Source organism: Labrus bergylta, chromosome 7 (assembly GCF_963930695.1).
Source record: "Labrus bergylta chromosome 7, fLabBer1.1, whole genome shotgun sequence".
Taxonomy (NCBI): domain Eukaryota; kingdom Metazoa; phylum Chordata; class Actinopteri; order Labriformes; family Labridae; genus Labrus; species Labrus bergylta.
Genome location: NC_089201.1, coordinates 25,623,649 through 25,867,441, shown reverse-complemented (window position 1 = coordinate 25,867,441; position 243,793 = coordinate 25,623,649). Strand labels below are relative to the sequence as shown.

General features: G+C 40.6%; 13 protein-coding genes, 1 long non-coding RNA gene and 7 other non-coding genes across 30 annotated transcripts; 6 read left to right on the top strand and 15 right to left on the bottom strand.

The window, feature by feature from the left end:
- Positions 1-448: 448 nt before the first annotated feature.
- Positions 449-6,529, bottom strand: ppcdc (phosphopantothenoylcysteine decarboxylase). The gene is made up of 5 exons (XM_020631319.3): positions 6,298-6,529; positions 2,948-3,043; positions 2,401-2,529; positions 2,139-2,307; positions 449-656 (listed from the first exon to the last, which is right to left on the bottom strand). Exons 1-5 carry the CDS (start codon positions 6,421-6,423, stop codon positions 529-531), a joined length of 648 nt encoding a protein of 215 aa, XP_020486975.3. The 5' UTR covers positions 6,424-6,529; the 3' UTR covers positions 449-528.
- Positions 6,530-6,582: 53 nt separating this feature from the next.
- hacd3 (3-hydroxyacyl-CoA dehydratase 3) lies at positions 6,583-11,916 on the top strand. Its single transcript, XM_020631318.3, has 11 exons — positions 6,583-6,816; positions 7,411-7,453; positions 8,164-8,237; positions 8,347-8,511; positions 8,661-8,706; positions 8,839-8,949; positions 9,037-9,164; positions 9,309-9,421; positions 10,751-10,857; positions 10,941-11,072; positions 11,170-11,916. The coding sequence occupies exons 1-11, from the start codon at positions 6,739-6,741 to the stop codon at positions 11,241-11,243; spliced, it is 1,071 nt and encodes a 356-aa protein (XP_020486974.1). The 5' UTR covers positions 6,583-6,738; the 3' UTR covers positions 11,244-11,916.
- ints14 (integrator complex subunit 14) lies at positions 11,823-16,463 on the bottom strand. Its single transcript, XM_020631317.3, has 12 exons — positions 16,390-16,463; positions 15,378-15,661; positions 15,130-15,237; positions 14,851-15,006; positions 14,614-14,732; positions 14,374-14,516; positions 14,178-14,270; positions 13,714-13,864; positions 13,417-13,550; positions 12,928-13,046; positions 12,612-12,677; positions 11,823-12,333 (listed from the first exon to the last, which is right to left on the bottom strand). The coding sequence occupies exons 2-12, from the start codon at positions 15,597-15,599 to the stop codon at positions 12,100-12,102; spliced, it is 1,545 nt and encodes a 514-aa protein (XP_020486973.2). The 5' UTR covers positions 15,600-15,661; positions 16,390-16,463; the 3' UTR covers positions 11,823-12,099.
- A 253-nt stretch (positions 16,464-16,716) lies between these two features.
- Positions 16,717-21,282, top strand: LOC109982278 (sodium/potassium/calcium exchanger 1-like). Its single transcript, XM_020631427.3, has 6 exons — positions 16,717-16,733; positions 17,118-18,140; positions 18,746-19,015; positions 19,104-19,193; positions 19,465-19,625; positions 19,711-21,282. Exons 2-6 carry the CDS (start codon positions 17,145-17,147, stop codon positions 19,952-19,954), a joined length of 1,761 nt encoding a protein of 586 aa, XP_020487083.3. The 5' UTR covers positions 16,717-16,733; positions 17,118-17,144; the 3' UTR covers positions 19,955-21,282.
- An 860-nt stretch (positions 21,283-22,142) lies between these two features.
- On the top strand, positions 22,143-28,214 carry LOC109982239 (sodium/potassium/calcium exchanger 1-like). Of its 2 annotated transcripts, XM_065957181.1 has the most exons (10): positions 22,143-22,214; positions 22,526-23,718; positions 24,527-24,589; positions 24,687-24,795; positions 25,848-25,928; positions 26,444-26,532; positions 26,726-26,974; positions 27,070-27,159; positions 27,324-27,490; positions 27,614-28,214. In XM_065957181.1, the coding sequence occupies exons 2-10, from the start codon at positions 22,678-22,680 to the stop codon at positions 27,861-27,863; spliced, it is 2,139 nt and encodes a 712-aa protein (XP_065813253.1). In that variant the 5' UTR covers positions 22,143-22,214; positions 22,526-22,677; the 3' UTR covers positions 27,864-28,214. The 2 variants fall into 2 exon arrangements, with proteins under 2 accessions (XP_065813253.1, XP_065813255.1); XM_065957183.1 differs by lacking the exon at positions 25,848-25,928.
- A 204-nt stretch (positions 28,215-28,418) lies between these two features.
- On the bottom strand, positions 28,419-52,717 carry dennd4a (DENN/MADD domain containing 4A). 2 transcript variants are annotated; one of them, XM_020631329.2, is made up of 31 exons: positions 52,504-52,717; positions 48,095-48,426; positions 47,658-47,904; positions 47,484-47,553; positions 47,109-47,278; positions 46,156-46,394; positions 45,974-46,040; positions 45,759-45,817; positions 45,517-45,661; positions 44,691-44,866; positions 44,253-44,353; positions 43,122-43,340; positions 42,550-42,695; positions 42,039-42,059; positions 40,302-40,435; positions 39,843-39,975; positions 39,278-39,484; positions 39,033-39,161; positions 38,758-38,899; positions 37,408-37,530; positions 36,132-36,242; positions 35,435-35,509; positions 34,204-35,033; positions 33,900-34,116; positions 32,888-32,979; positions 32,621-32,796; positions 32,071-32,449; positions 31,540-31,657; positions 30,986-31,148; positions 30,825-30,889; positions 28,419-30,128 (listed from the first exon to the last, which is right to left on the bottom strand). In XM_020631329.2, the coding sequence occupies exons 2-31, from the start codon at positions 48,403-48,405 to the stop codon at positions 29,992-29,994; spliced, it is 5,202 nt and encodes a 1,733-aa protein (XP_020486985.2). In that variant the 5' UTR covers positions 48,406-48,426; positions 52,504-52,717; the 3' UTR covers positions 28,419-29,991. The 2 variants fall into 2 exon arrangements, with proteins under 2 accessions (XP_020486985.2, XP_065813252.1); XM_065957180.1 differs by lacking the exon at positions 42,039-42,059.
- Positions 52,718-56,682: 3,965 nt separating this feature from the next.
- megf11 (multiple EGF-like-domains 11) lies at positions 56,683-133,999 on the bottom strand. 4 transcript variants are annotated; one of them, XM_020631392.2, is made up of 26 exons: positions 133,787-133,999; positions 116,879-117,017; positions 114,799-114,913; positions 111,969-112,070; positions 111,444-111,544; positions 107,128-107,220; positions 83,218-83,464; positions 82,942-83,062; positions 81,981-82,117; positions 79,354-79,566; positions 78,718-78,892; positions 74,592-74,712; positions 73,437-73,600; positions 73,252-73,354; positions 70,379-70,525; positions 68,833-68,967; positions 66,327-66,455; positions 65,603-65,731; positions 64,868-64,996; positions 64,568-64,696; positions 64,233-64,463; positions 63,713-63,885; positions 63,554-63,617; positions 62,092-62,136; positions 61,072-61,278; positions 56,683-60,844 (listed from the first exon to the last, which is right to left on the bottom strand). In XM_020631392.2, exons 3-26 carry the CDS (start codon positions 114,903-114,905, stop codon positions 60,666-60,668), a joined length of 3,381 nt encoding a protein of 1,126 aa, XP_020487048.2. In that variant the 5' UTR covers positions 114,906-114,913; positions 116,879-117,017; positions 133,787-133,999; the 3' UTR covers positions 56,683-60,665. The 4 variants fall into 4 exon arrangements, with proteins under 4 accessions (XP_020487048.2, XP_065813249.1, XP_065813251.1 ...); XM_065957177.1 differs by having other exon boundaries at positions 64,233-64,460; XM_065957179.1 differs by lacking the exon at positions 61,072-61,278.
- trnaq-cug (transfer RNA glutamine (anticodon CUG)) lies at positions 56,863-56,934 on the bottom strand. Its single transcript has one exon. It is a non-coding gene; the product is annotated as a tRNA-Gln (tRNA).
- An 8,740-nt stretch (positions 134,000-142,739) lies between the features above and the next one.
- map2k1 (mitogen-activated protein kinase kinase 1) lies at positions 142,740-153,720 on the top strand. 2 transcript variants are annotated; one of them, XM_020631311.3, is made up of 11 exons: positions 142,740-142,992; positions 148,982-149,192; positions 149,816-149,962; positions 150,126-150,203; positions 150,389-150,440; positions 150,689-150,813; positions 151,895-152,066; positions 152,263-152,327; positions 152,951-153,009; positions 153,133-153,178; positions 153,259-153,720. In XM_020631311.3, exons 1-11 carry the CDS (start codon positions 142,910-142,912, stop codon positions 153,370-153,372), a joined length of 1,152 nt encoding a protein of 383 aa, XP_020486967.1. In that variant the 5' UTR covers positions 142,740-142,909; the 3' UTR covers positions 153,373-153,720. The 2 variants fall into 2 exon arrangements, with proteins under 2 accessions (XP_020486967.1, XP_020486966.1); XM_020631310.3 differs by having other exon boundaries at positions 142,742-142,992; positions 151,859-152,066.
- An 18-nt stretch (positions 153,721-153,738) lies between these two features.
- Positions 153,739-154,320, bottom strand: LOC136179717 (uncharacterized). Its single transcript, XR_010666701.1, has 2 exons — positions 154,063-154,320; positions 153,739-153,855 (listed from the first exon to the last, which is right to left on the bottom strand). It is a non-coding gene; the product is annotated as an uncharacterized lncRNA (long non-coding RNA).
- LOC114920201 (small nucleolar RNA SNORD18) lies at positions 153,930-153,996 on the bottom strand. Its single transcript, XR_003808509.1, has one exon. It is a non-coding gene; the product is annotated as a small nucleolar RNA SNORD18 (small nucleolar RNA).
- On the bottom strand, positions 154,219-154,288 carry LOC114920200 (small nucleolar RNA SNORD18). The gene has a single exon (XR_003808508.2). It is a non-coding gene; the product is annotated as a small nucleolar RNA SNORD18 (small nucleolar RNA).
- An 817-nt stretch (positions 154,321-155,137) lies between the features above and the next one.
- rpl4 (ribosomal protein L4) lies at positions 155,138-158,845 on the bottom strand. Its single transcript, XM_020631312.3, has 10 exons — positions 158,687-158,845; positions 157,732-157,903; positions 157,498-157,604; positions 157,101-157,239; positions 156,707-156,831; positions 156,324-156,453; positions 155,925-156,081; positions 155,652-155,735; positions 155,347-155,467; positions 155,138-155,261 (listed from the first exon to the last, which is right to left on the bottom strand). The coding sequence occupies exons 1-10, from the start codon at positions 158,687-158,689 to the stop codon at positions 155,190-155,192; spliced, it is 1,110 nt and encodes a 369-aa protein (XP_020486968.1). The 5' UTR covers positions 158,690-158,845; the 3' UTR covers positions 155,138-155,189.
- LOC114920195 (small nucleolar RNA SNORD18) lies at positions 155,541-155,607 on the bottom strand. Its single transcript, XR_003808503.1, has one exon. It is a non-coding gene; the product is annotated as a small nucleolar RNA SNORD18 (small nucleolar RNA).
- LOC114920202 (small nucleolar RNA SNORD18) lies at positions 155,813-155,882 on the bottom strand. Its single transcript, XR_003808510.1, has one exon. It is a non-coding gene; the product is annotated as a small nucleolar RNA SNORD18 (small nucleolar RNA).
- On the bottom strand, positions 156,905-157,004 carry LOC114920197 (small nucleolar RNA SNORD16). Its single transcript, XR_003808505.1, has one exon. It is a non-coding gene; the product is annotated as a small nucleolar RNA SNORD16 (small nucleolar RNA).
- On the bottom strand, positions 157,311-157,410 carry LOC114920196 (small nucleolar RNA SNORD16). The gene has a single exon (XR_003808504.1). It is a non-coding gene; the product is annotated as a small nucleolar RNA SNORD16 (small nucleolar RNA).
- A 362-nt stretch (positions 158,846-159,207) lies between the features above and the next one.
- Positions 159,208-164,659, top strand: zwilch (zwilch kinetochore protein). Its single transcript, XM_020631325.3, has 18 exons — positions 159,208-159,399; positions 159,555-159,597; positions 159,701-159,793; positions 160,421-160,557; positions 160,687-160,877; positions 161,004-161,083; positions 161,155-161,310; positions 161,472-161,543; positions 161,634-161,727; positions 161,824-161,876; positions 161,984-162,077; positions 162,458-162,537; positions 162,633-162,789; positions 162,942-162,970; positions 163,055-163,191; positions 163,292-163,387; positions 163,839-163,954; positions 164,077-164,659. The coding sequence occupies exons 1-18, from the start codon at positions 159,350-159,352 to the stop codon at positions 164,163-164,165; spliced, it is 1,767 nt and encodes a 588-aa protein (XP_020486981.2). The 5' UTR covers positions 159,208-159,349; the 3' UTR covers positions 164,166-164,659.
- Positions 164,660-164,687: 28 nt separating this feature from the next.
- On the bottom strand, positions 164,688-169,999 carry lctlb (lactase-like b). Of its 4 annotated transcripts, XR_010666700.1 has the most exons (16): positions 169,847-169,999; positions 168,835-169,021; positions 168,287-168,447; positions 168,103-168,190; positions 167,909-168,018; positions 167,689-167,817; positions 167,480-167,575; positions 167,326-167,380; positions 167,059-167,220; positions 166,699-166,976; positions 166,468-166,594; positions 166,178-166,377; positions 165,940-166,003; positions 165,628-165,701; positions 165,004-165,048; positions 164,733-164,827 (listed from the first exon to the last, which is right to left on the bottom strand). XR_010666700.1 is itself a non-coding variant. In XM_065957171.1 (15 exons), exons 2-15 carry the CDS (start codon positions 168,959-168,961, stop codon positions 164,712-164,714), a joined length of 1,758 nt encoding a protein of 585 aa, XP_065813243.1. In that variant the 5' UTR covers positions 168,962-169,021; positions 169,847-169,998; the 3' UTR covers positions 164,688-164,711. The 4 variants fall into 4 exon arrangements, 3 of the variants coding, with proteins under 3 accessions (XP_065813243.1, XP_065813245.1, XP_065813244.1); XM_065957171.1 differs by lacking the exon at positions 165,628-165,701 and having other exon boundaries at positions 164,688-164,827; positions 169,847-169,998; XM_065957173.1 differs by lacking the exon at positions 165,004-165,048 and having other exon boundaries at positions 164,690-164,827.
- Positions 170,000-170,286: 287 nt separating this feature from the next.
- On the bottom strand, positions 170,287-173,699 carry snapc5 (small nuclear RNA activating complex, polypeptide 5). Its single transcript, XM_020631327.3, has 4 exons — positions 173,523-173,699; positions 172,962-173,090; positions 172,771-172,851; positions 170,287-170,914 (listed from the first exon to the last, which is right to left on the bottom strand). The coding sequence occupies exons 2-4, from the start codon at positions 173,049-173,051 to the stop codon at positions 170,732-170,734; spliced, it is 354 nt and encodes a 117-aa protein (XP_020486983.1). The 5' UTR covers positions 173,052-173,090; positions 173,523-173,699; the 3' UTR covers positions 170,287-170,731.
- Positions 173,700-222,483: 48,784 nt separating this feature from the next.
- Positions 222,484-241,377, top strand: smad6b (SMAD family member 6b). Its single transcript, XM_020631326.3, has 4 exons — positions 222,484-224,027; positions 226,730-226,786; positions 227,306-227,383; positions 240,476-241,377. The coding sequence occupies exons 1-4, from the start codon at positions 223,229-223,231 to the stop codon at positions 241,015-241,017; spliced, it is 1,476 nt and encodes a 491-aa protein (XP_020486982.2). The 5' UTR covers positions 222,484-223,228; the 3' UTR covers positions 241,018-241,377.
- Positions 241,378-243,793: the final 2,416 nt, after the last annotated feature.

Sequence of the window (243,793 nt, the reverse complement as noted above, 5' to 3'; positions counted from 1 at the left end):
AATAAACATGTTTACAGCCTGGTTCACACATTAAAATTAGCATGGGGGAAAGGGGGGGTTATAGCCCATCCATTTAGGTTATAAGAATTATCCATACATTTGCAAGATTATGGCTGGGACTAAGTTGAGTGAGTGGTGAGGGCATTGTAGCTGCTTCCTGTGAGGATTAAGGTGAGCCTTGACTCTTATTTGCCTGTTGCCAAGACTGATGTAGAGTTAGATGGAGAAAGCATTTCTAGTAAGATTGATCGATTGTTGGGATTCATAATAGCTCTACAGAAAGCAATGGGTGAGGTGAGACTTCATCTTTTCTACAGTCTATTGTAATAACCCATATCTTGTATGAATGATAACACATGATGAGCAGTCTTTGCCTGAGACAATCCTCTGAGACTGGGTATAAGACGTATGTCTGCAGAGTCAAGAATGAAAACCCACAGAGACACTGTTTCATTAACAGTTTATCATTATAGCAGTTACATATAGGTGACAAATAGGTGTGTAGGGCTTTGAACGTTTCAACACAGTCTATTTGTCTTTGGTGCCAGGTGACTCTACAATAGGATGTGAAATGTCCTCAGGTGACTCATCTGGTTTCGGAAGATGCTGTTTGACAACACTTACAATAGTTGACACCTCTGCCATAGCCCCTTTACCTGCAGTAAAGCACAGACATACAGTTACAAAAACACCTTATGTATGGCATAATCTATCTAATTCAATCAATTGGAAACATTCATATAAAAAATATTTTTACAGTTCTTACTAACAGCTTGATGAACATGGTCTTTTGTTCACTCACGGGGTATGCATATCTAAATCTGCGCCCAAACCTTTAATCGGGTTGTTCAGCTAACTGGCTTGTACTTATCCTATTATGCTGTCACGGCAAAGTCAGCACCTCAAGCCGCCATTGATTCCAAGTAAAACATTTCAAGAATACATCTATTAGCCCTGACTGGAAGTCACTGCTAAAGACTCAATATTTCTAGTCTTAGGTAGCTGATCCATGGTTTGTTTAACCCCCAAAAAAGAACTTTCATTTATAAAGTTTTACTACTTTTGTTGGTGGATCAAAAATAGATTAAAAAAATAAAAAAATAAATTTGTGCTTGAATCTATGAACGATGTTCTTGAAAAAATAATGTACTCTAAAGTTTGACATTAGTTTGTGCAGGTACAAAAAGTCTAGAGTGGCATACCAAGATCTTAAAAAATACAATCAGTTGACTTGTGAAATTATTACGGTATTGATAATGGTCTTACAGTGGAGCAAATACTCTAACCGGAATTAGAAACTTCAATTAAAGTCCCAAGAATTGTGACAGACGTTCACAAGGTCAATGAAGTAAACAGAAAGTGTGCAACCTTGCATGAAGTGTGGAGAACCACGTGTACAGAAGTGTATTCTCCCCTGGGCATTATTCAGGACAGCAATTTAGCTTTTGCATAAACCTCACATCATTTTGAAAACCTAAAAATACTCTGAGTCCATGAATGAAACAATCATGTGAAGGGAAGTGTTGTTAGGACAAAACTTTTTTTCAATGAACCCTGGCTGAACTCGTTGATATTATTTTTTTCAACAGATTGAAAAATGACAGTACTTGCTGACTCTTCATGGAATTAGGATAACGGTTGAAGATCATTCATAGGGATTGTAAACCCCTGGGAATATTCAGTATTTACTGTACTTTATAGAGACATGCTGTCAAAAGATGTTTCATTTTATCATCATGTCACAGTGTGTTATGATAATGGGGGGGGGGGGGGGCAAAGCTTTAAGCAGGCAAAATTGCAGAAAAAAAAAAACCTGTCTAAAGCAAACAGAGTTGAATATTTTTCAGGTATCTTCTACGTATACAGGTTTACTAGGTTTGTCCTTTGCATGGTTCCAACATCTAGCAACTGAATAACATTTTAGATTTGGCATAAATATGGATTTAAATACTATTATGCAACAAGAATCTACAGAAAGACAGTTCTTTAACTGCTCCTGTATTGTCACATTTAATGTTTCCTTTTATTGTTATTGTGTTTGTCAAACTGACAGGGTCATGTAAATACTGGTAGATGCTTATCTTTTCTTGGTTGTTTTTTTTGTTGCTGTTTTTTTTTTAACTGGTATTGAAACACACCTTCATCTCCACACACTAGCTTCTTGGAAATGCAGGGGATTTCCACATATCCAAACTCTGTCAGCCTGGATACCTGCTGGGCAGTAACAGGATGCTGCCACATGGCCGTGTTCATGGCAGGGCAGAAGATAAGAGGGCGACTGGTATCCCATGCTCTGACCACACATGTCTGCCAATGAAAAGATTAATCAACAAGGAAATGATTTTAGATAATAATCCACAACACTTTCCAGGTAATTGATTACCAATTTAAAATCCTCACCAGTAGATTGTCACATATGCCATTAGAAATCTTTCCAAGAGTGTTTGCATCAAGAGGGGCGATGAGGAATAGATCTGCCCAGCGCCGTAGCTCAATGTGCAGCACAGGGTCAGATCTCTGAGTCCACAGCTAGAACAAAGAAATGCAATGAAGCATACATCCAAAGATTGCTCACTTCCTTTCTGGAATGCAGACACTTCAGACCAGAGTTTCTCAATCTTTTCTGGCACTTGAACATGTTTTAATGTTTCAAAATACGTGTGACCTCAGCAACTGGAACTTTTGATTACTTGGTAACTACTGCCACACATTTTTCATTCAGTGTATTTTGATTACAGCAGTCTTTATTTGTTTTATTTCTAAGGCACAAAAGGAGTGGCAGAAACACAGCATACAATGGAAAACACTGCAAATGTATTGTTCTTTTATATATAAAAAAGAAAATATAATTAATTCACACATCAGTGTTAGGATTATTTTACCACCCAATAATGTGTGACTGCAAATAATGGCTGTAATAGTATATTTGATTCATTTGTTCCATTACCTCCCACTCGTCCTTGTCACGGTAGGTTTTAACTGAAACCTCTTCAGAATTGTAGAAGTGTTGGGCATGCTCTGTGGTAACCACTTTCACATCCACCTAAACCATAAAACAAAACAGTCAAACTAACATTGTTATAGATATGCTGCAGTATTGAAAAGGTTAAGAAAGAAGATGATAATGCCTCAAAGGGTAAGCAACTGATCTTAGTTTTTTTTATTAAACAACTTATTTGTCCAAAACTTTCCCAAAATTCACAGAAAGGGGAGCTCACAATTGCATATCACTGGGCATGGAGTATTGACTTCATCAGGACCATATGACCTTTAACAAAGAGTCACATTTGAAACAAGGCCACTTCACTGTATAATCACAATCATAATAACTTTATTTATATAGCACCTTTTTACAGGTTTACAAACTGCTTTGACAAACAGCAAAAACAAGAACAAAGCAAGCTTAGCCAAACACAGCAGAACATAAATGGAACCCATAGTGCACAATACCCAACACACATACAGTTGCAAGAAAAAGTATGTGAACCCTTTGGAATTTCCTAGTTTTCTTATAATGGTCGGGTTTTATTTATATGTCTGTTGGGTATTGTGCAATATGGGTTCTTTTCTGTTGAATTGTATTTAATTATTTTGCATTTGTTTGTTCTTGCTGTTGTTTGTGTTCTTCTGTGTTTGGTTTAGTTTGCTTTGTTCTTGCCGTTTGTCAAAGCACTTTTTTTTTTTAAAAAGGTGCTATATAAATAAAGTAATTATTATTATAAATTGGCCATAAAATGTGTTCCGATCTTCATCTAAGTCACAACAATAGACAAACACAGTCTGCTTAAACTAATACCACACAAACAATTATATGTTTTCACTGAACACAAGATGTAAACAGTCACAGTGCAGGGTGGAAAAAGTATGTGAACCCTTGGATTTAATAACTGGTTGACCCTCCTTTGGCAGCAATAACCTCAACCAAACGTTTCCTGTAGTTGCAGATCAGACCTGCACAACGGTCAGGAGGAACTTTGGACCATTCCTCTTTACAAAACTTTTTCAGTTCAGCAATATTCTTGTGATGTCTGGTGTGAATCGCTCTCTTGAGGTTATGTCACAGCATCTCTATTGGGTTGCGGTCAAGACTCTGACTGGGCCACTCCAGAAGGCGTATTTTCTTCTGTTGTTGATTTACTTCTGTGCTTTGGGTCGTTGTCCTGTTGCATCACCCATCTTCTGTCGAGCTTCAATTGGTGGACAGATGGCCTTAAGTTTTCCTGCAAAATGTCTTGATAAACTTGGGAATTCATTTTTCCGCCGATGATAGCAATCTGTCCAGGCCCCGATGCAGCAAAGCAGACCCAAATCATGATGCCCCCTCCACCATACTTCACAGTTGGGATGAGGTTTTGATGTTGGTGTGCTGTGCCTTTCTTTCTCCACACGTAGTGTTTGTGTGTTCCTTCCCAAGAACTCACCTTTGGTTTCATCTGTCCACAGGATGTTTTGCCAGTAGTGCTGTGGAACATCCAGGTGCTCTTCTGCAAACATCAAGCGTGCAGCAATGTTTTTTTTAGACAGCAGCGGCTTTCTCTGTGGTGGCCTCACCATGAACTCCATTCTTGTTTAATGTTTTTATGTATCGTAGATTTGTCAACAGAGATGTTAGCTTGTGCCAGAGATTTGTATAAGTCTTTAGCTGACACTCTTGGATTCTTCATCACCTCATTGTGCATTCTGCGCTGTGCTCTTGCAGTCATCTTTACAGGACGGCCACTTCTAGGGAGAGTAGCTACAGTGCTGAACTTTCTCCATTTATAGACAATTTGTCTTACCGTGGACTGATGAACATCAAGGCTTTTAGAGATTCTTTTCTAACCCTTTCCAGCTTTATGCAAGTCAACAATTCTTAATCGTAGGGCTTCTGAGAGCACTTTTGTGCGAGGCATGGTTCACATCAGGCAATGCTTCTTGAGAGTAACAAACTCAAAACTGGAGTGTGTTTTTTATAGGGCAGGGCAGCTTTAACCAACACCTCCAATCTCGTCTCATTGATTGGACACCAGGTTGGCTGACTCCTGACTCCAATTAGCTCTGTGAGAAGTCATTAGCCTAGGGGTTCACATACTTTTTCCACCCTGCACTGTGAATGTTTACATGTTGTGTTCAATAAAAACATGAAAACATATCATTGTCTGTGTGGTATTAGTTTAAGAAGACTGTGTTTGTCTATTGTTGAGACTTAGATGAAGATCAGAACACATTTTATGACCAATTTCATCAGAAAACTAGGAAATTCCAAAGGGTTCACATACTTTCTCCTGCAACTGTATATAACCCGACCATCACAAGAACCATTATAAGAACCCAGGAAAAACAAGAACCCAACAACACAAGCTGAGACCAAGAGGAACAACGATTTGAAAAGATGTAAGAAACTAAAAGAGCTAAAAGCAAATAAAAAGAGAACAGCAATAAGAAGGTAAGAGCAGTAAAATAAATAGAAACAAGCGGTTAAAGGATAAAAAAAAACTACAATATTGATAAAAATAAAAAGTAAATATAAATATGAAACATAAATAGACAAAGTAAGTAAGATAAGAAACAACAAAGTTAAAACATAAGAGGAGTTAAGATAAGAGCATAAATAAAAGGACAGTAAGAAGTAAAAGAAGATAAAACAAGTAAAACCAGTAAGAAAAGACATTAAGAAGACGACATCACATAAAAGCAAGTCTGTAAAAGTATGTTTAAAGAAGGGATTTAAAAGAATTGAGGGAATCTGGAGACCCCCCCCACCTGAGGACGGCTCATATGGTGTCAGTAGCTCTGTTATGTAATCATAAGCCCCTTTGCAAATGTTTGACATTGTAACAGAACAAAAGCTCCTATACCAATCACTTTCAACAGAATAAAGTCACTTAAATAATCATTTCATAACTTCCTTTAACTTCTCTTTTAGCAGTACACTCCAGAAGAAACACTTTTCAAGCCAGAGGCACAACGTGCTGCTTCCCACAGACCAGGGATGGGCAACTTCTTTCACAGCAGGGGGCCACATTCATTTAAATCTCACTGCCAGGGGGCCAAATTCAACGATTACAGTCAATTATGTCTCAAATTTAACTCAACATATACCAGTGATCAAATATTATCATGGACATATTTCTGGTTTTCATGATTTCATGGCAGATTGTGTCATGTTTTTCTTCATGTTTCCAATTAATTGATGTGTAAAAATTGACCTGAGGGCCACGTTGAGGGTGGATGGGGGCCGTCCACCCCTGCCATAGACAATGTATGCAACAACAACAACAACAACAACAACAACAACAACAACTTGACGGAGCTCACCCCAGGAAGTTGGAGGAGTTGGGAAACCAATAGAGGCAGTTTCAAAGCTGCAACGCTTCCCGTCACGCCCACAAGTACACAAAATGTCCCGGCGGACTTCGACAAATCAGTTTTTAGAAAAGACATGATCCTCTGTCTGCATATTGACACATCACCGCTACAGGATCGAGGAGCAGTCGTGTCGCGCTGCTGTAATAAACGGCTTAAACCCAAGTGTACAATCACTTCCGTACACAGTAATCAGCCAGCCAATCAGAGGAGAGCACGATTGAGACGGCTCTTGCGTGAGCACGTCGCTCACGCTGACAGAATATTCTGGGTTAATGCTGAAGCCTGAAAAGGGGCTGCTAGCATGAAGCAAAGGGGCTTCATTCATTGTCTCCTCAGCGTGGTGCTTTTTTAAAAACAAACAAAGGTCTGAAAAAACAAACAAACTGTAAAATGCCGCTAACACCGCTGGTTTACTGGGCTCAACGCCATGAAGACGTTTACCTGCGAGTGGAGCTGACAGACGCTCAGGTGAGCTAACACAAGTATTACTGGGCAAACACCACCTGTTGAGAAGTGCTGAGCAAGCCGTGTGCCTTTTTATTTGTATCAAATAATGCAAATAACGCTGGTAGCACTTTGCATACTGAATGATTAACAGAGATCTTCGTGGTGCAGGTTTGACGACGAAGTGGACTCGTCATCATTATTACCCCTGTTAGAATACAGGCAGGTGCAGGAAAGGTGTTTCCATAACCAATAACGTCACTTTTCCCCCAAAAGTTGAAGTCACAAAACGGGCCCTTCTTTGCAGCACACTTTTAAACAGCATTACAGCCACATAGTTTGTGCTTTATATCAGACTAGTGTTCATTCTGTTGATAAGACAGTGAGCTGTACCTTGAACACGAGGTGATCTGAGAGATTGTGAAACACTTCCTCCAGTTTATTCCAATACAGATAGGACTCTAGCTGTTAATTCACTACTGAAGATGTTGTTTTTGTTTTTTTTGTTTTTTTTTAAATAGTGTCTTGTTTGCAGTTTTGCAGTGAGTATTAATTTCTCACCCTAAAGAGGAAGGAAGTAAGCTCATCATCTATCTTTTCCTGTCTTTTTTTTTGCAGAATATTGACGTCCATGTAAATGAAAAAGTGCTTCACTTTACAGGTGAGGAACATTTTCTGATCATTTATTTTTGTATTTATCCTTTATTTTAGCAGGGAGGACCCACTGAGACCGAGGGTCTCTTTTCCAGGGGGTTTGCCCTGCAGCAATACAAAAACAGAAGCAGCACAAATATAAACATATTAACAGTTAACAATAATAGCATCTGGACACTGAAACACATATTCACATTTGTAAACCATGTCCGTTTAAAATGAATTCACATTGTGAAACAGTTGCAGTTTCCTTCCTGAGGTAGTTTTGGACACGAGGTCTTTTTCGAAAACACTGTGTGAAACAAGAGAGGGCAACTTAGCTGTCCTCTGAAGGTCATTCCACATACTGGGTGCAGCAACACTAAAGGCAGTCTTTCCCCATTCAGTTCTAAACCTCGGTGTTTTCAAAGTTATCCAGTTTTGAGACCTTGTCGAATGGCTCGATATGTTTATGGACAGGAGAGTAGTAAGATGGTAAGAAGGGAGTTTACCTATGAGTGCCTTGTAAGTAAACAAAATACTGTGCTGCTTTCTTCGTCGACCCAACGAGGACCAGCCTACAGAACGATAAAGGTCACAATGATGAGTTTGAAATCTGTCGCCTGTGAGAAAGCGAAGAGCACTGTGGTATAAGACATCTAAAGGCTTCAATTTGACCATGAATATTATTATTATTTAAAGTTGATGATTTGTGACATTGTGATATTTCTTGTGTAGCTCAGGGTCACGGTGCAAAAGGACAAAATGAATATGAATTCAGCTTGGAGTTTCATTCACCAGTAAAGCCAGAGGTATGTCTGTTTTTTAAAAATAACTCTTTAATGATTATATATGATGCTTGTTTCTTACTTATGCCATTTCATCTTTCTGACTGCGTTCACTTATTGAACCTGGATTCAGGTGAGCTATAAGTCCACTCAGCGGCAGGTGAATATTACTGTGCGTAAAGAGCAGCGGGGCTGGTGGGAAAGACTGACCGCACAGGAGCGCAAACCAGTCTTCCTGTCACCTGACTTTGATCGCTGGTTGGACGAATCAGACGCTGAGATGGAGATCAGGGAAAAGGTGTGATGTTCAAACCTGTGCATTCAAAAGTTGTTGAATACTAAATAATGTCAATACTGTTGAATGTGCCAGAAGTCAAGTTTTACACTTTATATTAAAGACAAAAACTGAGCACAAAATGAATAAATGTTTTACTTTCCTTTGAAAAGGAGGAGAAAAGGAACAGGCTGAAGGCATCAAGGCATAAAGAAGAGGGTGAGTACAAATCCACCAAGAAGCAAGCATGCTCTTTCAAAGTCAAACTGTTTATTTTTTATTGAAAGACATTGTTTGGAGGCTACTTTTTGTCATTGCCTCAATCTTTATTTTTCTTCTGAAATGTTTCAGGGTTTGTCAGCCTAACAACTGGATTTTTGTTCATGTACAACCTGGTCCAGTTCCTTGGTTTTTCATGGATCTTTTTCAACATGACTGTTCGGCTCTTTATCTTCGGCGCAGGTAAGGACACTGCTGTGGCTTAAGTTTTCTCTTCATTGATCCGTTTCTTCAAAAATCCTTTCCTTTGAAACTCTACTTTCATTTCAGATTCTCTCTACGACACATTTCACACCATATCGGATGTAATGTTCTTCTGCCAGATCCTGGCAGCAGTAGAAGTCTTAAATGCTGCTTTTGGTGTGGTGCGGACAGCTGTCTTTCCAACTCTCATACAGGTATTTGCCAGGGTTTAGTTTTTTACCGACACCTGCACAGCAGCACAATTTAAAATATGCATGTAACCGATGTAATGAAATATAATAGAAGTGCTGTAACTAATGTATTATTGAGTGCTTTTGTGTGTTTTGTTTCTCTACAAGGTGGTTGGCAGAAACTTTATCCTGTTCATCATTTTTGGTAGTTTGGAGGAAATGCATAACAAGCCCGTGGTGTTCTTTGTTTTCTATCTGTGGAGCGCCATAGAGATTTTTAGGTAAGTTTGGTGTGCCTTGTCAGTGCTCATGGTGAACAGCTATGTAAATGAACTCTACAAAGATTGATTATCCATTCAAATTGTCAGCATAATCCTGTTGGGGCCTGATCAATATGCGATTTTTGGGGCCGATACCGATATTGATGAGGAAGAGAAAAACATGAGCGATATCGGCAGATATCTTCCTTAGATCTATCTTCGATCTGTAGAGATAGATATACCATTTTTTTGTGTTGATCCCCCAAATACAGTTATTAAACACTGGTGGAAAAATTATAATGAAGACAAGATGGTCACTCAACTGGGAAGGAACCATGCGTGTATGTGCATCACCCCTTGAAACTCTGGAGAGAGATTATGCTTTTGGTAATACATATAGTACCCTCTTCTGGTGAGAGCTAGAAAGAGAGCTGCTAGTTTAATACAACGATACTCAAAATTAAATGCGGTTTGACTGGTGAATAAATCTAGTAAAATCGGCGTACATCTGCTTTAAAAGGAGCTGATACCTACAGTCGATTGATAGGTTTCAGCTATCTGCCCATATTATCGGCTGGACGATTAATCTGTCGGGCTCTTAATCCTATGAATAGAGCCAATATTCTAAAAATCACATCAAAAGTTATCCAAATGGACAATTTTATTGTCCAAGGTTTACAAATTAAAATATTTTTTAACATATTTGTTGACCTTTTTGCATCAACCAATTAATTGAATTCAAAAAGTGAAGCAACAACTTTTAAAAAACAAGTCAGTATATCAAACTAAAGGCATACAATCTGAAACTGTCATACGTTTATCTGTCAAAGTTAGAAGAAGTTTAGAACCGAAGTTCCCAAATGTGAGAATTTTTTCCTTTTTTTTGGTTCGTCAGTAGAGTTAATCTAGTTTTGTTTATTTGATCAAAACATTTGATCCATTTAGTACGCAGTGATCGCCAAATAACATTTATTTATATTGTATAGATCAGGCCAACAAAACATTAGCACATTAACAGTCTACAAAAGGGTGTTTGCTGCATGGCATCTGCTGCATTAATTGTTTGCATGAAAAAGCACACTGTCAGTGAAGAGCATTGTTTCAATGAGCTCAGTCTGTCAGCATCACTTTCAGTCACTTCTAGTCGTGACTAACTCAACCTGACACAAGTCACAGGTGAACGTTTTCCAGGCAGCTGGTGCTGCACTCGATGTTACTAGAATCAGCATAGCGTTTGTTGTTTATGCTACATGGTTATGAAGATGGACTCTTGTTCATCCTGCCTTGTGTCAACTGATTAGTTGGAACTTTCCTTTGTTTTCTACTCTATACATTATCCTACAATTTCAGGTATCCGTTTTACATGCTGGGCTGTTTCAATACTGAGTGGAAAACTCTGACATGGCTGCGATACACAGTCTGGATTCCACTGTACCCATTAGGTGTTTTAGCTGAAGGTAAAGCGGTTCACTTATCAACTTAATTATTCTTCTTCTCTTAACATGTGCTTAAATTGATCAAATCTCTCCATCCCATGTAGCGGTTGCTGTGATACAATCCATCTCTTTGTTTGATGAGACCAAACTCTTCAGCATTCCTCTGCCAAAAGCTTTCGGTACCTCTGTGAGCTTCTCGTACTTCCTGCATATTTATCTTGTTCTCATGTTTCTGGGTAAGTCCCTAGATAGACAGTTCTTTTTTAAGTGTTAACACATTTGGTCTGATATCAGCCTTTACTAATAACCACCCTCCTCCCTATCTGCCTTCAGGGCTTGTTATCAACTTCCGTCATCTTTACAAGCAAAGGAAGAAGCGTTTCCGTATGAAGAGGAAGTCAAATTGAGGTCCATCTCTGATGACACTTCTGACACCTTTGCTGCCTGGAGAAGTCTTTGAAACGATTCTCATACGTCGTGTTCCAGTTAAATCATTTACAGCCGCATGTTTGTTTCCACTATAATAATTAAGTTTATGGATGAAAACCCCATGTACGATGCAATATTACATGTCATTGATAGACTGGTGATTGAGATCTCTTTCTCTGTTTCTTAAGGTTCTGTAGAAAGCCATAAAACTCCATATCCTATTTGACACTTATTCCCTTTTGTGGAGTTAGTATTCTCTGCTGTATGGATTGAAACATGCAAACTGCAGTTGTCATTTAAAAGCCAGTACTCCGTATAAAATAAGAACGCAACAACAGTTTGAACACCTACTGTATTTGTTATCATCCCAGATTTCTAAATGTTCCACAAACCTCAGGGGAAATGATCCAGGTGAATGCTAACTAACAGAGCATTATGTGTAACACATGCTTAAAAAAACCTGTAAAATGTTTTGCTTGTATTCCTTTCTTTTTTGTAATTTTGATATTTGTTACCTACCTTTTAAATGCCAGCATTTACTGTCTTTCCCGGGCAGATATGTGACACTGAAGTATTTTTAATGTGGTTATTTGTGAAAAGAACTTACAAAGAAACATGTATAAAATCTGTACACCTGAACATTTACAAACACATGATGTGTTACTTGTCATTTTTGAGCTGTTATGAATGTATGACTCATTAAGATTCCACGAACAGGTCCTCAAAGCCGCCAAATAACGACTTCTATGAACTAAATGCAATACACGCTTGTGAAATTTCCACATTGGTCCACACAGGCTGAGGCTGCCATATTTTCACCAGTTCCAACGTCTCTCAGGTTGAAAAGTCAGTGTGCATTGCAACAATGTTGTGATCAAACGCGGCATACTGGGAGTCACCAGTGCTGGCCAGTTTGAGCTGCTGTGCTGCGTGCGAGAGCTGAAAAGCGGCGTCGGGATGGGCAGAGTCCGGCAGCAGGGTGCACTCTCTCTCCAGCAGTTCAGCAACTCCCTTAAGGAGCTCCCAGAAACCGAAAGCCAGGGCAGCTTTCCGTAGACGGTTCAGCTCCTGATGAAAAGAAAATAACAACCGAAAAATGTGACTCACAGAGGAAACTTAATGACTTCCTTTTTTTATGCAAACACATAATGACATGCACATCTATGGAGACCCAGGGGCGAGGATTAGTCATGGAGAGGTTAAATTCTCACGGTTATTAAAGGGTCTCAAGTTATATCTTACGTTGGGAAATATCAGCATTATTTACCCTCCATGATCCCCAGAATAGGACTTTGAAGTAAGCATTGAATAACCTCAAAGTTCGGAGCAAATTCAGGTCAACTTACTTTATAGAAGGTTTGAGTTTTGTCCGGCAATTTCCTTGCATTCCTCAGGATCTTCTGCACATCAGTCTAGAGTCAATGAAGACTATTAATCACACTTCATATTGTCACACTCGTACAACTGGGTACAAATAGTTAAAGGGTCTTTGCTGCACTCCATTATGGGACATTACCTCTAATCTGTCTGAAACAACATGGCACATGCACTTCTGGGATGCAAAGTCTGAAGACACATTCTACAAAAATGACCCCACCAAGTACAGTTTCTTAAAAGTCCTAAACAAACAACTGAGCTTCAATGCTGGGAGCTCTAGAGTACCTGCAGTCCGCTGGCTTTAATCCACACAGTGACATTCTGTGCATAGCTTCGTTTGGCCGAGGGCTGCACGGGGAAAGGACTCTTACTATCATCCTCACCGTAGGGGTTTTCAGCAGCCTCTGAAATATAAGACATCAGAGTGAAGTCAACAGCATTATGAAGCATTCTTACATGATAATAAAACTGTAAATAATGAACTGCTGTACTATATACACATTCAGAGAGGCCTTTGCTCTTCAGTAATAAATGCTCATTTACATACTCATTGATTAGTTTGTCATAAGTTACACTAAATGGAAGGTATTTCAAAATCACAAATAGTTTATACTGTAATAAGATTATGTCTTCAAGAGTAAGGAAATAGCAAATATATAATACACATTATGCTTAACACAGCCTGTAGACTTGACATATAACTTGTGTTATTGAGAAAACATGCTGTTTTGTTTTTCAGACAGAACACATGTCGTGAAAGGGGAGAGGGGTTACCTGATATTGGTCCTAAATGTGAGATCTTGCCAAGCCAAGGCAGAGGATCTGGACCGGGCTCGAATAGGGACATCATCAGATTGGACTTCTTCTTGCTGTCTGCTTGGGAGTACAGCATGCCATACCACTCTGGCCTGTGAAAAAGTGAACAGGATTTAGGTCAAAGGCCCAAAATATCATACAATGTATTCAATATTTTCACCCTGCATGTGGCTGAATATTTAAATGTAATAAAACAGAAATCAGTTATCATGAAATCAAAAGGTATTAAATTGAATTAACGCTGATGTATCTCACCCCAGCTGGACCAGCGCCACCATGCCCTCAACTTTAAGACTGCCATGTAACAGAACACAAAAGTTTGGACTTTTGCCTGCCATCTGACTGGCAGAGGGTTCCTCCTCAAGCTCATCTGTGGCTCCGGTACCAACGTCATCCACCTCTGAAGCTAAGTTAAAAAAAACAAGCATATTAATAATATCATGCCTTTAAAACGTTCATGTTTTTCTGTTCACTATAATTTGTACTATTGAAAGCACAGTGTGAGATGTTCTTGTTTCAAAAGAGACACTGTTGACCTAAAAACACAGGGAACAGAGTCTTCTTGAAGTGGTGAAGAACACATTCAATGTTATATAAAGTGGGGACAAACAGTGCATGTGAAAATCAGTTCAAAACAACCATTAACAGAATCTGGATATTTTCTGTTACACCAAGCTATGAGCCCTAAACATGCTGCACAGCAAGTTTACAACACTAACCTTTGTTCACAGCAATAGGCAACACCAGGTGTCTGGATATAACAGGGGGGCTGGAAATGTCAGCAATTTCAATGAAGCCAAAAATTTCCAAATCTGAAATGAAATGAGCAGAATAAAGGTGTGATTAAAAAAAAATAAAAAGGGGAAAATGCAGAAATGATCACTTTCACTTATTTAACTGAAGCCAGTATCGTACCTGAATTGACAGCTCTGGGCATGGGATCAACCTCCTCATCCATTACAATAGGCTCAGGTCGAGGGAAAACCTGAACATCTGAGGATAAGTTCCCACAGTGCAAGACAGCATGGAAGGGGGAGTATGCATGATCTATCAGCCTCCTGGAGACAAAATAAGACATACAATATCAAAAGATAACGTAGTAAACAAAAAAGTATATCCCCCCCCTCGAGATTATTCACCAAGTTAGGGTCATACCCAAACATGGCCTGTACACTCTTCATGCAAAGTGGTCCGTCCATAGTGAAGATCTGTCCATCCCCTCCACTGAGCTGAAGTAGCTCCTCCAAGTTGTCCATGGCATCAGTCATCTGTAACTGCAATTACAAATGTAAGTTTACATTTTTAGATGACACAACAATATTTAGTCAGAATAGTTGTAGTGTCGCATTTATATTATTTGTCAGTAAAATGAACTGCGAAGTGATTTGGTACCTCCTCTGCATTGGCTACACACATGATGAAAAGCTTGGTAGGAAAAGGGAAAGGCAGTGGGAACTTCTTGTCGTCTCCACGCAGCTTCAGTGTTTGGAGGGAGTAACGAAGGGAACCCTTTCCAATACCCAGAGAGCCATCAGTGACCAGCACCACCTACAGGACGACGGAAGGAGATACACAAATAGAATCTTGTGTTGGATGGACGATTTGACCTACACAAACATGTAGTTTTATAAATTCAGAGTTAGGTTAACATTGTTTAAAGGACCAAATTACCTGACAGGGACAGGCACTGCCCCACTCCTGCTGTACCACGTTACTAACTCCCTGCATAGCTGATTCCACACAGGTCTTGTCATAGTCTTCCAGGTTGCTTAGAGCCTCCTGCACACACACACAAAAAAAAAATAATGCATGAAAGCGTTTTTCTCCATGTCACCTAAAACAAGAAAACTTTTCTCTGAGGCCACACTCAAAGTAGCGATTCAGAAACATGTTTGATTAAGTCAAGAAGCTCACTTTACCTGTAGTGCATTGTAATCTCTGGTGAAAGGCACCAAGAGCTCCCAGAGAGAAGAGAAGGCCATCAGTGAAGTGAACTCCAGGCGGTAGTTTGACGCCATGTGTTCAAACAACATGTTTAACCCGTGGACAGCCAGGTTCTTCCTCTGAAACTCCTCGCTGCCATCCACAGACACCGGCCGTGTCATGGACAGAGACACGTCCATCAACACCACGGTAGGCATGGCTCACTGCTTTGTGTTTCACAAATTCAGTAGATCCTAAATGATCCTCCGGTGCTCTCCCACTACATGAAAAGAAACAAGATCATATTTGTAATCACAACAGAGCAACGTTATCATGTCTTGGGGTAATAATATTTATTATATCGAGAATTAGTATGTCTTTATTTCACAATCAAAGATACAAAACATCTATTACGATTATAAAAAAAATAACATGAAATATGGCTATGAGCACATTTAGGAGAATTATAAAAGGATGTATGTGTGTATGATTTATAAAAAAAATAAAAAGTTACCGGTAAGTACAAAGTATTCAGTTTTTTCATATATATTTTTTTTGTATTTATTTAAGTATATTTTATTAAATATTTTGCTTTTCAAGAGTAACATTTTAACATCGTCACCATTTCTTATCGGAGTATTAAAGTAAGAATTTTTTTTTAAGGTCGTTTTTTCATTTTTTATTTTTTTATGGTTTTACATTTTGTCAAAGCGTCTTTGGGTTCCTAGAAAAGCGTTATAAAAAAATCAATATTATTATTATTATTATTATTATTATTGTTATTACAATGTTGACAGCTTTAAAGGAAGAACTCGTCACAGTGGAGGGCTAGAGTAGAGGCTAACGTGTTAGCTGCTCGGCTAACTAACGCCATTATTTTGTAGAGATTCGTCATAATAACAACCCAGGAGAAGTTCTACACACTGTCCCAAAACGTGACAAGATGACCGTCCTTAATTTGACGATGTAAAATGGCTAAATACCCCAAAACACTACATTCATACGTGCCTTTCAGGGTTTCACTGGCCATCCACAGTTTGTATTGTCATGTGCACCACCGGGAATGGTGTCCGGTTGAAAACAATGTACTTAGAATGAATAGTTCCCATGTGGCTATTTACATAATTGGACTTGAAAAAAATAAATTCAACAGGCTGATGCGCAATATACATTTAGGATTTTTTCTTGGTCTTATTAATCCTGCAATTAGTCACTATAATTCAAATTGCGACGCGAAAAAAAAAGAAGACCCTTGTTCTGAGGCCAAGGTTTGTGTCAACAGAAGTTGTTTTTGTCTTGTGCGCTGCTCAGATTATTACGGTAAGGGTTGGAAAAGACTCGACTTGTTGAGGGTAAAATCTCAACCACACTTCTGTAGTTTTATTTACATTAACCAGCTCTCAATGTAACAATTGCTGGAACCTCTTCTGTGCTGTTTGGTTTAAGTGTAGAACTGCAATAATTGCACGTAATCGTTTTAGATGACTTCAAGTATTCGAGATGCTTGAACAGGCTACTTTTTATTGTCTAAACAAAATTGGATGCGTGCATGTGTCAGTGCTGCATGCTCCATCTGCTGCTTAATTGTCACTTAATCCATTGTTATTGTTACTATCGTCCAAGAGATGTTATAAGATATAAGTTGTGGTATGTTTCCCTCCATTGTCTGAAACCAAATGAAGTTGAAACTGCTCTTACTATTATTATTAATATTATTATTATTTGCTTTCTTCTAGCTGATACCAAGCATCTTTAAGGAGAAAATGAAATGTGTAAGAAGGAAGTGCCTACAGCCGAGCCGGGTCCTGTTGCTCCTCTCTGTGATGTTTCTCTTTAACTTCTACCAGCCGACCATCAGTGCAAGTGTGCATGAGACTTTCCCCTCGCCTCAGGTTGGAGAAGGTTTTGGAGAGGATTCAGATGAAGGGGTTGGGGAAATGACAAAAGGGACTTCACAGGAGGAGACTCTAAGGACAGCCCATGGATTAGAGTCTGCAGGTCAAACAACAGCACAGATGCATACGGTATATCAGCCGGATACCTCAGATCACCAAGAATCCAACCTCACTGAATCTACTCCATGTCCAAAACACACTATTGTTCATTGCCCCTCTGCAACATCTGAGCCTGCGACCACCATCACTCCTGCTTTACCTGACCCAGTTCCATATGTTAGGAGTAAATACCCCACAGATTTATTTTCTGTTGAAGACCGCGGACGAGGTTGGGTGATCCTTCACATTATTGGGATGACGTACATGTTCATTTCACTTGCAATTGTTTGTGATGAGTTCTTTGTTCCTGCACTGCAAGTCATCACAGACAAGTTGGCCATCTCTGACGAGGTGACAGGAGCCACCTTCATGGCTGCAGGCAGTTCTGCTCCTAAGTTTTTTGCCACCATCATAGGTGTCTTCCTGGCCCACAACAATGTGGGTGTTGGTCAAATTGTTTTCTCGGCAGCTTTCAACCTTTTGTTTGTGATTGGAATGTGTGCTGTGTTTTCGCGAGAGGTTCTTCGTCTAACCTGGTGGCCACTTTTCCGAGATGTGTCCTTCTACATATTCGACCTCATCTTACTCATCATCTTCTTCTTGGATAATGTCATCACGTGGTGGGAGAGCATGATGCTGGTGACCAGTTACTCTCTCTACGTGATCTTCATGACGTTTAATGTGCAGATAGAGAGAGCCTTCAAGAGGAACCACCACAACCACAGGGACATTTTGATGGTTTTTGATGTGGAGGAACAGGAAAAGGTAAGTACAGCTATGACACATGTTCTTGTCTCACATCAAATGGATTTTAACCACAAAATTCATAAATCTGCAGTTGTTGCATCTTTTGCTTTTTTCTTTTAAGTTGGGTGAAATCCCATAAGAGCAGTGATCATGGAACATTTTGCAAGCATTCGACAAACATGGACTCAAAAAAATCCAATTATAGCTGCATTTTGTACTGTGTTAAAGCTTTCAGAACAACACTGATTTTTTTTTCTCCACTCAATAAGTTTGAATTAAAAGTTAAATGTGTATTATTTATATTTGTGGTAATATAGTCACCTGGTTTTATTTTCATGTCCTCAACAAATGCACATTTTAGTGCATAAAGTTGCACGCATGCATCATTTTTGTTTCTCTCTCAGTTAAACTAGTGACAGGAAACCCATGAACAATCCTCATAAAAGAGAAATCAAAATTCAACCCTCATCACATTTGTACTCACACCTTACCTTTAATAGCCCTTGTCTTTTTATAAACCAATTTACAGGGTTACCACGTCAGGCAAATAAAAATGTAGACTTTTATCATATATTTGTTCAACCTCGGCTTACATGATTAATACAAAACATTTATTTTCCTAGGAGTGTGTTCCTACAGGACAGGATGGGTCAGAAGACTCTAAAAGTGTTCTAGGTCCTGAAGATGATATTCATAAAGATGGGAGGGATTCTGTTAAAAATGATTGTGAAAATCTGGTAAAAGAAGAAAGAGAGGAGGAGAAAGAGAAAGGGACAACGGATAGGCCTCTGTCTTTAAACTGGCCTGATACACTTCTTAAACAAGCCACCTACCTCCTCCTGCTGCCCATAATCTTCCCTCTGTGGCTCACGATTCCAGATGTCCGCAACCAGGTAAAGACCCGCACACATCTTTGTGATCAGCTGAGGCCTCTAAATGCATCAACGCTGTCTTTTGCCTTTTCATACCTTTGACAAACAGAAATCCAGAAAACTCGTTGTGATCACCTTCCTGGGCTCGATTCTGTGGATTGCTGTTTTCTCCTACTTCATGGTGTGGTGGGCCCATCAGGTGAGTTCATGTAGTAAAATGGTGAATGTGAATAAAAAATGAGTTGCACTGTTTATTTTCTTTTGACAAGTTTCAGATTTTTAAATGGAGCACATCAACAGGAATTTGAGGGCAAAAAACACTGTGATTTTGGTATTAAAATAGTGTGTCGCATTTTCTTATATTCATTTCAATTCTTCTCAAAAACGTTGTTTATTAAAGGTTAAGGTTGTTATTTATCAGTTGATTTTAACATTTCTGAAGCTAATTCTGCAGCTTCTTCTCATTTTAGGTGGGTGAGACCATCGGCATACCAGATCACATTATGACCCCTCTGGCTGCAGAGTTGTCCATGCCCGACCTCATCACCAGTGTGATTGTGGCCCGTAAAGGCCGGGGGGACATGGCTGTGTCCAGCTCCATGGGCCGTAACATCTTTTGTATCACATTGGGGTGAGTTTTGATAACCTCTTGTGTCATAATTGAAAGAAAATTCTGTTGTTTACCTCTTTATTTTTCTGTCTTTACCTCTGAAAAGTCTTGCAGTCCCATGGCTCCTGCTTTCATCCTTCAGTGGTTTTGCTCCGGTGCCTGTGAGCAGCAGTGGGTTCTTCTGTATCGTGGTGCTGCTCCTTTTCCCGCTCCTCTCTGTTATCATCTCTGTTGCATCCTGTAAATGGAAGATGAGTAAGGTGCTAGGTTTCACCATGTTACTGTTCTACTTGATCTTCCAGGCGATAAGATTTATGTTCCATTATAGATTCATCGTTTGCCCTGTGTAATGAATTTGGGGTGTGCTAACATTTCTTAACATGTCCATTTATTCTAATGTTTCTGAAATTGCTTATGCTATTTTTAAATCTGTCTATCTATATACAGTATATATACTGTATATATATATATATATATATATATATATATATATATTTAGCAATTATTCTTGTGGTTTTATAGACTATTATCTGCTATGTAAATTCAAAATTCAAGCATAAACTGTAACTATTACGGTATATGCAAACAAGTAAACGGTTATGTTTTGGACCTGTATCACAAAAGCATTGCAATGCTAACCATGAGCCAATAGAAATGCTAGATGTGACTCTGCTGGTCAAAGTATCTAAAGGTTTCAGTAAGTAATTGTTGCAGAATTTAGAAAAAAAATACAAATTTCAGGGCCACATACAGGCTACTACCCCTCTCTCCCTCATACAGCTGTTTCAGTGCTGCAAGCTCCCAAAGGTTTCATGTATATAAACTGCAATGAAATGTTGGAAATATATGTAAGCAGCTCAAACAATAGGTTTTTGATTGCTTTCCACACAACTGATTTTATGACGTTAATGTCTCTGTTAGGGGGAAAATTGCATTTGAAATACAGATGCAGGAATAAGGACAGCCCACTTTAGAGGTTTACTCAGGCTCAATATTCATCCAGTGACTTAAACTTTTTCCACATAACAAGTCCCTAAAAAATAAGCTTGACACTAAATTGTTGGATATAAATATGTGAGTAGATGTCACATTCACATGTAAGTGGCCTAATGGACAAACATTTTTTTCCTCCAAATTTATAAAATTCATATTTTATATTAAAAAAAAATATATATGAAAAAACTGAATACTTTGTACTTACCGGTAACTATTAATTTTTTTGATAAATCATACACACATATACATCCTTTTATAATTCTCATAAAAGTGCTCATATCCATATTTCATGTTATTTTTTATAATCGTGATAGATTCTTTAAATGTTTTGTGTCTTTGAGTGGCAGTAGCTCAGTCTGTAGGGACTTGGGTTGGGAACCGGAGGGTCGCCTGTTCAAGTCCCGGCATGGACAAAAAATGGAAGTTGGTCTGGTAGCTGGAGAGGTGCCAGATCCCTGCCTGAGCACTGCCAAGGTACCCTTGAGCAAGGCACAAAACTCCCTCCCCACCATCAGCTCTGTCACTCTGACATCTCTCCATTAGTGCATGTCCATAGGATCCTGTTTGTGCATGTGTGTATATTTCAGCCTGTGTGTGTTGCATGACTTACAGAAACAGTATTTCCCCTTGTGGGGATCAATAAAAGTACATTTTAATCTTAAATAAAGACATACTAATACTCGATTTGTCTAATGTTCTGTGCATTAACAGTGTCACGTGAAGTGTGTAAAAAAACAGCAATGAACATGTACAGTTAAGCTTACAGAGGTTTTGGAACTATAACATGTCTTTCTTAAATGTACATACTTTATATTGGAAAACTGTGAAACAAATTTGTTTGACACATTAAAAATCAGCTATCTAAATTGTTTCCCTTTTCCTCTGGAAGCATTTGAACAGAAAAATAATAGAAAAAAAATCAATCAGAAAAAACAAGTAAACAAACAGGGAAACAGACAAACTTAAAAAATGGACCATTTAACCATACTTAACAGACATACACACAAAATAAAAAATATTGATTATGATGAATAAAAAGATATATCAGATAAATGCACAAATTAAGAGATAGGACTGGGAGGGAAGTACAAGGAGAAAAAAGAGGAAAACAATTATACACATACATACAAATACATCCACAGGCACAAATGCTTCTCAAGGAGCTTGCTTCAGAGAGTTAGTGTATTGGATATCAGTTTGGGTCTAGAGAAGTTAAATTATTTACACATGTAATAATAGGCTGCCATCTTTTTTAGAAACTAGGAGGTGAACCTCTTAAGGAGCATTTCATATTTTCAAACGACAGAAAAGAGATTAGGTCATTCAGACAGGAAGAACAATCAGTAACATAAACAGCATTTTCTTCCAAAATGTATGGCTTCATTCAAGTTTTTGTTATGCAACAGACCAAAGCTCAACTTTTATTTCAATGAAATATTCCTATGGTAGGCTCATGATGAAGTGAGAGTAAGACAATGCACATAATCCTCTTAGAAGACTTCAGGTATTATGCTGATCCATTGTGAACACTTGTCCGGTGTCCTACTTCACCCTTTGGCCATTGGCAACAGTTTGGACTTTAGCTTGTGCCACAATATCCAGCTGTGCATCCCTGTAAGTAAAATGCTTGGTTTTGTTTCGTTCCTTTTTGTAATGAATATAGATTTAGCCCCAACCCCCTACCACATTGTAGTTGTTATCTAGTTGTCTGTGCATTTATGTTATGCATGTGCTTGTGTTGGTCTACTAGGTTTTTACTGGGTGTACATAGATCATGACAGCTCTTAATTGGCAGTTAAATAACACCTGATGACTGAGAATTCAGATTGTCTGAATAGTTCAGATTTCTTCAAAAATTCATGACTATTGTGCCACCGGCTGTCTAAATGTCATGTTATCTCTGATGCTTCCTTTCATTATTATAGGCTGGGTTTTCCAAGAAGTTGAGGATGTAGGAGGAATCACCCTGAAGCTTTGGATCATGTCACCCGACTGTCTGCTGTGGACCTTCGCTCTACCAAAGACCATTCATTCTGCTTAATTCTGTGTAGCTGCTTGCATTACTGCTTTGGAGGAAATGTATATAAGAAGGAAGCGACTGCAGCTTAGGAGGGTTTTGTTTCTTCTCTCTGGGGTTTTTCTCTGTACCCTCTATCAGCTGACCGCCAGTGCCAGACTGCACAAACCTTTTCCCCTGCCTCAGGTTGGAGAGGATTTTGGAGAAGGTTCAACAGAGGAGGTTGAGGAGACTACAGCAGAGACTCGGGGGCGAGAGAAGGTTCTCACTGCAACACATGGATTGGAGAACGCAGATCAAACAACACCAGATATGCTTGTGGTTGATTCTTTTGTTACCACTTCAGATTTGAATGCATCCATCACCACTGAATCTCCGATATCCTCAACCACAAAACGGACTTTTGTGCATTGCATCTTTGTGGCCCCTGATCCTCCACTGGAGACCCCGGCACCAGCTCCAGCCCCTCCTGTGACAACCTCCACTCCTTCTCCTCCTGGTGAAGCTCCTCACATTAAGGGGGAGTACCCTGAAGATATATTTTCTGTTGAAGACCGCAGACGAGGTTGGGTGATCCTTCACGTTATTGGGATGATGTACATGTTCATGTCACTTGCGATCGTTTGTGATGAGTTCTTTGTTCCTGCTCTGGGAGTAATCACAGACAAGTTAGCCATCTCTGACGATGTGGCAGGAGCCACCTTCATGGCTGCTGGTGGCTCTGCTCCTGAGCTTTTCACCTCCTTGATTGGGGTCTTCATCGCCCACAGTAACGTGGGCATCGGCACCATTGTTGGCTCAGCAGTTTTCAACATTTTGTTTGTGATTGGAATGTGTGCTTTATTTTCGCGAGAGGTTCTTCGTCTAACCTGGTGGCCACTTTTCCGAGACGTGTCCTTCTACATATTCGACCTCATCTTACTCATCATCTTCTTCTTGGATAATGTGATAATGTGGTGGGAGAGCATGATGCTGGTGACCAGTTACTCTCTCTACGTGATCTTCATGAAGTTTAATGTGCAGATAGAGCGAGCCTTCAAGACCCAACTCCACAAACACAAGAACATTGTCAGAATTATAGCTGTGGAGGAATCTGAGAAGGTAAGCATGCCTGAGAAAGAACATGACCCTGGTCATAAATCGCCAACTTTGTCACAATCTTTTTTAATGCAAAAAAAAATAAAAAATCAAAGGACAACATTCACAGGCATTGTGCTACTTCGCAAAATATTCGATTTTAATTATTGGACGTTATTCTGTCAGATATGGCATCTGATGCACATTCTCCAATGCAATTATTTTGTCAAATTGATATTTTTTAAATCTTATTTTGTTATACTATCAAAAGCAGAGTGATTGGTTTTTAAAACAGACACTTACATTACTAATTTATGACATTTCTACTCTAACCTTCTTTCAGGGTTTTATGCAAATTGTAGCAAAAAGGTAAAATGACTGTGACTAAGGCCTTGAGGAACCAAAGCTGATCAGCCGCATCAAACTAATCCCTCAGGAGCTACAGCTCTTTACAAACTGTAGCATCAACATATACTGTATTAAACCCTGCAAGTGTGATTGAGGCTTCATTTATACAAAGTACATTCACAGTTGTTGTGCACACTCAGGGTATTTGCTACAGCTGGGTTCCTTAGGTGCAATGTTTAATTATTTCATCTGTTGATAATACTTAATAAATGACCACACTATAGTGTTATTCCACAAAATTACAATCCTGTAAATGGTCTGCAGTTTTTTCTTTTTACTAATATGCAAGTTTAACAAGACCCCAGGGTGAACGTTACCAATGCAACAGATGATAGCGTACAGTATTCTAACATTTAAGCTCTATAAATTAAACAACTTCTATCTCTGCCAATTATTGTAACTAAAAAAACATTGTTGCACACAGATAAATGGGAACGCAGACGATAATGCCCCTCCTCCTCCTCCAGATGACAAGAATCGATTAAAGGTAAGACAGAGATAGATTAAAGAATCAACCAACTATTGAACTGCAAATGAAAATAACACAAAAACAACATCATCATTATATACCTGTGTTTCCTCAGTTGAAGCCTTCCCTTCAGCGAGGGGGAAGTTCAGCTTCTTTACACAACAGCACCATGAGAAACACCATCTTCCAGCTCATGATCCACACATTAGACCCTCTGGGGGAGGGTAAGTACCATATCAACACAATGGTGGAGAAATGTCTGCCCTTACACTGGTCTACAATGGATTAGCCAAGTGTCCTAAACAAAGGCAGCACTTAGTCCAGACTAATAATAAGCAGATAAATACACATCTCAGTCTGTTGAGGGATCTATTTGAAGGGCCAGTGAAATGTAAAAAGACTCCCATTGATTTATGGTCTTTGCCAACATAAAGATTATTTTAATCCTAATTATCAATAAATTATCAATGACTATTAAACCTTGTAAACTCAGTTACAGGCATAACAAAATGAGTAAAATATGTAAGATAAGCTAAAAGTTGCAATTAAGGGCTGCCTGTTTAAACGATGGACTGGCCATTGGGCTTCCTGTACTGTACAGTGTCTCCCAGTAGTATTTCCTGGAGTTCTCCGCTTGTTTGCTTATGTCTTCTTAATGGTGCTTTTGTATCTAGCATTCCTTGAACCCATGTTCTTTTATGATGACTGGTGACATCAAGATATGGCAAAGCAAAAGAACACATATCTGTGTGTGGTACCCTCGACTTACCTAAAGAGAGAAGATAAGGTGCCAAGGAAAGTTTGACAGACCCTGAATGAAGCAGCAGAGTTGAAGTTTACTCTAATGCATGGTTTGTCAGTATTGACCTCTGCTATTGATTATTCTTGCTTGTGGTGTGTGCTTTTAAAGTGAGTCATTGGATCAAAAGGAAGAAAAAATATGCTTCCTAGATAAAATAGCCAATTCATGTGTAGTCTAGAATGATTTTGATTGAGAGCAAAAGTATTAATCTGCACAGTGACTCCTGTGCTTTTCCCTTTGATGAACTCTTGGTTTTGATGTCTTTGCTCTGTGGTGCAGTAAGAATGATGATGGTGTCGTCACTTTTGATGTGAAAGTGTCTGTGATTTACTCTATATTTACTCATTCAAAGTAAGACTTCTCATTTGCCCTCTAACTGTGAAAGTGTGAAGTTAATGCAACTTTTAAAACATGCCTGAGCTATTAATCACAGAGGTCTAAGATTATTTTCTTTGCTTGTTTGATTGTTCATAGGGAAATTTAAGGATAAGGCTGACACTCTGAATAATGTGGCTAGACGGACAGCAGAGAGAAAAATTCAGGACAAAAGTGAAGGTAAATTGGAGGATGTGATGGGAATCCACTAATCAGGTAGCTTTCATTGAGCCTTTAGAGTCTACCTATAAAGAGTCTGAAAAGTCTGGAAGCTGCTCATCATCTGGACTGATAAAAAATAAATGACTTCAGCATGTGAACAGAATGAGTCAAAACGGATCTGTGACAGAAGGAAGAAGAGCTATCCAGGTTAATTGTTCTTCATTTAATTGATACAAGATCACTAAAACTAAGTCGTGTCTCAACCATCAGTTTTCTGCTGTACTGGAGGTTTGTGACCTGTGTGTACAGGTAGGACAGATAAAACACAATTTCCCCACAGTTCCAGGCCACAGTTTAAAACAACTTCAAGCAATGCTTCATGATGAAAGTCAATAAAAAATAATTCCTACAACTCTCCATATTGTCGGTACTGAAGTCATCAAAATGGCAATGGAACTATTAGATATAGGTAGTTGAACTCGTAAGTTGCAGCATGAGGGAAGTGTGCACAATTCTGGAGGTTCTTTTTACAGATGCTGTGGGGAAAACAGAGCAGACAGAAGAGTCAGAGGCTGCCCCCGCTGCAGAAACGAAGAAGAAGGAGCAGCCAGAGGACAAGAAGGTACTCTCCAACCACATGCTGAAGGTTATCAAAAAGCCCAGAAGTCAGTCTTTGGTAGCTGTCTATGTAAGAGTCCATGATGGAGCTACAACATCAGGCAGGCAGATGACCTCTTCTCCTGTTTTTTTATATTGATATTTCTGTTCTGTTATTTCTCCTTTGCTTCTACTGTCGTCCACTGGGATGTCTTTAGGAGGATGTGTCAGGAGGAGGATGTGAGGATGGGTCAGGAGACTCAGGAGACTCTGACAGTGATGATGATGATGAAGACAGTGAAGAAGACAGCGATGAGTCCAGTGAAGATGAAAGTGAGGAGGAGGAGAAAGGAGAGGAGCCTCTGTCTTTAAACTGGCCTGACACACCACTGAAACAAGCCACCTACCTCCTCCTGCTGCCCATAATCTTCCCTCTGTGGCTCACTGTTCCAGATGTCCGCAACCAGGTAAAGGCCCGCACACACCTCATATGATCATCCATGGTGTCTTCAAGGCTGGAATGTTGTGTTTTGATTTTTACATCACTTTCTTTATCCAAAAGAAATCCAGAAAATTCTTTGCGTTCACTTTCCTGGGCTCCATTCTGTGGATTGGTGTTTTCTCCTACCTCATGGTGTGGTGGGCCCACCAGGTTAGTTGAAGTAACATCTCCATTTAGTCTCCAAGAGCCAGGGAATGCTTTAAAAAGAAAAAGAAGGAAAAAGTTGGTGTCGTTTTGAATCAGACATTTTTAAACTATGAGTAGTTTTCCGTTTCTGTAACTGTTGTACATTCTGAGCTTTGTTTCCCCCTGAGGTGGGTGAGACCATCGGCATCTCAGAGGAAATTATGGGTCTGACGATTCTGGCTGCAGGGACATCCATCCCCGACCTCATCACCAGTGTGATTGTGGCACGTAAAGGCCTGGGGGACATGGCTGTGTCCAGCTCTGTGGGCAGTAACATCTTTGACATAACTGTGGGGTGAGCTCTGATTGTTTGATGTGTCACGATGGGGGGAAAAAAAGGCCCAAGAATGATTAGTTGGTGAAATTCTTTTAAGTCCTATTTGTTTTTGTTTTTTTCTCTGTCCCTTTATTTGAACAGTCTTCCAGTCCCATGGCTCCTGTACTCGTCCTTTCACGACTTTGCTCCAGTGGCTGTCAGCAGCAATGGACTCTTCTGTGCTATTGTGCTTCTCTTCATCATGCTCCTCTTTGTCATCATCTCAATTGCATCCTGCAAGTGGAGTATGAATAAGGCTCTGGGTTTCACCATGTTCCTGCTCTACTTTATCTTCCTGGTTCTTAGTGTGATGCTGGAGGATCGCATCATTACCTGCCCTGTGTCCATCTGAGGGTGTGATCAGAAAGAGACTTTTAATTCCTACATGTGCTGATCTCATGAAGGATGGACAGCTACTGGAGGTGCTTTGCATTGCCGACAGTGGTCTGTTTGGTATGTCAGCAGAAATGAACACAACATTTTCTAATACTTCTTACTTCTAGTAAAAAGTGCAGCTTTAACATATTGTTATATAGATATAGATACATAGACATTGTTATATCAGATTATCCACATTTTTGTGTAATAAAGTTTGACAGAACGAACACTAGTGTATAAATATATTCCTCTTTTTAGAAAATAGAAGAGACATAATTTTTAGGTTATATAGAGTTTTTTGAAAAGCTATGAAGTTTGTAAATTTGATTTTTTTAAATTAAAATGCAAGTATACACTGGTGCAAATACTGATTTAAAATCAGCATAAGAATAACCTGAGCTCGCTTGAGCTCATCAGTTCATATAACGATGTCAGGCATAGCATAAGTACTCATCTTGGAAAATAATGTAAAGCGACATCCATAGAAGAAATGTGTTTATTCATAAATGTCAGCAAACTTTAGACTTAGTCAGGGAAGAAATCATTTTTTTAATATAAAAATCATACAAATAAGTATCTGTGTTACAAATGATAAATAATACTTCATTAACATTTTTTGAATTGATAAACTGAGTAACAACAAGTAGACATCAAGTTATGTATTTGTCATCAGTGCTTTTTTTTAAGTACCAACCTACAAGGTGAATATAATGCAAATGTACATGCTGTGAGTCTGGTGTTTGTTCCAGCATCGTTACTGTGAGGACGTTCAGGAATAAGCTGTGATACTTCAACACACCATGGCAGGTTTTTGTCAGTTCATAGTAAACACAGTGACCCATCACACGCATTTTGTTTGGAAGTTGTTTTAAATGAGGGCAGGGCAGAGCTTTTGTGTTTACTTAGCATGAAGTATACTCAGTGCAAACGGGTCTAAAAATGCCCTTTGCTGTCCTGTTTGTCACATTTTATAGTGCACCGCTGTCCAAATGTCTCAAAGTGACATCTAGACAATACAGTGAAGATCAAGAAGAATCACATACTCTGTACATAGTTATATGTCCATTAATGTGTCAATAATGTGAATTCTCTATTCATAAAAGTGTTGATATATCCAAAAGAAAACATTGTTATAAGTTTATATTCATCTACCATTAGTTTGATTGTACTGTTTCGAGGAAATCAATCCTTGGTGGTCCCATATAACGTATACATTAGTCACTTCTCAGTTTAAAAAAAAGTATTGCTTAAATAAAATGGAAATAAATCAAGCAAGTATTATTCCCTTTTTTTTTTTTTCTGATACAATGTAAAAAAGAAGATAAACAAAGATTGTGCATATGCATTAATTGAGAAGTGAAGCTTTCTAATTCTTTGATCGAGTTTAGTGTATTTAGTCAAACAAGTTCAACCCTGCTGGATGCGCAGGGTTCAGATGAGGAGGAGTGTCTTTGCTTTAGTTCAATGTGTGTTGTGGAATGTTTGACCGGACATTTAGTCCTGCAGCTGTCAAATAAAAAGTCACTTAAGCGTAGGCTGCTGGGCTGGGTTACGTAAATGAGAATGAATGGACAGAGCTCATCCTGCCAAAGTGCTTTGTAAAAAAACATGAAGGTCTGAAAGCAATTACTTCTTCTACACACACACACACACACACACACACACACACACACACACACACACACACACACACACACTCAACAACAGTCTTAACACGGTCACCAGGACCACATAGGAATTTTGACATGTGCAACACGCTGACTTTAGATACGTGACTCACAGCTTTGACAGAAACAAAGTCATAAAATAAACTGTAAAATAGCTGTACAAACATTTGACAATAGTTATACTGAAAATACAGTGTGCATTATAATATTTACAAAAACAAGGCCTGTCGCTTCATGCCCGCTCAGCTGTAACAGTATACAAGAAACTCATGGCAGTTGCTTAACGTTAAGTGGCATTTTCCCCATTGTGCTTCATAGCTGTGTGCTCCAGTCAGGTGAGCTGGTCCTGAGTGTTTGGAGTCTAAGTCCAGAAATCAAACGGAGACAGTGTCTGAAGGAAATACTTGGTGGAAAAGAAAAAGAGATTTTTTTTGTTCACAGACTGGGCTCTCCAAAAGTTCTCCTGCACTCCATGACCCCTGCTCCAGGGGGCCTGTCACAGTTGTGTGTCAATTTGACCAGATTGGGGGTGAGGCGATCATATGCAAGCTTGTACTCTCGGTCAAATGCATCTGCAAAAAAACAGAAGGAAAACAATATTTATGTAGTAGATGATAATTATGGTTCATGTGTAACCTCCAGCCCATTTCAGCTTTTTTTTTATTTTTATAATTGTATCTAATTCAACAGTCCTGAACAGCATGTCGTTGACAACTCAAGACAAAACCAGTTCTTTCATCTTCAAAACGAAGATTCAAGATTCAAGATTTGTATTTGTCACATGCTCAAACAGATGTTCAGTGAAATGTAAAGACTGTTACGCAAGGCCATGCAATAAATGCTAAAAAATGACTAATACACATATATACAGTAAATAAAGAAATGTAGAAATGTAAGATAAGACATGCAGCCATAGTGGTCAGATAGACGCTAACATCGCCCTGCCAACAGGCTCTGGAGACACATACTGTAATATTGGGCAATTCTGAAGTTTACCACATGCTTACAATTTGACTGCCTTATTAAAGCTTGTTAGCAGCCTAACATTTGCTGTCTAGCACTAAACAAAATGTACATATGATGCTGATGGGAATGCCATTACTTTTCAGGTATTTGTATTGAAAGCAAATATTGGACAAATTGAAACTTTGGCCGACTGACGGAGTCAAAGGAAATTCTTGCAATCATCAAATTGCATAAGGTTGAGGACTGACATGCCGACAAACAGCTATTACGATTCAAAAAACGGTTATTCTTCTTCTACTTACCGATATTAATGTTGTGTTTGCCCAAAGACACCAGAGCAAGGTTCAATAAATCTCTATACAGACTCCTTAAAAACAGAAAAGAAAGAAGAAAGTAAATCAAGACTTTTCACTTAATAATCATCTTTTACACCAGATTTACAATCATTTCTTTGGTTCCTCACCTCTGTCTTTTAAAACCTAGCTCTGGCCCCAGCAGCTGGATGATTTGACTCATGGGCTGATAGAGATCACTCTTTTTAATGCTCCTCACAAAGCCCTGCAGCAGCTCCACGGTGAAGAGCTGCCCTTCCTCACACAGCCCAGAGCGAACCAGTGAGTTGGCACCTGCAGAAAGCCAGAGATAAAAGTCTCACTGATCAAACACTCATTCATCTCCATCCCTGAAAAATGAACTCTGAGGGTTTCGCCTTGATAAGGGCTGCGTGACTAAAAGGAATCCTTGTTTGAATTATGCATGATCTTCTAGTTACTTCATATGCATTATTTAATTTGCATGTAAATATCTGACCTTCATCAAACTCACCAGTGTTACCAGCCGAGTTTTTTTTTTTTAAATGAAAGCAATTTCACTTTTTTATGCCTTTATTTGAGAGGACAGTGGATCGAGTAGGAAGCCAGGGAGAGAGTGGGTAATGACATGCGGGAAAAGAAATTTCACTTTTTGAACTCAACTACAAATCAAATCTGTAAACAGTAAACACATCCAAAAACTTACAGTGTGTGTTCCACAGGACATAGCAGGGTTGAACTTTGTCTTGGTGCAACTTTAGATTGTCCCACATGATCCTCACAAGAACCTGCTTACTGTCCTCGGAAGAGATGCTCTGAGGAGTCTGCAAGAAGAAAAACAAGCATATGATTTAGTCCTCACCCTGAGTTTTAAAGTCCAAATGTGTAGAATTTTAATGTTTTAATGCCTATATATCTCTTCAAATATTTACTTTCAGTCAGGTTAGGTTTTATCTGTGATGCTTTTGTGCATACAATGGTGTAGCAGTGTCTTTTTTTAAATGACCACTAGGAGTCACTAAAGTAATATTCTTTTAACTCTAGACACAGAAGGTTTACGGGAATAACCTTTATTTCCAGAAATACAAAGATGAACTTTCTTGTCTTAATATAGATGAGTAGATAAACTCTACTCTCCTGCCAAGAAGAAGTCCTGCTCATATGTAACAAATAAAACCAGGAGTGTATCATCTTTATGGTAAAAACAAGGCTTTATTGTTAGCAGGTGCATCTTTACCTGGTTTCCATGGTTAAAGTGCTGGGAGGCCAGGATCAGGGCTGGCAAGTTACTTGGCAGCTCCAGTCTTCTGAAGTACCACACGAGGTTCCAGAAGACTATTGGGTGTTGGTCAACGATACACGGGGACGAGATGGCCTGGTCGCCCTCGTTAACGAGGAGGCTCTCCAGCTCCTTCCACAGGACCAGAGGGCTCAGGTAGGGCACTGTCACTGGAGCAGAGGATGGATCAGCTGGCTCGGTGCTTCCACTGCCCTGCTGCTCCTGCAGACGCGCCGGAGATGGTTCGGCTGCACCGTCTGCTGCAGACGTTTCGGCCTCTGAATTGAGTGTCGCCGACGTGTTCTCCTCTGTAACAGGATTAGTTTCTTGAGAAGACCTGAGGGGAAACACAGAGTGGATCTCTTTAAACAGGCCACAGGGATTAAATATTTCCTTTGTGTGTGTTTGAATGTGTGTGTGTGTGTTTAGTATTTTGCACATTAAGTGTACGGCATGTGAATAAACACTTTGTTCATACTATACTGGACTGAGTAAAGGGAGCATTTACCTCCTCTGTGGTCTCAGGTCTTTGATTTCCACATTGAGGAAAGGCAGGAAGGCCGTGCCACAGAAAGGACAAGTGCTATTGAGGTTGGAGTCGTTTGCTGTCCAGCCAGCCATGATCTCCTCATCATACACCAGACAGTCACATGTTTTACAAAGTGAACAGCTTGACATCTGCACCTACAGCAGCAGGACGAGAAATGAGACATTTTAGTCGTGATGGTTTGATTCATATCTCCTCAAAAGTGACTTTTATGTATGAGTATCTTACCTCTATGGTGTAATTAGGAACAGGTTGGAAGCGTTTGTTGTCGGGGGAGGCATCAGGAGTGTGAGGAGTTTTTGAGGGAAGTGCCAAACCACCTGGGTCAGTGGAGGATTAGACAATTAAACACCCAAGCCTAAGCCAAGATTTAACACAAGTATCAAAGCTATGAATATCTGTACAATCAGCAGACATGTTTTTTTTTTGTTTTGCAGTGCAGGTGGTTGTGTCCTGGGAGTGTGCATGCACGCGTATGAGTGCGTGTTCACAAGTTTTATGTTTAGCACAAGGGCCTCTACGTGGCTGAGAGCAGAGAAGCCTACACACTGAATCAGCCCTCATGCCTGCTGGCCTAGTTTCACACAGAACAACACCGACTCCCTCCATCACCGAGCCCTTCTCTTCCTCTAAATTTAGACTGTCAAGAAGTGATTTGCTGGGAAATAAAAAACACTGCTGCAGTTAAAGCAGCGCTTTATTGAGCACAGCTGTAAGCCGCCGAGATGTTTTTTTCATAAAAAGATAGCAGACTACTTAAAAACAAATGTGTTGCTCTATTACAGCAAATAGGACAAGATTCCTCAAATAAACATGAAATAAAAAATCGAACTAAGAGCATTGTTTAATAGACTCGCTTTTATGTGATGTTGTCTTCTTATTGCCTTTTTTAAATCTTCTTTTTACTTTTTATCTTATCGTATTTCTATATATTCTTCCCATTTTTTGGTTGCCTTCACATCCTCAATTTATTTTTATTGCTTGCATTTCATTTCGACTCTGTTGTAATGTGTTTTATCTCTTTTACATTTTTTCTCTGCGATCCTCTCTTCTCGTGTTGCTTGGGTTTTTATGATGTTTGAGAAAATGATGTTCTTTTGTGTTTGTGTTCTTGTGCTTTTCTTCTTTCTTGTATTCCAGAGCACGTTGTAAACCCTTTTTTTTTTTGTTAAAGGTGTGATACATGAATATTGAAACAATGTTTGTGATACAGGACATGGATTAAAAAAATTCAACTGACCAGAGAAGGAGTTGTGTCTGAACACTCTGTTTGGGGTGCTTGGGCTGCCCAGGTTTGCGTGACCCACAACAGGGCTCTTCCTGAGCCGGGACACGCCGCCGTGCTGGGGGGAGGTGAAGCCGTCCGGGTCCAGACAGGAGTCGTTATCGAGCAGCGAGGAGCAGTCTGCCTCCCCTGAAGTCAGTGAGGATACACTGATGCGGTCACAGTTTGTATCCTGCACGAGAGGATGAACATATTAATTGTTTATTTTACCATCAGTTATGTTTACAAAGAGTAGGTAAGTGAGGAATTCTGCTCTAACCTGTGTTAATGAAGTCTGAGAAGACAGACGAGAGTATAGACGGCTGGCCTTTTCAGCTACGCCCTTTCCAGCGGACATGAAGCTGCTCTTAAAAATGTCCATAGTCGGAGTAAACAGAGAGTCCATGGAGAACGATGAGTTGGAGGGAGTCGGTGACGAGGGTGACACCAAGGAGGAAGGCCTTTCTCTGACTTTGGCAGAGACGCCGAGAGGAAGAGATGGTGATGGCCGCAGTCTCTCCTTGGATTTAACAGACAGAGGAAGGTGGGTGTTGGATCTGAGCAGGGTGGCAGGTCTTGGGGAGGTGTGAGGGGAAGAGGAGGTGCGAAACAAAGGGCTCGAGGGGTTCTGCAGGTCCATGCTCGGTGTACGGCTGCTCAGGGGGCTGCTGCCATTGTTCATGTACGTCTCGATCTCGTCTGCGAGGTTGCGGCGTGCCGTGGGAGTGCTGCTGTTCTCCTGATCACACTCTTTCACTGCACCGGTTGCCAGAAGCGACAAGGGATCAAACCCCCTCTCAATACCTGTCCTCCTCACAGTCCCAGCGCTGCAGCTGACACTCCTCTTTCTGGGCACAGAATGCCTCTCTGATTCACTATTGTCCTCCACCACACAATTCAGTTTGTCAGTCTCTGTGTCCTCTTCCTCCACCCCGTGAAGTCTGTCAGCAGTGAGGTGAGGGTGCTTTGTTGAGACAAGGTGAGGGACGGTCAGCCTCAGACTTCCAGGTCCACCAGACAAGTCCAGAGATTTTGGCCTCTCGGTCTTTGACTGAACTCCACATAGAATGGCATCACTGGGCGGACTGGAAACTGGCCTGTTCTCATTGCCTGTATCAAAACAAAAACAAATATGGCAAGACTGTCAGCTTCCTTACACTAAGAATGACATCTGTGGCCTTCAATGCAAAATTGTTATCAATTTTAAAATCACCTTTTTTAATATAGCCCATTTACATTACAGATGCACTTTATAAAATGTAACATTATATTATATATTATGTTTGCAAGGTATTGTGTCACGTTTATATGTGCCTTATTGAGCCTTACTCGTATTAGAGCAGCTGGTTGATAAAAGAAAAGTAATGTCATTGTGTTTGAACTTGCTGCAGCTGCATGTGACAATCAAGAACCTTGAACTTACTAACAAACTTCATTATAAATGAATAATTATGAATTTCCCCCAGGGGATGAATAAAGTATTTATCTATCCATCTAATAATAAAACTCACCTGCACTGTAATCAGTTGATTTGAAACTTCCGTTGGAAGGAGAGGTCCTGCTGATTGGACCCTCGATCTCGGGTGCTGAAGGTTTAAAGGACACAAATCGTTAAGAGGAAACTCAAATGTTTTGTTTGAGTATTTGTTGAGTCTATCAGAATCTCTCACAATAAATCCTTCATGCAAAATCGATGGACGGTTACAAAAAATACCAGATTTTGTTAATGCAAGGTGTTCTTCTGATTACATCTGGAAAAACTTTGAGAACAACATGAAACAGTTGCCGTGGTGCAGAGAAGTTGAAATTAGCAGTTGTGTGGTTTCTTAAGAGACATCTGTCAATCTAAAAATATGTCTGTGTTATAAAACAAGGAATTAAGGACTAGTTTAAATTACAGCAGGAAAGGGGATTGCTTCAGACATAGCATGTTGTTATATGCAACCCAATTTAAGACAAATCCGGTCGTGCAAACAACGACCTGCTTACATAACACATTCATCCATCAGCAGAATATGTTTATAAAAAACATCCAAATATAAAAGCAAATGGACGAATAGAGAACACAGTACAGCACACCCACACTGTGATATGATGCCCCAGCTTTTAAAGAGAGAGCGTTCACTTTGCTGCCCGTGAGCTGTGATTTACACTGAAAGAAGAAACTAGGTGTCAAAGATTAGAGAGAGAAGCCGATCTATAACTCACTGGACTGCCTAAGCCCTTTGTCCTCCACCAGTGGAGTGTTGTCACTCTCTCTACCGCACATCCTCTCCTCCTCTTTGGACAGAGAGTCGTAGCCTTGGTCTGACTGTCCACCTGAAAGAGATAAGAAGCTTTACTCTCCAGAAAAAAAAAGAGGGACTTGCTTTTTTTTTTCCCCTTTTCTTACATTCCTGTTCTCGAAAGAGCTGAGTGAATAAAAAATTAGTATTTATTTTAGTCTCCATGGATGCTTTGTAAGAAACAACTGATCTCAAGAGTTATTCTTCAGCAGAGCGTGGTGACATTCCCCTACAGCTTTTCAACACGCAATGCTCCCAGAATAGAAAAGCAGGAGTAGCAAGCAAGGAATGGAGTCTTTGAAATGCATCATATTCACAAGGTCACACTGCAGGAAGAAAAAAAAAAGTACAAAACTCCTCCACTGTGATTTATTTTAACCTCACGGAATTTCTGCTCTACTCAACGGTTAACTCCGCTCAGGGATAAAAGGAGCTGCGAGCCAGATCAAAATGTCTGATATCGATGGTGTGGAACCTGAAAGCGTTTGATGATAGCTATAAATCCCTGTAGATTTCACTTTCCCTGTGACTCTTTCAAAATGTGGGGCTAAAAAATAAAGTTTTATCACGGCAAATAGAACTTTCTTTTGTTAAAGCCTTCTGTTCAAATCTGCAAAAGTAAAAGAAAAGCTTGCATTGTTTCATCACTCACTGCTCCACTTTGTCTTCTATTTGTCTTAGACACAGGAGCATCTTTTTGTGCAGATTATTTCAACACCTGCAGATAATGTTTAAATATTTATATGGCTCCTTAAGATTGCCTTAATTACATTTCTCACAATCATGTTGTAAGCTTAGAGCATTTCCCTATATTATCCTTATCAGTTTGAATATCTTATAAATGGCTTATCTATACTTTTACTTTGACTTTCTAAAATGCTGAAATGAGCTGCTGTAACATTTGGACACAACAGTTATAAGATGACATGGCTATGAATCATTTAGAGTTTGATCAACAGGAAGCAGCATGCGTGGATCACAATAATGTCAAAACAAAACTTTTGTCTGCAGTGACATTTATGTAGGGAAATTTATACAAGCATGCTGTTTAGCCACTTTTCATTTGGAAATGTTATCAGACCAAACGTCAAATTAGATTTAAAAGAAAAAAAGCTGACAAAAGAGCAGCAATGGTGGCGAAGTGAAAGTAGGAGTGAAATAGTAGGAAGAACAAAGCAGCAGAGCTTTTGGCTCCTTACCTGTGCTTAATCCATCATCACTGGAGTCCATTTTAGTGAAGTCAGTGTCGATGGAGGCGCGCTCAGCAGAGTCATTAGCACTGTCCAAGCTACCGTGACTGACAGTGTCAAGATCACTGCCGTCTAAAGGGAGATAAAAGAGAGGGGAGAGGATGAGAGGTGAAAACAAAAGACGGAGTACAAACAGGATCATAGAGCCAGCTGGTATGAAATCACTACATAAACACCGGGAGCTGTGACTTTCATCGTAGTCTAAAAGCTGCTGGAATGAATTAGATGCTATGAACTGTACATAAAAGAAAGCCAGACATCAACATTTTACTTTTCTGTCTTATTTTTAACAGAAGGCAGAGCAGTTTGAGGGCTGAATGATAAATAATAACTGCACATTTAGATTTTTTTTAAATGGTACATTTCAAGAAGTGTTAATCACTGAAGAAAACTAAAGTTTCATGCTCTCCTTCACATTGTTTCCGCTTCTGGAGTTCTTTAAATAAGTCTCTTGGTTAAATTAACTCAATACAAACGTCCCAGTATATAGATCATGCTGCAAAGCATATCATGTTTTCCTCAGACCCCTTCAGGCATCTGCCATTATGGTAATGTAAGTCTCACTGGGCTGCTGTGGGAATTAGGGACAGACATCAAGAGCAACCTGTGTGCTGAGATTGCTGGGGCAGGAAAACCTCTTCACTCTATTTAATTAGTGTCTGTAAAGAAAAGCAGGCTGGGAGATGTGCTTTAGGAGGCTGGCGTCAGGATAAACCTTGTTGTGGGACCGGGAGAGAAACCCTGAAGAAGCAGCTGCTCCCACAGGGTCACACTCATCTCTATTTCTATTCATGAAGAAGCACATGAGGTTAGAAAAACCCCTTTACTTTCTGTCTATCAGCAATGAAAAGTAACTACAGCTAAAGAAATCATTTGAATAATTGAAAATAATTTAGGACCTAATAGTCTTCGGCTTTGTTTTGATGTGCAATTAAACAAATTATGTATCTGATTAAATAACACATTTATGTTTGGAAATATTTTGGCTGATGAATAGAATCAATGTTAAATATGGATGAGTCTTTTTTTTGTGTAGAAGAATGTGTTTTTAATTTCTGATGGTTTTAATCATTGTGATATATGATTGGAATATCATGAATAAATATGTGTGCATTCACGTCCAACTCTCTGCACAATCTACAACATTATATCACACATGACCCCTTTTGAGGCAACATTGTGACAGTCCAATTCAAATCATTGAAATGATGTTTGTGATGGTTTCACTGGTCAAATGAAAAACCTCAGTGTGGTTTCTAGCTGAACATTGACATGAAGTCAGAACTTTAGTTTTCTTACCTGAAAGCGGAGGATATTGGAGCGGAGTCGGTTTTCTCCCTGCCTGCTTGAACTGGAGAACTCCAAGGACCACGTTCCTCAGCTTTCCCCACAAAAAGTAGCCACCTCTGGTGGTGGAGGGCCAAGTACTCTCCAACACCGCCTGCACCAAAGAACAAACAGAGTTCATGTAATCACACATTGTCAGGATCAGCTTAACTTTCCAGATTTTAAGCCTGATTAGTTTTTTGGATTTCTGACTTAAATGAATGTAAGTACACACAAATAGCACCCACCTTGTTGTAGTAACCATAGGTGATGGCATTGGGGTGAACTCCAGCTTTCTTCATTTCAAACAACACTCTGACTGCCAGGACGGGCTGGCTGTATTGACCACACAGCTGCAGCAGCACACGGTAACACACCTTGGATGAAAAATCAAGATTTGAAAATCAAGAATTTGCACTGTGACAAATTGTATGGATAACATATATAAACATATGATAGAAAACAAATGTAGAAAATTGTGTGCATGTCTTACCTCATCTGGAGCCTGCAGCTTCTTGTCCTGCATCTTCCTCAGCACGTCGTAAGCTGTGCGCAGAGCCCGCACCTTAGAGTGGGAGCTGCCGACAAACCCTGACAGGCAGATGAACCACAGGCCGTAACAGTGACGCAGCAGGCACTTGGACCACATCTGAGGCATGGCTGAATGGGTTTTGGCCATTCTTTGAGCTGATTTGATCTCCTGTGTTGAAAGAGATGACATGTAAAGATGATTCAACATCCTCCAGAGAGCAGATTCTCATTTTGTATTCAAATGTAAAAATGTATTCAACACTAAGCGAAATGAATGCAGCATTGAAACGAGCGGAGGTTCTTAAAATCCAAATATAAACAGAGCTCAAGGAGGATAAAATGTGACATGAATTTAAACAATTTATTGTATAAAGTATATGGTTTTAAAACAGAAAAATGGTTGAAGACAAACAGCGAAAACGAGTCATTGTATAAAGTTTTTCTGAAACAATAAATTAGTAACTTCTAGAGTAAAAGTAATCGTGATAAGATACTTTTCAAATAATCTTATCACTCATACCACTGACCTGTTTCGAGCGTCTAAAGATCGCTGTCGGGCTGGCTGGGCTGCTGTGCCGTGCAGCAATGCCTGCTGACGAAGGATTTGGTCCCTCCAGTGGCTCCAGAAGCTCAGCATTCAACACAGGAAAGCCTGAGTAGCTGCAAAAAGACATATAGTCAGTCATCAACCAAAAATAGAAACCAACCCAACATAAGCATGAGTAAAAACAAAACAGACAAGAACAAATAGTCACCCTGGAAGTTTTAGTTCTGATATAAGAATTAAAAAAAAAAAGATGTGCTCTGGATTACAAATAAATCAGAAGTGACAAATTCTTTAACAATAGAGAGAATTTGTGCTGTTTAACACCTTTGGGAGCTCCACTGTGTTGTTTAGAGGTGCTCTTGAACAGTTTGTCTGTGTAAGGCACAGGGTAAAAGAATGAAACATCTTGTCTTTGAGAGATGGATGTGCAGTGTGGTACCTATAGCACAGAGGATGCTCCTCTCCTTGGGGCAGTGGAGGCAGCTCTGGAGGGTTGACATAGACTGTGTGCTCACTGCAGTGTGATTCATCCAGTTCGATCAGTCTGGTTTCCTCCGGGCGTTCACTCTCCATCTGGTTTGCAAGAGAATCACATACTGTTATCCTCCCTCTGTTTTTCCTTCTTTTTTTTTTTTTACTCTGAGCTTTGCTATACTGTACACATGTATCCATATGTGCTGATGGTGCCAGGAGGCTCATGGGCTTCTGATCTTATGTAAGGCCTCAGATCAGATCAGATATGAGGGTCATTGAGGACAAACAGATGTCGGTAATGAGTCCGTTTACATCAGAAAAACGACTGTGCCTTCACTCCAGTTATCTAAAGGGCAGCTTGATCCTATGAATCCTCCAGGACGACATAAATCTAGGCCGCAGTGACCTGGGCAAAATGAATGTCATGTTGCTCGAGGGACACGGCAAGCATTAAATAGTACCACTTGGGAGGCAATGCATTTCCTTTAACTCAGACATGCTGATTGATCTGACGTAGAAAACTGTAAAAGCGCTACAGCCCAATTTAAAACAACACACACAGAGGTATCACTCCTTTGTGTTGCATGGTTAAGCCCATGTTTTGGTTTTTTTTTCGCAGGAGGAAATCAGCGCTGAATAGCTTCCTGGGCTATCATTAAAACTAGAAATGCTGATGTGCAGTCACTCGGCTTATCTAAATCGATTACCAGCTTATCTCAGACTTGAGCTTCACTAAAACATTAATATTATGGCAGCGTCTGAATAGCTCCCCAAGGCTGAAGCGTTACAGGAGTTTGTTCCACTCAGTCGAGTGGATGATTCAGTCAACGGACTCCCTCTGACCTATTTGCCCCTGCTTCGATTCTGCTCAGTGTTTCGCCGCTTGCTGCCCTTCCTTTTACACCCACGAGGCATTTCTCAATCACGCACTTGTTGTCAACCTCAGCAGCAAAATGGATCAATGCTTCCACTTCCCGATAATAATGACCACAATGACCACTCATACAGGAGCCCTTACTGTTCTTGCAGGATGTGAATTTGACATCCTGATTTCACAAGTTTGCAAGCGCAGAGAGGTTTTTGTTTTTTTTGGGGTTTTTTTTTTGGAGGGGAGGAAGTTGTTTTGTGTGTTACAAAACGTGTAGGCGGGTTGTGTTAATAAAAGCTGTTTCAAAATGATTCACTCTAAATCATCAGGATTAGTCCACTTCAACAGGATTTCAATGACAAAACTCATTTGATTTCGACAAATATGGATTATCAACTCTTCCCGTGGCTTTCCTCGTCAGACCTTTATATAATACTTCACGGAATCTTTTCAAACCAGAAACGTGTACAGAGTCAGCGATGGGCAAGCAGAAATAATTAATCCCACTGTCTCCGTCTCACCTCAGAGTCTCTTACAGTTCTTACTTCTCTGTGTGTTTAATTTTAATGGCACCTGGTTCAATAATGCAGATTGCTGACACACACACCGACGGCTAATGCACGGCCTCACATTCAAGCCTTTTGCTGCCATGCACTTTTTTGTTTCAAAGTAATCCAGCTGAAGTCAGCACACTCATACTAAAAACTCTGAGCTGAGTCATGCTTGAATTACAAAGGAAAACACTTTGATCGAGATCAAACCTGATGCTACGACTGCTTTTTTTTAAAAAGGGGGGAAAAACAGAACACTACAACACAAGCTCTGGTATCTTACCTTTCCTCCAGTGGTGAATAGCTACCAGGCAGGGTGCATGATGACAAACAGAGGAGCAGAAAAGGGGGAAAAAAAGGCAGAAAATCAGAAGAAGAAGAAGAAGAAGAGGAAAGACCAAAAAGAGGACGAGAAAGAGAAGCACTTTTTAAAAAACACTGAAAGGAAAGAGGATATTTAGGAGGCTAAGAGCTTAGTGCCGACGTTGAAAGAGGCTCGAGGGAGATGTTGGAGTGTTAATTACACCTTGTTTATTTCTATTCAGCTCCTGTTATTTGCTTATTAGCTCTTTTAAATTAAACAAAGCCCTAAATAAGACATCGCGCTTGAGAGGACAGCATGTGATTAATCTTTCCCTTTTAGCTTTGTTGTTCTGCAGGCGGGTGGAGTTCAGACTAAAACATCGTTATTGGAGGAATTGTCTCGACACAGCATAATGGGGCATCTCTTCTGATAAATTGTCTCTGAGACAAAAAAAAAAAATCCATTCCAAAGATCAGCTTACAAACCTCACCTTTTCAACACACTCGTCGAAGAAAGCCAGGCTGGCGTCTTTGTCACTGACAAAGGAGCACTCCTCTATGAAGCGACTGAACATCTGAGTCTTGGTCATGAGGGAGTAAAACCTCTGATTGGAGCGGTCTCTGCTCTTTAGGAAGCCTGTGAAGCAAAACACATAATGTAATGACGAACATGACAAGTGGACATTAATAACATATAAAAGAAAAATTAACATTCACTCGTAAAGCGGTTTCATAATGCAGAATTTAAAGGAAATGGACACTATGACATGAAACAACTTGTTCTCCACTGCTCCACTTGCATAAGAGCACCCAGATGTGCTATTAATCATGGTGGTTTCGCTGACTTTTCATCCGAGCCTAATTTCCACTGAGGTTTGTTCTAAAATCACCAGAGTCATCACAAGCAGGGATTTAAGGCAATTTTATGATGTGGCAGAATTCAGACCGTAACCTCCTGACCAACTCCTGCACTAAATCACATAAAGGTGCTGCAACAACAACCATGTCCGTGTTTTTTGTGATGAAATACATCAAGAAGTTCTAGACTGAGGCTGGAGTGTACCTTGGATGTCAAAGAGGGAGCTGGCGTCAGTGGTCTTCTCAGAGGGGGCCTGTGTGATGGGCAGAAGGTAGGAGCGGTAGCCTCGGAGGATGGCGGCCATGAAGCGCAGAAAGGCCTCTTGGATCTCCAGCTCCAGAGTTTGGAGGCTCTTCCCACCATCCAGTTCGCTGTCAGTCACCGTGTGCTCCATCTGCACGTCTTCACGGTTCAGCTGACCACCTGAGAGCACACAAAAGGAACGCTTCAATTAAGGAAGAACTTGACTCAAAGAACTTGATTAGACAGACTTGTTGGGGTTGTAAAAACAGAAAATAGCAAAACAAATTATATGCAGAGGTGAAACTGAAACACTCACAAGAGAAACTAAATAGTTTGAATGTGACTCCTATGTAACCAGCACATAGTAAACTACACATTGGCTGAAGACAGCTGAACATCCTGTGACAAGTACATGTTCAATGTACATGGAAAACAACAAGAAAAGAGCTACTCCATATCAGAGCGTCTGCAAAGGTGTACTTAGAGGCTATCCAACAATTGTTCTTCATTTCTTGATGTATTGTTGTGTTTCAGGGTCCCTGGCCAAAAATAGACCACCTGATATTACATCATTATTTTTTCAGGTCAAGTGAAATGGATCATGATAGCAGAAAACATCAAAGGTAAATGTTATCTAATGCCTTTTCTAGGCTGCGATTGGTTTTGCTTTTGTTTTTAACCATTACAGAAAAAGTCCATGTTAGAAAGACAGATACTTCTTCTGTTGTTTATTCTGCAGATATACTTGAGTAAAGCCCAACACAAGAGGCCACATGAGGATGACATTTGAATTTAGGGGAACTCTGGGAATCATACATTTGTTTAGTAAATGTAGAGGTAGGTAGGTTGTAAAGGAGTGGATATAAGATAATATATCTTGGTCCCCAGAGGCGAAATTCGAGATAACACAGGACTAATTGACACGTCTTCCAGGAAATCTCCTGAGAAGCTCTCAACATTATCGGTTGGTTTAAAATAACATTGTAAGTATCCATTGAGTTTTCTTTAAAATGTCCCCGTACAGGCTGACTCAACAGACTCGACCTAAATTATTCATGAAAGCACAATGATACAGCATCAGACTGGACTCACCTTCGGTAAGCTGCTGATGAATTTTATTGAGAGTGTTCAGAAGATGTTTGCAGGCTCTCCTGGGCAAGATTTTCCATGTTAAAGCCTTCTTGTCGTCTTTTCTGAAAGCACACCATATGGTTTTCGTTACACAGGGAGGATAATCAAGAGACGCTGCGAACTGATATAAGAAGGAAGATGGATTCGTAGGAAAAAAGGTCTGACATTTTAATCTTCACAAAAAGCTTGTAAATGGATGTGGGACTCTAGCAGTACCCCAAATGTGAGTACTGTGTGAATAATTCACATTCCAGCTCCTATCGTTACATAAGAGACTCTCACTGGAAGATGCAGATAACATTGTAAAGAGCCTATAAAAGCCTTTACTGAGGAAAGATGATTTTAAACTGCTGAAGTTGGCCATCTATCACAGAGCTGTCGCGGTTAGAGGTCACTCACTGAGAGATTGTGTTGGTGTCCAGATCCACACAGCTTATGTCGGCTGGGGGCACGTAGAGGTCAAAGTATCTGGAGTCAACACCCACGATAAAGGGACACGGGGCACTGAGCACATCGGCCAGCGCCAGCGGGCACAGAGGGATGTAGGGGCACGGCCAGTGGAAGGGAAAGATCATCTGAAAGGAAGGAGACATGATTTAGCATCAAAACTGACCATATTCAAACAGTGGCCATTTAGCTGTTGCACGCCCAGAGCGGGAAGCTCAAATGATGTTATAACGCCATAGTGCTGTGTTCCAGGTTTTGAGTTAAATGATCGGATTTCTGACATATTATCTTCACTTTTTGATCTTATCAAGAATATTTAGGGACATCGTACAGAGAGCATTTTTAAACATCATACATAGAGGAAGAAAAAATAAGACTGCGCATGTACAAGTGCTTAAACTATACAGCTCTGACTACAGGACAGAGAGGGATGCTGACGTAGTTCTAATACCTGACAGGATCAGGGTCTTGGTGGCCAACAGTGGAGAGTGTCTGACCTTACATTTTCTTTTCAGTGGTTACCGCGATAACAATAAGATGCACCTTTAAGATCTTTGTGTATGAATGTGTGATGAATCTTGTAACCAAAGCAGATTGTTATTGTTAGTTTCTCTTCAATTTGAACGATTATTGCTGTTGAGCATACATCTGATTAGTATTCATTAAGCTCTGCTTGTAACCACATCCACTGTTGGAACTTTAATCCAATTAAAGACCACCCTCTTAAGAGTCATTATAAGAAAAATGTGTGAATAAAGAGAAAGAAGGGGAGACTTACGGACACAAGTGCCTCTGTAACACTGGTGAGAACAGCTGGACGAAGAGAATGAACCAGGATCTTGTGCTCTGTGACAGCCAGCACCAGCAGAGTGGCTGCATTCTTTGGGCCCAGATTTAACAGCAATGTGGAAAGGCTTCCACCACTACAGCACCAACACACACAATAATACACTTAATGGTTTGACATTAAGAACGCTGCGAAACAGTATGTCTTTTTGCTTTAATATTCCTTTTTGCTACCTGAGGGGCAGTGGGGAGGAGACAGGTTGGCTCAGTATCAGGCTGTCATGTGGAGACAGCTGTGGAAGACACACAGGAGTGCAACAGGGCATTAGAGGCTCAGTGGGTTTAGGATTAAGCTCATGACTATTAAGACATTCATGTCAAAACAACTTAAGAGAAGATGCAGATGTGACGCCATTACTTCACTCATCATATTTCACATTTTAAATCACCTGCACTAGGATGCGTGGTCTCTGCGTTGAAGGGAATGGCACCGTTTGCATGAAGTGAGAGATGTGCCTGCGAGGGAAAACATCATCACTTAATAAAGCAGGACTAAGAATAGACCAGAATCCTTAAAACGGAGTTCACTCTGGCTTTGGCGAGCAAAATGAATCCGTAATACATCGCTTACTTTTCAATTGGGAGGGCATGCGGTCCAGAGATGGAGTATCGGTAGAGGAAAGTGAGAAAGCTCCTGAAGGACTGGAAGAAGGGCCAGTGGGAAAGCAGACAGATGCTCTTGTTGTTGTAAACACTCCTGGTTCCATCAAGTCCCAGATCAGAGCTTGGCAGGCCGAGCTGTGAGCACTGACGCTCGGACAGGTTCTCCTCCGAGTAAGGCTCATAGAACTGGATGGCTGCTCCATATACCTGCAAGGTAAAGGTTCAATTTATCAGGAATTAAGAATATATTACTACATGCACAAATAGGCACACACAAGGAAATGTGAAAGTGATTTAAACTTCAAAAAGACACAAACTACAGTAGTCAGAGGTCCATTGATGAGCCTAATCATGCAAGATGCTGTGGGGGCTCCACTAGAGAATTTCCATCAGAATAAATAAGCTCAATCATTCTCGGCCCTTTGAAGCTGTTCCACCCAAATAAGTAAACAACTCATTCCAGATATGAAATGCCAGGAGACTGGTCGGCAGACTAGAGGTTGCAGAGAAGGGGAAGTGAGCACACAAGGCATTCAGCTTTTGAAACTTCTGCACCAGCCTGAGTGCTGCATGAGCTATCCATTATTCAAAAGATGAGCCGCAAAAAAATGTTTCATGCTGCATTGCTTTCAAAGACTAACAGCCATTTAGTATTCCTGCAACAGCCCATAGGCTATTTAGGATTCAAGTCGGAGTTAAGAAGTTGATTAAGATTGTCGCGTATTCTCAAAAATACATCTGCAGTTCATCAACAGACTAATCCACGAGGGACACCAAAGGCCAGGGAAGACAAAGGGGGGATAAAGATGGAGGGGACCGCTAAAAGAAAAAATATTTGTAGATTTCACGCACACAAAATAGTTAAAAGTTAATGAACATATTTTAAAGCAACATGTTTATTTGTAATGCTTTGGTAATTACCTTTTCTCCAGAGGCCCCTGTCAGTACGAATGTGGAAAAAACGGGCAAAGAGTGTTTGGTGTGTGCCGGCCAGCACTCGATAGTAGCCCCCATGGGCAAGCAGAACATAGGCACTGACTCGGGCAGTGGGAAGGATTCATAGTCCTCTTCCGGGTACCTACACAGAAGACCTGGACACATATACATACAGCAAAGTCAATCAATCAAACACAGAAATCATGACTTGTGTATATGTGGTTATATATCAAATAAAAAAAAAGGCTGATTGATTGATTTAAAGGCTTAATATGTTAAAAAAAAAAAACAACAGACATTGCATAAAACAAATTACTTGAGGATTCTGGAAAGGTTTACCCACTAATACAACTTCTTTACCTGCTTTATATGAGATGGTGTTTGCTTTAGCCAGAGACTTCTTGTAACAAAGGTAGACAGAGGATCCCCACTGGAACAAAAAGAAGAGACAAAGACCGTCACAGATCAATCACAACCTGCCTCAATATGTGCTGACGCTACAGATACAGATGTGTTCTCAGAGCTCTGTCCCACCATGCTGCTGTTGAGGTTCTTGTCCACCTTGCAGAAAGTGTGGGGGGGCGTCTCCCCCTTGCCGGGGATGATGATGCAGACATCAGTGACAGCCAGCGAAGTGTGGGGCTGGCTTTTCGGGGCGCGGCGGTAGGTGATGTAGATGCGTTGGGATGAGGAGCTGCTGATGTTCGCAGGGCGCCCTGAGGGTGTGGTCTGGACTATGTGACATCCAGGCTTCAGCTTCTCCTTCCACTCATACAGAATCCTAAAATACCAAGCAGTGAAAGAGTAACTACCTGTGTTTTTGTATCGTTTAACAAAATGAAAGATTTGATTCACTGCGAGATGTCATACAAGAGGATGTGTTTAAGAGCAGATTATTATATCCTCAAGTCAGAGGAGTGATTAGTGGAACTGGTTGAGTAAAGGGTCAGTGACTAAGGATTACTGCTTACCCAAGATCTGTCAGAGGAGGCTTATCTCTTCCTCGCTTGAAGCACAAGAAGATTTGCGGGCCCCTAAGGCTGGCTCCATTGAGCTCTGCAGACAGGCCTGAGGGGGTGCTTTCCACACAGGTGAAACCCGGGGGTATTTCCTCACCCAGGGAACGGATCACCACAGCTACGTCTGTGATGGGGGCTTTGGTTTTTACTGACTTGGGACCAGCGTCGTCAAAGTGTAGCTCTTCCTCCAGTGGCTTGGGCGAGTCGGTCAGACCGGCAACCACAAAGTAGTCCGCTACACGAGGCCCTTTATCCTCCATCATTGCCCATTCCCACACACTGTGCTGAAAGTAGAGAAGAGAAGGGTTACGCTAAAAAAAAAAAAAAAGTGTCAATTTTACATTTGCAATCAGGAAACAACCTTGCTGAGCAGACTAGGCTAGCTAAAAAAAAAAAATTAAACACATTGTAATTGTTGCATTCATCATAGGAAACACTGTACAATGTATGCTATAGTGAAGAAATAACAAAAATGTAATGAGAGCATCTGGAAGCATTCAGCATGCATTCCTGTCTGCAAAAACACCATATTTCACTATGAAATATGGGAGTGTTTAGGACCACTGACCTTGCTATATGCCATGACCAATCATGTAAAATAAAACACATGCCTTTGTAGGAATACAGAAAAAGTATGTGAGGTGGAAAAGTACCAGAACTATTTCTGAGAATTGGGAAATGCTGAGAGGATGCAATGCGGTGCAGCAAAAACAGCTTTTTCTGAGTTATTAGTGGAGGAAATATTCAGACGATGTATATTCTGAGCTCAACAATGTCATGGGAATGAAAAGAATAGAGGGAGCGCCTGTGAGTCAGCTTGTTATAGCTTGATCACAAAGCATGTAGCCCGACAAGCCCTCTCAGCACAGGGCCAGCTTTTTGTGCTTCAGCTGAAGAGCCTGTTTTATCTCTCTCAGCAGTTCCTCCACACTCACGGGCTAACTGATAAACAGTGGCCTATTATTTCCTCTACTGGGATGTGAAGGAGTTAGCATAAAGTTGTCTCCCTTTGTCCCAGCTGGATTTGTCAGCGACAGAAACCATGGCCCCAAAAAGTGGTGGCCATATCTCACCCACTTAGGACTTTGGCTTGCGGTGGTTTTGATCGTGTGAGACGCTGTTCCCTTATGTGGCCGAGTGAGTTGGAACAGCAAGCTAAGCACTGCTAACAGGCTTAGGCTGTGTTACTGACCGCTAACCAAAAAGAAAACCAAACCCAAAAACATGCACGTACAAAGTCATGCTAAGGGGATGAGTATGATTCAGACATCTGTATCCAGTCAGTCTGAGAAACCTTAATTTATTTATTTGATTTCTACGCCTACATCAAAAAACAATAACTTATTCAAATACATTTCCTGTTTCATAAGCTTGTTGTCCTTGCACATTTGGGAGAGTGGTCTTTTTAATGGTGACTCATCATCACAAGGTTGCTGGTTGACTTCGGGTGTTTCAGCCTGCGGGGGTTTATGAGTGTTTATGTCCAATGTTCCCTGATTAGCTGATGGCTGTTTTGATGGAGCGTTTTCATGCTCGACAGTGTTTGAGCCTAGTGGGTAAACCCAATGACTCAGCCTGCCAAACTGCAAAAACATTTCTGCCTCTTTTGATCTCTTTCAACGATGGATTGTATTAAATTGCCGAAAGTATGTCACAGTGCAGCAGCACTTTGTTTTGCTTTTCTTTTGCGTCTTTTGTTCCACCAACGTTTGATTCAAAATGAGTTATGAGTCAAGCAAGTTTTCCATGTTCATCAGAATCAGAATTGGTGTTTATTGCCAAGTACACGTACACACGCAAGGAATTTGACTTTGTGTTTTGGTGCATGTTGGAAGTGGTTTTGAGCATAGAGCTTAAATTAAAATATAGAAATAAATGTCTACAAACAATATTACATGAATGAATTACACTTTTGGATGGCAGATAATATTTTATCTGCAAACATAACGCTTTCTAAGACTGCTGTTCCATTACAATGCTCCATATATGTAAAAGTCAAGTTGATCTTTTAGGCACTTTTATCTTCTCGATGAGCTGATCATTTGTGTGTTGGAAGAGGGAAACATCTAAAACATGCAGAGCAGTGGATGATCACTGCATGAGTGATGCTATACGTCTGATGGCATGGCAGATGTGTCATGTAATAAAGTTCAAGATTAAATACAAAAATAATCTCCAGCTCCAACAGTCATTATATCTATTCCTCCCCCTCAGCAGGAAGCAGAGGCCTAAAAATCATATCTAATCCTCGCCATAGCAACAACATTAAAACTGGGTGCTGAAGTGAAGACTGAACATCGCTTTCTCTGAAGATAAAAGGAGCAGGGAACATTGTTCTTGTTAAATACAGGTCGACTAATAGGCTGTGTAGTTCACATATGTATTCTGTTGAAATTGGAGTCTCTGAAACAGCCCGAGGATGAAACGTTTTAAATATCAACAGATGTATCTGTAATGTAAAAGTTAACAGCTACATATTTTTGGCCTTTTCAGTGAATCTACATGGAAATACTATTTAAAAAAATCTCACTCCCTGCTCTGTTTTTAAATCCAAAAGAACTTGCCTTCAAAAATCCTTTGAGACCTGCTTTAGAGTCAGAAAACCTATAAATAGACATGATAGGACCAGACTTGATATTTTATCATCCACATGATTTTCTACAAGCTTCTAACTCTCTCACGTACTGCATGCAATCTTGTGTTAAGTTAAGACTGGAACTGAGTGACTCACGGTCTCCCCAGAAACTGCAATCTTTTCATTAACCACAGTTTTTCTTCATTAAACCTGCACAAATAAGGACATGGCGGATTTCCTCTTCTTTCCAGCTAACAAGTCAACTTCCCTTTTTTTCTAACCACGATGACTTTTTTTTTTTGTGAGTCACTTCCAACCGTCAGCTTGACAAATTTTCAGTAATTTGTTAACCACTGGTATAGTTCCATAATGTTGCAAACATTAAAAACATTTTTTTGAATGTCACTGTCAGAGAGCCGTAAACTTTACATTGTCCTCCCTCACTATCTGAGAACATCGCTCATCCCATTTCTGTACCTGCTGCTCTCACAGCATGCGCCGTCGATTTAAACTGAAAGTGTCTTAACTTTAAAGCCCTTTTCCTTGTAGAATGACTTTACATATCAAGGAAAACAATGGCGTCTTTCTTCTCAACACAACATTTGTTTTCAAATATGGAATTGCTTAAAGACAATAATATTAACAACTAAAAAGATGTCTTGTTTAAAGCTGGAACTGTGGAATAATAACTTCAAAGTGCTTTTTGCACAAGGCCTATATTCATATCAATATGAAAGTTAAACACAAGCTTTTCTCTTTCTACGCTATATTATTGATTATTAACATCCTGCACCTTTATATAACATGCAGGGAACATTTTGTTTCCCACATCTTTCCCCCCAGCAGTCTTACAGACTTTTGACAATCAAATCTAGAACTGTAACCCTCTCCATACACTGTATGCTGTGCAGTGGAATAAAAGCTTTGCAAACAACAGCGTTGGTGTAATGATGACCCAAGGGAGAGAGGCAGCCCTGCTGGACGGTCAGCCAGGCTATGCAGGGATTAAAGGGCTGTGTAACAACAGGGAGGGGGAGGGAGGCTGGGCAGCCTGATCTGGGGAGGCAACCACCACCACAACATTTCACTCAGCATCTGTTCCCTCTTAAACACGAACATAACCCTCATCAGCCATTTGCATTCCTTACGTTTGACAGGGGGTACCCCTTCTGTTTGATGAGGAAACCACACACGCCCATAAACACAGCAGAGAGATTAGGAAAACATACTCCATGCCAAACGAAATATGAAAGATAACTACATTATAAGCCTACAATGCCTGCATTCAGTGCATTTGGTTTGCTAAAAAAAAAAAAAAAGCTAGTATATAGTCCTTTTATATAAAATATAAAACAAATGACCACAGCGACCATAAAATACTACGAAGGGGTTTTCTCGTACCCACATCTCAAGAAGCCATCTTATGGAGCATCTACATGGGAGGCAATGAAATACGCCTTATGACTTTATTGTAGCCAATGGGCGAGCTGCAAATGTAAAAACAGATGCTCACTATAAAGCATTAAATCATTCTTATATTGCATGTAACAATAATATAGCCGGTCGTGTTCCGTGCTGTTTAATAATCGTTACAAACCATCATATAATTAAATCAGCCTCAGTCACAGAGATGTTTATATCGCTACAACCATCATCACAAAAAAACAAACAAATCTCCTGATTTATACAAAAAAAAGAATAAACTAAATAATAAAAAACAGGGTGATTTTACAGACTGGGTGTGCGTCTCTTGTTATCATTCACAATAAAAGAAGAATCTACTCACATCTCAGCACGATTCAAAGAGGATGTCGAATAATGAGCCCACGTCGAAAAGCAAGCTTTCAGCCGGTGATGTATTTTCCTCACTGCTTAGTTGTTCGTTTATCTCTGTGCTCATTTATATTTAAAAAATAAAAAAAAATCATAATTCACAGCGCAGTAAGACAAGTCCGAACCCGACACCGTACAGACCTGAGCAGCGCTTTATCCACAGACCTGTACCGCTGTTCACGTGACTGATTACAACCCTCACTGACGTCATTGATGACACTGCAGGCAGCCGTGACTGAAGACCGACGTCCGAAGGTGTGAAGAAACCATCGTTTGACATAGGCTGTAAACAAACATTAGGCAAATGTTAGGATGTACAAAGACTGCCACCACTCAGCTGCACAGAAGAGCAAACAACAGGTCAACATGTACAGGGACGCTTATTGTTATTTTTATTATTTCTTTTTTTACAGTTGGTGTGTAATTGTTTTAGATAATCCAGAGCCATGCATGTGATGGTGTTAACAACTGTAGAAGTAAGCCAACTAGAATATGTTTTAGTGGCTTATTTGTTTCATTTTGTTTCATAACATATAGGCTAACTTATCACTGCACACGGTAAAGGCTACTGCACAGTATTCATTCATTTTATTTGATAATGTCTACTTTTCGTGTTCCAGCTAAACTGGTTGTGTTGTTGTTTTAATTGCTGAAGAAATACAGATTCTCAGTTAACTTTCATGGAAGAGAGAGATCATTTTTAAATCCTCACATTTAAGAAGCTGGAAACCAAGAAGGCTGTTTGGCATTTTGGACATGAAAATTAATAAAATAAGCCTTCATAATTCACTCATCTAAATAGTTGGCAATAATGCCTACTGGCTTTTTTTTTTTGTCACTCACACTCTATCAGCTTTCTTCACATATGGTGGCCTAAAAACAGTTAAAGTTCTATCTACTGAGCCTAAAACTTACTGAAGTCAGCCTGTGTAACAACAGTTACCCTTTATTCTTTTCATTTGTATATATATATAATTTCATTAAAAAGGCACAAGACTTATTCTCTGTGAGAGTTTCAGAAATTCTTAATGTGAAATGATTTCACATGAAGGACAATACCTTTAATGATTTAGAGAGAATTAACCATTTCTCTCTGCTTTAGCAATGATATGTGCAAGTTCTGTAGTTATAAAATAATTGAAGTTAAAGTCAGTCTGCTGCAGAGAATGATCATTTGTCGTCAGGTTCAGATTTCAGAGGGGTAGAGAAGTACCTGTATGCAGATACAGCTCAGTTTCTGTCTTGCTCTCTAGCGCCCCTCTGTGGTGATTTCTAACACATACACTTCTCTTGATACTTACGAATGACTATATTAGAACACCGGAAGACTGCAGAAGGCTGGGGTGTATTTTGTTTTCATCCTTTTTGCTGAGTCATCTTTGAGGTTGTGGTTGCCTTTTTTAAGATGTCTTGAGAGTGCATCTTCCTGTTTTAATGTTTCAGTTGTCTACTAATATCAAATGATACATTTCCAGTATGTTTTAAACAATAGTTAAAAAGGAAAATGACTGCATTGCAGGCAATCCATATGGGCATTGAAACAAGTTTTGGGGTACTTGCAGCCATTTTCCTCTCTATTCATACTGGTAAGTCGATGTACTGTAGAGGCACCTACAGTGTTAGTGATTGGGGACACAGTCCTCATTCTTTGCAGAAATACATTAAAAGCTGTATGAGTCCTTTTCCGTCTTTGTTTCCCTGGGCAGTTTATCTGCGCTGTATGGCACTGGAGGGACGGTAACAAAAAGAGGGAATGTGGATCTACAAATTCTAATTTTAGAAGATAAATCCATCATTTGTCTGAGACAGAGTTAAAGTTTTGGGTCAACTTTAGAGTCCTATTTTGTACTAAATGAGAATGAATGAGGACCAATCCCTTGTTCTTGCATTGGGAACATGTTAATGAAGGATAGCTTAATGTTAAATACAACAGCAGGAATGATTACAGCATGATTACATCATTGCTTTTGGCTTTTGTCTGACATGCTGTAAGATTCCTCCATTGAGGTCAAAAACGATGTTAATGTATAAACATTGTGAAGGTTATTTTCTTTATTACATTCAGCTGTATCCATTTTCAATGTCTGTGCATCTTAATCCATTGATTTGTTTGACATAGCTCTTAATATCTTTAACATTTTCTTATATGACATCATATCTTTATTATATATATATATATTTTATTGATGGTGTTAGGTAATAGCTTACTCTCTTTACTGACTGGTGTGGGTATTTGATGAGGTCAGTGTAGCTCAAAGATGAAATGCATTTGTTGAGTAAATAAATAAACAAACTTTTTTTTACATGTGAGCTCTGGAGTTTTTTTTTGCTTAAATACTTTTTGATTTCAAGTGTTTAATCTGCAAAATAATTCAGATAGAAAATTAGATTATGTCGTAATGATCCCACATACTTTTTCCTTCACGATGGATCGATAGCTATTCACACGTCAGCGCTTAACTGACGAAAATGTTGTAAAGCTTCAGTTAAAACATGAATCCATGACACTGTCATCACATCTCAGAGAAAATCTCTGTATGTGAGCTATGGATCAAAAAACAGACAGCATCTGTAGGCGTTTCACTGCATCGCATAACAAGAAGAGGAGGATGAAGCCTGAAATCAAGGCCTGTCAAAAAAGAAAACAACAACACAGCTGTCAAACTGGGACTGACAGAAATCCACAGCAGCAGCAGCAAGATTGTCTTTGTGATGCTACCATTGCAAAAAGAAGAAGAAGATGTAAGACAACAAGGACATTTAAAAAGTGTGAATGATAATTATTTACAACAAGACACAGAAATCACTGAGCCTACCTTACTAAAAGGTAACACACAGAGAATGATGTGTTTTTAAACTCAGGACATTTCATGGGGATTCAAAGGAGACCACATATTAGGTGTTATATTGAGCTTAAAATAAGACAAATCACATGATAGTATGAACAATCTGTGAGACAGCAGTTCTAGTTAATTTGGGCAACATGGATTTTGCTATGGACAGAGATTCAGTCAATATACGTGCAGAAGAATCAAGAAAATCTTACCATAAAGCCCTTTGAGGATCTTTTGATGGTGTCGATTTTGGCGCCCCCTGTTGACAAAATGTTATACTTTCTGACAGAACAGCCTTCTTAATTAAAAATAATCAAACTTAATTGAAATGTTTAACATGAAACAGACAAGAAGTGAGTCTAGAAATGTTTTTTTTTAAAGCACCTATACCATTTGACAGGGATGACGGACATAAAATAATTATTTCAGAATAATCAATAGGCTACTCTCGCCGATGGGCTCAGATAGGTCAGACATCAGTTTTAATTTTAGGCTGTTTGGTAACAGGCTATTAAACTCCTCACAGGAGCTTTAAAATGAGTTTGAGCCAAACTTTTAGGTGCTATGTGTTCACGGTCAAGAGGAATAGATTTCTTTTAACTATAAAAAAAATTCAGTAAGGCTGGAAAACATTTATCCGAGCAAATTGTAACTGGTAGTCTGAAAGAAGGTTATAGGCTAGAAGTAAGTAGGCTAGAAAGCTAGATCAAAGCTGATAACCAATGACAAGACTGACAAGAAACCATCACGTATTGGTTAAGGAAGCTGCACTATGAGTGTACTTGGTTTAACTAAGATGGCTTGTCTTGGTTGTGACCCTGGACTTGTTGCAAAGAGGTCACCATTTCATAAACAAAACCAAGAACAGTAGCACAAATTCTTCAAACATTGTGAAGGTTATTTTCTTTATTACATTCAGCTGTATTCATTTTCAATGTCTGTGCATCTTAATCCATTGATTTGTTTGACATAGCTCTTAATATCTTTAACATTTTCTTATATGACATCATATCTTTATTATATATATATATATTTTATTGATGGTGTTAGGTAATAGCTTACTCTCTTTACTGACTGGTGTGGGTATTTGATGAGGTCAGTGTAGCTCAAAGATGAAATGCATTTGTTGAGTAAATAAATAAACAAACTTTTGGGAATCCATCATCATCAACAAACCATCACGTATTGGTTAAGGAACCTGCACTATGAGTGTACTTGGTTTAACTGAGATGGCTTGTCTTGGTTGTGACGCTGGACTTGTTGCAAAGAGGTCACCATTTCATAAACAAATCCAAGAACAGTAGCACAAATTCTTTTTATTCTTTTTAGCTGTTTATCTTCACTTTTACAAAACAATTTCAGATCACACAATTTAGAATTTATTTAAACTTTTTGTCAGTTGTATATAATTCATCTTACCCAACAACATTTTCTTCAATAACAACACTAATTGTGGTCTCCTGTACCTGCAAACAATTAGGTCCCACCGAGATTTGAACTCGGATCGCTGGATTCAGAGTCCAGAGTGCTAACCATTACACCATGGAACCGGGTACGCATGACAGAAATCTATAGAGGATTGACGGAAGCAGTTTAATCATATACATCATATTACGACGTTGATGTTCCCATTGACAGTATACAAGATGTTCCCTATCACCAATAGTTTGCCTCCTCACTTTTAAGCGGTGATCACTTCTTCCTCTTTCACACGTGGTCTTCTTGTCTGCCACCTGGTGGCGGATGGGGTGAATAGCGGTGTTCACATTCATTTTTCTCAATTCATTGCTTTTTCTCATGAATTTGCTGAGAAGGACCCCCTCGACCCTGCCAAGATTTTTGGCTTGAAAGACACCCCTAACCTATAGCTTTATGAAAGCTATACAGTATAATAAAAGTCTACAGCAGGCCACCATTGTGACTTAAAAACGTCTTCCCTATGGGTGAACATTTTAAACTCAAATATGCATATACTTAGATAAGCAAGCAAATTTTTAAATAAACAGTGAGTTTAAATAACCCTTTAATAAAAACGTGTTCAGCAAACAGTAGACTGTTGATAAATAGATCCTATGTTTATTCATTCATACATTTTACAGATTAAGATTTGATTCTATTTGTGTGGGGTTGATTTATGTGGCGCTACATGTGATTTAAGGAGCTTTTGTAGACACAGAGGAGGTGAAAATGATACGCCAGTCTGGGATGAATACTGATTATGCATTAAGAATGGCTAAGTAAAGATCTGGTCTCTGGTCTGATGGATTCTCACAGTTCCTGAAGCCGGACGTGACCACAATAAAGATCTGCAGCTGAGCTCTGCTCACCCACAGCACAGTGCAGTCAAATGATACATGCCTCAATAAAAGCACTTTAACTCTGAGAGCTGATTGAAGCCCTGATGACAGTGATTCATTGGGACAATACAATCTTTAACAGGTACTCAGTCATGTGTCACTTATTTTGAAGTTGTTTTTGGAAATGTTTTATGGTCACTTAATTTTTCCTCACCTCACAAACCCCCCTCCCAACCCCCCTCCCTGGCTGTGGTGTCAGACTGAATTAAAAGTGACAGGTATCCAGCAGCAGGTGGGGGTCAGCATCCAGGTCATGAGAATAAACCTGAGGTGCAGCTCTGTCAGAGCATTTTGAGTCCTTTCCCAGTGGGCTGAAAGAGTGAGCTGAAAGACAGAGCTGGCAGACTGAGTTTAGCAGACAGGATTATGCCTGAGGCCTGCATTATAACATGAAAGTCCCTACAGTTTCCCTCAGCATTATTCAACAGCATTTTAATAACCGGCCTATACAGACAGTCTTAATTCAAGTGAATACATTGCACTTCTCTATGTATGAACCCAAATCCTGTCCAGATATGATTACTACTAAGTTATGATGGACTACAGGTGTGGACAGATATGGATGTGTCAGTGAATCCATCATCTGTGAGGAAACCTTTCATTTAAACGACAAAACAAATGAAAATAGCTCCCAGCATTAAAAATACTCAAGTATGCCCAGAAAGTTTTGTAGTCATATACACTATTAATTCTCAGTTCACTGTTAATGCAACAATAGATCCTTTAAGTTAAAGTTTACACCTTAGTGTAGATATACCGCACCTAAAGTACAAGTCCTGTCTCACAAATTTATCAGCAGAAAATAATAAGACAAAACGATTTAAGAAAAGCAACAAGTTCTGATTTATGTAGGATCTATTCTTCCAGTAACATCTCAATATAATTTAATGATAATGACAAATTAAGGCAAATACTTCTACAGCTGCATGAAAGAAGTAAAGAGATGTGTATATCATATTTATATTCTTCATAAAGTAAACTAAAGTAAAATGGTCTGAAGCTCTGATAAACTTATACACTTTGAAACAAACACGTTCAAATCACAGGTTTTACAGAACTTGGACACCTGTGAGAATATTATGACGCCATTCTTTTTTTTATCCCCCGCAGACTCACGACAATTTCTGAACATTTTGTGTCATGAGAGCAGAAACAGGTCAGAGGATTGTGAGCACAACACACTGTAATAACATTTAGTATTTGTTAAAAGTAAAATCCTTCATTCTTGAATCAAACACTCGTGTTGTTTTTACGAGGGGCAGTAAGGGTATTGACGTGACCGAAACAGGTTTTTGATGGCAGAATAGGTTTTTAATTTATAACTTATTTACCAAAACAACAAGCAGCATTGATATGACAGCAAAACCTTCTTCAGAGGAAAAACAGTCACATAGAATATGATCCACTGTCACCACACTGGTCAAAGATGGCTAAATGTCCAGCACTAATGAAACATTGTTGTCTGGGCATCGATTGTCAACATGTTATTGCTTCTACAGAGGATGAAATGGAATTCACATAGTGAATGAATAACTTTTATTTTATATATAAATAAGTTAGCCTGGTACAAACAGAAACTATTTTAGAATTTGACTTTTTACATTATACTTAAATGCTTCACGGGGAATTTGTGGTGTTTGAACTGGTCAGATGAAACCTTATTTTCATTTTACAATCTGACAGCAAGAGTGAGAGAGGACATCTTAAATAACTTCAAAAATGGTTCACAAAATGACACTGATCATCTCACAAGAAGAGAAATTGTGTTATCTACATCAGTGGGTATCCATTATCTGATCATGCTTATCTTTTTTTTTTTATTATTCTAGTGTCACACTGATAGAAAAGTCACCGTCACTTATATAAATTAATAAATAAAGCTTTATAAATACCAAACATAAAAGGTCAAAGCAATCCCTTCTCAACACCCAGTACTTAAAAAACGTAAACTAAGACATTTTGCAAGATAAAAAGCTTTCACATAGAAAACAAACACAAGATTGATCACCTCATCAATGTGGGGAAAAGTCTTAAGACCTATACTGCTTGTGAGTGTCTCATAGTGATGCAATACTGCATGAACACTAGTGAACGGAAAGCATCTGCAGAAACATCGGGCCTTGTTCACACTTAAAAGAAGCTACACACAGGGATCAGCTAAGTAATTACTGTGTGTGATCATGACTGGATAACAGTGATTAAAGGACCATTACAATATTTTAAAACGTGTCCATGCTTTATCAGACTTCTTCCCTTTTTCCATGTTTAAGTTTTAGAGAAAGGTCGCCTATATTTGCGCGAACTTTCTGTTACTTCAGAGTAGAAGATCGGCGTCAGCTGCTTTGTGATCTGCCGCTGCTGCACACAGAGAAGATCCAAAGACACTGATGTCTTCCTGTGGTAAAAACCTCACTCGTTTGAAATGATCAAGGGTGCCATACAGTCCTCCCTGTGGAGAAAATCATTTCTGTGTAGGGGACATTATAAACAGTCGGTTGCCCTTGAATAGTGAACCGATATCATGAGCTAAAATTGAGCGTGATGATCGCTCTCTCCCTGTAAATAATCTGTCCAAACAATCCCTGTATGCTGCGCATTTGGAATAACCGTGTTCAACTTCAGGAGGTCCATAAAGAGTCCGGGCAGCAGTTTGAGTGATCAGTTTTTATAAGAAAATAAAAACAGATGAATGGTCGCTGGTGTGTGGGACACTCTTTCCTTCACCCTCCCTCCATCAGGACCACAGAAAAAGTGCGAGTGAGGGAGCCAAAGTGTGGAGGCTGTCCCTCCATGTTGACTTCCCAGTATCTAATTGAACACACACGGAGACGGAGGGTGGGCCGCCGCTTCAACGTTTTCTGAAAGTTGCCTTGATGCCGGCACGCTGTCTGAGCGAGGCGGAGAGAGAGGGTGTGTGTGCCCGTCTAGAGCAGGGAACTGGGGCTTTCTGGGGGTGGTGGAGGAGGTGTGTGTGTGGGGCTGTGACGCATTGGGAGGATGTCGTAATGACTGGGGAGGTGGCTGCTGCGGGGAAGGTCATAGGGGCTCTGCGAGAAGCCGGTGGCCATTCCATTGGGTCCCTGCAGGACACTTACCGCTGGCTCTGTGAGAGTTTTGGGAAAGGAGGGAAGGAGAAAAGTAGGAGAGGAAGGTGAGAACGTGGAGAGAAGGCCGGGTCAAAAGAAGAAAGGAGAGGTGCATGCAACAGTCAGGAAGCTCACATGTCCTCTCATCCAGCTTACACAGTCTGCACAAGCTCACGGTGGGAGGGCGTAACCAGAGCAGCAGGACCCTGCTGAGCTCCACACACCTGAACAACAACGCACTCACCCACATCATAGACATTCCTGCTGGCGCTGCCCAGGAGGGTGGCGGTGCCTCCAAAGGGCACCTCGCGGTGGGAGGGGGACTTCATTTCAACATAGCTGCTCTCTGTGTGCTTGCAGGCCAGCCCTGGTGGGTCTCTAATGGTAGCATACGGGTTCTCACTATTCAGGGAGCAGACACTGTTGCTGCACATGGAGGCCTTGGTGTAGTCTGTAGTAGCCATGAGACATGGACGGACAAGGATGATAATATGGTCACTTACAAAGCAGTGGTATTAACACTACAAGCTTTACTTTAAATTGGCACCAGAACCTGGTGGGACAGAGAGAGAGAGAGAGAGAGAGAGAGAGAGAGAGAGAGAGAGAGAGAGAGAGAGAGAGAGTGGGAAATGACATGCACCAAACAGCGTCAGGATTGGGAATCTCTGACCAGAGTAACCAGGAGTATAACCACTGTACATGAAGTGCCTGCTCTACCAACTGAGCTATACAAGCACCCCGACACTTGTACTTCTTTTGTATCTGACAGGTGACTAATGGAGGTGTATAGTAATCTGAGTACAAAGGGGAGAGAGTGGAAGGCTTATCTCATCCATAACCGTCTCATCAGTCTGATAAGAGGGCTCATTAGAGACCGCAGCAGAGCTCCTTCAGACCGCTCTTCACACCCTTGGGTCCCTCACATTCACCAGCGACTGCACAGTGTGGGAGACTAAATGACGTATTGGGCAACGAGCCACAGAGAACAATTACCGTTGGGAACAAAACCTCAACCCACCATGATCTTGTCCAAAGTATACAGATTTTTCACATAAATTCATGGAGAATATAAAGACATTTTTAGGTCAGAGAAATCCAAGTCTCAGAGGGGAAAAGAAACCAAGAGGGGAAATTGACACGTGGGTTGTTGAGCATAAAAGGATTTTTGGAATATCGACAGTGGTGAAGCTGAACAGGATTCTACATGCAGCATAAACACACACACATGCGCCAACACTGTTCAATAACAGCATCAGTTCTTTACCTTTTCTGGAGCCTCTCTGTGTCTGTGTCTCCCCCTGTTGAACATCTGTAACAAACATCAAAGTTGAACAACTCATATGAACCCTCTAATATGTAACGATTGACAAAAATATCTCATTGAAGTCAAACTCTGTGTTCATTTTTCTGAGATCCAATCAAAGCTTTCACATTCTGAGAGTCACAAGCTCAACTATATTCCTAATGGGACATTTACCAGACAACAACACAGGATGAGGAGAAGACGAGAAGATGAGGAGAAGAAGAGAAGAGCTTTCAAGGGTTCTTCAAGTCTATTTTGTCAGAACATCAGTCGTATTTTTATTTTATTTAACCAGGAAAAAAAAACTATTTCTCAAGAGTGTCCTGGCCGAGACAGGCAGCAGCACAATTAACAGAGTTTCACACAAACATAGAAATACACAAAACTACATTATTAGGCATTAAAAGACAGAAATAACACATTTACACAGCAAATGTTGGATGAATGCCTCAGACTTTCTTTTGAAAGGGACTTTTCACTAGACTTATCCGACTGTGCTTGTGAATTAGCAGTGATGAGAACAGAAGCCGAGCAGTTACTGTCTCTCTTAGTTTGCACAACATAAATTGAACCTCCATAAATACAGAATGATGTTTATATAACTAATAACATAATATGTAATCTCACTTGTCTAACCCTCCACACTCTGAAGACACAACATAAATATTAAATACACAAATTATAACGTAGTGACGCTGCCAGCAGACAGCGCTATTTGCAAGAAAGGACAAAAAAAGTTTATCATCAGTAAGAAAAACAAGAAAGAAAACCACACACACATTTGGGAGGGTATAAATCCAAGTATCAGTCAGTATTCCAGTAAAGGCAAAGTTTGCACAGAATAAGGACATAACTCAGCAGCAGAGGTCATGAGTTACACGGTCAAAGCGACGTCAAAAATGGTTTCCACCCCATATAGCTGTGAGAGTTGCACTGCTGAAGTACAACAGAAAGTATTTGGTTGAAACACCTCCTGAAACATGGTGGAGACTACAAGTTAAGTAATACTAATCATTTATGAGTAATATTTCTCTCACGCTTAATTTTCTATAATTCACGATCTAAGAGTGCAGTATCTGACCTAATGTAAGCTGTCTTAGAGCAAAGCACCACATGGGGAAATGAAAGAGGACTAATGAGCCCACAGTGACCACCCTTTCACCTCTGCACGGCTGCCTCCTCTGCACTCACACCCCCCAGCATATCTGATCACAATCGGAGCAAAGGTTATGTCTAACAAGAAACCCCGGGTTCATCTTCATTCACAGCATGGTGGCTTTGTCAGGGCCGGAGCCTATATGAGGTTTGAACTAACCACAAATGTGACTTTGCCCTTGATCTCACAGTTCCGCAAAGTCCAACAAAAAAAAAAAAAAAAAAGGGAAATATTTTGTGTGATGTGGTAGGACAGAGAAATACTGACCTATATCATTGAGGTTACAGTAGGCTCTCCAGTCTGAGCCGTTTCTGTTCTTCAGGGTGCTCGACTGTGAGAGAAAGAGCAGAATTTGGTGTTGCTTTTAAACTGATGTGTGTAATCTTTGATTCATGTAAAACACACATGGAGAGCAGCCAGCCATACTTTGAGGGTCAGAGTGCCGTCCAGGTTGCTGGAGATGGTTGAGACCACGTTGCACTGAGCCACAGTGTGATAACTGGGGTTGGAGAAGCACTGGCCGCTGCTGTTGCTCGTGCTGCCGGCGCTCTGATTGACCTCTGCAGCACTGGTCCTCATTGCTGCAGTGCTGCCACACTCTGAAGATTTAAACAAGTTATGTTAAAGAAGTATTTGAACTTTTTTTTCTAATAGCTTTAAAGCACAAATATGCAGAAATAGATTTATCCCTTTAGAAAATGTGGCATCGAAGAGCTTTATAATATAGAACATAAACTGACTCTCCTACTTTGTTTGGGACTGGAACTCAAATTTGTTGTACTGTTGCTTGAGAAATTCCTCTTTCATTGTTATCCATTCATTTTTTATTACATCGCTACATTTTTTATTGCAGAATTTAGCATTTTTTTTTACAGCAATTTCATTTGTCAACAAAGTTTGTAAGATTTGTCGATAGGAAGCTCATGTAGTCTCTAAAATATCTCACCTGACAGAGAGTAGTCGGTAATGTGCATGGCCTGTGTATAGGAAACACTGGGTTGGATCTCATGGCCTTTGTCCCTCTGCCTCTGTCTGTACCACACAAACAGACTGAGCATGGCCATGATGATGAGGAGGAGGAAGATGATGCCCATGACGGCCCCTGCAGACTGACGTTCTGAGCCTCGCGCTGGGCTAATCTTTGTGTACGGGTTCAGCTCCTCCATCATCAGAGCTGCTACAGAGAACACACACAGAGTGGGTTCGTTTAAACACAGTGTACACATCTGTAATGGAGTGATGATACAGAGGAGAGCCTCGATCATCCCGATCACCTCTCACCTTGATCGCAGCGGATGCCTTTGTATCCGGGGCTGCAGTAACATGTCCCGGTCACATAGTCACAGGTAGCATTGTTCAGGCACTCACACAGCTGCTGGCAGCCATATCCAAATGTACCAGCAGGACACTCTGCATGGGAGAGAGGTGCATTACTATATCCATCCAAATTAAAGCACTTAGAGAGCGGGAGCCAAAGTGTTTATACAACACACACACACACACACACACACACACACACACAAGCGCACTCATCCACTGGGTAATTTTGTTTAAAGCTAAAATGTGCCGGCCCTACTCAACTCTGCTCGCAGCTCGTCCCAATGAAGCCTGTTCGACAAGCGCACTGGCCACTGATGTGGTCACAGTCTGCACCGTTTTGGCAGCGACAGACTTCAGAGCAGTCCCTGCCGTAGAAGCCTGAAGGACAGCCTGGGACAGAGATGTATAAAATGTTGGGAAAGGAGGGGGGGAGACAACATAAAGAGTCAAGGTTGTATTGCAGGGGAACAGGAAAATCAATAGCATTCAATGTCTCTGCAGCATACTCAAGAAGGGAAAATGTGGAAGAATGGAAATGGAACATTTCCTGCTTCAGCAGAACATCTGGTAATGGTGTTAAAATAACATGGGGGGGGGGGGGGGGGGGAGATACAGAACACTGAAAATGGAAATAGTAAAAATAAATCTGTGAAAAGCTGCAAAGACAAGGGCCATTTTATGCAAAAGAGCATGACACCACAAAAAGGACTGAATGAACCCCTCGGGGTGAAAGATAATGGAATTCAAATTGGTGGACTGATGTTGATGAACTGCAGTATCCCTCGGTGAATGACTGGAATGTATAATAAGCAAATTAATGAAGTGACCATTTCTGTTATTTGGATGATGTTCCATCTAAAAAACTGTGAATGAAAAGCTGATACCACCCAGTTGTCTCTAAAAAAAAAAACATCTGCCACTCAATATCTGCTGCAGTTTTGCAGGCCAACCAGTAGATGTCACTGTGTGTCTGCTAACTGGATGGGAGAGACTCACGCTGTGTGCAGTAGAGTCCAGTCCAGCCGGGGCTGCACCTGCACTCCCCATCATAGGCACTGCACTGGGCTCCATTGTGACAGTTACACGAGTTGAGACAATCAGGGCCCCAGTGCCCTGAGGGACAGGCTGCAGACGCCAGAGACACAGTCAAACTCATCGTCACACACTTTCTAAACACATCATGTATGATTTGCATGCAAACATGGAGCTTTTAACACAGGAGGAAAGATGCATCCACACAAAATGAAGATCTCACTGTTTCCTGACACAGGTTCTTGCACAAAATCCAGAGTGATCCTTACGTGAAAAAGCCAAATTTCTGTCATTTCTGAGCAGACATTTGTGTCAGGTTGAATTAGAATAGCACTGTTAATGTTACATCCATCTGATCATAAGCTATTTATTCTTCAGGTAGTCAAGGCAATAGAAAACACATCAATATCCCGCGGCAGGGTGGATCAAATCTCTTCTAATGATCTTTAGCCAACATTGCTGTAAATCAATGAGCATAATGTATTACAACAATCATTTTAACAAGCTATCTGTTTTACATACGGCTGAGGGTGAGGGTAAGTATCTGAATGTGTAGGGTCATGAACATGATTAATGAGTATGAAAGTAAAAGTGGCAGAGAAATTAAGAGTAGAGACGGGCAATGAGAGGGTAGAATCTGAGAAAACAAGAGAATTAAACAAATGATAAAGTAGAGAAAAAAGTATACCGTGAGAGCAATCCTCTCCTATCCAACCGGGGAAGCACTGGCAGGAGCCATCGATGGGGTTGCAGGTGCCGTTGTTGGTACAGAGGCAGATCTCAGCACAGGCCCTCCCAAACCTGCCACTAGAACACACTGCAAACCCAGAAACACAAAACACACGATTTCACAGAACGACCCTAATCTGCATATTTTCACTTACATGCAAAGACGAGTAAAATCCATTAACATTATGACACCAAACTTGGACACATTAGAGTGAGTACACTCATACAAACAAACTCATTTCGTGAGAGGTCGTGTAAACACACTCCTCTAATGGATGATATTGTTCTATTTGAGTGGACATGAAGTGAACTGTTTAAACAAAGGGAGGAGTCAATCACTGCCTCCTGTGGCACAACTGCCCCATTTTCACTCACAAGGGTGGAATGAGTGATGTGCCACAGAATTAAAATAGACCATGTACACAGACCACTGTATACATTTTTTATGAAATTAATATTTAAATGCTCTCTGGCACTCTTCAATAAAAGATGTCATTTCCAATGAAACCTCCATTGTGTTTTCTTGTTGGGCTGCGAGACAAATTGAACCAAGGTGTTTCTAAGCACCAGAATCAGGGAGCTGCAGCAGCAGCAGATACATCAAAGACCCCACATAAAGAGAATAGCCCAGCGTCAGAAATATCAGATAAGGCGGCTGGCTGTGAAAGAGATGGGTCTGACTCATTTTCATGAGGAGTGATTTTAATGATTACATTTCAACTGGCTTTCCCCTCTTCTTGAGAGCTCTTTCAAGCTCCTTGAAGCAGGTTGTCATTAGGCCACGAGGTTGGCTCCCCCATACTGCCGCTTCTGGGGATTCAAGCCTCAGCACACCGGGAGAGCTTCATTAAGCCGGGACTTTGTGTGCTGGACAGAAGACAAGTGAGGACGCCAACGGGGCTCAACGAGAGGAGAATGTTCATGTTGTCGGCCACCTTCGTCCCCTGCGGCCTAACGCCTGCTCAACAGTAATTATAGTCTGACAAATTAGGACTGGCTCTGCTTTTTTCCCTTTTTCCTCTCCCTTCAGCTAACCTATTAAACTTTTATTTTGTAAGACATTGCTCAAAGCCATGAAAGAGAATTCAAAAATTCCCCACTGTGTTTCAGTAATTTATTTAAAAAAAAAAGGTAAATTATTAGAAGTAAAATCTACAGTTCATTTGTGTGTCTTCCTCAACACAGCGATGGAGCTACGCCGGCAACCACTGACAAGACCAATATGATCACATGACTGTCACACATGGGTCCATATATGACAATCTGTTGTAGGATAAGAGGACAGAAAACTAATTTACTCTTAAGAAATGTAACATTTCAATCCAAATAATTTATCGATGAGATTTAAGATGCAGTCCCTTTACAAGTCTTTTTTTGCATTTTCATGGTTATGGTAGACATGACATATAAAGACAGTTTATATTATGTTATATCTTTTATTTTTTTTTTTAACAAGTTGTGTTCAGTGATGGTGTCAACACATTATGTCTTAGTTAAGATTACTTTAGAACATAATCGCCGACATATATATCCATCTAAAATGTACATTATCTGAGAAAATTGACAGAAAATTGATTTCTAAAAGTGAAAACACCTTTAACAAACACATCTCGGCCTGAAATGAGGATCTATATGGAAGTTTCACACGGGCTGCAAACTTTGTTCCTGTCAGCAAGATCCTCCTGTGTGATTCAAACAACATCTTTGAAGTGAAGCACAAAGAAAAAGTTTCCTTGGTTGCCTTCAATTTAAATTTAACAAGAAAAAAAAAAGGCATGCTCATGTGTTGTTTCTTTGTGTGTTTGTAGAGAGGAATGTAAAAGCGGCTCTCTTTTAGGAGGAGGAAGAACACCAACAATTACTTGACATATTCTTTGTGTGAAAAAAAAATGGTCTCAGCAATATTCTGGATCCTGTTGAAGGTGGATTTTTTTTCCCCTACTTGGTCTGGAGTGGACTGATTACAGCTATTATTCAAAGTTTCAGGGCTGAGATGCCAGTGGGAGAGGCAGCGGGTCATCCGTTGATCCTATTAGAGCTACAGAGCACGGTGAGGACTGCACAGGTGACAATATACAATATATAAATATATAAATATAGTATATAGTGTCCTCTCAAAATGCTGTGACAGGACTTCTTTTTAGATATAAAGTAACCCTTAAGTTTTATTAGTAGGTGTACTTAAGGTATAAGCATATACTAACCATTTAACATGATGATTTTGCTCTAATGTACTGTCTTGCTTTTTTTATCTTCTAACTTCTCAAAAATAATTAATGCAATTTCAAAACATCTACAAACAGACTTTTCTTTTCTTTTTCCTGTCAATACAAAACGTTAGAAAGTTTTCAGATGTAAATTGTGCTTTCAATTTCGAGCAGCAATAACTAAAACTTCACAGTGAATAAATCTTGTTGTAAGTGAAACGGCATGAAAAGGTCAAAAAGGCCCGGAAGGCTACTTGCCTTGGTTGCACAGAGAGCCAGAGAAGCCGGACAGGCACTCGCAGTGGCCTGTGACGTGATGGCACGGCCCGGTGCTGTGCACACACTGCGGGCACGACTGGCTGCAGCGGTGCCCGTAGAACCCAGGGGAGCAGACTGCAGAGCATGATGGGTAGAGGACAGGGAATCATTCAATGGTGTTGGATGGCACAAGAGGTATAAAATAATGAGCATGACAAGAGTGATCAAGGGGGTACAGTAAAATTAAGACTGGGAGAATTAAAATGGCAGAGACAGCAGTGGGAGGGAGAAAGCTGAAAAGTCAGTCTTTATTGTAATCACTCCCATTTCATCTGCTGCCAGAGACTGAATAGTAAAAAAGTAGAGAGAATCATGAAATCTGTTTTATGTCGAGGCTTGAGAGCAGCTTGATGATCTATAAATGTCAGGAAACACACAACTGTGTGTTAATAATGCCGGTTTTATGGAAAGAATGGGGATCATAAAGAGGTATTCAAGGTGGTAGAAAGGTAATTATACTAATATTTTATACAAAGCGCACAATCTGTGCAACCCCGATAGGAGATTCCCACTTGTATAAAAACACTATCTTCCTTAGCTCTGGGAGAGCTTAAAAAAAGCAAAGATATGTTCCTATTTTCATAGCCAGTGATTTGGGATGATTCCTACTGAAATATCACAGCTCTCAGGGGAAAAACAGGTATTTCCAACATAAAAACCCTGAGAGGCTGGACAAAAAACAGCCTTGGTTGTTTTTGACAACCATGCAATGTTAAGTTTACCCAACTGGCTTTGAATGATAAAAAGCAGCAGGTGTGATACACCTTTATGAGCCTCTGGAGAAGCATAATCTTCTAATTAAAGTTTCCACATGCAGGGAAAAACAGCAAAACTGGAGTTATGAGGTTTTCACCTGACGAGAACATTATCTGTTTACACATTGAATTAGGAGGAGTAGTGATTTCCCCCCTCTCTCTCTCTCTCACACACACACACACACACACACACAAACACACACACTCACACTAACACACATGGACACAGAGCTTGTTTAGGTCTCTCAGCTTGCTCGCTCAAATTGATGTTTGCATGTTTGTGACTTTGAATTTCACTCCCAATCAGTGAGCTCATCACTCGAGAACAGCCACAGACAGACCACATTCAGAAGGCAGAGCTCACACTCCCAGCGAGCACACCCTCTGATGAGCCTCGGGCGAGGACTGCGAGTCTCCCACTGTGAGTTGGTTGTTGAGGACGGGCTAGTGGAGCTGAGGAGTGTGTGTGGTGTTAGTCTGAAGGGGCTGCTGTAGGGGTACAGACACTGTGATTAAGTGATAGCAGTGATGAAGGGTTCACACTTGAGCAGTTCTGACCGACAACCGAGTGCTTCCCCCCCTCAGCCAGCACAACCTTTCAACAAATCTTCAAACATCAAAGCAAGGTCAACACTGTGATGGAAAACCAGCGCAGTTCTAAGGCCTTGTGCTGTTATTCCGAAAGGGGTTTGGACTGAGAGGTTTGTAGGTGAAGGAAGAGGAGCACTCACTTCTTTTGCAGGAGGTCCCTCTGTATCCAGGTGCACACACACATGTGCCGTCCTCTGGAGAGCAGGAGCCGCCATTCTGACAGGAGCAGCTGACCGAACAGTTGGGTCCCCAGTAGCCTTGTGAGCACACGTTATCACAGTGGATTCCTGTAGAAACAGCACAATGACCTGTATTTACAGAAAGCACACTAAAAGGGAAAGGCTGTTATATTCTAAACATCCTGCTATTTGTAAAAATGAAGGAATCAAAGAACAGCGTACACAATGCCTGATCACGGTGGATCTGATGAGTTATTCACCCAGCAAGAATACTCAATTGATTTTAGTCCTAAATGAAGAAGCTGCAGTTTTGAGGTTCTTTTTTTTTTTTTTTTTCCTTAGTTCAGCCCATCTTTTCAGAGTCTATTTCTCCTTTCGAAAATGTATTTTATTTTTGATCAGACTGAGGCATCCTGCCAGTGCTCTGTGTTGATTAACAGGGTTGGGTCTCCAGAGGGGCCCAGCTTGTCTCCCATTCTCTTTCAGCAGAGTTTGGGTAGAGCACAGAGCCCAAAAAGAAGTGCGCAGGCTCCAACTATGTGGAAATGTGGCTGTGTGTTTAGGGCAGGTCAAAACCAAACCTATATAGAATAGAGAATATGTACAGGGGCCCTCGCTGTGCATTGTAAACACTTGGGAGCACATCTGACGAAGCGTTGCGTTTCTCTAAGCCATGCATTCAAAAACCATTGGCCAAAATCACTGCAAACACACACAGTTAAGAGTCACATACTCACAAACTCTGCAACCTCTCCGGCAGCAGCCCTTAGTTCGTAGCCTCATTTTAAATTTCCTTTGAGTGAGAATATCTAAGAATGGTGTGGCCATTAAAGCAGCACAAGAGCAGTACCTTTGAATTAAACCTGGACTAAACTCTGGGGACTAATGTTATACAGTAATCAGGCTGTCTAAGGGCTGGAATGGGAGGTAAGGAGAGGAAATGTTAGTGCTGATGAGAAGGGGGCATGGTAGCAGTGATTTAGTCAGAAGCCAAGCCATGGACTTCAAAAGGAGGGCAAGGCTTGTGCGAGTGTGTTTGAGGCTCTGCTAGGCCAGGAAGAAAAAACCCTGCGACTGCCTTTACTGTCAGAAAATGAATGCGGACAGAGCATCACATTTTTCAGTCTAATGGTGACAAACAGAGGGGCTTTGGGTGCCGAGTGAGCGAGGAGAAGAAAGAGTGAGATGAGCCCGAGTTGAAGTCTCTTCAAAGGACGCTTTTCGCGGAGAAGTGCCAGAGGTCTCACTATCCAATTTGTACAGAGCGAGCTGAGCAAAGAAAACCTCTCACTCCCTCTTTCTCTCCCAGTGCATGTAAACACACACTCACATTATCTGCTCTATGACATGGAACCTCTTCAGAAATAAAAGGTAAAGGCTTCTTTAAGAGGGACCAGCATCAGGTTTGTGGTCACATCTCTCCTTTTTTTACATCTTTGTTGGCTGATGTCAGGCTTACGACAGTTCAGCAACAACAGTGTGGGTCAAAGACGACTTAGCAACTTACATGCACACACTCCTCGAGTCAAGCTTCTTGAAAGTTTAAGCTAAACCCTGAGCAAGTTGAGAGCAAAGTAGGATGCCTTAGAAACTCTGGAGCTAGCATGCACAGATATGTGACAGTGTTTACAGCAGAAAACAGCTCCAGTGTTTCTGTAAATAAACATTTTGTTCCATCCTTGACTCCCTCCTGTGATAAATCCCACATCTTCCTCTCTCTGGGTGCTTCATCCTTCAGAAAGTCCATTGATAAGCCTCCACGAGTTCCAGTTTGTAAGTGTGTATGTGTGTTTGTCTGGCCCACTGGGCTGCACGTTGCCCCCAGCCATGCACCCCTGTGACTCAATTATGGCTGACAGATGGTCCCGACCTGTGCAGGATTCAGAGCATGAGAGGCCCGTTTTGCCGCCTACGTTCTTGCAGATAATAAAACCCACATTGTTTCCCAGAATAAATGCCCTGAGCTCAGGAGGCTGAATGGAGTGGGCTGCTGAGAGCCCACAGGCTTGACCTTTCCTGCTGAAATCTATTCCCTCCCTGACTGCACCTCTCCACCCGGGCTCAGAGAGCAGGTCCTCAGCTAGCCCCCCCATTTGACATTCAGATGCGACGCTTCATTTTTGGAGCATAATGATCCTCACCACTGCTGTGACATTCACACATTCCTACCTTCACGTCTTTCCCTGTAAGCAAATGTTTAAAATGACAAGAAACAAAAAGGCAAACATATGTCCAAGTTCAAACTAAGAATTTGAGTCGAGAGAGGATGGGAGTTCAATCGGAGACTCCGTACGTCTAAGATTGAATCCCTGATGAATAAATACAGCAGTTAGTTCAATCAGATTTTACAACAACCTGGAACTTAAAAAAAAAAATCAGAAGAGCCAAAATAAAAACATCATGGGCTGTGTTTAAGACTAATGAGACCATCCTGGGCCGATGATTTGATTCTGTCTCCAAATATTTATCTTGTGACTCACTTTGGATGTTGTGTATAACAAGTAATTGATGCAATATAAGCAGGATTGCATACCAGCATCCAGTGTGTTAGCCAGGAGAATTCATTTACACACATTTCTCATTCACACACCCCGCCGGCTCAGTAGCAAAACAAATTGAACATTTAATTAACAAAACACTGCTTAGACATTCTGTAAACATCCTGTAAAACACAAATCATGATCGCCACAGCATATTTTCCTGTTTTGGCATAAATAGAATGTCTGACTAGCATTTGATGTCTCTGATTTTTAGCTGTTGATGAACACATGCAGTTTCGATGTAAGTAGTTATTTCTTCCCCTAATGACAGCCTGCTGTTTTGTCAATACTGACCTGTCCAGCCGGGGTAGCAGCGGCAGTAGCCACTCACAGGATCACAGCCATCAGCATGGCTACAGTCACAGCGCTCACGACACTCCAAACCATAGGTGCCATCCTGACAAAGATAACAAAAAAATAACTGTTATACCCTTAAAACTTTAGTCTTTGTCCTCGCTCAGGGAAAAAGAAAGACTTACAAGGCAGGATTCACCACAGTGCTCTCCCCTCCACCCAGGAGAACATGTACAGGTGCCATCTACAGGGTCACATGCAGCACCATTGGCACACAAGCATGTCTGGTTGCAGCCCAGACCCCATGTGCCACTGGAGCAGAGGATGGAGCAGTCCACACCTTGCCAGCCTGGAAAGAGAGAAAAGAGAAACACTAAGCTTTTTTAAGTTTGAGCCATTAAGATATATACACAATAACCCTGTTGATTTGTAGTTCCTAGTACAGTATATATATTCCCATACAAAGAGCTCTAAGTATTTCAATATCTGTCTGCTGGTCTATCAGTGTGTTCTCCACTGTTATCCAGACTCAAACATCACAACAAAGACTGCATGGATGACATTTTCTGCAGAGATTCTTGTTTCCAAGACTAGAATAAATCTCTTTATTTTTATTTTTTTATATCCTTTTTCTTACAAGTATTAGATGGATTACAAATTAATTTTACTTTTTTCTTGGTTTTAAGACGATAGAGTCTAGGGACATGGTTGACATTTACAGTATGACATTGTATTTTAAGTGAAATATCCCAGAATGTATTTGTTTTACTTCAGATGTTCATGTGCTCTTCAGGAGAAGTTGTAAACAGCAATTATCCCTAAACGTTTCCCCCTTACATCATCAGGTCAACACTTTCTCTCTCTTTTTTTCATCAATATGGCGTACTTCAATGTCTTCAAGGCTTCTTAAACTAGTTCATACAACGATGCGTGAGGGTGAAATTAGTCTTAGGTTAAACTGCTCCAAATGAATGTACACACAAAGGTTAGAACCTGTTGTGATGTGTCTCAACATGTCACAAATACATACCGTATTGTACTTTATCTTTTTGATCTAGTTACCCTTAACTTTACAGAATTATGTTGTTTTTGAGCGCAATGAGTGCAGAGTAACTTTTCCATGTTTGTATGTTCCATACCTGGCAATATGTATTTAAAAACAATGTTGAAGTTTTATTCTTAAATTCTCAAGCACAGAATGCAAGAGAACTCAGACCATAAGTACATTAGTGTGTGTATGCAAAAGTGTGATTACATTGTACACAGAACAGTCAGAGTAGCACATTTAACAATGTTAAGGAGTTGCTATGGATCTTTACACGAGTCACTTAAAACCGTACCTTCCCTGCAGAAGCAGGAGCCGTCGACTGGGGAGCAGGACGCGTGATTGTGGCAGGAGCAGGTGGACATGCAGCTCGGTCCATGCAGACCAGGAGGACACATTGTAGCACAGTCCTCACCCTGACGTAGAGAGAGAGAAAAGCCATGAGGCAAAGGATGACCATTAAATAAACGCTGACACTGCTAGTCCTAAAATAGGAATAATATTATCTACAAAGATGTGGCTAGAAAGACAGGGAGGACACTGCACTGACCACTACTGTATCTTTGTACAGGATGGAGCAAAGAAACAAATAAATGATAGAAGCAGAAGTTATAGGTACAGTAGATACTTACACCTCATGGTGCTGCTGGTGTTACAGGACCCTTTAAGATGATAATCCCAGCTTCCTCCCATGAACTCCATGAAACAATGCTTCACTCATTTCTCCCTCTGGACTGACCTCATCAGCAGTCTCCACTTTTATACATGGAGATACTGGCAGGACTCGAAGGCCAGAGAGTCTGGACCCTTCCCTATCTGACTCTGGTCATCTTTCGGACTAGACAGCTTCACTAAATAATTCGACCAAATATAACTTGTTATTCCTGCTGCTAATGAATGGGGATGAAATCTGAAGAGAATATTGTAAATTTCCCAATGAAGCTCTGAGTGTATAGAACTGGCTATAAGATGCATATCGAGGATATCAGAGGAAGCACATGGCTGTCTGCACCCCCTTTAGGCCATCAGTGGGAGACTGCAGTACAAACAATGCAAATATGGAGAAAAAAAAAAGAGGGGAAAAAAAGGGAGTTTATGTAAAATCCAAAAAATAAACTCCATGGCGAACTGGGTCAACAGGGAAACAGCAGGTTCTCAGAGACATCCCTAACAGACTGCGGCAGACTCTCAATCTACTATTAATAAGCACACCAATGGGAGAAAAGCAGCCATGCTGCTGCAGTCTTTAGGCCCCTTACCTTTGCATTAGAGCGAACTATCTACTAAAGGACATGGAATATACCCCGTCTCTGTCCTCTACAGCCTGCGGTCATTAGAATCTCCCTGCTTTAAAGGCTGAGCACAGCCCACTTCCACTAGTCTCGTCCCTCTCTAAGCAGTAGATCACAGCTGGTCTGTGGATCCTCACAACCTCTCTTCCAAAGCCAGCATTGAGTGACAGGTGACACAATGATTTAGAGTTCCAATTAGCGGCCCAGAGGAGTCCTGAGTGGCTCTTGCTTCGCTCACCAGAGCACTGGGGGATGCTGGCTGCTCACTGCTCTCATTATCATTTTGAACCGAGTTTAAACAGGAGGCAGGAGGAGATGTGCCAATGGACGCCGGGGGCAGAACACACATCTTAAAACATCTCTCCTCCCCGTACACCACATGAAAGCGGCCGGCTGTGAATGAAATTTTTATCAATCGGTTGCAATAACCTTTGTTCTACTGAATATGACAGCATCAAGACTGCTAACAATAGCAGTTCAGTTACAGTTGTTAAGTGTGGAGAGAAGTTGGACCAGCCGGGGGGGGTGGATGGGTGATTGGGGGAGGGGGGGGGGGGGGGGGGGGGGGGGGTTCAGTCTGTCTTCAGAGCAAAGGCAATTTACTGGTGACTGGACTCACGGATAAAATGTCATGCAGCCACAAATGACCACATGGATTTTCGCTGCATCCTTGGCTGCGTCAGACTCCACTTGGTTTCACCCTCATGGTGCAGAGACCGGTGGTTGGTCTGATCTTGAGAGGGGAAAGGCAGCTCTCTCATTAGCCGACTGATTCATATTCCTTCTGAGCTGCTAAGGAAAGGAGTCTGTATGTGGAGAATCATTATTAATACACGGGCTGTCAGTCCATCGCACGAGAGCAGCAGGACCTTACATAACTACACAGCTGATGGAGGAAGCAACCAGACCTGAGCAGCAGAGAGGCAGCCAGGTCGTCCTTGGCTGAGGCACTAAATTCATACCTACTGGTATCTTAATGTAATTGGAGAGCTTTTTTTCCCCCCCACAAAGCCTCTAGCTGACACAACATTGATCAGCATGGCATCCATTGAGACTAGATGCAAATGGCATCACTAATTACCAATCAGTCCAACTCCTTAACAGTTCATCTAACTGCTGGATGAGTGACTGCAGTTTAAAATTCATGCAGCAAGACAGAAAATGAACCCCTGAACCTTTTGATGAAGGTGGAAAGCCCTGAGAGATGGGAAAATGATTTGTTTTCACCACCTACAAAGGCAGGCTGGAATCCATTTCGAATGCAGCATTATTTCAGATATAGCGGTATAAACAGAATCTGTAGAAATTGTACACAGAGAGGAAATGTGACTGTGAATGTGACTGCAGATCGAGCAGGACAATGCCTGAAAAGGTAACATGTAATCACTTTGTCCCTGTCAAAAGAGCATGTCCAATTACTAGAGCTAAATCAAGCGTGCAGGCTCCAGCACTTTGCTTGGTTTGCCCCCTGATGGGAGTCCTGAACAAAGATGCAGCGGGGAGGCTTAGTCCTATCAGCTGTATCCAGGGAAAATGACTTCACCAGCAATCACACTTGTCATTGCCATCAACAACCATGTTTTAAAAAGCCAAACTGTGTAATAAAACAAGTGAAAATAAGTTACACACTCGCAGGTAAGCGTCGTGATCCCAGTTCTACATTTCTGTTTTGTTTGCACAGCTTCTCAGTTAAAGTATCAAAAACTACAGCAAGCATTCCCCCCATCCCTCTCCCCTGCACACACAGACACACACACACACACACACACACACACACACACACACACACACACAAACACACACAAATCCACCATATGAGGTGAGTCTGCTCCCATCTGACTTCCTCCTTTTCTATCCAGCTCTTGCCCTCTAGGTCTGTTTAATGGATCTGGCAGCTCTTCCCAGCAGCCGCCAAAGAGAACAGGTGGAGCAAATTAAGACACAGTCTGCGGCCCCGCTCACTAGCTCAATTCACCACAGTGGCCCGCTGTAAGACACAGGCAATTTCCACAGAAATGTAATGTTGGCAGAGATGTACCCTCTTGGTCTCTGCTGCTCTGTAACTCCAGATTGTGAGACAAGAAATACAATAGATGAACTGATTGAAGTTGAACAACTAATTTGACAGTAGTGAAAGGGGACAATATGGCTGCACAAAATCTACTTGAACGGCAAAGTATATAGGTCAAAGATTACATTTCACCACAATTGGTCTTGGACTTTTAGTCTCACCTATGCAACAATTCATGGCATTATCATCTGCGTTAGAGATATACATAAAGCTGGTTATTAATGTCAGGAAAGTTTTGGACCAGAGAATGAATCTTTTTGGAAGAGGTTTCTTGTGGTGCACTCCAGAACATCCATAATAAGGCAATAATAAAATACCTCACCTTGCTTCTTCCTGCTTGTGTACAAAAAGCTTCTAAAGTATACTGGGACCACTTCCAAAACTTTACAACAACAATGACGCAAACTTTTGCTAGAGTCGCCAATAACATGAAGTATCAATCAATGCAACCACCTTCACAAGTAAAGCTTGTAACATAGAAGGATTGATTGTTCCCCAGCATGGGCTCTGAGTGATATATAGACACAATACTGAGGCCCTTATAAGAATCTGCGTTCTTGTTTTATGCAACTTCAGGTTTTTTTTTAAGGGTTACGGAGATTACAAGGAGCAAGGTTACAAAGACAATTAACCAATTAATGACAGCTTCATGGAAAAATTAAGGTTACCAAAAGCATAATTATGAGGTGGCACTCCGTAATTATAGCGGTGATTCAATTAAAATAGAGAGCAAAATGGAAACATGTTAAATGATGATGGAGGTTTTAATGCATTTTAAATGTGTTCAGTGATTTTTCCTCCATTTGTGTTTTCTTTGTCAATAAAGTTCCACATTTTTTCTTTTCTTTCCTGTTTGCAGATTTGTCTTCCTTCAGGGAATAAGGACTATGAATTGTTTTTGTTATGTATTATTATTTTTTTATCATGTTAGCTATTAAGGTTAAAAAATAAATAAAAAAAAAAGCACAAAATCTTTATAAAAAAATAAATATTAAGTCGCCATAAAGCATATACAAGCCAGTGATGTGTGCAGAAATAAAGCAGTTTCTGATGCTCACCATGAACCCAGGGGCACATATACAGGAACCTGTGATAGGATGGCAGTCAGCTCCATTGGTGCAGCTGCAAGACAGCATGCATCCCTCTCCATAGTATCCAGGCGGGCAGGTCTCATTACAGTAGAGCCCCGTCCATCCCGCAGCGCAGGTGCATTCACCAGAGAGCGGGTGGCAGCTACAACATAATGAGAAAAAAAGGGCAACAACAGGAAGAAAAGGAGTGAAGTTTTAGCTGAGAGAATCAACACTTCATTGGAGAGCAGGGTCAAAGTGGGAAGTCTGCGCCAACAGCAATTCATCCATCTGTGTGTCTACGTGCTTGTTTCAGATAGATGAGGTGTCTCTTTTCTCCTTCGCTCTGTAATGACTTCTACGGCCGGTACCCTACTCCAGCCGGAATCAGTGCATTAACATTGCATTAACTATGAATGCAGCTGAGAAATTATGAATGAAGCAAAGGTCGCGATTAAAAGCTAACTGGATGACATGGCGGTGGTGTCCAGACTAAGAATGAGAGCTGGCTTAGAGCAAAAAAAAAAACCAACTCAACTCTGGAAGACTATTCTTATGGAGCAACAGGGAGGTTTGCTTCAGAGCTGCAGACTGTGTGTGGTATATCACTGATGTCTCACTTACCTCACAGTGTTGCTGGTATTACACGGGCAGTACTTGTCACAGATGAGGCCGTAGAGGCCCGGAGGACAGAATCTCTCTTGGCAATTAGGGCCCTTAAAGCCTGTTTCACACAGACAGGCCCCATTGATGTGGTGACACTTGGCTCCATTCTGACACTCACACTTCTGGTTGCACTGAGGACCGAAGGTGCCCACAGGACAGTCATCCTGACACCTGGAGGAAAATTACACGTTCTTTTAAATTGGTGCTCGAAATATTTCAAGTATATTAGAAATGTTTTTAGCCTAGGACGGTAACATGAAGTTCAAATGTTACACAGTTTAAAGCAGCACTGTGAAACACCAAAACCATTAAAGCTCAATCAGTAAGACATTTCAACAATTATTTAAGCAACAGGAAATTAAAAAAAAACAAATCTTGATGCAAATTTTTTTTGTCAAGGAAAAATCTCAAATACTCTTATTGTAAAGGCTTACTTACTTTTTGTTTTAACTTTTTTGATTACTATATTATTTGTTTAATTCAAAACTTTTGGGTCATTTAAACAGTAAACTATTAATTGAATAAATAACATAATAAAACATGCTTTCAACATGTAATTATTGTTTTTGTTTTTAGTTATGTCATTTCTATCTCTGTTATTATACCAACACTACTGTTAGTGCACCCAAATATAAATCTTAAATTAAACAACAGAATTGAAACTATAGTTTTAATGAAAATACATATGTATTGTATATATTTATTTATTTTACAAACTGTCATTTTCATGACAGTTTCAAAAATGTGCTGTTTTTAGGAGGCATTGTTTTTTATTTGTTTCTGTTTTAAGATTTAAACGTACAAAGCCAGATAAAGTTACAGCTTGGCGCTGGCTTCTTACATCTTTCTGTATAGAACTTGCAAAATAGCATAATTTCTGTCTTTTAAACATTTTGAGACTGCTGTTGTCTGTGCAGTTCTTTCTATGTAAGAATCAGTCTTCTCTCACCTGCAGCTGTTTAAAAAAATGGAGCAGCCAGAATCCTCACAGGTGAAAACAGAGACCATATCTCACCTACAGTGAGTTCTCTTTACAGGACACCAGTGAGGCAAAGAATTTATTTCAACATTCCTTCCTTTTTTTCTACAGAATGGATTGTCTCCAGTTTATGTCAGAACTGCTCTTCACCTTTTACCAGTTCAGACATCTCCCGTGTCCGATAACTGCTTTTCATTCCTCCGACAGACAAACAATAGGGGATTTTTTTATTGTCTGTGTAATGTGGCTGGTGTTTAATATTTTCATCATAATTATTATTTTTTGTAGTTTTTTCAGATTTGATCATTTCTATGTTGATTTTTCTTTTCTTTTAAAGCATTTTGGTCAATGCTTGCACACACATTTGTCAAGATTCATCACAAAGCGAGGCCAGTGAAGGTTTCTTAAAGGAGCAGCTACTTTTCTTATTTTTGAATAAAACTCTTTAGCTGCTACTGTAATTTAAATCCAAATATTGTTATATTCATATTTTTTATATTCAATGATTTATATATTGAACTTGTCATTTGGTAAGATTAAAACAATTCCTAATTGAATGGTCAACTTTAAAGTAGTACATGACAGTGAGGCCTGAGAGCAGCTCACGACTCAAGTCTCTCTGCGAGGTTGACAAGATTTAGTGATCATCGTCAACCACAATCTAGAAAAGCACAACTTTGTCCACATGAAGCACTGAGGCAGATCAGAAAATAGATTTTTTTTTCTTCTCTTAAATATACTGACTTCACTATAGAATCAATCTCAAGAGTCTAACAAAGCTATTTCAAATAGCTCAATTAAATTATCAAATGGGCGAGTTATGTTTCATGTTTAAACTACCCGGCTTTAGTTTCATCAGGGGACATTGGCGTTATAATGGTAGACAGCAGAGAGTGCAGGCTAACACAATCTCAGATTATTCCTGGCAGGTTAATTCACCTGCCACTGACAAAATGAATGAGGGCAATTTTGCAAAATAATAAAGTAAAGGGAAGGTCTTGTTGAGGAAGTGTTTCTATCCAGAGACAATTGCTTTGGCTGAACTAATAAACCCGGTCGCTGTGGGCTGCTCTGGCAGGCACGGGGAACTAAAAAGATGTGTGGATTTCAATGAGACCTTAATATAAGCCCATTACTTATAATTAATGAGCAGATTCCAAACAGCATGTAGTCCATGGTGAGATCAATGGACAGGCTGGGAGAAGGCTGAAGACATGAAACCTAGCCGGCCAGCATGAAGTAAGAGATTAATTAAACATAAACACGACTATTAAAAGCTTCCAATCCACTGTCAGATGGACTAATGGGAAATTTTAAATGCTTATTTCTCTTGAGTGTGAGATGATTCTGATATTTTCTCTGAGAAGAAAAGCCATGTTTATGCCTAATTAGATGTCAACAAAGAGAATAGGTCAATGAGTTACTTTAGAACGTGTAACTGTCGGCATGAAACCTCACATTTGTATTTATATCAATAAATCATGTTTCTGTCTGACCTCGTTTTAAAAGAGGAATACAAGCATTTTCACAGAGTTCTTCACCAAATGCTTCGGTGTGTAATAAATGAGCAGTGTGTGCGTGTGTGTCAGAGGTGTGTCCTGTGTACCTGCGCCCACTGAAGCCAGCTGCACACTTGCACTGCCCGGTGACGTGGTCACACAGTCCGCCGTTACGACAGGAACAGTCCTTGCTGCAGTTGATACCGTACTTGCCAAGAGGGCACGGCTGGGCACAAACTGAACCCTTTGCGAAACAGCCAGCAGAGAACCAAATGAGAAACTTTGCTCACGACTACAACTCAACAGGACTGAAATGTATAAAATTGATACTAACAGAGACTTTTTTCCCCCTGTTGTTTAGACAATTAAGACAAACTCTTTTAGTTTTCCTGTCTGCTTCAGGTATATCTCTTATTCCCTACTATAGGATTTAAGCATAAATAAGTATCACATTCTAGAAACAACAATAAGACAACAGTTATCAAAAAAACAATTCTCATTGGACACTTTTTTACACATCATCTTTATCGAGCACATCCACCTCAAACTACATTTTTTCATTTCAAATAAGCAATGCTGCACTAGCAAAGAATAGTGCAGCTGTCATATTCAACAAGGGCAAAAAGGCCCTTAAACAAAACTTTAAAAAAAATAAAAATCAACTTTTTGATAGAGAGAGACAAATGGGGAGAGAACCAGAAGAGGACATGAAACAAGCTGTTATTCAACAATGATTGTTTTCTTGAAAACCTTTCCTACGGGGACATTGCAACAAAACCACTTTATATCATAGAGCATATATTCCCTGGACAATATAAAGAGTAAAGGGTTTAAAAAAAAAAGTGCAAAACTTTCCCAATTTAATGTTTTTCGTTTTTTTTACTTTGAAGAGAATCCTGGGTTTTCATTAATAATCAAACACAGCAAGTTGATGCTGGCGTCCATGTTCTCAGCGTGTCAGTCACTTCTGTAAAGATTGTACTGCAGATACAAACACTGTTTTCATGGGTTTCGACTATTTCTAACCTTCTCTCTTGTTTTCTTTCCACCTTTGCGTGTGTGACCTACCGTCCAACCTGCAGGGCAGGAACAATCTCCTGTGATGTGGTGGCATGTTCCTCCATTCTGACAGGGGCAGCGCTGCTCACACTGAGGCCCGTGACTCCCCGAGGGGCAGCGCTCTCCACAGCTGTCACCACACACGTCAAAGAGTCAAAAGTGACAGATACATAGCTTGAGTTTTGCCTGCAGTTCTTTGCATCAACGAAGAACAGACAAAGAACAAGTGGCACACAGACATAGACAAAAGTTGAAAAGGAATGAATTTGTTGCTGGTACACTCACAAAGCCCCTGAATACCCTGCTGCACAGATGCACTCTCCTGTCTCGTGGTGGCAGGTGGCACCATTGAGACACTGGCAGAGAAGCTGGCATGCTTTGCCGTAGTATCCGTGCTCGCAGGGCTCCTCACAACGCCATCCCTGGTACCCATCAGTGCAGACACAGGCACCTGTGATGGGGTTACACTTGGCCCCGTTCTGGCACTGGCAGCGATTACTGCAATGAGGTCCCCAGAAGTCGCTCTCACAGCCTGCAGGCACACATGGAAGAGGCATCAGATTGAGTTGAGAAACAATAGACATGAACATGCACCAGGTTTTAGCCTTGAAAACATCTGCAATCATATGTCTCATGAATGCAAACGTGACATAATTACCCATTAATGGATTCATGTAACACATGCAATCTTTCAACAAGAATATTGAACATCCCTGGAAATTACGACAATTTTTGTACACAATAAAAACTTTCCCACAGTGCTCCAAAACCTGGTATTGAAATTCCTCATCAGTACATGTCTTTATTAGTGATTCTCCATTGATTCATTTAAATATTATTGTTTCAAGGATGTCTGTCGATATTCTTTTTACTGTCAATGAATTCCAGAAAAAGTCTGTCCATGCAGCCAAAGCTTGATGTTTATTATTCCTTTGTACCATAGAGCTCTATTGTGGTCCAAAATCCATTAAAAATACATCAGTGATCAACACTGTTGCAGGCTGAACATAAGTCATTACCAGGAATATTGGCACCATAGTTCATTTTGAGTCATCCCACAACATTATGAGGTCCACAACCAAAAAAAAAGCAAATTCATCTGTTTGTGTGTGAGCACATGAACCTGTGTAAATATATACATATATATCTATACACACATATATATTATATATATGTATATAATGGTTTGATGGTAGCCGGTTTACATTTTCCATAGGAGAAAGGGGAGAGGGCTTAGATGAGTGAACAAATTGTTGGTTTTGGTCTTTTTGTGTTTTTTCCCCCAACAAAAATAAACCTTATACTGTATGGCAGCTTTCTCTTTTACATTCCTTTACTGTCTTTGCTTCAGCTGTGGGTCAGAGGCTGCAGACATGTATCCAAGCATGCCCCGAGCAGAGGAACACCCTCCACAAGTTTCTATCCATCACTGTGCTAACATTGTCAGACCATCAGCTGCACACATTTAGAGAAATGGACGTACAAACAGAAAAGGAGCATGCAAACACAACATAAAAAAAAAGGACCTGAGACAGAAATCAAAACAAAACTGTATGTGTGTCTCTGTTTCACACCTACAAAATCTCCTCGGATGTGAGTGAAGCTTCTGTAAGACAAACATGAAGCAAGCAACACGGCAGAAGAAAATTCATATCTCTTGTCAATTTGAGCTTTCCAAAACATTAATCAAACTGTAAGTGACTCAAGAAAACACAGCACATACCGAGCAGCAAAGCATCACCAGCTGCCTTACACAGCTGCTAAATCAAGATAACACCTTTTGGAATGACTTCCTTTAGGTCACTAAATTTGATGTATTGGACACAATGGACAAGTCTAAACAATGTAACAAGGAGGAGGTCTGTCACATAACCACTGAGTTTCTTTATCTTATTGACTTGTTTGGTCTCAGCATTGTTTGAGGGGATTTATTCCCTTACATCAACAAACATTATTTAATTGTGTGACATATGGCAGCTTAATATTTTTTATGTGTGTTTATCTGCTCATTTTATGTATAAGCAAAACATGTCCGACTGTGGTTGAAACAATGAATTGACCTTTCATTCAGATTTTTCTTTTTCTAGTCTCCACAATCGATCTTGGTCCTAACATATTTAGAAGCGAATTTTGATGCTATCCTAACTTAAGGTAACTTTGCCTTTCATTCAGTGGTTTGTTGTTGGTGCACAATCGGTTTGATCAAGTTTGTTTGCATCATAAAAACGTGTCAGGAATGTGGTAAATATATTTTATTTTTTTACACATCATCAGCTCATGTTTAAAGCTTTGCTTTAATTAATTGTTGGGGTCAGAGCAATGTGGGGTCAAGTGTCTTGCCCAAGGACACATCGGACATGTTGCTCAGCTGGGTATCTAACCCTTGAACTTCCGGCTGAGAGGCGACAACTCAACTGAGCCACAACCCCCCCCACCACACTGAAAGGAAGAAGAACAAGAGGCCAAACAGATTCTGCTGTGGTGTTAGCTAAGTGATTTAGGTGCTGTACAAGCAGTCTTTTTCACATTGCATTTAAAGTAATAACATCAGAAATATTTATGCAGATTTATTATATTTTCACACAAATTCAGGGGCACTCTCCTTGTTGTATTGTGACTCAAATCATGCATAAACCACGAGAAAAAAAAACTCAACCGATCAAGCAGGTGTGAAAAATATCTCGCTTCTGTCACTAAGAAACCGGTGAAAATATCATTCCAAACCAGAGTAAGTATACAGTATGAGATGATCATATACCACAAGCATCATAAAAAAAGGCCTTAACAACACCTTGAAATTAATCTGCACAGAGGGAAGCAAATGTGCAAGCTGTTCACACCTCTAAGGGACTGGAGGGAAGAGCAAAAGAGGAGAGAAAGATTAAAAACACAAGGAAGGGGAGATATTCCATTTTTAATTTTTTTTGTAAACTGTTATTTTCTTCTTTTAACACCTTTTTCAGGTGCAACTTCAGCGGTCAGCTGTCACACAAGCAGTGGGAAAAAAATTCTGTAGGCCCTGGAAGTATTTTAACTGTCGATGCGCTGACACTCATGACAAATGCTTACCTTTCAAACTTTGCAAAGTGTACTTTTAACTGACTAATTGTATTGAGTTTGGAGTAATAATGCAGAGAGGTTCAATTAGACGGAAAAAAAAAACACTTGAATGAAACAAAGCTAATCCTCTGTGACGACTCTGCAAATACAGAAACCCCAAAGGTGCCATCTCCTAACAAGGAGACAGGAAAATGAGCTTCCCCAGCTGTATTATAGTAACTTCAGACAATCAGTTCAGTTATACACATAGCTGCTCTACGTCGGTAAGTGTGAGGAGCTCAGTGGTATCAGGTGGTACCTAAGGGAATGATGTCAAACAAGCACATCCCACATTCCTCAGGGAATGACTGTGTGAAAAAAAACAACTATATGTCCCATAAACTACAAGCAAATAGGCTAATCCTTAAGGTTAAAAGAACAACTAGCTTTTATGTAAAGAACAATGGGTACTGAGCTGAGGTGGTTGTCTGTCTTCTCTCTCTCACCAGGGTAATTGTTCTTCGGAGGATATGGAGGTGATTTAAGCGATTGCTGTGGCCTTATGTCTCTTCAGCAGCAGCAGCAGCAGCTCTTGTATCGCCTCACATAAAAGCCCAGCTTGACGTCCAGGCTGAATATTCCAGTATTGATTCTCAAATCATCACAGGCTCAGTCCTGAATGTAAAGACACAATGCAGCCCCTCCTAGTATGCTCGCTTTGCCAGAGCCATGATCAGCCAGAGCGGGAGCTTAATGAAGCCTGTGTCATGGTCGGCACTGAGGTCTGTTTTTCCAGGTACGCAGCAGGAAGATGATCAGCCCTTCCCTGGTACGGACAGGTCTGCCCTGAAGGGGGTCTTGGAACACTTGGCCGGTGCAGTATTACTTCTGTGGTTGGACAGACTAGAGGCCACATTACAGGGCTCACATTGATTTGATCTAATCTGCTCCTGGCCTCCAGTCTGACATGAATGAGTTCCCTGAAGGTTGAGCCGCTGCCACGCAAACGACCCTGGCACATTAAATGTGAGGTGTGTGTGGGTAATGGATGAGCAGTTTAGCTGGAACTTGGTTTAGCACTCCTTAAGCACTCATCAGAGCTCGCTGTGCACAGAAAAACCTCAGCATAGTGCAAAAACAGGCACTGTGTGTGTTACTGAAGACATCATCACCACCTCTGCTTTCAGCTCTGTGAGCCGACCACACTATATTCAGAGTGCATTTTTGTTCAAATGTGATGTCAGTAAAAAATATAACAAATAAAACCAGCCCAGAAGAGGGAAACTGAAATAAACCAAAATATATCCAGCTCTTAATTTGCAGACTTTCCTGCTGCTTATAGGAGATTCACAAATGTTACTACTTGAAGTTTTAAACCTTCTTTAGCTTGCAGTTAGAGGCCTCAGCACATTGAGAGCAAAGCCCATTATCTTGCTGTCTCTCCTACACAGAGGTTTCTCAAACTTTACCCAGCAGTCTCTCACTTCCCCGCTCTGACAGCATTTAACCGTGATTAAGGAGTCAGAGTTCACGATGAGCTGTAGGCAAAAAACAGAAACAGCAGAAGAAAGTATATATCATGAAGGCTGCAGCTTCTGGTGTTTACAGCTAAATTGTACGAAATGATGAGGACCCCCAGTGGGTTGTGGTGTGTAGACAGTGGCGCTCGCACAAGTCTGAAGCCGAGATCCAGCCGATTAACTGGACTGGCCTAGGTCAGGGAGCCTAACCAGAGGACACATACACCAGCCAGCCTGGACTCTCGGAGCTCATAATGCATAACAGCTGCAATGAGGATAACCTCACACACAGGCAAAGGTCCAATCCCAAGGTGCTGAGTATAATCCCTTCGGCTAGAACAAAACAGATCACGTTGAGGGGGAAACTTCTGAAGGTGAAGTCCAAATGAACGGATATGAGAGTGGCGATGGTGGAGCTGAGCTTTGAAGTGTGCTCAGGAGTTTGCATGATTAGGGACAGGCTGCAACAGGATTAAACCCAAACAGCTTTCAGCAGCTGGCTACATTCAGAAGTTCTCCTGAACTTGGTCCTCTTCAGCAAAATGTTTTGTAACTGTTCTCTGTCAGTCTTTGCCACCGAAAGCTTTCAGAGCAAAAAATCAGAAGTGGAGCTCTTTAAAGAGAACATCCCTCCATAGTCAAAAAAAAACAAAAAAACAACAGAGTTTTGTACTTCTACTACTTTATTCAGGTGGATGCAATAAAAGAAAAAAAAAAAAAAGGGCTTCAATTGAGTCACGGCTGGATTGGTATAAACGCAGGCCACTTGGGGTGCTTCGTGCAGACAGACTCTTGCTTCTTTGCCAGCTCTTACTTTGAAAACCACATTACTGCAATTGGAATATTTGGCACGGAGCCCGACTTCACTCCCCAGTGCCCGAGTGGCTGGCTGTCACATAACTATTATTAACACACACTGTTGACACTTGAGGAATAACTTAACTCAGACAGAGGATTTTTTTTGTTTCTTATAATTTCTCTGTCTCCCAAGAGCCTTTTTACTCGTCGCTTACTCTTCAGCAGAGCTTGTGGCAAAGCAAAGCTGCGTGACTCATTGTCTTTACAAGTCTCCTGCATCGCCTCTCGAGAAAAGTGCACCTCAGAGTTTCATATTGTCTGATTCACACTTTGTACCAACATCTTTGTTCCTTCTTTTTTTTTTTTTTTTTTTGTGCCCTTTTTTGACACATCTGAATTTTTCAAATTACGCTCCATGACCAGAATTAATATCGGCAAGTCCCCATTTCAAACCGGGATAAAGAGGATGGCTTTAAAATTCTACAATGATTATTTTTAAAAGGAACAATGAAAGAATTCTGCCTACAATTTAGCTGACATGAGGCTCTGTAATATTCTGCTCTTCAGTCAAAATGAGCTATTTGAAAGAGGAGTTATTCAATAAAAGCCTCACTCAACATTCAGCTATTCATCACTGCTCCCTGACTCAATGACGCAGACTAATAGAGTGAAAAGCAGACAGGACTGGTACCCGGGTCTACAGGGAAAGTGATGATTGTTGTGTAAAGTGGTGAATTTGCATTGAGTGATAAATGTCTCTCAGCTTTGTGAAACTTGCAGCAGTAAAAGCTGCCAATATGCTACCAGACAGGCCCCGCTGTCCCCAACATGTTCTGCTGACACCTATTACACCGTTATTTATTCACCCGCAGAAAACCTCAGGCACGACAAGTAAACAGTTTAGATACATCCCTGTGCGCTTGACGAATGATTTTCTAAATATACAGAAGAATCTGCCAATAGTCATGGGGGCAGTTTTGCTGAAATGGAATAACAGCATGCTGCAGATGGTGTTGCTGGGCGTGTCGTTTGTCCTGCACTAATTCATCTTAGCTGAGCCTTTGTGTGTTCATATTTCCTCTGAGGGGGAAAAAAACAGCACAGGAACAAGCCCACAACACCACACAAGAGACAATTCACTATAACGCACGGCATGCTCCCTCCTGATACCACCATGCAGTCGGATAAGAAGTAACAAGAACTGACTGTTGCCTATTTGGAAGCACCAAACTAATGAGTGAATAACTTAATTCTTTTAGGACTATGCATTACAGATTAAAAAGACTGGCCTGGTTGTTTATCCGAGGGAGGATCTGATCATTTGTCTAACTTCTATTGAGGATGTGAACCTGGATCAATACTAGCCCTGCAGATGCCAGACGGCGGCTCCTGTGCAGTTCAACTCTAACCGGGTTAACAGGACTGGTGGTCGACCAAGACAGACAAGGCCAGGTCATCTCACGCTTTGGTCTAAACAAGCACTTAAGAGTGATGCCATGTATAAAGCGCGGCCCTCTCTTTCTAATAAAACAAGCTATGTGGAGCGGCTGTGAGCGATGCCTTTGCATCGGTGCAGTAAACCAGTCACTTGTTCAACAGAACCTGACACGGCTCATGAAAGCTTCTGGATCAGCAAATTGTTACACAGCCCACTGCTCCTTCCAATTAATAATTTACCCTTCACCCCGTCCTGCAGAAAACAGACCCTACGCTATGTAGCCACAGGACAGCAACACAAAAGCAATCAAAGCCAAAGAGGACATTTATCTACAATACACACTGATACACACTGATTTGAGTACACATAAAGCCATGGTTGAACTGCATCACAGGCGTACTCACACACACAACAGAAAAGTCACGTGCAACAACAAAGTAGCTCAAAAACAATGTCAACCCGATACAATCGAATGTAGCACACTTAATTTACACACATTGATTCCCTATTTTCAATTATTAATCTAATTAGGATGAAGTACAAAGTGCCATAGGGCAGCAGCAGTCAATGTGAGAGGGTGCAGAAACAGAGAGGAATACTGATGTTCATTCATAAAATAACAATAAGGGCAACCCCATCAGCATCGGGACAAAGTCAGAGAGTCCACTGGGCAATCTTTCATCAAAGTTTGCTGTTGAGTTGATGATGCAGCTGTGTGTCTGAAATATTCAGAATCTCTCTCCTCAGATGTTTTGAATTATAACCAGTGATGGATGATTCACACAGCTGTTGTATTACGATACAATTTTGAAATATTTGTTTAAATGTAACTTTATTATTTTATGATAATCACATTGATTAGATGTCACTTCTACATATCAGAGGCAAAGCTCTTTATCAAAGCTATAGTCAGGCTGAGACTCAGACCATTGTATTAGTTTCTAAATAAGATGCATTGTTATAAACATAACTGCAACGATATCAGTATATAAAGCAGTATAAGCCAAAACGCAACCATCTACAGTATTGTTTGTAATGCTTCAATTAGTTTCATCCATTAATGTCCCTTTGACAGAGGTCATTCGGCGTTATGAGTTCTTTAACCTTAAAGTCCCCATGAAACAGAACTTCAGGAGTATGTCGTGACGTATTACCTACTGAAACAGGATAGAACCAATCACAAGTTGGAAGGCGGGACATAACGCTGGGATGTATTTGATTGCATTGTTTACCTTTGAAAAAGCTTTATTATTGGTGTAAAATTTAGTAAGCACCCATGAGCAGCATGAGTCAGGAGACAGTTGAAACGTTTTACAGGAAGAGAAAAGTTCTTTTGATGAAAAAAAATAAACAATAATGCTTCAATGAAATATATCTGGCAGATAAATTAAAACTAACTAAAGAATCCCAGAATTAAAACCTGGAAATGTATTTGTCATTTCATGGGGACTTTGTACACTGAAATAAATGTTCTTTATCACATAATATTTCTAAAGCAGGACTCTTACTTGTAGGGGTGTATTAGTGAAGTGTGGTTTAACTACTTTGACTAGATTAAATGATCTGAATAATCCTGTTCAAGCATCTAAACTGGGTAGACATTTATACTTACAGGAGGAACATCCACTGACACTGAGAAAACCTGAGCCGATTTATATTTTAAATGGTTAAAAAAGGAATAAGAATACAAACATTAATTCTTCAGATTGAGATGAGACACTATGTAACAATCCGTCATCCCCCAGAGTTCAATTCAATGTGTGTTCTTTAACTTGCACTCTCTTGTTTCAGTGCTGCAGTGTGAGATGTTGTGATTGTTGTGCATCGAGTATCTAATCAAAGGACAGTGACTGATTCTGAAGTATGCTTTATTAATAAGACCCTAAACCAGAGAAATCTGCAGCCGTTACTTTATTCAACACGGTACCACTTTGTCCTCTGTTTGTATTTCCTTAACAGACAGGAGAGTTGCAGGAAACACTCAACCCAGCCGAATAAAAGAATCTGCGTAATCGTGAATATAACTGTATAACGAGTTTTTCATGCAACACTAAACATACAAGTTTGTTGCTCTCCAGACGGAGGAGGCAGAGGCAGTCACAGATGAATCTAGGACTCACTAGCAGGAATTGCGGACTTGAAACAGATTTTTTAAACCAGTTTGTTTTAACATCAACATGACATCAATTATCTATGTACGTGCCAGGGCTCCTGTGCTGAAAATAGCAGGTTACAAAAGCAGGTATTGTTTGGTGAATCACAAAACAAAACCACAAAAATTAAGTGCAGCATGTCACACTATACAGACAATAAAACAACAACCTGCAGCTGCAGAGCTCAATTCAGAGAAACACACTGCCCGATACATCCAATAGCACTTAAGATGAAAGCAGCTCATATTTCTTATACAGGTGACCATTGTGCATAAATTCTATTTTTGTTCAAAACCAGAACATAAAGGTTTTTAGATTTTTTTTTGAGTTTGAGTTCAATGATTCCCCCTGACCTGCCAGCAAACTGAATAAAGACACCAGCTTGTTTTAATAAACAAACAAACACTCACAAGAAGACTACATATTGAGTTAACAAACACAGAAATGTGATTTTGAGAATATGCGCCAGAACCATATACAACTAGAGAGAAGACTTGTGTTGTTGTTGTTGTTGTCTTTTGATATACGTACTGTAGGTTTGCAAATAATATTTCATTTTTTCTACTGTATTCTAACAATTACATTTTATTTATCATCTTTACTCACTTGCAAAATGCTAAATACAATTCATCCATCAATAACCCCTTCAATGTGGCATATACAGATCAGTCCTCAATGATCTCTAGGAAAAATGATTGCCCAGGTCAGTTCAAGAAAAAAAAAACAACCCTTATTGTCATGGCTCCATGTCCATGTTTTTCTTGACCTGAGCTTACCTCAGTATCAACTGTCTAAAGTCTTTCCAGTTTCAAACACTGTTAAACAATTAGGCTTGTAACACTGCTTTAAAAATGACCACTTTACTTACAGTGGACAGTTCAAATTCATGACAGGTAAATTGAGCTATAAGTGTGAATAGTTTTTAAGCAGGAAATTGTTTAAGGAGGGGAAAAACATGTGTCAAGAGCAATTTCTTAAATCCCTCCTGCAGCATAACTCGTGTCAAGCTGAATTCATCAGTTTGTTTCAGATGATTATTTCAGAACATTTTTGCTCACACGTTGAGCTGTTGATAGCCATTGCTTTGCTTTGCTGGCATAGCAAATGGAGCCAGTTGATTAAGCCATATTACAGCTTTTTAACATATACTGACTGTGACAGTTAAAACTGAAACAACACAGCTGGACTGAGCCGCTGATCTCTGTGAGGGAGTAAAATACAGACTCTCCACTTTTACCTCTGAAACAGGAAAGAGCAAGGGAGTTGTTATTAAGATTGGTGTGTCCAACTTTTATTTCTTAATAAAACTCCAACCGTCATAACTCAACGTGCAACATAAAGGGGGTAACTTTGAAGAATTAAGGGTACACACTGGATAATTATAATCCCCTTCATAATCCCTGGTTTGGTGGATTTGATTGAGAGTCACTTTGTTGTATAAGACAACTAATGACTTTCTTTAGATTTTGACAAACTACAAATAAAGAAACAATAAGGACTAGGGCTGGGAATCTTTGGGTGTCTCACGATTCGGTTTCAATTCTTGGGGTCACGATACGATTCAGAATCAATTTTCGATTCTAAACTATTCTGGATTAATGGATCCATGGATTCAAAGTCTATTTCTGAATTAGTACATACTTCAGGATCTACTCCTGTCTTCTGTGGGACTGGCAGAATTTCTTGTTGCTCTATTTGGCGTTCTTCTGAGTTAATGAGTTAGCCTAAGCACTTAGCAGGCAGTGACTGATTAGCCCAAAACAATAATAAGAATACAAATTAAAAATATGAATTGATTTTTGGAAGTCATGAATCTATTTTAAATCTTAGAAAAGAAGAATCTCGATTTTTTTCCCCCACCTCTAATAAGGACAGTATTACTAATAATGGGGAACAGATGGAGAAACTATATTTTAAGGGCACTAGGTGTATTTAGTAGAACCTGTTCTAAGGTAAATGTTAAATCCTAAAACAATTGTGGGATTTTAAAAGAAAAAATGTCATAATGTTTGACTGTTTGAATGATGAGTTTCTTTTTATACCAGGACCTGAAATACATCATGTTTCCATGTCACATTTTTCCACTGGATGTTCAAGAATACCAGTCACTAAATAAAAACAATCACAGTTGTATTTTCAGTCTCTCAATTTGATTATTGAATTACCTGAAGCTGTACCTGTGCAGTAACTAATAAAGGAATGAAATTGGAGTCAAAGACCAGAAGCACAGGGAGGTATATGAATGCTAATGCTGTGAAAGTTATTTTTCTGTTTGCATGTCTAGGTAAACACCGCTTGTCAGTTGTTTACTCAAACCAGTGATTTTATGTGTCAAACATGTCACAGGGTATTGATCCATCCCTCACTGTAATCACAAACATGATTTAGTGCAGATGGACAATCAGTGAGCCTATCCACCTACAAAATTAAGCCCAACAATACAGAAAGGTGTGTGTACACACAAACACGCGGATAATTGCTTTTTAATGATCTCACATTATGCAAATGTTCATCATGAAGCCATAAATCTTTGGATGACTTTCTACCTGCCTGACCACCACTAATACCAACAGACTGACGTGTTACTATTAACAAACTTAACTGTTTAAAAGTGAAGACTGGACTCTTGGTGATGTAAAAAAAAGCTTGAATCTGTCTGTTGAAATTATCGAACTGCAACCAAGAAGACAGCAATTTAAGAAATGTTCGTAAAACTCTAACTTAATCATTTCTCTAGACGTTGGCAAAGTGGGGTATAGCAGTGTGATTAATAAACTCATAGAATGGCACTGAATTCTGTGAAAGATTCAAATGTGTGAGAATAGGAAGTTTGAAAACCACAGCAGAGCGTAAAGCTCAATAAGGTAAGAAGAGCAGCAGCAACAGATAGACAGCCGCAGCAATATGAAAGGGCAGAAACGGCAAAACATCTCCAGCCTTTGATTAACACAGAGAAACTGTAGATTAAAGGTTTTTCCCTTTATACCGTCATCTCTCCAGGATAATGCAGATTCTTTGGAGACTTAAAAAGAGAGAGAGATAGGGCTGGAAAAAAAGGAAACAGGGAAATCCAGGGGTTCATCTCAAATGAACTGCTGGCTCTGAAAGCAGTGTTGTTCTTTCTCTCTCAGAAACTCGCTATAGGCCTATGAATTATTCCTCCCGATTCTCAAAGTCAAAGTGAAGCAGAAAGTATACAACAGCAACTTAGGGAGCATTGTGTGTGTTTGTGTGTGTGTGTGTGTGAGAGAGAGAGAGAGAGAGAGAGAGAGAAAGAAAGAGAGAGAGGGTGTCTAAAAGGGACACAGAGATAGAGATGCAGGGAGAGAGAGATACTGTAAAAGTAAAGAGGCAGCTAAGAAATGAATCGAGCCATCTGGGAGGAGCAGAAGGTTCTAGCACCTGCCAGCGTGGGGCATAAATCCTAAATCTTCCCTCCACATGACATTTACTATGAGTGACAGAACAGCGGGTTCAAATATTTAAAACATGCACAATGATAGATTGAATCACTGGTCCCTTTTGATTAAAGCTGAAGTTGTTTTGTTTTAAAGGACAAACCCAAACATTTCCATCCAAAATCTTATTTCTGATTAGAGGCAAGGACCAGTATTGATCCACAGACCTCTTTTTTTTTTTTTTTTGTTCTTTGGTGGAGGGCGATTTTGTCATTCATACTACAGTACACCTAACCTGAAATAGAAGTGAGTCCCAGGAACATGTCCCAGAATCATAATACAAGCCAATGTTCAAAGTGCGAGGCTGAGCGAATCACATGGTGTCAAGTTTCTTTGCAAATCTAATTTCTCAGGGGGGCGGGACTCATCACTTTGAGGATGCCTGAACCTGTACGTCAGCATTTTCCGTCTTTTATCCATCTAAACTCAACTGAAAGGTCTTAATGAAGCGTACGCTACAGGACATGATGAACTCCTATCGGTCTGCTGTTCTGCTCACACTTCAAATCTGTCGGCCGGCGACACGTGCTCGTCTGCGCCCAGCAAAAAGACAATTTCAGTGGCACTGACCTTGATCTTAGCAGAGTTACTTCAAATAATATATATCGTGCCACGCCGTTAAGTTATCATTTCATTGCATGTTCCTGCAACTGCATGTTGGCTGTGCACAGGGCACCATGTCGGTTGTTTATATTGGGTTATTTTTTAGTTGAACTACTCCTTTTGGATCAGTTTCTGCATAACACAGATTGGATCCTCATGAATGCACCTCTGTGTTTGGTCACGATTACATTCCCTCTAAAAATTTCCTCTGATCTTTATCGTCCGAATGCCCTTTTTGTCCATTTTAAGATCCCGAGCTACAGCTCTTTGTTCCACTTAGTGCGCCCGAGCTATGCGATAGCGTCTCTGTCTGTCTTGTCCTTTTCCCTTTTTTCCTCTGTGAAAAAAAGCCACCAATCTAATTGAATTTGTGGGCTTTTAATGTCTGCATTACCCTAATCAGAGAAAAAGAGAGTAAAGTTGTTTATCTCGACCTTGGTAGAATTAGCAGAGGGTATTTGTGGAGATGTTAATGCTTTGAAAGAAAGAAGCAGAAACTATTCTGCAAGATCTTAACCTGTGTTTATATTGATCAGCAAGTTAAAGATGCTTTCAGACACTGATGTGCACTCCGGCCTCGGGGAGAAGAAATGTTCTGGAGACAAAATGCTGTAAAGTCTCACTAAAGATACCCAACTCCCTCCTGTGATTCTCCTTCAAAGACCGAAGTTCTGTCTTCTAGATAAAACAATGCAACTGTGTGCAAATAAATTTTGTATGAGCTGACCTAGCTTCCAAGTCTTTTTCTGCTATTGTGACTGTATAATAGGGCTGCAGTTAAAGTAAAGTCCAAGCTAACGCACACAAACAACATGCAATATAACCTTCTGAGAGGGTGGCACTACTGCAGGCGAGGCAGAACACAGTGGAATGCAAAATACAACCCCAAATACCCTGGGGCCCGGAGGCAAATTTGATTAAAAGTTTGTTTTTCTTCACTCTCAACAAACGGAGGAGCTCGTCGATGCGGCACTGACAGTTAATTGGACTTGGCAGGGCCACGGGTTCATTCGTCAGCATTGTGTGGGGCTTGCCTAGGAGGAGCAGGACAATCGATGTCCCTCAGGACGGACTGTAATCACTGCAACACTCCAATGAAGTCCAGGGTTAAACATCAGGAGATTGCAGGTGCACCAGAGGATCTGAGAAAGACTGCTAATATGCTCCTGCTGCTCCCAAAGCAAGCCAAGGACACTGCAACAGAGCACCCAAAGGACTCTGATGATCCCTGTGAGCAGAGTTACATCTCGAGCTTATATTATGACCAAATGATCATGAGAGGCGATCCTGGTGTCAGTATAAATAAAAGATTATACGAAACTCTGCATGGCGTAGTCTAGATCAGTGTTTCTGAAGCTCACGACATGTTCGATTTTGAAGCAGAAAGATTAAGATTCAAAATATTCTGTTTGATCATTCTAAATGAAAGGGAAAAAAAATACACTTTTGTTGAACTCTACACGTGACTGGTTCATAACATGGACGTACGTTACGTTAATTTAATTCAGAGCACTAGCAGACTCAGGATGTTCATCAGCAGTGGTGAGCTGGCGGCCATTTTGGTTTGTTTGAAAATGCCTGATCAGCATGTATGTTTGTTTTACACTGTGGGGGGTGCATGTGTGCAGATGTTCTTATTTGGCTTCAGATTGGAGGTTTCACACAGAGTCGTTGGGGGCTCAGAAATAAGGTTGCAAAAGATGGTTTATAATAGGGGTCCTAAGACGCTAACTAGACTCTTCTCCTCTGTCGCCCCCCGGTGGTGGAACCAACTTCAAAACTCCATTTGATGGTTTTTATATTTTTTATATTATTATTATATTATTGATGATGATGATGATGATGATGATGATGATGATGATAGTAATGACAATGATTTGTTTAATAAGAACAATTTTAAGATGGTTTCTATACTGATCAGAGCTCTCAAGAACTGCCGTCAATGTTGTGCTTTGCCTCTGTGCAATGCCTGTCAGCACCTGTGTGTCCAATCGGACTCAAAGCTGACCGTTTGCTCTTAGTTTCCTCTTTTCTAGATCCTTGCTTGTGTTGTTCTTACTCTCTGATGTCCGTCACTTTGGATTAAAGTGTCTTCTAAGTGAATTGTAGAATTTTAATAGGGGTGGGACAAAATTTAGATACAGAAATATATCGTCATCCTGACTCGTGTGATACAATGTTCACACCACGTGTGTCTTATATTGTGTGTGAATAGAAAAAAAATGAGGCACTCTTCATAGATAGCTCTGCCTCTTTGACTATTTTTAGCACTACCTCATGAACCCTCACAGTGGCACTTATGACATTAATGAGGGTAACTCCTTGTTTAATTGGCCAGAGAAGGAGTTGACAGCAGGGTAATAGTAGAAAAGGACATCGGGGTAAAAAAAAACAAAGGATGAAGTGTGAAAAGAGGGGAAACTGACACTAACTTGCAGAGAATAAGTACATCAATCCAGCACTGCACTTTTCAGAGGCATTTTACATTCTTAGTCAACCAGATACTGTGATGTATCATTATATGGAATATTACAGAATCACTGTTTTGTGAAATTACCGTTACCCTGGGCCGCGTTATGCGCATCATATTGTATTGTGAGTTTCCTTGCAAATTCCAAGTCTAGTTAATGAAGGAAAAAAAAATGTCTTCAACACAAATAAGGTCTTTTGTTTCAGTCTCTCCGCTGTAAAATAATGAGTGGTTTTATCTCTTCAGGCCTCTAAAAAATGTTTAACAAGAAGACTACTTTAAAGGGTCACAAGCTCAAGAGGACATGCCATCAGTCAAAATAGATATATATTCATATGTAATACATTATATATGGTATAGGCATTACAGTGAAGACTGGAAGGAATGACTTGGCACTACTGGAGTTACACAACACTGATCGGTGTATTATCACACCCTGTCAGTCTAAATCATTGGTAAGAAATTCTGTTTTCCACGCACTGAACTCTAGAAAGGTCATCGAAAGCAATGATCGATAAAAGTCCAATGAAACAAACTTCATAAAAACAGCAATGGACCACAAAATCAAGTGCGACTTATAGACTGTGAAATGAGCCTTAAACAGCTTTGTTCTACATTAGTATTCAGGAGATATCTTATCTCTCTAAACTGTTATCATAGCATTTCAGCTATTTTAGACACAATGACCTTCTCTTAAGGACAGGAGATAAGGCTTTTTAATGTCCTTATTAAATCAAGCCATCTATGCAGACTCTCAGAGATGGGTGGTGTGTTCCGGTAGCTCGTAACTCCCTCTCTCTTCCTAACTAATAAGCATCATGGTGATAATGACCAAGGGGACCGGATGTTGTATCTGCTCTGTTCGAAATTACTCTATCACCCTAACCATCACCATGACATGTCGGGAAAATCCACCTGATTTTTTTCACTGAGGTTGTATGTAGGTAAAGAAAGCATAGAAAGTCACACACACATAGATTTTAGGCAGTCTCCCAAAGGTAATGGAGCAGGGAGCCCTTGGGGAACAATAAATCCTGCTTAATGGGATGGTACAAAAAATCGTCAGAGCCGGGCAAAGTCAATCTGCATACTTGGCCAATGAGGCTTATATGTACAGGAAATGTTAAAGGGACGTGTGTGGGAGAGGTTGTGTAATGTACAAATCTCTTCAAAAGGTTGTAGAGGTTGATTTCAGTGGGAATATTTGAATGATATTTAATTCATGATCAACATATCGTTATATGTGTATTTGAGTGTGTGACTACCTTCAGCTGCAGTGCCTGTACCACAATTCATTGGATGGACTTACCATCAGTCAGTCTCAGTCTCGGCACAGTGATTTACATCACACATAAGTCATTTGAGGAAACATGTGAGGAAAAATCTGAGGGGCAAGCTGCCACATTTTTAAACATCGTTGTCAGAGCCTGGATCATCCACACAGTTCAGTCTGTTCAGCAAACATCAGGGCACATTGCTAAACTGCATATATATATATATTTTAAGTGCATATAACCAGTCCTTTCCTAAGTTCTAATTTAATACTAGTCCAAGGGGGTTGCACCTTTAAAAATTTAATTGAGCCTATGTCAGGCTAATTTAAGCCCTTTAATTTGCACAGTGTGTTGCTATCACTGGGTATCTTTAGAGTAGTTAAATTGACATAAAGGGCAAAAACACAAAGAGAAGGTTAGTGGTTACTGATGATGAAACTTTAAATACTAGAGTGAATTCACTGAAAAAGAAGCTTGGCAGCCTGAAGCTGCGCTGTTCTCTGTTAGAGTGAAGTCCAAAAAACACACCTGCAATTAAAGGTGCTGCCAAAGAGAACAGAACTGAGATGACTTGTGTGAGTGCATTTTTTTAAAGCAGTGAATACTTGAGAAGACCATGAATGAGTTGCTAGAGATCTTATGTAGAGCAGTCCAGAAAAGAGATATCAACTGCATAATCAGGAAGTCATTGAGCGTAAAATAAATCAACTTTTGTGTTTGTTCGGCGCCAAACAAATAAACATTTTTTTTTTAGCTTTAGTTACCAAAATATGGCATCAATAATCTAGATGATGGATTGTTTGCATTCACATTTAAAATCCTGTCTATCTACTATTTCACTATTTTTGATGGCAAATGATTGCGTTTCTTAAGCCTGGGGACTGGAAAAGCTTAAAGCTGGTTTCCCAAGATTCAGACAGCTTTACATCCCAACCAGTTAAGGACAGATCAATCACAACCATTTGTTAATCATGGGGCAGGTTTAAGCACATTTGAGGCCTTTTCAGAGGCACACAAATTGGCTTCTGCTTATGTGGAACATTCTGTACCAACTTAAACCAATTGGAAGGTTGTTCAATTTACATACAATGGTTAGAGTTAGCTACTAAATCACGTCAGGACAAAGTTCTGGGTATATTGTTGAATTAAAGACCAAATATATTATAGAGATGCACCGATCCATTTTTTCTCAGTTCCAATTCCGATTCCAAATCACCGATACTGATTCCCATCTCTAAAAAATTATTTGATGGAAAACGCTACCTAGCCTAGCAGCTAACTGCTACTTCATACGTTTCTTGCTGCAAGTCTACAGGCATTTTGATCTGCTGAAAATAAACTGGCTAGGGAGTCATTTAAATTTGTGAACTTGCTGGGTGCAAGGTTAAAGTTTTGGTTTGGTTTGGTTAAACCAACTGTACATCAAACAACAGCAGCAGGAATTGCCTACATGTGTTGTCTGGGATCCTGTTTTGTTTTTCCGTGTAATGTCCAAAGAGCAATGCCGTATAGCACTACCAGAGGTCAAAAACGTAATTACACTTGTGAATCAGTCATTTAGTATTAGCGTAACATTTGCAGGTGTATGGTGTTGTTTGGGAGAATACCCAGTTAAAATTATCCTTTAGTCTATTCAGAAATTAAACCATTAAATCTTGTATTAAATTGTGTAAATATTTAATGAGAAATAAACTCTTATTAAAAATTCCTTTTTGTGATGAGACCTACTTTTAAGAGGTTATGTATGAAGCACAAGTTCAGACTTTACAACTGCATGGAAACTTTACCTTCTCCTTTGGGTCAATTAAACCAGCACAGTGTCTGATACCAACATTAAGCCTAGCTTGACTTTTGTTGGACTTCAGCAACTTGCCAGACGATGTTGCAATGACTGCTGCCAGCAAAAGCTCAGCCAGGCTCAACAACTTCAAACAAACCAGTCAGTTACGTTATAGCATGTGTTCTTTTTGGTATTTAAAAAAAATGAGAGATTTAAAATGACGTCACAGTGTATTTTAATGTGCAAGACATTGAAAAGCCTTCAGCTCATTAAGACTCTAAAATTCAAATAGGTCCCCTGAATCACTTTATTTGGTCCTTTGAAAACAACATAATCTCTTCAGACCATAAAGGTCTTAATAACTATTGTTTTTGGGATCCAACTATAAACACTAATAATTAAGTTTTAACTGAGGTAGACCTACTTAGTTTTATTTGAGTATGAAACTGTCTGAATTTAATAGTATGCTCTCTCTATGAGCTTCAAAAGCAAACCAGACCATCACCGAAATGATTGACTGCTCCTTTATAGTTATTTTTAATTCTTGTCACCACAGTCAGCAGGACGGATCCACACAAAGCCATTCATGGAACACTGTTGGAAAGCTTTTGCTTACATTTCCCGTTACAATAACTCACAGCAAGTAGTGATTCCATTGAAAAGGAAGAAGGAAGGGATTTTTTTTGGGAAGAATACTACACAATGTAAAGGCCATGATCAAGCATGAGGTAGAAGATAGAGAATATAATAAAGGGAAGAGAGGTGTGTATAGGCCTATGTGTATTTTATCCATGAAATGTGACGGGGGACGAGGCTGTGTACAGTCCATTAAGGACATTGTGGGCATTATTGCAAAACAAGTAACAACTGTGATCTTCTTACAGAGCTGCATCTTTCTGTTGCTGTATTATGATGAAGAAATGAGAAGCATTATTTTTGATTAGGCTGTGGTTACTAGAACAAATCAACCAAATCTGTTATTTGGAAAGATACAGAAAGTTTATCATTGTTACTTACAAAGTCAACTTACTTCTGTTCATCTTGCAAATGGCCGTGTCTAAAAAAGAAAATATTATCCATACAAATGAAAGTATTTATCCCCCTTCCAAAACAAATGCACTCAGTCACCAAATCAAGATCTTAACAACACCAGGCTTACAAGCCTTCGTCCTCCTGGGCTGCCAAACCCGAGGTAAAATGAAAGATCCTCTTAGATGCTCTAAGTTTGAACCGAAGAAAAACTAGCGCAACCAGCTTCACTTCATCAGGACGTTATGGAGTCAGACAAGACGTGATATCTCAATAAGAATGAACTCTGTGCTGTGGAGAAATAAATAACACTGTCACATACTTGGCAGTATCTAAACTGGCTGCAACACTCCCCGGGAGCCCAGTGAACTATACAAAAACAAAGCTCTGTCAAGGCAGGAGGGCGTCATGGATAAACACAAACAGACATACACATGCACACTTACAGCGTGCTAACTGTGTTGCACAAGGAGCCATGGATCGGTCCATCTCATGTCCCCTTGAGAAACACTGTTGCCTTGCTGCTTTGATCTTCCAAAATGAATGAGGCAGTTGGCATCGACTGTTACAAGAATCAAGGAACCCCTTTCAGAATAATAGAATATTTATAATTATCCAAAAATGTCTCTTTTACATGAAGGGGTAATGAGGAATTTAATGGATTAAGACTTTGTTTAAAGGGTGCCAGGCAGATCAAATCTAATTTTTCAGGTTTTTTTTCTTGCTGATATGTGGCAACAAATAGCATGACCTCACACTGATGTCGACCGTCAAAAAAGCACACAAACATGTTCTATACACCACAGGCACAAGTATTGAACTGTCCATCTGTAACAAGTGAAGGGTGTGAGGTTGTGACAAAAAAAGTGAAAAGGCAGAGTTATCTGTGTGTGCAGCTCTGTCCTGTTTAATGTACTTCACAGTCTCTTGGTCTTTGACAGCGATGCATGTCAATGTCCTGCTGCTGTGGGATTGGAGAGGAACCATCTGGCACAGATGCACTTTTGAGAATAATGTGTAAATACTGTCGACGGGTGCCAGAGGGAGTCCTCACCAGGGTGTTTTTCATGCCAAAATGAAGTCGAAACTTTTTAGTTCTGCTCTGGTTAAGCATTCATGTAGCATCAGGGCTGCTTGGTTGTAGCGTTATCTGCAATTAAATGAACTAACAAAACTTACCGTCTGCTTGACCCAGCCTCAATTCTTATTCTAATGCAATGAATTCAATATCTAATAAAACCATTACTAATTAAAAGCATTAATAATGAATAATCTTTCTGTTTTAGTTGATAATATACATAAAATAAGCAGCATGTGACCCCCTGTCTGGTGTAATATTCCATAAACAAGTGTTCATGGGCCACATTCATCAATTAACCATGTGTAAAGCACCCGCAGCAGTGGCTGCCTTCCCATTTGAATACATAAGGGCGGAATATGTTACCTCATGGACCGCAGCTGACCAACCACATTAGATTTGGCTATTAAGTGTGATAGATTTCTCCTTAGAACACAAAGGATGCTGCATGGTAAACAAAGCTAAACTACTCTTTGGACTTTTTAGATAAGGATCTGGGTAGCATTGACTTTAAGAAAGGTCTTCACAGGCATGTACACTTTATCACCACTATAGGGAAAAACAGACTCCAGTAAAAAGCAGAGAGGAGGAAGAGTCAAAGCTCTTTCTCAAAGCATATTTCTTCTTTCTGGGAACATATCATTATCTGACTGAAGCACATGAAATCGATGATAGTGCTTCAGTGCACCCAATATTTCAGCAGTGATGGCAGTCATGCTTAAAGACACCTTAAATAGACCTTGTACATACATCTATCTTTGAAATTCTCTGTCTTTGAAAGCTGTTATTACTGTAGCAATCAGAGACGCTGTATGTCAGACTCATATAGAGGGATTAAATCACAAGTGGTAAAAAGTAAGCAGCGATGAATGCAAAGACACTGGGTCATTTCTTTTCATTTGCAAAAGAAAAACAAACTTTTAAACCCAAGAAAATAATAATATTCTGCAAATAAAAGATTTCCAATACCATCTCCTGCTTCTTTTTACAGCAACAGACATTTGTTGCAAACTACACACACTAATATCACTACTTTGGCCGAACCTAGCATCTAACTTTAGTGACTGAAATGACTAAAGACAAACTGTTCAGTCCCATAAGCAGAGCCCGGTCCATCCTAACTGCTTATGAAAAAAAAATGCTCACTCTGTTTTATTAAGTCTAATGTTTGTTTACTTACACGGTGAAAATCAGACTGAGGGAAATATTTTCAAGACAACAAGTTCTGTTTAAAAAAAAGTATTCGCATTGGCAGAAAAAGAGAAGGAAACAGTTCATTTCCATATACAGAGAAAAGAAGACAAAGCAGCAGAAACACAAGCACAACAGAAGAAATAGACAAAAAAAAAAACACAAAGTTGAAGGTACAGGTCGTCTTAAAGCCCTGACCTTGGCATCATGAGATAAAATAATATCATTGCATGTGATCAGAGAAACATGTTCAACACCATGTTCACAAACACAACACACAAGCATTAGAGAGACATCACATCAACCAACATCAACAATTAATCATTCATCGCTCTTATGGGAAAACAAAGCCTCGCCTCAGAATGCTCCAAATCCACATGTGAAAGAAGGAGGACGAACAACATTTGCAAATAACTGTCAACAGCAAACATCCTGCTTTTCCCTGTTTTATCTGTTGTCCACGTCTACCAGTGTGTCCTTGAGATGAATCTTAGGCACCCCAGGACTGCAGATGGGTCACAGAGCAGGTCTGATCTCAGTGGGACCATCGCCTCAGGCCGGGGAAAAGGATGAAATGTTTTCTGGCTACAGCAGGTGGACACCAGCGGGGGGAAAAACAGACGATGTCTTCGCTGCATCCAACACTGAATCCCCTCCACACACCACCACAACCTTATCGCTTTCTCTTCTCTGGCCACAAACAGTCCAAATCTTTTATTTTCACCACCTGACCCATATACAAAACTGCTTCCTGGTGGGTGCTGCTCCAGAAACGAGGTCCAAGCCTTTGATCGAGCTCCAGATCGGTGTCTGAAAGGCTGTCACTTCAGCTTTAGGTTGCTCTGCAGCCCACAGCAGCTCCTCATCTCAGCGACACACTTTTTTCAAATCACATTCACATCCTTCATCATGTGACCAGCTCATTCTACCCTTCTCTGCAGCCATCGTGTCAGGGAATTAGCTTTTATATGCGAGAACAAATACTTCAACTCAAACAGGATGGCTGTAAAATTAGTAGCGAATAAACCATAGCAAAGATAGATAGATGTACCACAGTTAAGCCCATTATAATGACAGCAGCATCCACGTACAGAGAGACAAGTTCCCTTCACCTTTTTGAGCTGGTTGAAAGTTAAATTTACAGTAAAAGACAAAAAAACATGCTGAACCATTTACAAGAAGGAAAAAAAGGGGGCAGATTTAATTTAAAAATTGGCACGCATTCCTCATTTCTACAGATGAAAGCTCGTAAATGAAAAAGCCTGGAATCATGCCTGGTATGGAAATCTTAAGTTATGAATAATGCCTCTGTCTCAATCATCAAGTCTGTTTTAATAAGGTGGATCAGCCCAGCACCTGCAAGGCTGGTAGGCACACACGGCTGCACTTCTAACCAACCGGGAGTGGGACAAGAGTCCCTGAGGGCCCTGAACCTCACATCATCCATGTTAGACCCTCACCAGTTTTGAAGGAGTTTACAACAGCAAACAGCTCCTGTTTGTCATCTAAGCCCATGAATCCACCTCCACTGGGCCGACGCTGCACTGAGAGCAGCTGATTTACACACGGTTGCTAATCAGGGAATGGCTCTCTTGCTAATGAAAACTCATAGATCCATACAATAACACTACTGATATGATTTTAGCTCCCATTACTCATTCCTAAATGTGCAACAGGCAATAACAGTTAAATGCTACAGGGAGCAGACAGTGCAAGGTAAGAATTTGGTATCAGAAAGGTTGATGCAAAAAATAGTGAGTTGGTTAGTGTTTTATGGGAACAACAGCCTCCCATATGCACATTTTCTATTTCTCTGCGGACACAAATATCACAAAGGAGTAAATAGATTCCCTCCTCCTGTCTGGCTTTAGTAACGCTCCAGCATTTAGCTGATTGCGGGATGGATTTGTTCCCCTCCACCCTCCCATACCTCCTGGAGTCCAGCTTTGGGAGCTGCAGGGAAACCCTGGTAAACAGAGAGGCCAGCACAATGGTTTGTTTCAGCCTGGCATTGATTCCTCATTCCACTGAACAAGTCGTGGGCACCAGTCTAATCATGATTAAGATTATAACAGAAAGCTTGGTAGACAAAGAGGGGGGAGGGGGGTGCAACCATCCATCCATACGTTATATTCATCAAGCAAATCACTTCCACTTCCAGCAAATGAGAATGAATTCATTGTGACTTACCTGTTCCATTGGCTGTGTTTGCAAAGAAGAGAGGATACAAAGCTGAGCAGCTTTGAGATAGATGCACATTGAGGCAAAACAGGAAATTCTTATGGACTAACTGGCTGTGAAAGCCGTTTAGGAATAAATGAGTCTAAGACTAATTGTAGGCTTATAGAAAGGAAGTTCACTCACCACTGGAGCAGTCCAGTCCGCCCCATCCCGGCTCACACTGGCAGGTATCAGGAGACACACAGCGGCCATGGACACACTCCTCTGTACACAGAGCTGCAGCAAAGAAACCATCCCTCATTAGTGTGGTTTATAATTGAGTTAGCACGCACACAAGCAGAGTGTAAAACATCATTAAACCACCAATAAACAGCATAATGAAAACCACCCAGATAACAGCTGAAGGAAAATGGCCCATAAAATTGAACACTCAATATCTCCCTAATACCATCAGGGGACTAAATCTTAGCCGTGGCACTCATATTCAGTATCAATCTTGTCTACTTGACACAGGGCTGAATGATTTCTTAGCAGATTGGGTCTTTGGTCAACATCTCTATTTATAACATAGCTTTACTTTCCACAATGAGCCGTTATCAGCAGGCTGAGCAATGAAGGAACAAGTTGTAAATCCCTTCTAATTTGATCAGCCAGTGCTTTGTCATATAGTGATGCTTTAATGTAGCAGGTCCAGGCACCGCAGTGTTTACCAAGTGTGCAGTTTTCTTGATCATTCATATTGAGCAACACGGCACCCATTGATTGGGTCGACATCAGTATGCCTGTGAGTGCGCTTACAAGAGTCCGAGGTTCGGTTCAGCTGGATAATAAAGTGACCTACATGGAGTTTTCTCTTTTTTTTTTTACCCACAGTGCCATTTTTTTTTTTTGTGAAGCCAAAAAAGAAATGTATCACAAAAATAGTCGCTTAGCATGAATAAATCTGTGGTAGTCAAGGTCATCTGACCAGCAGGGTTAAGAAGTGCAGACTCTTATCTGAAGAATTAGACGGTCAGGGCAGTGAGAGAGAGAGAAACCCCGCCTGGTGGGGATCAGCAGTCTTCTAACGCAGCCTGTGGACGGATGATACACAATCCAAGGACAGCAGAACAGACAGACCATCGCCTTCACTGATCAAACTCATTAAACGCTTTAACCACAATTTGCTTTTTTTGTTCTTTGCTCTATGATCAAAGGTGAATAAGGAGCAGGAGGACAGCATATGTGTAACAAAAGCCCTGGGGTGGTTTTGTTGTTCTGTTTTCATGGTGCTCATCCTGCAGGCAGAGAGGTCAGCAGAGAGCTGGCTGCAAGCCTGAACAGTGCTGCTATAGATTATCACTCAATCAGGCTTCGATTAGGATCCACCGCCAGCAGGAGGGATGCAGCAGGAGAGTAGAAAGAGGAGTGAATCCCAAACACCCACAAGCTGGTGCTAATCGCGGAAATGCTCCCAAGGCAAAAATGGTAAACCAGAGATTGAAAGATAATTTAGGGCAGATTTCTGAGCTCCAGTACTGTGGCATAAAACTGTCTAATTACAGTAAGCCAGCAGAAAGAAAAGGGAGGGAAAGAGCTTCAAGATTTGTGCTGACGAAGGTGGGAGATTGACTACATGTGATCAATGAGTCCGCCGTATGCGGAGTATTCAAAGAGAAAAAGGAGACAAATTCAATGTCACCATGATGAGTTGATTTCGTTTACTTTCAATCAGCAAATTCTGATCGGTGCGAGAGAACAGGGAAATGCAAATGTGTCACATCCTTTAGAGAAAAAAAGAAATATGGAAATGAAGTTTTGAATATGGGAGAAAGGATGAAGCACACCCTTCTCCTGAGATCTGATCCGGTGTACTGAAGGGATGGCATAATAAAGTAGGAGGTAGGTCTTTCATTTTAATTGAAATTCATGAATCACTCTGCCTAACTCATGTCTAAGGAATCTGTTGGAAAATTGAGTCTTTCATCTAGATAAAAGGCTAATCTTACTCATTATGCAGAGGTGTTATCAGAACAGGGAACAATGGAGCTAATTGGTGATTGTCATGCAGTTTTAATACATTTAATATTCTTGCCCATTCAAACCACTATCTTTTAAAAAGGTTGGATGAAATACATTTGTATAGTCTTGAACTCTGTTTTTCTCCCCGTTTCAGAGGAGCTTTAAGGAAAACATAAACTACTGGTACACTCCTGTTTGTAATGTAGTAAATTTGTAAAACAACAGTAGAGAAAGTGAACTGGAAGAAAAGGCAGAACATTTTGATCAAGCTGATGGATCAATTGATGAAAGGGACGTGCCTATAAAAGATATCAAACAACTCCATTCATCCCCAATGCTCCCCATCTAGAGGAGAGATGATTTATTTTAAAAATGTGTCTTTGAAGCATTAAAAAATGCAACAAAGCCAAAAAAAATTAAAATGAAATCAAAGGCACCAAATCTCTTTCTGGAGGAAAAATATCATCTCCCCGATCATCAAAACCCAAATGTGCAATATGCATAGAGCATATCACCGTCTGCAGCAAAAACTTTCACACAACTCGACTGCTTCTGCCGCCAAAGTCATCTTTAAGAATTATGTTTCAATGTTGGACGCGCAAGAGTCATGCAGGACTCATCTGGCCTAAATACTCTGCTGAAGAGTGACTCACAGCCCTGCAGAGCCCGAGTGAGCTTCTGAAGATATTACGGACTGTTGTCATTAGCGAGTTCCCTCTCACTTCCTCGTCCACAACTGTAATAATCATGCTTATTAGGAGGGGAATGAGTTTCTCACATCCTCTTCACAAGCTAGTTACAGATTAAGGTAATGACTTACGGCAGATCAAAGGTCACAGAATTAATAAAGACCTCCAGTTGGAAACTTCAAGCGCCAATTGAAGCGAGACAGATCAAAGTTCAACTTGTGGTGTGGAGAGCTTTGAGAAAATTAACTTCCAAAAGACATGATGAAACAAATGAACAAATACGGAAAAACATCCTTACAGATAATGCTGCTGATTGAGTCTCAGAAGTATTCTCCTTTGTGTGTTTTTGTGATAATTTTGGTTCACACAGGGTCTTCACATCCCGAGATTCATTTACCCGCATCTCATTGGTGCTAATGCTACTGTTAATGTGGTGCTATATGACAAAAACAATTTTTAAAAAACACAGACTGAAGCATTTCTGTAATGCTACAGTAGACTTCCAATGCACAGAGGTGACCATTTTGCATTCAGTAAACAACGTGTCCAGAAATAGACTACTTGAGTAAATATTGGGTCGATTTACTCTTTAATGCCCCCTTTTGTCACTGCATGCAAAACAGCTTGGGGAGGGCAGATCTCTTAATCCATGTAGTGAGAGTGCAGGGATTAAAAGGGGTGGAACAGTTTGCAAAGGCAGCAGAAAGCAAAACTGCCCTCTCAACCCCGTCAACTCGGTCTCCCCACTTCACCTGAAAAAGGGTCAAAGAGGGGGCTGCTTCTTTAATGCTTTGCCAGACTTAATATCAAATAAAAACCTTTGTATGGGAGGCCAGAATTGAAAGGCACCTCCACATTTTGCAGATTCACCTGGTTAACACCCTGAAAAGCCTTAATGAACAAATAGTTCCATTGTCAGTCAAACGGTTAATGAATACATTATTGATCAAGCTGCACGCCCTCCTAGATAATCACACCGGCGTTTATTCTTTGCTGGCTGGCCTCCCGGGTTACTGCTGTGCCCCCCCCCCCCCTGAGGCTAGAGCAGCCTAAGCCCGACGTGGTCAAAGAGCAGACCCACACGGCTACAGTCGCTGTTTCAGTTACTCCCTCGTGAGGCAAAAAAGATCTAGGAAAATATTAAAGTGCGATTCTAATCTGACTTAAAGGGAATAAAACATAAGGTAAGGCGAAGATATCAAAAAGTTAACTCTCGGAAGCTATAAGTTCTGTCTTTATTTGGCCAACATGCAAAGATATTCAGTTTGAAGTGCATGAGCCAAAATAGAAGGCAATGCACAAATGAAGCCGTGGAAATGACAGTGAGGGATTGTTATCAGCATATTGCTACAGTCTCATTTTCACGGCTATGACTCGTTTTATGTTATTGAACTCCGCTGTGGTTTTATGGAGGGTGCTATACCAACTCAATCTGTAACCTGGGCCCTCTTGGCTCGTTAATTTTTCTCATTGTTATACAACTTCAATTAAATTACTCTGCCTGGAAGAGCACTGTGCGGTGTAAAATACTGTGCCTTCTTGTTAAATCATGCTCAATCATCTGAAACTTAGTAAATTCACAAGGGTGGCTGCATGCTGACTGAGGAGGAGGAGGAAGTGGTGGTGTATTATTGGGTGTTCATATAAAGAGGATCAGTATGGAGTAGGGATGGCAGAGGTGACGGGAGGGGGGAGAGCCACCCACAGCAATGATCAATCCTACTATTTCCTCCTTGTCTGCAGACATAGTCTGAAAATGTCATCATGGAGGACAAAGGAGTTTAAGAAGAAAAAAAAGGGAATACTCACGAACACACAAGTCTCCGCTCTCAAAGTAACCAGGGCAACACTGTGAGCGGCGCCTATACATGGTCCTCACTCCCCGCCGGTAAGCCGTCTTATAGCTGATCCTGGAAAAACAGACACACAGAGACAGCTACGTGAGGTAAAAAGTGACCATTTGTGAAGGTCAGGTATACATGTGGAGGGGTAAAAGTAAACTGCACCACAATTCCATCAGCCATCTTTCGAAGTAAAACAAGGAGAGAGAAAAGTACAAACTGTGTAAAAGTCAGTATTTGGGAGGTGACTCTGTGTACTTATTTAGTCTAGACTTATTTAGTCTGCCCACTATAAACCATAAATGGAGTAATTAAATATTTTACAATGAGATGATTAGAGTCAAAGGCATCCTGGCTTTGACCACTTCACTGTGAGTCACATTAACAAGGACAGTTACTGTGGCCTTCATAGACTTGGCTCAGGTTTTGGGGGAAAGTAAAGGGTGCTGATGACACAAATCTGGGGATATATAAGGAGACTCTTCAGATGTACCTGTGCCGTGTGCATTTAAACCAGTTGAGGATGTCGGTGCATCTGGTGTAATAGATCTGGTCAAAGGGGTGAGCATAGGACTCCTGGACCGTAACAGCGTAGCTGAAAGACAGGTGGAAAAAATCAACAGTGGATTAAGGTTGTCAACATTTTTCATATTAAAACTTTTTGAAACCACACATTTTAAAAAGATAAAGTCTCTGTCATTTTAACTATTGTTAGAATCAAAAAGGGACCAAAACGGAAACGACAGATCTTTAATGATATTTTTAAACCAAAGGATGAGAGCACTGTCCTGAGTGTACATATACATACATATACATACATATACATTGCTTCACATTGTTGTTAATATCAAAACAAGAAATTGCAATGATAACAGGTATTGAAATCATTTGATGGTTACTAGTATCAGAAGTATGGTATCAAAGTTAAGAAGTCTGTAATTCAGGTACCGTGACGACTCCCGAGTGGATGCAGTTGAGTTGCAACTTGATCCCTCTACTTCACCGCATGTCAGAGGGAAAATATACTTCCTGTTGAATTTACTTCTCTGACAGCTTTAATTACAAATCTGTATTCCGATAATCTTTTTGGGATATCTATCTTTTAATAATTCCTAAAGAAAATAAAATATTAAATGAAAATACACAGAGGTCATTATAATGCTACAGAACATGAGCAGTTTATCATAAGAGTTATTCAGTCAATAAGAAGAAACTAACTCTAATAACTAATAACAAAAAAAAACATTATAGAAAACTAATTTTTGTCCGATTAAATCTCCTGTAAGGAACTTTCAGTTTGTGTTGATGATTGCGCCCCCTGTGGAGTAAGTTGTGTTTCTGAAAGGAAAATCTTAACCTGCTTCTCCTTGACAGTCAAATATATCACTTTTGTGAATCTTTGCTGTGGAAAATATAAACAAAGGCTGTTTTAGCAGCAAGCTGCATCTCACTTCGTCTGACACTTACCCCTTGGCAGCCTTTGTCAGACAATACAAATAAAAACAGTCCTGTCTCTGATTGCTGATCTACTTTAAAAGGTCATATGAAAGACATCAGTACAAATTTAAGTCTGGTTTAAAACGTCTATTTGTTCGAAAGTGCTTCAGTCGACTGCCAGTCTCACAGTTGAACACAAGGATCATTCCACTACAGCTGTATGGGGGTGCTCAATGTCTAACTTGACATAGATGTGCCTGTCTTCTCCAAATATTTAATGACGTAATGTGTTTGGATTTAATCTTTCACAGGATTTTGTTGGACATTTATGATCAGTAGAGTACAGTAAATCTTTAAATGGTGAGTGAAAAGACAGTAGAAATTGTTGTTTGTCAGTTTTCTGACAGATGCGACAGATGTGGCTGTTGTGATGGTTGAATCCGCGCACACACTGACGGCCCGTCTGTATGGGAGATGGGCGAGACAAATGGATGGATCGTGTCCTAGAATAGAATAAATTGTTATTCCAAGTCAAGAAGACAAATAGTTTGATTGTGTGATTAATCTCTTACGTTGCAAATGAGAAAATGGATCAACAAGTGCAAAAAAAAAAAAAGGCGTTCAATGATCAATCGACGACAGGCAAAATCTAACGATCAAGGTTTGACTATGTAAATCTTTGGTCAGGGACCCCCTTTATCCGAAATCAGCTTAGATTCCTCCTTTTACTCTACTGGAGAGGCCGAGTCCATAGGATGAAAACCACTGGTCTCTAAACTATTCAACTGAACTAAACTGTATAAAAGTAGCTCAAGCTCTACCAGTTGCAATATCAAAGTTGTGCTACTAAAAAACATCGATTCATGAATAACCAATTCAATAAAATTATCCTGATCATGAACAAGATACTTTGCTTGGGAAGATGTTCTCAAAGTACTTTTAGAATGGCTACTTTTTGTACTTTTTAAAAATTATTTTAAAAAGTTTGTACTTTTGCCCTGTATCTGTTTCATTTTAAATGCAAGACATTTTCTTGCAGTGGTTTTTTATATATATATATATATATATATATATAGAGAGAGAGAGAGAGAGAGAGAGAGAGAGAGAGAGAGAGAGAGAGAGAGAGAGAGAGTAGATTTTCGCACTTACACTTTATTAATGAAAGTAGGATTCAGATCCTTTATTTCAGTAAAGAACACTGCTGATAACAGATTTTCATTTCCATGAGAAATAAAAGTAACAGCACACAGGTTGGGTCAGTGGATACAGTCCTGCTCAAAGTAATACAATAACTGTGGTATGCAAAGAGAAGAGTGGAAAGGAGCTTTTAGGTGATATATTCAGCCAGAGGCAGTGTGAGGATATTGGAGGACCTCAAAGCCATGAACACAGCTCAGCTAAAGGATTCATTTCGACGCCAACAAGGTGGAACCTCCATCCCTAAGTACCTTCACCTTGGTCAGGCAATAATCCAGATAATATATCTTCACAGCTTTCTTTCCTCCCTTCTGCATTGAGGGCAGAAATTATTCCTGCTTATTTCTCATAAGTGACAGTGCCCAGCACAACTAATAATTATTCAGGCTCCATGTTGTGATTGATTGGGATGAGAGCACACTGATCAATTTGCCTGCGTATTTCATTTGAGGCTACAGCTCCTCCCATCTCTCAGCTGCCTGCCGACCTGCGCCGTGTGGGATCGATACTGCTGTATGGACTTTGAAAATAGATCTGGAACTTTAGTTAAGAGCATTTGTAACAGGTACATCCCGAGCACCAGGATTGACAACGCCAGTGGAGGGAGCTGGTGCTGCTTATCCAGAGTGCTTTCTCTTCCAATAAAAGTTTATAATGTGCTGTGGTAAATACAAGAGGGTAATGCTCACCTCTCCCAGTGGCTGCAGACGTTGGGGTCATCTGGGTTCAGAGTCCATACATTAGCGGTCAAGCCAAGAACAAGCAGAAGGGCCGGCAGGGCAACAGATAACCCCATTCTTCACTCTGAGCAGGAGACAGGAGAGCAGAAAGAAAAGATACATGTTGTTGCTAATACTCATTTGAAGCCCACCTTTAGGAAGTACCTGGAGTAATGAAACAAACTTTGAAGTAGTTTCTGTGACAAGGCCAGACCGTTTGAGAAATGGGTTGGACTTTAAGTTTACTTTATGTTACTTTTGAAGGGACATGCACAAAATACACAAAATGACATCCCTGAAATTGTATCATGTCTTCTAAAGCTATACTGCACATTTCCGATGTTTGTTCTGGATGCACCTTTGAAGAAACAGACAAAAAAATTGGACACAGATAATTTGCTTTCTGGCCTTAGGGAGGAGGAGAAAACTGACACCACATACAGTATATGTGGAAAAAAAAATCTACAGCTAGCACCACGTTAACTTAGCATAATGCAAGTTGGAACAGCTAGAATCACAGTTCAAACATCAAAATCCACATACAAAACTGCTTATCAAATGTAATATGTAAAATACCACAACATCAAACTCTTGCTCAATTGAGTCAACTGAAAGAAGACGTAGGGGCAACTATACCCCAAACTGAGGCAAACTGTGATGCTGTCTCAAAACTTCTAACTTAAGTTAAAAACTCCTGAGAAGAGAGGAAGTAGAAGATAGATAGAGAAAGTTTCCACTGTGCTCTGGGATAATTTAGAGGATAGCTTTTTCTTTTTTTTACACTGAAGGCCCTTTAAGAGGAACTAGAAAGAGCTCTTGTGGGAGAGCAAGACAAGCTGCTTCCTCCCTGTTTCCAATCTTTATGCTAAGTAGAGCTAGCTGCAGTCAGTTTGAGCTTCATAGAAACAAGAAAAGGGCAGTAACAAACTTTATTGCCCACCCTGGCCACAAATGCAAGTACATGTTTTCAAACTTCTTAAGACATTTATTTATTTATTTATTTATTTTTTAAGCTATGCATTTGCTTCTTAAGCATTTGTTCTCCTTCAATAAGAGCTTCAAAAAGATGACACCTCCCTGTGACAGTGACAGAGACGCTGATTTGTAAAGACCAGCGGGATATTTCATTAGATGTACAGAGCCACAGGAAGAGCGCATATGATCAACAGACATGACAGTGATGTATTCAGAACATGTGCAGGTCTTACCTTAGCAAATACAAAAGATAAAGGATGTACAGTTGACTCATGTTTGACTGACATACAACATATCTCATAATGCTTGGATACCATTAGCGGTAACATAACTGTATCTTATGTAGAGTCTGAATATGACATTGAGAACAAACACACACACACACACACACACACACACACACACACTGTTTAGAAAAAAATAAACATGAAAATAAACATAAAGATGTGACCTGTATTTGCATTTATTTTTTACTCAATATGAAACGTCAGAGGCAAACATGATAGTATGTTTGCAGTAAACATTTGGTTGTGTGTGCTCTCCATATGCTTTGGTGTGTTAAAGAGTGTGTGTTCAATATTTCTGAGTGACTGTATCCAATAACACAGGCATTCACATGTTCAGCTAATCTTCTGCATTGATAGCAGCTTGTAGTTCACTCACATCTGAAGGGAAAATCAATCAGGCCTCCACTTCCTCTAAGTAGCAGTTCATCTGAACAGGCAGAGGTTACAGTCATGTTCATTTCCTTAACAGGATGATTAATCAAGACACACACGTGTTTTAAGGGCTAAGGGCTGCTTTCATATTCAGGCCCCTCCCTGCCACAATCCTGTTAAATACTAAAGGGACTCTGCTTGATTGACTTGAAAGCTTTTATTGCACCCGTGATTAGACCACCACCCTCAGTCCTCAGAACGGCAAAAAGGGAAAAGTGGAATACCTCAAAACTTGTCATGTCACATTTCTAAAATCAATTGTAAGCTTGAAACAGGAGGCCAAGAAGTGATAAAAAAAAAATGTTTTGAATATGTGGCCAGAGCAGGCAGCCAGAGGCTTGTGACCTTAAGCTCACCTAATCTTGCAGCCTGTGGTCCCCAGGGTTTTTTCTTCTGTGAGGCTGAGGGGGCTCTGGATGCACAAAGTGACAGAAGCGCCGCTGTGCCGCTGCACACATACACACTCCCTGTGAGAGGTGATGACAAGTCGCAGATCTGTGGGAGAGAGGAAAAATAATGAGCTTATGATGACACACAGAAGACACACGCTTCCATGCTTGCTCTGGCACGCATGCGCGCATACAAACTCATACATTTCTTATGGGATCAAGAATCTCAACAGGGGGAAAGTTCACAAAAGCTGCTCTTGAAAGACCAATTTACTCTGCACAGCCTCCGCATCCGACCACACAGTTTTCAGCCCATTTTTCAGCATCCCTCCTACCTGGTTTCCATGGACGCGCTGAAGTTACACACGGGAATAAAAGCCTACATTAACTCAAGAGGACTGGATATAATGAACTCTGTACACACTTCAAAATCTACAAGTAGCTTGTCCACAATGGGACAAGTTCACATTATCTGTACTCATTAACTAAGCCTACACAAGGGTTATCTCAATGATAATGCAGGCGTGAACAAAACATCGATGTGTTTGTCATCTCTCTCTTTCTCTACACTGCTCTTAATGATTCCTCCCAAAGGTCAGAGGGCGGGTTTGAGATTCTTCTGCCCTTCATCCATTGTGAATTCTGAATTAAGACGTAACACAGACACACAAAATAATGTGGCTGCTTTTGTTCTTTGCTTAATAAATTATTCAACGTTTCTTTTTTTTATTCTTTTGCATGTAAACTGTTACAAAGGCTCAGTCTGGTGGACAGGGCAACATAAGCCTGGAGGATTTCTCATTATGTTTATTGTGTTAACAAATACGATTATTCTGTTCCCTTTGTTTGTTGCAGAAACATTATAGGGAAATATATATATATTTTTTCCACAGAGCTAAAATGTCTTGTTGGAAGTTCCAACCTTTAACCTCCATGGGATTATTTTTAATATGACTTTTCCAATGAACCACCAACCACCAAAGAATATCTTAAAATGAATGGGATCCCTCAGATTTGCCTATTTATCGATGACATGATGCATTTGTTTGTAGTAATCAGGGAACAAGTTAAAAGATTAATTTACACAGATTTTTTTGTCTAACCCCACCAACCAGCAAGAGACTAATTCAAAAACACAGAGATTTAATAACCAGAGACCAAGTTGTGCTCGAAAACTTACATTTATGTTGTGATTTTCCGATTTTTCCGACATGATTTTATTTGGGCATGTTCGCTACATTGGTCCTCCCCGTCGTACTTCCTTAATGATGCAAATGCATACAAAACTCTTGTTCTTTAATATAATGGAATCAGTTTAAAAATACAATCATTCCTGTTCAGTTTTTCCCAATAAACAAAGAGCTATAGAGACCAAAACCATTTGTTGCACCAGGCTGTGAACATGTTTATTACTCTTTGCTCCTTCCCCAGCTAAAAACGGACATTTTAAACACGGGACTAAAAATCAACAAAATGTAAGAAGTTGGTTTGGTGTCCTTTGACCCCAATTGAAGATCTCAGAGTGCAACTGAGTCTGCACTGTTAAAAAACACAGTCTTGGTATGTCTCCCCACTACTCCCCATCTCAGAAATCACTCCTCTTCTTGCTAAGTCACATTCTTTTTCTCTTCTTGGCTTCATCCCTCACCGTCCTCTTTCGTCTCTTAGCCTCAGCCATTGTATCAAACAGTGCACTGATGGGCTAACTGGCTCGTGCTGCAAAGCCATATGCACTTAAAGTGGGAGAAGCGCGGCCCGCTGCCAACATCACATATTGCTATAAGCAGACAACCGGGGCGATCTGTGGACATAAGAGGGAAACTATTCTGCCTGTTGGAAGTTGTTGAACTATTACAAGATGGAAAAGTTTCACATTGTTGCTGTAAATCGAGGTCTTGGATTTTGGAGCCAGTCACAGGTGGACACTCAAGGAACTGGGTTACTTTTTCAACACTGATAGGTTTCCGTCTGAGGAAGACCCATGAGGAAGGAGATTTTATGTTATTTTGTTTTTCTTCATTGTTCTAGTCGTAATGAAATGGCTGTAAGTATAGTTGCCAATGGAGCTTACTTGATGATGTATACCTACATTCCTTCCCAAAAATAAACAAAAGTTAATCTCAAGAAAACATCAAGACTACACTTAGAACACGTAATCCTAATGGGTCGTGTTATCACAGATTCAATCTGAACTCCTACCCTGTTATATCTGGTCACACAGCACCTACACTCATATCTATGTGCAGCGCAGCACAGCATGTGTCAGTGGAACAGAGTTTAATGTCAAGGACACGAAACTCTTGATATTTGTCTTGCCTGAACAGATACCTGTCCTCTAGTAGCGTGGGTTTTAACATTTCAGTGTTGAAAAAAGGACAAAATGTAATACACTTTTTATGACGGTTCACTGGGTCTCAGAGACGTCCTGCTCATTGTTTATTCTGCATACAGCAAGTGTGAACAAAGAGCACTGTATAAGACTCACAAGTAGGATCAATATGAAGCTTATCACTTGGGTCTCTCCTGAACGCCTCCTCCCTTTATCTGCTGTGGTCAACAACAACAACAAAAAAAACAATTTGTTTCAATTTTGACTTCAAATGTGTTCATTTACACCAAACTAAATGTTCTTCAGAGACTGTTTTTTCTCTTTAATTAATTCATCTTTGTTCCTCACCACCTTGAATTCTGATGCTGTGAAACCCTCTAAATCGCTGCGATCCACAAAATGCTGAATTAGCAATAACTTCTTGGCTATTGATAGAGACAGAAGAGCAAAGGACAAGCCTCAGGGTTTAGTGTTCAGGTGTACGTGAGGATAAGGAGTTCTGAATCTTTGAATCCATTAAAATGAATCTCAAGTATCCGATAGAGACATTCGCATTAATGAGACACCCATGTCCCGAGTATTGGCCATCACTAGAAACATCTGCATGATTAAAGCCATGTGTCTTCAGTGTGTGACTTATTAAAGTGCAATGCAATTAAACACCTTGTCCCCTGGCTGACCAGCACCTGCACTCTGCCATGAATGATGCTCAGCATGCATGACTGACTGGCACAAGTCACAAGCTCACCTCCCATCTATGGATCCCAGCTGCCTCCCAGGCTCATCTCAGTGAACTATGTGCTCATTTATCACAATGCTCAGTTTGGTCTGGCTTGTGTTAATTTACATCTGCATAATGGAAACCAGTCAATGGAAACACGGCTTGCTGTTGCAATCTTGTCTGGAAGCGGCAGAGAGAATGCCTGATCAGATGTGGGCTCCTGTGTGCGACATGTCGTTGCACATTCAGCCCATTATCTCTCCTCTAAATTCAAGCAGAAGCCTCACATACAATTTTTTATGAGAATTCTGCTGGCCACTTGATCTGTTTTGTAATCACTACTGAAGGATTCCCGGAGCAGGCTAATTTGGAGTGATCTAAAGGTTACAGGTGTAACCGCGCAGCGCAGAGTGCCAATGTGATAAGCCCTGCTGCTGGCCGTCGCTGTCTGCTGCTGCGGGCTCTGAGTCATTAAGAGTCAGGCCTCATTAGAGAGGCCATGGTGCATCATAGACACTGCATCCCCCTGGCTTCAGCCACATACGTGAGAGTGTGATGTGTTAGAGGCCAGAAGGGGAAGAGGACAAGTCGGGGGACACGCTGATTTTTCGACAAAGTGCTGCTACCAGACGCTAAAACTGTATAGATGCAGCTCGTATTCAGGCACATTTCAACTGTGCTGAAGGGTCTCAAGTATTGTACCTAAGGACAACTATGTACCTATAGGTGTTTGATAGGGGTTGTAGGGTTACACTCATGATATGATACAATAAGCAGCCCATGATAATGTCAATAACCTGATAGAGCGATTCTGGGATAATTATTATATTGCAAGAATCATATAATGATACAACACAATATTTTTAAGGAATATAAATGTCCCTTAAAAGGGTAACTGCAAGATTAATATATTAAGTCACTACATTCACTGGTTGGAGTTTCCCCTCTTGTCATGTTTCATCCTTTATCTTCTTTTCTACCCCTGTCTGAAAATGATCCTGCCGTCACCTCCTTTGGCCAATTAACTTCCGTTTATGTTACCCTCATTCTAGTAATAAGCGCCGCCATGAGAATCATGTAGCAGTTACGCAGTGAGTAAAATTGGCAGGCAATCAGATTGTTTTTTTTATTATTATTTTTTATTAAAATGTCAATATTTGGTATTGATTCGATAATTGCATCACACCAGTCAGGGTGACAATTTATTGCAGTATCAACATTTAGTCCCATACCTGGTGTCAGTAAAAGTAATTTAGTATTTCTACTTTGTGCATCTTTATACCTAACCTTCATCACATTAAAGAGGAAAACAAACACATGTTTTGCACTGAAGTAAATGTATCTGAAAGTAGTTTCTTTGCATGTTGAGCTCAACCTTGACTAGTCAGAATATTAACGGGATGTGACATGCAGTGTAAAAATCATAGAGAACTTGGAATCAGACCTTTCTACACAAGAGGGTTTATTAATTTTACTTTAAGAAGGCTTGGTTTCTGGAGATCATTTGTATTGTAGCTTGAGTGAAGTTTTTTAATACCATAAAGTTATTTTCTTGTATATTTCAGTAAACATTTCCTCTAACTATTTAACATCAATTTTCTGTGTGCTGACCTTAAGGAATCTCGTCAATAGATTTGTCTTGGTTTCTGTTGATTTCTTGTTTCACTCCTCTCCACACATCACTTTAAGGGCACCAGACACATGAATTGGCACCGAGTGTATTGAAGTCATAAAGCCCCAGTGAGTGTTTGTCGCTGCATATATGAGAGTTTCACTAATGCTGACAGCATGAAGTGCAGCCAAGGCAGCAATGTCTCATACCTGGTTTTAGTGGAAATCCACTCCTGGGTACTTTACTTTTTATTACACTGGAATAATTTGAGAGGATCCTGCTTAAGGATTAACTTTCAAATCTCTCAATCTTAAGATTGGACACTGAGACTGTGACACTGCTCAGCTCTGGTTATGGACATCAGTAGTTCATTTCATTTCTATGGACAGAGGACATAGTGTGTTCACATTATTTTATATAAGACAGGAAGAGGACTCATCCTCCTTTAGCCCCGGGGCTTTTACTCCTGATTTTCAGGCAGAGAGTGAAGATGGAGTGGAAGGACTGAAGATTTAGGTGCAATAATAATTCATTAGTATTCAAAACATTTATATTTACAGGTTTGAGTTTTCCAGAAGTACTCAGTCACCACATCTCTTCATAATAAATAATACCTCTCACTATTTACTTTAGTAAAAGTTATGATGTAGATTCGTTATGTGAAGCTTCGATCTTGATTATTGCCGGTATGAACTAAAAATGAAACCAGTACATTTTTACAGTCAGTCTTGAAGTCAATGTCAAGAAATACAGTATCTTTGCAGGTTCAAACATGTAAAAAAAAGAAAAAAGAAACAGTGCCCAGGAAATTGGCTGTCCATTGATTGGTCAAACAAAAACTTGACAAGCAAGATCAATGGAAAAGTAGAGTTAAAGATTATACAATAAAGGTCAATCTGAAGTCCTCATGTCTGCCTTGAGAAACTTGTGATGATCATGTTTTTTTTATTTGTAAAAACAGACTTTACAGCGATGAGTAGATCCAGATCATTGAAACACTAATTTGCTGCAGCCCTAGATGTTCTTAAAAGGAGGACACTCTAAGACAAAACAATTAGATTATAACAAGCGATTGAGTTATTGAATAAATTATGGGATAGAAATACATAATTTAGTCAGACGGTTTCAACTTGGTTGTATTTAATTTGTTGTTGCTTGGAGTTAAGTTATTCTCTCACCATGAACTTGTAACACCCAACTGAAGCACGGCAAACATCATGGCAGTTATCAGTGATTAGGAAACCAAAATGACAAAGTCTGAAAAATTTACAAAGTTTGAGACAAATTTATATTTTGGAAAACATATTAATAATTTAGAAAACAAATTGAATATGCAAAACACTTTTACCAAAGAATAAAAAAACATTTTAGACAACTATTTTTTTGTACAAGCGCTGAGACAAATTTACAAACGACAGAATCTTCCAGAAAAGTAAATATACCAAAGTGAGCAGGAGGTGACTGAGTGAGCAGTCAAGTGGTTTGTTTAGACAGAAAGACTGCGTGTTAACTGTCTCAGCCGGGAGGGTCTCACAAAAATGGAGAAAACATCAGTCAGTCACATAGATAAACTTTCTGCCAAAACAAACTAGTTGAACGCTCACTCAATCACTTCCGGCATTTGATACATTCGTCGTTTGTAAATTTGTCTCAAGCTTCGTAAAACTGTTTCACACTTTGTCATTTTGTTTTGCACTTCCCAGCCACCTCAGTAAAGTCCTCAGAGAAGATGTAAAACTGGTATCTCCTCTACTTCATGAGATAGCTTTAACAACAACACAACTTTCCTGTCTGATTTCCACTCGGAGTTTAAGACACCTGGGAAAATGCTGTGCGTCGTTTAACAGGAGCTTAATTCTGGCCACATGGTTTATTCATGTGGCGACCGCTGATATCACGACTCTCATAAATCACACAGTGCGGCATGCTGGACGTTCACGCGTTGAGGCAGGGCTCACTAATCTCAACACCATCTTTCATCTGAATAACCTTGCCTTACCGCGGGGCAGGCCAACACCAGACACAGCTCATTGGAGGGAGCCTCCTCCTCATACTTTTATTCTTTTCACTCTGGGCACAAAGACTTTCTGCAGCCCAGCGAAGCAGACAAACACTGTCCTGTGCCGCTCCGAGGCAGCAGTCTACCCCCTCACAACCACAGGCAATAATAAGAACTCGCTTCACGGACATCAGAGGAACTAATCTAGTCTAACATTAGCTTTATGAATGTAGAATCAGACACAAGGGAGGAGAGCAGCAGAGCTGGCCGAGCCATCTGTTCAGAAGTGCTTCAAAGAAAGAGCAGGAAATTTAAAACTAATGTGAGTAAACATGATCATCAAATATAGATAATAGAAAAGGGCATTCAGCAGCTCTGCCCTCTTTTTATTATGAGCTGTCCTATGTGCAAAACATTATGACTTTTTTGTAACTAATTGGATTTGGATTTTCATCTACACAACAGAATCTACAGCCATAAACATGTCACCAATTACAAGCTTTAGGCCCACGTTTTCTGTAGGAAACTAATTAGTGAAACAACACCTCTTAATGAACCAAAATAACAATGTTCCTGATGTCACATGGCTCTTCTGCTTAGAACAGTCACTATGTTTCACAACATGCTTCTAATAACAAACCCTAGGCATCACAGAGATAGCCAAATGAGTTGTGATGCCCTCTGCGCTACGTCTGTCCTCTCTGCACGGCCCAGCTTTGGCCGCCTGCTGCTTCCAGGAGGAAGCTCCGGTCAGGCTCCTCCCCGCTCCTTCCCCACACAGACAATTAGCCACCCTGTGACTGATTGCGAGTAATGAGAACTGCTGGAGAGCAGTTGGACTTCTTAGGACAAATTAATGTGCGAATATTAGCCTGTAGAACCTTTTGCTCTCCCCCACCAGGGGGACTTAACTGCCTCTGTGGTCAAGGGAGCACATGCATGCATACCAAGCAGCTGAGATGGCTATTACAGTATTTTATGAAGTAACAGGGAGAGTGCAAAACTTAGCAGAGGCAGCGTTTGGACAGAAAACAAATGAAAAAAAGGTGGAGGGAAGAAGACACTGAGCAGGCAGGTATAGGGACGCTAGCAGAGCAGCTCTCCATGAAATGCTGAAACAACAGCACGGCTGCCAGGGCAATTTTACAGCCCAATAGTTTCACACCTCAGCCACCAACCCTTTCCAACTCTGAACCTTGTGTCTTCTTTGTGTCTTCATTTATTTTGTGTCAGTGTCCAAGATGTGAGAAGCCAAGCAGTGAGAAACTCGTCCCAAATGTCGCAGGGTAAGCGGTGTGTGAAGTAGACGGTGGGGGGGGGGGGGGGGCGGGGTTGATGAGAGAGAGAGAGCAGCCACCGTGCCTGGGTGCCCGTTGCTTTGCAGACAATCCTCTGAGATCTCACAGGCACTGAAGTTGACATTATTCATACACTCAAGAAAATGTAAAAGATACTTGTGTTCTGATCAGAATATGAAGAAGCACTCTTAATGCTAAAAGTTCAGAGGTATCATCAGCAAAAATATCTGAAAGAATAAAAAGGGAATTTCCCTGATTGTAAACAACCCCTGCACTGAAATATTACTGAATAACTGAAACAAACCTTGTTAGATTGTTGATACTATGGAATCGTGTGTAAATAAAGTAGTTATATGTAACTTCTACTCTATTCAAATCTAGTAAACCTGGTGGTTGGAGGACATTCAAAAGGTCTCATGATAAATCTGGTGACCTTTATATTAGGGTCTTTAGATGCTAAATGTGTGATAAAAAAGAAAACTTTTAACAAGTGTTATTGGTTCAAATGATTTAAAGTCAATAAAAAACATCTTAAAGTTTAGATAGGAAATGTATCCTAAGCATGGGCGGTTCTAGGAAGGGGCCAACAGGGGCTATAGTGCCTCTGTAACACTGAGCTTGGTCCCCCCCCTGTGGCCACCCCTCCAAAAGGAAGAGCCCCCATAATAACACAAACACAGTATTTGACAACTGGACTCACAATCTAGTATTAAATACTGTTACTGAAACAAATATAAATCATGGTATTTTATGTTGTGGTATTTAATGATGTGCGCTTTTATTTGGCATAATATATATTTGTATTTTAAAGCGATCATCTTTGTCTATTTTTCACCTGGGTTTAATGTTCCCCTCAGTTAAAGTGGTCTAGAACCGCCACTGATCCTAAGTGGACTTCCCAACATTTGACACTTAACCAAAAATAGAAAGACCTTTTATTATAAAAGTTCATCAGTGAAGCTGGAACCACAGTTTCATCTTTTGTACAATTGGTTGTGTTCATAAGATAAATACAGAGCAGAAAAATTAACTATTTTCCCATGGGAAGGATTCACTTAATAAGTTCCTAACAATAACAGTCCTTGAGTAAATTTACCCAGTAACCTTTCAACTATAATTGTTTCTTATATTATTAATCAATCCAGTGCAGGCCAATCCCCTACTGCTATTTTGCATGCACGCATAAAAGGCACTTCTTTTTCAATAAAACCAATTTAAAAAAAAAGATATTTTTAACTTTTCATTTTCAAATCAAAACTGCACATCTCTCATTCCTCTTTAGATCAATGGTTTCCTCACGGTGCTGGTGTAGCATATTAACCTTCTGGATTAAGTCTAGTCAATGACTGAAAGAGAAACGACTTATCATCATGATTATTTAATCTGAAAATGTGCTCCTGCAGCATGTTAAAGCGGACTTTGCTGCAGCCAGGTGATCCCAATTTAGTGAAACGAGAGCTCCCATCAACTGAATTTGCATTAAAGATGCATGCCCAATTTTTTTGCCACCATGACCTTTTAAATGTCCTTGAATCCACTTGAGCAAAATACGCCTACTTAGATAGAATGCATTAAAAAATAGGAACAAAAGAGAGGAGTGCTTGTACCTCTCCACAGCCTGCTTTATGAATAAACTTTCATCACTGACTGACTGGACAGACTAGGGCTAAAACCTTGCATTAAACACAAGAATCTACTCAAAGGCATTAGAAATTAGATGTACAATCATTACAATACTGAAGAGACTGGCTACAGTAACAATTCACAAAACTGATTCCATAGTTTTACAGTTAGAGGTTCCCACTGTTGAAGCTGAAACAGTATCCGGATCTCAGTGGTGTACTAGAATAGCACTAGAATAAACATTAAAATACACATAAACATAACAACATAAAGGTGCACACAATGTTGTTGCTCATCTCAACCTACAACCTTGTGCTGTATGGAAAAAAAACACCAACCAATCCACAGTTGAAATTTCTGTACTTTTAGCAACATTTCCTCAGCCTGTTACAATTTTACATGCTTAAATTCAGCCTCCATTATTCTCCTCCTTCTCCCATGTCAGCTGCAGCAATAGCAGGAAAGACTGCCGGATGCTGCTTCTGCTGCCGGGGGTGCCAAGTGCCCCGACCCCTCTACTCTCTGGACAGGTCTGAGTGCGAAAGCATCGCCAGTAAGGGGCCAAACGAGATGGGACACTCGGCAGGGACGTGTGTATTATTCATGAGTCGCCCCTGTTGAGTGGGCAGTTATTCAGCATCCAAATCCCAGATGTGGTTCAATCTGTGCGCCATTCACTGTCCTGACTGCTGGCCATTGATCACAAGCGAGGTACCCGGGTGCTGAATAAGCGCAGGGGCTTTATGTTATAGGGCTCAAAGCGCCTCACTGATAGCACAAAGATCCATCACTATAGACACTGGAAACAGGCCAGAGTTTGCTCGCTATGATCAGACAGGCTGAGATGCATCTACAACGTCTATTAAACAGGAGGAGCACAGCATGTGGTGGAGATGTGGCAGTAATACTTTATATGTCAGGTATCCATGCAACAGAGCAGAAGAGTGTACATTATGAAAGAAAGCAGCCGTTTCTGTATTTCTACACAAATCAGCAGCACTTACTTTATACACACTCGAATAGAAAAAAATACTATATGTAGCCACTCTCTGAAAGGTGCCAGAGGCAACGTAACACACTTATAGGTATCACATTGTTAATGGACAGTTGAGCACATTGACTCATTTGTCCACTTAAATCATCAATCAAATATAGGCAGCCAAATGTGGCACGACCACAACTCTCCCCCTGTCTGCATCTGTCAAGAGAGATGATCAGCACTCATTGATCATGTTCCTGAATGTGTTATACAAAATGTGAATAATAAACACCAGGTCACTCAGATAAAAGGACTCAGCGATGTTCTTATTCTAAAGATACCTGACAATTTTGTGGCCTCAAGTAAGTGTTTTTTAAGATTAGTTTTATACTAATAGAAATTAATTTTACGTTTAAAAAGAGCTCACACGCAGATGTTTCTTCGGTCACCACATGTCATTTCAAATATGCTTGAGAGTAAGGGGGGGGACGTTTCAACTAAGGCTGTACATTTTCAATACTTTTTGATACCACGTGTTAGGAAACAATACAAACTTTTAATGGTCGATAGTGTCAAAAAATACCAAAGCTTAAAAAAGAAAAACAGTTCTTGAGTTATATTTGTAACCAGAGGCTGCCACAAGTGAAACAGAGAGAAAGCATTGTCTAAATTGTACAATTCTGTTGGCAATGTTTTGGTACCAAAACGTTGCCAGGGTATTACTCAGGAGATTCCTGTAATTTGGGGTAATTAACATAAAATGTGCTTAATATTGGGTGGCTAGGTTTTATATTTTGTGGCAGTGGTATCAAAACAGGTATCCATACCGTTAGATTGTTTTCGAGGATCATATCGAAGTTTAAAATTCATGGTATCATGACAGCCCTATAGAACCAATGCAAAGTTTGAACCTTGAGATGCTGGAACATTCTGAGTTTTTTCACCTCAGTTGTACAGGAGTGTGTATTGAGAATTACATTTTACACATTTATTTTACGTAACAGGTGTATTTCATACGTGTTTGACTAAAAGGTAAGCTGTTTTACATACATGAAAATAATCCTCAAATGTCAAGAGACAAGAGTCCTCTTCTACATTTTTTAAGACTTTCACAAACTAAATAAAATCCATTTAACTGGTTTTCTTCACTACTTAAAACCAACACCCTTTTCGATGCTTTCAAATTAACATTAAATATTCATTTTCTGCATGTTTCTGAGAGAACAGCTTTTGCGAGAACCATGTTTCAACTCTGCATCTGCTCAACAACCTCAGTTCTCAGAAGAAAAAGATCAGCCTGAATTTAATATGCTCACTGAACACTTTTGGTTCCACTACAGTCCAAACAAGTGATTAAATCATTCTCAAACTCCACAGTAATTAGGAATAGAAGCTTGTACAACTCTTCAAATGTACAGCAGTGAGTAAACCGCTTAAAGAGTGTATGTCTGGGATGGAGAGCGGAGTTTTTGCTGTCTAAGGCATAATGATGAATAATAGCCTTATCAACAAAGCACAACACATCCCAACACGCTGAGATCTTATCACTGCTCATTTCCTCAGCTCATGTGTTTCCTGTATCTCCGCTGGAAAATGTGTCGTGTGGTTCCCTGCACCGTAACTGACAGCCTGCTCATGTCAAAAGACTCGGGCTTTATGGCAACGGTCCATACACAAGACAAGAGAGAGAGAAAAAAAGTGGCAGGTGTAAGCAGATGCATCAGCAGTATTTGCAAAAAGTCACTAGATTCCCACCAGGGACATGCTTGTCATTAAAACAAACAAGAAAAGAACTGATGAGTGCATTAATCAGAGAACAGCCAAGCATCGATGGGGAGCGGTTGTCCGTGGCGTTTCCTCCCCAGGAGCGCTTGCACCTGAGGGAGGGGGGATTAACGCAGCTCCACTCTGGCGCTCCTGTATCTGAAATCTGCCTGAGCTCATCGTTTCTGCTCCTTGCTAAGAGGCTGTGGCTGGATATCAGGCTCAGGAAATCTATTCCCCTGCAGAGCGCTGGCTGACCGACATCAATGCCGCGCATTGTCGAATTATTAATTAAATGCATGCAAGCATAATCAGATGCAGACATGGTCGGACCTTTGGGACGGCTCACATAGAATTGAAGCTGAATCTAAATTGCAGATTCTTAATTTTCAATGCCTGCCAGCTTTGCTGTTTTAGAAGCAAAAGCTTGTGGCCTTAAAAATTTAGCATCACTTTGCACTTTGTTGTGAAGCAAAACATGCGCGACCATGATTTGATTCCATAATGTAGACTCACAAGAAGAGTGAGAGCATGACAAAAAGGAGTTAAACAAGCCAGCCTTTGCAGTAAAAGAACACAGTATAGAATGAATCCTAAATTTGTTTACATGCAGGCAAAGGAGATAAGAGGTGGGTTTATTGCGAATGTTTTTATTGCCTCTCCAGAGCCAGGTAAAATGTAAATGCAACAGCTTTCAGAAGTAAAACTAAGTCCAGGTCCTGCCTCCATAGATTTCATTATGTTCTGTTAATGTAGTTGCTATGACTCCGGGGTATTTGCTCAATGCTCAGTGCACTTTTGCTGAAATAATAAGATCTATCAGTCAGCGTGGAGCAAAAACAGCTTAATTTGCAGAATAAAGGTCATTGGAGCTGTTACTTTTGAGGGGCTCTGACAGCGAACAGTGTTGGAAACAACCAACTCTGAAAGAAATTCTGCCCTGAAATATTACAGTACAGCGAGGTGTTGAAATGTAGTTGTAAAAGGTTCATAACTCTGAGCTGATTACGTTGATTTGGCCTTGTGAAGTGGACCAAATTCATTTATTTTGCTTCAATCATAGACTGGATATAAACATGGACGACATAGTCTCAGTCAAGTAACCCATTGGTGACTGAAGGGGACTTTGAAGCCTGACTATGGCGGTCACCATATTGGAAATGCTGTCTCAACCTAACTCTCCATCTTTCCACTCAGACTAAATTCACATCAATACCAGACTGTTTTATGTAAACATGTTCACTTCTGCTCTAAGAATGAGCAATTTCAATGGGTGTGTATGTGACTTCCAGAGCTTCTACAGTTTTGTTTTTTTCGACTTCCACATTGGCTTTATTTTTCAACACCAGAGGTTGCCGCAATTAATGAAAATGTTATCACGTTATGAGCGCGCACACATTGAAATAGTCACAATAAATATAAAAAATAATAACCCTAACCCTAAACAAGCGATGCTTTCTTATTCAGTACATGTACCTCTCAAATAAAGCCCTGGGTATAATGTCCATGCTTTCAAACCATGCTAACATACACTTTTTAAATTGGTTAATTATTGCATGTACAATATAATAACTGCAGTATAGAACAATGTTATAGCAAATTGAATCATTTTCTCATACCATGCAGGCAGGCCTAGCTTTACGTACTTCATATTTGAACTCAACCGCACATCTGCCCTGAGGGAGAAACTAGTTTAGCACATGTGATGATGCATCCTTCCAAATCTTTTCATTCACATGTGATTAAAAGATTATTGAACCTTCATGGGTGCAATGCAGCCGCTCATCAAGTGTCATTGCATTTATTGAATAGCTAAATTATGAATTAGTGTGTCCTCTAAATAAAAAAGAAATGTAAAGTGTACTGAACATTAATCTGATATATTCTTTCAGGGTGTGTAGTTTACATTGGGAATGGATAATTTAAATTCCTACCATGGAAAGTTGTTTTTTCTTTGCCAAAGAACGTGTCCTTGCGCAGTGAGAAAGCTGTCTTCCTTCCACAGCCACACTCTTCCATTAATCAGCTCTAATTAAACGTATTGACTGAGCCAAACATCAGGATTTCAACTTGAATGGTTTAACAAACTGTAAAGCGAACAAACACAACAACAAAAATGCCCAAGCCACTTATGTGTCCTTGAAGGATCTGTCGCTTGGGAAGAGCTCAGAAAATTAGGAAAAAAAAAATGTGTCTGCTCCTCAACGAACGTGAGAATTTGCAACATCGGAGTACCAAATGTCGCCTTTGAAGTGACTGGGTTGGAAGCCACTGAAGTTGAAATGAGTATCAATTTGTTTTCTAGCTGCATGACTGCTCATCGCTGGAAAAAAAAAAAGTTATATGAAATCACAGCTTGAACCAACCCTAAACCCTGGATGACCACCTAAAGTATACAACCACCACCTACAGATCACAAGTTTCAGTAAATGGACACTTTATAACAACTTTAGAGCCCACTAAACATGTAACAAGTGTATGCCATCCCCATGGCACATTGACACCACTGTATGTGTATATGAAGATGAACAGCCTTTTGACCACAGAAATAAATCTGAATGTGTACAGAAAATATATATATTATTAATTGTCATTATTCAGTGGAATAAAGAAACGTTCTGTAAACTTGATCAGGATCAAATCAACTCCTACAGGCTCATTAACTAGATGGTACTGTCCCAAGAGCACTTTAAAATCAACTAATTGAACAAATAAGAAAACTGAACAAAAAACAACACATCTGACTTCTTGAAATAAAAATAAAACACACTGGGCTATAAGCAACAACTTGTTACAAAAACACTTTTTCGATGCATGGGAAGACTTGACATTTTGAAGATGCAGATGTCCAGAGCCTACATTTCAGCAATAGGGAGCAGATAAACAAAAGAAAACAAGAAAGTGAGAAAAATGAGTCCACATTCTCTAACAAGCGGCCCATGGTCTGATTTCACAAATTGCCTTGTTTGATGCCACAGTTGATTAAAAAATAGTTGTGATTTTGAGACTAATCGTCAAACTTCTTTCCAGAAAGGAGAACGCTGATTGACAGTTTTTAACATGAGTTTGGATGAGTTCTTTTTTTGAAATTTTTGCATGAGGATGTGCTGTTTTTATTTTGGGGGGGAAAAGGGTAATACAATATAGCACATTAGGATTTGGAATTAAATAAAGACTTTAAATAGGTACGCCATTATGTATACCCAAAAGACAACACCTAAAGAAATTCATCAAAAGGCATTCAAATGCAAAAATCTTCATTTTGAAAACATGGTTTGACTGTAAACACAGCGTCAGGCTCTCAGGGTCAAAACAGAATCTGCTCTGCTGAAATGCCGAAGTACATTTATGATAAATGACTTTATGACAAATTGCTGTAATGCGGGGAAGCATGCAGGGCTTGGGCTACAATGTATGCAGCTCCAGCAGAGCAAGACAACAGCATCTACTGTAAGGCTCCAGCTGTTTCAAATAAGAGAGGGTGGGTGTGTGTGTGTGTGTGTGTGTGTGTGTGTGTGTGTGCGTGTGTGTGTGTGAGTGTCACCTAATGTATTTGCCAGTGATTTGATAATAATCATTGATTCTACAAAAGCATTCTCAGTCTGTTTATTTCTCCACAAAGGAAATCAACAGCAGTAATGATTTCATTAACAAGCCATGGTGCAGTTCTGCTCGTTGACTGATAGACTGATGCAAGTTTAATCAGATGCTTTAGCCTGCACTCTGTTGTCATCTAGTGGCTCAAAAATGAAATAACAGAGCTGTAAGTCATCTCGTGATTTTAAAGTCTGGACTGAATCGAAACGTCCATCACAGATGCTGGATTGTTTATCTTGTCCTGGACTTTGACACAAAACGATGAAAAATGACCATCAAGAAATTCAGACTGAGAAACATTTGATAACACTGCAGTAACATTCAGGCACCAAACCAATGTTAATGTCAAATGCTACATTTTATAAAAAAAGGACCCAATGATGATCGGGCTCGGCTGTCAAACTTATCACAAACAGGGAACCCACTGCTTGGCTATAAATATCTCAAACTTACACTGAAGCAGGTTAAGTGAAATGCATCCCTCAATAGTATTGTCATTGGCTGTTACAAGCCTTTAAATCTCTTAAAACAATAGTTTTCTAGGCACAACTTATAGGCTGAGAAGCATATAAAGCACAATAACATAGCTGCAGGGGATTATAAAACTCTCCAGATGATACAGCCCTTTTCTTTGGCACAGCACACACATTTCCACGGGATAGACTCGCCAATAGCCTAATTAAATAGAAAGCACAATTTGTCACATCAACCAGCCAACAGCTAGCTCTCCAAACGGCAGTAAGACTGCCTGCACCCTACTGCGGACCGCTTCCACAACACAACACAGCATAAAACATTTGAAAAAGCAGCTTTTGTCCTACGACAAACATCTGCAAAGCTGACAGTTTTTGGTGTGTAAGCTTCAGAATAAATTAGCATCCTCTGCCGAATAAATAAAGCCTAATTTGTCCCTTTTTACATATATAAAAAATATATATATATTTTGAACTCACCCTTCAGGAGACTTGAGATGTAAAGTTATCACCCTCAGGTAAACAGCGTTCAGCGGGTCCACTGTGCAACACGACGGTCTCCCATGTTCCAAGAACATGAAAAGTCAAAATTCAGTGAGGTAACGTCGCAGGTAGTTAGTGGAGTTCACAACCGGCGAGTTTTTAACACACAGCGAAGTCAGGTGTGAGTGAGAGGACCCGCCGTCTGCTTCCTCCCTCTTCTCTCTCCTCTACTTCACTGGGTGAAGCGCGGCCCACTTTAAACTCTGGTGACGTCATGAGCGCTGATGCTGAGGCTGCCCCCACCCACCCGGCCTGCAGCCCATCCTATCACCAATCCCTTACTCCAAACACAATGTTTACTTTTGAACAAAATCTTACAATAATCCTTGTGAATTATTAAAACACATTAAAGGGTGCACAACTTATAGGACACCTGAAAAAAATAAAACGTAGTTGTTTTTTTTCTACTTCTTTTAAAACTAACTGTCCACCTGCCATATGTAGCTGGAGCATATCAAATTAAAGTGGCTAAGTTGCCCTGGAACAGACTAATTATTGTAATTAGACCCTATATTTTTCTGCAAGAGTGAACACTTCAGTTCTCCTCGCAGGAAAACGATCAAGTCAGCTCAGGTGGAATGAGCTTTCCTTTTAGTATTCAGATGATTGCTGAAGTTCCACCTGTAGACTGCTGACATATTTTCTCATCTGCCAGCGAATGATTTATCCTCAAGTTTATAGAGACAGTTCATGTGATTGATGGCAGACAGTTCTTGCTATTCTTCATCTGGGCAACATTATGCCTTGCAATCTTCATATTTCCCTAATGGATAAGAGTCCCTTTTTTTCAGGATTTGAAACATGGTACTAAATCTAGTGTCTTACAGTAGATTAAAGCCGTATGTGTTAGACATAGACTGTTATAGGAAAAGGTTCCTTTTATTTTTCAGAATGATACCTGCTCCTTTCACAAACCAGCCAGACAATTCTCAATTATTTTTCTTGCTGCCAACAAATCCAGTGATAAAAAAAAACAATGATGTGAACTCAAAACAAATATCTACTTTATTTCTAAAATATGTTTATAAAAAGTGGATTAAGCTTTTTAATGAAAAAGGAAAGCTAATGTGTTAGTGCCTTAAACCTGTATTCTTTGTAATGGCCAGCAGGGGGTGATAACCCTGGTTCCAAAAAGAACTCAGATGTTATTGTAAATTTAACAGATAATGACTCGACTATTCGATTGATTTTGTCGACACCAACATTTCATTAATAAGTATATGGTCTCACATGCTAGTTTAAAAGTCTTCTTTACAGTCAGGGTATAAAGGTATAAATATGATCCCATCTCCTGGGTGATGGGTTATTAAATAATAAAGTCTATAACCAATGTCTCATGCAGCTTAACTCCTCCTTAGATCGCCAACATTATCTTAAAACAGTTTCAACGTGTTGCATGTCCCTCTGATCATGTGCACTATGTTGGTCAATCCAGCATAGACTGTGGTCCTGCTGTAAATACTGACATACCAAATCTGAATTCAACTGCTGCTAGGAAATAACTGCTAACATAAGACAAAAGACAACACAACACAAGCCAACAACGAAGCCAAACAAAACAAATCAGGGAATGTAACACATTTTGTGTCCTGCATCATTTACATTTTCAGAATCCGAGAACAGCACATATCCAACACAGCTTTCAGATTGTCACCAATGCACCAATCAACACCCCTGCAGCTACTCAATTTATTGTCTTTGGTAAACTCTGCTGAGCCACTAAACTGTTCAAAAGTTTGCTTTAAAAAAGTTTTCACCGCCAATTAGTTTCCAAGCTACCATAGAATAGAATGACACCCTGTGTCTGAATTCTTCAGACACTTTTGTGCAATGTCAAACACCAATAATTCCTGATATAAGAACCTTTTTTCTTTTTTATCTTTTTCTTTTTAAGATTTATTTTTGGTCTTTTTTGTGCCTTTAATGGAGAGCTAGGACTGTGGATAGAGTTGGAAATTAATTAGGGAGAGAGAGAGTGGGGAATGAAATGCGGGAAAGGAGCCACAGGTGGGATTTGAACCTGGGCTGCCCACTTGGAGGACCATAGCCTCCATACATGGGGGGCGCGCACTAACTACTGCGCCACCAGTGCCCCGATATAAGAACCTTTAATTAAAAAATTACGATCTATAAAAGAAACCCTTGAGAGGTCAAATATCTGATTTTACATTACACTGAACCTGGTACATTAAGAAGTAGAGAAGATGTAACTTATTCTATAAAATACTTCAAGCATGTATTATGTCTTGAATGCATATAATGACCACATCATAACAAAGTGCTCTTGTTGCAGATTATTGGCCTCTGCCACAGACTATCATTAGATTATTCTAACTGATGCATTCATATGAAGGCAACATTTATATTTTTAGTTGGTCATGGTGGAGCTGATTGTTTTATTGTGTTTTTTTTATTATCTAAATGTGGATTATTGCAGTTATTTTATCCAAATGAAGTAGTTATTTGGTCAGGAAAACACAAACCTTTTTTTCATAAATTCATTTCAACACAAATAACAAATAACAGTGAATGTGAAACATGTCAACATTGTGTTGTAGAGAAGTTTAAAGTAGAATTGAGGTAGAGCAGCTTAACTTATAGTTAAGTATTGTTGAGCAAGTGTAGGCCTACCTTACACAATTAAATATAAGAGGCTCTCTGGGGAATCCTGTCTGTGTAAGTTTGCCATAAATTTGTGCAGTTCTATAAAGTCTATCACCCTAAACCAGCCCGGCAGCACTTGCCTGTGTATGTTTCTGTCTCTTTTGTTTACAAGCACTTGTTCTGCATCAGTTCAGCTAAGCGTTGGACTTTAGTTTTCCACACTTTTATCAGAAATGTGTTTGCAGTCACATTCAGCGTTTGCGGTCCTCTGAGTGTCGTCTTTGGCCCGACTCCAGATGAACCACATCTGTCTAAAAGTTTGAAGACGACACAGCTCCCTTTGCCTCTGTATTAACGCACTGAGTTATCTTACCCAAACAGAAGGGCCCGGCTCCACCTTCCCTCTGCTGCTGGCTAGGGGACATTTTGTTTTGGGTGAAACATGAAAACTCTAACACACCACTCAAGAATCTGCACACAAACAAATGCTTTTTCTGGGGGAAGAATTCCTCTCCTCTAGTCATTTGTTTGCTGTTTTTTACTTCTTTTTTTTGTTTTTGATCCTCTTCATGCATGGTTTATTATCTTTTTTAAAGATTTGTTACCATTTATGTGAGTGATTATGCACCAAAAAAAAAAATCTGTACCTCAGCCAAATTTTAAACGTTTAATGGAATAAATTTTGTGGAAACCGTTTGCTTTATATTACACCTTCGGGGGACTCTTCAGGAATCGATGATGTGCATTTCAATCTGCAAAAATGACAAAATGGACCAACATTTGAAAATTAAGTCCATGTTTTGCAGGTGATTCTCTTGCCTGTGGCGTGAGGAGGGAACCTGAAATATTCAAAATGAGATTCAAACACTCAGTATTCCAAGAGCTTAAAGTACACACTTCCTACAATGTCTGTCCCTTCCTTTTGCTGAATTTCTTAGTCATTGGACAGATTTACAAGTTTGAACCCCAACTGTTGGCCTCTCTTCCCAGTCAGAGCGACCGGCTGCTGTTATCAGCTGCTTCAGAAGCTGCCTTTGTGGCCTGCTGTAATCCCTGACCACAAATCCCAAAGTCCCCAAACAAAGTGGTGGTGGATGAGGCAACAAATCCACAGCATCAAACAAGACATAGCGTGTTCTGTTTTTCGTTTCTTTTTTTTTGCTCAAGCCCGGCTGCTTGTCCTCCATCAGTGCATCTTAGCTTCTTTTCTTTTCATGTCTCATCTGTAGTGTCCTAATGGGATTCATCCTTAATACTGCAGAACTGAGACTGTGGAGGTGTTAGTTGGTGGCCTCTGTGACATCTTAAGTAATTCTCAGTTACCATCTACCCTATTGAGGAAGATGGCACTGCAATGATTTCTGACTACCAAAGACAAAGGAAGCTTGTGACATTCAAGAGACACTAGAAGGGCTTACAGCAATGATGAGCATCTAACTAGGCTCTTCTCTTCTGTCGCCCCCCCCGGTGGTGGAACAAACTAGCAAACTCCATTTAATCTGAGTCCCTTTGCACCTTTAAGAAAAAGCTAAAGACCCAGCTCTTTCATGAACACCTACGTACTTACAGTAATGATATTGATTTAGACAATGATGATTTTGATGGTAACGATGATGGTTTTGCTTTATAGATAATAAAGTCTATCTAACCAATGTCTAATGCAGCTTAACTCCTCCTTAGACCTCCAACATTATCTTAAAACAGTTTCAACGTGTTACATGTCCCTCTGATCATGTGCACTATGTTGGTCAATCCAGCATACTGCACAAGTTCTTTGCACTTACTGACGTTGTTCCCTCCTGTATAGATCTTTGTACTTACTCTCTGATGTATATTGCTTTGGATTAAAGCATCCGCTATGTGACATGTAGAATTGTAGAATTGCAGAATATCAATGATGTGCTTTTTGAAGTCAACGAGGATTACCAGATATGTACTCTGAGCAATGATTGAATGTGTTCCAACATTTAAGTACCTGACTTTGTCCTGTGTAAGAAAATGTGTTCTTTAAACATAATATTGAGTGTCTAACAACATAAATTGTGTCTTTAATTGAAACAAACACTGCTTTTCATTTGTTGCAAGAAGGAAACACGCTCAAATAGTATTTTATCAGGGATTGACTATGGTTGTAATCTTTTTTATCCATGCTACATCATCTTAACTGAAAATGTTGAACTCAGTGTACCATGCTCCATTGCAATTTGTCTCTGGTTTTGGTTTCAGCACACATCATTGCATCTTGTATGAGAAAGTAAGTAGGCTTGTCTTCCCGATAGATGGAACGTTAGTACATGTTTTTACAAGACCATACTACGTGAACCTTCCTTTTATTTATGTTCTTCTTGAAGTATCATTAGCTGTAATCTTCAGTCTTATGGGGACATCATGTTTGCCATTCACCAGGAGGTCTGGGCCAAATGAAAAATTATCTTTAATTTTCACTTCCGCACAATATATGTAACCAGGATTAAGGATTATTTGACCAGTGTATGCACATGTCCTACTGCTAAACGCTGCTAATGTAAGGTTTGGTGTCATGTCTGATTTTTATGGTCTGTTGTTTGTTCTTTGTGTGAAACTTTATGCTACTTTCTTGCTCAGGATTCCCTTTGAATGACATTCTGTATGTAGCTCAAGATAAATAAGGGTAAAATAAACAAATAAATAAATAAATGAATAGGTATATATAGAGCCACTGACTGACACATAAATATATTTATCACTAACCGCTTACAGAAAGTGAGGTCCGTTTTCACACAAAAGCACAACTCACCATTTCAGAAAATAAGTGTGTGTGTGTGTGTGTGTGTGTGTGTGTGTGTGTGTGTGTGTGTGTGGGTGTGTTCATTTCTACTTTAACAGTAACATGATTAGCTCACTGAGACTGAGGAAAAATCAGATTGAGTTTGAAGAAGATGGGAAAATGTATAAATAAAGAGAGTTCAATAAGTATGGTGGTGCTTTCATTGTCTCTCAGTTTTTATATGTGTGTCCGGGAGATTCTGCTACCACCACTATTAAAATGTAATTTCATTCATGGTGTTCCGAGCTTTGAAAAACCATCTCTAGAAGCAGTTTATTTGGAGCAAAAACAGAAGTCCATGTTTGCCTGGATAAACCACAAACCCTCACAGTCAACAGCTTCACTTTATAACAAAAATCACCATAAAACTGTCGACAGCGAGGTCTGCGGAGCATCACAGACACTGACTGCAAAAGAAAGGTTGCCACTGAAAAATTTAAAGATACCCTCCAGACATGTTAAGATGTATTAAAAACATTTTGCCTTGAATAACAGTTTGGGTCTGTCAGATGATTTTTTTTTTTTGTTCCACAAAAGAATATTCTGTTTAATTTAATTACTATAACTGAAACATTGCAGCTTCATCTTCTCCCTCATTAGTATTTATAGTATCTATCTTGTAGACCTACATGTCAAAGGTTTACACGGGATGTCACTTTCACGGGTGGTTTCAAGTTTCCATATCACACTTGTGTCAGTTGCATAATCTGACAACAAATGGTTTTCCGAAGTGGTAACGCCTGTGTACAACAACACAAACAGCTGTTTTTTTTTTTTTTATTTAACTTACAGGTTAAAGGAGAGGGATCGTACTTTTCAGTTTTCTAGACTCTCAGAATGGGGGCATTTCAGAGACAGAAAAGTGGGGGAAAAAAAACTGTGAAAATAAAACCAAAACCTGCTGCATGATGTAACAGCCAAGGTTACCATGGGAATTATAACCCTTTTTTCAGATAGCATTTGAATGACAATAACCACTTTAAAAGTCCATGGTGATACATTTTGTATGTTAAAATTTGTTAATATTTTACAATTACACAACTTGAGGCTGTATGGAGGGGGGGCTGGATGTGTTGGGGAGGGAAGATGGGTGTTTAAATGACATAACACTGAGCTGAATGAACATCAATATGATCTCCTCACATTTATTTGTTATGTCATTTATGTATGTATGTATGTATGTATGTATACATACATAAATGTATGTATTCATTTATGTATATTGTGATTCTTTTAATGATGTTGGAATTCTTTTAAAATCCCCGAGGCCATTCACCTCCAAACAAAACATAATAGTAGGCCTATCATTATTTTATGTGTGTGTGTGTGTGTGTGTGTGTGTGTGTGTGTGTGTGTGTGTGTGTGTGTGTGTGTGTGTGTGTGTGTGTGTGTGTGTGTGTGTGTGTGTGTGTGTGTGTGTGTGTGTGTTGCAACACCTCTCAATAACACCTCACACTCAAAGCAATTACCTCCAGGATACAGATGCATCTCTCAACCTTCTAAGACAAAGCATGCCATTTCAAGCTTTATGACAACTAAAACTTATAACCCCTGAGCTGATCTGGGTGCTTCACCCTAATGTTGGACTTTTTAGAGATGTTTTTTACGGTATCCTATTCTTACTAAGTTGCATTTTAAACTGCATTTTAAAGCTGCACATGTGTACTCTTTGTTTGTACTGTGTCCTGTTACATGTCCTGTTATGTGTCCTGAACCTTTACATCAATGAGGGTTCTAACAGATCAGAAGTTCTTCAAATTGAATTGAATTGGGTCTTACAGATCTCTTGCCTTTCAGGTTATTTGAGGCAAAATAATGTGAATCACTGATTTCCAGTCCTCTCTGCTTTTGAACCCTTGAGGTGAGGGAAAAATTCCACCTGTTACTTCAGAGTGTGATTATATGTGTGAGCAGTTGATTGAGTGATTTTAGATTTTTAACACATTTTTCCTCTATTTTCCATTAAAAAAAAAGCAAAGGTTAAAATAAAAGCATTAAATAAATATTGCAGCTTATTGATGGGGGCCAAACCCCAAAGAGGAAACCCACTTTTGTAGGTCCTTATGGTCCATATGGGAGACCCAGGCTGTAGTCAGGTCTGATGTACTCCAGTGCCCACAACCCAATTTGTCAAAACTTAGAATTCACGCGGTTCCTGTCCATGAGCTCCAGATAGGGCACAACCAATCTCTCCTCTCTGTCAGTCCTGCTTTGTGGAGAAAAAGAAAAAGATGATTTTGGCAGTGAGATGCTTTTGGTAAACCATGCACGGCTCAGTGGCCTTGTGTCTGTCAGGGCGGTGTGTAAAGACTTCGGAGCAGATTGAAAAAACGGCAGCTGGTTTGGAGTTGTGTCTCGTATCTAATCTTAGAGTGAGGCTGACAGCTGACACATCGTTCACTCAAGTAGGTGATGAACTCCTGACCAACAGGTAAGACCTTTCCCGGGTAGTCTGGTAACTATTTTCTTTAAGCAGAGCTCTGATTGATACAGTCTGCAAGCTGAGAAAATTATACATCAAAAGTTTTTATTTTTTTTAATTTTCACAACTATTAAAAGGAATAGTCAGAAAGTAAAGGGTTTAAAAGGAGACTGGAAATGTTTAAATCATTTTACTGTTCAAAATTGTATGCTACAATATTTAAATATTTATAGAATGTCTTTGTTTCATGCAAAAGCTATTGAAGATTTGATATTTCTGTAAGTGTATAATTGGTAAGCAGGCGCACAGATGGAAATGAGCAGGGAACTCGGGGACTACTGAGCATCAGTCTGAGCTCCTGTGAAAGCCTGAGCTCTTGTACAATTTCAAAAAGGACATCTTCTTTTTATCTTCTCAAAGGCCGCAGAGGCTGTTAAGAATAATTAAAGAAACCAAATGTTTGAAGGAAAGTATGGAAGACAGGAGAGTATTGCTGAGGATGAAATCAGACCCTGAATCCTCTGTGACTTGATGCTAAAATAAAACACAGAGGCAGAGCATGTCATGAAAATTTAACTGGATTCGAGGGAGGCTAATGATCTTTAAGGGATAACAATGGAATATGACTCTTAGGGCTCTACCCATTTTCATTAGAACAAAGACTTGCATGAAAGTAAACTAAAAATTGCAATTTTAGCTTATAGGCTATATGTTTTATATATATATATGAGACAGAAAATTGGAAGATCTTTTGACCATTTCATCTTTATAATTATGGATTGTAGGGGATGAATGGATTTAATTCGTTTTTTAGGAAGCATTTTTTCAATTTACTACTCGATTGTGTCATTTCCACTCATTCAAAACGGTGTTATTCATAATTTTATCATGTTGTTGTTTTTTTTTTCTCCATGAAGCTCTGCCGTTGCTTTGGTTACAGCGAAGAAGTACCACTCATCACCAGCAGAGGGGGCGCTGTCCCACGTTCAGCCATGCTGTCCGGAGGAAGACGAATGTAAATATTTTCGTGACGTCTCATCCTCAGAGTCATTCATATCCACCCATTAACAAGAATATATCAGAGCCTCCACCTCCAGCCTGCACCTGCTGTGTATGTGTGTGTTTTCTTCTGACAGTCAACCTGACATCGCCTGTTTGACACCTCGGCTCTTTTTCTGTGGTCTTAATTCAGACCGCAGCTCGTGCAAGGTTTTGTTCTGTGGGTATCATGCAGAAGAGAAGGAAGCCAGAGCCGATTCAACTCAACCCGATCCCCGATGGCAACACTATCAACGGTACCGGAGCCACGGAGTGAGTGTGTCATCATTCGTTTACTATTATTCTGAGTGGTGAATGAGAGATAGTGATTGGCTCTTTTAATTCAATCAATTCAAGATCCGTGTTAAATTTACTATAAGACTCATGACCACTGCAGCAGGTGCCCTACTAAATCTGAACAGCTCCTTTAGGCTGCAGTGTGTGTAAACTTATTTAATAGATCTCCAATATAGTGACGTGTGTGTGTGTGTGTGTGTGTGTGTGTGTGTTTGAGGTCATACTAAGGCTGTAACAAATCCTAATCCTCTTCAGAATAATGATAATTTGTAATTTTTGTAATTTATTTAAAGGATAGCCCCTTGAGATGCATCATCTCATTTTAAAGGGGGAGCTTACAAAACATAAATGAATCATCATAATACAAAATCAAAATAATAATAAAGTAAATCCAAAACATAATACCAAACATTTAAACGCAGAGACACCCACACCACAAACACACACACACACACATTCACTCACACTTAATGCTTCCCCCAAGCCTTGCCACCCACCATCCAGCCAATATTACACAATCAGAAAAAAATATATTAAAAAAATAATTGGCGATGATATGATGGTTGAGGCTAACTGTTATATTGAGATGAATCTTTCTATCAGAATCAACAAATAGATAGACAAGGATTAAAGAATAAAATCGAACAGACCAAAGATCCTGTTTTAGAAGATGGCTACAAGTGGCTACCGTTAGTCAATAATTTAATATTTGGTTTATTAATTATCTTAGTTTATTGTCTATGAACCTTTTTAAATTGATTAATGATGTGATAAATGAAAGAATTCGATTTAACTAAGCTGGCTACAGGGTTCTAATTTATCATGGTGTCATGGATGACCTGGATGACCTGGTCGTTTGGAGGACTAAAGCCTTTTGTACATAGGGCAGGATCTAACTACTAGACCATCAGCGCCCCAAGATTGTCATCAGTTAATGTCCTTAGGTAATTAAACTGTTTCACCACCTCAACAGCCTGGTCATGAATTAAGGTTCCTAAAGTCAATGATCACGTCTTTGGTTTTTAATGCATTCATGTCTAAAGAAGGAGCTCTTGCCCCACTCACTAAAGTCATCCACGACTAGATCCCTGGGAATAGAACAGTGGAGGCCCACTTTGTGTTCAAATATTTATAGCAGGTCAAATTGACCATATGTAAGCTCATTGAAGTACCATAAAGAAATATAGAAAAATATATGTAGAAACATGTTTCTGGTGTGTTAAAAGGAGTTTTGTGTTGACGTGTTATCGCCATGGTTTGATCAAACCCAGTAATGGAGATATTAAACTGTTCTGACACTGCATGCTCTCTTTCTAAGCTTGCAGACAAAAGCTCGGTCAGTCCGGCAACAAGCGGAATCAGTGCTGATGAGATTACATAACACGTCATCCCTCGTGATGCCTGGTTTTTTGTTTTTTTTTGTGTTGTAGAGGTTAAGTATTTCATTGTGTCACCTTTCAGTCATACTACTGAGAGCCATTTGTTTGTTTTTTGAAAGGAATTGCTAAATTCATTAGGCTGCAAACAAGTCTTTTTTTCTAACCATGTCGAGATGTAACAGCAGTCAGGAACTCTGAAACAGAGATTTGGAAACATGTTGGATTAGCGTTACCAACTCACACAGTGTATGTGTGTCTGTGTGTGTGTTTGGCATGTGTGTGTTTGTGTCCACTGACTTACACTATGTTGTGACAGAAAGCCATGAACCCTGGCAAATATCGGTCTTTCGTTTCCATAAAAAGCCCGTTTTACCTCTGAGAGAAAGCATATCCTGTTTCAGGCCAGGGATGGAAGATGACGTGTCTGCGAGCATACATCTGTCCTCCACACTCTGAAAACATTTTGTTCTTCAACACTACATAAACCCCAAACTCCTGCACACCCACATAAAAAAAAGGAACAGTGAAAAAACAGCATTGCAGGTAGAGTTGATTTATTGTAACTGTTGCCAGATGAATAGAGTGCCAATTGAAGTTTTCCTTTTTTTTCTAAAGATTGCACTGAATAGTTGGAGCTAGAGTTGAATCTGATAAACCCAGACTCCATTCAGACTAATTTGGCTTTGATTGTTCATTTATATAACAGACTTATCACATCAATGGCATGTTCTTCAGCGCTCCAATTAAAAGTAAATCCGGATTTCTGAGTTTTTGTAAGAGGTGAACAACAAGTGGACAAATACATCAGAGCACAGTCATCTCTAATAGTGCAGACTTTATGGGAAAAATATAGTCAAATTCATATATTACCTGTTTATATCTACAATGTCACCAGCCCAGTAAGGAAAGATAGGATAGGTGTATATATTTGGGCAGCCATAGTTGTGATGTTACAAGTTTTAGGTGGACCAGAGGGGGACTCTTTCCATGTGAAAGGCTGAAGGTGAATAACATTAGCGAGGACTCAGTCTATGGCCTTGTTCCTCTATAAGTATTATAGAACCAAATTGCCATTGATAAAGTCACAAAACTTTAATTGGTGACCATACAAACAGTTGAAGGTCCTACACATGGCTCATCGCCCTGGGGCTGCACAAGTGTTCACCATTTCATTGTCATCATGATATGAGAATTTATAACAAACACATCGCAAAAATGAACGAGGTCATTTTGCACATTCGCTGAAACTCTGAGTATACCTGCCATGCTTTCACATTATTATGATGCTGTCAGATGATGCTCAGGCTATCTGCCTGCTATTGTGATGTAGTGATGAAAAAAAATGCATTTTGAGTTCAGGAGAAACATGTTGAAGCCTTACAGTCTATGGTTGAAACACAGGTATTGTGAAAAAACAAGATTGACAAGGAAAACTTTGAGTTCTATCAAATATGAACAACATTTTTGTCTATCCAACTTGTGTTGTTCACACAGAATTGAAAAATGTTAGAGCACATTACAGTTCAGAGGGTTTTTATTTTGGCATTGTCATGTCTTCACACTTCGGTGTTACCATGATGTCACAAAATGGAAACTGTTAAGAAGATTTGTGATGAGATGGGTTTTTAATTGTTTGTTTTTGGGTTGTTGCTGCATTATGTAACTCCTTATACCCCTAAAGTATACCTATTGCTAAATTATAACTTTTCAAACTCATGTAGGTTATCCTACATGGAAAGCAACTTAATAATATAATACATACGACATGTGAGCATAAATGTGGGTGCAAAACATGAATTGATAAAATATTCACTTTTGTGTAATATAACTGCATCATTGAAAGAGGTGTACTTATATTCTCTTTGTCTTTTTTTTTAGTTTTTGTTCAGATGTAAGGGGAGTTTACCCCCACCTCTTTTTTTCATCAGAGGCAAACGTTTCAGATACCAAAGACACCAAATGGATGCAGCCTCACTTGTTGATATGGGTTTATCCAAAGGTTGTTTTTCCACAGCAGAGGTTTGACTTGTCGTTGTAGAAAACATGAAGGTGTAACTTAAACATTCATGAAGGCTCTGTACTGTAAGTGTTCCAGTAGGCAATAACTGTGTGACAGTGAGCAAGTATGCAGAAAACAATGACCCTGAGGCTGCTGCAGAGAAATGAGATTCAACCATCATTAATTGTGTTATCTACTCTTGTGCCTTTTCTATTGTGACATGTCATACGTACAATGAAGTAGTAGTAATCTTTCCAGATGACATGTTGTCTTAAAATCGTTAATAATGTTATAGTTGGAACAAAAAGAGGGAATAAAGGGGCAAAAAGGTTTCAAACCAAACAAAAAAAAAGATAGCACATTTCTGTGGTAATTAGGATCAGTATTGCTCTCACTGGCAGCGCAGGTGTTGGTATATTTGGTGCAGATGAGCCTAATGCAATCGAAGAGCCCCTCGCTGAAACCAGACTACTCCACTCTGGTTGAAAGGAATTGCCATCACTGTCCGCCAAATGCTTTCTCAGCATGAAATGGCCCGTAGCCATGGGAGAGCTGTACTGAGCGGCCAACATAATGCCAGCCAAGCATGTAATATTATCAGAGGAGATCTGAGAACAAATAAAAACAACCTGTTCCTGATCCACCCATGCAGGCAACAAGCCATATCTTTAAAAAGACAAAAGATCATACGAGCACATGCTGTATATCTAAACTCCGGGGGGAAAAAATCAAAGCTCTATTAGTCCTGAAAAAAGTTACTGTCTGTTTCATAATAATGTGAGAAAAAGGATTAACCCATGATTCATCTTCAGTTTGTGATACTGATTCTTTATTGTTTTGACAGTTGTGTTATACCATTGTTGAACTGATATTTGTTTTCTTTACTCAGAGATATGAACGCTAGGTTGCAAAATAAATAAAGTTTCTCTTAACTGTAAGTAAGATGTACTATTTATATGCATTTTGAGTTTAACTCTCCTTTTATTTTGGAAGTGAGATGAGGATTTAGGAGAAATCTGTATGTTAAAATTCTAAGTCATTAAAAAAAGGCAAGAACAATTGATCATCCAGTTCCTGTGGTTGTTAAGAAGGGAAGGGTATGACACGCAGCACATTATAATGATCTGACACACTGATTCATGTAAGCAGCAGATTAACTGCAGCGTTACATGAGATGCCATGCATGTGTGAGGGCCTGATAACTAAAGTCTTGTGTTAAAGGGCGAGAGTCGATCTGTTTTCATTAATATAAATGAGATCATTCATAATTTCATAGATGTTTTCTTAACTGTAATACCCCATTGGTTTTATGTTCTACAATTAAAGTAAAGGCCACCTGATCATAAAGAAAAACTCAAGATAGCTTTGAACGCAATTTCACGCAGAAGAAATGTCAGAATCTTTCCAGCTCTTTACAGCAAGCTGCGGCAATATTGGGTCTATTCTATTCATGTTCTACTGGATGTCCTTGGACATTGTGTGGATGGAGCACAAAAGGCCAGTATCATATTGTGTGGAGTGTGTTTCTGCTCCTCTTCCTTAGTACCTCCAGCCTCCTCCACCTCCAGCTCTTGTCGACAGAACGCCCACGCTGCCCACAGCCAGCTCAAACTCAGTACCTCGTCTCCATGGATATGCAAGGCCCACAAAAATAACACCACTTAACCCTCTCTTTGCCGTGTGCTGGAGAGCGGAGAAAGGAGGCCGAGTTATAAATGCACTCCACTGAATCAGGATTAAGTGCAGAAATAAAACAAAGCGTAATTGCCTCGGAGTTTGAAGTAAGCCTCCTTATCAGCATTATACGAGCATTTTGTAATGCAGAGGGAAAGTACTGGCCTTTGCTAGGTGAAGGTAAACCACAGCTTGTACACCACCAGGCATCTGAAATGTGCTGATCAAGCAGGGTTTTTTTTATATATCTGCAACTTTAATCTTTGCATTGAACACTATTTCTACTAAACTAATTTAATACAAAATCCCAATTTCTGCCTCGTTTTTTTTGTCTACCTGAACAGAAATCCACACTCGCTCGTGTTTATACATAATACAAAAACGTGTTGCAGAAAAGCCTTTTTGTCATCTACATATGACACCTCACTGCTTTTAACTTCCAGATCGAAGCTCAGACGGGCTTTATGTTGCTATATACGTGCTGTTTTTTGAGACATCGTGGTGGGAGGGGAAGAAGATGTCCAAGAGCAGCAGATCAGAAGAATTTGCTCCAATCCTGACTTGTCAAAGAAAGGCATCGCTATGACAACAGTGGCAGTGAAGCACAGTCCAAGGAAACTCCATGCTTCCTTCACTGGGATCTGTTACCTTCCTATCTTCATGTGTGGTTGCCATTGTTACTAGGAGCTCTTGGAAGCTTTTTTTCCCTCCAAGGATTTAATTGCATAATAAATACAGCAGATCTGGACTCTCGTTTGGGTTGTCTCCCCGAGGTAGCAGGTACCTCAGGAAAAAGAACATCTGCTAACATTCTGTCTGAATAGATCACAGGAGCTTTTATTGAGGGTACTATTCATTAATAATGCATCCATTACTCAGTCGTCTCTTTGTCTCCCATTATCGTCTTTCTAAGAACAAACTTGGAGGCGCTGCAGAAGAAGCTCGAGGAGCTCGAGTTGGACGAGCAGCAGAGGAAACGCCTGGAGGCCTTTCTAACACAGAAGCAGAAGGTGGGAGAGCTGAAAGACGATGACTTTGAGAAGATCTGTGAGCTCGGGGCGGGCAACGGAGGAGTTGTCTTCAAGGTCTCCCACAGACCCTCTGGTTTGATTATGGCGAGGAAGGTGAGCTGCGGCGTTGAGTTCTGGTTCTACTGTGGCTAAGGCTTTAGTGAAGACTGTGTCAAAAATGTGTTTAGAAGAGATTTGAGCACTGATAATGTATTAATATTTACATTTTTTTCCCCATCGTTTTCTTTTCAGCTGTTACAATCCTACATTTTTCTGACAGGTTACATTACTACTCTGAGAGTGAGAGTGGAGCCAGATGTGTCATTTATTCTATCCTTTTCTATTCCTTGTGGACAAACAGAAACCTAAATTTGTGGTTGACACTTTGTACAAACCACAAATGTAGGTTTCTGTTTGTCTACACATCCAAAAAGACTTTATGGTATTATCATTTGGCCCCTCTGACTGATTATGTTTAGTTGTGTATTTCAGTGTAACTCTGTTTCCTTGATTTATTTTTAGTTTCATTTTTCAATTTTAATGAAATGACTAAAATGTTCTAACCTTAACTTTATGTGCTCATATACATGTGTCTACACAATATTTTTCCTTACCGTCATTGCTAACTGTTGCATGTATGATAGCTGGTGGTCTTGCGTGTGTCAGCTGAAAAGGACGCTTAAATCTCCTGTTGTGCTATAGGACGTAAATAAACCCAGATGTGTGGTGTGTTCCAGCTGATCCACCTGGAGATCAAACCTGCCATCAGGAACCAGATCATTAGGGAGCTGCAGGTGCTACATGAGTGTAACTCCCCTTACATTGTGGGCTTCTACGGGGCGTTTTACAGTGATGGAGAAATCAGCATCTGTATGGAGCATATGGTACTTATCAGTAATATCAAGGAATTCTTCTGTTTTAAGCGCTGCTGTACAGTGTGTAAAAAGTGTCTGGCTTTATTCTCATTCATTGTACTACCTCACTGGTTTTATAAGAATACTTTTTTGTTTAATTATATTTGATTTTTTTTCTACATGCTGGCTGTAGGATGGCGGCTCCCTGGACCAGTCTCTGAAGAAGGCGGGCAAGATCCCAGAGCAGATCCTTGGCAAAGTCAGCATCGCTGTGAGTAGCTCTCACACCTCTCCTACCCGTTTCAGGCTCTTCTCATCACACTGCAGCTATATTTGTATTTTCTATTTGGACAACAAGGATTTTTTCACCGACGCATATTAATGTACATTGTCTTGATTGCCCTACCCAATTATCTGAATCCTTTCTGTGCTGATATTCAATATGTGTCTTTCCAGGTCATCAAAGGGCTGTCGTACCTAAGGGAAAAACACAAGATCATGCACAGAGGTTGATTCATTTTTTTGATATTTTACAGACGTTAAATACATACATACCAGCCGGTACTGCATACATTGTGTGTAAATGTTTGAACATTGTCTTACATATATGACAGGAAACATATGCATGTACCAAGCAGCACAACATGCACAGGGCCTTTGCAGCAGTTTTTTCTTGTTGTGCTGTTTTCCGCTTTCTGTTCCCAGTTGAACACTTGCCCAACGTGTCCTTCTAAATATTGGATGTCCCTCTTTCAGATGTCAAGCCCTCCAACATCCTGGTGAATTCCCGCGGTGAGATCAAGCTGTGTGACTTTGGAGTGAGCGGACAGCTCATCGACTCCATGGCTAACTCCTTTGTGGGCACTCGCTCTTACATGTCTGTGAGTGAAAATAGACACGCTCCTCCTTCCCTGCTGCTCTCATTCACACATTAGCCTTTGGGAATCTTGTTACAATAAAGTCTCAGATTTAGACATGCAAGGCAGCTAGAGTCTCCAGTTCAGGTCAAAATCCCAAATCAGATGACTCACAAAGCATCTGCAAGCTTGAAAATCCCCAATTTGCCGTAGTATGCATTGACTCAATAGTTATTGATTTGACAAATGTAGTGGATCTTTATTAGGTTGCTTTAGCCTGCAATTTAATTTAGTCTTGGAATTAAAAGGAATTTCAATTAGGGGTGCATCAATGGTTCAACATTGGTATCATCCGATATTTGTTTGTTGACAGACATTGGCACATCCACAAATAACCGGGAATGAACTGATGTCAGGAGCCGATGTTTATTTGTTGTGCCAAATCAATCTAATGCTGGCCTCCAGTACACCTTACTACTGATTCAGAGAAGAATTGTTTTATTGGACAGATGAAGTCACCAAGCTCTTGACTGTCTTTTCATTGTCAAACATGAGAGAAAACGATGGCATTGTGGGAGTCTTCACACCAAAAGAAGTCATGAAACAAACATCGCTATCAGAATCAGCAATCAGCTCAATTATTATTTCAAACATCGGTATCTGCATCAGCCCGGATTTTTTCAATCAGCACATCTCTAATTTTAATCTATTCAATCATCAATCGATCTATATTTGAATAGCGCCAGTTCATAACAAATGTTATCTCAAGACACTTTGTAAAAAGAGCAGTTCTAGACTTTACTCTTTCAATTATTCATGGTAGGGTTAGGAATCACTGGGTAACATGATACGGTACATGAGTAGCAACGTTGATATAGTGCAGAATACATTTTTTAGAAACCCACCTAAAGCCTAGTAAGTGAATTGAATTCCGATTCTGAATGTGCATGTAATGAAACCCAGATTTCCTTCAGCCTTATTTGTTAAGCTGTGTTACATGTATTTATTGTACTATCATAGAATGAAGTGTTTGACATAGTATTGATGTAAGTACATGTGTGTTTTGCAGCCGGAGCGTCTGCAAGGCACACATTACTCTGTTCAGTCAGACATCTGGAGTATGGGTCTGTCCCTGGTTGAAATGGCCATTGGACGCTTCCCCATCCCACCACCTGATGCTCACGAACTGGAACAAATATTTGGCTTCCCAATGGAAGGGGAGGCCGCCTCCAGTGAGTCCTCCCCGAAGCCCCGCCCCCCTGGGCGACCAGGCAGCTGTAAGTCAGTGACATTTTGTAATGGGAAGGAGTGGCTGACAGCGCCTCAAAATAATCTCATAACAATAAAATGGTTTAACACAAATAATAACAGAATTGTAATTTACGTGGCATATGTTGGTGACCTTTAATGATAATTAACACTGACAACAAAGAGAACTACGAGTATGACAGATGAATACTCTTATCCCCCTAGCATACGGACCTGACAGCAGACCACCGATGGCAATATTCGAGCTGCTTGATTATATTGTCAATGAGGTGAGTGTGATCACCTGTGCTGATATACACACATCTGTATACTAAAGCAATGTCACAAAAGAGTGATGTACACACTATCAGCACAGTTGTGATTTTGACAAAGAGACCTGCGTTGATATTGTGTACCACTTCTTCTTTAAATTTTACATTTAGTCTATACACGTTTTATAAGAGACATAAAGCAACAGATAATTAAAACTTTCACTGGATCCAGACTGAAGCAAAGAAACAGACACAGAATTCTGTTTTCTAGTTTACTTTGTCTTCATGTCTACATTTTCCCTCAGAGTTACATTTATCTGTTTCCATCTATCATACAACTAGTAACCGTGGGGGGTTGCTTGGGTATCAACTAATTCTACAGAGACAATGACCTTCTTTAATAGCCAAGATTGTCAGGATACTTTGGCAGAGTGATAGATGAAGTAAAAATTCAGTGATATTGTACAACTCTATATGCACTATTGTTGTATACTGGTGTACAGTAAGGTACAAAGCCCCTGAAGTTCCCAAAAAGGAACATGCTTATATTAAACAATATAAATCTTAACTTTTGGGGATTTCCGTTGTACCTTAGGAAGATAATGAATTAATATATGTTGAACTGGACTTTTATTTTTCAGCCTCCACCGAAGCTACCAGGACTATTTAGCCCTGAATTTCAAGACTTTGTGAATAAATGGTAAGGAGAAGTATTTCCCGGCAAGAAACACAGAAATATCAGTATCTTCCTCTTTGACCATATGCCACCTAGTGGTGATAAAATGCACTACATTTTTAAAGGTGCCATGTGTCTTTATTTCAGCCTGATCAAGAATCCTGCAGAGAGAGCAGACCTCAAACAGTTGATGGTGAGTGTTTATATTTACAAATATTAGTGTTGCATTCATTTCCCCCTTCCTTATGTATTCTAAACTTTCCATTTCTTCAGGTGCATGCTTTCATTAAACAGTCTGAGGCAGAGCAGGTTGACTTTGCTGGCTGGTTGTGCAGTACCATTGGACTCAATCAGCCCGTGACACCCACACATGGTACAGCGATGTGAGCCTTATCCCTGAAGAAAACCACATTCCAAGCTCCCTTGTATTTCTATTCAGAGTGAACTATTTATACTAAATCACTATATGTATTTAATATCTGTGCAATCAAAAGATAAATATAGTTTAAAAACCTAAATGCCAAGTAAAATTAAGACTTTATTGAACAACTCTTTGGGCCACATTGAAGGCCCGTCTAAAAAGCCATGTTTTCTAATGACTGAAGTATTTCATCATAAATGCTGCTAAACCTGTGTGCTTGATATTCCTCTTTGCCTTGTATCCTTGATGCGCCATATTCAGATCTTTGCTAGCTTTTGTGAAATAAATTGTCTTGTGAATTGAAATGTTGAAAAGCGAGTCTGAGTCATGTATTTGAAAGAAGTGATTTATTACTGATCTCCAAAAAGTAAGACATAGTGCATCTCATTGGCGTTATCCTCAAGCACTTCAGAGGACTCTTCTTCAGCACTCTGCGGTTGATCCCCTTGCTGTAATGACAAAATTTAACAAGTCTCAGTAAGATGAACCATTTACACACTGCAGGTCTATAATAGATTTCATGCGGCTCAGGACTTCCAAATAATCAGGGTTCAGAAACACGGACCTGAAGTGGAATATCATCATAGTCGGAAGGCTTAAACAAATTAGATACTTTATTGATCTCAGGGGGAAATGAAGAAGCGAGCTATGCTTACTTCAGGGGGTGTGAAGGACTTTCTGGATCTCCTCACTCCTCAGGAACCTGCTCAGGTCATCCTGTGCATGGGCAGGCTGGAATAATAAAAAGAAAAAAATGTGATTTAATTCCTGTTCTAAATTTTGAAGATTAACTGACGAGTCTTTGGATGGTTAAACTCAGAACTTCGTAAATATCACAGAGTTTCAAAAACACGGACCTGAAGTGGAAGCTCATCACTGATTAACATTTTATTTGTGCTGCTCTTGACAGTAAATACTCACTTTAAGCAATTTCCAGTTGAGCAGGCTTCTGCCAGCAGTCGTGCAACTCGAGGACCCCAAGGACAAGCCTAACCAGACTCAGTGTTTAGCGTCTGCAGAATGATACCCTTAAAAACAAATAAGTTTTACCAGTTAATATGCAGAAGTGCCTCTATTTGCTTGTTAAATTTACTTATTCAAGGCTATGATGCAACAAGATTGAGAAATACACTGAATTCAAAACATACACCTTAGGCAATGTTAAATGACTTTAGGTTAGCAGCATTTCTAATGTCATTTACATGTATAGCCCCAACTAATCAACCACACTTTCCAGGGAATTGAAACAAGACAATGCAGAACAGAAAAATATCACTTTATGTCAACGAACCTCAGATGTTTCTGAATTCCTTTGAGACAGCAGCATTTCTTTGTTGTTGATGAAGGTCCTCCAACTTCAGTCACCACAGCTCATTTTTAACCTTACCAGCAGCTTGTTCAGTCATGCTTACCTTTATTGTCCTTCATGTTTAACAATACCACGTGACATTCATCTGTGCAGAGGTGGGACATCTCAAAGCCACACGGTCTGTCACTGTACTATGGTTAAATGCATCTTTAGATCAAGTACTCAGATTTGCATATTTACTGTACAAACCTCACTGCCAATTGAAATAGGGTGCAAACTAAATAAAACATTTAAAAAAGTCCACTTTTTAATGACATGTTGCTGAACTGATATGCTCTATATTGCTCCTCACATTTCCCCCCTCAAAAACTGTTTGAAATTGGTTTTAGTTGAGATTTTGAATGATAGGCCTGACTCAAGTATTTGAAAGAACTGATTTATTAAATCACTGAACTCCAGTCTGTAAGTATCAATTTATGCCTTGGGTTTAGCAGGTGCTCCCTTCTTTCCAGGCTTCTTCTTGGGTTTCAGCATCTTGGCCTTGATCTACAGAAACAAAGTTCCAAAGTCACAACCAACGGTTTTAAGTGTAATTGTTCTGCAAGGAGCTAGGAATTGTTAAGGTTCTTACCGCAGGGTCATGCTTGAGGATGGCATGACGTCTTGCTGTCTTAGCGTAAGGGTTCAGTTTGAGCATTATCCTCAAGTTCTTCAGAGGATTCTTCTTCAGCACTCTGCGGTTGATCTTCTTGCTGTAATGACAAAAATACCAAGTCTTAGTAAGATGAACAACTTCCACACTACAAGTCTGTAAAAGATTTCATGGGACTCAGGACTTCCAAATAATCAGGGTTCAGAAACACGGACCTGAAGTGGAATATCATCATGGTTGACAAGATAATACAAGTTGAAGAACTTAAAGTGAGCTGCACTTACTTGGGTGTGCGAAGGGCTTTCTGGATCTCCTCACTCTTCAGGATCCTGCTCAGGTCTGTGTTGGTCATCTTGTGCATGGGCAGGCTGAAAAAACATGAAGGAATTCATGTTTTAATTTCTCATATTTCGAAAAAGTAATCAAACATGGCTTTTATTTGTTCAAACTCAGTACTTCGTTACTATCACAGGGTTTCAAAAACACGGACCTGAAGTGGAAGCTCATCATAGCAAAAAGATTATGTGTTGCAGCACACTTGCTCCTGAATTACTCACTTGTAGCCAACCTTAAGGGAAGAAGGTTTGCGCCCGGTGCCATACAGCTCGTCCAACTTGCGGAAAGCGCTCTCTGTCCAGATGCAGAAGCGGCCAACATGACCACCAGGGGCGAGCCTCAGGAGGTTCAGTTTGTTCACGTTCTGCAGAGTGATGCCTTCATAAACAGAGCAGGAGAATTAATATCACTTTAGGTTGAAACTTCTCATTTCCAAAAGCTATTTTGAGGTTACTTAATCAAGAACTCAACCACGAGCTATAACATGCAAGGCAGCCGTTATACATCACCCTAATACAGATTCAAGCATTTTACAATGTAACTGCCTGTATCTCTAATTTCTCTTTAGTTCAAGTTTGCATCTCTGTATATGACATGAATCATTTGAGTAAATAACACACCTGGGATGTTTCTAAAGGCTTTAGTGACACCAGCATCTTGGTTGTAGATGATACATGGCCCTCTGCGTTGGATCCGTCTGCGATTCCTCATCTTACCCTTACCAGCACGCATACGCTGAGAAGCATAGACCTGAGAACAGAAAGTTAAAAATATAACTGAAATGCCCCTGAAACATTAAGTTCTGCTTCATTATTTAAGTAGACCTAAGCATTAACCATCAGCAGAGAAAGTGTTCAATTAAAGCTAAAAGCATCTGGAACCACCTGGGGTTTTAATTCTGGACTTTAAATCTAATATGAATTCGACTAAGCATACTTCCCAGTCATGTTTTTTTCTGTTCTGGGTCAAGCCAAGAGAACATTTTATAACTTGTGTAGATTACCTTCTTGATGTCATTCCAGGCTTTCAGCTTCTTCAGCAGGAGGACGGCCTCCTTGGTCTTCTTGTAGCCCTCAACTTTGTCTTCTACCACCAGTGGGACCTCAGGGATTTCCTCAATACGATGACCTAATGAACAATATCATTAAGTCAACCAAAAACAACCTTCTGATTTGGGGGGGGAGATGAGGGGTTCTAATCTTGCTCAGAATTATACAAACATCAATACCATGTGACAGCTAAGAGACAGCAGGCAACTGTCACTGTTCACAGGATCAGACGCAAATTACACCATCATGGCAAGTCAACCACTAACTGGTTTTTATATTTCACCTATACTAGAAATACATTTTTTTATTTCTTTTTCACCAACAAGGACTATTTTCCCCAAAGCTTACCTTTGGCCATCACAAGTGCAGGAATGGCAGAGGCAGCCACAGCAGAGCAGATGGCATAGCGCTTCTGGGTTGTGTTAATTCTGCGGTGCCAACGGCGCCAGGTTTTGGTGGGGGCGAACATACGACCGCCGCGACACATCTAGACCCAAGTCAAGGAGGTTTAACAACAACTGAAGCAAACTAACAACTTCACAGTTATTATAGAATACCTGCTCAGACTCAAATGTTCATCAGCCATCTGTGACAGCATATGACAGTAGGCATTCTGTCACTGTTCACAGAGTCAGACGCAAATTACACCATCATGGCAAGTATTTGTGTTAGCTTTCATTTGCCACGGCCAATGCAGCAATGTTTGGAGACAAAAAGTGGAACTTGACTCAGATCAGAAGGATACATTTCCAAAAGCACCCTGGCCAGAGCGGTGGGTACCACCACCTCTCACACGAGGGATACGGGCCACAGCTCTTCCTGTACCCCAGGACTCTGCGCTGGTCTGGTGACCTGAAATCAAACGTAATTACACATCTTAAGTACAACAACAAACAACAAAATAATTTTGAACACCAAGGCTTAATTGCCTAACTCAATGTTGAACCGTGACGCCAGCTGAACAGAGACTTTTACTCACCTGCCAGTTCACTGACTGCGTAAGGCTGGCGGCTGTTCTTGCGCATGTTGGTGTGAACAAAATTCACAACATCAGGACGAATTGGAGCCTTGAACACAGCAGGCATGACCACATTCTTGCCTGCGGTTTCTCCTTTCTCGGAATAAACCGAGATCAGGGGTCGGGCACACGCCTAGGAAGCAAAAAATGTACAATAAAGATTATGCAAGATATTTTATATAGAGTGAGAAAGCTGTACACGATGTAAGGTGCAGAGGCATACAAGGGGGGGGGGGGGGGGGGGGATGATTTGCAGGTTAAAAAATGTTATTTTTTTCCTCAAAAGATGGCTTCATAAGGACACGCCACGTAATAATAATTAACAATAATAATACTTAGTTTTTTTTTTTTTTTTCACATGTGTAGTCAGTGAAAACTAATCAAAATCGCCAGTCTGCGCCCCGGTTAAACACGCAAGTCAGCTAATTAAATGCACATTACGCTTAACTTAATTGAAACATCGACTACTTACAGTCACTATTCAAACAAATTCATCTTAAAAATGTGCGGCCCTGACTTAGCAGGCTTGTTAGCTTTGACTTAGCAAGTCAGTCTTAAAAAGGTCCCAACATAATGTTTGGCGTTCACATGTTTGGGCAATGTAACAATGGTTACGCTACGACAAGGTCCCAGAGGATTGATGACATCTCAAGAAAGATCTGGGAACAGCTTTTTTAACAGTATGCCATGAGAAAGACAATCACACGTGTCACTGGGTGAAACTACGAACACTGATCGCCCAAAATGGCACCTCGTGTTAGCGTCGCTAGCCGGGAGCATTTCTACTCACTGCTCTATTAGGTCTCTTTAGCCTCAAAGAAGACACATAACGACTAGTTTGCCATTTACAAACACTGAGATAAGTCTTACGTATATTATAGCGCGTTGGTATAAATATAAATCCGTATTTTCTCACCATTTTCGGTTATTTCTTTTCGGCTCGCCGGGAACCACGCTCCACTCGCTATGGCGGCCACAGTAAAAAGGAAGTCGGTAATTCACCCCAAATGTTTTATGCCTCCGCCCCGAACACTATCACTTCCGTTGACTAGACATTTTTTTCTCCAGTGTTTTGCTGAACACAAATAATAACAGATTATCGTATATATATATATGAATGAAGCTTAAATTTGAGTTAGAATTTTGAATCAAATCGTCACGAATTAACAAACCAGCCTTCAAAATTGTTTCTACTACAGGAACTATTTTATTTTTTTTCGCCGTGATGTCTAGAACAAAACGTAAAGTCCGGACTACTTTCTTTGCAATTATTTAGGATTGAATTTGTTTTTATTTTTTTACTTTAAACTGTATTTTTTTTAAAACAAACATATAATCTGAAACACCCTGCTAATTTTTTGACGTTTTTTTTTTTTTTTAATTTTTAAAACACAGTACAATATAACGATAAAAAGTGATTTACCTCTGACCTCTTGACGTCACCGCCTGAGTGAGCGCGCCACCGTCAAAATATCAACAGTGGCAGCAGCACAAACTTTACAGCAGTCTAACTTCTGGTGTATTAACTTCGACTGTCTTTCAACGCTGTTTGCTCTTTAACAGTGAAACTCTTTTTGAAATGTGCTCAAAGGCGATATCTAGTGCGAAGGAGTTTCACGGTGCTCTTCGGTGAGTTTACATTTGAATGCCTAAAGTTACTATTTATTAACTATTTAGCTTTTACTATGACGTAAACGAGGCTATCTGATTACTTCATGAAATTACTTCAATGTTTACCTTGCATATTTCTCATGAGAGTGTTGTGTTTAACCCTTTTGGTACAGGTCTTTTCTGGATGCGGAAAGAAATGATCCTCGTTTATATGAGGTAATTTCATCTACAGATAAATCGTTTGCACCTATTTGTGTCTATCTATTTGTTTTTTTATTTTTTTAGTATTGATGGTAAAAATGTATCGATTGTGTTTCAGGAGGACATCCAAGTCTTAAAGATGAATGGAGACAGTGTCCCTGTCCTGAATATGTTCTGTGGAAACCATCCAGTCTTCATCTGTGAAAAAGCTGTGAGAAAAAAAAAATAATAATAATGTTACTAATTTTCATTCATTCTGGTTTCCTGAGACAAGTTTAAGGTCAAGGTTTCTTTATTCGTCTCCCTAGAGAGACATTTGTCTAGGATGCTGGGAAATTGCTGCATGGACAATACATCGAAAACAATATAAAAACAGTAATTACAAATTAGCTTAACCGTGCTACAGTTCACCCAAGCGTCTGCTAATACACACACACACACACACACACACACACACACACACACAGTCCTACAGTCACAGGAGCATGCACATGCACACTGTGCACATGTACACACAACAACAGACTGTTTCATACATGCATACATGTCTACAGTTATCGGTACATTGGGGGCCTCCTGGTTTTCCGTTCATCCTCTCTTTCTTTTGTTTTGGAAGTCTAGTGTTTCTTTTCAGAAATCACAAACAATATTTTTTGATCTGCTTCTTTTGGTTTTCAATGGGGCACATTGCTTTTTATTGCTTAGAATTTGATAGGATTTTAAATATTCCTCCAGCCTTGAATTTAAGTTTACTTGATATTGTGCATCACATTTTTCTTCCTAAGTCTCTCACTAACAGCAATCATTGAAACATATTTTTATTTCTTTATTTCACAAGGTTCCGAAAGTAACTGAATGTGATAATCAGCAAATGAACGTAACATCAAACAGCTCTGATGAAGATGCCGATGTGGACGACGCTGATACACTCCAGACAGAATTGGGACCGCAGCCACTCACAATCATGAAAGCGAGGTGACTAGTCACAAGAGGTTTCAGAATACTTTATCCAAATAAAGCTAATGCTTATAGTGTTCTATTAGCTAAACACCTTATAGACTGGATGGAAATTCAATGTCGTTCTACCATTTTTTTGTTTTACAGGCAGTTGCTGTCTTGGTATACATTATCTCAAAATGCTAATGTGTCAGCTCTGGACGACAACGCTGCCTTACTGCCTCTGTGGGTGCGATGTGACATGTCTGATCCAGCTGGAACAACGTGGTTTGGAGCTGAAACTGTGTGCACGGGCAATAAAGTGTCTGGTGTCAAACTATACTCTGTAACCTGCAAAGGTAGAGGTCAAAAGATTTAAATCGTTTTGAAAAAAAAAACACCCTTGACAAATGATCAGTACAGTGTATATTTGTTTCTGATCAAATCCTGTGATTTTAACGCTTCTTGCATTCCAATTTTGTTAGGCTCAACTGTGGACAAAGGCTCCCTCATAACCTTGGAAGAGCTTAAACGGGACCACAAGGAAAGGCATCACCCCTCCTCGGTAAGTGATTGTGCATACTCTTTTAAGTCAGTGTAAATATCATCCCTTTTTATATCTGTCCATGCTTCCAGATGACAGTTAAAGGCAGTGCCAGGTTCAGCTTGTTTGGCTCCACTGTTGTTGAAAACACCACAATTGAGTCGCAGAGCACTGTGACAGTGGATTTCAAATGGAGCCATGTGGAGAGTATCCTTGAGACCCCGCCCCTGTCATCCACAGCAAACCTGGTAAGCAGCATTTATCCACACTCAAAACATGATCTCTCTTTTTCATGAATGCTCAATTTTTGCATGTTTGAAGTATAATTGGAACGTTATAATACAGTTTAAAATCTATAATAAATTAGCATACTTAGTGTTTTGACGTGTCTACCTTTGCTCACGTGCAGAACATCAAAGTTGCCAGTGGTGACATGAGGAGCCCGATGTACGAGATGTACAAGGAGCTAGGGTTTCTTCAGGTTGGCATTCTGCAGTAATTTGAGAAGAATGACTATGAGATATCAGGCATCTGTTACATTTAGTTCTTTATTAGTATACTGTCATTTCAGACACTTGCTGATGGTTTGAGAAATGGTGAGACCGAATGGATGGAACCTTTGGAAAGCGTATCAGCTGTAAATCTAACCAAGGCTTTCCTAGAAGGTATCTGCTTTGTTAAGACAATGCGTCTTGACTATGATTTAAGAAAAACCATAGATAACCATAGATAATTGATTTCTTTGTTTACCGTCTATTCAGAGCTTCAGGGCACTGCCAAGACACTGCAAGAGAAGGCTGAAAAACCAGCCGAGGTATGATACCATTAAAAACAAAAGGATTTTTCACAAAATAATTCATTTTAGAACAAACATCTTAGCTGTCATGCTCTTTTATTGTTTTGTTTTTTTGTACCACAAAGGTGAAGACTGAGACAGACACTCCCATCTACAACTCCCTCTTGGAACGAGGGGATTTGGATTTTGTGGAGCAGCTTTGGGCACTAATGAGAAAGAGTGAGTCAACTCCTCTATAAAGAAGACAACTAACTATTTCATTAAGCATTACAAACAGGCCTTGACAACCTGTGGCTTAGTTGGTAGAGTCGGTTGTCTCTTAACCAGAAGGTTGGCGGTTAGATCCCCAGCTCCTGCAGCCACATCGCTGTCCAGCTTCGTCAGCTGCATGTGCATGTGTATGAATGGGATTAGTTACTTCTGATGGTCACTTTATGTAGCCGTCTCTGCCATCAGTGTGAGTATGGGTTGGTGTGACCTGTGGTGTAAAAGCGCTTTGAGTAGTCCAAAGACTAGAAAAGCACTATCCAAGCTCAAGTCCATTTACCATTTACCATTTACAACCACTTCCCCTCTACTCATTTTTATGTGAATTACAGGTGTGACTTCATATCAAGACATCGGTGACTGCCTGAAGCTGGTCATTGAAGCTCTCAAATACCATGACATCAAACCCTGGGTAAGACAAAATGCCCGTTCCACAAAAAAAGTATGCTCTTTAAGGATATGTGGTGGTGTGATAGTTTAATTTAATTTTTTCTTCACTTTGTCCAGATTCACAGAGACAGCAGCAGCTCCCTCAGCAAACTCATCCTACAGTCCTACCACCAACAGATCGATCATGTGTCTCTCACAGGGGTCACCCCGGTCCACATGCTGCTGGAGATGGGTCTGGACAAGATGAGAAAGGATTACATCAACTACCTCATTGGTAACCTCAAACATATTACCCCTTTTAATGTCATTATAACTCTATTTTTAGTACATTTGATTACATTTTTTTTATAGTTACATTTAACCTCTTTGTACATGAATCACTGAGCACAGACTTTGCCTAAATATTGAACTATTTTTTTTTGTTAGGTGAAGAATTGACAACTCTAAACCATTTGGTAAGCATAAAACTATTTTACTCACATCCTTTTTAAAAAGGGCAGTTAAAAAAACATCCTTAGTCTGAATATTTGCCTCCGTAGTGTTATTACCTGAGCACAGAAGTCGATCTGCAGGAGCAAGTGATCCGACTCAGGAAATTGCACCATCTGCTGGAAATAATACTGACCTGCAGTGCCTTCCTGGGTTTGCCCTATGATCGACTCTTCCTGCTGACACAGTTAGTAGATCCATTTCGCTATTTTTCAGGGATATGTTAGCGTTCAAAAATGAACTTTCTGGATGTTGACCCTAAATGAGACACTCTCCTTTTCTTTTAGATCATGTTTGCAGCACTACAAAGCACACCCGTATGATGAAGAGCATGAATTCAAACTGCAAATCAAACCGGCACTGATAGGTCATTTCTACCAGAAGTAAGAAAAGCAATCCTTTAAACACTGTCTCTTTCCTTTTCAAAGAAAATAATGGAAGAGGTTAAGATATTTGTCTTTTTCTTAATGTTTAAACTCAGACCTAATTTTTTGTTCCCTTTTGAAGAACTGTTTTTCAATCCTTTACATTGCATCAAATATGAAATAAAATAAAAAAACTTAATGTGACAGAAGAAAACCCTCTGTATTCAGATGTTTTCATGAGGCAGGTTGTTCTCTGCAGTAAGAGAAACACTTTTAGTCTTTCACTATTTTTTTTATGCGGTCACATGAATTCCCTGCCTGTTTTCAATTGCTACTTCAGTTATTCAAACCAATCGATCCTGCTTTTTTTAAGCATTTACAACAGTATTAAGAGTTTTCCCATATGATCGACAGCAAAGATTTAACTGGAGCTAATATCTCATCCTTCATGTTTGTGTGTATTTAACAGAGAGCACCCAGTAGTGTGGGGTGTTGAGGTGTCCAGTGGCCACGGTCTGCGTGAGGTCAGGACGTCCTTGCAGCTCAGTGACAGACCACTGGTTGATCATGTCATCTTTGACACAGGTGATTTAAAAAAAAAAAAAGCAAAACATCATATGCAGTATTTCATGTTGCTGACACAAGGGAGTTAAGAATGTCTCTAAAAGGCAGCTAACAGTTGTCTTGTTTGGCTGTTTTGTCTTTAGATTACCCAAATGAAACAGTGAATGGGGACAGTGAGGACCCTGCCTTCTTCTCCACCATGGTGTGCTGTAGCCTCGTCAACTTTGCATGAGTTTACACAGAGAACAGTTAACAACAAAGGAGGTGTTTATTTGGCATTTTTAGATATTCTCATTAGTATTCCAAATTGTATCAATGCCACAAGAAGAAGCTATATAGTCTTATTCTGCATCAGAAAGTGTACAAGGTAGTGTACACTAAGTGGTTTCTTGTTCATCCTCTGTAGTTTTGTCAAATATTTAAAGTGACCAACTTGTTTTATTTATGTACTGTATCGTCTTTGGCACTCTCAATCTAATCTTTGTTGTCATAGTTACAGAACTTCAGCAATAATTCAATAAGAAAATCCAGAATGTTGCGGGGCTGCCCACACAGTTTTACTGTCTCTTATTAAATTCATTATCATACAGTAGGTCTTTTTAATGTGTTACAGCACAAATTGTATGCACACCAAAATGAGAAAGTCACAGATTCTCTTGTAATTCAGTTCAAATAATGTACTTATAGTCACACCTGCTCAATTAAAGTAATAATGTATTTACATTATGAGTGTGGTAATGTTTGTGTTTGTAAACATGCACACTGTGACAGCTCCTTTTTAGTTCCGCCTTCGCAGCAGGAACATGAGGAAGATGGCGCTTAGCAGAATGGAGAGTGTGCACACAGTGGGAACAACAATCTCAGTAACCATCTCCATGTGGCTGGTCAGAGGGTCTGTAAAGCACACACACATACACACACGTTAACCACTCACCATTACTATGCAGTCTATAGACACTAGTTGTGAAGCGAGTTATGATGCTTAAGCACAGCACTCAAAGGGTTAATATTCTCTCCCTAGATCAAATCATCCTTTATCGTATTTAAAGTGAGCATGAGGGATTCCTTACCATGTATAAGTCTTAGAATATTGGCAGCAGTACTCCGCTGTTCCTCTAACAAAAAAAAAGCAACAAAAAAAGAAAGTACTCAGAGTTGATTAACAGCATTTTAACCCTTTGAGAACTGCACGCAGCGAATGGGGAATAGTTCAGAAAGCAGAATTTGCACTGTGGTCAAGTAACCTGACAATTGTATCATCCAGAATGTTTTTAACTTTCAAAAAGCTTCATGGATGATTGACAGATGTGGCTTTGGACAATCACAGGAAGTTGTCAGGTGTGTCTGGTCACATGAATGTCCTTCCTGAATGGCAGTTGTGCTATTTGGGAAAATGTAAAATCCTGCTTTTTGCAATACCCCATGGGCACAGATGAGCTTCATGCGAAATTAGTTCATGCTGAAGCTGTTGTAGAACAAGAAGGGCTCGTCTAAGTTGCAAAGCGGGCACACAAGTAAAACTTTACAAAGAAAGAAATTAGTTGCACACTGCACAGAGAGAGTTCAAGCTTATTTCAAAGGCTGGTCTTGGTGTTAAAGTGCAGAAGCTTGTTTTTGTTAGTCTCATTCAAATAAAAGAAGCTAATTTGAAAAGCAGCAGAAACAGAAATTTGGCATTAAAGACAGACATATACCCTCAAGTTCTAAACTTCATCATGCACTGGCCAAACCTTTGCCATTTCTGCATGTTCCTGGGATTTTCTTCTAGCTGGAGGGGCAAACAAAGAAGATATCTCTCTGTTAGAGAATTTGTTCATTAAGTTTTCCATCCTTCTTATTCAACTACTGATTTTGTCATTGGTTTTCTGGGGTGCTTGAAGTAAAGCAACACATATTCAAGTCAAATTATAATTTTTTTAGGTCATAATCTTTATTTGTTTACCCCAGCTAGTTATAAACCTCTGATGGCAGATAAATATGGCCAGGTATGTTGAAGACAAACTGACCTGCAGCGAGGAGCTGGTTGCTGGAAGAACAGGTCTCAATAGCCTTCCTCCTCCAGTTCTCAACCTGTGTGGGTTTACAATGCAATTACATATCATGACTGGATATGTACTGGATTTATTCACACAATTCTTCTGGTTTATTCAAATTCAAATATTTAAGTCTAGAAGGATGTTTGAAAAAGTCTGTCTGGAAAGTATTGGTATCAGAGCTTGTAAGTCACCGTATTGTGTGTCTTACCTCTCTTTGGTTGGGAAAGCCATTGGAGCTGATGACGCGTTTGTAAAACTGGACAGAAGCTTTTGGATAACGAGGCTTGTTTTTGTTCCTGAAGTCCACGTAGTACAGGCCAAACCTCTCAGAGTAGCCTTCATCCCACTCAAACTTGTCCAGCAGGGACCACGCGGTGTAGCCCTTCACATTGACTCCATCCTTAATAGCTGAGTGACAACACAAGGACCAGAAAAGGCTTGCATCAAATTTCCCCTCATTGCCAAACAAGCTGCGTTAATCTGTGTGAGTTAATTCACCTTTCAGCATCTCATTGATGTAGTCCTTAAAGTACTGTATCCTCCAGTCATCACACAACTCAGTGCACTGCATCTTCTCAGAGACTCCATTCTCGGTCACATAAACCATCGGGTTTCCATACTGAGTCTAGATGGGGAACAATAAAAACGTGTACTAAGAGGTTTAAAAAAAAAAAAAGTTTTCTAACTAGGGTTGTAGTATGCTAAGACCATATTTACACTATAAGGTACCTTGACAAAATTGAGTAGACGTCTGAAACCCCATGGCACAGAGTAGAGCCACTCAGACCCCGGGTCAGGCCACCGTGGGTCAACCAGCTCAGCCAGGTCGCGGTCCGTGAAGTAGCTGCTGCTGCTGCGACCTGACGGGTTGTTCTTTTGGGTGATGTAGCGGGTGGTGAAATGACCGATCCCGAGGAAGTCGCAGGTGCCTTTGATGTAGCTCTTTTCTTGGGGTGAAAATGTTGGCAGGCGAGATGTGCCAAGGCCCTGTTGGACACTTTTCCTTCCTGCAAATACAGTTACAATCAGAGTAGTTCAAACCTCGTCGACCCGTATAACCTCAAACTTACTGTTTGCAGTCTCACTTACCAATGAAGTCTTTCATCACCTGAGGGTAGTCTCCATGAAATATAGGTGTCGCAAACCAGCCTAGGTAGAACTGAACATATCTCTCAGCTGCTTCTATGTCTTTCTGGTTGCTGAGATCCACCGGCTCTCCCCAGTCTCCAGACAGAGAGATCCCAACCAGACCTACCAAAGTAAACAGAAGCGCTCATCACAAAGACAGACAGCACTGTTAAGAGGTAAATATTGAATTAATTATTTTTGCTACTCCAAGTATTTGACCTTGTTTACCTTTTTGTTTTGCCCTCCATTGGGTATCGTAAGTGTGCCAAACTCTAGCATGTGCCTGTGAAAAATGATGTTTTGAATATGACTCATATTTAAAGTCAAAGTGGAGCATAAATCGCCAAGTGTCCGATCACTGAATGTAAATTCATTTCCCTACCTTGATTATGTGATGGGCAGCTTTATACGCCCCTGTTCCTTTTAACCTCAGTCCAGGAGCATGCTCCCCTGTCTCATAGCCTTCAACAGCTATGGACTGGAGCAAAGAGCAAGTTATGGTGTTATCATGTTGATTGTAATGACAAGTTGATATATGTTCATACCAGCTGTATGATTAAATCTGTTTAGTATCTTTAAAAGCAGACCTACCCATGGGTTGTTGAAAGTGATCCAGTATTTGATTCTACTGCCAAATCTTTCAAAGCAAAGGTTGGCAAATTCATTAAAATGATTAACCATGCTTATATTCTGCCATCCACCATGCTTCTCTTGAAGAACCTAGAAAAAAACCAAAAAGTGAGGTAACTCAGTGAAGAAGAATAGAAATGGAGTGCAAAGCTAGGGATAATACGCATGTTTAGATGTCAACCTGTGGAAGATCCCAATGATACAGAGTGACAATGGGAGTGATCTTGTTCTCCAGCAGTTGGTCGATAAGTTCATCATAGTACTGTATTCCCTTTTCATTTATATGGTCAGCTGCAAATAATATCAAAGTATACATGAGTTATCAGCTGCAGCAAATATCAAAAGAAAAGGCTTGTATGACAAGCAGTTACTCACACTTGATGCCAGTGGGGATGAGTCTTGGCCAGGATATGGAGAAGCGATAGTGGTTGAGCTTCAGCTCCTTCATCAAAGAAACATCATCCTGAACAACACCCACACAATGAAATGAAAGATGTAGACTTTGGTTTTGCATTTTTTTCTCTTTCTATGTCTAAGAAACTTCACACCAATCACCCACCCTGACTTTGTGGTAGCCCTCACAGGATGAATCCCCAGTGTCATTTTGTTGGATTTTGCCTTTCTTATGACTGAACACGTCCCAGATGCTCAGTCCTTTTCCATCTTTGTCCCAGGCTCCTTCTGTTTGATAGGCTGAACTGCCGGCACCCCACGAAAATCCTGATTAAAACAACATTGTCATCAACCATTCGGCCTCATGTACTGAGTTCACACTGCAGTCAAAAGTGACCTGAATATGATTATTTTTGCTGCTATGTGAATGAGATCCATAGATTGTATATATCTAAATCTAATTTATTTGTAATGACAGTGTGAACAGCACAAGTCCTATTTAATCTGATATGTTCAAACAAGATTTTGGCCACTTTTATACGTGGATTCCCACAGGAGTCTGATACAGACCACATTTAAAAAGCAATGTGAACAGCCAAACAGAAAAATCAGATTTGTGCATTATGGCTTGCAGTGTTAACATAGTCTTAGATGGGAGAAAGAATATCAACAATTCATATATGCAGAAGAAACGCCGAAGAAAGTTGGGTTTACCAGCTGGAAAAGTGCCATAATAGAAGGAGCCGTGGTCGTTCTTTGTCCAGTCGAAGTCCTCAGCCGAAGACAGACACAGCACCAACATAAGCACATGACACACACTAAGTGCACAGCGGGGCAGCATGGTACTCCTGAGCCTGCAGCACAGTCACTGTCCGGTTCTGCTCCAGTCTCTCACTGATGTCTGCACACAGGTAGAGAACCTTCAGCACCTCTAGTCACACTTAAATGAAATACCCAACACACACTTACACCTCTTTCATTTTTAATTGACTAAATAAGTTGCAGGAAAAAAAATAGCATGAAAACAATAAACGGTCACTAGAGCAGTCTGAACATGTCTCCACTGCCATTGGCCACGGGGGGTCCCACATCCCTATTGCAGAGCCAAATTCCCTCTTTTCAAACTCAATGGTGTGTGTGCTTATCTTGCTGAGGCAGACAGATCCCATACAAACCCTGGTTTCACCTATGTAAGCAAAGTTAATGTCAGAGAGGATGATACATTTACCAGGCACAATTACATGACAATAGAGCAACCTGACATCCCATAAATGTAATAAAATTGACCTTTTCATTAACCCCAACATGAGATATTTGTTACCCTAACAGTTTAAGGACTCAATTTAATTAAAATATTCTCAGGGGGGAAATCTGGAGTTGTAAAGACTCGCAATACATTTTAGCACAATCTCTTCACTTTCCTGCAACCTGTGTGCTCCATTTGGACGTTTTATATAAGGAAAAATTGCAAAGATAACACTTTGTTGTGTGAGTTTCATATCATGTATGTGGTAACAGCTCATATGACTTTAAATTGTTCTTAAAAATAAATGATTGTGCTTTACAATCCCAACCGTGTTTAAATTGTTGTTGCCGTTCTCTCTTTTTAGCCATTCTCTTCTAATGAATTATAAACTGTGCAGTGTTCGTAACCAGCATTAAATTCACAAGTTCAATACCCCTTTCATTTAAAACGGTAAATAACTGTAAAAAGACTCTTACTTACCTTTTTAACTTATGGAGCATTCATTTGCAGCAGGTGTGTGTGCTAAGCCCTATTCCCCGGGTGAATGGCAGCTCTCCTGGAACAGCAGACCGTGTAGAAAGCTGTATCTATCTATTGGGGCGCTCACTATTGTACAATCCCTGTAGCACCACCCTCCTCCAGAGCTGTCCCTGCTGTCAGCGTGAAAGCTGGCCTTATTGTGAAGCTCACTGTATTGTTTTATCTGTTTAGAAAATGCTGAATGGTTTGTTGGTGGAAAGTGTTTGCACTGCATTACATATTTGCCTGGGTCAGGTTGGGACAATTTTAAATACGTGTTACCTTAACTCAATATCTAAGAAGGAAACCTTAAAAACATCCAAGAACACATGAGAAACAATAGTTTATGTTGGGAAGCAAGTGGGGGTGAAACTGGAAGTATACATGTAAGAATCAGTCAGTTGAACCTTATGCAAAACATTTTATTTTGTGCTTACGATTTGTATTTCTTACACAACTCACACATATCTTCACACATATCTTCACATATGGCCCAGCCATACATCTAAATGCTAACCCTCAAAATGCACAACATGTCTAGTTAGCTATAAGCACCTAATAACACTGTGTTACGGCATTTTGGTGAGACATTTCTCACTTAATTTGATACAAGTTGTAACATAAATTGAAATCCTGACCACATGTCTTAAACCAGGCAAAAAAGAAAAGAAAAAAGGATACCGCTAGCACCACACATCATACACTGCAACTGTTACTCACTCGGTCCAAATAAATTAAACTTCCTAAGTGAAAGTACAAAACAAGTTGTTAAATAAACAGACATCTGTTTACATGGGATTCTTATTTAGAGGTGCAAATATTTTAGCCCCGGTAACACTGAGACTCTCAGTAATCATCATCTTCATCCTCCTCAGGCACAAGCTCATTGTCATCTTCTATATCATCCTCATCGTCTTCCTCCTCCTCATCGTCTTCATCCTCCTCCTCCCCCATGTCATAATCTTCAGCGGCATTCAGTAGCAGTTTAGTCCGATTGATCTCGCTCTCATCATCAAGGTTAATATTAGCCTGAAACATGAAAACAAATGAACAACTGGGTCTGCTTTCTTCTTTTACTAAATAGAAAATGTCTTACTGGTCTAAGTTTATATTAGGACTACTCAATTGTGGCAAAATCACTATTATTTTGATTGAAACACTTAAAAGTAGTGGCCACAGGGTCCAAACTATGTGCCACAGCTCCCTCTGCTCCTCACTTAAATTAAAGCGAAGGCTGTTTGGTGGAAGGGTGCGCTCCATTTATCACACATGACCAAATGAGCGCAACACATCATGAGCTGCAATCAGATTAATCTCAATTATCTTGTTTTCATGATTCTGGGAAGTCAAAACCGTAAATTAAATTCAAACTCAATTAATTACCCAGCAATAGTTTATATCACGTCTCAAGTTTGATTAGAATATCTGGTACTGCCTTAAAGGAGCATCTATCAAACAGCAGGTTTATATCTCAGAGCAAAGTAATCATGACATGCTAGTGTTCAGTGCACTAGCTGCAGAAAGGAGAGTTTTCGATTAAGAGTTAGGAAAAAAAATACAACAGATCCTGTACAAGACAAACCATTTGTAAAAAGAGAGCAAAAGATTTTCAGTGCTATGAAGTTAGCGTTAAGTTAAAGATAGAATTTTCATCAAGCATTACCTTACATAAATATTTAAAGATGAATCACACAAGCTTCCTCACAAAGCTATTATGTTTGTGACTTACAGGAAGTCATATAATTAAAAAAAAACTCAAATGTGTAAGCTACTGCGTTGTAACAATGTGATAATATGTTTTGTACGATGGCCGACAAGGGGAGTCCAGTGAAGTGGAGGCGGGTTTCCCTGACAGAACCCCTGCTCAGCTGTTTCATCCACGGTGTGCAATTCCAGGCTGGGCTCGCTTTAAATGTCCTTCTTAAGCTCTGTGGTTAAACTACGCAGCTTTCCCATCTAAACCAAACATTCACTTCCTCATCTCACTCACTCTCTTCCGTCAATTTTAAACTGTTCGAATGAAAAAATGCTGAATACTGAAAAAGTGCTCAACTCAATCAAACCAACTTATATTTGAATTTTTCAATAAGAGGGAATATATTAACATAACATGCTGTGACATCTGTAAGCATCTACCATAGTTCACCATACTGCCATACAAAGGCAAAATTTTTTCAAAAATTAGTTTTTGTCATTTTTGGAACATTACAGATGTGTTTTATTATGTGGACAAATATCTTGAGTCAATTGTGTTGTTTTTTTGAGAAAATAGTAGGTTGTATTTGCCTTAACTTCCAAAAGCCCTGGAGAAACCAAGACAGAGTGCAGTAACTTCACTCATCAGGGTCTTTGAACTGCAGCATTCAGGAATACTCAAACTGAGTTAAGGTCTTCTGCCTTTGTTTTACGTGCAGATCAAAGTGAAGTTACTGTTTCACTGCAGTGGAGTTAAGGTGTTATGTCTTTGTTTTAATATCTGTCATCAAGCACTCTTTGACACACACAGTAGCTTGACTAAAGTGTAGCAAAGAAATAGTGTTTGGTTGTGTTATTTTAACAATGCAACAAAGTGAAATACAGCATCAAATGGAAGTTAATGCCTTTTGCCTTGGCATGACCCCGTTATTATTGTACAGGCAATGAAAAAGGCAGAGTACCTTAACTTCCCAAATAAGGGTCAAGGGTCATGTTTGAGCTAAAGATTTATATGAACATTAATAACCTCATTAAAAAGACAAAGAATTGCCACATTTCCAATATTCTGCCTGCAACTCATTTGGCTGCACAACAAAAAGACTTTAAAGTCATTTGTCTTAGTTCTACAACTCTTTTGCCTTTGTAGGGCAGCGTAGTTCCCTGCTGTCCTCTCAGCAACAACACATTACCTCTATTTCTGGGGACAATTGTGGAGAGGCTCCTTCTTCTGTTTGAGCATTAATGATGGATTTCAAGGCCCCTTCTTCAAACTGAAACAGAGTGAGCACAAACACAACATAAAAATCACACGCACCACTAAAAAAACAAAAAAAAGAGACACAAATCCAAACACAGACTGTAATCTCCCTAAAGTCCTTACCTTCAACCTGTTAAGCTGTTCTTGTAGCATGACTTTGATTTTAAGGAGAGTCTCCTCTTCCTTCTTCAACTCCTGCAGACGGCTGTGCATCTTTACTGGCGCTGCTGCAGTCGGACCATTTCCTAAATACTGATGGAGAAGATGCATGTGTAATCAAATAGGTTGTTAATAACAGGTAACATGGGTGGCTACGTTTACAACCTGTCAAAAATGTTCCTGGTCAAAACTTATGCTGGACAGCCTTTCTTATATAATACTGTCAACAAGAAGAAATTGTGCTGGGGCTTTTTTTTTTTTCATCCAACATCTGTCCCCAAGATTAGAATAAAGTATGAATTAAAACAATACATAAACAATATATATTAAAACACTATTATATTTTGCATTGATCACATTCAGTAATGAGCAGGTGTGTTTACGCTTAAGAGCAAACTGCCACAGGTAAGAGCGAGATTGAATTGTTAGTGCAGCATACAAACAAAACAATTTGGCTAAATAGCGACAATGTTACCCCCAAAATGACCCGAACCTGCAACGTAAAGCCCAGTTTGAGGCTATTACCTTTGTGTTCAATTTAGGCTAGAGCTCCATATCAGCGTATAAATGAGAGACACAGAAGAGAAAGTACTCCTGACAGCGTTAATTTTTTCGATAGACTTGTGTTATCTGTTGTGCTAAAAGCTCATGCTACCGCTAATAGCTAAAGTTTGTGTCCTGTGGTTATGCGGTCATTTCCGGGAATAGTGGCAGCCGACGACTGTAGGAATTTACCATTTTAGTCTCGAGAAGCAACGATGTGTAAAAATAAATAAATAAAAAGTACTCAGAGCGGAGGTATACACGTTTTAATCTCTAACTTGAAAGCAATGGTTCATCTTTTTTTTTTTTTTATTTCTTCCCAGTAAATTCGAAAAACATTATAATAATTTAAAGATAATTTGGTTGCATACATTTGTTCTGTGAGTTAAATGGAATATAATACCAAAGCATTGTAATTTTAATTTACTCTCATTTGATTTATTGTGAAAAATAATAATAATAAAAAACAAATCCCATACTTATCCAAACTGATTTTCAGAAACACGACCCTACCGTGAGCACTTGAATGCAGCACTTGACAGAAGGGGATGTTGAGTTTGGCGACATCTTGTGGCCAACCACGACAATGACCCTTTTAGAGGCATCTAGGTGCTTCACAGGTGAGACCAATAATTGATTATTTGAACATGTGTTCGGTTCGACTGAACGAAAACCAAGCTCTGGTTTGGCTTACCAAAAGTAAGTAAGTTAAAGAAGAAGATAAATTGGCGTCATAAGTCATTTAAATTGAGCAACTTTGTACTTATATAGGCTACTCACTTAGGCTACTTGTCACATCACCGTTAGTTTGAGACGGTGGACATGACAATTCAATTCAATTCAAAAAACTTAATTTGTCCCCGGGGAGCAATACAAAGGCACACAGAGCAGTAAATTAACAACAGTGCAAGTAAACAAAACAGAAACAATAGAAAGTGTCAATTTAAATACAACTTAAAGCTTAAACTTAACTTAAAAATACAAAATATAAAATATAAAAGAGTAGATATAAGTGGACAGTGATCGGACTAACAGATGTAAACAGATGTAACCATAACTATGTGCAGTAGTGACCAGATGTAAACAGATGTAAAGAGAACTATGTGCAGTAAACGAGAAATATATATATATATATACAGAGCTATGTACAAGTAGGCAAATACTAAATGATAAGTTATTAAGGTGCATGGTGAATAATGGAACAATTTGACATGAGCTAGTGCAGGGGTGGGCAACTGGCGGCCCGGGGGCCACATGCGGCCCCCATCCTTAACCTTAAATGTGGCCCTCAGGTTAATTTTTTACACATCAATTAATTGGAAACATGAAGAGAACATGATGAAATCTGCCATGAAATCATGAAAACCAGAGATATGTCCATAATAATATCTGATCACTGGTATATGTTGAGTTAATTTGAGACATAATCGACTGTAATCGTTTAATTTGGCCCCTCTGGCAGTGAGAATTAAATGAATGTGGCCCTTGCTGTGACCAAAGTTGCCCATCCCTGAGCTAGTGTTAGCCTAACGTTAACTTATTAACGCTAATTAATGCAGTTGAGCAAAGGGCAGTCCCATTTCTTTTCTAGTTTTCACTGTTCTTCCTGCTTTCTTAAAAGTGTTTGATGTGGCAGGTGTCAACTTAACGGCTCTTGGAAGCCTAATTTGTAACAAATGTAGCCTAGTTCATGGTGTTAGTCTTCCTCATAAAACATAAGGGTCACTCTATTGGAAGGCAAACTGGCCCTTAAAGTTAGGACTGCTTGCTCCCTATCGTAGGCCTACCATAAGCTTAAAGAGCTAATATGCAAGGTGTAAATTTGACTCTTATGCTGGCATTACTCCCATTACTGACTCTACTTGTATGATGACTAGCAGGACTAAACGTGTGATACACTTATAAAACACAGATGAATACATTCATTGGAAGAACAGATTAATGACAGAATTTGGAAAGGGTGGAAATGAAACTGGTGTCTATGGTTCATAAACACAATTTCTATTTATGGTTAGTTTGTCAGAGTGATGTAGCAGCCCCCCATTTTTAAGTTCCTGACCTCCCCCGTTAAAACATATTCTGCAGACTTCCCCATAAGGCATGCCCCCAGGCCCTACTACACTAAAAAGGGAGCAGGTAAAGTAGATAACGAATTCAGTGAAAACTTAAATAGATCACAGATGGAACTCATTGATGTGAACTAGATCTGAAACAGCTCCTAATCAGGCTTCAAAAAAATGTTAGAAGAGCCCATTAGGTTCTTTATAGGATTTCTTGACTAAGTCTATCCAGATGTGTGCATTGATAATCACAACACACATGCATGCCTGGAGTCTAACAATGGAGGTCAGCCAAAAGAAGAGAAATACCTCTCTCTGTTCACACACAAGAAATCTTAACCACTATAGGTTTCCTGAACCAGATGCATTCTAATGGTGTGCTAGAAAATACTTTAAACAGCACAGCTCATAAAAAAGGTGGAAAGTAACACTTGAAAATTTGCCAATGCATCTTTTTTTACTGTTAATTAAAGATTTCTTTTTTATCATGACACAATACTTGGGTGGATATTTTTTTGTTTTCCTCCTTTGCTCCAGGTAAGGAGCAGCACCTGTCCAATGTGAAGGCAGTAGCCCCCACTATGGAAAGTACTCCCCCTAAGGACATGAGGGCGGGTCATGGCTGCCGACAGGCAAGTAGCCATGTGTCTCTGTCACAGGTTTGATAATAAATGTTCCCCTAAATACTGTTTTTAGCTGTGCTTTTCTGAGCTAGGCTGCAAGACAGCACATGACTATGCATTAAACCTTCCAGTACAATTACTTTTGCCAAACGTATATCTGCTACCCATGTCATACTGTGTCTGCATTATTTAAAACGAACAGTCTTTTGAACATTCAGTGCAACAGGAATGTAAAAGAAAAATTCCAATAAGCTTTTATTTTTGATAACTTTTCATCATATTATACATCATTTTCTAAAGTGAACTGATACATTTTAGCTTTCTTTAAAATGAATAATGTATTATTTCAAGCCTGTTTCAGGAAGTCGTGTTATTTACATTGAACTAAATCAAGCAGTGATGCATCAGATGTCTTTTACTGTTTCACTGCAGATTAGGGAAACTTAAATACTACTAATAATAATAATAAATTAGATTTATATAGCGCTTTTCTAAATACTTAAAGATGCTTTGACAGGAAACAAAAAAAAAAAAAACAAAGCAAAAACTAAGAGAACAATACAAAATAGAAATAGTGTCAGGGGAAGAGGATAAGAGTCAGTGGTTGTAGGCGGTGATGAAAAGATGAGTTTTTAGGGATTTCTTGTAGGAAGTGAGTGTGGGGGAGTCTCTGATGTTTTTAGGGAGAGAGTTCCAGAGGGTGGGAGCTGCAATGGAGAAGGCCCTGTCCCCCCAGGACCGAAGTGGGAGTGTGTCGGTGGAGGAGGTGAGACAGGTAGGGGGGGAGCCAGGTTGTGGAGGGCTTTGTAGGTGATGATGAGGAGTTTGAAGTGGATACGCTGGGGGATGGGGAGCCAGTGGAGGTCATGAAGGACGGGGGTGATGCGATCTCGGGTGCGGGAGTGTGTGAGGAGACGAGCAGCGGAGTTGCCCAACTTAAGAGATATGAGTCAAGATTGGATTGATTTTAAATTTGTGTTGGCCAACAGCTGGATTAATGGGCTGTTCATTACATCACTGTACATTTGCTGTGTTGTGGTATTTGACTGTGTACAAGAACATTACTGTAGTAAGAGCCAGCCATATAGATAGACTTGGGAGGTGAAACTGGAGCTGCGTGTCAGTGTACTTGAGACCTGAAGGATTGCGGGTCAGACGAAAAGGTGCTTTGTGACTTGTGCCCCACTGTTGCAGCTGCCAGCCCCCCAGCACAGACATGAGAGGCCTCGCTGTGGCATGAGGGTTTTACTTGGAGCTGGTTTCAGCAGCTCGAAGGTGGCTAATGCTGTACAGTTATCACTCTGCTCCTTGAGAGCCACAGTTGCCTTTTCCTTGTCATCACACAGACTCTGTTGCTGCTACATTGCAATTTCTCCCCAATCAAAGCCCTCCTTGGCAGCGCGTGAGCCTGGTGCTGAGGTCTGGTGGCAGCTGAGGCTAGGGGCTCAGTTGCCCTGCGTGCCGCTGTGAGTGGTGGTCTGCTACGCTTTTGCAGCATTTGGAGGTGCTCCCAGCGACTGTGGAATGCAGCGCTGGGCGTGTTGGATGAGGGGCCTCCCAAAAGGGAGAGGAGGAAAGGGGGTGGGAAACACAGAGAAAAAGAGGGAGAGAAGGGGGGTTGACCTTTGAACAGTGCCGTCGGGAAGTTATGACTCAATTTTCAGTCATGGCTGTAAAACAGAGTAAGAGCGTGGAAACAGAGGATGGATGAAAGATGGTGGCCGACAGAGAGGAGGGGGAGATTCTGATGGAGATTGTAAAATGAGGCCCGGAGAGATAAGATTGTAAAACAGCAGTGAGGGGTTCGGGAAGTTGTTGAGGTTGGTAGGTTGCTTTGCAGTCGTAGTTGAGGAAAACCAGATCATGAACAGAATTCTTTGAAATCAGTGTCTTGCAGAGGATAAAGTACAAAAGCGAACAGCTATTGACTCTAAAATCTGATTGTGTGAGACAAACATTCTTGGCCAATGGGAAGTACTATAGGTCAAGCCGTCAAGGTGAATGGAATGGGGCCGGCAGCTCCAGGATGTTCCCTCTCAGCATTATAGCAAGGGTACAGAAGCCCTGCACGCCTACAGCATGAAAGGAAAGGACTCATGTGGAGACGCGGAGATGTGGAGGAGCCTTTGTTTCAAGGAAGCCCCTCAACCTTTAACTTTCCTGTCCTGAACTCCCACATAAACACTTTAATGTGACTTGGCAGGCATACGTGCAGTGGGACAAATCTACAAGCGTGCATTTATTGTAGTCCACACAGTCTTCTGCACGTACACAGTCACAAAGGTATTGATGGATGCTGATGTGATGAATAAGTGGATGTGTATGTATACTGATACGGATCATGAATTCACATTCTAGGAAATGTGGTTGAAAATACCCTTTAAACACACACACCCTTCACAGGTGTTAAACGATCTTTGCATTAAGTCTACTTGTACAGGATGACGCTGAATAATGGTCTGGTGGTTTTCTTAAGTTCTTCGAAAACTCTCTCACTACATCAGTCATCTGCTTTATCCCAGTGGGCAGGCTGTCACTGCTCTACTGGAGATGATTGATATTAGCGTTGATTACCAGATTAAGCACAGCAGCTAGCTATGATACACTGTGTGTTTTTCTTATCAATCCACACTTGAGTGTATTTGTGTAGGTATGTGTACAGCAACTAGCCTTTTGCCACTGAAGCAATAATGCTGTGCTGAGTTGTCAAGCGAGTGTTGTCAGAAAAAGTGTTCATCAAAACCTGATCTTGTCTACCTGCGGAGACACCTTGCTGTGCTCTATTTATATCTAGCTAATAAAAGAACATTATTTCCATGTTCAGATTTGATTTCTGCCTGCTCGGCTGTTATTTGGCTCCTATAGTTACACTGAGCCATCCAGGGAGGTACAAGTACTTGCTGTGAAATTGGAAAGGATGTGCAGCATGTTTTTGATCCTAGGGAAGTGAAAAAGCAGAGCGACATAGAGGTGGAGGTCTGCTTCTCAAAAGTACGACAGGCGCATGGAAAACTGTGAAGCGGCTAAAAATGCTGGCGGATCCTGGATGTAAGGTGATCCAATGTAACCACAGTGAAAGACTGTTGAATAGGTTGGCCCGGATCAAATGTTCGTCTTTATGTTGCAGCCAGGGAATGGTTCTGATCACACAGCATGAGGTTTGCTTCCTGATATGTAGTGGTTTGGTCAGAGCGGGCAGGAGGGACTTGGGGCCAGGACTGAGGAGATTGCCTCTGTCACAGCTAGAATTTGTAAACTAATTGACCACCCATACACAGCATGGTTTAATAAAGGATAAAAAAATAAATAAAGAAGCAAACTAGGGCCAACTGACTATTGTGTAATTAATAACACTTACCTCCCCCTCCTCTCTCTGTCTTTCTTTCTTGCTCACTCTCTAGCTGCTGAGTTTGGTGTAGTGGTCTATAGTTCACCTCCCTTGGTACTTTAAGTTAAACATCAGTGTGTCAAAGCAGCCTCAATCGAATCCACCCTGTTTTCCTTTTCCGCTGTCATTTTTTATTTTCATAAAGATTCATTATTCGTAAGTTTGCAGGCTCATTTTCCTCCTTCAGTGAGCCTTTCCAATCTCCAATATCAGACCACCTGGGCTGTAGGTGAACATATACAAAGCCTTTTGACTCTATTTGCCACAGCTCAAAATAATATGTCAGGTTTGTAAAATAATGCTCATTGCAACGCTGGGCAAAAGAGCCTCTGAGGTGGCTCATGCCAAGGACAAAGGTGAAACGAAAGCACAAGGTCAGATTCCTCCCATTGGTGTGATTATGACATGAAATAGGTTACACAGTGTAATAAGCATATGTCTGTTTGCAACTGTCTTTAATTCTAGTACAACTTCTCGCTGGTGAAATTGCAAGTAAGAAGATGTTCTTGGACTTGTTTTTTAGGCTGCATTGCAGTTGTTGTTGGTGAGACACTGATCTCCTATCATTTCATCTAAAGCGAATACTGACTAGAGGTTTGGATATTCCTTTTTTTTTTTTAAGATTTATTTTGGGGCTTTTTGGGCCTTTAATGGAGAGATGGGACAGTGGATAGAGTTGGAAATCAGGGAGAGAGAGTAGGGAATGGCATGCGAGAAAGGAGCCAGGATTTGAACCTGGAACCTTGGAAGACTAGCCTCCATACATGGGGCGCGTGCACTAACCACTGTGCCACCAGCGCCCCAGGTTTGGACATTCCTCACATTCCTAATAACAGGTACTCCAGTCCTGCCTTCTCTCCACTCTCATTGACTGAGACCTCTGCTCATGTTTTCACACCTACGGCAACCGAAAGGCATGAATTTGCCCATCTCATTCATAGTGATGTTTAAAGAACGGTCGAAACCAAATCAAAATGGTTCTTTAAAAATACCTCGCATATTGTGAAATTTGTACTTTTGTATTTATGTCATCCAGGTGACATGTTGCAAGTATATTTTTGTAAAGACCATGAGTATGTAATAAGAAGCTGTAAGCAGTCAGCGGCAAGGATGACAGCCTCTGCTAATAGAGGTGTAACTCAGAGCAGTCCCATTGGTTGGAGGAATGTGTGAACACAGTGACAAAACCATTTATTTACAGGCACTTCCACTGTGAGGTCTAACACCCGCAGCCCAAGTGCAACCAAAGGAAAGACACAGCTGCGTGTGAGCGTTGTAGCGCCAGCCTTGCTGACTTTGATCGCCCGACATGAGAGCGGCCCTGATCTCCAGGAACACCACCCATCTTGTCTGATATTCTGAGTGCACAAACTGAGACATTCCAGGCGTGTGAACCGCCCGTGACAAATGATCGCCCTTTAGGTTTTCAGCTTTCGCATGCTGTAGGCTTTTTTGGCACGGTGAGGTAGATCTAGGGCCGAGAGTTTTCTGCTTCTGTAACTGGAGTAGAACCACAGAATGTGGACAATCCTGATGTGGATCGTATTGTTACAGAGAGCCTTTGGAGTGTGGCTATGATTTAATATTGACCCTTTTCAGCATGAGACTCCTGCCCTGGACCCAAACACTAACAGGACTTTGAGGACTCTTTGTGGCATTTAGTGGACTGTTGACAGGATTAAATCAACTTAAATACTGTAACAGATCCTAGGCACAACAACAAATATATATATTTTTTCTAGTTTCAAGTCGCAACCCCTTAAGGAAGAATGCAGTGGAAATAATTTGAATTACTGCCAGATTAGTGACTGTATATTAAGGGGTGATGTTGGTTTTGAATCGACTCCAACTCTGCTTAAGTTTCTTCTGTGGTTGTATGAAATGTCCTTTTTGTTCTTCACAACGAAAACATCAAGATGAACTTCAGGCTTTAAAATGCTTTATAGAACCCATTGATTTCTCAATTTCATTAAACAATCCTTGCACTGTGCCATAGCTGATGTCACTCCACTGTTTCCTGTCATTTTCAGCTCCACATGCCAATTTCCAAAGTTCATCTAGTAAAGGCCTGACAATTGTTTTTGTTTTTTTACACTTCATTTGTAACATTCACTGAAGTCCCATTGAAATATGAAACTTTGGCTGACTACTGCTCCATAGTGACCTAACTGAAGAATCAACAAACCCTTTTGAGACATTGAAATTTCCCCAAATAACTGACTACATATGGCCGAACAAAAATAAATTGAGTCTGCTCTGTAAAGTTTACTTCAGGAACCACAACTTAATAAATCTCACATTGGCAGGACTGTTAACAAAAGGCCTGTGAACATAATGAGCATATTTCCAGGCTGTGAATATCCCTCCGCAGTTTCTGCTACAGTTGCTGATTTGCAGATTCATTCAAAAGCGGCATTCAAATGAGCTCTTCAAGCTTTCTGCGTAATCCTGCACTGTATATTATCTATTTTGTTATTTCTGTAAACATTTATTTTGTAGTGTGTAAATGAATAAATAAAGAAACCTCATCCCCACTTCTACTTCTGACCATAGACTTTCTGACACGCTCTAGTTCAAATGGGAATTTTAGCCAGAAGAAGTTGTTCTGCGGATTTAGCGAGAATGCGTTCAAGATCTTAACCTCTCCTGTGCGTGAGGAGGCTTGCATATGTTAACCTCTTCATCGTTATTTGTGCCGAAGTGTTTGAACTTTTGGTACCATGAAAATCGTGATCACAATTATCATGTATGACCAGCTATGTCTGAGACTTTGCATGATTTAAAACCAGGCACACATGTTGACCTCAATGTCCCTCTTCAGTTTCGGGGACTACCATAATAAAGGTGACACTTTGAAGAGATGGAAATTACTCAGAATTTACTTTATTAAATTGCTGATATTAAAAAAAATCATTGTAAAGTGTGGGTTGCAACAAGAAAAAGGATGCATTATAGTTGTCTTTAAGTTCTACCTGTTGCATTTAATGAGCACACTGAAGGGTTGTAATGAATACATCTATGTTCCTGTAGTTGGACTTTGTGGAAGACGTCCTCTATGACTCTGGGTTATGTCGTGGGACCAGGGAGGAAGTGTTGTTGAGGGGCTGTGAGGGTGCTGCTAGGCAACAGGATGGGCAACTTGGCGTAATGAGCGCGGGCTCAGGAGCTATCTGCTCAGTGTTCCAGGTCCTGACAAGAACAGACAGCCTGGCCTGGGACGGCCTGCATGGAGCTGCCACCACGGCCACCTGCTCACAGCAATCATCACCAGCGCTCCAGCCAGCCACCGATACAGCATACAGGCCCAATTAAGAGCCCTGCATGTCCCCCTCCAGCCAGCCATCACTAACACTCCTGCAAGTCTGACAAGGCTGCCTTTTTTCCCCTTAGCAAATCTCTAATTAACAGCGTTGGTAGTGGTGAGGCCGGGCTGTACAGAGCTGCTGAAAGGGGCTGGGACTTTGCTCTGGTAATCAGCTTAAATACAGGTTTATTTCCTGCCCCCTGTGCCTTGCTACTTCCAGCAGAGATTGCATTCTTTTATCTGTTTATCTCCAATTTCCTCTGACTTGTAATGTGTCTGGTAGACACACTGTCACTTCCACTTAAGGCCAGACTTTCTGTTCCCGCGATCAGATGGTTTCAGAGCAGTGAACAGAGTTGGTTTTGGCAGGGCATAGCTCTTAACAACATCCCTGTTCCATGTCTTATCACCTCCTCTCTCATCAGGCTATATTAAATCATTTAAGTTTTGTAAGGTCAATATCATTAAATATAGAGCTTGGTTGCGAAAACAAAAGCTTATTCATGGCCAGGTTCAAATGTATAAAAAAGAAAAGAGAAAACTTTGCTGTGAACTGTCCAGCCGAGAGCAGAGGAGGACGAATATCCTTTCAGTGTGGAGATGTTATGGTTAGTTCCCTTTGCAGAAAAGCTGGATGAAATATCCTCTTCCCACGTTTGGGATTGCCTCTTGATACAGGAAAGCCACCCTTGACTGAGTAAATACACAATTACCTTAACTGTCTTTAGCAGTTAAAAAAATATTATTAAATGATTTTCTCAACAATGACAAATGAAAAAAGTCACAATTAAAACATTTCAGATTAAAAATTGTAACGGTTGGGTTGACATCACTCAGGTTCATCCATTAATATTTACAGTCACTTTAACGCCTCTGCTACTGCCTCTGAAGACTGTACAAAGGTGGTATCACTACGTCCCCCCGTTGTGCCTCCGCGACATTCAGATTGAAGGCAAAACATCACAGAGGGGCTTGAAATGGCAGTCTGAATAGGGTTTATGTCTCCCACATGTGTTTTCATGGGATAGACATACACATTTATGAAGACGACGCTGTTTTATAAACACAAGCTGGCTTCTAGGAAGATGACGGTGGCTGTGGAAAGGATCACAGAGTGGCTTGACCAATGGTGTCAGCCTTTACACAAGATAAACAAGAGGATTGTTTGTCTCCAAAACCAAACAGCATATTGATGCTCACATACTCATTGAGGCTGAGAAGGTTGAAGTAGTAAATGAGTTTCAATATCTTGGCGTAATGCTCGACTCAAATCTCAATTTTAAATTGCATGTCAAAAATCATAAAGAATCATCAAGTACAACCTGGCAAATTTAGACACACAGAGAGACTGTCTTCTAAAGGATGCTGCCAAGATGTTCACACACGCTATGTTTCTTTCCCATATGTCATATTGTATCATGTTGGGGGCAAGCTGGGGAAATGGTCATTAAACCACAGGAATCTCTGTATAAACAAACTGTAAAAGTTTTTGATTAAAAAAATGATGCAATGATGGTTTGGAGAAGCATCATTCTCTGAGCTTTGAGAACTTTAAACTATTTTCAGATTAGTGTCTGATTTATAAAATATTAAATACTTTGGCAAAGCCCCCATTACGTCATTTTATTAACTTTCTTTGAGAGGAGTCCATAAAATCTAAGAGTTCGCACTGCCTTTGGGCTGTAATTCTATCAACAGCTTTAAAAACAAACAGAAAAATCTGCTGGAAGACTCTCGATTCTGTAGCCACTGATCTTATATCACTGCAATTAACTTGAATAATATATTTTGTGCGTGTGTATTTTTATGTCCGTGATGTACTGCTCTGTGATACTGTGTTTGTCATAGTCTTATGTGACGTTGTGAAGTGATGTTTTATAACTGTGATGTTTTAATTGTTACCTGCAGAGGGACTGCAAATGTAAGCTTACCCTGCTACTATGCATCAAATGGCAACATTTTTGTTAAATAATGTACATGGTCCCTTTCTTCTTTTCTTTACCAGAAACCAGATTCAAGTTATCTCTAAGGAAAAGAAAAAGTTAACTGTTTCCATTTCTCCTGGTTGATACTCTCTTAAAATCTTTATAGTTATAGCCTATTGAAGAGAATCTTCTTTATAAACATAAATGTATTTATTATTTTATTTTTATTATCTTGTTAAGCTGTTTAGGAAATGTATGGTTAGTTCCGAGCTGAAGCAGCAGAGGGTGCTGTTTATCAGAAAGGGTGACACCTTTTTAGCATGTTTGCAAGGGTTTACTGCAATTGATTCAAATAGCAAGCAAGTCATAATATTTTAGTCGATAGATTTCCTTTAAAGACTTATCACCTTCAAAATGTTTTTTGTTTGTGATCGCAGCCAATATTTCTTATTTGATGTCCATTTAAACTGAACATGTAATTCAATCAATATGCTTTAATGCTCCCGTTTGAGGCATTCTGCTTTTCACTGTGATGGATGATGTATTAATACAAGCTCGCTAAACTCACAGCAGCTTAGGTGTTGGCTGACAATGTTCTGAGGCTGATGCTGATAAACCACTTGAGCAGCACCTGGAAACTTCTCAGGGATGAGACACCGTGCAAACACACTATTTCCTGTTCCATCAATACACACCAGCAGACAGCCTTTGTTCATTCTAAAGTTCAGCTCTACGTTATGTCTCCTCTTTATTTTGTTCACTGATGACAGTCCATTTCTTGATGTTGATTTATGTATAAATGGCTTCATTGTTTTTTGAATTAAAAATATGTTGACTATTGTATCTGTTGTCTTAAGTTGTACAGTTGACGGTCTCTGTAAATAGCCATGGGGGGAATATAGGTGTGGGACTGAAGTAGTCTAGCACTAAGCCTCGGCCTACACCTGCACAAGGTCATGAAACACCCCCCCCCCCCCCCCCCCAATGAATTTGTAGTACACTACCAAGTTCTCCAGCAGGCATGTAAGGATTGGGAGAGAGAGGCGAGAGGGATGATAGAGGGGGGCTGTCTCTGGCTTACTCTGGACTGGCAGGGTCTGCTTTTGTGAGGCCAGTCTCCAGAGTCCTCATTTCACTTAGCCTCTCAATATCCCTCTTTCTCTCTGTGGGGCCGTGGCTGCTCTAGATGAAATTTCAGCTGGACTATGAGGCGATGCTTCACGAGGTTTAGCACCTTCTTTGGCAAAATAAATGACTTCTCCTAATGCTCTAATTGGGGCAGTTTGATGATCAGGTATCACTGGCCTTCAGAGCTGAAGCTCCTTGTTGTCTTACTTTAGCTCTGTGAAAGAGCAGGTCTGTACCTGTTGCCTCTAAAAAGTAAGGAGGGAAAATGCATGGTAGCATGTGATCAGTAGGGTCCTCTGAACTGTCTTTATTCCATGATGTCAAAGAGGAGAGCATATGACATTTTATGTTAAGCCTTGGCTACTGAGCTCTCCTCCTCAAAATCCTTGCCCATTGGCTGGGATCTGTGAATGAATTGTAAATCAAATGAGTGGCATAAATATGGTTCAGCCTTTTGTCTCTCTTGCTCTCACTCACTCTCACTCACTCTCTCTCTCTCTCTCTCTCTCTCTCTCTCCAGCTGACTGTCAAGGCTGCTTTAGTTTGTCTGAGTTTTAAAGGTTTGACAACAACAACAAAAACCCTCCAGGGGTGGATAGCTGCATCTCCTAAAATACCACCTCGATTTTTTCAACTTTAGTTTCCTTCTACAGTTAAAGTCAGTGTCAGAACCCTGCTGGTATGACTCTGGTCTGCACAATCAGGAAACCCCCATACTCACTCAATGTGTGTGCTAAGCCTCACTGATCAACTTGTCTCACCTGTGAGACTACATTAAAAACATCCATGACTCAGCAAAAAGCTTAACCGACTGAATGAGATGTCAGCCAGTTTCTGATGTCACTGATGCTACATTTCTTTCACACAAAAAAACAGTTAATTTATGCAATATCTTTCCTTTTCTTACCATGTGTGTAAAACTGCATGAACAGAATTAATGACCAATGAATCACAGACAGGCTGGGGTTCGGGGTTAAACACATTTGCATACTTAATTTGTGCAAATCAAAAAGATGTACTATCTGTTGTACAAGTACAGCATGCTGTAAAAGAACGAGATCTGCCTCGTGGTCCGTTAAGGGTTGCAAGTTGCAGGCTGGTCTTTGCAAAAACTGCAGAGTGAGTGGTCCACTTTGTCTTCTCACATTGTTTTGATTGTATAAGTGGTCACAGGAAAGTTCGGAAATATTTTGTAGGAGACGATGTTCTTACTTAGAAATAAACCACATTGATTTGTTGCTTAGTTTGCAGGTTGTTTTTCAGCACTTGACAGTTTGAGGTAATACCTTTACATGAGAAGGCAAGGAGGGTGGATAGCGGTGTCAGTTTGTTATTGTACTGCATGCCTCATGCCTGCAGCATGTCACTTTCCATCACTTTCCCAGGTTAGCCCAGTGTAAGGCTTTAGGCTGGCCCTCTGTTTACAATACCTCCCATTCAGCCTGCTGCTCCTCAATGAAAGTTCTATTTTTAGTCCACTGGCGTGCAGAGAGTCATCTGCTTGTTCTGAATGAGGTCTGGTGGTTTTGACAAGGTTAGCTGGATTAAAGCTTTGGAGGGGAGGGGGCTGAAGGACAGGTCACAGGGGCTGGTTGGGGTGAGAAGGCCACCAGGAGAAGACTGGCTGTCTTTATTGTATGTGATAGCCAATGTCGGCAAACTGTTTAGTTAAATGCCGCCAGGCATGTGATGAAGCTGAGTAAGACAAACATTGACTCAAAACTGTAGTTTTATCCCTTTAATGTGGCATGTACATCTGCCCTTTAGCTTCAAGTATGCACAGATGTCTGTTCTAATGACGGGAAGTCAACATAAAGTAAGAGCTGTTTAAACCAGTCATGCACTTTGATGTAAAAATGTTGACAGTGCCCTATAGATGTCCTCTTCAGCCCCACTCTGGCACCATGTGAGTAGCTCACTGAGAAAGAGGGTTTGTCCAATCAGAGGTCAGCTTTTGTAAAAGTTACAGTAGTCCCTGAAAAATATTTTTGACTGAATACGAAATGTTTTTGATTGATGCAATGTTCATTGTACCTCAGGACCTTTTGGCTAATATCACTGTTGTGTTGAGAATGTTTTCTGTAGATTTTAACGTAGCAAAATAGAATGGAAAACATGGTAATTTCCTTAATCCTTGCAAAGTTTTTTCCTCTTCTCTTTGTTTTGATTCATGGTGTGTGATTGTGTTTCCCACACAGTGGTGCTGCAGCCAACTTGCCCTGCTCCATTGTGCTGCTGGCCTCTCTTTGAACCTGTGCAGCTATAAACATGGCTAAGTGCTTTCCATCAGTAGCAGGCTCGCATGAGGACAGTACTGTGACAGGAATTGTTCTGTATGCTGTCCCCAGCCACACACTGGGGCAAAAGCAAGGGGAGACCAGTGTCATGAGGCACTTGAACAAAACTCAGTTTCGACAACCTCTGACCCCTGAGACAAATCTTAGCAGAGACGTCTGTCGCATACCAGGAAAAACCACAGACACACACATACAAGAACTTTTTTCATTGTCTGCCTCCCATGTTCTTCAAACCTCAGGCTATTATGTCCTTCTAGACTTTGGCCAAACCTAAACAGAGAACTGATCTTTCTTTCCCTTTTAATATCAAAATGGAGCCCGTTGCTGAGCTCTGTAAGCTGCTGATTTGGTTTCAAACATTTGGCCAGCTATCTTCCCCGTATCTCCCAGAAAAAACATTGTCAATGTGTGGTCAGGATAAGCTCTGTTGGGATGAAGTGCAAATGAATGCCAGTGTGGTCGTGTTTGGACAATTTAGCAAGGCTGCAGAGGAAAAACCCTCAAAGTCATCTAAACATGGAGACTTCTAAACCTCCCGGTCTCTCACGGTCTCAGCTGAGTGGCTGGACGATAGAGGGTCTCTGAGTCACTTATAATGCATACTTTTACAGAGTAGTGAACAGCCTTGAACTGTTGATGCCGTTTTTACCACTTGTTAAAACCTTTAGAGCAGGGGTCTCCAAACCTTTCTTCATCTGAGAGCTACTTTCAAAAAATGGAAGTGGCCAAGGGCTACTTGCATCAAATCGCTTGCATTTATTTACATAGCACACATCAGCTGAATTAAATTCACATGAATGTCCAAGAAAACATTACTACTTCACACTTGTTTTTATGGGCCAAATATATGAACAGTGGTAAGAGGTGCATTTACCATCGTCAGATTTTTATTTTTATTTTTAACACAGTCGGTCAACCTATAGGTGAGCTTCTGAAAATCTGCCCGCGAGCTACCAGCAGCTCCCGAGCTACCAGTTGGAGACCCCTGCTTTAGAGTTACTTTTTCTTTTGATACACTTGGTACCCGGTTTGTCTCTCGTGTATTTTTGTGATGCCCCTGCTATAAAGCCAACACCACCCCCTGCGCAGAGAACCTGCCACTCAAACAGTTCAGATTCCATCTTGTGCATAAACACAACTGTAAAGGGTCTATCTCACACGTGTTTGTTAATGTTGCTCGATGTTCCCAACTAAAGCACCTCATCCTGCACCATGTTGTATTTGTCGACACATATGCACATTCTGGCCCTGAAATCAGCTATTTTCTAAGTAAGGATTGAGAGCTTCCCAGTCTGAGCAAGTGTTACTCAGATCAGAGACAGGCTCATTCAAGACATCAATTAAGGCTACAACCCTTGACTCATTTTCCACTCTCTAATTTTTCTAATGGCTGGGACAGGAGGCTGGGAGCAGCACAGCCAGCTCTGCTCTGCTCATTAGCTCTAGCACTGCCGACCGTGCTGCATTTAACTTAATAATGAGGCCAAATTAACAGCAGCCCTGGACTTGCTCCAGGTGCATTGTGGGTGAAAGTGAGGGTTAGGAGGAGCAAAGGGGGAGTACCTGGCCAGCTGAAGGGGTTCAAACAAAGCAAGGCAGCAATGACTGGAAACACTAAAAGGACTGGTCTCCTAGGACCCTTAATGGCTGCTATTAGATCCACTGTAATCATTGTTTCTGTAATATATATCTGCTGACTTCACTCAAGCTTTTCTCCTCATTATTGACTATGTTTAACCAAAGAATTAAAAAGATTAAACATTTGCACTTAGGATGGGCCAGATGACTAGAGTTGAAGGAAGGATGTTGTATGTGGCTGGGAGGTTTGCTGTGCAGGGTGGGGTAAATTTAAGTTTTGAAGGGTGGAGAGGATTTGTCCTCATCACCTGGTGTGCTGAGGTTGCACAGCCATGGTCATTTACAGCCAAACTCTGTGCCAAAAGTGGGTGCTGCCAAGGGCTCTGTGTGCATGAATCCAGGGAGCCTGAAAGAGCACAAACAGACATGGCACCGGACAACTTGCAATTTTTTTAAGTCTACACCTTCAAACAAGATTTTTATGTTGATTTCATATCATACATATTCTAGATTTTCCCCCTCACACACCACAAACAAATATCTGTCTTTTATACGGCTGTGAAATGGACATATTCAGATACATGTGGATCCCTGATCTATGATATATTAACCCCAGTTCTGACATTTCATGAACTGCATGTTTACACCCATGTCACAGCTAATTACCCTTTTTTTTTTCTTTTAACCAAAAACAAACATTTAAGATTGAACAGAGATTCTTCTATGTTGGGATGAGGAAACAGAGTCATTGTGGAACAGTAGTTTTCCATCCATCTTGCTTGAAGAGTTTTGGAATACAGTGGATATGCCATTGGAACAATGGAAAGTTTTGTTAAACAACCTTCTGTCTACTAAAGATTGACAGGTATTTATTTTTTAGAGAAATCGGTGTTCAGATAGAACTTAATTTTATACGAGAGACACACATTCAAATGTGATTTTTGACTGGTACACTGTAGTGTTAATTTTTAGCATGATGCAGTGTTTCCCCTACCATTATATTAAGGGGGCGGCAGATTTATTTTTGGGCTTTTTGTGCCTTTATTGTAGAGATAGGATAGTGGATAGAGTCGGAAATCAGGGAAAGAAGTCATTTATGAGACCTTTCCGATAGAAAAGGACAGCTGTCATTAAAAGTAATTAAAAGTCGGTGTGTGTCCCCCCCACCCCCCCAAAGCTGTAAACCTAGGGGAAACACTGATGATGTAAGCGTTTAGATGTAGCAATCTAATTTAGACACATACCCACTGTGACATTTTTGGATGAGAGAGTAGGCACTACTCCTCCAGCTACCAAATGATGACAGCAACTGCTCCCAAGAAGCTGTTGATTGTTGTCCAAAATATAAAAGGAAGTGTTTGTTCACCTGTCTGTGGCCTGGCAGCATGGTGGTCATGTGACTTCTTTCCTGCTTCCCTAACCCATATGCGAACCCTGACCTTGTGACAAGGCTAAAGTTAATTCCTTTATGTTGGGCATTCAGGAAACAAGTTCCAGTTATTCACTCAGACTCTCTCTGTGTCATGACAGGACACTCTCTGTTTAGAAAACCATGTAATGTCATGGTTTTAGACTGCTCCTTTGCAGTGCCTTGTCACATTTTACATTGTTAATACAGTGTGGAGGCCAAAAGTGATGCAAACAGGATCTGATTTAATGTATTTGTTTTTGTTACTGTAATTTATTCTGACTCACCTTGGGCATCTGAGAGGAAATGACTAAGCATGAATTGAGGTGTACTTGTATGTGTCTGCACACACAAATGCAGAACACAAACTGAATGACTGCTGAATTTCTTATTAATTTAAAATAATTGATGTAAACATTTTATAAATGGAGAATAACAAAAACATAGGACTTTTTATGTAACTATGTTGTTTTGCCCTTTCTCTTGGCTGGATATGTACATTTTCCATTACCTGTTTTCTTTTTTTTCTTTTTTTTTTCTTCCTTCTTTTTTTATACTGGAAACGAGTTGGGCACATTGACGGTGATTGTACAATTTCCCCTCTGGGTAGATACTTTTTAGAAATCTAAAGCCTTTGATATTCATACTTACTTTTCATATGTTTTTAATATCTCTTGACAAACTCACTCAGGAATAAATTGCAACTGACTTGATACATTTGCATCCTTGGACCATGTAACATACAGTGTGTCTCATTACTCATACTATTAAATGCTTGCATTAAGTAAATAATAAACTAGGAAGAAATGAACTAAGAAAACATAACCTAAGTAATATCCAGCTGGGGGAGAGTGTTGTAGCAATCACTTTTCTTTTGTTGGATCAGTTTCTCCCAATTCTTTTTCATGTTGAGACTAATTCCTGACCAGTGCAACCAAAATAATTGCCCCATTCATTTTTATAATGCAAAAAATACTATGTCTACAAGTTGAGTCTATTCAAAAAAATGTCCTTGTCTTCAGCAACAACCTGATGGCCAGTATCTTGAAATAGTTAAATATTTGCCATTTAAAAGTTCACATCATCAGGTGTTAGCGGCTGGAGGTCTCCCCCTAAACATTTTTTACATCAAACTTTTCTTTTCCTTCATTCTGATCAATTATATTCACCAATCTGTGCATTTTTTGCACTTGTGTCCTCTTTTGTTTCTCTTAAATCTCTTTTATTATTTATCAGGTACAGTTACACATAATGAGAAATGCATTCGTTTGACATGCAAATATATATTTTTCTATATATTGCAAAAATATGTTAATATAATCCAGAATGAGATTAATTTCTGTGACACATGGTGATGCAGTGAAAAAGTGACCTTTTTTAAGTTTTGTAATATGATGCGTTCCATTTGATCTTGGAAGTCGGAGTTGCCAGTCGTATATGTCGCCAGGAACGCCCCCCTAAAGTGGAAATTATGACTTGGAAATTTGGAGGGACTTCTATAGCCCGAGCTTAAATTATTATCCACTTAGTCTTGTTTTGTGTAATTTAATCCCTCACAACCACAGTATTGTGCTAGTTTGATCTGTGGGCATGTTGTTATGTTGCATTCGAGCACAAACTATCATTTAGTGCTTTGTTATCACCTGGTTTAAGCTAACAAAACAAAAGTACTTGTTGGAGTCGTCCGTTGCTGGTCTAACTTGTGGCAGATTTGTTACTGGAACGCAGTCAACTCTGGTGTGACATTATTCCCAGCTCCAAATTCCAAGGCAAATGGAAAGCACCATTAATAAAGGGGTCAGGAAAAAATGTAGTGACAGACATAGAGCAGTAAAAAAAAGCTCTATTCAGACTGCCATTTACAGCCTCGTTATTTACATCCTTGTGACGTTTCGCCTTCAATATTAATGTCACAGAGGCGTAATGGGGGGACGAAGTGATCACAGTGATCTCAGTCTGTCTTCTGAGGTATAGTAACAGAGGCGTTACAGGGGCGAGTCTGGATCAGTGAAGCCAGCAGGGGAGTGCAGCCTTGTGTGTATGTGCATGTCTGACCATGTGTGTACATGGAGCTCCCGCTGTGCAATGCTTCCGACATGTCATAAGGCAATGTGAATTGGCTGACTGGGCTCACCAATATTTCGCTGTTGTGGAATCAATTTGAATGTCTGAAGGTGTAATGGCAGCGTTGTTTTGTTATGGCGCTGATGCGAAATTGTACAATGAAAAGGGCTACTGTAATCCACTTGCACATATTTACTACAAAATGGCAATCTGATATTGTCCTTTCACAAACATCTGTCTCCAGCAGTGACAGGGATAAAGTGAGTGTTTTCTTCTTCTGTGACTGAGTTTGGTTAAATGTGAAACTGAATGTTCCTGCTCCCAACAACTGGCTGCCCATGTTGTAAACACTATGAATTTAATAATAGCTTGCTTCAATGCCATTTCAATAAGATTTTAGTGTAGTCTTCTTATGTACTTTGCTTATTTAATACTATAGGGTGATTCTGCCTGTAACTTATAATTTCTACACATTATCATCCCAGCGCTGTGTGAGTGTATGTGTGTGTTACTGTGTGTTTAGAACAGAGCCCGTAGTGTTTGGACAGAACAAACACTATCATTACTGGCATGATTATGGGGCATTGAAAGTTTAAGCAAATATTCTAGAAGCTTTGTCTGTTTTTAGGATTTCTGGTACACATATGACCACTGAATTAGTTAAAGTGCTGACTGGCTCAAGCCAAGTGCTTTGTTTGCAGTCCTGATAGTGTAAGGTTGGTAAGTCTTTGCCACGGGTACAAATAGCAAGTTGAGAGACATTTACTCAGCATTAAATGACACCACCGTCTTACTCCAATGTTAAAATAATGTTGTTCTGGATATAATCATCCAATTAGGGCGCAGGGGGCAGGACTTGGCTGGGACAGGGATCACATTTCAGAGACTCAAGTCTGCCAACTTAAACTGATGGTAAAACAGCCAATATAGTGCTCAAGATTGTGTGCATGCTAGGAGGAGAAAAGCATTACTGTATGCCTATGATCATGTGGAACAGTTTAAAAGATAATGTCCACATTTCAGTATAATTTGAGCAGTCCTGGTTCATCTCTTTTACTGTACCATAACAAATAGGGAGACATTAAGTTCGCTTCAGTTATTTATGTTCTTTGAGAGATTGTATGCAAGAAAGTCTATAAGAGAGTAGAGGAGAGACATCCTGCCCCTGACACGTTTACAGGTCGCCGAGCCTGCAGAGCGCTGGAGGCGTAGTCTGATGGCAGCAGTGCTGTCTGAGTAATTACAGGCTCCCTTGTGAATATTACTGAGGTCCCAGAGATCCAGACTCCATGCAAGGCCACTCTCCTACTGTAGTTAAAGCAGGGCGGGGGGGGGGGGGTCTAAACCAAAGAAAAGTCGGGGAATGAAAGAAACCGACTATTTCCTTATTTCTGGTCTAATTCAACAATTACAGCTCTGTTTCTGTGCATAGCACTGTTTGGCTTCTGCTAGAAATATGTACCCAAGTATAGGCCCATTTTTATTATCCAACAGGGCTCCTGGTATTTTGAAAATGAGGTAAGCTCAATTACCAACAAAAGGCTCCTCTCAGGGGTCTGTCATCACACAGGGTCGAACGGGAGGGAGAGGGAAGGAGGGACCCCTCCGCCTGTGCTTTGATACTACAGGATTATGGGCACAGTGGCATGAATTCTAACCATGTTTTAGTCTGCAGTGTATTGAGACCAGATGTTAAGATGATTTGCAGGACAGATGTGAAGTGATACTAAATAAACAGCATTTTTCAGTCCTAATCCTCATCTCAAAATATAGTTCAATTATGGTCATACATTTCCAAAAGGGAAACATTGAATATAATTTCAAATATTATTATACTTTATTTTTTAAGAATAATTCCATGTATGCAATTTATAGTTCATAATAAATATGAACATATACAGTATACCCCTCTCTTTATCCCAGAGAAGTGTACTTCACTCTCTCAGCTGCATTCTCCCTGTCTCCTAAAGGAATGATGAATTACCCTATAAATAAATACAATCAAATAACTGCAATTTTAATATCACTGAAAATAACAACATCCACAGTTTTACGTCTATTTGAACACCTGTAGCAAACAGTGGACATTTTACTCTTGTCATTTCATACAAATTGAATGTATGGAAACTAATTGAAACAATAAAATATCCAAACTTTTATACTTGAGCCCTCAGGTATGCGTCCAAGCAATCGTGATCAAATTCAGCAATAATGGTCCTTGTATTAGTGCATTTTGTATCATCTTGACACAATTCAAGATGTTGTTTAGAAAGATTTTGCTATGAGATTTTTTCTTGATTTTGAAAAAAAAAATGGCTTGACTACTGTCAATGATCAGATTTATAGTCCATGTTTATAGTAAAATAAACATGGACTTGATAAACTGTACCGTGAAACTGATGATATAAATACGATGAATGAAATCATGTTTCATTACACTGAATTTACTGATTAAATGAGAAAAAATGGTTCATATTTAATTTTTTTGATACTAACTCACATTTACATTATTTCATTTAAGGATTTATTTGATAGTTTAAAGTGGAATTAAGTTTGTGTGAGTAGAAACGAGGCCCTACTCTTTTGAAATGGGAGAGAAAACAATGTGAAATTGTTTGTGGTAACAAAATGTCTTTCAAATAAATAACATTGATTTCATAGAATGGGCAATAACTAATTGTTTGTCAGTAATTTGTCACTTTGATTCATGTGTCCCTGTAGACCAGAGGTACTTCCTGGGGGCACCCGGCCTCCTCCTGCAGTGACGTAGTAGGCACCAAAGCTGTTTGGGTTCCAGCCTGTCCTAGGAGCCGCTTCACATCTCCTTGCTTCCTTATCTTAATGACCATTAACCGTTTCTGCTCTGTGTCAGCTCTGCAGCTTGAAGGAAGGGACAGGAAGAGAGAAAAAAGAGCAAGGGAGTCAGAGTAAGAGAGCTAAAGAGATAGCTAGGGAGAGAGAAAGAGGGCCTCTGATAGAAATTCCTGACAGCTGATAAGAGGGAGAAGGAGATTCAGTTTACTGCAAAGATAGGGCAGGAATGTGTGGCCAGATGATGATGACTGGGTCCATGACTACACTGCCCCTATCCGTGCCTGCCAAGACACATTACCTCCAACTGCCTGCATGCCAGCCAACCTCCTAGTTTCCCAGAAAAATACCGGATTTAGGGTTCCTCTTCATGTCTGTGCCAAAACCAGTTTTTCTGACTGTCGCACTGTAATATCAGAGTCGGATAATTCTGTTACTGCGAAGGTACTGGCCATCCAACATCATGATTTCCCTGCTTTGTCCCCAACAGTTGTGTCTATATGTGCGGCTACAAAATATTTCTGTACATAAAATATTCAGACACACAGGTGTTCTAATTTTAGCATGAACAGCATGCACCTTGATTTACAGGGCTAAATGTACCTTTCCATTGGAACACATAGTTTCACATTAATTATTAGTCAGTCACAAAAGCAACAAAATGGACAAGCAGTATATGGGTGCATGTCAGTTAATTTGAGATATAGCACAGTAAAAGATGTACACTAAAAAAGCCTGACTGAACACTGTCTCTCAGTCAGAGACAGAGAGAGCAGGGTGAAGCAGAATGGGCTAGAAGGAGTCAGGGCTGTATTAAGATCAGACTACTGCTCAGCTGTCTCTGGAGGAAATCAAGCAGGCCTGTGTGGTTCATTATTTGGTGAGTTTCCTCAGCAGTAGAGAGCAGTGGCGACATAGCCATTTCCTGAGAGTTACTGACACTGCTTAGCATGGCTACTATCAGAGCAGCCAATCGTTTAGAAAAGTCAAGGATTCACTGCCCACTTTATTATTTATTTTAAAACAAACTAATGTTACGTTCTTTTTTAATGAGCTAATGAAAAAAATCTCTCTACCCTTTGATCTTCAATTTTAGCTCTAAGTTACTACTCACACATCTTTGAAGTTAACATGAGCAATGTCATTGAGTCAATAGAAGCTGATATTTTGATTGAGTTGGGGAATAGGAGAGGAACTTGTGGGTTAAGGTCTCTGTTGTTTGTTCTTCTCTATGAATACAAAATCCTGTGCGGTGACTGAATCTTCATACTACCAGTAGACTTACAGTCACCAGGAAGTGGCCACAAACGTGCACAGCGGACCAGTACTCAACCTCTGAACTGCAGTCACCTCACCTTTCAACTGAGATGAAGTCAGGAAGAGGAAGACATGCAGTGAGGCACGATCTCCTTTGTCCTGACTCCACTGTGAATATGTTTTAATAGAACTCAACATTAGAGAATTAGAGACAGAAAGCAGTATATATATATATATATATATATATATATATATATATATATATATATATATATATATATATATATATATATACTGCTTTTCTTGTTAAGAAATGAAAAAGACCATCTATGGATCCGACCAGGTTTAAAAAAAAACAATTTATTTAACCAGGTTGGTCCCATTGAGATTAAAAACCTCTTTTTCAAGGGAAATGGAGATGTACGTGCTGAAATGAGCACTTATGGTGGAACAGCTGCATTAAAAATGAAGTTAACGTATGCCTCGGTTTTTCATATTTTTCCATTCTTGCACATCTCTACTTCTAAATAGATAGTGCCTAAAGGCTATCTGCCAGTTCAGACGCCAGTCTCCCCATTATCACTAGGTTCTGATGGACCTGATAGCACTGTGAGAGCTCTCTGCCTCCCAGTGTGCAGTCAAGCGTGGCTTCATGGGTGGAGTTGAAGGGGTATCCAAGGAAAGCTAGACAGTTTGCAATCTGTTGTGGGAAACAGACAAGAAACATTCAATCAGCTGGTATGCAGAAGACAGAATGGCACCAGCAGAGCGCCATCCAGGCACAAAGCTGGCCAGAGGCATATAGGTCACGAATGCTATCACCCAGCGTCTGATGACATGCTAATTCTATCTCCATCATCAAGGTCAGCTCTTTGTTTGCTTTGTCTGGGCCCCAGTGCCCCCACTTGTTGGGAGTGGACAAGCAGGTTGGTGGAGAATTATGCCTTTGGTTTTATTAGCTTTTTACCACAAGTTCTTTATGAGAAGGCATGTATGAGGTTCACTTTAACCATTTTTTTCACAACCTGTCCATAAACAAAATATGTGTATAAAGTGCCTCCAAATTCCACAAACCAATTTGAATGATTATTCAATCATATTGAACTGTTAGTGATATCTTTAAGACATAAACAATCAGAGAGATAGCATCTTTAACATGTAATTATAGTTGGATGTTGTATAATTGGGCGGGGGTTATGGGAAAGGGTGGATTAGAAACATGGCTTTTCAAAATGACCTTTCTGACAAAAAGTACCTCTTCATTTTCTAGCATTAAATTCTAACAACTCCAAAGACTAGCTTGAGTAACGTCTTTCCTGTGCTGAAAACTGAAATGAGACAACAAACACTTTGAAGCGTGTGATGCATTTCATCAGTCAGCGTAATTTATGAATTGAAGACTCTAAATTGCAAAGTAGAGCGTGTTCCTAAGAATACTGAATAGCTTCACAATGAGACTGATAGCCTCTAACTGTGACTTATGAGATGTCTGAGTATGTTCAGGCACATTGTTAAATCACTGTGAATCAGCTAATTGCACTGATAATTATAATGGAGGGCTTTCTGTAAAGAATCAGAAAATGCCATAAACCAACAGCGCCATGTTGGTGCTTGGCAGTGCTGAGCAAAGTCATAAAACAAACCAAAGGAATGCCAGCATTTTATAACATTGGAAGACAGAAGACATCACAGAAATGTCTCACTCTGACTCTGCAAAGCCAATAACATTGCATCTAAAGCCTGGTTTATACTTTTGTTTCGAGTGAAATGTACGCCATAGCGCTCGCCTGCAAACAGCTTAGGCGGTATCGTATCCACCCAGGTATCGTCTATGTGTGGGAGACACTGTCATTACCTCATAATAATAAGAAACATCAAATCCAATTTCCTTAGCTAGTAGCTGCTTAAAAATCTAAGTGAACGAGTGTTTTGTTCTTGCTGACGCTAACATTTATATATCTTAGTTGGATATGCTAATTTCAGTGGTCAGTGTAGGTTCAGTAGGGCCATAACATTTAAAGGGATACTTCACCCATTTGCAGTAAGCTTTGTATCATTAGGAACCTGGTAGTATTTTTGAATGGTCGTGCATCCCGCCCTCATTTCCCCTGAGATGGGAAATCTTTGTATTTTTAAGTCTGAAAAGGAGCTTCCAGTGAGGCAAAAATCGTCATTTTGCGTCATCGGAAGCTGTTGCGGTTAGCGGGGCGAAACTCATATTTTCGACCACTGAAGCTACAGACCTATCACAGATCAGTGGGCGGGAACTCACTCCCAGAATCGAAACTTAACGTCCGCCATATTGCTTGGAAGCTATGCTAAGCTGATAATGGTGAAAAAATATAAATATAGCGGCGAGACGGTTGCTACCGACTGGCCGGTCTTGTGTCTTGGCTGCTGCCGCCACTGGCCACAGGGCCGTCGCGGGCCGCCGGAAACCAGCCTGTTGGCAACAACCGTCTCGCGGCTATATTGCTCGCCGCCGCCGGCCGCTGACAGCTCAGCAGCCGAGACATGATGCCTGCCTGTCGGTGGCGGTGAGGACGAGGAGCCAGGGCGGCTCGAGCTGGGGCGGACTGGTAGTGTCGGTGCTCTCACTGTTTGCCTGGACACAGACATAGAGTCTGTTTTCTGCCAGGAATTTCCAAGATACCAATTTATATTTACTTCAACACATAAGGCCGTTTCCTCAACTGATTCCGAGGTTTTGGAATTGGCATCCCTGATACACGTTGTTAAACATATCCACCAAGCCTATAATTACAGTGACATCTTGTTCTTCAAAACTTTGGCGTGTCATAAAAGGGTGTATATTTTGTGTTGTTATTGGCATGTAACCTTCTTGTGTGTGTGTTTCTGCCCACTTGATCATGATTGTGTAACTCTGCAGCACAGAGGTAATGATATTTAACACAGATGTGGCCTCTTAAGTGAAGAATTGGGAGAGTGGGGTTTGAAAGAAGAGGCGTCGGTTTTTGGCAAACATTTTCCAATAATTGATTGCTGGTCCTCTGGTATGTTTGGGCTATCAGCAGAGTTCTAAGGGCTACATGGATACATTGGAGTTCTAGAGGGGTATGCATAAAGGAGAATAGACAGAGTTCAATTCACAACAAGTTGCGTTGTTTTTAAGGAGTCATCCTGCTTGTGTAACTTCTTCCTTTTTTAGAATTTGAGGCCAAGGCTTTTAACAGGTTCTCCAAACCTTGACAGTTTTTACTGAACTACCCCTAATGTTATTTTCGGTTTATCATTAGAGGTTCCTAATAATCCCAACCATATAAAGCCACAAATGCACTATTTTCTGTTACTTTTCAGTTTCTGACAGAAACACGTACCCTCATTGTCTCAGAGCAATAGTGGAAACAACAAACTGTGCAAGACGTGTTTCATCTGTGGCAGGTTGCAATGTGAGGCAGGGAAAGAAAAAGAAAAACTTCCTTGTGAGAGTAGGAATTCAAAGTATTCCAGACAATGCCACACTGCTGCAATTATTCCAGCGCCTGGTGCCGGGCCAAGACAATGAGATGACAGCTTGTGGTGTTGAGGGGGAGAGAAGTTAAACACCCATGTCTCCTCTGTGTACTGTGCGCGGGCAGATCTATCTGCACAGCAACTTTTTTTCTCAAGCCTTAACTTGGGATCATGCTGTGTCCAAAATGACTGTTATTCCATCTGGTATTCAGATATGTTGTTTTCAAAACAGCGTAACCTGATAAAGCCTGGACTTAAATTGCAATGTTTTTTTGCATAGAGAGCAAAGGTTATGATGTTTCACATGTGTGCATGTATATGTAGCTATGTGTTAACTGCTCCAGCTGTGATTGTCTCCTTGATTTATATCTATCTCTATTCTCTTTCTGCTCACTATCATCACTTTTAGTTTTCACTCTCACTTTGCAATTAACTGGCATAGTCCTCCTCTGTGAAAAAAGAGAGGAAATAAAAGAGGTGAGATTAGGCAGGCTCAGGGAGTGTTGGTTGTGGGAAGGGAGCTCCCTGCTGCCAGAGTGTCTGCCTCCCCAGGCCTTGTTCAGTGCCGCCAAGGCCCGTCTGCCTTCCCGCTGCTGTTATCAGCTGGCTCAGCAGCAGCAGCAAAGAAATGGCTAAACAAGGCACTGTTTATCTGTGCAGACTGTATTCACTGCACATCCTAGCTGCTGGGCTGCGGCACCACTCAAATCTGTCCGGCTCTGCAAAGAAAGGGTCAGCAGACCTGCTCTGAACAACAGTCTGCATAGAGGTGCCAGGGGCACAGATCAATAGGCGACAGTGTCCCAGCTCTGTCCTGCAGACCAGACAACCCCATCCCTCCACCCCAACCTTCCTCAAACTCGCTCCCTATCCAAACTCAGCATGAGCTTATCCTGAACCTAATATTCAACAGAGAAATGTAATAATTCAGGGATACATACTGTAGATGTCTATGCTTCTCAGAATTATAACATTTCTCTTGGTGATTTCACACTTACACAAAACTCTAATAACTTGAACACAAATAGCCACATTTTTCACTCATTCTTTGCAGAATTTTTTTTTTTTTGCCAGGCCCCTGGTAAATTGTCCAGGGGAAGTTGGGTGAGCCATGTGAACATGCAGAAAAAATTGCAGAAAAAAATCACCCGAGAAAGCGAGTGAGAGAGGGTGGTGACGCATATATCCTGCGACCAGGGCAGGACTTTAGACTTTATGCGTGCGTCTGGTTGATCTCATTTATTATGTTTTCTGTTTGCTGGTATGTGCTGCTCCCCCTTTTTGTTGGTTTCTTTTGTGAAGCACTTGGAATTGCCATGTGCAATATAAATAAACATGCCTTACCTTGTTATTATGATTGTTCTTAACTACGCGTAGCATTGATATTAAGGCAAAAACTGTCATCTTAGCTACAGATATTTCGTTGTCTGCCACTTCTGCGTAGTCCTTTTTACTTTACGTCTTGCCTCCTGACATCCCCCCACCTTAGGTCAAACAGTGATAGCCTCCTGATGTGGTCCTTTATAGGATTTGTTTTAAATGAACAACCTAGGTTTCAAAAAATTTCACCATTCAATAATTTGATTTATTTATGATTCACTACCCTCACTCTATCTCTAGAATAACATTATACTCTATGAACTTTTTTGCTGTACTGTAGCTGACTTAGCAATCAGTTCAGTCAACAGGGAAAGTGTAATGTGGCCCATGTAGCGTACTCTGCCTTCATTTGGAGATCCTGTTCCTAATTTTCAGCAGCCACTATACTTAAAAAGAGTCAGAGTTCAGTGCCTGCCTAAGGGCTTCTCAGACATGAAGTAGCACTCTCTCATCATTCTCACACACACATGCACACAAAACCATTCCCTTGTTATCTGTGGGCTGAGGAGCCCTGACTCCAGCCTGTGCAGACAGTGCTATCTAACTTGGGCATGTCTCTATATACACAAGGAAATCACCCACTCCTCACGAAGAAATGAAATCTGTCTCAGACATCCTGGCCCTGAGCTAAGCGGAAAGACAAAAAAACATATTTTTAAAGACTAGTTCCACTTCTGAGTAGTCACACAACAACCCTTGGAAAAAAAGAACAAACAAAAAACACTGTTGGCTGTAAGTATTAGAACAAATCCTTCTAGTTTTTCTGGGCATGTTGGAGACGATGACTTTGTTGTGGCTTGTGCCGCCTTGGCCTCTGTCCCAGGCCATTTATCCATAAATCATGATACAACTGTTCAGTTTCATTCAGACTATGTACCAGAAGAGCTGGGTAAGCTATCCTTTGTTCTTGTTCATTGCCATGAACAGCATTAAAGCCACATAACATCTTCAGATGGTGATGTTTTAGACGAAGACAGGCAGACTGACAGAGAAGTGGTACAGAGCAGAATGAACAGTGCTGCAGGCAAGAAGTCAGGGGTCAGAGGTCACAGGGAAGTGAGGATGGCTGACCTCTCAACAGAACTGGTGTTGACTTAACATTGCCCAGACTCTAGTGTGGTTCTCACCCTCTGTTTTAGATGACCCCTCCACCCCCCCCTCAACCCCCTCCCCAGTGCTCACCACAGGACAGATCAACAAGATTAACAGCCATAACAGCCATGATGTGAGACCCAGCACAGTGGGTCTTCTTCGACACTTTTACCCCCAGGATCCTCAGAGGCATATTTATGCTGACTTACCAACACCACTTTATAAAACACGTGTTTTGGATTCCTGGAGAGTGTTCTGGGTTTCCATGGTGTCAGCCGCGTCACTGCAGAAGGTGTCACAGTCCTCGTGGTTTCCTTGTGGCAGTTGAGTATTTTGTATACAGCTATAGCGGTTTAAAATCTAAAATGGGCATTTCTTTTACGACTTGATAAAAGAATAATGTAGTCTTGCTTATAGCTTATAAAGTTGATATGCATAAAAAGAAAAACATAATGTATGTTTTAAGCACTCTCTTGGGAGTGCAAGAGTGATTATATAAAAAAAAGTCAGAAAATATACTTTGGTGGCAGTAAATATACCTGGCCAGCCTGCCCTTGTATTGTCCCCGTACACTAGTGTTTGCACACATGCACAAAACTCCTGAAAAAGTTTTGGATTTTCTGGGTGATCTTCGTATGTGAACGAGCATGCTCTTTTCCGCTCATTGCCTGACACTGTGAATACCTCCAGTCAAACATGGCTTTGATATAAAGGCAAGGAAACCCCCTATCCCCATGTCTTATTGAGAAATCTGCCTGCTGTGAGGGACATAAGTAACTCAGGAAGATTTCAGTGGCAAGCTCCCCTGAAATTTTCTAGAAATTGTGAGGAGTGCATATGTAAAGTGCTGAAGTGCTCATGATGGATAGGCCGGATCTTTGTAACATAGCAATGAGTAAGGTCTTTTTACCTGCTCTTTTGTAAAGTGTCTTGAGATAACACTTGTTATGAGTTAATGCTATAAAAAAATAAATTGAATTGAATTGAATTGAATTGAATTGAATGTAAAAACAACTATAGAGAAGAATGAAAATCCTTCACTTGTTTCACTTTTGAGAACCATAAGGGGGGGGGAGTTAATTATTGTGTGTTTACAAAGCAGACAAAACAATCTGAGAGCCTTGCTCCATGAATAATTGATGATTATTCAGAAGATGACTCACATTAGTGGTTTCTATGGTAATGAATCATTTTGATGTTGTGTAGCTATGCGGAGGCCCGGGCCTGTTTTCTGCCCAGGGCTACATATTACAGAGGCCCTTCACATTAATGCACACACAGGCTTCAATTTAGACTCCAGTGTCGGGGATAGGACGTTGTTGTTGGTGACAGGATGGCTGAGATGTCTGATCATTGAACAAGATGCCCACTAGCATGTAGACTGAATGGTCTTATAAGAAGAATGATTCTTTTGTTTAAATGCTGCAGCCGAGCATACGTGCACAATGCTAACAGTCTGTGCACAACATTTTGTGCAACAACAAAATTGAAATGTTGCAAAGATCCTTCATTTATTAACCAATTATTAATATTTTTAATCTAAAAGCTCATGTTTGTATCTGTTTGCTGTCAAAATGGGCAACAGCATCAATTGACAACAAGAATACTCATAGTTCAGATGAATACAACTGGTTCAAATTGCGCTGCAAAGTACATTTGCTTCCCAAATAGGACACAACATCCTAACCCTTATGGTTACAATGCGTCAAAAACTTTTTTGATTGAAAACCTTAAATCCCTTCATAAATAGAAGTTGCCTATTGTCCTGATAAGGCTGCAGTCCCTCTTCATTCTCTGTGCAACAGTATGTTGTGTGTTGTATTGCATCATAAGCCAATGATCGTCTGGAGACAAGTGATTACTTTTCAAGTTTTTATGCACTAAACAGCCATCTGGTTACACATGCCATTCAATATAGGTCCAATACAAAATATTAGAGCACAGACTACGGTCTATTTCCCTGACTCACAATTATGACAGTATCAAGAAAGATGTTTGAATATTTTACATAAACCAGTCATGTACTGCACGAAGGAAAGACATTAATAGACAGATGAGTAGAATGATGTTGTATACAATGTGCATTTTTGCATTCATATAGAATTCCACACATTCTGTGTCCTCCAAAACTCCCACCTCCTTTTAACGCAGTTTAATATTGTCAGTGATCATTTCTGTCTGGATGTGGCCTGAGTGACACAGCGGGTTTCCCTGGATCAAGCTAGAGCGAGAAGGAGGGCTTCATTTTACCACTGCTTTGGGAATCACTGAGCTGCAATCACAGGGAGAAAGATGGTTCTAATTACAGGTCTCTTTTCATCTCTGAGTCTTTTTCTTTCTGCTCCTGTCTTTCTGTCTATTTAGCTTTCTTTCTTTCAAATCCCTCTCAACAATCTGATGTGCTCTTTATTGAGCATTCCTTAGGCTATTCTCCTAAAAACTTTAACTAAAATCAATTGTTTTTCAAGAGCCTTCTGTGAGACTGTACACTTTATCTTGCAGATAGCATTGGCTCCATGCTACTAATGAAACAACATCTGCAGTACCAGGCCAGTGATAATGTTGTGTTTAAGCAATAATGGCTGTTTTCATGAGTGTAAATTTGAGGTTATAATGTACTGCTCATAACAATGATCCAGGAGTGGATGTTCTGAAAACTGCTGTCGTTCCATGCAAGGTCAGCATTTTACTGACCAGCAAACATGATTAAGTACATCTATATGTGTGTAGCTGCTATGTGTGAAAGTTTACAATCTGACTATAACTTCACACACATACAAAGATACAGAATAAGAGGCCTCCAGTTTTTCTAAGGGTCAGTCTGAGAGTCGTTCATACTTCATGGAGGATGATTGGAAAAAAAAGTGTGGAAAGAGAGCAGAGATGAAGTGTGGTGAAGGGTTGCTCTAGAGAGGAAAGAGAGGGGGAATGCAGGATTAGAGGCTAAGAGCAGTGTGGAGAAAGGGATCAGAGGCAGGGGGAGTGAAGGAGAGACACAGCAGAGGGGTCTGCTTCGCCAGCAAGCCGTGGCTGTCAGTAGCAGGGCCTCTCTCCCAGCACCAGGGGCTCCAGGGCTGTGGCCACATAATGAAGGCTTGTTTGAGTTCACATTCAAACATCACAGAGAGCGCCTGGAAAAACAGTGCCCCACGGGCTACTTTTATTAACCCGGCTAGGATTCCCAGCCTTCAACCCTTTGCCAAAAGGCTTCAGCGTTTCTCATCCACGCACACACACTGTCTGGTAAAAAGTTTGTCATGTTTAGCCAGGAACATACGGTAAAGCTTGGATGTTGTCTTTCCGTCTTCCGGCTGTGGGAAAACTAGCAAAGCTTATTTTTTTTTAAAGCAAGGTTAATTGAAAATGAAACTGCTGCACAAAATACAGTTCTGTCTGATGCAGAAGCTCCTCCGACTGCCCGGCTGTTTGTCTTTTCTTTCTGTCTGCCTCCGTCATAACACACACACACAGGCCTGCTGAAAGATGGCCCTTTGAGATTCACCGGGGATGATATTTGACTCAGGATTTTCCGATAATAGGATTTGAAGCATTCTTGCAACAGATAGCGGTTTTGTGGTTGAGGAAAATAGTGTGCGATCCTGCTTCTGTACGTAAATACCGCAACTGTTTGTGACAACATTTAGATTGTGTACTTATGTCGCAGCTACGAAAACTATCTGGTTCTTCTTTCATTTAGAACAATAGACTGGAATGTGTTAAAACAACCTGTGTAAGGAGAAGAGGTAATTTACAATGTAACAAGTCCAAAATTAAGAAGCCATAGGTGTTCATATGTTACCTCAAAGTCAAGCTGTGAAACATTTCACTAAAGGGTCAGGTTGAACTGCAGCATGGGATTGCAGTCCTCTCATTTTTTCCCAGGGTTGCCTGTTTCCTCTGTACTCACACAAATCCCCTTAAAACCCCTGGAGTCACTAAGGGTGTATCAGACCCCTGGATCTGCTGTGTGCTAGGCTGGGTGTCGGGCTGTAGTCCGGAGCCAGCCAGGGGGAGAAGACAGCTACTGTGAGGGCGCCCGGAGAGCTGGGAGTCACTCAGCCACAGAAACCCTGTGTTTGTGTATGGAGCGCAGTGCTCTTATCTCCCGCCTGTACTGACGCCACACTCTTCCTGTTTCAAATCTTTACTGCTGATTTTCTCTTCACTCTTGCCTCAGCCCCAGCCAGTCCTGTTGTTTTTTGGTGTTTTCTTGTTCTTTCCAATAGAGATTAGATAGGGTTGCTGTGGCGACACAAGAGACAGAAGCTTTGCCTCATATGTAAACGTGATAAGCAACACATTAGACTGTTTGTAGTTTTTAAAAAAGATTAATGAGTAGGATTCATCAAAAAGTTTATTCAGTTAGGTCACATTTGAAGCATGATCTCTAGAAGAAGTTTACACCTGACTGTTTTATTAATAGTTCAGTTTTATGAAGTTAGATTTGAGAGAGAAAAAAAAGGTGATTGAACCCTAAAATGAAAATGTATTTTTGCAATATATTGTAAAACTGTGTACAATTCAAACAGTTTGTACACCAAATCAAAAGAACGATGGTAATAGGAAATTATATTAGAAGAATATACCGACCAACAGAAATATTTATATGCTAAAGCTGTTAGAATATAGAAGTGCAATGAGTTACGGTTAGTAATTTACATAAATGACTTTTAAGGGTGGATTATTCTGGAAAGCTAGCATGATTTGAAAGTATAATCAATATAATCAAGCGCAACAGGATCCCATCTGCCCTGTTACAGACCAGAGGGAGGACCTCAACACACAGTGCTTTCAACTTTCTTTAACCATGTTACCTCATGTGTCATTTAGTGGTATTTAAACACCTAACATTATCATACTGAATGTCAAAAAACAAACATCACGCTTCAGCCCCTTCAACTCCCTCAGTTGTTGCACTCTCTTAGAAGCTATATGATTGTTAACTCAGGTGTGTCTTCTTGTTTTCTCAAAACGTTTTCTTGTCGCAGCCTTCTCTGTCTGTCTTTTCTTGACCTGGTTAGCAGGGCGAGCAGTTACAAATAACTGTGGAAGTAATCATTTGAGCTGAGCTTTCTCTATCATCCTCTGGTAGACATTACCAGAGGATGTTGTCCTTGAGGGGTGTTGGCTTGAGGGGTTGAGTACACAGGACGGCATTTGATGGTACTTTCCATCTGGACCTCTTGGTAGTGATAGGTCAGGCTTTTTACAGGAGTACTCAGCTAGAGATGAGTTCAGAGCACATGGGATGTCAAGACCGTTCAAACGAATATAACAAACAGTGTATGCTGGATTGAAATTACCAGCCCTGCCTTTAACGCTCCCAGAGGTAAAGCAGGGTCGAGGAAGGTATACAGGAAACAGCAGAGTATGAGACGGAAGTTGACCCTGACACATTCCATATTTTAGAGCAAGATTGCCCACTGCATTAGTTTTACAGATCACATCATCATATTACAAAGGGACCATCTGAGCTTTTGGTAAGACGTCTGAGGTTAGCACCACATGTTGTTCTTACCCTGATGTGCAGGTTACATGACCATCAGATACCTGCAATTGTCTTCCAGTCAGTGGAAATGGTAAATAGCCTTTGCACTTATTGATTTTATATAACTGAAAGGCACTCAAAAAAAATTCTTAAGCAAGGTAAAGTTTTCTTAATTAGCTGTCACCTAACACTAAACACTTGCATTTGGAAACACATTTGGAAAAATACAAAATGTGGCAACTTCTGATCAACAATGGCTGTAGTCCCTGTGAGTTACTGGATAGTTATCAGTGACTGTGTATCTTTTTACAATGAGTACATGAAACTGGTATTGATCTCCACGGTGGTAAAATAAGAAGCAAGGTAAAAATACAATTGCTGTTCGCCGAGGAAGAGTTGCAGGTGCGTCATGGAAACCTTTGAGCAGGTAGTGGCTTTGAGTTATTGAGTGTGCTTTATTTCTACTCTGTGATATCCCTTTGTTTGCCTCGTGTGTTTAGAGATGTAAAATGCTCGATATGATTTTAAAGTACATACACTTAACGTATATTAAGAAAACACATGTAGACAGAAAGGCCCTCAGTATGTAATACATACAAACAGATTGTGTTGCATACTTTTTGTTCAAAACAAGTTTGATAACTATGGGGGGTGGGGGCTGTCTTTTTTTCTCCTGCTTTAAAAAGAAATCAAAAACAGCCATCTAAAATACATAAACATTGAAAGTGCTCCCAAACAGTCCCCAACTTGGTATTTGCAAGCGTCACTGCCAGTCTTCCTCTCCCCTGTCTGCCCAGCTGCCTGGATGGCCGATTCTGATGGCGCCAAGCACTCTGCAACTCTGCCGTAATCAGGAACAGCGAGGGGCAGTCTCTATCACAGAGAGTTTCTTTCCCTTTCCTTTGTTTTCCACAGATTTCCTTCCTCTTTTTCTTAGATATTCTCTCCCCACTGATGTAAGTCCAAACAGAGGTCTATTTAGAAAGTAAACACATGAATGAGGGGAGGTTCTGGGCCTGGCGTCCATGGAGTCAGGCGCAGAGCGGAGACGTCTCGCTCTACCCGCCCTGTGCTGACACAGCCTGTAAATATACAGCATGACAAATGGCATTGCTCTGCAGCAATCCCCCAACCAATCTCTGACTAGCAGGCCTGATGCCGGAGAGGCTAGCCGCCAGGCCGTGTCTGATTCACTGTCACAAGAGACACATTGTTTATAGGACAGAGAGACTCTGTAACACAAACACAAATACCCCTTGAGTGGGTGACACATTGGGAAAACCCTTGGTTTGTGGCTTGAGTGCTGACTGAGAAGAACACTGCATTGAGAAGTTTGTTGCATATTTAAAAGTGTGTGTTAAATTTGTGCCCCTCTTGTTTATCTTGCTGATCAATCACTTTGTTTTTCCTGACTCTGAATATCTCTTTAAAGGTCTCTTTGGTTAAATCTACCACAGTTTAGCTTCCAGCATGAGTCTGACTATGACTGGGATCATGTATTTTCACTATAGCAAATTTATTTTCATACATTTCTAGGAACGACATCCTCTTTGGGATCATGCATCTGTAAAAAGCTCATTACTCATTTTTTTGTAGCAATGTTTGTCTCACTTTTAGCTATATGCCTGCTCTTGTAATTTGATAACTCTTAAAAACTTAGTGAAATGCCATTCATGGGAAAGTATTGAGATGATGATGGATCCGAACTGTTTTGAAGGCTAGGTTTAGAGAAAGGAATGTCTTTGAGACTGAGGGGGAGGGAAAAGAGAGAGTCTTGAGGCCCCTTGGGGAAAAGCTCTGTTTGACCTCTAAGGATAGACCTGCAAACTTAAATGGCCACGTTCTTTCCGGCTATGCTCCCTACCAGGATTTCCTTCCCTTCTCCAGTCCCACATCTACAGGAGCACCAGGGACATAGGCCACAGTGGGCCACCTATTGTGAGTGCAGAGCAGCCTTACTGTGTGAGGTCACACAGGGAGTCTGTGAGCGCCAGACTGGCAGGCGATGCACAGTTTCCTCCAAGATATGAGATCAAGTAAATCAGAGCAAGGAGTCGTTACCCTTTAAGAGTCCTAATGACCACTGCTCCTTTCCCCCCCGCACAGCTATGTCTGAGACATGGAGCATTATGAAGATGGTATTTTGTGCTATCATTCGTTTTTCATCGACTGGCTCTCCTTTGAGCAAACATGATATCATCCTGGTATCATGGCTAACTTAATGCAGCCAGTATTAGTGTTCTGTTATGTAGCATTAGCATATAGACTGGAGCTCCATTAGTCATGCTCTGGACGTGTGCCCCACATGGATACTGTGTTACCTCTTAAGAGGATCCATTTTTCACAGGCTGCCGAGGGCTATAAAGAAAAGAGACAAACCGATTGATTTTAATTCGTCGGCAGTGTCAGGGGAGCCAGCTGGAATGGATACATGAAGATTCATCTCCCAAAACACTGGCAGTGACAAGATTGTGATGACAACCAGCTGATCGGGATAGAGCTGTTCATGCAGAGACACTACGCTGCTAGGTTTCTGACTATCCTGCACAGCCTCGTTAATATCTGGATAAAACCTACATGGAGCAGAAGAGCAGCTTCTGTCACAACTTCACCTGATTTCAAATGCATGGGAAAGGTCTAATCTCTAGCAGAACTTGTAATACATTGAACAACTTTACTGTTAGACAGATTTATACATTCAGCTTAATGAAATGGCTGGACCTTCAGAAAACTGTCTGACCCTGAATTGAAGTTTTAATAATGGACTTTTGCAGATTGCAGACATTAGGGGTAGATAATTACACACATTTGATATATGATCACAAAGAACTGCTTCATTGTGTCCAGTGCAGACCTTTAACAGTCTCAACATTGTGTTGTGAGTGTCAAATCAGGATTATACTTTGTCTTTATATTGTGAGTAAAACAATAACATCATCTACACTGCTGTGAAACATGTGATCATATCAATCTAATATATTTATATATGTATTATTTTGAGTCTTGTTTAAATCTGGATATGTGAGGATACCACATTGAATGACTGACAGTGATGGGTGCATGCTCTTAATATACAGTAATGTATAGATTTCTTTCATTTCTTGAAAAAAAAGGCTTTATACACAAAAATGAAGGCTGACAGAGTGCTGCAGGAATGAGTCGTAATCCTGAAAATGTTTTAGGATGAGAGCTGTAGAGAATAAAATCCCTCAATATATACCAACTCACATAATGGACACTTAAAAGCAAGGGGAGCATGGGGGGCTGGTGGTGCAGTGGTTAGTGCGCGCACCCCATGTATGGAGGCTGTGGTCTTCCAAGCGGGCGGCCTGGGTTCAAATCCGGCCTGTGGCTCCTCTCCCGCATGTCATTCCCCACTCTCTCTCTCTCCCTGATTTCCGCCTCATTCACTGTCCTATCTCTCAATTAGAGGCACAAAAAGCTTAAAAATAAATCTTAAAAAAAGCAAGGGAAACAATATGTAAAACACAGACTACAACGGGACGACAGTATTGTACATCTAGAAGCAGATGTAAAACAACATTAGACATATTTTAAAACAAGACGGCAATACTGTACACCATAGCAAAGCACTTTTACATTATACAAAGGTAAAACACAAGACATAGGCCTTTTGAAACACCTAACAGTAATACAATGCATGATAAGGAGGATTGTCCCAAAAATAGGGTATAAACCTTTTTTTAAATATTCTGTCTTGTGGTGCTGGTTTAGCTCAGTAAGTAGAACAGTTGCCCCATGTACAAGGGTACAGTCCTCTTCACCCTGGTCACAGGTTCAACTCCCGCCACTGACGATATTTGGTGCATGTCATCATCCCAAACTTTGCATAATTTGCTTTAACAAGCACTCTGAAATCCTTGAACAATATGTAGATAACTGTCTGAAGATGTTTGTCCCGTAGAGCTGCAGAGGTTTTGTGTAGCTTCTGACAGCAGTCAGGTCTCGGAGCTTCAATAAGGTGCTTGTCCACTGATCACAGCCAGAGAGACAGAGCAGGCCTTCCACTGTTAGTGATAGTGAATTTGCCATAATCATTATCAGCTCTGTGGTAGTGAGTGGCTCCCACTCAGTACAGGCGGCTCCATGTCTGACCTGTCTGTGGTGTGGCAATGCTCTGCACGTTAGGAGAACTGAATACCAAGAGCCTGGGTCACTCTGTGTCTGCCGCCTTCCTTGAATATCTGCATGCCATTAACTGCAATAGCTCTGATGACATGTTCTTCCTGAAACCAGCCTTGTCTGGGTTCCTTTGCCTCCGCTGGAGATGCTTGTGGCCCCTGGTCTTGAGGCACTTGTCTATTTTGGGAGGTCATTTGGAGCTGGACACTCTGTCTCCCCAACGCAGCCTGTCTGCTGATACTGCTATCAACTGCCGGCTTTTAGCAGGGAGCCACTGCAATTTACTACAGTGACGCCAAGCAAGGCAGTTATCAGGACCCCGACACCAGATTAGCTGGTTGGTCTCCTAATGAGCATCCTTGAACCGGAATGGAGGAGGGGGCTCTCAGGCACAATAATAACACTATTATCGGTGGTCCTGACAGAACGGGAAATATTCCACACAATGCACCATTTGAGAGAAAATGACGTTTCTTTCTCAAGTTCAGAGATGTTAAGTAAAGTATGTGGTAAGCATCTCAAAAACTAGGCCACAGTATTAACCAAGTAAATACTACAAATTAATACATTCTTTGCGCCTCATTTTTTGACACAGTGTGCAGCGTATGTGATCAGTTACTGGATGTCTGCAGCTTGCAGCCCTAAATGTAGAAATGTATTTTTCATATTGGAGATGATGTATTTTCGGGATCAACAACACTTTTCAGAATAACTTTCAAACTTCTCCCACATTGTTGTCAAACTTTGGCTGTAAGAAAAATGTTTAAGTCTACGAAAACTTTGCACAACTGAAACTTTCGCAGCATATTTACAAGTATATGGTTCATTTTTGTCTTTAAGATGAAAATAATAATGTTATGTTTGTCATTAATGTGTCTTTTTTATGTCTGATTTTTTTGTACCTAAAGAGCATAATATCGGACAGAAAAGAGAGAAGACATCTGTAAAACAAACGAGAAAAAATTGAGAAAACCATTTAAACAATAATTGACAGATCATCAATCAATCAATCAATTTTTATTTGTGTAGCGTCAACTCATAACAAGTGTTATCTTGAGACACTTTACAAAAAGCAGGTAAAAGACCTTACTCATTGTTATGTTACAAAAAACAGGTAAAAAGACCTTACTCATTGTTATGTTACAAAAAACAGGTAAAAAGACCTTACTCATTGTTATGTTACAAAGACCCGGCCTATCCATCATGAGCACTTTAGCAAAGCAGCAAAAGTTACAGTGGTAAGAATCTTCGGCTGGATCCCCGGCTCATGACGAAACAGCTTTCGCAGGCCTAGACTGCGCCGGGCTTAGAAGGGGATAGGGGGAGAGATGGGATAACTATTGCAACAACACATCATCAGTAGGGTAAAACTAACCTGTCTCAGGTGCCTAGGTGTTTTCTATTGTTCAGATCATATTGAGACTAATTTGAGACAACTCTGAGAAAAACAATAGATCTCTCTCAGGGCTCACTATGAGACGAAACATTTTCATGTCTCAAAATTGTCTTTGAGACGAAAGGGACAATCGACAAAAATCTCCTTTTGGTCTCAAATATTGCTCGTTTTTGTCTAGGAGTCATAGATAAGATATAATAAGATCCTATCCTAAATTGAACTTTGCTATGGGAGGTTATATGTAAAGAAAAACAAAGATATACTATGAAACAGAAGTCAATGTCTTTCTGGTTCTCTGCATGTGTCAGTGTGATCCATGGTAAATGACTTAACCAGCAAAAACTCTCTCTCATCTGTCAGTGGGCTAACAGAATTTTAAAACTGGACTCTGTGGCCTGCCAAGTTCAGGTCTCTGTAAATGAAGTCAGAAATCATAAAATGTGTCAGAGCTGAGGTGATGTCATACTTGGCATAATGTTTCCATGTACATTTTAAGGGGGTTAGATTTACTGGCATTCGGGAAACATTGAAAAGTGAAGTGGTTCACACTGAGTGCCTGTTCTCTCTGTAGTGTTTCCCCAGCCCCCTTCTGACTTCATGCAATGGTACTGTCACTGTTGGAGCATAGCAGTATAAAACAGATATAGAAGAGGAGAACCTTGCAGATGGTAAGTCCAAGTCATTGTACTCAAGCATGACTAAAGTTTGTAGTTGTCAAAATACAACCCTGTTGTCAAGCTGAACAATGAATAACATGAGTTATGACAGATCTAGAGGGGTAAAATATAAACTTTGCTGAGTATTTCCTCATCATGTTATGCCAACATGGGTGTATGACGCCTTCCTGAGGTGTGAAAATTTGCTTGCAGCCAATATTTATTTTGGCAGAGTGCTTGTCTTCTGGAAAAGTATTTTCCATTTATCTTTGCTTTTATGGAGGCCCAAGACAGTCCAGCATGAAATATATGAATGTGTTAGGCACATCTATTTACAGTTTAATGCTTTTGTACTTACAGAAAACTCCTGATATTTTCAGGAGCTGTAAGTGTGAACGTAAACAGACGCAGCATTATCCAGAGAAATCCCCCCCCCCATCCCCCCACCCCCTAGTCTCCCGATGTGGGTTTCTTATGTAGCCAGGTCAGGAGAATTTCAGGAACAGTACTTCTGAAATTATCGAGATATTTTCAGGAGTGCATGTGTGAAAACAGCTTTAGACCGATCAAATGAACTGATTGCAAATAGACAGACAATTATAAGTCTGTGGTTGTTATAATTGTATAATTGCAGCCAACTCTTTTTTTACTGCAAATTGCAGCAGCATCTTAGAAATACTTAACACCATGCATTATAAAAAAAAGTATGCTGTTAAGTGTGGGCTTGATGAAGGCAGCTCAGAAGGAAAGTCCCCTGTGGATAGTAAGGACCCTCGGGGCAAGTTGGCACGCAAACAAGAGAACCTGTGGCACCGCTTGCATATGGCAGCCAGTGATTATGTTGCATATTGACATAGAAGCTTCCAAATAAATGGAGATGTTTTAAAACCATAATAAGAAGGATGGGGGTTTTGTTGTGTCCAGACTGGGTGTGGCTACCACCACAGGGCTTGTTACCTTTGCTCTGAGACACGCCTCTAATTTTCAGCCAAGAGGAATGTTACGGTGATTTAACTGAAATCTCACTGCAGACAATGAAATTAAATATGTGGGAAGTGTCTAAATTGCAGTCTGTCTGCTTCCTTAAATGATAAAAACATTGATGGAATCGAATATGTTGTTATTGTGGAAAACATTCCTTGGGTATGTCTTTGTTATGTTCCCAAAGCTCTTCGGACTTTCCCGTTAAGGGAGTCAAATCAATAAAACATTGTCATGAAATAATTGTGTTTCAAGAAAGTAAGACATTTTTTGGATGTGTCTTTATGTAGACCACACGGACATTGCAGTTCCTTACTCCATACTGTAAAGAGGGCAAGATTATTTGTCTGTGTGTGTGTGTGGGGTGGGGGATTTAAAGAAGATTGGGTAATGATCACGTAATGCTTATGTGGATGGTAAAGACTCCATTCCCAGACTTTAATCTAAGTTTGTGTTTGTAGTCTTTGAGGTGTGGATTAGTGGGAGTGTTGAGTCAGGCCCAGTGGAGGGCCCAGAAGGTCAGCCCGGAGAGAGGCCCACGTAAGCAGGCTCTAGTGCTGCTGAATGGCCCGATAATGGCTTGGATCAGAAGGAATGTGTTCATGGAGCCTTGCTACTGACAGCCGGCCCCCGAGGACATGAATTAGCCTGACTGATAGAAAAAGAAGATGACAAAAACACTGCCTTAGGGGCTGTCTCCCCGGACTCCTTGTCTCCAGCACAGCTAAATGAATCAAATTGTCTCCAATTAAAGATTTAACCATGCTTCTTTCCCCTCGGCTGTTCCATTTTCTCCCCCTCCAGTTTCATGATTCAAAAACACTTATTGTAGTAAAGAAACAGACACTTTGTACACTGTGTTTACACAAGCAGTATTTGAGTGTACCCAATTTTTGTGGAAAGAAAATGCAATGTAACTTGGATAATGGTATGGCTATAAAATGCTTGTTTATGTGTGTAGACGATGCAGCATTGACTGCAGGAGCAGGCAATGCAATGATCTGAATACTTCAAGTTTGAGCTGGGATTTAAAGGTGTTTGAGTTCTACAGAATGATGAGGCTCCTGTGATAGGTTTTGTAGCTGGTTATGAACAAACCATGGAAGGGAAATTTGATCATTTATTTTTTTTATATGCCTGTCACTTTTAGACAAACAGTTTGTGCCTAAGATTCTTTATACAGATGTACAGAACAAGATCAGCAAAGAGATAAATCACCAGGCGTTTTCCACAGAAGGCACAAATTTGATACGAAAACCAAAGGATTCTCACACTTGCAGTCATTGCTCTTGTTTCCACTGCCTTGGCCATGGTCTATCGTTGACGCGTGCCAACAGCTCCACTCCACTCCGCTCCAAATACGTGCCGGGTCTAATATTGGGAGTCAAGCTGAACGTAGCAGATCGACTCATACAGACAAGGGAATGCATATAGGATATACAGCAAATTTCAAAATATAACACAATATGCAGACTGCCAATCGTTTATCCTATCTTTTTCATTTCATTTATTTCTTGCTACCAAAAGTCTTTCTATTGTGCAGCACCTGTAGTCATAAACAATATTTCTTTTGTTTTTGTTGATCCAGTCCTGTTCATGCATCGGTAGAGTTGACTATTAATCTCACCCAGCTTTCTTTTAACAGTCAAATGTTTTGCTGTGCTGTATGCTGATGCAAATTCAGTGGTGAGCAGAGACTAGCAAGCCAGACAGTCTCATTTTTTTTTTCTTTTCTCCAAAGAGGATATCGACACAGGTCATCAAAGAGCTGAGATCATATTCAAATTAATTAGGCCCATATTTCATCAACCCAATGAAATGGGGCTGAATATAACCAAACTAACTCCAAATTAACCAAATGAAGTAGATACTTTGTATGGCTTCCAAAAAAAGGACACTGCTGACTTTTTGACACCAGAATCATCATTGTGACCGGGCAAAAACTCAGTCTATAGTATGCAATAGAAAAATGAATGAAGCTTAATTCTGGATCACATGCAATGCATAAACATTATTCAACACAGGCATGATGTCACTGTACTCATGGGTTTCAGCAACCCACTGTTACACAGGGCTTGTTTGTTAAAGTTATTTGAGTAGACACAACTACTGGGAAAAAGACTTATTATTATTACTGTAAGAGCAGCAGTTTGTATATTCTTTCTCTGCTATGTTTGATGAATGTTGCTCAAACCCCCAGTATCTGAAGCGTCAGTCTTGAGCTTGGCTGGTGTGACCACTGCATTATTACCCAGGGGTCTCCAGGATAGCATGGGCCTGGACCTTCCCAGAGAGAGGGGCAGGCCAGGGGACAGGCCTGTGTGAACAGCTGCGCCCTGTTTTAGATCCGCGTACTCGGTTACCTCTTACTCTTTGAAGAAGTCTTTCCTTACACACTTTCACACATGCAGCACACATTAGTAGAGTAGGCCTCAAATACGACTGAAGGATGAAAAGTTCAAATGCTGAAACTTTGATTTTCAATTTAAAAAGGAGCCCAATGGTTTCGGTGGCTTTTTGAATTGCCATTTTTAAAAGGATGAATCTTCAAAGCTTATTTAAATGGAGCTTCATGGAACCATTTGTTTCAGAATCCATATTGCTAGTAATAGTCCAATTTAAAACAATCAAGCGCTTTGTAAAACCACAGAGTGTTCTATGTATAAGCCCTAGTGGTTTTCATTGCTCTGTAACATTGAAGCACATGGCCATCATGTGGTACAAAAGATTGTACATTCACACTGAGCTGCATTAGCATTTCAGAAAGCTTGTGTCAATCCTATTTTAAGAAATAGTTGGCTCTGGCAGTTTTGTTTGAATTTAAGTACACAACAGAATTCACACAAATTAGCTTTGTGTTTTCATCGAGGAGATTTTGGCTGCAACAGTTGTGACAGTCTTCTGCAGTATCAGGAATGAGTGATTGCTGTTCAGTCGCTCCTCTATTGCCAATTCAGGTGGGTTGATTATGATTCAGCTAAACATTTACTTCTGCTCCTTCAGCACATCATGTGAACTGATTTACCTCGTTTCAAGATTAGTCAACACCAGAGGAAAGTGGATTAAAGTATAATGAGTCTGTACAAAAGTGCAAAAACACTTTGTGACAGGTTTTTTTTTAATAGCCTACATATAAATAAGAAGATATTGGGCATTGCTAGGAAATCATAGAATTGATGCATTTATTTTTTACATGTCTTTTGTCTTGATGTCAAAGATATCAAAGCTGAAACAGTCGTGTAGGTTGCAACAAACTCCACTTAAGCTTACTCTGATTCAGAAAAAACAAAATTTTTGCATAAATTATATCTTTTAGACCTGCCAATGGACCTAATTTTTTTTTTAACTAGGCTATATTGGCAGTTTCAAATCAGATCGATTAACAGTTTAAAGTCATTGCTGATAACAGTGTCTGCTGTTGGACAAGGTTTCACTAGTGACTAGTGCCGGGCAATGAAACAAGTTTCAACTTCTTTTACGATCTTGGCCTCCCGCGACCATGAAAACAAGATAATCCAAATTAAGCACAATGCACACTGTCTAACTTGCAAACAAACAGGCAAAGGTCACTTTTGCCAAATGATGGTCTAATACCGAAACGTTGCCAATAAATGTTTGTTTGCAAGTTAGACAGTGTGCGAGAGTTTATCTTTTGAAGTTTTTGGTGGACACATTGCTCTCTGCAAAGGTTTTTTTTTATGTTGTTATATTCTTGTAACAAGAGAGTAGTTGTTGATAGAGTTCTGAATGTTAAAGTGATAAATGCATGTGAATCACATGTTGTTAAATCAATGAGTAATCATTATGAAAAAAAAATTGCCATAATCAAGCAGCAACACTCGTGACCTTTGACCAAAATGACTTTCAAAATAAAAGCATTTATACACAAATTGTACAACAAAATATTATTACAGAGCTGGGATAAACTCTATCATTCTTTGAAAGCAAACTTTGACTGTTTGTCTTTAGATATTAATGCACGTTCTATTATTAACTCACTGTAACAGTGACCGAGTCAAGACCCTCTTACAGGGTCACAGATTCAAAGCATCTAAAATGTCTGCGTGCAACTGATGCTTTCAAACATTCGTTTCACGTGAATCAGTTCCAGCAGCACAGACGGCACAGCAGACAGACTCTGTGACTTATGAGCCAGCTGGGTTTTTCATCCCACTTAATTGAAAATTGCATGACACTGATTTAAATGAAGCGTTACTCTGTAATAACAGTTTTCTTTTCCTTGTCTGACATGTGATTGAGTTACAAAGGGGAATGCATTTGCAACAGGTGCCTCTAACACAGTGCAGTCATGAGGGCCTCCACGTCCACCCTCAGTAACCTCCCTCTGCCCCAGAGCCCTGAGGCTGCCAGGGAAACTTGATTCCATTTCAGACACTGGCACCGTGTGCGGCTGCAGACCTCAGAGTTGCCACAGGTGTGACTGAGGAGATGTCCCAGTGCATACACAGTGTGTGTGAGTCTCTATGTCCGAGTACATTTATTATATTCAGATTTCATATTTTGAAGACTGTTTGGTCTTTTAAGGAAAATACAATGAATTTATTTTCAGTACATCTGTGGCTCATGATTAAACATAAATCAATGCTTGTGAGATAAATGAATAGAGAACAAGTTAACAAATATTTTATTTGAAAACAACTTCAAAATGTTTGAAAAACAAGAACATTTTAAGAATCACCTGTATGAAATAGATTCATCATGTGAGTATATCAGTAAAAGCTTTGCATAAGTGGAACAATGCTTTTGGCACGTTACCAGCTTTGAAAAAGCTCCATTTCATTCATGAGTATTTACAAATTTAATAGTGGGCGTGCCCTCTTCTCAAGAGGGGGAAGGCCTTGAGTCTTTTTGGCCAATCAGATGTCTTTACTCTTGAACTTGTGCTTCTTGGATCACATTAACACTTCTCGGGGTGTGGCTTTGCCTTACTGGTTTCTGAGCCAGGATATGTTAACTCTTACAAGACAGCACAATTTAACTCTAGTAACTACATTGCCTTTAAACTGCATTGAAATTGGCTATGCATCTAAAATCTAAAAGTTGTTGTTTTTTCTCAACGTATTAAAAAAAAACTACAATGGGCATTAAGTGGATGTTTGCTTAATACAGATGTAGCTAATGGAAATAAAATGAATCAGCAGGAATGTTAAATGTCGCTGTATTGCGTCTGAATCATTTCCCTTTTTTAACTGCGGTGGAGCGACAACTCATCCAGGTGTTTACCTCATATGCACTGCGGTCCTCCTGTCACTGCTATTTAGTTGCCTGGAGAGAATGTATATACTTGTGTGCTACCTCTTTTACATTCAGTGTGTCTTGGCGAGCAATATCCCAGCTGGTTTAAGGTGAGACTTTACTGAACTGAAAAGTCCAAACATTTGTTTCAGGTAATTCAGAAGAATTGAGTGTTCCTTGCTGCATCACTCCAAACAGAACAGACTATATTTCTATGTCATAGTTCTCATTTCTGTCAACACAAAGAAGTCCTTATCAAGTAGCCCTGCCTATTTTACGAACTTAAGTTTTAAAAAAAATCATAAATGCATGAAATAAACAGACATACATTCCTATTTAAAAATGTGGCATTTCCCCTATTTTTTCATACACCTGTGTATTTGACTAATGGTTTAATTGTGATATTTCAATGAGTATTTGATGAAAATGTCTTTTTAAACAGCTCTTCTTTGGATTGCTCGATCACCCTTTTCAATAAGTTGTCCTACAAATTTCAAACCAATGTATTATTTTGATTTCCTATTTGGCGGTTGTGGCGCATGTTATTCCCTTTTCCTGGTAGTTGTAATGGTGGTATCACTAAAAACGTTTTCAATGCACCTGTAATAGAATTGTTTTTTTTGCTTTGCCTGTAGTGTGTTTGAGGACTAACGGCTGGCATGATGTAGCTCTATTTTTCTTCATATCATGTTTTGTTGAATCATAAAATCACATAACTGAATTTGGTGAGTTCCCACATCATCTTATTTCCAATTGATGTGTTTGCTTGTTTTAATTTCCACCTTAAAAAAAAAGAAAAGAAAATTGAACTCTTGACTTATTTGGTAAGGAAATAAAATAGCCTAATAGAACTTCTGTGCATGGAAATCGCTGGTTGCTGTTTCCTCTGATTATAATTCACAATCGGCTTGCGTGGATGTAAATAAGTTTGAGCAACTTTAACTTAAAAACCCGAGGTGGATGTTTCGCCTTTAAGAGTTAAGAAACTTGAAACCTTGTTTGCGCAACAATCAGTGCAGCTCACACTGCAGCCGCCAAAGTGTCTAGACTAGCACATGATGGTAGTCAGCCAATGGCTCCACCGCTCTCCTCGGGGGCCCCGTGTGTGTGTGTGTGTGTGAGAGTGTTTGTGTGTGTGTGTGTGTGTGTGTGTGTGTGTGTGTGTGTGTGTGTGTGTGGGTGTGTGTGTGTGTGTGTTTGTGTGTGCGCGCGTGTGTGTGAGGGGAGCAAGAGAGAGAGAGAGAGAGAGAGAGAGAGAGAGAGAGAAACTGAGAAAGAAAAGCATCGGTGCTGCAGTTTGGTTTAGATCTGAGTATCTGAGTAGAGAAGCTGGAGAGCAATTCAGCCCCGGATGTTTCCTCGTGTAATTTTACTCACCTCGCATGGATACTTTGCCGGGATTGTAAAGAGAATAAAGAAGTGTTCTGTCCTATCGAGAAGACGACAAGGATCCTGACTTCCAGTGCAGTTACGTGGGATTAAATGGTCTCGAAGTACCTCATGCCCTGCGTGCCGGTGTAGAAAGTAGATTCGAGGTTGTTAAAAGTCCCAAACTGTTTCTGGCTGCAACTTGTCGTCTCGGATTGAAAGCTATAACTCTGGATTATTACTTAATCTATCATGTTATGTTATTAGTAGGATAGTTTTGTAACTATATAAACAATTCCACAGTGATCCTGGATGCTAAGCCGTTGTTCCACTCGCTTGGTTAGGCTATTTAAAGTGCATTTATTAAATGAATGCATTTTGATCGGAATGCTGCCATACATTTATTGCTCGATTTTGTTGTTGTAGAAGCAACTGAAGAGTGGGCTCCTCAGTCTAATGTTGCGGTTTTGCCACCAATGCTCGTCAGTTGGCTGTGCATGCATTGCACGGCATTTCAAAGACATTAATGTTTTGCAACGACCGCAGAAGCGTCTGTAATATTCGGATATCCGTAAAAAATAAAACCATCTAATAGATTTTCAAGTTGTCGTATGTTCAGGACGAAACGCTCAGGTCTTGTGCGGCGACTCTGGAGAAGCCGTTTGATCCCAGATACCGAAGGAGAAGATGGAAATGGCCAAACTAGTGAGGGCTGTGGGGACGATCTGTTCGGAAACAACCCAGAGAAAATTCCCAAAACGGAGTTCAGACCGATGACCCCTAGCGGGTCTCTAGTAGGGGACACAGGGGGTGTTTGCAGCCGGATCCCCGCGGAGAGCTGCGGCTTGGGGGTCACATCGGACCAAGATGGGGGCGCAGGCTGCGTTCAGGAGCAGGGAAGCCCCCGCTCCGTACAGGACAGAGAATGCAGGACAGTGACATGCTGCTTATTCAAAGACCGGGACCACTCCGAGCTCAGGGGTCCAGACACGGCTCAGGGTTGCAGGGATCCAGGGTCGTGTCACTTCGTGCTGAGGGGCCTTGGGCCGCGGGATTGCGGGTCTCCTGAGGCACCAGAGGCGATGCCACGGACCGTGTTGGAGCAAGAACTGAAAGCAGCCACATACTGTCTTTTAAAAAAGCTTAAGGAAAGGTCGTTGGATACGTTACTGGAGGCAGTGGAGTCCAGAGGGGGGATGCCGAGCGACTGTGTTATGATATCCCGGACAGAGTTGAGGTTGGGCGGCCATGTGGCCCCCCCACAGCTGCTTGTATGTAAACTGTACCGCTGGTCCGACCTCCAGCACCTTGCCCAGCTCAAACCGCTCTGTGAGTGTAAGAGCTTTGGGGTCCCGGACAGTCCAACAGTGTGCTGCAACCCCTATCACTACAGCCGGCTCTGTGGGCCAGGTAAGTGCATTCTGCCGGTACACATGCACACACCTTACAAAGTACCTTTCAAGCAAAGTCACCAGGTTGTCCTTTAAGCCTTCACAATAAGGCGTCTGTGTTTCTCTAGTATTGGTTTTCTCTAAGACTTGGACAATATTGTCCTATTACCCTGTTTTAAAATGTGTATTTTTCTACTTTATTTTGACATACTTACTTCAAAACAAAGACATGAGAAAGGTTGGTGTTAAGATTAGGCTACATTATTAATGATTACAAAAGTCATCCTTATGGGAAGCTGTACAATAATAAACACTCTGAGCTGATGTAGTGAGACCAAACAACTGTCAAACAGCTGCCCCCTTTTTTTTTTCTGTTAGTTTAGTGTGAGCCTACTCTGATGCAGTCTTGACTCTGTTCTGTGTCACGCAAAATGGCATGGAAAATAGTATGTCATTTGAAAACATTTGTCCCCTTTTAAAAGATTTGAGTTGGAAAGTTGTGTTGGAGCAGTGTGTGCGAAACCAGAGCACCGCTCACGTTGGCCTGTGAAATCTTGGCCAAAGATGGAGCCTGTTTGTTTGGGCTGCTGCTGTTAACAAGTCTTCAAGGTTTAGGTGTTGAATGCATGTCCATACAATAATTGATCTGAATCTGTCAGTGCCTTCAAGGGTGATAAAACATGAAGGTGTTTCTGGTGGTTGTTACCTCTGTTTTCTTGCAGGGTTATTGCCAAGTTGACGGACCCATCAGCAGATTATTCTGTGTAAATGATTTTAAACTTGGAAGGTTTGGCTCTGGTGCCATAGGTCACTCTAGTTTTGTTGTAGAGGATTGAGCTTTTTTTTTTTTTTTCTCCCCACAATCCGTTTGCTATCTAAGGCAGATCCTCCCTGACCTACACTAAAAAGATTAGGTTTTGGCAGGGGGACAGGACTGTGATTTGGCAAACCTTTAACTGTGGGTCACTCGACCCTGCTGACCCGATGACAAGGCGTGGTATCATGTGTAAAGATGCAAGTGTCAGTATTTCTGTCTCACTGGCACAGGAGCTGGATTTTCCATAACATCCATGTTTACTAGCTCCAGCTGACAAGCCCTTCAAAAGCAGAAGCCCAACAATATCAGAATTTACAGTCCACATATGTGGTCCTGACGTTGATTTGGCCCGAGTGTCACATTAACTTGTTTGTCTTAATAAGAAGAGATTACAGAAGTCTTGTTTAGTGCTTAAGTTGCATTTCAGTATAACTTGATAGGTACAAACAATCTTAAACTAAATTCTCCCTGCTGAAGTGGATATCAGTCCATGCTTTTTGAGTTTATTTCCACTTAAACTAGCAAGATGGACTGTTAGAAGTAGCAGAGGGGCACGTACCCCATATTGGGACTAAGGCCTGTAGTAGACATAGCTCACATGCGCTCATGCGTGGTCGATAGTGCTGGTATTTCTTTCATGCTATTCAAGAAGGGTTACTTTGAATCAAGACCTTTATCACTGGTTTTTACATTGTTTTCAAATGGGGATGTAAGAAATCTGGAATGATATGATTAACATTAACAGATTATAAAGGAAAACATTTCAGCCCTTTGTAAAAGAATAAGCAACCAAAAATATGCAAATAAAAGCAAAGTTGTGGAAATACAATTTTGAGCAGCAGTTCAGTTGACGTGTTTCTTTTTAGGATTATTTGAAAAGGAACTGCTGCTGCAGGTTTTCATATAAAGAATAAAGCTGTACTTAATGTGTTGCAAAGAGCTCTAACTGAAGGAAGGAGACAAACACTTTTTCCTTTTATTTTGCCAGGCATTATACTTCTCCAATGAGATCAGTTTCAAGTTGCGCTTTAAAAGCCCTTTTGTCCTAAGGAGGTCCCCTCATGCTATTTAGGTGAAGGAGTGGTGATAATATACAGTTTGCATACTACTGGCGCCAGACTGACTAGCTGTGTATCTGAGTGACTGAGTTCAGATCCCAGCAATTACTGCCGCCACTCTTAAAGGACCCGCTGCTATTATGCTCTCTCCTTCTCCTTTTCTCTGTAGGCGAGGTCAGTGGGCTCCCAAAGTTTTCTTCCCTTTGTGCTTTTCCTTCTTGTGCAAATAATTTTCTTCCTTTTTTGTTTTTCTTTTTAGAGGAAATCAAGTTCTGTGAACAATGCAGCTAAAAGGCAGAGATCTTTTTTGGATGTATTTTTCCTTAACAAGAAGTTCTGTTTAGACTCTGCAGTTGGCGCAACAACAACTGCTTCAGTTAAACAGTTAATGCCTAACAGAAACAAATGTGCAGTTTTCAGATGGCTTTATTAGCTCTTTAATGAGTTTTAATGATTTAATTCAGTTCTGCAGACACAAAGCCTGTGATAATTCAGATAGTCTGGTGTACAAACTATTCAGTAGTTATTTGTTGAAGCCTTCATGTTGGCTTGTACCTTCTTGTGTTGGCTACTTGGCTTGTTTTATTTTGTAGAGCTTTACAGAAAACATTATAAAATCACAGTGTTTGGTTCTCTTTGAGTAACAGTAATATGAAATACAAAATTGTTCTTCAGACTTTCCAAGATGGTTATCAACTCCACAGTAGGTCTAACAAAGTGTTTTTTCAGCTCTGTACAACAGAGGCTTTAAACTTGTTAACACACAGTTTCTTTTCTTAAAATCACAGATATGACTTTTTTTTTCAGTCTTGGTAAGGTTATTGACCCGATTGTTTCGTGTTGCAGAGTCACCTCCACCTCCTTATTCAAGGCTTTCCCCTAATGAAGAACACAAGCCACTGGGTAAGTGACAAACTCACAGATGTTTAATCCTGCACTGTTTTCATCCTTACCTTCAGGTGTTTCTCTCAAGATGAACACACATTTAGAGCATGTTAAATCTGATAGGTATGGTCATTCTTTTGATTCAGCTCTTTAGTTCCAATGAATAGAGAAGTGGATCATTTTTTAATTGCAGTATTTAGGCGTAGTTATTGGTGAAGTGCTAATACATTTTGAAATTAGGCCTGGATCAGCATGTGGTATAATATCAGTAAGCCAGGCAGAGTAAGTGTGACTATGACAGCGTGGGTAAGATGTAGTGGGGGGTTGTTTGGTCTCCACAGCCAGGTTATCCACAATGAGATGTATCCTAACACAGTGTTAATTATGTTGAATATGAAATGGCTAAATATCTGCTTTATTTGTTGCTGATTGAAGCCATTGAGTCTCTTAAGTTGATGATTAATGAGAGGTACGAGTAGGCCACGTCTCACACTGGACTTTAAGTGCTCATTTCTGTTTTTTTTTTGTTCCCCACAGATCTGTCAGACTCTACATTGTCTTACACTGAAACTGAGGCAGCCAGCTCACCAAATATCACACCAGGGGAATTCTCAGGTGGGTGTGTTTCTCCAACTGTCTGTCAGCATCCACATTGGTGGTGGTGTGTGTGTGTGTGTGTGTGTGTGTGTGTGTGGGGGGGGGGGGGGTAGTGTTGGATGGTGTCATTTAATAGTATTAACAAGGTAAAAAAGAACAACTGGTCATTTTGGACTTGACTTTGTATACGTTTGTGAGCAGCTGTTTTTGAAGAAGAAGGACTGGTATATCAACACATTGACTAACTTGAGCAAGCAGTGGCTATTTACATTAGATTATTATTATGGATTATTAGAACATGACCTGGGAGGAGCAGGTTTTAATGCGTCTTAGGTTTAAACATTTCATTTAGTACTCTTCTGATTATTTGGGATTTGCTCTTCTCCCTCAATATGATTGACAATAAGAGGATTAATAGAAAAGTGTTCAGTTTTAAGATAGAAGTGTCTTCAGTGCTGATGGGCTTACATAACTCTGTACATTTGTCCATTTCTTAAATGTTATACATCACAGGATTTAATCTCAGATGACCATTTGATGTTTTATTGACCAATTTGTGACGCTCTGAAATGGTTAAATAAAGTCTTAACTGAGGGGAAAAAGAGGAACTGTTCTTTGCTCTGCTCTGCTGAGTGTGTCAGGGTGAATATGCAAACCTCTGAAGGTTATTACATTTAGATGCTGCTCTTTATTCCGTCTCATTAAGGGTCATAAAAGAGAGTTGTTTTCCGAGATAAAGGTTTCATTGTGAGCAGTGCAGAGGTTCAGCGGGGCGTGTGTCGGCCTCAGAGCCAGCCTCCCCTCCTCTGTTTTTCTTTCAGAAATATTTTAGTGGGATCAAACTGTAATATAAGATCCAAGCTCGCTCAGAAATACACACAAGCACACACAGTTGTGCATATGCATGTGCACAGTCACTTGCAAATACAACTCTATCTATCCTGGCTGTAAGCGGGCTGTAGGGAGGGGCGAAATTGAAATTGAGTCGCTCGTGTGAATTGGGCCACACCAAAGGAAGTGAGTAAAAACAGTCCTGTCGTCTGATTTGAAATAAAACACTCCTTTCGCACGGCACGGAGTAAGCAATGCCTCCCTCCCCCGTAGTAGCTAGCATGCACAGTATCATGTGGACGAGGAGTCAGAGTCCTCACTTTGGGGCTGCTGCGGAACAGCATTTTCTGTTCAAGGGTCTGCCATGGCTCGGAGGCCTGGACATTGAGCAGTTGACATGACTACCTGGCAGTGAAGTTTTCAGGCAGTGAGGGCCCCCTGTACCCAGTACAAATGCTGTCACCACCTCAGCATGGCCCGGTGACACTCCCTGAGTCAACAAATGAGGGGCTTGTCAAAGCGTGCACCACAATTCCTCAGAGACTGTGGTGAGGAGGGAGGATCTAGACATGCTAGGCTTTGGTTTCCTCCAACTGTGTGTTGCTGCTTCACAGGCTTGGCTGGATCATTCTGCTTTGGCTGTGACACACTCGACTTGGGCACAGGAAAGAGGGGGTGACCAGTCAGTGCTCTACAGTGTGGTGGTTTTCAGTGCTGTGAGCTGAACTATGTCGCCAGCCTGTCTCTGATCATGTTGTATTTGGACTGCGCGGTGATTCTTTGGTTTAACATGCAAAAGAGTTCATGTGAACCCTAGTCATCATATACATCATATACCAATGAACCTGAAGGCCTCCTTATTAAGCCTTATCATTTATTCTCTAACATACTGACCTGTACTGAATATTGTTAAGTTATCGTATGTTGACTGTGTTACTGACCTGGAGATGACTTTCCCTGTGAATCCCCCTGCAGCACTGCTGGAGAGAGTGTCTGTGTGAAACTGGAGTTGTATGGGACACAGAGTCCACGCCTCATGGAGGAACAAGTAAATCTCTTAAAAGCAAGTCTGGGGGGCACTGGGTGGATGGGTGGAGTGTAGTCAAATAATCAACTACAGTTTGCAGCTCAGGACTACAGAAAGTGTTCTCCTGCATCACACAAAAGCAAAGGAAGCGATCAGAGATGTCCAGTTTGGTGGATAAACTTGATTCATCAACTAAAATTTGAATATAAAATAAGGAATTTAATAAGCAGCTCTAGTTGTACTTCAGATTACCTAGATTTAGAATATCGTGTTTGCATTCAAAGAGCCAAGCAAGTGTGCTAACATTTGTGTCAAACATCGTGCTGATTCTTGAAGGTGTTTTCGTGCCGTTTCTTCCAAAGCTTCTAGAGTGCACCTTTTTGTGATTATGTTTAAGTGTAATGCTTAAACATTCAGTCATGGACGTTTGGACCTTTCACAGCCTTCTTTTATTAAGGAGAAGGACGACTCCCCCAGGCACTCTAATTACGACCGTTTACGTCACGAGCCGGCACAGCTTTCGAGTATGTGCATACACAGTATACCTTAGTGCTGCCTGTGTGAGGGAATGTGTCTTTGCTGGTGCTACCCTCCCAGTCTGCCCTCACACCTGTTTCCTCACCGCCTGAGCCTCGTCGTGTGGACATCACAGTGAAGCCCTTTGAAGCAGGTCTCATTGCTTCCTGTATGACTGTCTGAGGGGGTGTTTTCCCCCTACACATTGACTTTATTATGTCAGTCACATTGTCTCTGACATCAGGGGCTCTTTATGTTTGTCACTTCTTCATTATAACGCTCCTCTGGCCAGCTTTGGCTCTCACTTCAGGGAGGCATGCCAAGATGCTTTCACATTGCTGTTGAAGAATTTCAGTCATTGATGATATGGTGTTTTTCAGAGTGTGTGTAGGGATTAACATATACAAGCCCTCCCTCTGTGCTCGGTTTAAACTGTCATGGCTCCAGTCTGCCTACATTCTTCAGTCTTCAGAGGTTGTGTCCTCAATCAACCCGGAGGAATTTGTCAGCACAACACTGTGTGTACACGCTCATGTTGGTGTGAGGTGAGATCAGCGATGTGAATGGAGGGGCTCCCTCAGATTTCGCCGGGTCATGTGACTGCAGGACACGCAGAGTGACCTGAGGCACTGCCCTTTATTCGTTTTCCTCTTTCTCCATCTTCCTGAGAGTGTAGGAAAGTTGGACGGGAGGAGCGGAAAGATTGAAAGTTATTAGATGTGGATAACAAAGAGTGCTGTTGCGCCTTAAGGAGTGTAGAGGGCATGAGCAGAGCTCTGCACACATTAATGATACAGTGCTCTCCTCTATCTGCCTGCCTTTGTCTGGAGGAAAAGCCAGCACTGTCTCTGTGGATGTCTCGTCTGCAGACAGGCACTGTGTAAGGTCCACTCTGGTATTGACTGATTTATCCAGGCAGAAAAACACAGTCAGATGGCAAATGGGAAGGGCCTCCTGTGAACCCACAACAGATTGCTTACACACATGTAATGGGACTGCAAAAACAACCCTGAATGCTTTTCTTTATTAATTTTTAAGTATATGTTTCTTCCTTAACTTAAATCCATATGCATAGACTGACACGGCAGCGTAGGGCAAACTTAATTCTGCAGCCAATACTAATCACAGAGCAGCACTCAGCATTCAATCACTGCCTTCGACCGTGTCAGAGACAGTGGAAATGCATGGACTTATGAGACAGTTTGAACAAGGCATGCAATGATTCCTCTTGATTAAACTAGACTTCACTGTTACTTGTTGATCTGACTTTAAAAGGCATGTGATACTAGCTATGTTATGAGCTAATAAAATAGTGAATCAACCAGATACATCTGAAGATTTCCCTCCTCTTATTTTGATATGAACTGTTTTTGTTCTGTTTCTCATAAGATCATGTCTTTCGTTCAAAGCAGTGACCGTGGTATTTTATGTATGCCTCATTTAAGTTGTGTTTTTCCTGAGTAGCATTACGTAAGGGACATCATTACATCATTTATTGACTAGTTGATTGCTTTTATAACCATTGGTTTTAATTGGATATTCATAATTGGGTACAACTTGTGTAGTGTGCGATGTGCAAATAAATACAGCATGTCTTTACTCTACCTCTCAGACAAAGAGGTATGTGTGATGCAGTGACAACTGCAACAGCATGTTAGCCATGCATGATCCCCCTCAGTGCGTCCCCTCAGACCCCAGAGTGATGCAGCTCGGGCTCATCTCCCCCTGCAACCTGGCACATGGCCTCAGGTTTCCACCGCAGCCCTGAGCCTTCCCAGGGCCTGGCCGCCCACACTCCCTCAGGAGCCCCAATGCTCCAGGATACGGGATGTGGAAATAATGTGACTTGAGTGCTTCCACCCTGCCTCCCGAAATCAGGTTTTGCGGATTGTTTATTTGAGGGGAAGGAGGCCTCAGACAAACATCCTGTTTTAAGAAGCTGCCTGGGTTTTGTAGCAGTGCAGGGCGGTGAATTGCCCCTTTGACAGTGGTGGGAGACTGAGGAATGTTAAAGAGAAGGCCAGCATCTCAGGGGACAGGAGACATGAGGGGGCTCTACCCGTTCGTCATGTCCAGTTTGTGTCCATCTTAAGCCAGGGTGGGGTGCTGGGGGGGGGGGGGGGGGGGGGGTACATGCATGTAGCTGTACATCCTGAAGGGTCTTGTGCTCTATTCTCTCTGTAGTGCTGTAGGGCCTGTACCCACAGTCCTCGTCTCAAGTATCCGTTCCTGTCCTGGGAGGCTGGCTTCCGTTTCCTCTTACGTAACACATACACATAGAAAAAGAGCCATTGATAGGAGCGATAAGGCAATTTTTCATTTTCCCTTTCTCAGCATTGTTAGACTGTGATGTTTCAGGAATCCACTTCAAATTTTCTCTCAGAGGTTCTGACATCTCTGAACTTCAATAGAGTCCTCCAGAATCTACACATTTTTGCTTTTTGTTTTTGTAAGGCGACCTCATGTGTCATGTCATTCCCTGTGATATGATTGCATTGTAGTTTGACCTGATCTTTTGAATTGCATTTTTTTTTTTTTTTTTTTTTTTTTTACTAAATTTCCTAAAGTGTTGATTCTCAGTCGGAACTGGCAACACAGGCCCTAGACATGGTGAGGTAATGTGACCTCTACGCGCAGAGTGAAAGCCATGCTAATCTAAAGCAGCCCTTGGAGAGGCCATAAAAACCTTTTCATGTCAACAGAAACTCACCTGCTGATGTTAGTATTTATCTGTGTCCGCTTGGCAAGCCAGTGTGGTGCCAGTGCTGCTTGGTGTTTGAGTAACATTTGAAGGGCTCGCAGATAAAGATAAATCTAAAGCCTCATGCACCACTTTGAGTCTTAAGCTCACAGTGCCGTGCTTGTCATTTGAATTTACAGGGCATACTGTGCTGGGCCAGCATAAGGTGGACTGTGTTTCATTTTAGGTCTCACCACACAGACAGAAAGTGCAGTCTGAAGAAATAACAGGAGGTGTGCCCAGTCTATAATTTTTGCCCCATATTCTACCTTAGCAAACAAAGTAAGTGAGCTAATCTTGTCGTGTGCTCAGGGAGGGCCGCCGTTACCATATTCTCTTCCTTCACACCGCAGTGCTGCACCAATAGCTCCATTCATTCAGCTCAGGGCAGAGGGTTAGAGCAACAAATAAAGAGCGTGCAATGCCATTAAAAATGTAAGGAATGTCCAACTGTTAGTTTAGTGTTTTAGTGAGCCTCCTCTCAAGGCTGAGAGGGGGGAACAATACTCCATTTGAGCTGGCCACTGTAAATGTGCTAGCCTTGCAATGCCTGGCAAGCATTAGGGGAGGTGGTGCCAGTTGTGGATGCTGTTTTTATTTTCTGACCATTTTACCCACAATTATAAATCCAGACACCAGCCACAGCTATGATTTAGCCCTGTGGTCTGATTGCTGGCGAAAATAGATTTAAGATTTTTTTTTTTTCCCCCTTCCTCCCCAGAGGAGCATTGACAGTTGTGCCTGAACCTATGGCTGTCAGTATTTTTAAAACTCAGAATAGCCAGCGCATTCTTTGAGCCTCCAGAATGCTGTGTGTGGATTAACTGTTGGGGCCCATGTCATTGGACATCTCTACACAAGCCTTTTACTGCCTGAGGGGAAAGGAGAGGAGTCTGTTGTTGATGTTTAAGAGTAAACTCAAAGTCTTCTTAATTGTTGTCTTCTGTGCGTGTCCAGATTAGGGGACTGGGACTCCATTTTTTTTTTTTTTTTATCTTTCTCTTCCCTTATCTTGTACTTGATCTACTGGAGCGGCATCTTCATTCCTCTACCTTGTCGGAACATGGGGCCGATCATGATAGACATATATAAGACAGATGTTTCGAGCCTTTGATCTTCTTCCTGAAACTTGCTTGTTTTTTATTTTTTTAATTTTGAGTGGTATAGTTGAGCAAAACGCTCCAGATAAGATCTCCTTTTCACTGGCTCAGCTCACTCTTCTTTTAAGGGTATATTCATTCCTGAGCATGTTAAAGTAGGCCAATGTATGTCTTCTACATTTATGGTTCTTCACAACGAAGAGGATAAAGGGATCACGCTTTATCAAGTAGTAGTTATAACAAGTCATGACCACGATTATTTTCATTCAAAGTGTTCCCCTGGGACCGTTACATTTACTTTTGTGATATGTGTTTGACTTGTCTTTTTATCTGTGTGCGTTTCTGAAGTCTTGGCTGTGTGGCTCACTACATGCAGTCAGGCTGTCGCATTTCAGGGTACGGTTTAGATTAGAGGTCTGGCTGTAGCTTCCCCCTCTTCCCCTCTCTGTGACTGCCAGCACATAATTTACTTAATGAAATCCTGCCATTCCCTTTAGCTTTGAGATTTTTTGCAGATGTTGACAGGGGAAGGACTTTGTGAATTATTGGAAATGTTCACTCCTGCATTTTTAATGAATGTCTTGCTTGTTGTGAACGGGCTAACTTGTCAGTGATGTGTGTGTGTGTGTGTGTGTGTGTGTGTGTGTGTGTGTGTGTGTTGGGGGGGGGGGGGGGAGTTGTCTTTGTTTGGGGAGCTGGTGTCTGGATGCCCGCAGTGGAGCAGTGTGGGTTACAGCCCAGCAAGTGTTGTGATTGAAACAGAAACTCGGGTGCCACATTATCCTGACAGAACGCATTCTCCTCACAGACTCTGATCCACTGGGCTGATCAATAGGAAACCATTGTTTGAACATCAACTGTGTCCATCACAGCCAGCCCACCTCCCAGCCCGCTGGAAACCAAATACCTATCTTTCGCCTTAAATCAGTCCGACTAATATAACTTGCAATAATAGAGTTCCATGTTATTGCTCATTTGGAGCCAATCTTTCAAAATAGTTTGAGGATGTTGGCCAGCTAAAAGTTGGTTTACTACCTCTGTGTTGGGTTTTGCTTTGCGACAAACTGCAGCAAAATGCCTAACCTCAGTACAAAACGGAGAAAGTGTTTAGCATATAAAGTGCGCTTCCTCTCTCATGTGATGTTTAATTTGTGATTAGGAGATTTTTCTCACCAAAACGAGACTCCTAAAGGACAAGAACAAAGCAGCCTTCTCGCTGCACCCCCCCACCTCCCACAGTCCTAACCAGAGTAGGAAGTTAGGAGGCACAGCGAAGGGAGGAGGGGGGAGTTCAGGAATGTGCAGGGTCTCCTCTACTCAAACGTTCCAGCCTTCTTGGCTTGTACCTCCCTCACACACACACACACACACACACACACACACGTACTTGCTCACAAACAGACGCACTCACACACAAACAGATAGGTTATATGAGGAGGTGAAAGGGCACAGCCACCCAGCAGGATGTTCGCTGAGTGTTTTGCTATATGGTGTTCTCTATCCGACCTTGCTGCTCTTTAAGGCTGCCTCTAGATATGACATTTACTAACATACCCCACAGTTTGGACAGAGCTTTTTACGCGCCCTGAAGGACTCTCGTAGGCCTCACTTGCATCACAACCATGACTTGTGCTCTATGTCTCTGACACATTGCAGAGCCTTGGAGGAAACTTTGAGGAAATGAGCAGCACATTCTCTTCCCCTGAAGAAAACCGAGGAGAAAAAAAAGCCTTCTCCCTCAAACCAGCGGCCTCTTACTCGCGCGCCCAGACGGCTCCTCCATATTAGCCTACTTTGCTTCCTGTTCTTTTTTACACCCTTTCTTGTTTATTGATTTCATTTATGGATTCTGTTAGTTATCTACTATCAAGGCTTCAGCACTTTTCCTCCCTCATGGGGTCGTCCCGAAACAAAATGAAGGGAAAGTGGAGAGGAAGTTGATGACAGTGTAAAGCATTCCCAATGTGACCAGCCAGGCTTGGTGACTGGTTTCAGTTTCTCTGACTCCCGCATCATTTTTCCGAGCACATATCTCCCTCCCTCCCTTTTCTATCTGTCTTTCTCTATCTCTCTTTCTGCAGGGAAAGGCCAGACCTCAGGGGAAAAAAATCCATAGATATATAAGAGCAGCTCCAGTTGGCATGTCGGCCTGATAGTGCCGACTTTGATGGCAGTGATAGCCCAGACGCCAGCCTAAATGTGGCCTGCTCAGAGGTTATAGTCCGTCAGTATAGAAACTATTGTCTATAGAATTAAAGTCATACCAGGCTCTAAACAGGAGGGGGAGGCTTTAACTTCACTTCCACTGTGTTGTTTCTAGCTGTGAAAGAAAGTTTCATCCAAAAAATTGGAGTGCAGGAGCCCACAAAAAATTCTTTGCCCTTAATTTTTCACACATTTAACCATAAAGTATACATACAAAAGACACACTCATATACCCCAACTCCACCACCAGCCCAGCAGCCTATCAGTTCATTGGTACAGTCTAATAGCTGGAGGGGAATCTAATCCTTGGCACAGGATGAGAGAGTGCTGCTCCCCCTCCTCTCCTTGCTCCTCTCCTGCTCCCTTCGACTGTACGGCTTAAAGGGACTGGCAAGAGTGTTTTTCCTCTCTTTTTTTTTTTCTTTTTCCTCCTCAGCAAAGTTTTGAAGGAATGAGTTCAGCGCTGCTCCGCTCTCTGGATTAGTAGAGATGAAGTATAATGGAGGTGGCCCCGGAGCTTGGTGGGGAGATGTTAGCACAGAGAGGAAGCTGTTGTTTGTCTGCCTGTCCCTGACACTCGGCCTCCCATTCATCTCACTCCAAGGCTGCGGAGCCGTGTTTACCCCAGGGCAGCCCTTTTCTGCTTCTCCTTCCCCTTGTCGTTTTCTTTCTGTCTTTAAAGGCATTACTGGATGATCATCTAGGATTGCCATTGAAACTTTCAAGCCCCCATTTTTGTATACTTAGTTGTAATTATCCAGATTGCCCTCTAGTGCAAGGAACTCATAGCTCATCCATATGTAAATCTGTGAATAGGGCTAAGTCATGAGCTACGTTAACATGTGCAATATGTCTTCAATCTGATCAGCATCGTTCTGATTGGGGATTCCAACTTCACTGTTTACATGGACGCTAAATGTAGTGATCCCATTACGATGTGCGTGTTGATGCGTCAAACATTTAGTCAGAATAAAATCATTTTGACAAGCTCAGAGCTCTCCTACCCGGTATAGTCTGACCAAAACTGCTGCAGAATAAGCTGTTTCTTTCTGTTAACACGCATCTAAAAAGAAATGAGCTCTTAACTTTTGAGAACTTGGTCTCTGTCTTTGGTACGTCAGCTTTGTGTTTCTGTCAATGGGCATTGTGTCGATAAAGTTTTTCTCTGGAGTGGGATAACTTTCAAACTTTCAAGCAACTTCCAATTTAATCTCCTTATTGCGATTATTTGTGTCCATGAAAACATAGCTTTTGCGTTAATGGTATGTTGGTTTCATAAAAGAGGGAAAACACGATTGGTATTCACTATTATGTTTCTTCTGACAATTTTTGATCTTCAGGGGTGTAATGAAACTAAGTTTATCTGTTTTATACTTTACTTTGGGAAAAAACTGAGGTACTTATATATTGTACTTAAGTGTTCTGATTCATGCATGTTTCTACTTCCTACAATTCAGATGCACTGATATCTTTACCCCTAAAGCGTACTTTAAAAAACAAATTAGCTCAAACTCCACAAATGACAACAGTAAGACTTTCATTACTTCCCCATCTTTACTAAAGTGGCATTCTCAATGCTCTTTCTTTGTCCTGCAGAGTGATGCTTTTGGTTGAATAATATTTCTTGTAGCAGATATTTGAACCTTTTTTTCACTGACACTTCCCTGTCCCATGTTTGCTTTGTGACTTACAGCGAAATGATCTGTTTGTTGTCAGATCTGATGTCCTGCTTTGATACTCTGAAATCCTCTAATCAGACAGGCCACAGGGAAAGAGAAATGTCAACATTTTCACAGTTTCCATGGAGCTCACGCCTTGTTATTGAAGTCAAGCTCTGCACACTAAATGCTTTACGTTTTCTCTGGACAAAACTTAGACATGTAATTGTCGGAGTGTTGTCAGCTAACTTTTTTTTTTTGATGCTTAAGTAAAAACCAAACACAGATTGAATGTATTATTTTGCTATTATATGTTGGCCATGGGAATGAATTTATGATTATTTATTTTTCAGAATGGGACTTTGAGTCTTGTTATGTAGGACATTAGAGATGAAGGTCTACATGTTAAGATTGCTGCCCCTGGCTGATGGAACAGGATGTGCCGCAGCCATTTTGTGGCCGCGTGACTCTGAGACTGACACTAAGAGGAGAGGCTTTTGAGAATAAAATAACAATAATAACATGCGCTACTATTCTAATGGGTAAACTGAGCTGTTAAAAGGTGGCAGGGTTAAATGGATGCAGAGCCCCAGTAATTGCTCCCAGCCCATCGTGGCTCCGCCCTCAAACAGACCCTCTAAAGGCACAACACGGAGTCAAAATGACGAGGGTGTCTGAGGTGTGGTCCGAGGCTAGGAAGACACACGCCCTCACTTCACCACCTCAGCTCTGACTTTAAGAATTGGGCCGTGTACAGTATCTGCACGAGTTTCTATTAATAGACTGACAGTAAACCTGGCTTCATACTCTCTTACAAATCAGAAAGTACAAAGTATTCCTCAGCATTTTGCATTACTCAGCACCTACTCTGAAAATGGAGGCCACAGTTGCCGCGGCGATGTTGTCTAAACAGTATGCCGACTGGTGATAATTTGACTCTGTTAAAGAGATCCTAATGATGAGTCCGTCTGTAAGAGCCCTCACCTTGGCTCCCCCACCTAGCCAAAACACACACGTTCAGGACAAAAACACAAACACACTGGCTGATTCCCCCCCCCCCGGCACCCCCACCCTCCCAAAGCAGATACATGTGCGCACAGGCACACGTAGACGCTGAACACAACAGAGCAACAGGAAAAGGCCTGGCTCATGGTGTGCTCATTGTCTTCCTTCAGACTCAGGCTAAGCATTTGATACATTTCTAACCTTTGTCCTGCTCATTCCTCTTCCTGGTCCTCGCAGTCTTGCCTTCTACTTTCATTCTATGCTACATGTGAAGACCAGACACTATAGACCAAATTGTTTTTGCTTTATTCTCCCCATCCAAAAAGGAGGAGACGGTAGCCATTTGGTCCTTTGTGTGTGCACAGTTTCAAAGTGAGTTTACCCTGATGTGTGGGCTCCATTTGATTTAAGACAATAGAGGGCCATAAACAAGTTGGGGCTGAGTTCTTTGTGTGTCTGAGCCGCGCTGAAGTAAAATCTGAGCTCAGAGTGGAGGAGCTGGAGTGTGGAATTCACTAATGGCACATGCATGTTGGGGCCCCTGAAGAGAGGGGGTCATTTCAGCCATCAGTGTGTGCGCAAACACACAGAGAGCCTGTCTGCAGCTTCCCCCTCCCCCGCATATCCCCACTCACTCTTTCCCATCCCCTCCACCACCAGCAGGCGTTTTGTCTCTGCAAGTCTGCTGATCGTTTTTGCTAATCTTTGTATAAACTTTACTAGTGTGGGTCACTCAGCAGAAAGGTTTAGTTGGGTGGGAGGTGAGTGAGGCATTTTGTTGCTGTGTGGATCCGTGATGCTCCACCTTAAAGGCGTTTGTTAATGGGGCGGGCGGTCATTAAGCCCTGTGAGCAGAGAGACTGAAAGGAATGGGGCCACAGGCCCAGGCTTTAAATCCTCTGTGCCAATAGACTCTCTGAAGCAAAATAATGGCATCACTCTGTGTGTGAGTTAATGGGAGCTGATAGCATGAAGGCTGGGGGGTCAGCGGGTCACGGGCTTGTGCTAAGTTGTCAGGGAGCTGAATGCCGTCCCTGGGCCCACAGCAGGGGGAAGAGCTGGGTGGAGGGGGAGGGGGACCCCCTGCCTGGCCCTCTCCCGTCACCCCCACTCTTGTGGAATGTGAGGAAGACGAGGAATTAGGGGAAAGAGGTTCCCTGATTCTGCAGAAGTAGAGGGTGAAGATTGGGATATGAGATCATGGGACCCTTTGCTTCCCCACTCTCCTCCATACCACTGATTTTTCTGAGCAACAGAAACACAAGGCAGCTTTGCACAGCGTGGACTGAAGCAGCCTCTGGAAGAGGTTGACAGTGTTGTGTGTCTTTTCCATGTGTTGAAGATGGAAGTCTACCTCGGGAGCAGTAACTCATGTTGGAGTGCTGAGGCCTGTCACTGCAAAGAGTTCACAGGCTGCAGCCATGAAAACTGAATTAACAAGCTAATTTACTGGGCAGAGACGTTTAGGAACAGGGTGCCAACGTGGTTCCACTGTAACAAAAAAAGAAAACTGCTTTTGTTTTTAACTTGTGTGCACAGGCAAGGGCACAGAGAGGCTGAAAGTAAAAATTGAATGTAACCCAAACACACTATTGCTATGTTTTGTTATTTTTTCACTGGAAACACATGATGTAATCATTAATTAAACTTGGCAAACATGATCTGTTTTGAAAGTGCATGTGTGAGCAGCTTCAGTGCTGGGTGGTCAGTGTTTAATCATTACAGTGCCCTCTTGAGGCAGAGGAGGACACCACAGTTTTTTTTAGACAAACCTTTCTACAGTCTTTACCATCTTGGATATGTATAGTGAGTGTGTGTGTGTGTGTGTTGGGTGGATGTGTATGCCATGGTATTTATACAAGGCTCAGATTTAAATACAGTTCCTCCTTTAGTATTTATAGCATGGCCATCTGCTGTGAAAACAATAAAAACAGATAGTTAATCCCTTAAAACATCCTTTTTACTAGGCCTGTTTGCCTTTGTTTATGTTGTGTTTAATGACTGTCATTCTGTCTCTGTCCCCTCTAGATGCCAGTATGTCACCTGATGTCCCGAAGCAGAGCCACTGGTGTAACGTGGCATACTGGGAGCACCGTACACGTGTGGGACGCCTCTACACAGTGTACGAGCACTCTGTCAGTATCTTCTATGATCTACCTCAGGGCACAGGCTTCTGCCTGGGCCAGCTCAACCTGGAACATCGCAGCAGCACCGTTCAGCGCACACGAGGCAAAATCGGCTACGGCATCCTCCTGAGCAAAGAGTCCGACGGCGTTTGGGCGTATAACCGCAGCGAGCACCCCATTTTTGTGAACTCCCCTACCCTGGACGTACCTAACAGCAGAACTCTGGTGGTGCGAAAGGTGATGCCAGGGTTCTCCATTAAGGTGTTTGACTATGATCGATCATGCCTCCTGAGGCACACCACAGACACTGACCTCCTGGACGGACCTTACGACCCCAACAGTGTGCGAATCAGCTTTGCTAAGGGCTGGGGTCCCTGTTACTCCAGACAGTTCATCACCTCCTGCCCTTGCTGGCTGGAGATCCTCCTCAACAACCACAGATAACACAAACGGACCCACAAACTATCCCAAATATCATCTACCTAGATTTAATATAAAGTTTTATATATTATATGAAATATATATTATACTTGTAAATACGGAGTCATTTTTACAATGTAATTATTTATGTATTGTGCAATGTGTGTATGGACAAGAGGAAAAAAACGGAAAATGCACTTTGGCTTATATATATTATATATATAAATATATATAAAGATAAAGAATCTTTCAATACCAACTTGAGAAATTATAAAGCAAAATTAGGATGAGTCTGGATTTGGTGTATAGTTTTCATATACTATTAATATCCAGACAAAAAGCTAACACCATTCACACATTGATAATAAAGTATTCGCATATTAATTCTCCCTGTTTGGTCTGCATCATTAGCTCTTTGTTTACAAGTCACCTTGATTGTTTTATTGATTTTCCTCAGGATATCCATGAACTTAACCCTCCATGACATTACTTGTTTAAAACAGGAAGCATTACATAGTCTGGTACAGCACCGTGTTTTATAACCTTGTATCAGATCTTCATTTACAGAGCAATCTGTTTTGTGGCATTGTAGACTTTAGGATCCACATGTCCTTGAGGTCCTAAGGAGCCTCAGTAATGAGGGTTGAGAAGAGGACTGTGCAGAAGGAAATGGTGAAACAACCGAGCTAATCCTTCTAAAGGTGTCTCTACTTCCGCACATTCGTATTGGCCCATCCGTACAGGTCTCAGGTCTCCACCGCCGGCATGTTTCACAATGGATGTTGTCATAACTGACTGGGGATGCGGCACATTGAAACCGCTACAGTGATACAGGAATGTATGCAGAGAAACCAAGAGATTTTACAAGCCTGCTGGAATCTTAAAAAACTGCAGCCAAGGTGGATGTGGTTATGCTGGCTTCCTTCATAATTGCTGGTGTTGGGTTGTCAGATTGGCGGTGGTGGTAGCGAGAGGGAGGGGAGGGGAGGGGAGGGGAGGGGAGGAGGGGGGATGCAGAGGTCTGTGCCAACATTCAGCAATGGGGGCATTCACTAACACTCTGATTCTTGTTTAATGAGAGTGGAACTGAGCATTTATAAGGACACAAGTTTTTAAAAGTGGGCTCTAGTGAGACATCAAAGGTGTTGGATTGTTTGAACTTCAGAATGACATCCTTTGAGTGGAGACACACTGAAGAAGAGGAGTTCTTTTTTTTTTTTATGATAGGTTGTCATCTTTTTTTGTTGTCGTTGAAAATACTACTTTCCTGCTGCTGCTGAGTTCAGCGTCTCCGTCCTTCTCCTCCTCCATAAAGACTCAGACAGCCTCCTCCAGGCCTGCTGTCTGGCTGGAGCCAAGACTGTGTAGAGTTCAAACAGCAGAGAGGAGTGGCTCCACTCCGCCTCTGTCTCTGCCTTTGCTCTCTTCCCTGCAACTGGGGGCCATTATCCTGCTCCTTTGTGTCTCTGTTATGGGAAAAGGGCCCGCAACACCACTGGAGAGGAACTGGCAGACAATTATATGGGGTGGCGAGGTAGCTAAGACACATAGTGGGCAGATTACACAAGCCGCCACAGAGGGTATTAGAGGGGGCCTAATTAGACCGGGCTGGGGAGAGGCCAAAGCGACATTATACATCTACTGTTAGCTGCATCTCTGCTCGGGAGCTGGAATAGTTGTGGCAGGAGGACTTCATCTCTGGGTAAGATGAGGGAGGGAAAAAGGAAAAAAAAAAGCCATGTAAGCAACTCTTTGTGCTCCACGAGCCCAGGAATGGTATTGATTAGCTGGCTACAGCACTCCCATCATTTTCGGGAGGTAGTCTGTGTCGCTCTCTGCCCCAAAAACCCAGCCGCCATTTTGTCACACTGTTTGTGACGCACTGAGCTGTAGTCGCAGCGCTGCATTCATCAAGAGCTACATCGAAGACGAAACTAACACAGAAGCTACTTTTTTTTTTTTTTTACAACACAAACACGAAGCACTCTGGACAAAGAGATAGAAAAGTCACATTTCCATGCATCTGAAGTTGTGTTTCTGTGCATATAGGGTCTCTCTCTGTGCTTATGTGCGGATGACGGCTTTTTAAAGCTCTTGAGTTTTCAAACCATGTTATTATGGCTTCTGTCCTGCCAAAGGCTCAGTGCATTCCTTAGACTGTAGATTCTTGCCTGTAAGCCTCTCCTAAGGGTTGCTTCTCCATGTTCACGGTCTGCTACAAAGGCTTGAGCTATCTTTGATAATCACAATCAAGCCACTTGACTCATTTAAACTCAGGTCTTAACAAAGGTTAGCACACCTGCTCTGATCAAATAAACACGTCGCTAAGGTGAGAAGGTTTGAAATATGAAGACGTCAACTTAAGTAGATTTCAGACACAAAGTCAGCACTGAAGACTTTGTAGGTCATTTAAGCAAAAAAAAAAAGGACCCAATACCTGATGACCTTGTCCTGCACATCTGGCCCCTTTAAAAAAACACAGTGAGGTAATAGCACCTTTTGAAAGAAGGGAGATTACGCAGAGCGCCTTAAACACTTCCTGCTCTCGCTCCCTCTCTCTTCTGAACGCTAGCCCGTGGAAGACTTCTCACCTTGGCTGAGGGTGTTAATTACGGCTTCATGCAGCTGCCATGCTCGCCACTTACTGGGCAAGCCGACACATGAAGGCGCACAGGGGATCCACACTCTCGGAGGGGATTATGGGACGGCACGCAGGGCTCGCCAGGAAAGAGAGACTTTTCCTTTTGGGTTTTTCTGTCTAAATAGACTGAATGTCAGACAGCGGATATATGCACATTTA

What these genes read in the sequence shown, in the direction of transcription:
- ppcdc (XM_020631319.3), bottom strand. Translation starts at nt 6,423, where the DNA reads ATGTCTTTTCTAAAAACTGATTTGTCGAAGTCCGCCGGGACATTTTGT. An exon ending in AACTCCTCCAACTTCCTGGG is followed by an intron (nt 3,044 to 6,297) that starts GTGAGCTCCGTC and finishes TTTATGGTTTAG; the next exon opens with GTGGATGTGAAAGTGGTTAC. An exon ending in GTGACAAGGACGAGTGGGAG is followed by an intron (nt 2,530 to 2,947) that starts GTAATGGAACAA and finishes TCTTTGTTCTAG; the next exon opens with CTGTGGACTCAGAGATCTGA.
- hacd3 (XM_020631318.3), top strand. Translation starts at nt 6,739, where the DNA reads ATGCCGCTAACACCGCTGGTTTACTGGGCTCAACGCCATGAAGACGTT. An exon ending in TGGAGCTGACAGACGCTCAG is followed by an intron (nt 6,817 to 7,410) that starts GTGAGCTAACAC and finishes TTTTTTTTGCAG; the next exon opens with AATATTGACGTCCATGTAAA. An exon ending in TCTTTCCAACTCTCATACAG is followed by an intron (nt 9,165 to 9,308) that starts GTATTTGCCAGG and finishes TTTCTCTACAAG; the next exon opens with GTGGTTGGCAGAAACTTTAT.
- ints14 (XM_020631317.3), bottom strand. Translation starts at nt 15,599, where the DNA reads ATGCCTACCGTGGTGTTGATGGACGTGTCTCTGTCCATGACACGGCCG. An exon ending in GTGTAGCCAATGCAGAGGAG is followed by an intron (nt 14,733 to 14,850) that starts GTACCAAATCAC and finishes TTGTAATTGCAG; the next exon opens with TTACAGATGACTGATGCCAT. An exon ending in ACATTTAGGACCAATATCAG is followed by an intron (nt 13,047 to 13,416) that starts GTAACCCCTCTC and finishes CTTATATTTCAG; the next exon opens with AGGCTGCTGAAAACCCCTAC.
- LOC109982278 (XM_020631427.3), top strand. Translation starts at nt 17,145, where the DNA reads ATGAAATGTGTAAGAAGGAAGTGCCTACAGCCGAGCCGGGTCCTGTTG. An exon ending in ATGTGGAGGAACAGGAAAAG is followed by an intron (nt 18,141 to 18,745) that starts GTAAGTACAGCT and finishes TTATTTTCCTAG; the next exon opens with GAGTGTGTTCCTACAGGACA. An exon ending in TTCCAGATGTCCGCAACCAG is followed by an intron (nt 19,016 to 19,103) that starts GTAAAGACCCGC and finishes TTTGACAAACAG; the next exon opens with AAATCCAGAAAACTCGTTGT.
- LOC109982239 (XM_065957181.1), top strand. Translation starts at nt 22,678, where the DNA reads ATGTATATAAGAAGGAAGCGACTGCAGCTTAGGAGGGTTTTGTTTCTT. An exon ending in AATTCAGGACAAAAGTGAAG is followed by an intron (nt 25,929 to 26,443) that starts GTAAATTGGAGG and finishes TTCTTTTTACAG; the next exon opens with ATGCTGTGGGGAAAACAGAG. An exon ending in TTCCAGATGTCCGCAACCAG is followed by an intron (nt 26,975 to 27,069) that starts GTAAAGGCCCGC and finishes TTTATCCAAAAG; the next exon opens with AAATCCAGAAAATTCTTTGC.
- dennd4a (XM_020631329.2), bottom strand. Translation starts at nt 48,405, where the DNA reads ATGATGGAGGATAAAGGGCCTCGTGTAGCGGACTACTTTGTGGTTGCC. An exon ending in CCTCCTCTGACAGATCTTGG is followed by an intron (nt 47,905 to 48,094) that starts GTAAGCAGTAAT and finishes TTGGTATTTTAG; the next exon opens with GATTCTGTATGAGTGGAAGG. An exon ending in TTCCTAATTACACCATAGAG is followed by an intron (nt 32,797 to 32,887) that starts GTAAGATACTCA and finishes CTGCTGCTGTAG; the next exon opens with GTGCAGATGTCAAGCTGTTC.
- megf11 (XM_020631392.2), bottom strand. Translation starts at nt 114,905, where the DNA reads ATGGGGTTATCTGTTGCCCTGCCGGCCCTTCTGCTTGTTCTTGGCTTG. An exon ending in GAGCGGAGACTTGTGTGTTC is followed by an intron (nt 107,221 to 111,443) that starts GTGAGTATTCCC and finishes TCTTTGCTGCAG; the next exon opens with CTCTGTGTACAGAGGAGTGT. An exon ending in CGGACTGGACTGCTCCAGTG is followed by an intron (nt 83,465 to 107,127) that starts GTGAGTGAACTT and finishes GTGTGCCTGCAG; the next exon opens with GCTGTGAGAGCGACTTCTGG.
- map2k1 (XM_020631310.3), top strand. Translation starts at nt 142,910, where the DNA reads ATGCAGAAGAGAAGGAAGCCAGAGCCGATTCAACTCAACCCGATCCCC. An exon ending in TTGGCAAAGTCAGCATCGCT is followed by an intron (nt 150,204 to 150,388) that starts GTGAGTAGCTCT and finishes GTGTCTTTCCAG; the next exon opens with GTCATCAAAGGGCTGTCGTA. An exon ending in ACACAAGATCATGCACAGAG is followed by an intron (nt 150,441 to 150,688) that starts GTTGATTCATTT and finishes TCCCTCTTTCAG; the next exon opens with ATGTCAAGCCCTCCAACATC.
- rpl4 (XM_020631312.3), bottom strand. An exon ending in CGCAGTCAGTGAACTGGCAG is followed by an intron (nt 157,605 to 157,731) that starts GTGAGTAAAAGT and finishes GTTTGATTTCAG; the next exon opens with GTCACCAGACCAGCGCAGAG. An exon ending in TGCACTTGTGATGGCCAAAG is followed by an intron (nt 156,832 to 157,100) that starts GTAAGCTTTGGG and finishes ATTGTTCATTAG; the next exon opens with GTCATCGTATTGAGGAAATC.
- zwilch (XM_020631325.3), top strand. Translation starts at nt 159,350, where the DNA reads ATGTGCTCAAAGGCGATATCTAGTGCGAAGGAGTTTCACGGTGCTCTT. An exon ending in TTACATCAACTACCTCATTG is followed by an intron (nt 162,790 to 162,941) that starts GTAACCTCAAAC and finishes TTTTTTTGTTAG; the next exon opens with GTGAAGAATTGACAACTCTA. An exon ending in ATAGGTCATTTCTACCAGAA is followed by an intron (nt 163,388 to 163,838) that starts GTAAGAAAAGCA and finishes TGTATTTAACAG; the next exon opens with AGAGCACCCAGTAGTGTGGG.
- lctlb (XM_065957171.1), bottom strand. Translation starts at nt 168,961, where the DNA reads ATGCTGCCCCGCTGTGCACTTAGTGTGTGTCATGTGCTTATGTTGGTG. An exon ending in ATGGAGGGCAAAACAAAAAG is followed by an intron (nt 167,221 to 167,325) that starts GTAAACAAGGTC and finishes TTACTTTGGTAG; the next exon opens with GTCTGGTTGGGATCTCTCTG. An exon ending in GTCTACTCAATTTTGTCAAG is followed by an intron (nt 166,595 to 166,698) that starts GTACCTTATAGT and finishes TTCCCCATCTAG; the next exon opens with ACTCAGTATGGAAACCCGAT.
- snapc5 (XM_020631327.3), bottom strand. Translation starts at nt 173,051, where the DNA reads ATGCACAGCCGTCTGCAGGAGTTGAAGAAGGAAGAGGAGACTCTCCTT. An exon ending in AACAGCTTAACAGGTTGAAG is followed by an intron (nt 172,852 to 172,961) that starts GTAAGGACTTTA and finishes ACTCTGTTTCAG; the next exon opens with TTTGAAGAAGGGGCCTTGAA. An exon ending in AATTGTCCCCAGAAATAGAG is followed by an intron (nt 170,915 to 172,770) that starts GTAATGTGTTGT and finishes TTCATGTTTCAG; the next exon opens with GCTAATATTAACCTTGATGA.
- smad6b (XM_020631326.3), top strand. Translation starts at nt 223,229, where the DNA reads ATGTTCAGGACGAAACGCTCAGGTCTTGTGCGGCGACTCTGGAGAAGC. An exon ending in CAGCCGGCTCTGTGGGCCAG is followed by an intron (nt 224,028 to 226,729) that starts GTAAGTGCATTC and finishes TTCGTGTTGCAG; the next exon opens with AGTCACCTCCACCTCCTTAT. An exon ending in TGAAGAACACAAGCCACTGG is followed by an intron (nt 226,787 to 227,305) that starts GTAAGTGACAAA and finishes TGTTCCCCACAG; the next exon opens with ATCTGTCAGACTCTACATTG.